The following is a 286,305-nucleotide window of genomic DNA, read 5'->3' as shown; positions in this document are numbered from 1 at the left end:
TTGGATGGAGAGGTTAAGGTTGCAATAGCCCCATTTACTACCCCGGGGTTAGTTAAGGCCCATTCGATTCAACAGGGCTTGCTTTGGAGTAGTCGTGCAAAGGATTGCACTCTTAGGAAAGGAAGCCCTGTGTTACGTTTCATTGCTTTTCAGTAGAATTTTGTGATAGGAGAGAAAAAGCAGTGAAATGCAAGAGAACAGCTAGAAACCATGGGTGTCAAGCGGTGGAAAGGTTTCAGTTAAGCTGCCACTTAAGCAATCTAGTAAATAAGTTTGCCTATGCTAAAACTTAAACATAGGTTCCCACTTTATATATTGAAGGACGTGCAAAATAATGTATACTTCAAGAAAAGCTGCTATGGGGGGGGGTAATCCATTTGTAATATTTTCAGCCTATGCCATTACTTTGTTAAAAATTAGCTTTCCTGGGTTTCTCTCGTTCTCAAAGGAAATCCAAACATAAAAATACTGCAAAACTTCCAAAAGATACTGAAGCTTTGGAATTTTTTGAGGGCAGCACTTCATAATTGTGCAACAGCTAAAAAGAGAAGTAAATTTATTTGGTATTTGCTCTTGGTACATGAATGGGATAAGGAATCCCAACCCGCTTAAGTGTAGCTAGGAAATAATCTTTTTATCAGTAATCACACCTTATCATTTGAAAACATGACTATCTGCATGATAAAATTCTGATGTTCATATTTGTATGTAAAGCTTTTATTCCTCACTGCTATGAGCAGGCTTAAAAAAAAATTCCTTATTTTTATCCTGTGAAATTAAGATATCTCCCTAACACCTTTTTTCTTTTATAAGCCTGCACTACAAGCATCAGTGGTTTGTGTACCTTGGTCCTTTGCTCTGGAATGTTGGGTGCTATAATATGGATAGGTTGTTAAGTGGCATTATGTCTATAGTGCCTGGATACAGAGCATTATATATTCATAAAATTCCATTTAATAATATGCCCACACCCAGCAAACAATCTTTCCTTTTTCTCTCTCCATCCCAAATTAAGAGATTGTGTGCCCCTCAGTATTACAGCAACAAATATTTCCTCCCAACATGCAACTAAAAATAGTGTACCCTTGTCTGTTAGATCCAGTGGGAAGAATTTAAATATATTTGTATACGCACCCTGTCTTACGAAGAGAGGTTGAGTTGATTCTGTTGATAGCAAGGAGGAGCCTTAAATACTAATTGTCATTCTTAATGGATATGAATTTAAACTATTCTCTACTCATTCTATCCTTAGAGCACATCTTTCAAAGAGTTCTCCCAAAATCTGCTATGGCCTTATAATACTGGACTTGTAGGATTTTGAATGGCAGCCACTAATACCCAGTTAAAATTGTGAAGACAGAAAGAAGTGCTGATGAACTTTGCTTAATCCTTGGTGAATAAAACCTGTAAGCTATTCTTAAATATAAGCATTTGCAAATTAGGAGTCTCCATGCATAGTTTTGTATATGTAAACTCTTGCCCCTTTTTGCAACATTTATCATGTTTACATTTCTGTTAAGCCCAGAGATAGTCATATCCTGTAGTGTTCTAAACATGTATGTACATTTAAAAAAAAAGAATTTGCCACTTTTTATTTATATATGGGGATGTTTATGGTCCACCTTTTAAGGCCTAGGCTTGCAATGCAGCAAGACAACACAATACATTAAAAAGAATGAAAATCCTGTAGAAACCTAGAATAACCAACAGTTGTATATTCGAACAGCAAAACTGCAAAAAGAATCCAGAGAGACACGTAAAATAACAACCTTTTTACTGGGTAGTGGTGGTAAGTTTTTAGCCATTGGTGGAACATAAATAATGAGGTACGCAATCTAATTTCTTGGGGCAGTAAGTTATTATGGACAGCTTCACATGTAACACTAAGTCAAAATAATACATTAATCTTTTGAAAATGCTCATGGGGAATCTGTAGAACTATATTGCAGTACATCTATTATTTGTGGCAGTACATTCATCTTATATGTGAACCTCATCCCAAACACTAAATTTCAGTAGAGATTTTTGTTATTAACCTATTTAAATTAAATTTGATCATTTGAGAAATAACCGTAGGAACCAAAATCCCTAGATATGTTATTTATTTCACAAAATTTGTATACCGCTTGATTGTAATAAGACCTCAAATGTCAGTTTGATCTATATGATGCTTAATTTAATCATGGGGTAACCCTCATTTGAAGATATGGAGGCAACCCTTTTTTTGGAGTGGGTAAAGTGTGGGATTAATACAGTAGGTTAGCTGATAAGAATAGATGGAGAATTTTTACAATGATTCATTGAGGGTTAGATACTATTTAGCAGTGAGCATTAAATGGTAATTATAATCTGTTTCAGTATTTTAACTTTTGTATGTTTTAAAATAGGATTGTAAATTTTTCTTGATATTATTGTCTTAGCTTTTTGTAAACCATTTTTGAGTTTTTTCACAGTCATGCGATGTATACTTTTTAGGAAATACTGTACCGTAAATTTATAATATTAAATACCGTAATATTTTCAGTAACAGCACACTTCGGTGTCTGTTTATGGTCCATCGACTTTGAGTGCTTTATCATCGCCTGAACTGCTGGATGGAATAATTGGTTGGTTGCAAAATATAAATCCAGTTACTAGTTTTTATAAATGCATATATGGAAGTTTTTAATGCTTGATGTTTTACTGTAGTTTTATCATTTGTTTGAGCTCCAGTGTGGCTAGAACAACCCAGTCAGATGGGCAACATAGAAATAATAAATTATTATTATTATTATTATTATTATTTATTGGAAGCTCATAAAGTAGACGATCAGCAGGTTAGAGAAGAATCGAACAAGGGAATTAAGAGTGTACTATACAACCTAAACAATGGCAAATTGCTTTAGAATCTATACAGAATATTTCTTTAGATGTAAAATTGGCACAAGTCCTGGTATTGCTCTGACTTGTGCATGCCTATGATTCTTCAAAACTGTTCAACACTTGTGATTCTGACTCAAAGCCCCTTTGCTCTTTCCCATTTCCATTTCCATCTTTTGTTTAGGAACCTTGACCCAAATTACAAACACAGAAGGTGGTTGAATATGGACCAGTACCACCTCAGTGATGAAAGTTCGCTCCACTCTGAGATGCAGCTTCATGAGTTTTCAGGGAATCAGGCTTTGGACTGCAGTGATAATTTCGGCCACGATCTGTGTCCAGACATGAGAGACATGATTTATTCAGGATTGAGCAACTTGGATGTGGACCCCAGCCTTTCAGCCACAAATATGAATAATGACTCCTTGGAGGACAATCTTGACACCTTATCTTTGTACTCGGTGAAGGACTGTGATTCTACTAAACTCCTTGAGGATTGTGACCCAGACTCACGGCCACTCTTGCACGGTGAGTAACCCTGGTTACTGTGGTAAATAACCAACGTGGCAAAATGTGTAAGGCAGGAATGCGAAAACTGGCTTGCCAGATGTTGTTGGACTACAATTCCTATCAGACTCAGCCAGGATGGCCAGCGGTCGGAGGTTATGAGAACAGTTATCCAACCACATTGAGAGTCCCAGGTTCCCCATCTTTGCCTAAATACAGGCTTCCTCAAAATCTGCCCTCCATATATTTTGATACTACAATTCCCACCATCCCATTGGTCCTGCTAGCTAGGGATCATGGGAGTTGTAGGCCAAAAACATCTGGAGGGCTGAGTCTGAGGAAGCCTGCCTAAATAGAACCTGGAAAGCTTTGTTTTTTCCATTCAGCTATGGGTTCCTTTTCTGGCCAAGGCACTCCTCTCTGAAATAAGAATACGTAGTAATTGTTCCATTTCACACTTCAGTGCCATGTGTACACTGGTGTTTCTGCACAACAAGGATTATGAAGTATGAATGGGAGATGCATGTCTTTAGATGTACAATGGGCATGTGCTAGGGACCTGCAGGCCATGGCTTGTTTTGTGGAAGTTACGGGTCCCAAAGCATTTTGCAAGCAGAAATAATTAAGTTCTACAAGATTTTGTAAAGATCATAGGTGTGTGCAGGTTTCTAAGGAGAAATTTGCATTTATTGCCCCCTTTTTCTGGGGAGGGGAATCTTACGCATCCTCACGTGACTGTTCAGGCATCTCTTGACTTTTTAAATGCCAACAGGTCTATGCAGTTGTTTAAAGTTTTGTTGAATACCGTGTCATTTTAATTACTGCTCTGTATTGCTTTTAATATTTTTAAATCATTTTATATTGCTCTACACTGCCCTGATGTTTTATGATGTGGAGGTATAAATGAATATGTTAATATAGTAATTTGCACTGGAAAATCACATATGCTGTATTAGCCAATCAGATTTGATACAACGCGATGTTGTCTTCACGAGTATTGCCTGTTTCTTTCAGTATGGCGATGTGGCGTCATTGCCTAATCACAGTGTGTGTAGACTTTGAGATTTTGAAATGAGGGTATTTTTCTTAAGGGTAGGGGAAAATAGCACTTTTGGCAAGGTAAAAATGTACAAAATTGCCAAAAGCAATACAAATACCAGTCTAATTTTTCAGTGAAGCAACTGAGAAACAAAACTCATCTCTTGGAACACTTTCTTGGGATAATGTCATAGACTTAATTTTTCTGTAAAGTGCCATGAGACATTTATTGCTCCTTGGAAAAAATAATAGATAAAGATGACTACACTACAATATGATAAGAATATGTTCCCCTTCTGTCTAGTTTCTTTTCAATTGCATCCAGGATAAAGGAAATGCTCTCTGTGGAGTCTTTGCAGCGCACGCTCCAGCTGCAGCTGGGAGAAAAGCTACACTGAAGAAACATGGCAAATCTAACTGTTAGGACCGAACGTCTTAGCTTCCTTTTAAATCAAAGAATTAATATCCTGTTGAACCTTTGTAGCGCTTGATGTTTTCTCCACAATTAAGTTTTCAGCTGAAATGGTTGACTCCAAAAGCTGCAGTGAAAAGTTAAGACATGAAATTTTCAGGTCTTAAGTTTGCTGGGCAAAACAACAGTCCACTCTGATCATTACTGGGATTAGGGGCTTCCATCATTTGAAGCATTTAGTTGACAGCACAGCACTTCAGAAGATTATTTCTCCTTGGAATTATACCTGCATTAGATGAAGTTGGCTGAAGGTTACATGCTGCGAGGCTTGGGTTGAAATGCTTTTATTTAAGCTCCATCTTATATCCAATTAAATATGCACATATCATACCATAGCTGTGTTGGTTTCTGGTGGTTTCTGGTAATATATGAAGTGGGAATCAGTTCTTAAAATGAGATTGGCAGTAATGGGGATATGTGAATGGAGAGTAGCTTAGATAAATTTAAAATGGAACAAAATTGATAGACAGTGGAATAGTGCTCTAGTAAGAACAATGAAATAATTTTGGTCGTCAGGAATGAGCTTTGTTGATCAGGTGCAGTAATGCTGAACAAGTGCAAGGCTCCGTTTTAGAGGAAGGGAATGCTACGCTACCTTCATAATTTTAATTTAATTACCTGAATGGATTTTTTAACTAGGCACTCAATTTAGTGCCAAAATCCTAAAAGTAGATAAAATAGAACCTCAAAACTAATTAGCTGTGATTTCAGTGGGTCTGCTTCATGAGCAAGCAGTTTGGCAATAAGAGGTTAACTCTATTAAAAAGTTCAGTACTGGTTTAAATAGTTACTAGAGGGAGGGATGCGGGTGGCGTTGTGGGTAAAAGCCTCAGCGCCTAGGGCTTGCCGATCGAAAGGTCGGCGGTTCGAATCCCCGCGGTGGGGTGCACTCCCGTTGTTCGGTCCCAGCGCCTGCCAACCTAGCACTTCAAAAGCACTCCCGGGTGCAAGTAGATAAATAGGGACCGCTTACTAGCGGGAAGGTAAACGGCGTTTCCGTGTGCGGCTCTGACTCGCCAGAGCAGCAATGTCACGCTGGAAACGTGACCCGGAAGTGTCTCCGGACAGCACTGGCCCCCGGCCTCTTGAGTGAGATGGGCGCACAACCCTAGAGTCTGTCAAGATTGGCCCGTACGGGCAGGGGAACCTTTACCTTTACCTTTAGAGAGGAGGAGGGTGCATGTTTCTAGAAGGCCAGAAGTTCCCACGCCTGTTTGTTTGTGATATAACCACTTTAGCAGTGCAGAAAGGGTGCTTGTATAAGAGGCAAAAGAATACTTTAAAATTCAGCAGGGTCTACCCATGCTCTCTTGAGTTGTATATGTACTTCATTTATGTGTAGTTTTTGTTCTTCATTCTACCCTGCAGCAAAAATGTAAATCCTGTGTGTTTATACTAGAGATGTGGGCATTCTGGGTAATTTTCCAACGCTCTGAAAGGATTGTTTAGGATATTTGACATACACTCTATAGAATTACACGTATAGAATTAAGTGTTTGTGTGATGTTCTCTAAGATGTTTGCTGCTGGTATTACAGTTACTGTTAAAATTGTATGGGATGGAATCATGTAAGCTGGGCTTGCTTTAAGCCTGTTTTTATACCTGTATTTGCTTTGCTATGCACTCTTAACATGCCCTGAGATTGCTGGGTGGACCAGGATACAAAGCTTCATAAAATACTGTGGGATAACCAGTATGCTTAAGTATAACTAAACTTTGGAAGGAACTTAGAAGAGAATATATTAAAGGTCCAACAGCCTGTATTTCCATGCTTTACTTTGCTTCATATTTTGTGGATTTAAATCTCTACTGTGGTTCCTCTCACCAAAGAGGACTTGCCCCAAACCTGGATCTTGGCATGTTCATTTAACAAACATAATGCAATTTGACATTATGTTAATTTTATGAAATTTTCATACCAGTTGATTATAGTAAAACCTCTAAGCAGTTCAATATTGCTAGATCATGACTGGAAGAAATTAATTGCATTGGGGAAAGAAATTTAAACAGTTTATCGCCATCACCATCATTATAAACATTGACATTTTTAAACAAGAACAGTTGTTGTTGGTTTTAACAAGCTTTAGCATCTTGTGTAATTGGTTTAATAATAGGGGTATGAGGTGTTCCCTTCTGAAAGTATTTAGAATTGAGGAAGAAATGGAACTGTCAGGGCTTCAGTCCTCCTCTCAGCTGCCTGCTCCTATCCTGTTTTGTTGAATGGGCTCATCCCTATTGCTTTTAAAAGGATCCTTTTTACTAAGAACCAGCACACAGGAGAATCCACCTGGGTTTTTTTGTGCTGACTGAGAAGAGAACGGGATTTGTTTACTTTGTCTGCTTCCGCAGCAAATACCAGTCCCAAAGTTAGTATGTGCAACCTGTTTTCTGCTGCCAGGAACATTCACCAGTAACTGAGGGAGCTACATGTGTGAAGCCCCCCCCCCCAGAAATAATTTGGGGAGGGAGGTTCTTCAGAACCTCTCAAAATATGTAAAAATATATAAAAATCATCCAGTAGCACCTTAGAGACCAACTGTTGGTCTCTAAGGTGCTGCTGGACAATATATATATATATATATATATATATATATATATATATATATATATATTTCGACTGCGTCAGACCAACACGGCTACCTACCTGAATTCTGAACCTCTGTTATTTAAGCCCCTCAATGTCCCATTGATGTTGTTCTCACCTTGAAAATGCAAGGAGTCATACTTGGCATTTATATGGCATTTTTCGTGAGTGTCATGTTCATTATATCACTATTTTTTTAAAAGTAACCTTACAAGGTAGGTCAATTTTATTATTCCATAGTGCAGATGGGATAAGATGTGGGGATGGAGAGATAAGCGGCTTGCCAAATACTGCCTAGTGGATTTGTGACATTGAGATTTGAACCAGATACTTAATTGCTCACACTGTCATTGTCTGTACAAAGCCAGATGCTACGAACTAAAAGTTGTCTTTGCTTACATAGAATTGGGACTTCCTGCCCCTTCAGCACCGAAAGAAGTGGAGCAAGGAGGCAGATCCAGTTCTGGCGGCGGAAGGAGAGGAAAGCACCAACAAAACTCCCCTCAAGCCCCTTTCCTGGATTGCAGCCTCTGTGGAAAGGTTTTCAGTAGCACCAGCTCTCTCAGCAAACACTACGTGACTCACAGCCAGGAACGGAAGCATGTCTGTAAGATCTGCAGCAAAGCATTTAAGCGCCAGGACCACCTGTATGTATCTGTTTGCCAGTAAAACTGATTTAAATGTATAGATAGTTTCTGCTACTGTAGAAATTTGGCTTGATCTAGTTTGGCTAGGGCCTGGTATACAAATGTGCATAGACCTAGTATTCCTTAGTAATGCAAGACATAATCTGCCTCCACTTAAGAAAATGCTGAAACTACCCAGGGAGTTGCTTTGGATCTACTGTGTGAGCAGACAGCACTGTAATACAGTGAAGTTTTCAAGTTCCATTATTCAGGCAGGATTCCGGTGATGGAAGAGGCTCCTAGTATTGAGGAGAGAAAATCTTTCTAATTTACTCTGTGATGCATGAAATAATTTGGCCTTCAGAAAATCAGAGCACTTACTTGGTGGGATGTGGTTGCAGCGATACCACAGGAAAAGTATCTTAAGCAAAAAGAAGTGGAATTGTGAGAGATATTTGAGCCCCCTTTTCCTCTGAGCACAGGACGAAAGCATGCCTCCCTTTACATTAACCACAGGCCTATGCTCCAGAGCAGAGAAATTGTAATAGAAATTTGTGTGAAAACTAGAGACCTGTAGCCAGAGATCTGTGGCTAGTTCTCACTGCTATGGTAAACGTGCACCTGGACTCATAGCATTTCAGACTGGATATGGAAGCTTTTATGATGGAATATTTCTCAGTATAGTACCAGAAAATGGCAGTTAGAAATATAGAATATCAAGGAGAAGGCTAGGCTAGAATCCTTTCCTCTGACATCTAGTTTTCTATATGCAAGGTTGTGTGGGTGGGTGGAGGACCACACCATCATGTTAGCCCCCATCTGCAGTCTGAAGTGATAGTGTTGGGAGTTCAGCTGTAGGAATCAAAACTAGTTAAAGATTATTACTTCCTGGCAAAGTTCTAGTGTGACTCGGACGTCCTTACATGTAAAAAAATGCAATAACAAGGATTTTCATTGGAGTTTTTCCCCACTAAATAGTGCCATTCACCATTCTAAGAGATACTTGTGATAAAAACTCAGCCACCCTTGCAGTTACTTCCGGGTTAATGTCAGATATTTCCATTGCGCTGCGCTGTTAGACTACCCAGAAAAGGGGATAGCACGCGTTTGCATAGCTGGTTGTACAATGGACAGTAGAAAAGAATATGTTCTGTGTCTGGCACGTTCAAAAAACATCCACAAATTCTATTGTTTCTGGGGTTGTGTAAATATCTGCCCTTGACAAAAGCTGAGGGGAAAATGTTTAATTTGCCAAGATGGGAAGTGATTTTGGTGGTTGATTGTGATAATAAGATTAGCTTATTCTTCTATATTCTGATCTTGTTAAAAATTTTTTTTAACCTTTCATCTCAGGAGTGGCCACATGCTGACACACCAAAAAACGAAGCCATTTATTTGCATAGAACAAGGTTGCAATAAGAGTTACTCAGACCATCGGTCGCTGCGCCGGCATTATGAAATGCACCACGGTTTGAGGTTGTTAAAGGACGAAGAAGCTTGTGAGACCTCCCCACCCCTCCACGATTCACGTGTCCAGGTGGGATCTAGTGGCATGAGAACTGCAGAGAGGCTGGCTGTTCACCCTGAATCCCAGGCCCCTAATAATTCCCTCCTGCCCCACAGAGACCTGTTGAGGTGTCTTGTAAGTAGCTTAGTCAGCCAGAAGCTCCCGCCTGCTTCTTCAACCTCTGTGGGACAGCCCGAGTCTGATTCTAGGGGATCCCAGCAGCCTTGCACCTCTGTCTGCGGTCAGATTTCTTGTGTGCCAACAAGCACTTCAGTGCTCACAGATGCCACCAGTGATAAAGTGACGAAGGAGCTTTACCCTTGTCAAAAGAACGCCGCCTCTTCCAGTGTGTACACCATCATAAACCCTGGGAGTTTATCTGTACTTGGACCAGCAGAAAACATTGCAAACTTGCCAGACAGGCAGCCACATTCAGAACCTCAGTTTCCATTAGAAACCACAGCCCTGGAGTATTGGTCAAACAGTGGTGTGCCTCGTTTTCCGTTATTCAGAGGCCAGAAAATTCCTGCCACCTCTCACCAGTCAAGTGGCAACTTCCAGTGGGTCAGAAATGTGCCACCAACCTACACCCAAAGCAAAGGAAACGGTGTTTATCTTGCTCAGATGCCACCTGCTGCAGGTCAGGATGCTTCCCAAGGCCTCGTGGGACCCTCCCATGCTTTTGACTCCCTGTCGCAAAACTTTGAGCGCCCAGATGTTTTATCGTTCACTCCAGCCCTCTTAAAGTCACAGGGGGAGATCTCTGGAGAGCCGAATCTCAGTGGCTTTGAAGAGTCTTTCAGGCCAGCAACAAGGCTTCCAGATCCTATGAAGCATGGTGTGCTACAGAAGGGTGAAGCCACACCGCTGTTCAGGCAGCTCTTAATGAAATCCCAGGAATCCTCTGTGAATCAGGATCAGCTTCAAGTCCAGGGTCGCCTGTTCCAAAGGATCACCAAATCTCAGCACATTGTGTCCCACACACAGCTGTTGGCTCCATTGCAACTGGCAGCTGCAGAGACTGAGCAGGTGGTAGCGAAACCACTTCAGAGTGCGTTTCCGCAGCAGGCAGGTTTGGTTCATCCAGCTCCTGAGCCCGCTGAAAGCGAAGGGTCCCCCTTGCGCGTAAAAAACGCCTTGTCCCAGTTTCAGAAGGACTTCTCGTTGGGCAGTGAGAAAGAAGGGCAACAGCCAGCTTCTCCTCCGCAGTCCTTTCAGCTACTTGCCGTGCCTTCTGCAAGCACAGGCAGCATTTCTCACCCCAAGCACACCAGGACCTTGAAAAGATGCCTGGAGCTCAAAGACTTCTCTAGCCCTAGCCAGTCTGTAACGTACGAAAACACCCCGGGAAACCACACATACGGGAAGCCGAGGCAGCAGGAGAATGGCTCTCCCGTACTGAGGAAGAAAGAGAAGAGTAAGGCTTGCGCCAAAGAACCAGGCTGCAAAGGGCATTCTCGCAGTGGCAGACCTCGCCGGAAGGAGAAGCTGAAGTTCGACACGGCTCCCATGGCTTCTCCCAGTCAAGTGGCCATGGCTTCCTTTTCTTTGCCTAGCACCTCATTTGAAAGTGGGGCCAGAGCGAAACCAAAGCTGACCATTTTCAACAGGATTCAGGCATGTTCAAACCGTAACATGTTCATGTTTTATTTCTTTACGTGCTTACAGTATTGGTGGGGTTAGATAGCACCTTTCTCTAAAGTTTATGTCAAGGCAGCTGTTAGCGTGCCTATAGCTGTGTTTCCCAAACTTGGGTCTCCAGCTGTTTTTGGAATACAACTCCCACCATCCCTAGCTAGCAGGACAGGGATGATGGGAATTGTAGTCCAAAAAACAGCTGCAGACCCAAGTTTGGGAAATACTGGTCTCTAGCTTCTGGGAACTTGGAGGGAACTTAACAAAATTCTTCAGATAGTGTGAGCTGTTAGCCAGTAACTGATTTTATTTATTTTAGCAGAAGCCATTCTTGGATTTAAGCAAGGTCTAATAGGTGGGACGCGGGTGGCGCTGTGGGTAAAACCTCAGCGCCTAGGACTTGCTGATCGTCAGGTCGGCGGTTCGAATCCCCGCGGCGGGGTGCGCTCCCGTTGCTCGGTCCCAGCACCTGCCAACCTAGCAGTTCGAAAGCACCCTCGGGTGCAAGTAGATAAATAGGGACCGCTTACTAGCGGGAAGGTAAACGGCGTTTCCGTGTGTTGCGCTGGCTCGCCAGATGCAGCTTGTCATGCTGGCCACGTGACCCGGAAGTGTCTTCGGACAGCGCTGGCCCCCGGCCTCTTAAGCGAGGTGGGCGCACAACCCCAGAGTCGGACACGACTGGCCCGTACGGGCAGGGGTACCTTTACCTTTAATAGGTGATTATCTTTGGCTTTGCTCACAGAGTGAACCCTGTATAAGTGTCAAGGCACTGGCAAAGAGGCCTTTGATCCCCTTTCTCCAGCAAGAGTGACAAGCAGACTTGTCCCTGTATATGTCTCATCTGCTCATTCCCATTGGCCTTAAGTTGATGTGTGCATGGGAGTGAGTTGGTGAGTACATAAGTGGAAAATTCTACCAAAGCTGCTGTTCTTCCTGGCAAGAAGTGGGTTAAACAGCCCTTTTCCTATGGCCAGTTTGGGAGGAAATGGCTGAGGTGCATAATGAAAATGTGTGGGGGGGTGAGGGATGGTTCTAAAATTTAGGAAAAAGTGATGCCTCTGGGCACTGTTGGGCTCTCAGACTGCTAGCTCTGCATGTCTTGGTTACCCCTTTCCTCCCCAGCTGTGATCTCTGAAAATTGCCCACTCTCCCTGCATGACATGTTAGCAAGAGGAAGAAGTTCTCATTGAGCCTGGTGTGATCATCCCCCCTCCCTCACTGTTAATTGTAGTGCAGTGGGGCTATTTTCAAAGAGAACTTGGCTCCAAAGAGAGGGGTAAAACCTCCCCACCTACTGTGGTTCGGATCAAAATGAGGGCTGGGGGATGCTAACAAATTTTAAAACCCTGATGCAATTGGCAGTGGTGCATTTTCTGCAACATGTAGTTAGGCCCTTAGTAAAGAAGAGAGAAAAAGTAGACAAGAAAGGTTTTATGATTCCAAAAGCCTGAGGGCATCTGAGTAATGTTGAGCTCTCTCTGATCTGGAGATGTTTTATCTTTAAAAATATATAAATGTACTTAACTTTTTTTAACACAGGGTGGAAATATCTACAGCTTTACTAATGCAGTGAGGGAAGAACAATTTCCCTTTGGTTGGTAAGTAGGGCATGGTGATGTTGGAGAAGTTTCAAAGGGGTTCCTAGATAGGCAGTATCCCTCCCAGAAACCCAAAAGAAGAGCATGCAGGCTAAAAGTAAAAAGAGACCTTTATTGAAGTTCTAATGCGCATAGGGACAGCCTCAAAAATAAGGAGACTGCAAAGAACCACATCCAAAATAATGTTTCTTATACACTTCCAGATTATACACATGATTTCTATTCACTATTAAAAGGATCACAGCAATCTTAGTGGTTGCAACCCAATGTCATCATCCTGAACCAATCAAAATCTTTTAGCTTGTCAGATCGGCCCTCATCAGAGTATCACGTTGGTTACATGTAATCATTTTTCAATGTCTTTATCAAGACTTTGACTACTTTTCCTATTCATTAAATGTATCCCAAGATCCTCTTTCATCTATCTACAAAACAATTCAATATTAATCACAGTTGCCATGCCTAGCTAATTCTCTTTTAATGCATGCAATGGCAGCCATGCATTCTAACAGTTTATTGTTTTCAGTGTTCTGGAACAAACGTTTGCTACATACAGTACCAGAGACCAGAGGTCAAATCCCCACTCAGGGCTTTTCCACATTTCTGCTTGTCTCATGCCTAGGAAGAATGGTCCAGGACATTTTCCATTTGGCCCTCAGCTTTCCCCAGGAAAACCCGCTCTTTACTGCTGAATCAGAACAAAGTCAATCCGCAGAAAACCTGACTGACGTTTGCTCCTGTTTAGCATTAAAGAGTGGGTTGCTCTGGGGGAAAGCAGCGAAAAATGGAAAAAATAAACTTGACATAGAGGAGTATCCAGAAATGGGTTTGATTTTGGGAAAGCAAATTGGGGAAGCTTATGCTCTCCCCAGGACACAAGTCTCACTGACCCTGCTCTGCACCCTCGTCCAGTGTTTTTGCCTGGCTTGAATGTGCCTTTTAACTTGGATAATGCTATTTGTTTGCCATATGAGAGTGTGTGGAAACTGTATAAAGGTAAAATTTACATTCTGTGCCCTGCATGCTTTCCCCTCTGCACCTGCTTACCACAGGACTGGCCTTTTGATTGGTTGTTCACGAGGGAACATGGCCCTTAGGGTGAAAATGCCCCACCCCCCTTGACCTAGAGTCGAGCTGAAAGTCATTAAATCAGCCTTTGCCAGCCTGGTTTACTCTGAAAGTTTTGGAGGTTTTCCAAAACATACGGAGGGCACCAGGTTGGCAAATTCCACATTAACCAAACACTTCCTGGGAGGGATGTTTCAAAATCAGCTTGTGGTAATGTCCCAAGGCTCTGGTGGTTCAAAGAAAGTAAGTGCAAAATTTGGCTGGGCTGCTGTAAGTCCCTAAGCAGCTCTCTGGATCCCAGCCATTATCTCTGCGGTGGCACTAGAAATTGTTACTTATGTATGATATCCCAGTGGAGTTTACTTCACTAGTTAGCACAGTTTGCTGCTAAATGAACTGTAGAAACACTTTTTCCAGGAAGACATAAAACAGGCTCTGAAGCAGGAAATGTAAATGTGAATGTAATACAGTTATGGGGGTAAATTACAATCTGGAAATTCAGGCTTCATAATATTACGTTTTTTCCCCCATCCCTTTTTGCTTCATTTTCTGCCATCAGTAGTAAGACTGGGGGAGCTCCTGGAGACAGGAGTGAGCATGGAAATGGCTTTGTTTGTACAACCTGCAATCAGCTGTTTTATACTGAGAGGGGCCTGAACAGCCATATGTGTTTCTATAGTGAACAATGGCAGTCTCCAGGGAAGGAAAAACAACAGGTAAAAGAGAAATTGAACTCTGGTAAATGAATATTTGTCACTGTTAATATTAGTCACTTATAAAACAAGCAAAAGTTTAATACTCTGGATGAATTGTTTGAATTTTCGGCAGTAGCCATTAAGCTCATGAGGTGGCCATGGGCAATTTCTCATCTTTAAGCCTAACCCATTTTACAAGGGGCCATTGTAAATGTAATCCTAGCTTACTAGTAGCTGTGCGGGAAGGAATAGCATAGCTGTATGACTAGGAGATGGTTGCACATTGCATCTTCATCTCCCCTCCCAATTTTTTAAGGCTTATTTTTTCAAAAATTGCAAAACAATAACGGGGGTTTCAAGTTAATAAATAGTGCACCCCTGGCTTTAGAGCAGTTAAGGGACATAGTGGACCACTTTGCATGTTGAAATGTTGACTTAATCCAGAATATTTATGACCTTTATGTGTGCTCATGCACACACACCCATTTTTTGTGACTAGGAAAGCAAACCACGAAGCTGCAGCTATTCATACTTCCCTAACGAGGTGTGAACTGGAAACTATGGAGTAACAGGTTATGTGTTGCTGCACCGAGACTGTTCATATGCTGACTTACCAAGCTTAGATTTAATGGCCATTGGCACCAACTTTAACTGTGATAACGATTAAGGTTTTTGTTTCATTAGGATTAGAAATCATGGTTTAATGTAGGTCTGGGCTGATGAATGAGAATGTTCCCACAACCACAGAGGTTGTTGTGATATAATAGATGGTCCAGCTGGCAGCATCTAGGTGCATTTGAATTCCTTTCCCGCCTCCAAATACGTGCTTTTTGTTCATTAAACCAGCTGTATATTTATGCAGTGGTCTTCTGATGTTATTTGGTTTCTGGTTTTCCTTTTTCCATTCGGTAATAAGATAATTCCCAGCTCCACTTTGGGGTTTGTGTGTCTCGACAGATGTACCAAAGGGATGCAAAGTGTCTCTGCATAAACATTTGCACACCTGATCCTTGGAATATATAGGCCTTGCATTGTCTACCCGTCACAATTTTGCATTTATTTAGAAAATGTACACCCCACAGTTCCACCTATGGGTGTCCAAGGTGCTTAACAATATAAATGAAAAAGGCAATCCATTAATAATGATGGGGATTTTGCTAGTCGTGATAATAATGCTGACTTACCTTAAAGGGCAGTTATAAGGATTACCAAGATAATGTATGTGTAATGTTTTGAATGCTGAAAAGCACTACATAAATGCTAGCAACCATTCTTGTTAATACACAGCACAATTCTGTGCATGTTTACTCAGGAAAGCGTGCATGGGATTGTATCATTTTAGTGCAATCCTGTACATGTCTGCTCAGAAAAGAAGTAAGTCTCCCTGACTTTCATAGGATATCACTACCTAGTAATAGGTAAAGGTTTGCAGCTTTAGAAGCTTAAAAAAAGAATACAAAAAACATATATATTTCATTAGCTACTCTTATTTCTATATCATTTTTCAAAACAAACAAACCTGGAAGTTGTTAGTGTCTGCTGCCAGTGCTTTCGAAAGGGTAGAAACTGAAATTAAACAAAGCCAGAAGCTAGCCGCAGTATTGTCTTCTGTATACTTGTTGCTAGAATGCACATTTCTTTTTATATTTCCTTTCCCTTAAGGCATATGAGGCAGAGCATTTGCAACCTCAGAAACTGTCCCTCAAGGCATCAGGGGATGGAGATACTCCTCCTGAAACCAAAAGGCCTTCGGAAGATGTAGCAGTAGCACCTCTTGTAATCCCTGTTTCGGTACCTGTAACGGCTGCAAACCTTCAGCAAGAGAGCAAAGTGGGTGGTGATTTGCAGTGTTAACTTCAGATCAATACAGAGAAGACGTGCCAACTGTTTGGGATCTAACTGAGAGAGAGTTCCGGTGGGGTTTCCTACTTAGCCCAGCAATTTGTGCAAAGATCCACCCTATTCAGGGTGATAGGAAAGGGATCTGCACTGCTGGAAACCTAGAAGAAGAAATTTAAAATAATTTTTATTTCATAGCTAGCCAGAATCATTTTAAATATTTTTCAGTGTTTGCAATGGACGCCTAGATTTCCCTGACTCTTCAGGGCAGGGATGGGGAATCTGTTGCCCTCCAGATCTTGTTGGATTATAGCTCACATCATCCTTGACAGTTGGTGGCTGGGGCTCATGGGAGTTGTAGTCCACTAGAACCTGAAGGCACCAGGTTCCCTGCAGAGCTCCATAGTTTTAGACAGCATCACAGGCATCTTGCTTTGAGCATATCTTAAACTATCTTAATAGCCATTTCCTTCTAATACTTATTTTGTTTATGTTCCATATTTCTTCCACGAGGAAACTCAAGACAGCACCAGTAGTGTTTTTAGGCATTTCTTCACTCGGTCATGGTACCCATGCACCTTTAGACCATAGCCCTGGAACCATTTATATAGTGCTTTTAGAGTGTTTAAAGCTCTTTACTAACATTACTTTGTTAAAACAACAAAGTGTTACGGCACCATAAAGACTTAACCCATTTATTAAGGCATATGCTTTCATGGATCATAGTCCATTTCATCAGATACACGAAGTGTTTCATATACACATGGCTTGAGGGGAGACTTATAAACAGTGAGGCCACAATGAAATGAAATGCAGAAAAGTACAGAGAATATTACATGATGAGCAGTGGCCATTCACAAAAAAAGTTCCTGATAATGCATACATCCTGGCATTAAAAAACGTGTTGCAATTTAAAAAAAGAGATACTTTGCCCCAATTTTGAACTCAGTATAATACTCCGTGCATATGGTGAAGTAGACGGTAGTTCACAAAAGTGTGTGCAATAATACATAGTTAGTCTTTAAGGTGCCACAAGACTTGTTTGTTTCTATTGCGTAACTGGAAAGTACCTTGGTACAAGCCCTTAACGCCACCTGCAAGGCAGGTCAGTATTATTACCATCCCTGTATTTGCGGATTTTGTGTGTTGGGGCTGAGGCTGAAAGAGTGTGGCTTGCCCAAAACAGAGTTGCCAGCAACGTGCTGATTCATAGTTCAATCTCTCTGCACCTGTACCACACCAGGACTCTGAAAACAGAGATCTCTCCTAACGCTCCATTCTCAATATTAGTCCTGTAATTGGCAGCAATTACACAATAGGTAGGGGGAAGAAATGGTTGCTGTGGCTGAAAGAAATGTACTGAAAATTTGCCTGGCAACAGTTGAGGCTGAAAATGCTGCCATTTGGCCAACATGATTGTGACGTCACTGTTCCCTCAGCGATTACTTATTCATCCCGAGATGGGTTCTCACGTCTTGAATCCTAGCGGACCCCAGAATCTTGTCAGGCGCTCCTCCATTGTCTCCCGAGGCCGGCAGATGCGAACTGTCAACCGTGTGTGCCGCTAGAGCATGGTCTACCTCTTCCTCTGCTTCCAGCCCAAGTGGAAGGAAAGGAAGGAGGTGGAGAAGCATGAGGGTGGGGAAGGAAGAGAAAGTCAGCCAGCATACCTAGCTGCGCACAGATGGGAGGTCCTCTCCAGACAACTGCAACCTGTTCCCACGTACCTTAGCATTCAAGGATTCCAAGGCAGGTGATGCCTCCTATACAAAAGCGGGAGAGAGGTAGAAATTATTATCTACGACCATGGGAGTCCGCCATTGGTCCATCTGTCAGGGTTTCAGACCTAGAACATTCCAGGCTCTACCTGGAAATGCCAGTGATTGAATTTGGGACTTTTAATGTATACTCCAACACAGAAATGGCCCTCCTCCAAAATTCAGGCACCACCCAAGTCTGTTTCTTGCTTCTTTTGTGCCTAACTGAAGCACCCTAGGGTGAACATCGCCCCCTGCCATCTATGTTGGGATTAAGCCAGCAAGTAAAAGGAGGCTCAGTTCACTTACCACCACCCTCCACCCCACCGTTCAGAAACAACACTCCTTATCCCCTCTCCAGCTACAACAAGAGACTATTAAGACCCCAAAGATATCAGACTGCACACATTAAATGGTCTCTCAGATTCCGCAATCCTGCTGTCCAGTTCACCTCCAACCCAAGAAGTCCTGATGAATGGAGGTAGGGGAAGAAAGTGGTTTCTTATTTCCTCTCCCACACAGGTACGCTCAAAAGGATGAGCCTCTCATCTTCCATCCATGTAAAGACCGCAGTTTCCTAGGCCTGACAAGATTTGGGGACTTGCCACTATCACCTGGAATGAAAACCCAGCTCACTAGCTAAAGACTCATAATCAGAAACAGGAGGAGCAACAGTGATGTCATAATCCTTATTATCCGCCAGCAAGGCTGCATTTTCAGGCTCCAGGATTGCAGTTTTGAGCTGCCTTAAAAATCCTTAAAAGTAATGGGAACTATTAACAGCTACAGCAGTGGTTCTTTTCTGTATATCTATTGACCAAATAACATACATGCAGATATGTGACATTTTGGGGAAATCCCCAGTGTGGTGGTGGGGGCTACAGATATTTTAAATGCCCACTACAAACTACAATTCCCAGGATTCTCTGGGGGACATCATAACAATGTTATAAAAGCTAATATGAGTCTGTAGTGTAGATACTTTACTTGGTGGGATAACCTCAAGCGGGTGGTCTCAAATTAATGAGCCATAGGGGAGGAGGCAGCTTATTAGGACAGGGTTCTTGTGGGAAACACCCAGTGCTGCACACTTAAGGATCCAGGGCCATGCAGGGCATGAGGTTTTTTCCCCCAGGTAGTAATATCAAATCACATGGGCTGTATATTTCGTCTTAGGTTGAGGAGAAGGAAAGCCAGGATGATAAGGATTTCCAAGAAGGCATGCAAAAGAAGAGGAAGAGGCGATCTCGTCCGAAATCTCTTTTCATCCCACCTCCTCCACCTGTCCTCATTGAGATACAGCCTGGGACTGGAGGATGCTTTCAGAGTAACCTCCGTTCGCCTGTCTTCCTCATGGACCACCTCATCCAAGGCTTAGTCCAGTGCTCCCCTTATACGCCGCCTCCGATGCTCTCTCCCATTCGTGAGGGGTCAGGGCTGTATTTCAACACACTCTGTTCTTCCTCTACCAATGCTGCTTCTACCAAGATGTACACCTCTGTTCTAGGTATTTAAAACAACCATCTTTCCATGACTGAATATACAAAGCAGTATTGTACTGAGTGAGGCCGCTCATTCATCTGGCCTAATGCTGTTTAAACTGACTGGCAGCAGCTTCCTGCAATCTTCACTGTCTTTATTGTTAACATCATTATGATTATTATTATGATTATCATTATTACTATTTTGCAATTTTAGATGGAATGGACGGAGCCCTTTTGTTCTCTCTTGTGAAAGATACCACCAAAATCAGCATAGAACCGTAAGTGAGGGAATGATGACAATGGTAAACAAATCCAGTAATATCTTGCACTATGTTCTTTGTCATAGATTTGTAGCTGGGCACATGTAAGAATGTTGTGAGTCATTCCAAGATTCTTACACCCTATGTTTTCTTCCCACATCATCGCTGCTGGGCCATTTCAGATCTCATTCACTTTAAGAACAAACACTCCCTGCATCCCAGACTGCTTTTTGTGCAGCTGTTAGGTGATTACCATCTGCTTTCATTACTTGTGCTTTGTTTACATTTTGACACTGAAAAGCAATTACTCCCTTACAGGATGGAGGAGGGTATTCTTGTGGTCATTAAAGTAATCAGCACTCTGGTTATCTCTTGGCCTGTTCCAAACAAGCAATTAATACCCTCGGGAGGAAAACCACAAAAACTTCCAGCTGATAATGTCCAGAATTAAGTCACTGCAGCCTGTTAAGAGGAGTGTTAAGTTTGCCAAAAAAAGCAATCTATCTATAAACAGCTCCAGTTCCAGGAGAACCCAAGTACAGGGATCCCTCACAGAAGCCATTCCAAAACTTAAAATGTGAACTGACCTTTAGAGCAGAGTAAGGAAATGCTAGACTAGGTTGTTTTTCAGTACAGGCACTAAGTCATGAGAACATCCTTCAGATTCATTTTAAATTTAGGAAGACTTCCTCTTTGTTTAAAAGTTAATCAGGCCCTTAAAATAGTGTTGGTGTCGGGTTCTTCTGTAGTAGTTCAGTGCTACTTCATCTGTATGACAAAACAAATATTTCATCCGCTGAAGTCTCATAAGGCTCACATGAACTAAATCCTTTAGTTATAATTAAATAGACAGGATGGGAAGAACACTGCCAACGTCTTCGACAAAATTAGAATTAGAACAGATCGAAACCAGGATTATTCACTGTTTTCTTTAAACTTTACCTCTCCTCTCTGTTCAGGACCAAACTAGACAATATGTTAAATTTGTGTCTGTTTTTAAAGTGTCTTGTTTTTACTTTTAAAAGAGCCCTGTGGAGGAAGCTATTGGGCTCAGTGGGAGTATCTGGTGGTGGGATAACAACTTGGTGGAAGTAGGGGTAGAGATTTTTACCAGGATCATGATGCAGAGGAAAAGGTTTAACCCTCCCTGTATGCTATGAGCCCAATTCTGATCAGGCCCTACCTCTATTTTTTTGTAAAGTAAATATACATGCATGCATACATGTACTTAATGACTCATCTAGCTTGGCCCTTGGTGAAATCCAGTATGATAATTGTTTCTTTTCTGTTAGTATTTTTATGCTTAACCAGTAGGAGATAAAGCATTTTAGTCATTTTGCATTACTGTTTGGATGCATATCATGATTTTACCGGATAATGGCAGATGTAGGCCAAAGTGCAGATACCCTTTTGCTGGCTTTGTTCTGTATAAGGCCAGACTTGTAAACACCCCTTCCCTCTTTCCAGCCATGTGTGCATTTGATGTCCTGCACAGGTGTGTTCTGTAAACTTTTAAAACGACCACTCCTTTATTTGAAATGCTTTAGAAAGGGGACCCACCAGCGGTTTTAGCCATTGAGACATACAATTTATTGCAGGTCCAAGGCCAAAGAGGTAATTCTGTTAAGATTGGCTAGGGTTCCCCTTGAGTTTGTTTTTCCCCCCAATAAATTGACAGAGGTGAGAGGTGTGGTTTAAGTATAGAACTGAAGTAGAATAACTTTTGAACATGGAGCATCTTCTGACTAAAGGCGGTTGGAATGACCTTTCAGCCATGCAGCAAAAAAAGAGCAAAACCCAACCCCCCCCTGCCCCCCAAGTAATCCAAATGGTTCATGTTTTGCTACTGCCCTAAGACCAAGGTTCAGTTTTATGAACCTAGAGAAGCTTCTCAAACAAAGGTCTTGAGCAAATAAAAATACTTTAAACAACTGCTTGTAACTTCTCAGGGTGGAAAGGCTATAGGTTTTTGTTCCAACAGTGTCTCTGCTGGAAGGTAAACTTTAACATGCCTGCCTCTTCATGCATGTAAAGATTGAGATTAACAAAGCCCTAATCATTAATTCTGTTTTTTAAAAATGGGTTTTGGCCTTTTCATCATTAGTTCTTCCGTTTACCTTTGTCTTAACTTTCATCCTGATGTTCCTTTCAGTCCTTTAGCAGGTTTACTTGATGTTTGGATGCATGTGATCTTTTATTTGTTACCATATTTTTCGCTCTATAAGACGCACCTAGTTTTTGGAGGAGGAAAACAAGAAAAAAAATACTCTGAATCTCAGAAGCCAGAACAGCAAGAGGGATCTCTGCGCAGTGAAAGCAGCAATCCCTCTTGCTGTTCTGGCTTCTGGGATAGCTGTGCAGCCTGCATTCACTCCATAAGACGCACACACATTTCCCCTTACTTTTTAGAAGGGAAAAAGTGAGTCTTATAGAGCAAAAAATACGGTATATGTTATTCAGCATTTTTCGTAAAAATAATGTCTCAAAGCACCTACGCCAGGTGGAGCGTTTCTGCTGCACCCTGGTCCGGACAACACTTGACTCTCATTGCACCCAAGGGTTGTTTTACTACAGCATAGCAAGGTTTACTGGTTCATGTTTGTTTTCGTTGCCACATTCACCGTCCAAAATGCTGTATAGAATATGGTCATGAGACAGGATTCCTCCCAGAGAACCTAGGGTGGGATTGAATGAGGTTAACTGGTAAGCTGATAGCACAGAAGAGGTAAGGCTTATGTAGCAAGAGTGGCTTTGTCAGAAATAGCAGCAGGTTTTTGGATTAAAGGTGGAGGAGGTGAATGGGGTGGTAGAGGGAACAGGGAGGCCGTTTCTGGCACAAGAAGCAACGTGGAGGAAGGGGAGCAAAGGAAAGCTCAGCAGTAGATGAGCCTGAATGCCAAGCAGCTTGCCATGCTGGAGTACTGTTAACAAGATTGAGTTAACGTGCCTGTGGGTTAAATGTACCCAGTAACAAGATAAATCCGTAACAGGATTAGCCTCTGATTAGTCAAAGTGAGTTTTGTGTAGGTCTTGCTGGAGCAAGTATGGAAAATGGCAGGTTCCCTCTGCCTGGCATCAGAGGCAGCTGTCTCAACGAATGCTTGTGTAGATGTAGAGAGCCAGTGTGGTGTAGTGGTTAAGAGCGGTAGTCTCCTAATCTGGGGAACCGGGTTCGTGTCTCCGCTCCTCCACAATCAGCTGCTGGGTGACTTTGGGCCAGTCACACTTCTCTGAAGTCTCTCAGCCCCACTCACCTCACAGAGTGTTTGTTGTGGGGAGGAAGGGAAAGGAGAATGTTAGCCGCTTTGAGACTCCTTAAAGGGAGTGAAAGGCGGGATATCAAATCCAAACTCTTCTTCTTCTTCTTCTAGATAATGGGGTACCTTCCCTTTTAACATACTACATTTTTGAAAAGCGGGGGAGGGGGAACCCTAAGATACCACTCTGCCTCATCATTTGTGGTTCTTGTTATTTCTTCCCTTACACTTTTCACTTCTGCAAATTCATCTCCTTTGTTCCCTTCCAGTCCTTGTGCCGGCTGTTCCTAGATTCCTACTGCCACCCTTCCCTTCTTTCCCCTCCATTCAGCCAACTCCTCCCTACATTACTGTATATGTGCCCAAACTTCATTTATTTTATCTGTCCAGGTAAGGTTCCACTATCCCTATGACTCTTTTAATCACCCACTCTTCACCTTTGCCTTGTCCTCCTAGGGTCTAAACTGTAAGACATTGTAAAGTGTTGAATAACAGTAATAAAATTGTCCCAACAAACTTGGGGTAAGTGCAGAAGTGCTTTTGTTTCTGTTACTGTTCCCGAGAGATTGTGTACTTTTAAGCCTCATGGACCATCTGTTCGTGTGGAAATAGCAACTTGGAAACTTCCTCTTTTTATCTTACATGTTTGGCCTAATTTTAATTTTACCATCTCTTGCTTGTTTATTGTTTCTCTTCCCTCATAAGCCTTCACATTCTCCCTCCCTTTTTTTTTTTCTTTACCTCATCCGTCATTTCAGGCACATCAACATTGGAAGTCGTTTCCAGGCAGAGATACCTGATCTTCAAGACAGATCATCCTTAGAAAATTGTGAGCATCCAGCCTCACTCGTGTGGAAGCCGTGGGGAGATATCACAACCAACAAAGAAACACAGAAAAGAGGTGTGCAGAAATGGGGGGGGGGGAGTTTTCCCACCTGAGGCTAACCCTCCCCAATTATACTTCATTTTTCTTTTCTTCTGTTCCGTTGCATTTTAATTACTCTTCTGCAGCCATTTGTTCATGCTTTTAAAAAAATCTCACTTGCAGTAACAGATCTGTTAAAATTGGCCTGCTCCAGTGCGATGCCAGGGGGAGGGACCAACCTAGAACTAGCTGTGCATTGCCTGCATGAAGCCCAAGGAAACATTCTGGTAAGATGCAATAAATTCACACTGGGCAAAACGCACCGGGTCTTATGAACATAAGCATAAATAACCCTGCTGGTTCAGGCCAGTGGTTTATCAAGTCCAGCATCCTGTTATCACATATGGAAAGCCAATACAGTGGTGCCTCGCAAGACGAAATTAATTTGTTCTGCGGGTTTTTTCGTCTTGTGAATTTTTCGTCTTGCGAAGCACGGTTTCCCATAGGAAATGCATTGACGGTTTCCCATAGGAATGCATTGATGGTTTTAAGAAAAAGGCGCAAGACGTTTTCGTCTTGCAAAGCAAGCCCATAGGGAAATTCGTCTTGCGAAGCAACTCAAAAAACAAAAAACTCTTTCGTCTTGCGAGTTTTTCGTCTTGCAAGGCATTCGTCTTGCGAGGTACCACTGTAATAATATTAATAATTTATTATTTATACCCCGCCCATCTGGCTGGGTTTCCCTAGCCACTCTGGGCGGCTTGCAACAGAACACTAAAATACAAAAACCTATTAAACATTAAAAGCTTCCCTAAACAGGGCTGCCTTCAGATGTCTTCCAAAAGTTTGGTAGTTGTTTTTCTCTTTGACATCTGGTGGGAGGGCGTTCCACAGGGCAGGTGCCACTACCGAGAAGACCCTCTGCCTGATTCCCTGTAACTTGGCTTCTCGTAGCAAGGAAACTGCCAGAAGGCCCTCAGCGCTGGACCTCAGTGTCTGGGCAGAGCGATGGAGGTGAGGACCTGAGCACATCTGCCCACATCTGATTCCCAGCAGCCAACTTTCAGTTCATTCATAAAATCATTACCATACTACCTCCAGCAGCGGAGGTAGAACATGGCCATTGATAGCCTTATCCTCCATGACTTGGTCTAATCTTTTAAAGCAATCTAAACATGTGGCCGCCGCTACATCTTGTGAGAGCTGCTTTGTTGGACTGTTGAGAATCTCAGGTTCATTGTTTTGAAGGCTTTCGTAATTTCGGGGTTGTATGCTTTAGCCAAATGATGGGTTTAATTTATATTGGGAGTGCCCATAGCTGAATGGCACGATGCGTGTTTTGTGTGTGGAAGGTTCCACACTCAAGGCCTAGTGTCTCCAGTTAAAAGTAGCTGGTGTCGTGGAAGACCTCAGAGAGCCAGTGCTAGTCAACATAGGCAAGACTCTAACCTGGGTGGATAAACAAATAGCTGGACCTGGTAAAAACAGCTTCCAGTGTTAAGTAACGGCGTTTCCGTGCGCTGCTCTGGTTCGCCAGAAGCGGCTTAGTCATGCTAGCCACATGATCCGGAAGCTGTACGCCGGCTCCCTCGGCCAGTAAAGCGAGATGAGCGCCACAACCCCAGAGTCGGCCGCGACTGGACCTAATGGTCAGGGGTCCCTTTACCCCTTTACCTTTTAATGTTAAGGAATATTGACAGAGGCTATTAAATCTGGGGGTTTTGGGTGCAGGGAGAGCAGTGGCTCAGTTTCATGCAAATGCACTTCAGTGGAGCAATCTATTAATGGACTAAAGTATAGTCCTTTTTGACAGGCCTAGTTTGCTTTGCCTCTGCGAAACTGTATATTGGTGATGAGCCAGTGCGCGGCCACTTGATGCTATGCGCAGCATACTACTGGCCAACACCCCCCCGCTGTATATTGATGCACAAACTGCAGAATCCATACTGTAGACTCATTGACATTGGGGGGTGGCGGAGAAAATCAGCGCAGTATGGCTTGCCCCATACATATTGTGCAGCCTTGTAGCAGTGGAAACAGATGCACTCAGGCAACACTAAGAAAAAATATTTTCCAAGTGTTTGTGCAGAAACAGTGCCGCCTTGGGCAGCTGCCAGATGTCAACTGATACGGAGACTGGTTTCACTAATTGCAGTTAATAGGAGTCGGTCTCTTTCTCTCCCTTGTGGACAAGTTCCCTTACTTGTTTCTACTTGGAGGGAGTTATGACAGCTTTCTCTAAAACAATTACAGGACGCACTGGAGATGCTGTTGCTCCAAGGACCACAGAAGCCTCCCTTTCATCCTCTTGCTAACTATCATTACTCAGGTAAAAGCAAATTGCCTACATTAGGATATAACCATTGCTTCCATGAAGCCCATAAGTATTTAGCAAGTTGCGATAGCGGCTACGTTCACGCTGCACAGTTTGTGGCTTACCATGAGGCACAAATACAAGATGGGTGACACCTGGCTTGAGAGCAGTACATGTGAAAAGGATCTAGGAGTCTTGGTTGACCACAAACTTGACATGAGCCAACAGTGTGACGCGGCAGCTAAAAAAGCCAATGCAATTCTGGGCTGCATCAATAGGAGTATAGCATCTAGATCAAGGGAAGTAATAGTGCCACTGTATTCTGCTCTGGTCAGACCTCACCTGGAGTACTGTGTCCAGTTCTGGGCACCACAGATCAAGAAGGACACTGACAAACTGGAACGTGTCCAGAGGAGGGCAACCAAAATGGTCAAAGGCCTGGAAACGATGCCTTATGAGGAACGGCTAAGGAAGCTGGGCATGTTTAGCCTGGAGAAGAGGAGGTTAAGGGGTGATATGATAGCCATGTTCAAATATATGAAAGGATGTCACCTAGAGGAGGGAGAAAGGTTGTTTTCTGCTGCTCCAGAGAAGCGGACACGGAGCAATGGATCCAAACTACAAGAAAGAAGATTCCACCTAAACATTAGGAAGAACTTCCTGACAGTAAGAGCTGTTTGACAGTGGAATTTGCTGCCAAGGAGTGTGGTGGAGTCTCCTTCTTTGGAGGTCTTTAAGCAGAGGCTTGACAACCATATGTCAGGAGTGCTCTGATGGTGTTTCCTGCTTGGCAGGGGGTTGGACTCGATGGCCCTTGTGGTCTCTTCCAGCTCTATGATTCTATGATTCTATTCTATGATTCTATTCTATGCACGAGTTGATCACACCCACTTTGCTTCTTTCCAGTACCGCTAGGGGGGAAACAAACCATGATCCCTGGCTTAGCATTGCCTCAGAATTCTGCACAGAGGATTTTAAAACGCTTGGGTTGCATTTAATGCAATTCTGAACCTCGTAGTTCTCAAGCAGAGTACTGCTCCAATTGTCCTTTGGGAAAGAAGAATATAAGTGTCTAATGAAATGCAAATGCACGTTCGTTGCCCCCAAAATGGCGCAGAACATCATTCAAGTGCTATTGGCTGACCTCTACTCACAGTGACTCTTAGCATGTGGGGCCACATAGCGGCATGCAGTGGGAGAAGCACTCTAGCATGTGGAAGAAAATAATGCTCACTACTGTGTGCATTCTGCCTCCCGGTGTTGGAGCACCATTCTCTCTGAGCAGTTCACAATGTGTCAGCGCATTATTAAAATAGCTTTTGTGTTGGTGGTGATGGGCCCCATATTGAAACTTCGTAGAAAACAAAGATGTTAATTAAGGACACCAGAGGTTCTGTACTGCCAAAATTTCTAGTAATTTTTTTTAAATGGAGGAGGAAAATTGAAGGTTGTGACCTTGAGATTAACTGTAAGCATGCAGCAAAATTAAGTACAGCCAAATACATCCCCTCCAAAGCTTTATGATTTCATAGTTTAGGTTCGAAAAATAGCAGAAATGTTGAAGCTAAGATCGGAATTAGAGAATTGAGCATTATTTGCCCATTGCTGGATGAGAAATATCGTTAACATGCTCTCACCCTTGGTTTTTAATATCATGAAAATAATGTGAGCTGTATTAATCTCGGTGATGAATTTTAAATGCTAATTATAAACAAACCAGAGGTCCTGAAGAATTTTCCAAACACATCAATAAACTCATTATGCGGGTTTCCCAGTTCAGGGAGAGTAGGCAGAAGAGGGGCAATAAAGATTTTAATTTTGTGAGAGCAATGGACCATTAAGCAGACTGCCTGTCTCCTGTTTCTTGTTGCACCCCCAGGTTCACATCTGTGGACTCCTGCAGAGAAGCAGTTGTTCAAGAAGGCTTTTGGCTTGCACAAAAAGGATTTTTACCTCATACAGAAGAAGGTAGGGCCTTCAGTTGGCAGTGGAGCCATCTTTCAGGCTGCTTCATCTCACAAAACAAAGTGTCTCCCCCTCCAGTTTTTAATCTGAAGGCTATCCAATAGTGTTTGGGGGTTTTTAAATCCTATTTTAGAATCTTTTGTTGGCATTTAAAGGCCCTGATTATGTGGTCATGTGTATTATAGCATCTTGGGATTATTTTGCGCAAAGAAGTTCCCTGCTCACAAATTGCCTGAGGCTAAATCTAATCCCAGATCCACAGGAACAGAATGAAGAGAAAACGAAAACAACATATATTCTGTATATTTAATATTGTATCAGTTGCTCCTTTGTTCACTTTGAATTTTTCTCCCTTTTCCCCCCATCCTTTTCAATAGATACAAACTAAGACTGTTTCCCAGTGTGTTGAATACTACTATAGCTGGAAAAAAATACTAAAATTTGACACCAGTCGAGCACAGTTAGTAGAAAAGAGGCCCAAGAGAGAGCAGGATGAGGTAGAAATGGATGAAGAAAAGGTATATAAGAGATTGATGGGGATCTGGCAGAGGTTTGACTGACTGATTTAAAGCTGTGCCCTTTACCTTTCCCTCCCTGCTTTAGGAAAGGTAACATTCACCGCAGCAAAAACTCCTGGGGACAACGGCTTTTCCTTACCAGCTTCCTCACGCATCTGTTGAAATAGATGCTTGTCTACGAAAGCTCATGCGGCAATAAATGTATTGGTATTTAAGGTGTCCTGGGACTCTGTTGTTTTTACTACGAAAGACTAATGTGTCTGGCTCTTTTTTAGGGCGTGGAGGAGAAGCTCGGTTTCCGTAGCTGTAGATGCCCTCAGTATCATTCATGTGCCCTTTTCTTTTTTTAAATGGTGGGGGTGGAGTTCTGATGGGGGCAGTGGCATATATTGGGCAAGTGAACCTATCACAGCTCAGCACAGAATTGCTGCACCTTTGCAATGGCTGCCATTTGATCATCTTGTGTCTCTTTTAAAATCAGTCTTTGGATCAGCACCATCACACTCTTTTTGCTCTAATTAAAAAAAAGAAGTGAAATACCTCTTAAATGAAATAGCATTTTAGCATTATAACACTATGTTTAAAACAGTGCTGAAAAACCAAAATCTCTTTTCTGGTCACTGCCGTTGTCACAGGGAATGACCAGAAAGGTGTTTTGTTTTGAATCGCTATTTTATTAGCAGCTTTGCATTACAGCATAAATAACATTTTTAAAAAGAAAACACTTTAACAAAATGGAAAACGGAAACTTTTCCAGCTAACTTTAACTACCTTGTTAACATGGCGATGACTAGAAAGGGTTCTTTTTCTTTCCCCGTTAAAATAAAATGCATCATTGTGTACTCATTCAAACATTTATTCCTTGCTCTTCAGATGGAAAAGCTCCCAGAGTGGTTTACAAATCAGTAAAATTAACACTATCTCTGCCAGATTAGGCAAAATTTTAGCTAAACACTTTGGAGCTGGGTATGAGCAGTAAACCATCTTGCAATAATTTTTCATTTATACTTGCTGATGGAGATACAGATAAGTTGGGACGTCTGTAATCTCTACTTGAAGGATCATTTTGACATTTCATTTTAAATTCATTACCTTTGCTACCTTCTTAAGAGAGCAATATCTGCTATTTTTGACACTGATTTTGAAATATTACTTCCTTGACGTTAAGTTTTTCAAATACTGTGAAGTCCATATTGATAGTTTCCTTCTCTGTGATGTTTAAATCAGGTTACTTCTAACTTGGAAATAGCAGTATCCTATAGGGGAGTTAGAATTCATTCCCCTCCTCTTTCATTTCAGTTTCTTATTTTTGTGTCCTGCCCTGGGATCCCTTTGTGAAGAAAGGCAAGTTAGAAATACCTGAAAATAAATAACGCTCTTTCATTTAAGTGGTATTTCACTAATATATATATATATATTTCAAAATATTGCTGGAAAAGACTAATTAAAATGGCACCTATTGTAAAGGTTAATTAACGGTGAAGGTGCACTGAGTTTCAAGCGACTGCTGGGTTAAATTGCACCTTCTCATTCCCTGCCCGTTGCATTTATATCCTGCCCCCTGTTGTGGACAGAACAAAATGGGATGTACATACTGAAGAAGGCGCAGTATCCCCAATAGTGTGGGAGGTGCATTGCAATTCTACTTGTGGTTTTCATCGGAAAAGCAGCAATTGAATATCGCTAGGAGCCACTCACCCTGGAGGCCGCTCTAGGCTGACCCATCCGTTCCGGAAGGAGTGTAAGAACTGTGTTGGTTTAAACTGGACGCTGCAGCCTCTTTGTAGATGCAGCTTGTGCATTTTCTCAGGAGGGCTGAGGATTTGATTTTATCCTTAAAACGGCAGCTGAGGTTCTCAGGAATCCAAATCCTGTGCCACTTCCACATTCTATATAGAATTGGGTATAGGCGAAATTATGAAAGGTGCCTACTTCAAGCCCTGGTGACAATTCATTGTGCCACTGGATATGTGAAAAACGATTCTTAACAACCTTCGATAAAGAAACGAAGCACATTTGAATCCTCGCCCCAAAATAAACTGGATGAAGGGGCAAAGCAGACATGATGTCAATCACATGAATGCCACTTACATCATTCATTTCTTTAGTAAATATCAGCAGCAATTAACATTTTGCCCTTGGCTATGGTCTGTGTCTGAGCTGGAGCTGATTCAGATGAGGACCTTAACCAGGGCAAAGAGTTAAAGATCTCCATCCCAATGCTGCTGCTATTTGTTTCAATAAGCAGCCATTATGTGATTAACTTCATGCCCATCCCTTTAACCCTTCGTCTAGTTTGCTATGGGAGCGAATGAAGTTCTGGTCCACATCTTGCTTCTGAATTTTCTGCATCTCCTGAATACTACATTCCTTTCAGTGTGGTTCAGATTTGATACCATCTCAAAATGCTAAAGGGACGCGGGTGGCGCTGTGGGTAAAACCTCAGTGTCTAGGACTTGCCGATCGTATGGTCGGCGGTTCGAATCCCCGCGGCGGGGTGAGCTCCCGTCTTTCGGTCCCAGCTCCTGCCCACCTAGCAGTTCGAAAGCACCCTTAAGTGCAAGTAGATAAATAGGTACCGCTTTATAGCGGGAAGGTAAACGGCGTTTCCGTGTGCTGCGCTGGTGCTGGCTTGCCAGAGCAGCTTCGTCACACTGGCCACGTGACCCTGAAGTGTATGCGGACAGCGCTGGCCCCTGGCCTCTTAAGTGAGATGGGCGCACAACCCTAGAGTCGGACACGACTGGCCCGTATGGGCAGGGGTACCTTTACCTTTACCAAAATGCTAAGGTGCCACCAAGCGTCGCCAGCCACATTGGAAAGATAATGAATTTATCTTCGGATTCTTTATTGGGCTTTGCCAGAGACTTAATAGTAGTGTGAGAAGGAAAATTACTTCTGTGTAAAACACAAATGTTTCATGACTTGCAGATAGCGTGCAGCCCAAAGAAGCGGCACTGCCACCTGCCTAAACAGGAGAATAAGCTAAAACCAAGGAATTACAAAAAATCAGCACAGAGCACTTTCAGTCCAACCAGCAGCCAGAAAGAAACTTTAGATAGGCCCAGAAGCACAGGCAGTCAGGGTGTGTTCCCGTGTAAAGAATGTACAAGGTAACAATTCAACGTTTTGGTTTCTTGTGCCATTTTTAAAAATAAGTCCACTTTGTGCTTAGCCATAAATTTGTCCCCAGCCCCCTTCCCTTTTTATAGTTGGCTTACTATGGCACTTTGGGCAGGGTTCACGCCAATCACCACCCTTTGTGCCCATCACTAAGCGAGAAAGAAAACCCCACCCTTTGTCAGGGGGGAGATCATATTCTTCCTCTTGCACCGAAACCGGGATTATGCGTGCGTCACTCTCACATTGCTGTAGCATCTCACCTGAGTATTGAAAAACCCTGGCCTTTATCTCCCGTTTACATCTAGAGTGTTTGACAAGATAAAAAGCCGGAATGCTCACATGAAGCGCCATCGGCTGCAGGACCAGATGGAACCGATGATAAAGATTAAGTGGCCCATGAAGCATCTGAAAAATGAGCCAGAGAAGCAAGAAAGGAACTCGGATGTTGATTTCCTCCAGTGGTAACTGGGAAGGCGCAGTTTCAGGGTGAGATTGCTGGTCAACTAGAAAGTGCCAGTGAAACCAGCTAGGATTTGAGTTTTATAGCACCTGTTCATTCACTTGAGCGGGTTGAAATTAGGTTCTGTACACAACAGCCTCTTTATGCTACTGGGAGCATAGGAACTGATTTTTTAAAGAAAATAAAAAATGCTCATAAATAGCTTCTAGCTTGAACTCAGAAGTAGTGCTCCGTTGTACTTTCAAATGGGCATCCATTTGTGGCTATTGCGGGGCAGAATTTGATGGTATGGATGGCACAGGGCTGCTATTCAAAAACAGCCCACCTGCTTTTCTGACCTTCCATAATGTCTACTAGTGAAATTCAGCATGTGATTGGACATCGCACTGTGTGTCTCCTCAACGCCTGCGGAGGCAGCCAGTGACGAGAGAGGGAGCAGGGAAATCCTGAGTGTTGGTATCGCATCACGTGATGCCTTTCACAAGATGGGGCAGAGGATGAGGAGAACACACAGAGGAAGCCTTCTTGTGACAGTGGTAATCCTTGTGTAGGATGGGCTCGTAGGATACCACCCGTGATTGCATTTTCGGGAGCAGCCCTGTGCCAGCCATGACATCTATTGAAAGGCAGGGTGTGCTAGGTGTTGACTTAAGCACCATTAAAACTTCAGCTGGGGTCGGCTTTGACAAAAATAGAAAGCAGGATTATGGCATTCAGTTGGCTCATGCTTAAATTTACCATAGAAAAGGAGGTGTGTGAATTAATTGAGTCTGCATTAAATTCCAATTAGCCAGGGTGGAAGGATCCTATACAGCTGCCAATAACTGTAAAATAGCTTTTGCTCAATTACAGGGATGCTTGTTCGTGCTTTTGTTCAATTACAGAATGAAAGCCCTCGTGGTTCTGCTGAAATGTTATGAGTAACCCCCGTTCTCCCGCTCCCTCTCTTCCAGGGTTCTGTTATTTTTTTGGAGGACGGACGGAGTAGGCCAATCAATGAGAAATCACCATTGTATTTAGTATCTTTTTTGTGATTGATGTTCACACGACTGCTTTTTGATTCACGCTGTAGTACCACATTGATCTGCGTTATTGTTATTTTGTATGCACTCACAGTGTTGCTTAATTAAATTGGGTTCCACAACTGAAGTTGTAAAGTCGTCCTGGATTCTTACACCAGAGGATAAACATCCAGCCACGTGTGGAGGGAAGGGGGCAACAGCCATCACAGTCGCTGGTGGGACTCAAACTACAGGCCTAGGAGCCCTGCTGGACTGCGGTATACTGAACCACTCCAGCTCTTTGGAAACCATAGACTTACTTGGGCCCAAGTAATTGGAATAGCACTTTCCCTTATTCAACTGCGGGAAAACTGATTGGGTTAGGGTTTCTGTGTGTATTTCCCTTTTGTCAGTAAGTAGCAGTGCGTTCAAGAAAGAATTTGTGCATCTAGCTGTGTTTCCCAGACTTGGGCCTCCAGCTGTTTTTGAAGTACAATTCCCATCATCCCTGACCACTGCTCCTGATAGCTAGGGATAATGGGAGTTGTAGTCCAGAAACATTTTGCCCAGCCCTCCAGTTTCATACTTCAGCCAGTCTCTGCAAGACAACACTACACCTTCAATGAGCAGCAGTCAGTTTTGGCAATGAACTGTGTAACTAATCACTGGCTATTGGGCCTGATTCATGTTACATGAAAAGCACTTTCTTGCGATGGGGGTCCACGCAGGGCCAACATGGGTGTTGCTTCTTCCCTAGAGAAGGTGTAAGAGGAAGGTCCAACCTGCCTTTTATGGAGTCTGATGAGACTAAATTGCCATCGAGTTTAACCTCAGACTGCACGGTGGGGCAATATATCCACCCCAACCCCCACCCCCAGCTACACAGTCCAAATTAGGAAGAGAGGGTGTATAGAGGTACCTCAGGTTAAGTACTTAATTCGTTCCAGAGGTCCGTTCTTAACCTGAAACTGTTCTTAACCTGAAGCACCACTTTAGTTAATGGGACCTCCCACTGCCGCCGCATGATTTCTGTTCTCATCCTGAAGCAAAGTTCTTAACCCGAGGTACTATTTCTGGGTTAGCGGAGTCTGTAACCTGAAGAGTCTGTAACCTGAAGCGCCTGTAACCCGAGGTACCACTGTATGGTGAAATTCTAACAAATTCACACATTCAATGCCTATCCCACTCAGAATTTCCCCAAAACAGCAACTTCATTTTGCATATGTGTTCATAGCAGGAACAACTCCCAAAAGGGAACTATCCCCATGGATGAATGCTACTGATGGATTACTTCTGAGAAAAGCAGCATATTGAGATATTCTTTAATCCCTAACAGATCAAATGAAACCTGAAGCGTATGTAACCAGAGGTACCACTGTACTGTACTGCAGAAAACAAATTCCTTCATGCGAGTTTCCCTCAAAAAATCCAAACCACTATAGGAGAGGCAGGATGTTTCCTTGCTAGTTCCCCTCACACACATCCTGCGCTGCGGTAGGAAACGAGCTGGGCAGAGGTGAACCCAGATCTGCGTTCATTACAAGTTAAACATGCAAGGAGGAGTTTTGCGTCAGCTGCTGCAAACTCACCCATAGGGTTTCAGCAGTGATAGTCTCTTCTGCAGCTGCATATTCTAGCTTGATGCTGCAGTTATCAAGTACTTGACATACTTGTGTAAAAGGTGTTAAAACTTAGCAGCTAGAAGATAACTTAAGTCAGAATTGTAGTCACTTAGGGCCAGGTGTGGGAAACCTTTCGCTTCCAAATGATGTTGGAAGACAGTTCCCTTCATGCCTGGCCATTGACTGCTTTCTGGGACTGATGAGCCTTAGTTCAAGAGCAGCTGGAGGGTCAAAGGTTCCCCACACTCAAGACTTATTTATTTTATATGCTGCTTGATTGCAGAAAGTAACCACAAAGTGGTTTAGTGTGCCTATGTCCACACTAGTGTATTCATGCATATGTGGGCGTGAATCTACACATGAGCACTTTCCAGTTGTATACCTCTGAATCTAAATGTTTCCTGTGATATAGTTTCACTGCATTGTCCCCTCCCCACAGTTAGATTTTTCAAAACTTAGGGTGGGTGGGTAAGTCCTGAGGTCCATTGTGGCATATGTATTTTGTACCTGTAGCATATACACTTTAAAAAAATAGATATTCTTTTTTTAACATTTTTTTTGAAATACAAGTTTTCTGAGACACCAGATTTGCACAAAAGAGCAGTTAAAATAAATCAATATTTATATGTGCTTGTTCTAAGGATTTGGAGTTGGTCACAACCGCCTGAAATACAGGAATCTCAAACTAAAGTATGAAAGGCTGATGCATCCATTTTCCTTTCCCACCTTCTGTACCTGCAAGGGCAAACTTATTTTTATGGCAGCCAATTCGTGGAATAGCAGTTCTGTGCAAAAGTGTCGTTTTGAAAAATAAGCACAATGCCAACCTGTGGAAAAGAACAAACAAACCTCTGTGCTGCAAAACGTGACAATTACAAAAATGCGAACGCAACACGCTGGCTAATAACTATTAGTAAATATATAATTGGTATGATGTCGTTCAAAATATACGAATAAGCCACTTCAAAATAATATATATATCATACAACACATCTCACAAAATATGCAAGTAACTGCAAGTTGTTATATGTATCAAGAGACAATCAAAGGTTCAGCCAACTAATGAACAGCGAGGAATGCCAAACGGTCTCTCAAAGGAAGACGTCTCGCAAAAGTTTCAAAGGAAGATGTCTCTCCGAAGTCTCAAAAGGACAGTGCATTTGGAATAGTTCAACTTTTTCAGAATAAAGTCTTGGAATTGCAAGCAATGAATGACAACAAAACTGAGCAACCTGTATGTAAGATATACAGTGAAACAAAATATATAAAGAGATACATACCAAATAATACATACTAGTGAAGATCATACTAGTGGATCAGTGCTCACTGGATAATGTGGCTTATTTGTATATTTTGAGTGACATACCGATTATATATTTACTAACAGTTACAGTGGTGCCTCGCAAGACGAAAAGAATCCGTTCCGCGAGTCTCTTCGTCTTGCGGTTTTTTCGTCTTGCGAAGCAACCCTATTAGCGGTTTAGTGGCTATTAGCGGCTATTAAAGGCTTAAGAGATTAGCGGATTAGCTGCCAAAAGGCTATTAGCAGCTTAGTGCCTTAGAAAAAGGGGGTGGGGAGCGGAAAAAAATCGCAAGAATCGCAATACATTTTCGTCTTGCGAAGCAAGCCGATAGAGAAATTCGCCCTGCGAAGCGCATTGAAAAACGGAAAACCCTTTCGTCTAGCGGGTTTTCCGTCTTGCGAGGCATTCGTCTTGCGGGGCACCACTATATTAGCCAGCGTGTTGTGTTTGCATTTTTGTAACCTGTGGAAAAGGGCAGGCCTACGTCTTTTGCTTTGGGCTCATGGAAGGAGGGGGTGGTGCAACAGACAGCACCCAGTGAAGTTTCACCACACATGTTCTAAAAAAACAACAACAAAAAAACCCACCCATGCAATGTTCAGTGCACCCTCAGTCAGGTAATGTGCCTTTTTATATTGGATTTTCTTCCCTTATTGGATTATCTGCAGCTCAGAGAAATCTGAATTTAGTGGTGGGAAAGTGCAGGCTGCCAGGATTGCACTTGAAAGAGGCAGCTGTCAAGTGGACACAACAAAAACAGAAGCAGCTTCAAATCAACATCAAACTTGCATGTGGATGAGCCCTGAAGTTTCTGTGGTTTTCAGCTTTTAATGAAAGTTCCTAAGCCCTCTGTAGTAGGGTTGGAGGATGGATGGCAGCTAATGGATTGAGGTTGAATCCTGACAAGACAGAAGTACTGTTTTGGGGGGACAGGAGGCGGGCAGGTGTGAGGGACTCCCTGGTCCTAAAGGACCAGCCTGGGAGTCATTCTGGACTCACAGCTGTCCATGGAGGAGCAGGTCAATTCTGTATCCAGGGCAGCTGTCTACCAACTCCACCTGGTACGCAGGCTGAGACCCTCCCTGCCCACAGACTGTCTCGCCAGAGTGGTGCATGCTCTAGTTATCTCCCACTTGGACTACTGCAATGCGCTCTATGTGGGGCTATCTTTGAAGGTGACCCGGAAACTACAACTAATCCAGAATGCGGCAGCTAGACTGGGGGTGGCCACCGAGACCACATAACACCGGTCTTGAAAGACCTACATTGGCTTCCAGTACGTTTCCGAGCACAATTCAAAGTGTTGGTGTTGACCTTTAAAGCCCTAAACGGCCTCGGCCCAGTATACCCAAAGGAGCGTCTCCGCCCCCATCGTTCTGCCCGGATGCTGAGGTCCAGCGCTAAGGGCCTTCTGTTGGTTCCCTCATTGCGAGAAACAAAGCTACAGGGAACCAGGCAGAGGGCCTTCTCGGTGGTGGTGCCCGCCCTGTGGAACGCCCTCCCACCAGATGTCAAAGCGATAAACAACTACCTGACATTCAGAAGACATCTTAAGGCAGCCCTGTTCAGGGAAGTTTTTAATGTGTGACATTTTAGTGTATTCTTGGTCTCTGTGGAAGCAGCCCAGAGTGGCTGGGGAAACCCAGCCAGATGGGCGGGGTACAAACAATAAAATTATTATTATTAATTATTATTATTATCCCCAGTTCCCAGGGACAGTTCCCAGATTTGCAAATCTGTCTCTGGACAAATTCTGTCCCTAGAATGTCCCCAGATTTGCAAATCTGTCCCCAGGAAACGTGGCAGCGGCAGCCTCAGCAGCCCGGAGCCAGCCGGTTAGCGCAGTTGGCTCTGGCTGGCTTCAGGAGCTGCTTGCTGCCGTGGCGCAGGAAAAATGGCAGGTGCCACGGCAGCAAGCAGTTCCTGAAGCCAGCCGGAGCCAACTGCACTACCAGGCTGGCCCCTCCTGGGCAATGGCCACCTGCCTGTGGCTTCCAAGCCTCCCTTGATCTGTCAAAACAAAGGAGGAAGGGGGAAGATGATCAGGGAAGGAGGCGCCCAGTTGCCCAGTTTTTTTAAAAAAACTGCACATTTATGTTTCACAGGGTGCGAAAGAAGGGCTGTAATGGTTCTAGGGGTTGCTCGTGCATAAGTTGCCATTACTCCTGGCTAGGTTGCCTGGTTGAACCCTTTCTGTCAGGACAGCCTCAAGTTCCGTGGCTGTCTCAGTCGCTGGTAGAATCCATCAGTGGGTGTTTCTTAAACCGCTTCCAGCATAGAAGCTGTTTGACGCCCAGTCTCCTCCTACTCTGCCTGCGCGGAAGTCTTCTGCGCAAAGTGGGTGTGGGCAACGGAGTACTCTACCCTCTCCACTGGTCTCCTGCGAAGAGTCCTGGAGCCACCTCTCCGATTCCTCCATCTCCCCCCCTTCTCCACTGGTGTAACGCTGATTTCCTTCCCCAGTGGATGGGCTACCTCTCCCCCTACTGGGACCCTCTCCACCATGGTCCTGGAGCCTCCTCTCTGCCTCCCGCTCCGATGGCAGTTCCCTGACAAGGGCTTTGCACTTTTATACAATATGCATGTGTGCTTGGGCTCAGGGTCTTTTGCCTCACCATCCCCACTACTACTCAACTTCTGGTGGGGGGGGGGGAGTGTCCCCAGATCCATTGAAAAAAAATCTGGTAACCATACTCTGTAGCCTAATGCGTCCTTCAAGCCCAGGACAGCTGATGAAACGAAATTATGTATTTCTCCCTGTTATTTGAGCATAACCCAATGCATATTTTAAAGCTTTTGCCTGAATCCTAGCTCTTCCTTCACCGACCCCATGATTCAGGCTAGAACCATTTGCCCCACAGCTCGGGCCACTAGCCACCTTGCTTGCCCCTTTGCGGCTAGCCCCTAGGGCAGCCGAAATTCGGCTCCCACTTGCTACTACTGGACAGGCTTATCAGTTTGTGTATTTCAGAAGAAAACTTCGCATTTATATAAACTTCAGCAGAGCCCATGAATAACAAAACTGAACTATTTTTTAAAGATTTTATTTTGTCCATTGAAAATGCTCATCTTTCCAGTTAGACCCAGTGTTACCCTTTTAAATACCGCACCTTGAAGCAGGTTATTGCACCATTATTTTGCATAAGCAGCACAGCGATGAAAAGAAAAATCACAAACACAAACTTGTGTAACTTGGCAGTGGTGGCAGTGGCCGAGGCAGATTTCATTATTTGAAACTCTTCAGCTGCTGTTTCTTTTCTCCAGACGGCTTTGTTTTTCTTTAAGATGGCAAAGGCGGTGAGTTTTCGGCCTCACTAGTGAATAGTGCAATCCAAGTTATTGGAAAGCTACTGGGATTCACAGGACTTGCCCATTTCATTCCGTATCAGAAAGAACTGCAGCTGGATGCAACCAGCAAAAGTACACACAGAGAGACTGGAATGAAATGGAGGAAGAAAGTAATTTGAAAGAAAAAAAATGAAAATGGCACTGAAATGCAAAGACTCCGTTGAATATGGTAGATATGAACTCAAGCTGTGGACCCTAAACTGTGTTTTATATCATCGACTTTTTATTTTGTTCTGTATATATCACAATGTTCTTTTGTTGCTCTGGCCGATAGCTGATGCAAATAAAGTTTCATTCATTCATGAACTCATAGAATCATAGAATCATAGAGTTGGAAGAGACCACAAGGGCCGTCGAGTCCAACCCCCTGCCAAGCAGGAAACACCATCAGAGCACTCCTGACATATGGTTGTCAAACCTCTGCTTAAAGACCTCCAAAGCTGTCCCTCCGACTCTGAAACTTATAAGCAAGTAAAAGCTTCAGATCGCAAGGTAGCTATGGATTGTGAGAACCCAATTTAAATCCCAAGAAAGGAATCTCTGACCGGGATGTAGGACTGCACAATCGCCTTGAGGAAATGTTTATAGGTCAGATCCTCACCAAGGCAAGAAAAAACACTGCTCAGAGAGGCCACTTGTTCTCTTGAAGGTACTGGCTCCAAGCCATTTACCTGTTCCTGAATAAACTTTAAAAAATCATGGATGTTGCAAGAGAGGATCCACCCCAGATTGGGAATGCCAGGACATGGTCATGCTGTAGACACAACTGGTTGATGACCTTTTGGAAGCCAGCAGGGCATCAAGAACCTGCCCACCCCCCCCCCCAAAAAAAAGGTTGGTTATGGTTTATCCATCCTTCAGTCTGGCTTTTGTCTGGCTTTAAAAAATAGTGCTTTAAAGGGAGAGAGAATGAAAAAGTTAATAATAAATTTATTACCCACCCTTTATAGTCCCAGGGTGGATTGCACCATTAAAAACACATTTGCTAAAACAGCTGCAGTGAGATAACCAGACACTGTGCTGTACAGAGTTACGCTATCCTACATACCTAGACAGCATCTTAAAAAGCAGAGACATCACCTTGCCAACAAGGTCCGTATAGTAAAAGCTATGGTTTTCCCAGTAGTGATGTATGGAAGTGAGAGTTGGACCATCAAGAAGGCTGATCGCCGAAGAATTGACGCTTTTGAATTCTGGTGCTGGAGGAGACTCTTGAGAGTCCCGTGGACAGATCGTGAAGCTGAGGCTCCAATACTTTGGCCACCTCATGAGAAGAGAAGACTCCCTGGAAAAGATCCTAATGTTGGGAAAGATGGAGGGCACATGGAGAAGGGGACGACGGAGGACAAGATGGTTGGATAGTGTTCTCGAAGCTACCAGCATGAGTTTGACCAAACTGCGGGAGGCAGTGGAAGACAGAAGTGCCTGGTGTGCTCTGGTCCATGGAGTCACAAAGAGTTGGACACGACTAAACGACTAAACGACAACAACATCCTACATACCGGCAGACAGTGTTACAAGTTGTTCCACACTGGAAGAATTGAAAGTGAAGGAGGAAAGACTGGAAGAGTATTGTAATCCAAGGGGCGAAGATCAGATGGTGTAATAAACTGGACACATACCAGATGGGATGTTGGAAAATGGTAGACTGAGTGATGATGAAGAATGTCTTTGCCTTTGAAATAAGATCATTGGGGAATCTCCAGTTCTCCACTCAGGAAAGACCTTAACTGCCAGCAAGGAAGATTTTGTCAACAGAGCTGCCACTTTTGCGGGACAGACTGAAATGGCCGCAAAAAGAAACAGTAGCAGCTTACAAGGATGACAAGCAAACCCCTGAAGCCATAAAGATGAATGAAGAAGAGTTACAGAACCTGGAAGAGCTGAAGGAGGAAAAGTCAAAACTTTGCAAGTCAGAAGAGCTTGCTAATGTCTGAGGAAACCTCATTATCAGCTCTTTTATAATGACAATTTCTCTGAAGCGTTGTTGAACCAATGAAAGAGGTTTGGGGGTGGGGGAGAGAAGCATTTTTATGATAGGGCTCAAAATTAGAAGCCACCTGGGAGCATTAGTTGCACCCTGAAGTTGCACCCCAGCTGTGTAACTCCCTCCCCTTAGGGACACTGAAGGCTTCACACTTACAGAATTTCACTGCAGCATAAAGACGTTCCTGTTTTTCCAAGCCTCTGGTGGCTATGTCAATAATATCTTCAGCTTCTGTATTTTTGTGTTGATTATAATGGTTGTATTGTTCACGCTCCTACCCTCGGTCACCCTCGATGGGAGATTGCTACTCCAGAACTCACAAGTACTTCTCACAGGGTCACGCTCATGTATCTGGAGTCGAGTGGCACACTTTCTTTGTCGCTGTTCTTCCTTGACACTTCCAGGATGCTGCAGAGATTGGGTTACGAACACAGACCCCAGCCAAGGGGTGTGCTAGCCTGTGTGGCTACTTGCAAAAAGCGACCTGCGAGCATAGCTCCGGGTCCCGCATCTCACTTAAAATCAGCAAACGCGTTTTTAAAAAGGAATCCGACTCCGCAATATCCACTCTCTCGTGCTGCTGCTAATTGACTCAAAGCGGCTTCGAGGACAAGCAGTTAAACATTTAGTGCAACTAATCAACGACATCAAAGGTTTTCTTCCAAAGGTGAAAGAAAAGCTCAGTCTTCAGTTACGTGCAGCAGGGGTCACTGCAGAAAGACTTCGAAAATAGCCTTAAAGAGATATACCTACAGTGCTGTCTGCTTTGTTATAAAAGGGCACCACAGTGCAAATTCTTTTCAAGGCATACTTCGTCGTTCTTAACCCTCGCCCATGTCCTTTCCATTCCCTACCCTTGCAACGGTCCAAATTCAGATGCAACTCTGAAGCATCATCTGAAAAACAAAACATTGCTAGCAGTTCTGCCTAGGGGGTGCATCCACACTTTTGTTTGCCCTGCAACTTGCCCCCAGGAAAACCTATAGTTTGCTGCTGAATTGGAACAAACAATCGGGCTTTCCATTGGGCAAAATATTCCCGGAATGCAGACGGTTGGCCCCTTCCGACTCTACAATTCTATGTCATTTGTTCCAAATTAGTGGATTTTCCAGGAGAAGGCAGTGGGGCAAAGGTAAAACCACTTGAACCCATGCCTAGTAAGCATGAGACAAGCGGAAGTGTAAACGAACCTTAAAAGGTTCACCTCACCTTCAGATCAAGGTGTCACTTTGTGTGAACATCACAAGGTTTTGACCTGCCCAGAGAGGCAGTATCTGAATGGATTTCCTGGAAGGGCCTACATAACAAACGCACCACTCACTCACAGACTAAGTCGCATGTTCCCCTCTGCAGGTGGAAACATGCGTATTTTGAGCCTCTGGAATCCCATCACCATCGGTTAGTACAAGGCAAAGGAACTGGGAAACTCTGCAGGACATGATTAGCGCTCACCCTCAAGGTACAGCTATACTGCACAGACGTCTTTGTTCTGGGTGGAAGTGTAGGCTTCCACTTGGTCCTTGTGCCTTGATGCAGAAGGGTTGCCACAGCACAGCGTTCTTTTGTTTTTAAAAACGGAAGCACCTAGCTTAATCTGAGGGCGAAGAGGTGTGGGTGGTGGCTTTCTGCATTATGTGGGACTAGCACATGGTAAACTGATGTGTAGAAAGAGCCACAGCTTTCTCCTAAAGCAGGGTGTGGCTCACCTGCAGACCTCCAAATGTTGAACTCCAGCTCCCATCAAGTCCTAGCCGGCAAGGCCAATGGAAGTTGCATCCCAACATCTGGCGGGTGGTAAGGTAGCCACCTCTGTTTTACAGGATTCCTGCACAGGTAAAGGGGTGATGGAGGCTCAAAACACCTATATCTCCCTCAATGGAAGGGCCTCATAGGAACCTTAAAGGCAAATGAAAATGAAGACACACACACTACAGCATTATAATGCACTAAACTAAGTGAGCCCCACGAGCTGTGGAGCGATTTCTACATTCTCTCCCTATTTACCTTCTTTTCCAGGATAAGACAGGTAAATGGGTAGGTTTATTATAGACCTCCAGACTAGGATTGGCCTTCCAGAAACACACCTGTATCTTTTGAGATTATCGTTGGATATGGCCCTTCTAAGGTCTGTTTTCTGCTCCGAGTCCAGCACACCCTTTCAAGAAAAAACACTACCGAGTTGTAGGTTGAGATACCACTACAGCGAAGAACAAGGCTGAGTTTAGACAGCAGGCAAACTTTCATGTTTAAATTAAGCAGGCAAGATCAGGCCCTGACCTGTGCCTCCCCCTAAAGTAACCTGAGGGCCAAGGTGACCCCCTTCCAAGATTTTGCACCCCTCCTCATCTCCCAGTGCAGTGGCCACACCGTAATACACTGGTCTCGGCGCACCTGGCTTTCAGTACTGGTTGTGAACCGCCTTACTCAGATTCTCGTTGCCATTTCTCATCGATTCTAAAAAATCGAAATTCTGGTGCAAGAAGAGGATTTGGTCCAGGTTCTCGGGAGCAAGCACACCTCTCCGGTGCTCCAGGGCGCTTTCGCTGGCAGCAAAGGCCTGTTCTGGTGGCACGACCGTCGCCGGGATGGCCAGGTATTGCCGGGCTAACCTGGCTACGGAGGGGAAGCGGTGCTCATTGTTCTTCCACCAGTCCAAGGGGTTTGTGCTGCGCTTGCAGAGAGGCTCCACAATGTAGTTCTCCAGCTGCTGATGGATCTCAGGCATACTCTCCGTGGGGTCCTTCCCCAAAAGAATGTCGTACATACTCTGAGACTGGCCGCTCGGGCCTCTGTCCTTATGGGCAGAGATCTGGCAGGCCGTTTCGCCAACCTCTGCTTTGTAGTCAGCGTTCGGCACCCAGAACTGGTTGGACAGCGGGGACTGGTGGTTGAAGAACTGGGAGAGCATACTCTTGATCTTCTTGTGCAGCTCGCTCCTCAGGCTGGGGCTGAGGAACCTCATTTCCTTGAAACGTGGGTCCAGGAATGAGGCCACCACCGCTGGGCTCTCCAGCAACTTCTCCTCATCCAAGATGCCCCAGCGCTGGGTGAGCTCCGACCTGATGTTGCTCACCACTGTCTTGATAACGCCGCTCGCTTCTTCCGATTGCTGCCCTATGGCCGTGACAATGCCGTGGATGCATGGCATCAAGGAGGAGATGGAGAAGTTCTGCTCCTCCCGCAAGAAGGACGTTGCGATCTTGAGCGTTCTCATGACGGGCACCAGGTCCTGCAAGAGCTTCCACTGGTGGTCGGCCAAGTTCTGGACCACCGTCGTTCCCTTGGGGTGCTCCTCCAAGACGGACATGATAGCCCACTTGAGGTCCAGCAGGCACTCACACATCTCAATGGTGGTTATCCACCGAGTCCCCGTGTCCATCACCAACTTCAGCTTCGTCTTGTTGATGGCTTCCAGCTTGCTGTTGAGCGAGCAGGTGGCCTTCGCGTCCTGCTGGAAGTAGCAGACGATGCTGCGCGCCGCGCTCAGGGCCTCTTGCACCTGCTCCACTTCGAGGCCCGCCTTGACGCACAGGTGCAGCAGGTGGGCGGCACAGCACAGGCTGGTCCAGCCGTAGACGCACTTGAGTTGCGAGGAGTTGGCCCCCAGATCCTGCAGGCTGTCATGCATCACGCAGAAGACAGACTTGTTGGACAGCCCGAAGTCCGTCAGGACCGAGTACAGCCGGTCTCCCAAGTTACTCTCCCCTTTATCCTCGTGTACCTGCTGGGTCTCCAAGATACACCTGGCCCGCCTCCACTCCCCGTCGATGAAGTTAGTCATGATGGTCAAGTAGGTCTGATTGGGCTGGGACAGCCAGAACTCAGCGCAGATCACAATCGACTGGGCCGTTTGCAGGTAGTGTTCTAGGTGTTGCTTGACCACGTTGTACCGGTGCCACAACATGCTAGAGAGCTGCATGGGGGACGGGAGAATAAAGCTAGGTTCTAGATAGCCAATCAGAAGGCCAAAGCCTTTGTCCTTCACCACCGAGAGAGGGTGCAGGTCCCGGAAGATCATTTCCAGCACCAGCTCCAGAATCACGTCCGTCCTGGGTTCCGCGCAGGAGACGGCATGGTACTGGCTGCTGTTTTCGGGCGTCAGCTGGCGGGCCCTTTTTATCGCCGTCTCCTGGGCCGCGTAGTCGGGGTCGGGAACCTGGTCGTCCTTCAGCTGAGAGAGCAGGGTGTCACGGATGCTGTGCTTCCTCACGAGGTGCTCCCTCATGGTCGTGGTGCTGTTGTGGAAGGAGAGTTGCTTCTTGCAGACGTTGCACTCCACGTAGGCATCCCCCAGCTTCGTGTAGTAGTTCCACACCTTGGATTTGCGGCGGTCGACGTAGAGGGAGGCGCTCGTCCCGTCGTGGCCGCCGCCTTTCTCGCGCCTCCGCCTGGTGCACGGACCCAGGTTGGCTGGCATCGCGCAGGTATTGAAGACCATGGATATTTCCTCTGTGGGAATAAGAGGAGAGGTCAGGAACCTTTTGCCCAACACAGGGCTCGAACCCACAACCCTGAGATTAAGAGTCTCATGCTCTACTGACTGAGCTAAGGTAAAGGTAAAGGGACCCCTGACCATTAGGTCCAGTCATGGCCGACTCTGGGGTTGCGGCACTCATCTTGCTCCATTGACCGAGGGAGCCGGCGTACAGCTTCCGGGTCATCTGGCCAGCATGACTAAGCCACTTCTGGCGAACCAGAGCAGCGCACGGAAACGCCATTTACCTTATCTACTTGCACTTTGACGTGCTTTGAAACTGCTAGGTTGGCAGGAGCAGGGGCCGAGCAACAGGAGCTCACCCCGTTGTAGGGATTCGAACCGCCGACCTTCTGATCGGCAAGTCCTAGGCTCTGTGGTTTCACCCACAGCGCCACCTGCGTCCCTACTGACGTAAATTGTAGCAATGAAATGTTCAGTTTAAGCTGGTAAATGAGGTTAGTAGATTTTTAGCCTGGTTATGCAAATATGGATAGTTTGGGGGGGGGGTTGTATTTGTTGCTATAATTACCGTATTTTTCGCTCTATAACACGCACCCGACCATAACATGCACGTAGTTTTTAGAGGAGGAAAATCCGTAGGCATGCCACCCGTAGGCATTCCCTCCATAATACGCACAGACATTTCCCCTTACTTTCTAGGAGGAAAAAAGTGAGTGTTATGGTGCAAAAAATACGGTATATTTCAAAGGAGAGAGAGGGGATCTTCATACACAATTTTGTGGCAAAGTGGCATATAAATAAACAGATAAGTCTGATCGCAACGGAGGATGCGAGGAAGGGAACGTCCATACCTTGAACTGTCTGAGGGTAGGATGGCGCAAGGATAGGGAGGGTTTGCACTTCTATGATCTCCTCCTTGGGCTGGGCGTCCCCTTCGCTATCCTCTAGCTTGACGCATTTCTGCAAGAATTCGCTGACCCTTTTGGAGCTCACATCTTCCATTTCGGTCTTGTGGGGAATTGAAGAGGAGGGGAGAGAAACAGTGAGAAAAAGCAGTGCAAGAGTGTAGATCCACACACACACACACACACACACACACAATCAGCTTCTGCCCCACAAAACCAGCTGCATGGGTAAATTAGCTTCACTTTCATAGAATCATAGAGTTGGAAGAGACCACAAGGGCCATCGAGTCCAACCCCCTGCCAAGCAGGAAACACCATCAGAGCACTCCTGACATATGGTTGTCAAGCCTCTGCTTAAAGACCTCCAAAGAAGGAGACTTCACCACACTCCTTGGCAGCAAATTCCACTGTCGAACAGCTCTTACTGTCAGGAAGTTCTTCCTAATGTTTAGGTGGAATCTTCTTTCTTGTAGTTTGGATCCATTGCTCCGTGTCCGCTTCTCTGGAGCAGCAGAAAACAACCTTTCTCCCTCCTCTATGTGACATCCTTTTATATATTTGAACATGGCTATCATATCACCCCTTAACCTCCTCTTCTCCAGGCTAAACATGCCCAGCTCCCTTAGCCGTTCCTCATAAGGCATCGTTTCCAGGCCTTTGACCATTTTGGTTGCCCTCCTCTGGACACGTTCCGGTTTGTCAGTGTCCTTCTTGAACTGTGGTGCCCAGAACTGGACACAGTACTCCAGGTGAGGTCTGACCAGAGCAGAATACAGTGGCACTATTACTTCCCTTGATCTAGATGCTATACTCCTATTGATGCAGCCCAGAATTGCATTGGCTTTTTTAGCTGCCGCGTCACACTGTTGGCTCATGTCAAGTTTGTGGTCAACCAAGACTCCTAGATCCTTTTCACATGTACTGCTCTCAAGCCAGGTGTCACCCATCTTGTATTTGTGCCTCTCATTTTCCCCCCCAAGTGCAATACTTTACATTTCTCCCTGTTAAAATTCATCTTGTTTGTTTTGGCCCAGTTCTCTAATCTGTCAAGGTCGTTTTGAAGTGTGATCCTGTCCTCTGGGGTGTTAGCCACCCCTCCCAGTTTGGTGTCATCTGCAAATTTGTTCAGGATGCCCTTGAGTCCATCATCCAAGGGACTCTCACCCCCTCCAATAAATTACAGTCACTCTGCTCCTTGTGAGAACAGTACATGCAGCCGCTTCAAGTTATCTTTCCCCAAAACTGGCATGGTTGGAAAACCAGTTGCTAAGATTTACAACTTGAATTATTTAAATTTGGGGCAGCTTTTCTTCTTCTTATTGGTTGCAGGACACTGGGAGTTCCATCCTTTGGATCCTTGCAAATGGGGTTTGCTGTAATAATTTTTTGTTTGTTTGTTTGTTTTTATTAAATATTTTCTTGATTTACAAAAGTGCGCGCAATGTCTCTCTCTCGTAATTTTTTCCCCCATGTAACATTTTTACAAATCAGTTTCATTTGTTGAGAATTTGAAGCCAGTAAGCCTCTCCTCTAAGCTAGCTTTTGGCGAGTCTCGGAGCTTCCGCTTTTGTGTTAGTTAATACCGGTGTGTTGTGGCTGCAGTGTGGTTCCAGTGCAGACAAGGATGTGGTCTCTGGTCCAGTTGAATTAGAGAATCGTAGAGTTGGAAGGCACCCCATGGATCATCTAGTTCAGGGGTCAGCAAACTTTTTCAGCAGGGGGCCAGTCCACTGTCCCTCAGACCTTGTGGGGGCCCGACTATATTTTTTGGGGGGGAGGTGCAAGCAGCCCCAGTGGCTGCTTACCTGTGTCTTGTGAGCGGCAGGGGCGGCTCACCTGCCCCATGACACACTCCTATATAAACTGAAGGTGTTTTACAGTAACAATCACTAGATGTTAGTGGTGCAGGAAATCATATAAATGCCATATGCCCTCTTTTTTTTTTACTTTCCTTGCAAGCATCTTTCAGCAGCTTATGACTCAGCTGAACAGCATGTTGTCCTGAGCTGCTCAGCTGGTTTTAAAGGAAGCAGAGTTCCTATGTCTTTCCAATGTCCCAGATTTTATTGCTCCGCTTTCCTTCGGACCACATCAGCGAGGCCAAGGGGATTCTGTTATCTGGGCAGCCCAGGACCTACACACACACTGCCCAGGCTTGAGCCCTGCGGAGGTCACTGCGGTGCTGCCAACACAGTGGTTTGACTTCACCCCCAGAGGTGCACTCCAATAATAATAATAATAATAATAATAATAATAATAATAATAATAATAAATTTTATTTATACCCCGCCCTCCCTGGCCAGAGCCGGGCTCAGGGCAGCTAACACCAGTAAAATTACAAAAAATAAAAAATAAACCAATTTAAAATACAGGTTAGAGATCAAGCTATATTAAGATATTAAAATTAAGATAAGGATTAATTAAGACAGAGGGTGGGGATTTGCTGATTAAATATTTGATTTGGAATACAGTGATGGGAGGGTTGGGGAAGTCGAGAAATAAGTAAATGAAATAAATATTATAAAGATGAAATTGTTTTTATTAATGTTTTTCTTTTTTGATGTTTTTTGCTTTGTTGTTCTTTTTGTTCTTTTCTGTTTTCTGTTGTTTGTTTTTTGTTCTGTTTTGTTATATTTTTTCTGTAAAAATCTAATAAAATATTATAAAAAAAATAAAAATAAAATACAGGCTAAAATATAATTTAAAATGCAGCCTCATTTTAATAGCAACCCATAGATCAAAACCATAAGGGGAGGGAAAACATAAGGGTCAGTCTGAGTCCAAACCAAAGGCCAGGCGGAACAGCTCTGTCTTGCAGGCCCTGTGGAAAGATGTCAAGTCCCGCAGGGCCCTAGTCTCTTGGGACAGAGTGTTCCGCCAAGTCGGGGCCATTACTGAAAAGGCCCTGGCCCTAGTTGAGACCAATCTAACACCTTGTGACTTGGGACCTCCAAAGTGTTGTCATTTGGGGACCTTAAGGTCCTCCGCGGGGCATACCAGGAGAGGCGGTCCCGTAAGTACGTGGGTCCATTGTCTCTTGAGGCAGATGGATGTCAACAACAGTGCTTGAATCCCAAAGTACCATTTAGTGAAGGGATGCGTTCACTTAGGGGGTTAGTACCTTCGATGCCGCCCACCCAGGGAGGTGTAGCATGGGGGAGCTGGCTCTGGGCACACAATTTTGAGGGGGCAGAAACCATGCCCCCCCCAGGCAAGTGCTGGTTTCTGCGGAAATCCTTGTCCTACCCGGTTTCATCTCTGGTTCCCTGTCCTTCCCTGTCTGCCTCTGGGGGTCCCGGGCCCTAAAACCCAGCCTGGCCTTGCTGATGTGTCCCCAGCCTCCTTGCTGAATGGCCACCTGGCTGGTAGTGGGATTTGCAGAGCTCTGGTGGGCGGTTACTCTGGCAGCATCAGAGGTGAGGACTGTGGTGGCGCTGCGGGAGCCGTTCATCCTCTGTACCCTGCCCGGCGTGTGTGCCCCGGGCACCAGCAAACCACACTATGCCACTGCCCTGAGCCAGTCTCTGTACCCTGCCTGGCGTGTGTGCCCCAGGCACCGGCAAACCACGCTATGCCACTGCCCTGAGCCAGTCTCTGTGTAAGGAAGCACCATCATCAAACACCCACATCATGCACTTAAAACAACTCTTATGCCACTTTAACAGTCCTGGCTCCCCCTCTCCCTGCCAAGTATCCTTTGTTAAGGGTTCTGGGAGTTGTAGTTGAGCGGTCAAACAACCCTTAGCACCCTTAACAAACCAAGGTTCCCAGGATTCTCTGGAGGAAGAGACTATCCACATTGTTCAATTGGAACAAGAGCACATTGAAAATATATGGTGGGGATGTGACCAAAGATAATTACGTTTGCATTGTTTTGTTTTTGCATGGTGCACAGCAGAAGAACCATTCTCCAGGACCCTTGCTATTGCGGAGGGAGGTCAGAGCGCACATCTTTGCCTCTTCAAATGGATTAGAAACCAACTCATTTTGGGGGATGAGGGCAGAATGGCAAATGAATTAAGGATGTGATCTCAGACACACATAGCTAGGCTGTAAGCCTGATTGAACACCCTGGGCTTTTGAAGAAAAACGAATAGGAGGGTTGCTCTGTGTACAGCTAAAGCCTCTCCTGGTATGTCGCACGGAGGACCTTAAGGTCCAAAAATGACAACATTTTGGAGGTCCTAATCTAAGGTGGTTATATTGGTCTCAACTAGGGCCAGGGCCTTTTCAGTACTGGCCCCGACTTGGTGGAACGCTCTGTCACAAGAGACCAGGGCCCTGCGGGAATTGACATCTTTCCGCAGGGCCTGCAAGACAGAGCTGTTCCACCTGGCCTTTGTCTAAGGCACAGTCCGACTCTTATGCTGCCCTCCCCCTTATGGTCTTGAGCTATCGGCTGCTTTTAAAATGAGGCTGCATTCTAAATAAATAAATTTATTTTTTGTATTTTAAATTGCCCCCCCCCCCTTATGTTTTTATTGTAATTTTACTGGTGTTAGCCGCCCTGAGCCCGGCTCTGGCCGGGGTGGGCGGGGTATAAAATTTATTATTATTTTTATTATTAACAACTGTAGACCTCTTCCCTGCCCATGAGATTCCATGCCGTGTCTGTCTCATGCAATGTAAGCTCCTATTTTGACCCCGGCTGAGCTGCTGCGCTTCACTAACTGAAAAGGAAGGTCATTTCCACAATATATGCACAGAACAGCAGATCCGGAGGCCCTATGGGAGACCAGATGCAAACACAGAGATTCGGCACATGTCCAAGGCTCCCTGTTTACCAGAAAGAATTCTGGCTCAACTCAATGGACACTGCAGCTGCCCCCAACATTGCAATGAGTCTGCGCTGGCCAGAGGCTGTGCCTGTGCCTTGTTGCACCTGCAGGGTTTTAGAACTGCGGAGCTGGAAGGGACACCGAGGGTCATCCAGTCCAACCCGCTGCAAGCAGGAATATGCAGCTGTTCCCTACAGGAATCGAACCTGCAATCTTGGCGTTAATAGCACTATGCTCTAACCAACTGAGCTATCATCCTGCAGGATGAAGCTGGTACCCATTTTACCCGGCCTACTCATCTGGTTGCTTCTGAGTAACAAGATCTTCCTATTACAGTGGTACCTCGGGTTAAGTACTTAATTCGTTCCGGAGGTCCGTTCTTAACCTGAAACTGTTCTTAACCTGAAGCACCACTTTAGCTAATGGGGCCTCCTGCTGCTGCCGCGCCGCCGGAGCACGATTTCTGTTCTCACCCTGAAGCAAAAGTTCTTAACCTGAAGCACTATTTCTCGGTTAGTGGAGTCTGTAACCTGAAGCGTATGTAACCCGAGGTACCACTGTGCCAATGAAGCGCAGATGTTCTTGCAGATAATCTGAATGGCATTGAGTTCTTGGATTAACCAATTAATACATGTTCATATTCTAAGGCGTTTGTTTAGAATCCTGGAACGAAGGAGACTCTTGCCACCCCCGTGGTACAGAAGATAATTCTGCCTATACCCACTTTTCATGAAATCGAGCCTTCTGCCAATACTCAGGTCCTCTTAATCTTTGCAACTTTAACCAGCTGAGAGAACAGGAACTAGCAGTATTATGGGGTACTTGTTTTGGAAGCCAGGCAGTATTCCTGATTAAACACACCCAGTGGTGTAGCGTGGGTTGTCAGCACCCGGGGCAAGGCAAGTAATTTGCGCCCCCTAACCTGTGAGCCAGGTAGGGGCAGAGAGCTGTGAGTGCGAGCGCCCCCCCCCCATGTTGCGCCCGGTGCGGCCGGCCCCCCCCTGCACCCCCCACGCTACACTACTGAACACACCAGCTTTTAAATCCAGGTGAAGCTGGGGGGCGGGGAATATGCATTCCTCCTTTTGCAAAATCAGCAGCTCTATCCCTCCTTTTACAAAATCAGCAGCTCCAAACACCCTTTTGCAACAAGGAGGCGACATGGCTTGAAATATTGATTTTTATTTGTCTCAGTGCTCCACATTCCCTGTTCTCATTAAAAAACAACACATACTGAAAGGCTGTTTCACATCGTTAGTGACATTTATAATTAAGCTGACATAGCCGCTTTCCCCCTTTAAATGAATTGGAAGATTTAACCCATTAAACCACGCAGCTTAAAGCTTGCATCCTTAGATTTAATATTTAATAGGTCTGGCATGTACCATAACAGGCAAGTCCCATCGGTCCACCTTAGACGCGCCAAGGACAGGAGCTCCCCCGCCCCAATTTAAATCCATCCATAGACACACCGGAGCCCCCAAGGCAGCCACACGGGAAGAAAACCCTGTAATACGTAAATACACACAAATGTTGTGGCTTTAAAACGCGTGAGCCCACCCACGATTCATTCATTCCGTTCCTTGATTTCTACACAACTGCATCAAATATTTCAACCTGCAAAATTTTCCAAGCAGACATGTAGGAGACCAAGCGCGCGCACACGCGCGTAAAAGACTGTTAACACGCTTAACGTGGGTGGGAAGCGAAGAGGCGCAGTGCCGCGCTACTCCTGGAAATAAAATGCTTTTCCAGCTCCGTCTGTGTTGCAACCCAGCCAGACACCCATGGCGAAGGAGAACCGAAGGGACCGCGAAGGGCGCGTTCCTCTTTTTGCAGGTGGATTTCTCCCCTTCAGAACCGCTTCCTCCCTTCCCTTTCAAACCCCACATTAAAGAGCCCAGCGCGTCTGCTTTGAGCGCACAGGTGGAAGGAAAGTTTCCTAGAAGCTGAAGGCAGAAAGGAAGGGAGGAAAAGAGCGAGGAGGCACACAATGAATTTCCACTCTCCTCCGCCTTCATGCGCGCGTGGGTGTACAGAGGTCTGGAGATGCGCACTGTACTTACCCCTTTGTTACCATGAGCATAGCGCAGCTTCTTCGGCTCTTTGCAGCCTCACCGCTCCTGGTGCAGCAAAATGGGATTACAGCCTAACCTTTCATCTGGAAGCGATTCCTTTAGGGCTCCTCTGAAAAGTTCACAGCGGGGCGAAAAGCGTCCCTAGTCGGGGCAACCTTATTCCCAAAAGGCAAAAGGGCGCACCGCCGCCAACGCCTTTCAAAATGTGGCATTTTTTTAGGAAGTCTGCAATGGGGGGGGGGGAGGGGGAGCCACATGGCAAATTTATTTAGGGAGCTGGACAGAAGCACCTGATTGCACCTGTTTTGTTATTATTAATAGAGTACCTAACATTTGCTCTGCACTGCAGAGAGGCTAAAGGACAATGCAGCCACTGTCTGCAACCTCACTAAAGGAATCAGGGATGGGGAGGGAAGAGGAAAGCAAGCAAAACTTCAGGTGTTGATTCTTTAAGTTGCAAAAACTCAGCACTATTGTTGGGGAAAGTTAAAAGGAGTTCCTAGATAGAAGGTATCTCTCACAGAAACACAAAAGGATGCAGGCTCCAAGTGAAAAAATAGGCCTTTATCGAAATACAAATGCACATAGGGGCAGCCTCAAAAGTTAGCAGATGATTGCGATGAACCATATCCAATGCAATGCTTTGTATCCATTCCAAGATTACACATGTGATTTCTATTGATCACTCAAAGCATCGCAGCAACCTTAGTTGTGGCAACCCAAACTAAACCAATCAAAATCATTTAGCTCAGCCCTCATAGTATCATGTGATTACATATACAAATACGGTACTCATTTTTCAGTATCTTCCTTTCTTAAGGCTTTGACTAATTTACCTATTCATTAAATGTCTCTCAACATCCTCTTTCATCCGTCTACAAAGCAATTCAAGATTAAGCAAAATTGACACGCTTAGCCAATTCTCTTTTCATGTATAAAGTGGTCACCGTGGACTCTTGACAGTTCGTTCTCTTGCTATATACAATACTGTACCTAAAACTCATTTTGTACCATAAAAGGTAGGCCAGCACAGGCTTTTCACCTAGGCCGTAGGCTCAGAGGAAAATGGAATCATCGAAATGATGCAGTTTTTATGAAATTGCTATTTTTGCCATCAGTATCAACTCACCTGCGCCTCTTGCTAAGTACACAGTGCACACAAACCTGCAGCCCTTACAGTCTTCTGACTGATGGGGTGAGAACCTAAGGGAAACTAGAAATGATGCATTTTGGTGGGGGCAGGCTGCTATATATAGCTGCTCCTTTTCTGGCCAACGGATGGGGCTGGAACACTGAAACCATCAAGGATATGCCATCTCACCTGCCTTGCCTCACCTCCCTGCCTCGGGCCGTAAAGGTAAAGGGACCCCTGACCATTAGGTCCAGTCGTGACCGACTCTGGGGTTGCGGCGCTCATCTCGCTTTACTGGCCAAGGGAGCCGGTGTACAGCTTCCAGGTCATGTGGCCAGCATGACTAAGCCGCTTCTGGCGAACCAGAGCAGCGCACGGAAACACCGTTTACCTTCCCGCCAGAGCGGTACCTATTTATCTACTTGCACTTTGACGTGCTTTTGAACTGCTAGGTTGGCAGGAGCTGGGACCGAGCAACGGGAACTCACCCCGTTGCGGGGATTCGAACCGCTGACCTTCTAATCAGCAAGTCCTAGGCCCTGTGGTTTAACCCACAGCGCCACCCGCGTCCCTTGCCTGGGGCCTTATTAGGTGCTTAAATAGATGCTTAATTATTATTGGGTTTCTTTCTCTCTTTTTAAAAAAGCCAATGTTTGTTGATTTATTGTTATTTATTAAATTTCTATACCATCCCTTCATCCAAGGATCATGGGATGGTTTTACACTGTAAACACAAAAATGCATACCATAGTAACAAACAAAAAACATTAATACCCCCAGCACAGTATTGTTATCATTATTTTAATTATGTTTATTATCATAAATATATGTACAAACACATAACAATACAGGCAATAAGGGAACTATACGTGGGGCATATTCAGTATGTGTATATATAAATAAACAAATTACAGAGATGCAGTTACATATAAAATGTTTGTAGATATCAGTGGTTCTTTGTAACAGACGTTTTTAAATCCAAGTTGCAGGCTGCCTTGGATTCTGCACTGTGAGAAAGGAAGGGTATAAAATAAATAAATACGTAAATTCACAAAGGTGAAGGTAAAACCAATGCAGTGAGAATTCATTATTTAACTTCTATACCTCTTAGCGTACAGTGGTACCTCAGGTTACAGACTCCGCTAACCCAGAAATAGTAACTTGGGTTAAGAACTTTGCTTCAGGATGAGAACAGAAATCGTGCTCCGGCGGCGCGGCAGCAGCAGGAGGCCCCATTAGCTAAACTGGTACCTCAGGTTAAGAACAGTTTCAGGTTAAGAACGGACCTCCAGAACGAATTAAGTTCTTAACCCGAGGTACCACTGTATTAAAAGTATCTTTAAGCAGTGTGCAACAAACTGAAGCAAGAACAGGCAATCGAAATGTCACAGAAACACAGAGTTACATATAAAAACGTTACATTAGTACAAATTACCAATATAGAAAAATGCCCTTCAGTGATGGAATGCTGACTGTTGGGAGAAGGCGAGACGAAATGGAGAATATGCAACAATTGTGTGTTTTATGCTCTGCCTGTGATATCGTTTTGCATCCACTCCCATGTCTGCAACATACTATTGTGTGGGCATGCAGAGCAGCTGTTAAATCTTTTCAGTTTTTTCTCCAGATTCCCTGGTCACAAATGATATCCTGCCTAGACACCAGGCTTCCTCCGGCAAGGTTTCCCTGACCTCTGCTTTCTGTTTTCATGCAGTTATGGCACTAACAAGGTGCTGGCTGTTCTAGGGGGCAAGAGCGGCAGTCTGTGTGAATTAAAGGGTACATGGTTAGGCTCCAAATGCACCCCCACATTCTGACCTCCTTTCCAAAGGATGCTTGTTGAGTTGAAGCATTAACAATGCAATACTGAACCAGTCCTGCTGAATTCAGTATCTTAAGCATTTAAAGTATTTCCATCTACATGTAAGATGGAAGGTTTTCTCTCTCCTCAGGGCCCTTTAGAGGTCTCCATGAGTCACAGCAGCAGGGAACAAAATCCTCTTATTTCATGACTAAATAAGAGGCTGGAGGGGGAGAGGAAAGGCATAAAAAAGTGAAAAAATGCATATTTTAATTTATATGTGTCGTGCAAACTTCGAAATAGTTACTGTAAATTAAATGCATCCGTTATCTTCCCCTGAGAAATCAGCATTTTAATATCCTTTCCTCATACTGTTTTAAGAATTCTAAGGTCTCAAACACAGATTTTTACATCAATTCTGAGGGTGGGGATTTTTCCAGTATCGGTTCCAATCTTTTCTTGGTAGTAACTTACAGATTCCTTATGCAAAATATTTTAAATATTCGGGGCAGCTTCTATTATTATTAGCAGAAGTAGTAGTATTAAATGCATAATTATTTAGGCTGTTTGCAGAACCAAAACAAACAGCATTCTATATATACAAATCCCCGCTCCGCTAGTTTTCTAAGAATTATCTTTTTTTAAAAAAAGGAGTCATTTTTTAAAAAAACCAAACCCGTAAATAAATCTATACCCCCCCTTCCTCTGAAGTGGTACAGCCGAGCCAACCTCAACACCCCCCTCCTCCTCTCCACTCAGTGGACTCTACCACCTCCGTTCTAATCGCCTGTAACGCGACGAACAACCTTGCGGCTGCTGTCGTCACATGACTCCGAGTGAGTCAGCACAGCCTGGGCCACGTGAGCAAGCGGGGGGGGGGAGCGTGCGCGGTGGAGCGAGCCAGCGGCTGCGACGTGCGCAGGCGCGTTTGCAGGCGTCGCCTCGGCTTCCAACAACAACAACATTAGCTCACCGCGTCACGTGGCGGCGGCGGAAGGGAGGCGGGGCGACGCCGGCGGTTGGGCCGTGCGCGGTGACGTAGGCGCGCACGCTCTTCTCGCGCCAGCTCCTCCTCCTCCTCGGCGGCGTCTGGTCTCCCCGTCAGTGTGAGGAGAAGTCGGCGGAAGGCGAGTCGTTCCAACCTCCGCTGTCGTCGTCCTCTCCGTCTCCCTCCCTCAGGCGGCCATGGCGATGGATACGAGCGGCAAAGAGAAGGAGGCGCTGCAGCTGCTGGCCGAAGCGGACAAGAAAGTGCGCGGCTCCCAAGGCTTCTTCTCGGGGCTGTTCGGGTGAGGCCCTCGAGCAGGACGAGGCGGCGAGGGAGAGGCGGGCCCGGTGGCGGGGGGGGGGGGAAGAGAAACTGCGGGGCGTTGGGTCATGTGGGAATGCGGGACGTGCGCGCGCGCGCGCGGTGTGTGTGTGGGGGTGTCATTTCTGAAGGGTGTCCCTGCGGGGGAGGGGAAGGGAGCAGAGTCAGGGTCATAATAATAATTGTAATAATTAATAAGGGGTGACATGTGTCCTCTTTCCCCACAACACATCTTCTTTTTTCAGGGGTAAAATTTATCTCGCGGTCGGATTTAAAAAAAACAACAACAACTGGCCAAAATGTCTCTGGCTCTACTTTCTGGATATCATTATCAATCTTTATTACAAATCAATACACAATTCATACAGCCTGCCTCCAGGTTAAACAAGCATTTTGTTCAAAATATAGGGATCATTGGTTCTTGCAACCACCAATAAAAACTTTGCCACTGCTAATGTTCTAGCGTTTGTCTGGTCTTTCAATAGGAACCTGACATAGTGAGCCTCTGATTTTCCCGGGAAAGGTACTAGCTAATATTTTGCACAGTGCAACAAAATATGTTTTATGGAGTTTCTGGATATAGACGTAAGTGGTGGCTGAAGGCTTGCTTTCCCCCATCTCTCCCCGCCCCCCATTGCAGCTTCTATAGCCTACATATAGTAGGGGGGTATGTAAAGTGAGAGCTGTCAGAACGTTCTCCTCCCCCCCCCTTCAAAATATGGCAGCCCTATTTATGTGACTGGGTTGGTCCCAGCCACTTTGGGCGGTTTCCCAACAAAAAGTAGCAATAGCACAGTACAACATCGCACACTAAAAAAACTTCCCTTGACGGGTTAATGGATTTCTGGTGGGGTTGATAAATCTCTGGTGTGTAGGTGCGTGTGTTTATGGGGATTGGAGTTGTGGTAATAAACTCTGGTGGCTGGTGCCCTTTGGGACTGGTAGGGCGGAAGGCCGGAGGACCAACAGAAGGTGGAGCCAGAGCCTATGGCAGGCAGAACCGCCGCCATGTACTGTAAGAAAGAAGGCAGCCGGGTGGGGGCTGATTCGGAGCAATGTTAAAAACTCAGATAAGCTAGGCACCAAATGGCTCCTTAAACTAGGGTTACCATCACCAAAACAGAATGCCTAACTGCCATTTTTGGGCCAGATGGCTCAAAAGTCACGTTTTTCAATACGGCTTTTTAGTTCTTTTTAGTTCTTGATATTCATTTTGATTGTGCAGATAAAATTCTACAGGATGTGTTGCTACTGTTTGAAAGCAGTAAAGATCGAAACATCCCCAGGCATGAACCTCCAGATGGGCATCTTCACTTAGTTGCAAGTGGTCAATTCGTAGAGTGGGCGAACACCAGCTGGGCATGGTTGGTGGGACAGTGTTTTGCTCTCCCTAAAACCAGCCACCTCTAGTAATGGGACTCTGGGGCATTGGGTCATGTGGAAATGCAGGAAGCGCAGGACTGGTTGTGTGGGGATATATTGTCAGGGGTGTCACTGTGGGAAAGTGGCAATGAAGTGTAAAGACAGTGGGAGGGAAGGAGTGACGGGCTTGACAAATCATAGAATCGTAAAGTTGGGAGGGACACCAAGGATCATCTAGCCCTTAGAAGACTTCTAAAGGCAGCGCTATTTTAGTTTTTAACGCTAGGTAGTTTTTAACGTTTGATGTTTTATTGCGTTTTTATATTTTGCTGGAAGCTGCCCCAAGTGGCTGGGGCAACCCCGTCAGATGGGTGGCATATAAATAGTAATATTTTTGTTATTTCCCCAACCTGGGGCTCAAACCCACATGTTCTACTGACTGAGTTATCCTAGGTCTTTGGTGGGGGTGATGAATTGCCAGTGTGTGTGAGCAGGAGATAATATACTAGTGGCTGGTGTCCATTGAGATTGGTAGGGCAGAAGAAAAGAGAATCAACAGTAATTGCAGCCAGCGGCAGGCAGTGCCACTGTCTAACTCAAAGTAAGAAGGCAGCCAGGTGGGAGCTGGTTTGCTTAGGTTGTCATTTGCCCTAGCTCCCACTGGTAATGAGGGGGACACTTTGTCGAAGGTGAGAAGGAAATAAGAGCTCCATGGTGGAGTCTCTATAAACAAATAGGAATCTGGGAGAGTGGCACTAAGTATGGATAATAGTGAGTTGGGAAAGTTTATATTGGAAGGTAGGTTAGGATGGATGTTAGTGGGTCTAGCTGTGTGGCTGGTCTGGAAGCAGATCACTACTGGAGTTCTGACTCAAGAAGGTAGACCTTAAACCACACAAATCTGTGGCTCCTCACAAGCCATTGTTCAGGGTTGTATATCCAGGGGAAGAGGTGAGCCAACATTCAGCAGAAAATCTGTGGAGTTCTGAAACTGTCTATAGCTTTATTTACAAAAAAATAGCATTGGCTAAAGGAGACAAAATTGAGGGTGGAGGGAGCTGAAAATGTAGAAACTTAGCTGGTGGGAGGGGCATATTTAAAGAAAGGGATTGGGTGAGATAAACTGAACGGCTTCAAGTTGAAATGGGCAGGGAACGTTCTGGGAAGATTAAATTGGGAGAAGGTAATAGTAATGCATAGGGGAAGGGCTGCTGACATCTCTGTGAGTTGGAAGATCAGAAAGGTGGTGAAGAGAAGGGAGAAGAAAATAGGCTATTGTAGGACAGTCTGGTGACAGGAGATCCTGCTAATTGGAGTAATGTGTTGAAGATTGGTTGAGATGCATTGCAGGCAAGTGGACTAGGTCCAGTAGCTGTTTCAGGGCAATGTCATGGGAGCTTTAAGGAAGGAGCTGTTGGGTGAAGGTGGGGGCAAGAGGAACTGGCTGAGTTGATGGGAGGCAATTTTCTAATATTATGGAGAGGTAACTTCATTGCAGTGAGCTTAAGTGAATGCTGTTGAAACTGTGGGAATCCTCTGGAGTTTGTTCTTTGAGTGGAGGTTATTGTGGTGATGGAAGAGGCTGTAGGTCCAGCTTTATTTGGGAGCGGGTTGGGTGGGACAGACCAAATTCTAATAGTAGTCAAAAAGTGACGGTCTTGCGAGTTAAAGCGCTCTGAATTAAGGCTGTGACCAACTCCACTGACTGTATCTGTGGAAGCCTGCTCAGTCATGTGGAATAGTTTTAAGATCCAGACCAGTGTATGCATTGCAGGGTTCCTGTCAGTGCTGTACATGTGTTGCTTATGAATTTGAAACAGTTGTAAACTTTTATATTTGAAGTCATTTATATTCTGTCCTTCCTCCCTTAGGAGATGAGTGCAGACCACAATAAGAACAGTAAAATAGACAATGTGAAACAAAGCACCCATTACAAAGCACCTGAATTAAGGCACCTCCATTCACCTGATTTTCATCATGTGGGCCTTGCTTCCTTTCTGTGCGGAAGACATTAATCCTGTATACTTCCCACTTTTAATTACATTAGGAGGGTGGTTGTTTCCCCCCAATACTTTGGTAACTAGAGACCTGGCTGATGACAGAAGATGCTCGTATGCACAACCTGTATAGAAACTTAGAAGAAACTGCCTAAACCATAGTCTAATGTGTGGTGCAATGTAGCCTAAATGCTGCTGCACCATAAAAATAAAAGTCCTAATACTTTCACTTTCTCTTCTGCTTCCCCCGCTCCTCACTGCTGTGAGTTTGAATATGGAATAACAGGCCCAAGCCTTTCTTATTTCTCCTAATTTCCGCCTTCACAGCTTCTTTTGCTGAGCCCAGGTGAGATAACTGGGATTTGGGATAACACTGCTGGTGGGAGCTGCTACCTTGGCAGGAGGCAGATGACTTTATTGAAGCCCCTGAGCTCCTGTTTCTGCGCTTAGTTTCTGAGCTTAGTTTCTGTTAACTGTTGTAGTTTTCCAGGCTGCAAGACAGAAGAGTGGTTATGGCGCAAGTATATTTCTCAGAAGACAGCAAGCTGATTTAAGCTTAAGAGGAGGGGTTGTGCAAGACTAATGCAGTGTTGTGCAGGGATTAAGGATCTGTACAGGTAATGAATAGTGACTGGCAAGTCTGTCACAGCTTTTGACATCCTGGGAAGCTTTGTTAGTTTCCCTGAGACTAATCACCCTGATTCTATCTGTGCTTTTTCTGAATGTGTAATAGTACTGCTAAGTAGCTGAGATTATATTCTTGCACACACCAGTGCTTATTTAACAAAATGGAGACGCTTCAGAATGAGCCTGCAATAAGAGCAGCCTACACCTACTTTGCTAGTAGCATTTGAGAAAGTGCTGTTTGAAAGGGTAAAAGGCTTTAGGAGGTGGAAGCAAAAATGTTGTAAGGCATGGTTTGCGTAAAGTTGGACCTTCTCTTCTCTCCATAGGAAGAGGGAGGATATGATTATGAACAAGAACAGAGCATGGCTGTCTGCCTAACTTGGAACACTGCAGTTGGCTGAAAATAGTTGTTGAGACTGGCATGAACTAAAAAATAATTTTAAATCCTGGGACTTGGTTCCAGGCTGACTGGGGAGACTGAAGCGTGTGACGTGATGGATGTCTTCCACCACCCACAGACGAGTAGCATTGTCTGGGTTAGGCATACCCATTAGTCACACACCTACAATTTTAATAACAGTGTCAAGCCTTGAGAAGAAGGGGGAATGGTGGTAAAGGGAGATCTTGGATAAGCTATACATGGCAGCAGGCTAGCAGTTAGGGGCACAACAGGATACAAAATCTGCCCTTTTTTATTTGTCCGTCACTATCTGCAGCCCCATATTTATTGGAGTGACATGGTAGAAACAGCTAATAACCACCTCCTCCCTCCAAACTTGTATGCTCCAAAAAGCTGAAGGACATCAGAATTTCACAAGATGGATTGGGTGTCCCTGGGCTGAATGAACCCTCAGGAGTGGTGAGGCCCATAAATGATAAGGCAATAAGAGTCAAACAGGCTAGCTTCTGATGCACAGACCTACCTTGAGGAATCTTGTATTAGCCTAAAATAAAAACTTTGCTAAGCCTTTCAGTCGAATTTTGTGAAGTAAATCCTTGCTTTGTTTTATTTGTTTATTTAAGATACTGATATATTGCAATGAACTAAAACGTCATTAAAACAGCATTCCAATTAAGATTAAAAGGTCAGTAATATTTGGTAATACTTAAAAACATAGCAAAACCAGCATCACTTTAAAACAGACTGTATCATGTCCCTGATAGAATATGCCTTCCCTCAGAGAAAAGGATCTGTTTTCTTTAACTGTCAAATTCAAGAGGAGCCTTCTGCTTTCTTATTGCATAATATGTAGTTTGGGATGAGTTAAATGATCATTTGAAGTGGAAAAGTACAGCAGCAAGAGATGCAGCATTTTCTTAGAAATGGGAAGTTTACTTAAATGTCTGGGGCAGCACCTTCTGTATTTTCTAGCTGGCAAATAAGAGTGCATTTTGCTTTGATATGGATGTGTGTAATGGAAGGGTTAGTTGCCCTTCAGTTATTTGTGGTAACAATAATGGTGTTTGTGGGAAATGTTTTTGCTCCTTCCCTCTTGAAAATAATGCTCTGATGGAGGCTGACGTAGCTGGTGGCTGTTGCATTATAACCTGTGGGCTAAGAAGGAGGAGAACTGGTCTGCGCTTGCAGTTCTTCCGGCTGTGCATCTGTTTTTTTCCTGCTGGCAATGTCTGTTATTGAAGCAGCCATCGCCACCGCTGCCTAGTCGGGGACAGGCAAGGGAAGGCACATGACAGAGCTGGTGACTCAAGGCCAGCTTCCTCTTGCACATAATACACATCTGGGCCTTGAGATGCAAGGAGCTGAAGTAGATAATGAATTCTCAGAGACTGTGAAAAAAAGAGAGCCTGATGTATCAGGGACTGGTGATTTTCTGTGGCGTGGGAGGATAACAGTCACTTCTAGGAAGGCTGGCGAGATGAAGTGGGAAGACAGAGGGGAGATGACAAAACAGGGTGCTAAAAATGAAAAGGCAATTTGTTTCTGCACCTGGAATTCTTCCTTTGCAAGCCACAAAGGTGCCAAGCTTATTGATGAATATTTAACATTCATAGGTAAAAAGTATTTGTGTGCTTGTGTTGGGGGATCAATACTGTCACTGTTATGGAATAGATTCTTAGGTCAGATTAGGGCTCAGCGACTAGAAGTAAACTTCATTGAACTCAGAAGGGCTTTGCTTTTGAAAGAACATGACTTGGTCAATCCTCAAGTGTCATAGAAGCCATTTATATGTCTTTCAAGTTCTGGGAATTGCAGTGCTCAGGAAGAGCAGAGTGAGATATTAGTCAGTGTCTTGACAAACCTTCAATTCCTGGGTTGAGGGCTATGATTGCTAAACTACTTGAGGTTTGTGAAGTGTATGGAGCCCTGTTGTAATATGGATCTCGAGTTATGGGTGTGCTTTTCCCCAGAGGCTGAGATTGAGGTCAAATATATGAGAATGTCTGTTGGCTTTTAAAGGATTTAAGAATACATACCTCATTAAATGCTTTTGAGCAGAGGAGATTTCAGCCAGGGTATTCTGTGGATTAAAGTGTTCACCGGTGATGCTTTTTAAAAATTCCTTTCAATACTGTAGTGTTCTCTCTTTGTATATTTTGTGTGTGTGAAAGAGAAAGTGCACATTTAGGATGGATTTTTATAAACTGGGTTGCCAGTGATGATTGTCCCCCTCCAGTACCTGACACACAAATCCCCTCCCTTAAATTCTTCCAAGAGTTAAAGAGGACTTGGAAGAACACAAGGGGTCGTTTTCCTTTGTAGTGAAGTTTGTACTGAGCTTTGGAAAGGACAAACAGAAGTGTCTCATCTCACCTTATGCTGGGAAAATCCTGTTTGTGTGATCCACAAGACTTTGGAGAGAGAGGAATGACATTGACTGCAAGTAATACCTGGCTAGAAACTGAGACCCCTCATCTAGGAAATTAAATTGCTAGGCACTTAATAAAACACTATGCTGCACAAGACTGAGGAAATGAGCTTGGCACTAGGAACCCAAAATATTTTTATTTATGAAAGTATAGACTACCTCCTGGTATAAAATATCAAGGACGTGTACAACAAAATAATACAAGTTCAATAAAACATAAAACACCATAAAAATACGGAATCATAAAAAATGGCTGTCATGTAGAAAAAGATAGGCTTTCTGTCATGAAAACCTTGAAGAGTTACCTGAAAATTAGCTGCAAGGATGCCTGCTGAACCTCTGCTGGATGAGTATGTATTACACAGCGTGCAACCAGTGACATTAAATGCTCAACTTCACATTGGAGCCAGATGGGCTTCTGAACTAGAGGGGAGGGGACAACTAACACTGTTTATCCAAATGATCTTGGTGTTCAAGCTGGAATATAAGGGCGCAGGTGGTCCTTAAGGTACTCTGGACCCAGGTTGTTCAAGGCTTTGTATGTTAATACAATAACCATGAACCTGGCCAAGTAAAATATGTGCAGCTAGTACAGATGTTTTAGCAGAGGCATCACATGTCATCTGCCCCAGTTACGATTGTGATTAGACACCTGCCCTTCACTTTAAGGTCCCAGGGTTGGTAACAACATTAAAAACACTTTAAAACAGCTTGCAAGCACAGAAATCTAGCCACTGGAGCTTTTGGATGAAGATCAGCCCCACATAGAGTGCATCATAGTAATCCAGTCTCATTGTTACCAGTGTCTTAGTACAAATAAGCTTTCTGGTTTTTGAACCCAAGTTTTCCTGGGTGGGATCCTGTAGCTCTGGTGGTGGCTGGACTTCTGGGAGCCACTTCTGGGAGCGATGGCCAGAGGACTGTACTGTTCCACTGTTTGTTGTGCAATGGTCAGATGCCTCCCAGACTAGGAATCTACCTCACAGTCCCAGTGAACTAAACCATAATTGACATCTTGCCTTTGCTTGGAGGCTGTAAGCAAAACCTGCTTTTCCAGTCCCTATAGTGTGAAAATCACCCAGACCAGATTCTGTACATTGTTTTGTAGGTGATGGTTTAACTGTTTTGTGTGTTTGGAACATCTGTTAAGATGTGTATTACGTTGTTCTTCTGTGCTCTCTTGCCCTTTACTCTGGGCCTCTTCATAGCAGAAGAAACCTTGGCCTCATGATGCTTCTCTTTCTAACCACAGGACTCATTTTGCCAAAGCTGAAACATCTGGCAAGGTTTAGCTACTTGCCATCTGCAGTAAATTTTCAGAAGAACCAAATCCTTGGCATTCGGTGAAGACATGGATATGTCTGTTCAATAGAAGAATGTGGTGTCGTGGTGGGCAGGGAATCTTGTTTTGAAGAACGTTGGGGGTTTAGGGCAAATCTGGCATTTTTACGTGTGGAAATTTTTGTTTGCCTCTTACCTCTTTGTGGAATATACCTCACAGAGCATCTATTCCTAGGATCAGAAGAAAGTGCAGTGTAAATTGTAGGGCTCAAATGGGCTTTAAGAGTGTGGTTTCTTTCTTGCCTTGTATTAGGGGCATTCAGGTGCTCAGTGAAGACCTTCTTGTTTAGATAGGTTCTTTAACACGCAAGGTGTTTACCTGGTCTGTTATTAATATTCCCGTGTCGTATTGGGAAGTCACTAGTTTTTATTTCTTTGAATTGTATACTTTACGGCGCTTCTCTATGATAGAAATAATAAAAAAGGGAGAAGTGAATTATGCATCTCTCAATATCTCTTGTTCCGTGTCTTTATATTTGTGGGTGCACACCCAGTCAAAAGCTGTGTAGCATTCTTAATGTGGGTAAGGCATTCCCCCCCCCCCCCAAAGAGCATGTTCCTTTCCAAGCAGATGGTTCTGTTTGCCAGTGCAGCAAGCTGATTCAGTGGTATCTTTTCTTTCCTCTCTAGGGGTGGCTCCTCCAGGGTCGAGGAAGCATGTGATATCTATGCAAGAGCAGCCAATATGTTTAAAATGGCCAAGAACTGGAGTGGTACGTAACATTATCTCTCACCCTTTGCTTTCGTTAACCTTGCATTGCATTCCTCAGAACTGCATACCCCAACTCCTCAGAACTGCATACCCCAACTGCATACCCCAACTGCTCTCTCTCATTGTGATAGAAATGCATAGTCCCTGGGCTAAAAAGCAGGAAACATATGGTCTTCAAAATAATATGGACCTGTAATATAATATACATATACAGTGGTACCTCGGGTTACAGACGCTTCAGGTTACAGACTCTGCTAACCTAGAAATAGTACCTCGGGTTAAGAACTTTGCTTCAGGATGAGAACAGAAATCGTGTGGCGGCAGCGGGAGGCCTCATTAGCTAAAGTGGTACCTCAGGTTAGGAACAGTTTCAGGTTAAGAACGGACCTCCAGAACGAATTAAGTTCTTAACCCAAGGTACCACTGTAATATCCCCCAGCAAGTGGGGGGGGGGGGAAGAGCCTGCTGTCTTGGCCCCGTTTCTTGTGAAACCCTAGACTAAGATTTATGGCATTCTCTCTTAGAGAGGGCCATAGCTCAGTGGCAGAGGACATGCTTGGCATTTTAAGCTTCCTAGGTTCAATCTTTGGCATCTTCAGGTAGGACTGGAAAAGACTTCTCTCTGAAGCACTAGAGAGCAGCAGCAGCAGCCAGTCAGTATAGACCACTGGTCTTGAGCTGATGGGTTGGACTGCCTATGTAAGGTAAGAGGCAAATTATCTCTGCCTCTTTTCCTGGATTTGACACGAGACCATCACCGTTTGATAAGGCGGTGGTTGAATGGGTCCTGTAAGATTAAATTAGAGCTCCGTAGGTACGTGTCAAGTCCTCTCTGTTTTACCTGTATGGACATTTGGCAACACAAGGGTTGCAGGAGTAAGCCTTGACCCCTTCTGCCATCTCTCTCTTGCTTTTAACTTGAGGCCTCTTCCGCATCTTCACAGTTCTGGTTTTAGAATTTTGATGTTATGTGCATGGACAAATTCCAGGCCTTGCATACTCACAGGCCCTTTCTCTCTCCCCCTAGCTGCAGGGAATGCTTTCTGCCAGGCTGCTCAGTTGCACCTCCAGCTGCAGAACAAGCATGATGCGGCCATGAGCTTTGTGGATGCTGGCAATGCCTTCAAGAAAGCTGATCCTCAAGGTAAGAAAAAAGTGGATTGGGCAAGTTATACAGCCTCAAAACTGTAGAGGGATTTGCTGCTTGGGCTGGAGCTGGGATGGTAGTCTGTGAGACAAGGCCTATTCATGCCTCCCGAAATATTCTACACACTTGTGTATTTGATGCAGAAAGCACTGTATTTGTGTGATTGCGAAATGTGTTTAAATTGCAGAATTTGGGTCACTATCATGCAGAGTACACCAAGCCCTTGGGTGGAACTGGGTGCATTGCACAGTCTGTGTATCCATATACTTATTCATATTTTATGTGCACATATCTCTGGTTAATGAGAAGGGAAGACAGCTGCTGCATTCAGATGTTAATATCTCAGTTTAATAAGATGAGATACACACAAGTATCTTGCCCACCCAAGCAGCCCTCTTCTCCTTTGTAGAGAACCTCAGTGAAGGTTTGGAGTTGGTTTGTTCTGAATCTCATAACCATAGTTTACCAGTTCAAATGAAATGGGAAACTGTGGCCAATTAGAGCCACAACATTTCAAGGAAGGAGTTAAAATTGCTTTATTTGCACATGTCTCTTTTCATTAAGCCAAGCTACAATCATCTGAACACAGCCATTGTATTGGACTTCTGGACTTGTGGCGCTTAACTGCCAAATGCTAATATGTACATTCTCTCTAAAGCTGCAAGTCACGTAGGTTGCTGAAGGGCAAAAGCTAATGTGCCAGCTGGCTTCCTTGCATTATACACTGAGATGTCCTGCTTTAGCTTGAATCCTCAGTCGCCTGCAGCATTGCATAAGAGCTTCAAGTTGACAGGCTTCCCCCTGGCCAGGCTTGTGCAAGCCTCACAGATACTAAACATGCCGTATCAGTCCATGAGTACATTCAGCCTTAAATGTTCAGCTTCCACCTTTGCAGGAGATCTTTTGTCTCCCTTCACCTGCATATATGCACAACCCTTTTGGGGAAAAGGTGCCTGTGAGCCTTGCATACAGAGTGCCTGTTCCTCAAATTCACCCACCTGTGTGTTTGTCATTAGTATATGACTTCAAGGTAGAATCAAACCCAGATGTCTTTTTTAAAATTCTCCTTTGAAAGCAGCAGTTATGAGGAGGGGCGTTTTCATGTTCTTCTCGCTAATTTTTTCTTTCTCTGCGCAGCCACTGGGTTATATGGCGCCTTTGCTCCATTGTAGTCTTGAGGCCAAAGGCCTGTTTGGGAAGAGGATCCCCCTTCTGGGATTTCATGTGCATGTCTGCTGGCGACAATTAGCAGAAAAGACAGACAAATGAGGAGGGGAGAGCCCTCTTCTGCAGCTGCCCAGACTCAGGCAGCAATTTCAGGATAAAAGATGATAAAGTAACCTGAGGAGAAAACAAATTTAATCCTCCCCAGGGATTTGCTTAATCTTTTGGAGATTTGCATTCTGATTATCGGCTGCAGTAGCAGAGCTAAAGAGCCACCCTCGTCCTTGTCATTGCGCCTGGCGGAGGCGGAGCAGCCTGGGCGCATGGGATGCCTGAGCTGATGCGCCAGGTCTGTGGGGTGGTTAATGTGATGAAAAGGGATCCCACCTTGGCACCTACATCCTCTTGCTTTGGATCTTCTGCTTTCCGTGAACAGTTGATTTCTCAGGGCAGACGTGCCGAAAGGAGAGGCATTGCATGCACTCCTGGTATAACATGCAGTCTAGATGAGAGCTCTGTACACACAACGTAGTCCTCACCCACTCTTCCAAAATTTGCCAAATTAACTTGTGCAGATTTGCACCTCTTGGCTTCACCAGCCTGATTCTGCTTACAAGGGCTGGTTTTGACCATTTAAATCCATCCCGAGGGACTGCCTGTCTCCACACACTCTTGTTTGGACCTTAATGTCTTCTGAGGGCCTACTAGGGTGGCCCCATGCAATAAGGTGTGACAGTTGACTGAAAAATACTTTTCCAAGGTTTGCACCCTGACACACACTCCCCAGACACTCCTGGCAACTACTTTGATGTCATTTTAACACTCAATAGATATTAACACTGAATAAACACATTTCTTTTTCCCAGGACTCTTTGTTCCATTTCTAATGTAAATTCTTTGCTTCTTTTTAATACCCCTTTTATGCCTGATTGTGCTTTTTTTTTATTTGTTCTCATTCTCATTTGTCAGCCACCAAAGACTGGATTGCCCATTTATTTTATTTTGGAAACATTAAAACGGTGCTTTTATCCAGATCTGGCTGCTAGGGTGGCATACATAAATGTCCAAAATACAAACACAAAGTTAAACCAAACATAATAAAATGTGTTGAGGGGGCAGGAGGGAATTCTGTAGTAATCCTGTGCTCACCATTTAAATTTCCATCCAAATCCTTTTCTTCTTGTTTCTGAGCTTTCAAGAGTGGCTTGTTGCTATGCTTGAAACAACTGCCAATTTAAAACAATGAAATTAGAAGCTGCCATTTAGCAAATGGCTGGAGTTCACAGTATCCAATTCTGTGTGTGACCAGGACACGTATTAGTTTAAATATATTCAGTACTGAAGTTCTTCAGCTGACTACACAAGGGCAGCATAGCTGCGATAACTTTGATGTTTTGCTGTTGGTTTGTAATGTTTCTGGAAAAGCAGTAAACAATTTATTCTTTTTGGGGGGGGGGGCGGAACAAGGTCAGCACTGGAATCCACCCTGTTAATCCTGGGACACTGGCTATGCATGTGTTTTGCAGAATGACCAATTGTAGTATCTTCCTTCTGAGTAGGATGTGGTAACATTTTAATTTTATCCATTCCTACCGGAAGGGAGAATGCAGACCAGAACTCCAAGCAGTGATGATAAACACCCATCAATTCTCCAAATCAGCTTGCTACTGTCTTTCAAGTCCCATAAGATCTATGGGCCTCAGCAGCTTTCCTTGAGTGGCTTTTGATCCCCAGGGTGGGAAGTGTGCTATAAATATACTCACAGCATTGTCCCTTTCATGGAGGATAAAGGAGCAGCATTGGCAGATGGTTTTATTTCCTTAGATTGCTATGTTTAAAATTGCTACCTCTTTCTGTTTTTACAGAGGCCATTAACTGTCTCCTCAGATCTATTGAGATCTACACAGACATGGTAAGCCTGTTTTGATATACGTATTGTGCAATTCCATTGTTTTTAAAAATGGAATGTTTTGTGTATGTATATTTGTATGTCTGATTTAAAGAGGAAATGTTAAAACTGCAAAGGGGGGGGGCATGATGTCCAGCAAACTTTCTCTGTGTATGGGAATTCCCCTCCCATGGTGCAAGTAAACATTAGCATCTTGGATGGGGCTTTTGCAGTGCTGTGTTGAAAGGTATCTTGATCTAGCATCGGCTGGCTGAACCAGATGCTTGTGCTGTTTGTCAGGGGATTTGCAGCACGTCTTTTGTAGGATTGTTCTAAGAGGTGGAGGCATGTCCTTGAACTGATAAAATAACCTAGTATGGACAGTACAAAGCAGATTGCTCTGCCGAACAAAACCAAGAAATGCATAGAAGCCGGCAAGCGTAATCTCTAGCACAGACATCCTTAAAAGAAGTTAATTAGTGTATATAAACCTTCACAAAGTCTGTGTGTATGACAGCTGCCCATCCCTCACAATTGTACACTTGTGAGGTGGGGAGTGTGCTTTGATATACCCAACGTGTACCTAAAGGCTGTGAATGTGTGTTTTGCAAATGTAGCGCAAGAGTGCAGGAAGTCTGGAATCTCAAGAGAATTGCCCATTTTTAACAAGGTTGAGGACTACTCACCACTTGAAATTGGGATGCGTGCAATTACCCAGATGTCCTGAAATGGCAGTTCATTTTTCACACCTTTTTGTCCTTTAGGGCCGTTTCACCATTGCAGCCAAGCACCATATAACGATAGCAGAGATCTATGAGACGGAGCTGGTAGACATTGAAAAGGTATGATGAGAAAGGGACTTCCCCTTGCCCTAACAAATTGCTAAAGAGGTACGTCTTGCTCTGGCATGCCTTGCTCTGCTCCCTTAGTATTGCCTTCCCAGAGCAATGTAGACGTAGGAACCATGGTACATTTTGAAGAGGGTCCCTTGATTTTGCTGCTTCTTACATCCAGATTTCAACAATCCCCTAACACATGGGATGGATAATTGCCATTCTGTCCTGCTTGTGAGCTCCCTGTGGAGCATCTGTCTGCCTACTGGAGGCGGAATATTTGGCTGTTTGCACCTTTGGTCTGAACCCAAATTCATGTGTCCAGTCTAATTTCTTATTCAGTTTCTTTTTGTATTTTCTTCCTTTCAAGGCAATAGCTCATTATGAGCAAGCTGCAGATTACTACAAAGGTGAAGAATCTAATAGGTAATTGAAGGACTCTGTTATTCTTGTACCCTTCTCTGCCCTAGGGTTGTGTTGCATAGGTGCTTTGGAACGGCTTCTGTTTTTAGGTTTGGGTTTTTAATTTAGCATTTAATTCTATGTAAAGCAGCCTAGGATTTTTCTTGATGGAGGGCAACATATAAATTGCCTAAATAAACATGCCCACCACTTAATCTATGTAAATCTCCCCCCAGTTTTTCTTGTATTGAGGGGGCAGAAGGCAGGAGAGTCATTTGCAAGCAGAACTGATCATCTGGTAGAGGGTTAAGCCACCTCCCTCCATCATGTTAGCACTAAGAGGTCAACACAGTAATAAAAAAAGTGTTGTCCTTGACTGTACACCTTGCCAAGCAATAGGAGCATGGTAAAGGGCCAGGGTTTGATTTCTCCCCTGTGGAAGCAACCTTTTTATTTTAAAAAAAACACCACCACCCTTGACCCTGGAGACCTCTGTGATTTGGTCTGGTTGTTCTCATCTGGTCCTTCTTGGGGTCATACAGCCTGGAGGGCAGATAGATGGGTGGGTTGCTACTCCTGTCCAGGTGCCTGCAGCTCCTTTTTTTTCTCTCTTCCTGCAGCTCGGCAAACAAGTGTTTGCTGAAAGTGGCTACCTACGCAGCTCAGCTGGAGCAGTACCAGAAAGCTATTGAGATCTACGAGCAGGTATGTTTATGACTCGTCTTCTCTCCCCCTCCCAGCACAAATCTTTGTTTAAATCAAATTCTTAAGATAAAAGACATACAACATATGAAAATGAAACCGTTGCCAGGACGGTGTACCCCATGTTTTAGTTAAAATAGCACATCTAGACAATACAAATTCTGACCTAAGGAAAGTTGAATATTGATGCGTCCATACTTTCTGCATACCGTCAACTGAATAAACATTGTTTTGTTGACTGTAGGGCAGGTATGTGTAAAATGTGCAGGTACTGAAGCCTTCCAAACTTTGGAAAGCTTACTCAGCTCTTGATTATTGAGATTACAGGGATATTGCTCACCCTTCCCAGCATGTTGTGGCATGAGGGCTAGAAGCTTGGTTTTTCTCATAAATGAAAGCTAAACCTCCCAGGATACTGATACCTGGAAGAAAACCAGGAACTAGGAAAAATAAATAATCGTTCTGATGAATATCATTTTTAAGCTGAATCGATTCTTTACAGCTATAAAATACCACCTTCTCCTGAGACTTGACCTTGGCTGAAAGACTTATCACTGCTTGTTCTATACATACTGTTATTCCCTCCCGCTGCCCCCTCAAAAAGTTTGCAACTTCCAGAACAATTTTTCATGCCATTAAGACAAACAACATCTCCTGGACATCATGTTCAGCACAGTTAGCATCTTGTGTTGCCAGGTGTAGACTATTGGAACCACTTCGCTGTTGATTATTTGCAGGGAGATTGCTAACAGTGGTTCTCTAATGGAAGCAGGGCTGTTGTCTTAGCCTGCCTCTTCTCCCACCTGCACCCCTTTTCTGTACTTGGACATCCCCACTTCATAGCTATAAGATGAAGCAATTTACCTTGAAGAAAACCTGCAATTCTCACTCAAATTCTGTGGCATCTTCAGAATTCCTCAACTGAGAAAAAAAGGAATCCAGCCAGTAATTTATAGCATGCTTCCATTAAAAAAAAGAAGAAGAATGTGAAGGGAAGGCTCCCTTTTTGAAACCTGCCCCTGTTCATTCTCCCCTCCAATTCATTTGTGGTTAGGGATGAACATACTGTATCTACACAGAACTTATGTGGTCAGAAGGGCCATATTGCTGCTTTGTTCCTACTTAGAGAAGGGTGCCACTAGGGCATAGAAGCAGTAGGAGTTGTGAGTATTTTTATTATTATTATTTCAATTTATATACCACTCTTTATCACAAGGTCCCAGGGTGGTGTACAACATTAAAAACACATTGCAGAACATCAATGATAAAACATCATAAAAAACATAATGACGGACGTCCTAATAGTGAAATAACCATCATAGCAGTCCATTTACCCATACTTTCACAGGCCATAGATTAGTTAATAACCATAGGCCTAGGTAAAGAGGAATGCTTTTGCCTGGCGCCTAAAGGCATGTAGTGGTGGCACCAGGCAAGCCTTTCTGGGGAGAGCTTTCCACAGATGGGGAGCCACCACAGAAAAGACCCGCTCTCTTGTTGCTGTCCAGGGAACCAAATGCCAGAATCTCCAGGGGCCCCAAGTTAAACTTGCAGCTTTGCTTGAATTGCTCTTCTTTGGCATCTCCAGGTGGGCACCAGCGCCATGGACAGCCCTCTGCTGAAGTACAGCGCCAAGGAGTACTTCTTCAAGGCAGCGCTCTGCCACTTCTGCATTGACATGCTCAACGCCAAGGTCTGGGCAACGATTTTTTTGTCTTCCTAGAGAGATTGCTAAGCTTCGTTTCTGGTGTTGCCAAGATCCAGCATCCCAAGTGCCTGTCTAGGCTGTTTCCAAACTTTCCCCCCACAGACCACTTGAAAATTTATGAGGGTCTTGGTGGGGGCACTTAATTAATTAATTAATTAATTAATGTGCTGTGCTAGATGCTGTGAGATTTTTACTTGCATTTTTACTGCTGCTTTTATTTCTTACATATATTTCATCGTATTGCTGTTTGAATTCAATAGAATTTGAACTGTAATGCAATGACATGCAATATAAGAAATAAAAGAAGCAAGAAAAGTACAATTCTAAATCAATATTTTTAATGCAATGGATGTGCTGGCTCCTGTTTTCAACCATAAATTCAGACATGCCACGGGGTACCTTGGTAAAGCCTGTAGTTAACTGGTGGTTTAAGAACCACAGTTTGGGAACCCCTGCTTTATTTAATGTGTGTGGTTTCCTCTGGATGTGTTCAGAATGGGCAAAGGCAGAATATGGACAGCGGCGGGGGGGGGGGGGGAGTATAGCGTTCTAGCTTTCTTCCATCACAAACCTGAGTCCAAAGTCTACAAACAGGACTTCTTTTAGCTTGTTCTTAGGAGAGAGGCAGCATGCAACACCAGTGTTTAACTTACGGGTCAAGGACTGAAGCCATATAGGAGCAAGGATCTGGGTTGATAATGTCTTTGTGTAATAGCGCTGTCATAGGGGGCTTTGCAGCATGTTGGAGGAAGGAGCTGTAGTGTAGTTGGTTTCTAAAATTTGAGTAGCTCTACTAACAAGCCTTTGAATGACCAACAGTTAACTGCTTGCATTTCTCATCTCATCTTCTCTTTTTAAAAAATCAGTTGGCTATACAGAAATATGAAGAAATGTTCCCAGCTTTCTCGGACTCCAGAGAGTGCAAACTGGTTAAAGTGAGTAGTTTTTATCTAGCCTTCAAAGGCCGGTGTAGACATCTGTAGGAGCTGCTGTCCTGGTCACTGTCAGAAAGCATCCATTCGGCGGTTAAAATAAGTTTTGTGAATCTTGAAACTACACAAGGAAACCGTGGATTAGCTCAGTGGTTTCCATACCCCCCCCCAACAAAAAATGCTGAAAAACTTGCCAGACCACTTAATTATTTTTCACCCTGTTGTAGCAATTGTGCTAGATGCTAAATGATTTTAGATTGTATTTTCATTGCCTCTTTTATTTCTTCTAGTGTATTTTATGGCATACCAATCTGAATTCCATACAATATAAAATAATGTATACTAATAAATAATAAAATGCAATATGAGAACTGAAAGAAGCAATGAAAATATAATTAAAAATAGACTTGACTATATAATATGCTGCACCTGCTGTTCTTCGAGCTTGCGGTCCCTGGCGGTCTGTGGACCACAGTTTGGGAACTCCAGCCTCGGATTACTTAAACTTTATGATTGAATTTGTGGAGCTCTTCAGTGTTCTTGTACAAAGGATAAGATGCCAGTGAGCGAGAAATGAGAGGTTCTCTGTGCGGTCAGCAAGGATGGACGAACGAAAGGTTGGTGGTTGGGATGGGGGGGGGGGTGTTGAGGAGGCACACGTGCTCCTTAGCATGAAGAACAAGCCAAAAAGACTGGAGATGCAAAGCCATTCAGATCTTGCAACGTGCTTTTTTGTCCCATCCCATTACTCATTTAAAATAGGATCTGTCCTAGGTTGCATGATTACACCCACTTGTTATCAGAATAACATTCAGCCAGTCAAGAATCCATACCCAAAGCATCTTTTTAAAAAATCATCTTCTGTTCATTGTTAGGGCGCAATGGGACACTGATTCACCATCTTGTTGTAATTGGGAACAGATCCATAAGTTCACCAATATTCTGTCTCCCTCACAGAAATTGCTGGATGCTCATGAAGAACAGAACATTGACAGCTACACCGAATCGGTAAGGCTGTGTTTTCCTCAAGGGCCTAGTGTGAACATGGAGGTGACATTATCCTAGAATCTAAGGATGGGGAACATCTGGCCTTTCAGTCAGGTTGAACTACAACTCCCATCAGCCCCAGCGAGCATCGCCAGGTACGATGGGAGTTGTAGTTCAACAGCCTCCGGAGGGCTACAGATTCCCGACCCCTGCTATAAAAATCTAACAGGTTAGCCTGGTGGAAAAGCTTTAGTTTCTTCTGTAAGTTTGGCTCACATTCTCCTGGGCTGCCTGCTTTTTACCTTCTCTGTGTGCCTGGGAGACACACTGCCTTCAGACCTCAGGTGGTTTATTTAGAGCAACCAGCTCTAAAGTGGGGCAGGCAGGCAGCGATGTGCACCAGAACACAGGTGGTACATGGGGATCAGCAGTTAGATGCCTCTGGGCCAGATTTAGTCCCCTTGAGTGCCAGCCTTGCGGAAAAGGAGTTGTGGGGAAAATAGCATCTCTGGCGGCAGATGCTAACAGCCACTTCTGGGGTGGTGATAGCATTAGCGCATGTGGAAAGGAGGATGAGTGCTCCTGCAAAGCCAGCTGCAGACATGTATTTCATCCACTTAAAATCACATGTCTACTTTCCAAGCTAAAATCCTAGATTCAGAGACTCATTTGTTTATCCAAGGAAAGGCATTTTTAAGCATTCAGATCAAGCAGACCTAGCATGACAGGAAGGCAGGTCGATTTTTAATGACTCGGACTCCAAATATCTGAAAGGTCACCTCCTCCTTTACAGTCCCTCTTAGGTGTTAAGATCAACGGAGGGCCCTCTTGGTGGTTCCACCATCCTCAAAGGTTTTGGTAGTAAAAGCCCTGGAAAGGGCATTTTTTGTGGCATCCCCTGGGTTGTGAACCTCCCTCCCCCCAGAAGTGCACCTGGTACCTTCATTATATAATTTCTGTCATATGCTGAAGACAACACCTCTTTACTTTGACTTCGCCAATGACTGAGATACATATTTTTAGGACAACCCCCCCTTTGGTTGGCTAATGTTTTAAGCTGATTTTAATATTGTATTTTAAATATATTTTTTAATTATTTTTAGGCAACAACTATTGTTGTTGTTGTTGTTGTTATTTCCTAGGGCAGGTTACAGCATTAAAAACAGTTTAAAACAACTTACAATGTATATGCTGCCTAACTACAATTGTCTCTAAGCAGCGTACAAGCAATACAATACCGGAAAGTTAAAAAATTGTTAAAACTAACCCGCCTCAGGACCTTATGGTGAAGTGTGGGTAAGAAAATTGAGATAACAACAGTAATGGCAGCAAATAGGCTATATAGAATATTGCCAGTGGTTCCATATGTGAATGTGGTTTCATAGGCAGGAGCTCACCATGGCAGTTGGTTAATACAGGCACAATTTATTGCATCTCTGTTCTTTCCTGCCCCCCGTCAGGTGAAGGAGTATGACTCCATCTCTCGCTTGGACCAGTGGCTCACCACCATGCTCCTGCGCATCAAGAAAACCATACAGGGCGAAGAGGAGGACCTACGCTAAGCCACTACCCCCCAACCCTCTGCCCCTCATCTGCAGAACTCTGCGTGGATCGGCTCTGGGGGAGGAGAGGGGTTTTGGCCCAAAGGAACTGGACTTGAATGGCAAATGGTTTATTACTGCTCCCTTTCTCATCACCTCTCTCCTTGCCGCCGCCTCTTAGTACTGCAGAAAACAGGACCAGGGAGTGTGTCGCCCGTGGACTGACTCCAGCTGGAGAGAGACATGAAGGCTGTAACATGAAGTTCTCATTTCCGTTGCCTCGCTGCCCCTCCCCAGAATCTGTGCGCGTTGCTTTCTGAGCCAGCATTTTACCTTCTTCCGATGGCTTTGAAATAATTTGTGTGGCTTAACGTTTGAAAGTCTCTCTAGTGGGTTCAGATGATGGCAACAGCTTCCTTCTTCTACCCCAAAAGAGAGCTTGTTAGAAGCTAGCCCTGGGGTGGAAAGGAGCCTCTTCTGTACAGCAGAGGAGATGCCCCCGCCTTCGTGGCCTCATCCCGTTACGCACCTCAAACCACATCTTCCAGAGCAGTTCCATCCTCCCTCCCCCAGGCAGCGATTGGATGGCAGCCCCTTTCCCCCCTTTCCTTGTATCAAATACTTGTCCTATCAAAAAGGGTAGCGTTGCTTTCCAATTCTAATGATTGACATGAAGCTGCCTGAGCTGGGTCTTAAGTGGAGGCTGGCACACATACCCCTATTTCAAGTCCTGGCAGACATACGAGAACTAGAAATTCTAGATATGTTACGTGGTGTATATCCTGACTCTTCTTTTCCAGGCTGCAAGAAGCATTTCTTGCAGCCCAGCTTACCATCTTGAATTCAGGTAGGAAAGAGTTACCCTTGCTCTTTCCCTTGTCCTTAGAAGTTGGTGCCAGTCACCCATACAACATTACACGAGTATGGGGTCGTAATGCATATCCATTTGCCGGTCACTAGGGGATATAGGGTGTTCGTTCTCCTGTTGCCTGCGTAGCAAGAGGCAAACAATTCCTGAGCCATGCTGCAGGTAGCCAAAAACCTATTTAATGCTAGTAATTCTGTGTGTGTGCAGGCTGTCTTGATAGCTACCATCTCTTGCATGGTTTTCCTTCAGGCTTAGTTTGAAGGGAGCAATTCTTCTGCCAAGTATTCTGTGTTCTGTATTCATTGTCCTAAAGCTTCCCTCCCACCTCTGGATTTCCTCTTGTGTTGGCTTTAAAAAAGACAAGACAAAAAACACCTAACTTTATCATGTAGTTGAGACAAAAGGGTTGATATCTTCATGAGGGATTCTCATGTTGAACTTTTTATTATTCAAGGGGGGCGGGGAGGGTGAAATTAAAGTGCTGCTGCATGTTTTACAATGTCCACCAGCAAGTAACTCTGATTATAGAAAAATAACTTGCACACAGCAAACAACGAGTAATAAAATCTGCATGGGTGGAAAACCAAACTATAGTAATCTTTGTCTAACAATAGTCTCTCTAGCTAAAGTTCCTGCTGCTTCTCTTAAGTGGTGTGCATGTTTTCAGGCCTAGGCTCTCCACGCTGTTTCTTCCCATCCGTGTTCCAGGACTAATTCTGCCACCTTCCCGTCAACCCTCCTAAGTTGTGATTTCTATTTCTGAGCACTGGCTGTGATTCTGTCTATAAAAAACACAATTACATGCTTGAATCTGGCTGTGCATATGTGTGTTCAGTCTTCAGACTTTTTTCCTGTGATGGATTTGGAACCGGAGCAGCTATGTTTGGGTGAACTTGACCTGCAGCTTCTCACCCAGTTTTGAGCAATGCTGCTTTGCAGGTTTGAGTGTGGTGTGTATTCTGCACTTTTAAAAGATGGGGGAGGGGGAGACATAGTGCCCGTAAAAGCAGAGTTGTGTTAGCTTCCATAATTCTGTTTTTTTTTAATGCAGTACAATGAACCTTACTAACTAGTATTTCACCTGCACTGTCCCTAAAAATTCATTAGACTTGTCAACATGCATCAAAGTTTATCTTCAATCCGAACTTATTTTTTAAAAGCAAATCTCATTCTGAATGCTGCAAGTACCCCCCCCCCCTCCTGGACAGCATGGGCAGAATATACCTAACCCTCAGCTTAAGTTGGAGGTTTCATCATCCAGGTACCGGCCTACCTCATGTTGTCAATGGCAATCACTTTATAGAGGCAGAGTTTCCTAGGGCGGGTCTTGTCTCTTGTGCCAAAGCAAAAGCGTATTCATTAGTCCAGAGCAAAAATCAGTGGTTCAGAACTTGTGTGTCATCTGAAGCTAACTATAAAAGGTACATCCTTTTCTGAGACCTAGATTTGGCTGGGCTTCATCCAAATTTTTGTGAATTCAGCATTCCTGTGCTCAGCCTAAACTCTTACTTGGGGCACCAGGTGTGCTTTGAAAATTCAGCTATCTTTGCCCATGCCATTTGATACAGTACAAAACATAGTTTTAGAATTATTATTTTCTATCATTTATACCCTGCCCATCTGGCTGGGTTGCCCTGGCCACTCCAGGTGACTTCCAGCATATATAAAAACACTAAAACCTTAAACCTCTTCCCTATACAGGGCTGCCTTTAGATGTTCCCCAAATGTTATATAATTACTCATCGCCTTAACATCTGATGGGAGGGCATTCCACAGGGTGGGCACCACTACCGAGAAGGTCCTCTGCCTCGTTCCCTGTAGCTTTACTTCTCACAGTGTGGGAACTGCCAGAAGGCGCTCGGTGCTGGACCTCAGTGTCTGGGCTAAACAATGGGAGTGGAGATGCTCCTTCAGGTATACAGGGCCGATGCCCTTTCGGCCTTTAAAGGTCAGCACCATCAAATTTAATTGTGCTTGGAATTGTACTGGGAGCCAGTGTAGGTCTTTCAGGACTGGGGTTATATGGTCTCGGCGGCTGCTCCCAGGCACCAGTCTAGCTGCCACATTCTGGATTCATTGTAGTTTCTGAGTCACATTCAAAGGTAGCCCCATGTAGAGCGCATTGCAGTAGTCCAAGCGGGAGATAACCAGTGCATGTGTCACTCTGGCAAGACAGTGAGCAGGGAGGTAGGGTCTCAGCCAGCGTACCAGATAGAGCTGGTAGAAAACCGCACATGAAGCACATCTGCTTATGGCAGCGTTTGGGAACCTCTGGCCCTCCAGATGATACTGGACTATGTGGCAGATGGGACTGAGGATTAAATCTGAAGATTAAATTTTAACCACCTATCCCATGTAACTAAGGTCTTTTAGCAGAGTAAAACATTTAAATGTTTTTGCAGTTTACTAAAACTTAGGAATTAGGCAGTTATGCTTTTTTATTCCTTTTTTATTTATGGTCTGCTGACCTCCCCCTCTTCACCCCCGTTGCAGAGAACGAACCACACTTTTTTTAGTAAGACAAACAAACAAAAAGGTTTACTTACATTTCAGTGCTGACAGCAAATACAACAAATTAGTATGCAGAAAAAATACTTCAAATTTACTAGGAAGTTTAAGAACTCTTGTGTGTCAGCCCTGTGCTTGCTGAGCAAAACATGCATTTGTGATTTGGCTGCCAACCCTCACCAACATCCCTGATCACTGACCATGCTGGCTGGAACTCAAGGGAGTTGGAACTAGTAAGCCCTGGAATGCAAGCACAGGTACCCAAACCCTCGCTTAGGGAGTTGATGTGATCTGCTTTCCACTGGAGATGGTGAAGCCTCTAGGTCCATAATTTGTGCAGTAAATTGCAGCAAACGATCATCTCATTCTCTCCTAAGTGATGCAACGTTCCATGATCATTTGGGCTAGAGTTTAGTTATGTTTTCATGTTACTGCTCTTATGCTGCCATCCCACTTGAGTACAATACCAGCTGGGTAACATGACTGGAAGCCTCTGTGTGTGTGTGTGTGTGTGTGTGTGTGTGTGTGTAAAATTTTACAAAGCCCCATATTTTCTAGGGCTCTGGCAATGAGCTTAAACTATACATAGTATGACTTGCTTAACTGGCTTTTGAGGGAAATACAATGCAAACATAATGCATTGTGAAGATCCAAGGTGCCGTTTTCAGTAGCCTGGCGAAAGAATGCAGTTCTTCCAAGTGTTAAGTCCTTTATAAACCTGACTAATTATTAGAAGGAATGGACCATCTCTTTAAATATTGGGGCTACTTCTTGGAATGGGGAATATTGCAACAAGGAGCACTTAGAATCATAGAGTTGGAAGAGACCACAAGGGCCATCGAGTCCAACCCCCTGCCAAGCAGGAAACACCATCAGAGCACTCCTGACATATGGTTGTCAAGCCTCTGCTTAAAGACCTCCAAAGAAGGAGACTCCACCACACTCCTTGGCAGCAAATCCCACTGTCGAACAGCTCTTACTGTCAGGAAGTTCTTCCTAATGTTTAGGTGGAATCTTCTTTCTTGTAGTTTGGATCCATTGCTCCGTGTCCGCTTCTCTGGAGCAGCAGAAAACAACCTTTCTCCCTCCTCTATGTGACATCCTTTTATATATTTGAACATGGCTATCATATTTGTATATCATATTTCACTTGTATCACATCACAACATAAAATCACGGGGGTGGGGGTCGGGGGGAGTGGAAAGAAAGAAACAAACAAGCCCAGACCTGGCAATACTAGGTTGGCATTGTCTGTGGATTTTATATTTTGGAAGAAAAGTTACAAAAATATTGGGCCCCATCTCTATACATTTAAAGCAGTATCATACCGCTTTAAACAGTTGTGGCTTTCCTCCAAAAGGATCCTAGGCACTGTTGTTTGTGCCTAGAGTAGCTCTGAGCCTCCTATTCCCCTCCGGCTCCTACAATTCCAAGAGTGGTTTAACAATCTCTCTGCTCCGGGAATTGTATCTCTGGGAAAGCAATAGGGGTCTCATGCCAACTCAGCACGCTTCACCACCGACAGTTTCCAGGAAGTGGTGACAGTGGCACAATACTGCTTTAAATGTAGAGTGGAGATGCGGCTTCAGAGGAAGAAAACTGCCCTCTAATGGACAATGTGAAGAAAAACGAAGAAGAGATTGTGTTAAGCGTATGGATCAATGGTGATAGGGTTGCATTTGTTAATCGTAGAAACTCACAGAAAGGGTCTCCTTTTCATGCAGTGCAAAAAGGAGGAATGCTAGCGCTTAGGGTCAAGGCCTGGTGTGCATAGAAGTGCGTTGCTTTCCTGCTATGTGTTTGTCACCTGTTCAAAAACTGCTCAGTTGGGAGAATGAAGATGACGGACTTTGCAGAACTTGATAGACTCACAGGAAGAATCCGAAATCGACAAGACCAGAGATTTACTGAAGAATGGGAAAAGTTTTCAGAATATATGCATAATTTAAGTGAAAAACAAATAACGCTTGTAACTTTTAATGAAGCTTTGTAAAAAAGAAAGGTTAGAACTGGAGTGAAACAAGATTTAACTTATAAACTAGATGAGATTTCAGAAATGTGTAGGAAATTGAGAAGGGAAGGAGTACCAGCCAAGTTGAGGGAAGTCAAAAAAAGAGAATGGATTGTAAAAACTGTATGAATTGTATTAATTTGTTTTATTTGTAAACTGAATAAAAATTATATTGGAAAAAAAACAAACAAAAACTGCTCAGTTGGTTAGACCATGGTGCTGATAACACTCAAGGTTGCAGGTTCAATCCCTGTATGGACCAGCTGCATATTCCTGCATTGCAGGGGGTTGGACTAGATGACCCTCAGGGTCCCTTCCAACTCTACAGTTCTATGACTCTATGATTCTATGATTCTATACCATAGTTCAGCATTTGGAGTAAATCGTTAAGAGAGTTGTCATTTCCAATCTCTGGTGTTTTCTGGTGCCCTCTGGGCCTGGACATTCCCCTTTGGCCCCACTATTAAACTATCAGAGGGCACCTTTTGTTGTGTGAACCACCCTGAGACCTCCAGGTATAGGGCGGTATGTAAATAATAATCATTAAATCTTCAGTACAGACATGACACAATTGTGCCAATTAAACATTTGCAGATTACCGCCCTAGCAATAACCCCATGAAGATGTCAGGCTGTGTAAATCCCAAAGGGTCATCTAATCTAACCCTCTGCAACCCATTTTATTTTAAATCTGTTTATTGGTTATCACATATTTTTGTTTTTTTCTCATTTGGGGCGTGGTGACACAGTAGACAAGCACCAAAAATTCTTTATAATCTGTTAAAGCTATGCTTGGTGGAGTCACCTCTTTTCCTTGCTTTTTATTTAATTTTTAAGTGTTGTATATTATTATTATTTTAAAATGCCACCCTTAAACGTCCTCCCCGCAAGTTGCAGACTGCGACGTCCATACGTGTTGGCGATGGGAATATTTCAGTACTGAGTTTTGCGTTTTTATGTTGCAGACCGCCCTGTGATGGTGATAATAATAATAATAATGATGATGATGATGGCGCCGGGCAACGGGAAGGAGCCTAAAGAGGCCATCTTGGAATCGGGCGTGCGTCACACGTCCGCGACGCCTCTTTGCCCGGCGACGTCACCTTCGGAAGGCCCCCTACCCCTTTTTACCTCCGGCTCTCCAATAATGGTGGGGAAGGGAGGACGGGGCTGCCCGTAGCGGTGCCTGAGCCGGAATGGAATCTTCCCGGGAATGCCCGTTTTCGGAGGACAGCTTCACCCGCTTCTCCTCCCAGAGCAACATCTACGGGCTGGCCGCGCTGCCCGGGGCGGCCCGCGGGGGCGGGAGGGGCCCGGGGCAGGAGGATTTCCCGAGGGCGGGGCTGGGGCAGGAGGAGGTGGGGGTCTCCGAGGGGCCAGGGACGGGCCTGGGGGTCCCTGTGCCCCCCGCCCCCGGGGGGTGCGGGGACGGCCCTGGGGGGCTCCTGGCTGCCACCCTGAAGGGGAAAGTGATTTATTTCCGCTACCAAGACCTGAGGCAGAAGCTGCGCCCCGTGGCCAGGGAGCTGCAGTTCACGTATATCCCAGGTAAGGAGGCAGGTGGGCTCAGTGGGCGGAGGGGGGGCAGTCTGTGGGTTGGAGTGAGGGACCGGGTGACCCAGGTAATAATAATAATAATAATAAAAGGTAAAGGGACCCCTGACCATTAGGTCCAGTCGTGGCCGACTCTGGGGTTGCGGCGCTCATCTCGCTTTACTGGCCGAGGGAGCCGGCGTACAGCTTCCAGGTCATGTGGCCAGCAGGACTAAGCCGCTTCTGGAAAACCAGAGCAGTGCACGGAAACGCCGTTTACCTTCCCGCCGGAGCGGTACCTATTTATCTACTTGCACTTTGACGTCCTTTCGAACTCCTAGGTTGGCAGGAGCAGGGACTGAGCAACGGGAGCTCACCCCGTCGCAGGGATTTGAACCGCCGACCTTCTGATCGGCAAGTCCTAGGCTCAGTGGTTTAACCCACAGCGCCACCCACATCCCTTACAACAACAACAACAACAACAACAACAACAATTTATTATTTATACCTCGCCTATCCGGCTGAGTTTCCCCAACCACTCTCAGCAGCTCCCAATTGAGTGTTAAAAACAATACAGCATTAAATATTAAAAACTTCCCTCAACAGGGCTGCCTTCAGATGTCTTTTAAAAATAGGATAGCTGCTTATTTCCTTGACATCTGGTGGGAGGGTGTTCCACAGGGCAGGTGCCACCACCGAGAAGGCCCTCTGTCTGGTTCCCTGTAACTTGGCTTCTCGCAGTGAGGGAACTGCCAGAAGGCCCTCAGAGCTGGACCTCAGCGTCCGGGTAGAATGATGGGAGTGGAGATGCTCCTTCAGATATACTGAACCGAGGCCATTTAGGGTTTTAAAGGTCAGCGCCAACACTTTGAATTGTGCTCGGAAACATACTGGGAGCCAATGCAGGTCTTTCAAGACCGGTGTTATGTGGTCCCGGCGGCCACTCCCAGTCACCAGTCTAGCTGCCGCATTCTGGATTAATTGCAGTTTCCGGGTCACCTTCCAAGGTAGCCCTGCTCCTCCTCTGCCCCCCCCCAACCCCCCTCCACCTACGAGAGGAAATCTCTCAGTTCAGCATTTCATTCATTTCCCTCTCTTCTTGTGTGATCTTTGTTGGATGCTAACTGCTGGCAGGTGATCTCCCTTACCCCACGGTCTCTTTGTGTGTCTCTTTGCTTCTCAGTTGATGCCGAGATTGCCTCCATTGACACTTTCAACAAATCACCTCCCAAAAGGGGTTTGGTGGTGGGGATCACCTTTATTAAGGTAGGTGTGGCTTTCATCCCTTTGTGAAATGATGCGTCGCTTGGCGTGTTTTTCACAAGCAGTGCTTTTGAAAGGCGGAGACCTAGTACTGTATGGCATGCAGGGAAGAGATCTCAGACGCTGACATCAGGGAATAATAATAATAACAATAGTAATAATAATAATGATTAAATTTATAGTATGCAACTCAACTGAACGGGTTGCCCCAGCCACTCTGGGCTGCGTTCAACAAAATATAAAGGAAAACAATGAAGCATCAAACATTAAAAGCTTCCTAAAACAGGGCTGCCTTCAGATATCTATGGAAAGTCATAGGATTGCTTATCTCTTTGATATTTGATAGGAGGGCGTTTCACATGGGGGGCGCCACTACCGAGAAGACCCTCTGCCTGGTTCCCTGTAGCTTCACTTTTCTCAATGAGAGAAGTGCCAGAAGATCCTCGGAGCTGGACCTCAGTGTCCGGGCTGAGCTATGGGGGTGGAGGCACTCCTTCAGGTATACAGATTAGGTCCTCACAAGAAAAGGTAGTCCTTTAGGTATTGGGGTCTCGGAGGATGTGCCGTTCCATTTTGGCTGGTCCTGCTTCCAAGAAAACTTGCCTTGGGTCAGGATGTAAATTAAATTAACACAATGGTTTACAATTCCCGTCCTCAGGATAACCACTTTACAGCAGTACTGGTGTGATTGGCGGGTATTTAGTGATTTTGCTAATTCGTATTGTTTTGAGTAGCTGTATTTGTTGTACTTTCATTTTATATATATTTTTTGTATCTGCTTACTGCTTTTGGGGCATCTGGGGCAAAAAGCAGTATGTAGGTAAATGAGAACATAACATAGCTTATTGCCGGATTAAGCCCCATGGCAGTCTTCCTTGGCCTGAAAAAGGAAGACTAGATAGAACTTTGGTTTGATCCAGTAGAACTCATCTTTAAGTGATTACGTGTACTGCAAAGTCTTCTTGATGTGAAATGAGCTTGCATCTTTGCCTGTTTCTCTTCCCATGTCCACAGGATTCCGGCGACAAAGCCAGCCCCTTCCTTAACATTTACTGCGACTATGAACCAGGATCTGAATACAACTTGGATTCTATCGCACGTGAGCCTTCAATATCTGTTTTTGCCACCTAACCCTGAAATCAGTGCCCCAAGTTCCCTCCAGTCTCTTCTGTTATCTCCCTTTTAACCCATGTCCTGGAAGCAAAATATATCAAAACTGCTTAGAAAACCATCACGGATGTAGGAGTCAAAGTGCAGAATTTGGCGTGAAACATGGATTTTCTAGCAAAGCAGTAGTATCTGCTACCATATTCAGGGGGTGGGGAGTTGGAAGTTAAAAGCCATTCGGTATTCTAGTTAGTTATGCCAAGGTATGAAGCACAGAGTACACGGCATGTTCGCATTTTCAACAGAGAAGACTTCTGAAGCCACCCCCCAATGGACTAGCACCTTAAGCTCTTAAAAACGCAATCGCCCCAAATTCCAAATTGGGTAATACCAAACCCTTGAGAGCTACAACTTCCTTTTCATTTTGGTGATGATACAGTGGTACCTTGGTTTTCGAACAGAATGTGTTCGGAAACCAAAGCACGACTTCCAATTGGCTGCAGGAGTGTCCTGCAGCCAATTGGAAGCTGCGGCAGATGTTTGGCTTCCGAAAACTGTTTCAAAACCGGAACTTCCGGATTTCAATCGTTCGGGAGCCGACTTTTTCGGGAGCCAAGCTGTTCGGCTTCCAAGGTACGACTGCACTTCCCCTGGGGCATGTTCATGATCCAGAGAAAGTTGATATAATACTACTACTACTACTACTACTACTACTACTACTACTACTAATAATAAATTTATACCCTGTCTCTGGGCGGCTTCCAACAAAAATATTAAAATACTGTAATACATCAAACATTAAAAGCTTCCCTAAACAGGGCTGCCTTCAGATGTCTTCTAAAAGTCTGGTAGTTGTTCTTCTCTTTGACATCTGGTGGGAGGGCATTCCACAAGGAGGGCACCACTACCGAGAAGGCCCTCTGCCTGGTTCCCTGTAACTTGGCTTCTCGCAGGGAGGGAACCACCAGAAGGCCCTCGGAGCTGGACCTCAGTGTCCAGGCTGAACGGTGGGGGTGGAGACGCTCCTTCAGATATACTGGACCTTTGAGGCCGTTTAGGGCATTAGATGATCAACACTTTGAATTGTGCTCGGAAACGTACTGGGAGCCGTACTGAAACATACTGGATGTATATTGTCTCTCTCCCCCGCTCCAACTTCCCAGCTATGGAAACTGGGCATATAGTTCCTTGTTTTCAGGGAGTATTTTTCTTTCTCTCCAGAGAGCTGTTTGAACCTGGAGCTGCAGTTTACCCCCTTCCAGCTGTACCATGCAGAGTACGTATGCCACGTGCCCTTTCTCATCTCTCTCTAAAACAAAACCCCTCTTCTCTGCTTTCCCCTTTTTCCTTGTGTGTCATTCCCACCCTCCCAACCTGTGGCCAGAGACTGCTCCATCCTAACTGTTTGTGCGCAAGCCACCCTGGGAGCCCTTTTGGCTGAAGAGCTGGATGCAAACACTCTAAATACCGTATTTTTCGCTCTATAAGACGCACCAGACCATAAGACGCACCTAGTTTTTGGAGAAGGAAAACAAGAAAAAAAAAATTCTGAATCTCAGAAGCCAGAACAGCAAGAGGAATCGCTGCACATTGAAAGCAGCAATCCCTCTTGCTGTTCTGGCTTCTGGGATAGCTGTGCAGCCTGCATTCGCTCCATAAGACACACACACATTTCCCCTTACTTTTTAGGAGGGAAAAAGTGAGTCTTATAGAGCAAAAAATACGGTAAATTAAAAAATTAAAAATATTTTGGGGACACTCATACAAAACTCTTTAAAAAGAAAATGCTTCTTTTCTCGTCACAAGAGTCCAGGTTGCTGACCAGCCGGAGACAGTCTTCCTTTTGAGCGGCAATGACCCTGCGATCCACTTATACAAAGAGGTGAGGCCACCGGATGAAGGCGAGATTTGGTTTTCCCATTGCGTTGGAGGCGCCCCGATGTGACTGCATTGCTCCTCTCCTCTGTAGAATGAAGAGCTGCACCAGTTTGAGGAGCAGCCGGTGGAGAACCTCTTTCCTGAACTCAAGGAGCTGCCGAGCAAGTAGGAAGGCTGGTTTGCTATTAAAAACAAGAGGGAGAAGGGGAGAGAGAGCTGGTATGGGGAGATTAAGTTTTGGTACTACTGTATGTGTGTGTGCACACAGGAAGGAGGCTTACAGAAGCTCTGAGACTAAGGCCCAGCCTCTCCTCGTATTTACGGGACTGCCTCTCCTGGTCTGCCCTGCAGAGGACCTCAAGCTCCATGAATAATCATAGTTTAGAGGTCCCGGGCCCTAAGGAAGTCAGATTATCCTCCACCAGAGCCAGGGCCTTCTCAGTGATGGCTTCCACTTGGTGGAATTCTCTGTCCCACAAGACCGGGGCCCTGCAGGATTGGTCTCAACTAGGGCCAGAGCCTTTTCAGTACTGGCCCCAACTTGGTGGAACGCTCTGTCACAAGAGACTAGGGCCGTGCGGGACTTGACATCTTTCCGCAGGGCCTGTAAGACAGAGCTATTCCGCCTGGCTTTCAATTTGAACTTGGCCTGATCTTTTTCCCCCCTTCCTTCCCTCCCCCTCCCCTTTTTATGAAGATTACCAGCTCTGGAATCCCACAGCTAATTCTCCCCTGGTCTCCTCACTGGCCCAAATAGGACTAATTTAGCCAGCTAGCCCTGGTGATCATCTAATGATTATTGGATGGTTCCCCCCTAAATTGATTTTTGAATTCCGAATTTATTATTCACGTTTATACTGTATTTTATGCTGTTTTTTGCAGCATCAATTAAGTGTTTTAAATTTGTTGTTAGGCACCCAGAGCCCGGTTTTCTGAACCGGGAAGGGCGGGGTATAAATAAAAATTTACTATTATTATTGTTGTTGTTGTTGTAACCTAAAAAACAGCACAAAAGGAGAAGGGATGGGGAGGGAGGAGGGGAAAAGCAAAACCACGCAAGGTTGGTTGCATCCAACCTTGGTCATACTTGGAGAAAACACTTAAAAATGCATGGGCATGACCAACTTAAGTACATACGTTTCAGTGGGGCTACTCGTGAGTAGAGATCAGTTGCACTCCTCACCTCAAGGGGCGGACTCTGCATCCCCCATTCATCCTTCGTTCTGTCCGACCTCTGTTTTGCCCAGGAAACCACCCACTCCATTGATCACTGCCCTCCTCTCTTCCTTGCAGCGTCCTCTGGTTAGATGTGTACAACATTCCAAACTCAGGGCAGCGGATCACGGCCTTTGGTTGCCAGAGCGGCTACATCCGAGTCGCCCACGTTGAACCAGCCAGTCGAGGTAAGCTACCTTTATTTGTGATGTTTTAAAAGGAGGTTGACAAGTTTCTCTGCTCATTGTGGGATCTTTTTGGAGGGAGGGCTCTGGCTGTGCAAATGTCCCAGGCTTCAGCACTTGGTAGACCAGCCTTTGACAGCCAGCCTGCAGGACCTGACGGGAGTTGTAGACCGAAACAGCTGGAGGGCTCCAGGCTGGCAAAGGGTGAAATTGAAAGGCCCTGTATGAGAAGCCCCTATCACTATTGGCATCCCACCAGGTCTGTTTAAGCAGGTATTCCCTTGAATGTGAACTTTCCTGATCTATTTATAATAATAATAATAATAATTTATTATTTATACCCCGCCCATCTGGCTGGGTTTCCCCAGCCACCTGGACGGCTTCCAACAGAACACTAAAATACAATAACCTATTAAATATTAAAAGCTTCAGATGTCTTCTAAAAGTTTGGTAGTTATTTTTCTCTTTGACATCTGGTGGGAGGGCGTTCCAAAGGGCGGGTGCCACTACCGAGAAGGCCCTCTACCTGGTTCCCTGTAACTTGGCTTCTCGCAGTGAGGGAACCTCCAGAAGGCCCTCGGAGCTGGACTTCAGTGTCCGGGCAGAACGATGGAGGTTGAGACACTCCTTCAGGTATACTGGGCCTTTGAGGCCGTTTAGGGCTTTAAAGGTCAGCACCAACACTTTGAATTGTGTTCGGAAACGTACTGGGAGCCAGTGTAGGTTTTTCAAGACCGGTGTTATATGGTTTTGGCGGCCGCTCCCAGTCACCAGTCTAGCTGCAGCATTCTGGATTAGTTGTAGTTTCTGGGTCACCTTCAAAGGTAGTCCCACATTGAGCGCATTGCAGTAGTCCAAGCAAGAAATAACTAGAGCATGCACCACTCTGGCCAGACAGTCTGTGGGCAGATTGGGTCTCAGCCTGCGTACCAGATGGAGCTGGTAGACAGCTGCCCTGGATACAGAATTGACCTGCGTCTCCATGGACAGCTGTGAGTCCAGAATGACTCCCAGGCTGCGCACCTGGTCCTTCAGGGAGACAGTTGCCCCATTCAGGACCAGGGAATCCTCCACACCTGCCCGCCTCCTGTCCCCCCAAAACAGTACTTCTGTCTTGTCAGTATTCAACCTCAATCTGTTAGCTGCCATCCATCCTCCAACCGCCTCCAGACACTCACACAGGACCTTCACCGCCTATTTAATTGTCTTTAAGTGCTGTGCTTTGTCACTGGTTTGTTTTATGGTAATTTTTAATTATTGCTGTTTCTATGGAACTTTAAAAATAAAATGTATATATATATATATATAAATTGATTTTATACTTGTAAACTGCTTAGTCTCCATCTTGGGGGGGCGGGTAAGTGGCATATAAATATTCCTAGCAGCACCTTTCTTGAAAACTCAGCCATTGTGGGGTTGGCTGACTGTCCCCTCTGCCCCTACACCAGTGTGGTGTAGTGGTTAAGAGCAGTGGACTCGTAATCTGGTGAACCGGGTTCGCTTCCCCGCTCCTCCACATGCAGCTGCTGGGTGACCTTGGGCCAGTCACACTTCTCTGAAGTCTCTCAGCCCCACTCACCTCTCAGAGTGTTTGTTGTGGGGGAGGAAGGGAAAGGAGAATGTTAGCCACTTTGAGACTCCTGAAGGGGAGTGATAAAGTGGGATATCAAATCCAAACTTCTTCTTCTTCTTCTTCCCCTCTGCCCAAGTGGTGCTGCAGAGCTGGAACATCCAGCAAGACGGTCCCATCTCCAAAGTCCTGGTGTTTGCTCTGCCAGCTTCCTGCCCTCCGGGCGACCCCTCAGGAACCGTGGCTTCAAATGGTAAGAAACAAGAGGGGGCCATGGGCTTCTCTGCAACCTCAGGTGGAGATAAGGCAGGCTGGTGCCCAAGCTGGTGCCCTCCGGACAAATGGTGGAGTCCCAACTCCCACCATCCATGATCATTTCCTCTGCTGGATCGGGGTGACGGGAGCTGACGTCCGCCAGCATCTGGAGGGCACCAGCTTGTGGGTGGCTGTCAGGGGCGGGTGCCAGGAGCAGGACAGTAATAACTCACACAGCATCGGTGAAGTTAACTATTTATTCAGAGAAACAAACAGCTCAGGAAACCAGGCCTAGGGAGCACAGCAACTCTTCCCATTAGATCTTGCCCCAATGAGGCAGTTGCGAGGACTGAAGGTCCCTGTCTTCCCACAGTTGCCTTGCTCGGGTTCTTCCCAGGCAACCTGAAACTCTGTCGGCGTGGCTGCCTCTGTTCCGCCCGCTTCATACCTCTTCTGGTTCTGGGAGCCCCGCGGGATCTGGTTGCAGCGGGAGTGGGAGATCCCCTGGTTTCTTCGGCAGCCTGCCTCATCTCTGTCTCCTGGCCCTCCTCCTCTTCTGCCTCTGAACTGTTGTCTGCCACAGCCTCTTCCTGCTCACTAAACCCTGTTGCCTCTTCAGCTTCCGATACCACCACCTCCTCCCAGTCTTTTCCCTCGGACCACTCACTGTCGTCCCACCAGCGCTCCCCAAGCTCTGAGTCTTCTTCCCCCGGGGGTTCCCCAGCTGGTAACTCCCAGCATTCTTCTGCATGTAGCCAGCCCATGACATGGCTGATGTGTACGATGAGAGGCTGTTTCTCTCAAGGCTCAACAGCAGGGGTAGGCAACCTAAGGCCCATGGGCCGGATGTGGCCCAATTGCCTTCTCAATTTGGCCAGTGGACGGTCCGGGAATCAGCGTGTTTTTACATGAGTCAAATGTGTCCTTTTATTTAAAATGCACCTCTGGGTTATTTGTGGGGCATAGGAATTCGTTCATTATTTTTTCAAAATATAGTCCGGCCCCCCACATAGTCTGAGGGACCATGGACCGGCCCACGGCTGAAAAAGGTTGCTGACCCCTGCTCAGCAGCATTTGGGAACTGTGCAGGTAGCTCCGCTCTTTCTCTGGTGTGGGTTTCTTCTGTCTGTGTGTTTTAAACCTTTGTATCTTCGCCTGCAGGCAGTGCTGGCCCCCAGGCTCAGAGCTACAGTGTCCTTGTCACCAGCACTCTTGAACTGTCTGTTGTCTACAGGTGAGTGGAGTGTTAAAAACAATACAGCATTAAATATTAAAAACTTCCCTAGACAGGGCTGCCTTCAGATGTTTTTTTAAAAATAGGATAGCTGCTTATTTCCTTGACATCTGATGGGAGGGTGTTCCACAGGGCGGGCGCCACTACCGAGAAGGCCCTGTGTCTGGTTCCCTGTAACCTCACTTCCCGCATTGAGGGAACCACCAGAAGGCCCTTGGAGCTGGACCTCAGTGTCCGGGCAGAACGATGGGGGTGGAGACGCTCCTTTAGGTATACAGGACCAAGGCTGTTTAGGTCATCACTAACACTTTGAATTGTGCTATTACTATTACATCTCTTGATCAGGTCATCGGCATCTGCTGTCTCATTATTCATATATGGCAGTAGGTGGTATCCATCTATGTTTTACTCATCATAGGCCTATTGAAGTTAATGGACCTGCCTTAGCTGTGGTCATGAATTTCAGCGTGTCTGCTCTAAGTCAAACTTGGTTGAATGCCACCCAATGTTGTTGTTTATTCCTTCCCCCCTTCCAGGAATGTGCTGCAGAAAGGCCTGGATGACCAGCTGGTCCTTCCCTTGAGTGACCAGTACGACAGCGTCCTGTGTGCCCTTGTGACCGATGTCAACTTTGACCGTGAACCAGAGATCCTTCTTGGCACCTATGGGCAGGTCAGCAGTGAGAGATCGGCCTTCACCCACCATGTTGGCTTGGATGGGTTTAGGGTCATAAGGTGCTCTTATTGGGCAGCCTTCTCTAATCTGGCGTCCTCCATAGGTTTTTGTTTATATTTGTTTCTGTGTTTTAAACCTAAACTGTGCCCCACCGTTCCTCGCTAGGGGCTGTTACCACAAAGCAGCCCATGAAAACAAAAAAAAAATATGAAAATTGCAAATGATAGCTCAGACTGCCACCTGCAGGCCAGACTCCAACAGCCTTCAAAACCCTGTACAAACAGGCAGATCATAGAATCAAGAAATGTAAAGTTGGAAGGGAGCCAGTGTCATCTAGTCCAACCCTGTGGAGTGCAGGAATCTCCACTAAATAATCCCTGACCGCTGGCCTTCCAACCTTGGTTAAAAAGCCTTTAGTGAAGGAGACTCCACCACCTACTGAAGGAGTCTGTTTCACTGTCAAACAGCAGTTACCACAGCAGTTATTAGTGTTTAGTTTGAATCTCCTTTCTTGTAACTTGAAGCCATTGATTCGAGTCCTACCCTCCACAGCAGGAGAAAACAAGCTTGCTCCCTCTTCCATGTGACAGCCCTTCAGATATCGGAAGATGGCTCTCTTATCTCCTCTCAGTCTCCTCTTTTCCAGGCTAAACATACCCAGCTCCTTCAACCGTTCCTCATCAGGCTTGGTTTCCAGACCCTTGATAAGGGGTCAGCAACCTTTTTCAGCCATGGGCTGGTCCACCGTCCCTCAGACCATGTGGTGGGCCAGACGATATTTTTTTGGGGAGAATGAACGAATTCCTCTGCCCCACAAATAGCCCATAGATGCATTTTAAATAAAAGCACACATTCTACTGGGACGCGGGTGGCGCTGTGGGTTAAACCACAGAGCCTAGGACTTGACGATCAGAAGGTCGGCGGTTCGAATCCCTGCAACGGGGTGAGCTCCCATTGCTCGGTCCCTGCTCCTGCCAACCTAGCAGTTCGAAAGCACGCCAGTGCAAGTAGATAAATAGGTACCGCTCCGACGGGAAGGTAAACAGTGTTTCCGTGTGCTGCTCTGGTTCCCCAGAAGCAGCTTAGTCATGCTGGCCACATGACCCGGAAGCTGTACACCAGCTCCCTCGGCCAATAAAGTGAGATGAGTGCCTCAACCCCAGAGTCAGCCACGACTGGACCTAACAGTCAGGGGTCCCTTTACCTTTTACACATTCTACTCATGTAAAAACACCAGGCAGGCCCCACAAATAACCCAGAGATGCATTTTAAATAAAAGGACACATTCTACTCATGTAAAAACACACTGATTCCCGGACCATCCGTAGGCCAGATTTAGAAGGCGAATGGGCTGGATCCGGCCCCCAGGCCTTAGGTTGCCTACCCCTCCCTTGATCATCTTGGTCACCCTCCTCTGCGTACCTTCCAGCTTGTCAACATCCTCCTTAAATTGTGGTGCCCAGAACTGGATGCAGCAGTTTGTCATTATCCTTCAATGCTCATCGGTTGATCGCAGGAAACATAACTAGAATTCCTTGGTCTTCTAGGAGCTTTTGTGCTATAAGTACCGGGCCCCGGATGCTACAGCGGGAGCGCAGCCCTCCAGCCCGTCCGACGGGGAGTTCCGCCTGCTCTGGCAGCGCACTTTTCCCAGCCCCCTCCTCTGCATGGAGTATGTCGACCTCACCTGTGACGGCCTCTGCGAACTGGCTGTGGTGTGCCTCAAAGGGCTGCATATCCTCCAGGTGAGTGTATTGGCACAGACTTTCTCAATCTCGGTTCCTCAGATGTTCTTGAACTGCAGCTCACATCATCCCTGACCCTGGGTACCCAGGAACGATGGTAATTGTAGTCCCAACAACTGCTGGAGACCCAGGTTCGAGAGAGGCTGCCGTACCACATCCATTTCACGTTTTCGACTTCACTTCGTTTCCTTTTCCTCCAAAACACTTTGCTGTTTTCACATATTGCTGCAAGGAGCACCCAGGCCTGGTTTTCGCTACCCCTGTGGCAGAGTAAGGACTGCAGTTTCCCCCTTTGTATTCCTGGAAGCAAGAAGGTTGGGGACTTCAAATATTTTAAAGGGCAGTGTTCAGTGAAGAGGCCTGCCATATCCCTGAGGACTCATCCTGCCCCTGGCAATGCCTTCTTCCTTGCCCACTAAGCAGAGAGAATAAACAACCACCTGAAAGTGCCTAATAAATTAAAGAGAAGTTATCCCAAATAACTTCCAGCCAGATTTGCATTCTTTAAATGCAGTGAGTTGGCAGGAAGCCCAGATCCACAGGTGTCAAATCTGCTTAGAGCTGCCAACTTTTGCTACTGACACATTTTGGGGGGGGGGACACCCCCCCAACCTTCCATTTTAAAATTCAGCTTCATGTGCTGACATATTCCCCCCCCTCCCCATTCAGCAAAGCCTAACATTACAAACCCGTTTCTTTTTATTCCCAGTCCTAAAATACTGGGTGGGTCTGACTCAAAGTGTCACAGCCCATCATTCCTGTTTGCTTATTTTTTACATTTATATCCCACTTCTCCTCCTGCTCCTCATTTTACTCTTACAACACCCCTGTGTGGAAAGTTAGGCTCAGAGGCTCAGTGACTGTCTCCAAGGCCACCCAGTGAGCTTCATGGCTGGGGTGTAGATTCAAACCCAGCTCCTAGTCCGGCACTCTAAGCACTATACCCCACCGATTCCTTCTGTGAGCTTCCTCCTTTTTGTTGCCGAGTGGCTGGCAAATTGCGCGGAGCCCTTTCTAGGCTTTGCTCACCTCCTTCCCGCTTATTGCCTTGTGTAACGACGATTCCCTTCTCTATTCATATGTATTGCCTTTGGTGTCCCCTGAAACGTTACGAAATTATTTTATTATTATTATTATTATTTATTGAATTTATATACCGCTCTATAGCTGGCGGTCTCAGCGCTGTTCACAGAATAAAATCAAGATATAAAACCACAAATACCTAATAAAAATACAAACAACAACCCAATAGCCCCCCCCCCCAAATGCCACATTTTAAAAGGGCATAGGATGTAAATCGGATCAACCAAAGGCCTGGTTAAAAAGGAACGTTTTTGCCTGGTACCTAAAGGTATATAATGAAGGCACCAGGCGAACTTCCCTGGGGATAGCATTCCACAGATGGGGAGCCACTGCAGAGAAGGCCCCGTTCTCCTGTTGCCACCCTCCGGACCTCTCGATGAGGGGGCACACAAAGGAGGCCTCAGAATAATAATAATAAATTATTTATACCCCGCCCATCTGGCTGGGTTTCTTCAGCCACTCTGGGCGGCTTCCAACGGAATATTAAAATACAGGAAAGCATCAAACATTAAAAGCTTCCCTAAACAGGGTTGCCTTCAGATGTCTTCTAAAAGTCTGTTAGTAGTTGTTCTCTTTGACATCTGGGGGCATGGCATTACACAGGGCGGGTGCCACTACCGAGAAGGCCCTCTGCCTGGTTCCCTGTAACTTGTCTTCTCTCAGCGAGGGAACCACTAGAAGGCCCTCGGAGCTGGACCTCAGTGTCCGGGCAGAACGATGGGGGTGGAGATGCTCCTTCAGGTATACCTGGCCAAGGCCGCTTAGGGCTTTAAAGGCAAGCAGTAACACTTTGAATTGTGCTCGGAAACGTACTGATGATCTCAGGGTCTGGGTAGGTTCATATGGGAAGAGGCGGTCCTAGAAGTATTGCGGTCCTGAGCCTTCGCTGCGAGGGACCATTGTTGAGGCACCTGATGAACTTGAGCAAATTCCTTCAGAATAAAACCTCTCCTCTTGCTTCTCCCCCCACCCCATCTTCCTTGCCCCCAACAGCACAGCCTGACGCAGACGGCCGAGTGCCTCTTAGAGCGGCTCCGGTTGAAAGTGGCCAGCCGGGCGGCCCAGCCGGCGCTTCCTGCGCAGCGCCAAGACGCCAAGCCTGAGGATGGCGATGGGAGAGGACCAAAGGAGTGATGGGTGTAGCTGCTGCGCACTCTTGCCTGTTCGTTTTGCCCAGAAACCAGGGATTAGCGGCCTCCCGAGCGGACAGGGCCTTCCGAGCTCTGCCATGACACCGCAGAAGGGAACGAGGACCAAATCACTGGTTATGGTGCACGGGAGTAAAGAGATGGGGGGTCCGCCCACGACCCCCCAAGCCACGTTTCTCGGCTGTGTCTTGGCCTCTTGGCCCCAGGAAAGAAACCTCTTTCACGAAGCTCCTTGTGAACCGTTGTCATTCCATCTCTCTCCCCTCTCCCCCGCCATTCCTCAAAAAGGCTGGCCTGACCAAGAACTCTATAAATAGGGAATAAATTTTGTACACTAAGCTGGATCCGCTCTCTGTGTTTGTGGCAAAGGCTGCCGTTTCTAATTCAAAGAATAACAGAATTGTTCCGCTGCTGAACTGCTCTCGCTGTCAGAAAGTTCTTCCTAAAGTTTGGCCGGAGTCTCCTTTCTCGTCATTTGGCTTGGGCCCTGTATCTTCGGCACTCCAACGCAACATCTCTGGGTTGTGACTTGGCCATGCGGCTTAGAGCTGGGGCAGGGATCCCGGAGGCCACACTGCTTATGAATTCCAACCACTAGCCCACACTGCCTGGAGAGTTCTGCCTTAAGTCAGCTGGTGTTCGAAACCGGAGGAGAAGAAAGCTGTGGCCCTTGCCCTTCCTCCAGGCTACCTCCAGGGTAGAACATCTGCTTTGCATGCAGAAGTTTCAAGTCTCCACCTCTGGCATTTCCAGTTATGGCTAGAAATAATAATATAATGATAATGATTTATTATTTATACCCCGCCCATCTAGCTGGGTTTCCCCAGCCACTCTGGGCAGCTTCCAGCAAAGTATTAAAATACAATAGTCTGTTAAACCTTAAAAGCTTCCCTCAACAGGGCTGCCTTCAGATGTCTTCTAAAAGTCTGGTCGTTGTTGTTCTCTTTGACATCTGGTGGAAGGGCGTTTCACAGGGCGGGTGCCACCACCGAGAAGGCCCTCTGCCTGGTTCCCTGTAGCTTGGCTTCATGCAGTGAGGGAAACGCCAGAAGGCCCTTAGTGCTGGACCTCAGCGTCCGGGCAGAATGATGGGGGTGGAGATGCTCCTTCAGATATACTGGACCAAAGGCCGTTTCGGGCTTTCAAGGTCAGCACCAACACTTTGAATTGTGCTCGGAAATATAATGGGAGCCAATTTAGGTCTTTCAGGATGGGTGTTACATGGTCTTGGCGGTCGCTCCCAGTCACCAGTTTAGCTGCCACATTCTGGATTAGTTGTAGTTTCCAGGTCACCTTCAAAGGTAGCCTCACGTAGAGCGCATTGCAGTAGTCCAAGCTCTTCTTAAAATCCTGGCAAGCTGGTGCCAGTCAGAGATGACAAGACTGAACAAGGTGGACCCGGTGGTCTGACTCCGTATCGGTGCCAGATTACCCAGTAGGCAGACTTAAGCAAAAGCCCAAAGAAATCAAGGTTTTGTTAAAAAAGGATTTGATATTTCAAAAAGTAAGTCATCATTGACAGAGAGAGCTCAGCTGGTACAGCATGAAACTTTTCATCTTAGGGTTGTGAGTTCGAGTCCTGCATTGAGCAATAAGGTTCCTGCATTGCAGGAGTTTGGACAAGGCTCTCGTTCCTTCTATGGTTCTCTGGGAAAAATCAGTTATCATGGGAAAAATCAAGAGATTGTTACACGCTACTGCACACTCCCCATTTTCCTGTTCTCTCTTCATTACCGTATTTTTCGCTCTATAAGACGCACCAGGCCACAAGACGCACCTAGTTTTTGGAGGAGGAAAACAAGAAAAAAAATATTCTGAATCTCAGAAGCCAGAACAGCAAGAGGGATTGCTGCGCAGCGAAAGCAGCGATCCCTCTTGCTGTTCTGGCTTCTGGGATAGCTGCACAGCCTGCATTCGCTCCATAAGACGCACACACATTTCCCCTTACTTTTTAGGAGGGAAAAAGTGAGTCTTACAGAGCAAAAAATACGGTACTTAATCCCCTACTGAAACCAAGGGGGGCGCCCTTCTAACATGTATCAAAATAACTCGATGAAATAGGATCCTGTCATTTGCTGCTATAAATCTAGGGTGTTTTTTTTAATTAAAAAAATATATTTTGCAGTTTAGTATTTTTTAAAAAACTCTGAATCGCATATGGGGGCACAACCATTTTCTCAGCGTTTGGTGCCTCTAAAATGTCTTAATCCTCTGGCCTTGTTCTGTATACAGAAGCTTCCTATACATTCTGACGACTTTCTCATCATCTTGAGCAGAGAAATGTGCTTCTCGTCATGTAGAAAAACGTCGGGTCTTTTCTGGGACTAGGTTCTGCTAGTGAGGACGAACAGATGGCTCAGGAGAGAGGCACGGATTAAGCTTGAATTGCAATAATTAGGAAGTGTTTTGCAGAGTCTTAGCACAGCTGGGGAAGCAGCAACAGCAGCTTCTCTCGGTCCGGGAAGCGACTTGGCATGCCTCTTTCCCTATGGGGTTTCGTCCGACAGGGATGGGGAAACTTCTTGCTGGCCCAGTGGCCAAATTCAAAGATGGCCAACCTCCCTCCAAACACAATTCCCTCCAGTAGAAGAAAACAAAACAAAAACAGATTCGGACACGGTAAACACCACCACCACACTCTCTGCCGGGAATGTGTCAGGAGCTCAGCCTACACTTGAGTAGGACCCTGGCAAAGCCGCATGCCCGACTGGCATGTTCTCTCTCTCCTGGTCGATCGTTCAGGAGCTTCAAAAGCTTTCTTCTGCCCGAACATCACAGCAACCGATGCCAACCGACACCAGCACACTTAGGGATCCACAGAGTTTGTGCAGTTTGTGTAACAGACCTCAGCAACTCAGCATTTTGGCTAATCTACTTTATTTACATATAAACACACAGAGCACTGCAACATGGCTCCCTCTCTCTCTGGCATCAGACAGCAAAGAGAAAAAGAACAAGGGACAATAGTCCCACCTCACGGAACACAGTAACACAAACATCCTGTCTCTGTCACTTCCCACTCTGTGGAGTCAAAACATATACCATCATGTGATAGACAACAATCCCATGACTGCAGTCATGGAGCAGGAATTCTAACAGAATGATCCTCTGGCCATCCAAGCCAGATGTCCACTGCTTGGCTCCAATCCTAAGAATCCCATGGGCTCCTCCAGGACAACAGAGCAGGGGTGGGGGGCTTGGTAGGCTGTTTTGAAGGGTGTGGAATGTGGGCCTTTGATCTGCTGCCTCCCCCACCCCAATTTTCTTGCTAACTGTGGTTTAGTAAAATACAGAGCCTTCTAGCTTGAAGCGGAGAGGCTCTGGGCACCATTTCCTCAAATCAACGGGAGGTTCTTTGGCACTGCTTTTGTGCGGATATATATAGAGCCTCTGAAATGTGCTCAGAAGAGTCTTTTGTAGACGGCGCTCCTCATTTCGTTGGTACTCGTTCTCTTGCTGACGGTTCTGCTCAGTTCTCAGAAGGAGGGAAGAGGAAAGCGGATCCCGCTTCATTGTCCAAAGCAGGTTAATTTCCCATCTCCTTTTAAGTTATTTTTCTGACTCTCCAAGGTCTACTGCTGAGTGAGAAGTACATGCTTAAAAATAAACTGACATTCAGATTATGCTTTCTCAGGCGTTTCCAAACCCAGCATTTGGAAGCCGGAATCCAGGAATCAAGAGGACGCCATAGTGCTCAGAAAAGAGAACTGTTTTGGGGTTTTTTTCATTTCCCAGAAGAGGAACAGATATTTGCTGGTATATTAGCTGGGTTTTCTGTAGTGAAGAAAGACGGGTTTCTCTTTGGAGTTCATGTTGAAGAGAAGAGGGAGGAGGGCTTGTTCCATTTGTTCTCAACTGGGACTGCCTGCAGGGCTTGTGTGGGGCAAGCCCCTGTATTCTTTTCTCCTGCATCTTTCCTATAACCTTTTTAAAAAAATATTTCATCCCTGTGTCCGTACATATATAAGAGATAAGTGCATGGTATACATGGACATAATTATTTCATTCAGAGTAGACCCATTGTGTTGTAGCCAATGTAGTGCTAAGTTAAAGTTACTTAAAGGTAAAGGAACCCCTGACCATTAGGTCCAGTCATGGCCGACTCTGAGGTTGCGGCGCTCATCTCGGTTTATTGGCCAAGGGAGCCAGAGTACAGTCTCCAGGTCATGTGGCCAGCATGACTAAACCGCTTCTGGCGAACCAGAGCAGCACACGAAAACGCCGTTTACCTACCCACCAGAGTGGTACCTATTTATCTACTTGCACTTTGACATGCTTTCGAACTGATAGGTTGGCAGGAGCAGGGACCGAGCAATGGGAGCTCACTCCATCGTGGGGATTCGAACCACCGACCTTCTGATCGGCAAGTCCTAGGCTCTGTGGTTTAACCCACAGCGCCACCCGCGTCCCTTAAAGTTACTTAGCCCCCAGTAAAATGTTTTGCACAAGCAGAATGGTGCAAGAGTACAGGTGAGCAGACTGCTGGTAACTTCATTGTGCAATAGATTGCTCGATCCACAAGCGCAACATTAACGTTCACCCGTCCATTAATACAAGAGCCATTGCTGGGTGGACTGCAAATGTTGGATGCAGTCCATTGAAATTCATGAGCCCCAATTAGGCGTGTCTACAAACTTCACAGGGTCTACTTGGGGCACTGGAAACAATACAACTATAGCAATTGTTTTTGGCAGGGGCGGGGAATCAGAGCACCACGGAGCGCTGCCCCTCTCTGATTGTTCAATGATCCTTCATAAGTGGAGATTCCTCTGACATGGTCTTTCTTCCATGCCCATTCATTTGTCTTGCAAATCAAGGGCAGACGTTTTCAACAGTTGCTTGCTGGCTCCCTAAGGCTAGTGCAGGGGTCAGCAAACTATTTCAGAAGGGGGCTGGTCCACTGTACCTCAGACCTTGTGGAGAGCCAGACTATATTTTGAAAAAAAAAAAGAATGAATTCCTATGCCCCACAAATAACCCAGAGAGGCATTTTATGTAAAAGGACACATTCTACTCATGTAAAATCACGCAGATTCCCGGACCGTTTGCGGGTTGGATTGAGAAGGCGATTGGGCCGTATCCGGCCCCTGGGCCTTAGTTTGATTACCCATGGTCTAGTGCAGGGGTCAGCAAACTTTTTCAGCAGGGGGCCAGTCCACTGTCCCTCAGACCTTGTCGGGGGCCGGACTATATTTTGGAAAAAAAAATGAACGAATTCCTATGCCCCACAAATAACCCAGAGATGCATTTTAAATAAAAGGACACATTCTACTCGTGTGAAAACACGCTGATTCCCGGACCATCCAAGGGCCGGATTGAGAAGGTGATTGGACCGAATCCAGCCCCCAGCCCTAGTTTGCCTACCCATGGTCTAGTGCTTTCAAGTATGGTAGCTTTCACCTCTTTTAGATTCTAACCACACAAGTAGACCCTGTGCTCATCCCTCAGACAAGTTCTTTGTCTTCCAGAAGTTGTGTGAGGCTTGCTCTCTTGAATATCAGACACCAGGTCTTCCCTCCCTTAGTCCTTTTTGCCTTTTCTGCCTTAGTGGCCATTTTAAGGATTTATCCCTGTGCTGTCTTTGGTTGCAGCACAACTGGATTTTTTTTTGCTTTAAGCAGTTAAGGGAGTGTTTGGGCACCAGCAGACAGCCTGTCTATACCCCTGACTGAGGACTGAAAGAATTATTAAAGTATTAATGGTTTCAGCAGGACGGGAAACCTTTTAATCCAGGAGCTCCTACTTCAGCTGGCCATTTACCTTGCATGGCTTCCCTTCTGCTGCTTAAAAAAATTAAAATGAAAAATGCACCACCTTTCTTCCATAGAACCTTCCATCCAGAAACAGGTCAGACCCACAGCTACTTAGCTTCAGCAAGGCTGCTGAGCCATAGTGAGAGTCAGTGTGGCATAATGGTTAGAATGTTGGACGGGGATCTGGGAGACCAGAGTTCGAATCCCCACTAGGCCATGAAGCCTTGACCTTGAGCCAGTCACTCTTTCTGAAGGACCAGGTGCGCAGCCTGGGAGTCATTCTGGACTCACAGCTGTCCATGGAGGCGCAGGTTAGCTCTGTGTCCAGGGTGGCTGTCTACCAGCTCCACCTGGTACGCAGGCTGAGACCCTACCTGACCACAGACTGTCTCGTCAGAGTGGTGCATGCTTTAGTTATCTCCCGCTTGGACTACTGCAATGCGCTCTACGTGGGGCTACCTTTGAAGGTGACCTGGAAACTGCAATTAATCCAGAATGCAGCAGCTAGACTGGTGACTGGAGAGGCCGCCGGGACCACGTAACACCGGTCCTGAGAGATCTGCATTGGCTCCCAGTACGTTTCTGAGCACAATTCAAAGTGTTGGTGCTGACCTTTAAAGCCCTAAACGGCCTTGGCCCAGTATACCTGAAGGAGCGTCTCCACCTCCATCGTTCTGCCCGGACACAGAGGTCCAGTGCCAAGGACCTTCTGGCGGTTCCCTCACTGCGAGAAGTGAGGTTACAGGGAACCAGGCAGAGGGCCTTCTTGGTGGTGGCACCCGCCCTGTGGAACGCCCTCCCACTAGATGTCAAAGAGAACAATAACTACCAAACTTTTAGAAGACATCTGAAGGCAGCCCTGTTTAGGGAAGCTTTTAATATTTAATGCTGTACTGTTTTTAACATTTGATTGGGAGCTGCCCAGAGTGGCTGGGGAGACTCAGCCAGATGGGCGGGGTATAAATAAATTATCATCACCATCATCATCATCATTATTATTATACCTCACAGGGTTGTTGCGTGGGGATTAAATGAGGAGTTGGAGAACCATGAGTTCCTTGGAGAAAAGGGCAGAATGTAAATGCAATCAATCAATCAATCAATCAATCAATCAATGGGCCTTCTGACCACTTCTTTGCATGCATATGGGAGAATCAGGTGATCTGTGCATTGATGCAGGAGAAGAAAATAATAATAATATAGAAAGATGAATTCTTGGATGCCACGATCCAGGTTTGGGGCAGGTACTCTTAGGCGAGAGAACCCCAATAGAGATTTAAAAATCACAGAATATGCAGCAGAGTAAAGTGGGGAAATACATCATGTTTGGGAGGAATTGTGCCCTTCGATATACGATATCTTTATTGTCATTGTCCCATGCAGAACAATGAAATTGAAAAACTACATAAAACATTCAAAAATCCCTAAAAACTCTGAAACCCCATTTTAAAATACACTATACTATAGAGACCCCTTATGCTGTGTTTAGAAGCAAAATTGCATTTGGGTAGAAACTGTTTCTCAGGTGGCTAGTCCTAGTCTTTATAACCCTGTACCTTCTTCCAGAAGGTAGAAGCTGAAAGAGATCATTTCCGAGGTGCGCACTATCCTGCGCTATCTCTGCCGCTTTCTTATGGCACCATAGATTTTATCTAAGGTGGGAAGAGTGCACCCAATTATTCTCTCTGCAGTCTTTACAACCCTGGACAGTGTTGTTTTTCCCCTGACCTTGCAGCTCCCAAACCACACACAGAGACCATAAGTTAATACACTCTCCACAGTGCAATGGTAAAATGCCGTCAACAGGTCCTTTGAGAGATTCTTTTCCGGAGGCTTCTCAGAGGATTCTTCCAAGTTCCTCCCAAAGTTTCCCTAGCATAGAAAAAGACCACACGTTTGGTAAGTTAAAAATAGTTTACTTACAAACTACCCAAAGGTCAGATTCATGTACTTTTCCATACAGCATTCAGAAAAAGTTGCACAGGCAGTAAAACTTGGCTTAGTTGCAGTGGTGTAAGTTCCCTTTTTGTGTGTACAGAAACTCAAGAGAGGCTTGTAAGAGCCATGTGGTCTGAGCTGCAGCAACCAGCTCAGACCTCCTCACACGTTGAGCTTCTCAGATAGGCTGATGGAGAACAAAAGGACTGATTACCTAGTCCCTCCCAAGCTGAGCAAATCCAGGCAGGACACCTTCCTTTATGGTCTTAACCCCTTCATGCTTTAATTAGACTTAAGCATGTTGGCTATACGAGGCTGGTTATCGCACCCTATGACTATGCACAACCTCCTGTCAATCTATACCACAGTGCATGCCTCTGAACAACCAACGTTAGAACCAATTTTTGTCAATGCAGCTATAGCCTTGTTAAGTTTGCCTATTTAGTTATTTCATCTGTTTATATGCTGTTTAAGATTAAACTTGTTAAGTGGGTTACAGTACTCTGAATACATTTTTTTTTAAAATCCAGGCATTTTAATAAAAGTTTAATCTTGCAGATTTAACTAGGTTGTGGGTTTTTTGTTTTGGTACCTCTATTGGTTGGTTCTTTATGTGCATCACAAATAGACAGTCAAAAAATACTCCAGGCACTATGGAACGAAATTTCCAAGATAAATATATTTTCATACTTTTTCAACTAATAGAGACTATATATAAATGGCCACTAAAGACCCCTCATTTTATGATGGGATTTTTCTTCCTGTCGGGAGAGTAGCAGTACAATAAACCCTGAAAAGATATTCTGAAAAGTAATTAAATGTCAACCACTGTATGATACAAGATATCTCCTATAGGGTCATCAAACATGATGCCTTTTGCGTTCTGTGAAATACTCCTCTACATCTGACCAACAAGGTATCAGTTTCAAACTTACAGGTAGGAGTATGAGAATTTTAAATTACTGAAACAATACAAAAATATATTTAAATATTTAAACTAAAATCCAAACCTGTGGTCCCACAGCTTCTTATGGCTAAGGCATAGATTTCTAACAGATCTTTTGGCCCCCAACAAAATTTTATTTGCTGCTGTTGTGAATTTTCTTTTGGCTGCTTAAATCCCCTCCCCTTGTGGCCATTTTTAGTTTTTTAACACTATTGGTTTCAAAAATCGTATTGTAAGCCCTCTGGAGGAGGAGAGAGGTCTTGAGGAAATCGCAGGATATTTTGGTAAAAGAAATAAAAGGCGGTGTATGCATTTTGTTTTGTTTTTTGCCTTTTGTTTTTATAAAAAAAAAAAAACAAGTTTCTAGTCCACATGCCAATGAAGTTGGATTTGATATCCCGCTTTATCACTACCTGAAGGAGTCTCAAAGCGGCTAACATTTTCCTTTCCCCTCCTCCCCCACAACAAACCCTCTGTGAGGTGAGTGGGGCTGAGAGACTTCAGAGAAGTGTGACTGGCCCAAGGTCACCCAGCAGCTGCATGTGGAGGAGCGGAGACGCGAACCCGGTTCACCAGATTACGAGTCTACCGATCTTAACCACTACATCACACTGGCTCTCGAGTTGTGCCTGAATGTATGTGGACACAGCTGGCTGACAGCTCAGAAGCCCGGGAGCATGGTTGAATAAAATCTCAGGAGAGCAAGAAGATGAATTATGCAAACTTGCTCCAATGCGCATAAGCTATACCAGGTAACAAAAACTTATTTTTCAGGGCACTGTATTGTGATTGCCTTGGGCAATTTACATGTTCTATATCTATATACATAGCGTGTGTTCACATGTAAAGATATATAGCATTATTGATATATAGCAAAGAGTGTTCACAATCTTGATTAAAGACAATTAAATATTATGCACAAGATATGCATGAAATGCTTCTTTCTCCAACTCAATAAATGGTGCAGATCTTTAGGAATCTCTTTTAAGTAACTTTCAGATGTGCCAGCCCCTTCCCTAATAAGGCAACCTCCAGATGTTTTGGTCGGCAGTTCTCATCAGTCTTAGCCAGTTTGCACGGTTTTCTTGTTGGGGAGGAGGCATAAAAATGTTAAACCAGTTCTTTGGAGGTGGATTCTGAGCATCGGGAACACCCAAATGAAATTAATGGGGACAACTCCTCTCCTCTTTCATTTTTGCTCCCCAACTGCCCCCTGCCCCCAAGCCAGAAGCCAGAGACTAGTGCTGGTTAAGGTGTTTGATGGACCTAGAACAGGCCCTAGCGGCACATATGTGGGGCTCTGAGCAATGCCTCCTTCCTGTGATCTTACAGGATGGATGGACATGTTTTAAGTGAAGAAGCAACGCTATCTGGAAATGGCCTTGCATTTCTTTTCAGCAGCTAGACTGGTGACTGGAAGCTGCTGCAGAGACCACATAATACCGGTCCTGAAAGACCTACATTGGCTCCCAGTATGTTTCCAAGCACAATTCAAAGTGTTGGTGCTGACTTTTAAAGCCCTAAACGGCCTCAAAGGCCTAGTATACCTGAAGGAGCGTCTCCACCCCCATCGTTCTGCCCGGACACTGAGGTCCAGCTCCGAGGGCCTTCTGGTGGTTCCCTCACTGCGAGAAGCCAAGTTACAGGGAACCAGGCAGAGGGCCTTCTCGGTAGTGGCACCCGCCCTGTGGAACACCCTCCCACCAGATGTCAAAGAGAACAACAACTACCAGACTTTTAGACGACATCTGAAGGCAGCCCTGTTTAGGGAAGCTTTTAATGTTTGATGGACTACTGTATTTTAATATTTTGTTGGAAGCCGCCCAGAGTGGCTGGGGAAGCCCAGCCCGATGGGTGGGGTATAAATAATAAATTATAATAATAATAATATTATTATTTTTTCCAGTTGCATGTTCTCCCCATTTTTGAATAATTTTTATTGATTTCAGATTTTTGGTACAAGACGCCTCGAGTCAATTAAAAAAAACACCTGTGCATTAACATAAACTGCAGAAATAAAACAGAGGCACTGCCTTTGCAAGGCTTTAAGTCACACATTGCAGCTAGTTCATAAGAAAGGTACTGCGTGTTTACAATCAATGAGCTAGTAAGAGTAATCCTCAGTCCTTATTTTTCCTTTTCTCCAGGGACCAACAAATTCTGTCTGATTGTTCCCAATCCTTTTTCTTGACTTTGCAAAAGCCTTTGCCAATGAACCTTATTCCCATTTTACAGATAGAAGAACAGAGGCTGACTAAGAAGTGTGTGCATTCGTTCCTGTGCAGATAGCTGCCCAAGGCTCATGGGCCTGAGCTGGGGCTTAAACCAAAGGTTTTCAGCCTCATACCCCGGTGCCCACAATGGTCAAACCATCTTTTTATTTTTATTTTGAAGTGTGTGCGACTCTCGGCGTTCCTTCCTTTCTAAACACAACTTTAGAAGCAATAATGCGGAGATACCAAATTTTGCACTGTTAAAATGCCAGTCGCGCCCTCTCTCTCCAACGCCCCCTTCCCCAAATACATTGGATGCGCTGTCCGGTCTGCGGAGCTGTCCACCGTTTCCTAGTGCTGAAATCGCTATTCTCTGTCCAGACTCACCGTGGTACTGATTTGCTCGGGGCGACGGGAGCTGCCCGGCTGCTCGAGTGGGTGGGTGGCTTGGGCTGCCTTGAGCAGAAACCTGGACCCGATCCGGGCATGGCGAAGCAGCAGACTTGGCGTTCTTCCACGCAGCTCTCGCGCCTCGGCCACACTCCCTGGCAACGTGGGCTCAGCTAAGCACCACCCAGCTTGAGTAGAGTTGCATCCCTTCCCTTTCCTGGTGGTGGCGGGGGTTTCCTTGCACCCCCCCTCCCGCCCCACAGCTTCTTTCTGTGGGTCCTGAGGGCTCATTTCTCTCTTCCCACAACCTCCCCCCCACCCCACCCCGCACCAGCGCTGCCCCTCCCCTTCTCTCCTCCTCCTTTCACCAGAGGCGGGCTCGCTCTCCATCTCTCTCTCGTCTCTGGCTCCGAGGAAGGGACACTCTCCGGCTGGTGGGGGCAGCGACCAGGATCTGGGGGCTCTCGGGCTTCCACCGCCACCCCCTCGTGTTAGGCACGGCTCCCAGCCCTCGCACACGGCGCCCAGCCCTACTGAAAGAACAACGTGGGGAGGAGGAGGGCGGGCAGAGAGAGAGAAAGACCATGGCGAAGAACTGACCGGCTAGACTCAGCCACAGCTGTGGGGTGTCTCTGAGAGGAGGCGCAGAGGAAGGTAGGTGCTGGGGCGACGTGGGGGGTCCTTTTCCGCTCGCGGGGCAGAGGATAGTGTGCGCGCGTGTGTGCGCGTCGGGGTAACAGAGAGTGGGGTTCCTGTTCCTTCATTTCCTCCCCGCCACCCACCTACCCAAATCTCCTTTTCCTGCTTGGATTGATCCGATGGCGGGGGAGTAGTGTGTGTTGGGGAGCTTCTGGGTCGCTGGGTGATCCGCTGTCGATCAGGATCGGGACCACGGGCTGCCTTGAGCCTTCCCTCCCTCTCTGCTCCCGTTTACTTCTTACTCTCTCTCTGTCGTTCTTCATCGCCGCTGACTCTCGGGTCCCTTCGCGTTCCTTCCTCTCCGGGCACCGCGCGCCGATTTGAGCCACAACCTGGTGCCGGTCAGCGATCGCCACATGATAGCACCCTCGGGGGCGGGTGGGGGCCGCGAGGCTCCGGCCTCCTGAGGGCATTCCCCACCACCTACCAATTGTAGACCCGGTTGTGTTGACACCATTGGGGTAAAGAGAGATGGAGAGAGAGACCTCTTTGCCTCGCCCAGGAAATATGTGCCGTTTTAGCCGTGCTTAGTTAAAATACGGCGTCGAGGTGTGATGAATTCCTCCACCCGCTATGAAAAATCTATATGAAAAGAAATGAAAACCCAGCTCCAAAATTCGTACTCACTTTAAAAAATAAAAATCTGGGACCATGGTGTCAAGATCCCGACCCGCCTTTTTAAAAAAAATAAAATAAAATAAAAATATTGTACCAAGATTCCTTTCTGTAATTGAATTCTCAATAATATTATGATTTTTTGATTTTTTTAAAAAAATCCATCCCACACTTTCCCCCTCCATCCTTCTTTACGTCCCCCATATCACATATCTTTCTAGCTAGGACAGTTGCTATAGACACCACCTTCAGTTTTGAAGGATCTCAGAAGATAATTCGCCGCCGCCACCACCTCCCTTTTGCAGAGACATGCATGCGTTACCCACTCCTCCACCCCCAAACTTTTTTTTAATTAAAAAAAAATATATGATACATAAGAATTATTTCTGGTTGCCGTTCGCTATACTCTGACAGAGTGTAATAGGCGCGTGTGTGCGTCCCCACTCCCCGGTTCAGTCTAGTTCAGTCTGAGTGATTTGGGCTCCACAATGGCCACATCCTGGACTAAGAGAAACCGGGTTGGGAGAGGGGGCTGAATCCTGCACATAAACAAACTGAATTTTCACCTGGCCAAAAGTAGTTCGTGGGACCTGAAGCCCTGCAGTTCCGAGGGGAGCAAACCCCTTTCCCCCTGGTACAGCAACCATATTGAGCCATAAGTGTCTCAACACACCCTAAAAACCATCAGATGTTTATATGTTTCAGATTCCAAACCTGGGAGACCAGAGGAGATTTCCCCCTCCCCAGAAAACAATTCAAATCAAATACACATCTGCCCGGATCCCAAAATCAGGGGGACTTTTCCTCCTCAACTCCCTCCCCACATTAAGAGGGGGGGGGGACTTTCCAAATGACGGAAGTGAGACGTGTAGGTGCCTCAAAGTGGGTACGGATTTGATGCTCTGCTGTGCTGTGCAGTGCATCTCCAGATGTGACATAATTTTTTTGCCTGCTCTATTTCCCACCTTCTCCCATCCCCAACTTGGAAGCAACTTGTTGGAAGCAAAGTCCATCACCCTGGGATGTCCCCTGGCAAGGACTGTCTCCCTAGGAGATATTTGTTTGAGATGGAGAGGATGATATATAATGATAATAATAACAAAAAATGCACACCTCTAGGCTTGTCTCGTGGCCCTGGCATGCCAATTCCAGCCCCGCACCCATTTTGCCAGCCTCGTGAGTTGTCTTGTAGGGTAGACCAAGCACTGGGGGAGGTGGGAGGGCTGAAAGGAACTGGACGCAAACTTGTTCTTATTATAGTTCTTGTAACGATTGTGTCTGGTGGTGCCACGGTTTCGGTTGCCGAATGTAACATCTGGGTTGGCTGAGTGAGTGGCTTTCACTTACAGCAGTTCTCAACCTGTGGGTCCGCAGATGTTGTTGGACTACAACTCCCATCATCCCTGAGCTCTGGCCTTGCTAGCGAGGGGTGATGGGAGTTGTAGTTCAACAACATCTGGGGACCCACAGGTGGAGAAAGGCTGCAGCTAGGAGGTCCCTGAATCTGAGAGAGTCAGAGGTGGCTGGAGGACTCATTCCCATGGCCTCTAGCCTTCTGAGGGGCTCTGTGCAGTTGTGTGTGTGTTATTATTGTTGGGGTGGTGGTCTTATTGGCAGAGCGGGAGACCCGGCCAATGCCCAGCCCCACGATGTTCTGCTGCTTGCCTTGCTCAGTTTCCCCATCTGCGCAATGGGCACAATAGGGAGAGGATTCCTTCCCCCTCTTTTGATCCATCCTGCTTGCCTCTTGCTCTGTGTCTAGAATCTAGAGGTTGAGATGGCTGGTTCAGAAAAGCTTGGGTGTAAGTTCCCTCCTCCAGGTTAAGCACGAGAGAATGATGAAAGCTGTGGGCATCTGATCCCAGTTCAAATCTTAGCTCTGCTGTGAAACTCACCAGGAGTCAGATCAGCTTGCAAGATCTAGTATGTGGGTGATGGTACAGAGCTCCCTCACAGGGTTGTTGTGAAAGTATGTCTTGAGGAAGGGCAGGATATCAGTGAAAATAATTTATTAAAACATCTCCTAGAGGTGCGGCGAGACCATTTCCCCTCTCTCCCTAACAAGGCGTTGATGGCAGGCAGAATGTCTCAGCCTACTCTTCATCTTTTAAGGTATCTGTTAATATTTTATTCAAACCTGTGCATTGACTGGAGATGTGTGTTGTGCGTACCAGGCAGGTTATAGCAGTGCATGTACCCAAAATTCACCAGGTAGATCTCCTGCATTTCATTGGTCGAGGGGGAAAAGCCACACCTCTTGAATTTGCGCCCGTAACACTGCTGGTGGAGGCAAAGGGATAATTTTGGTGGCAGCGGCAGGGAGGAGAATCATCTGCTTTAACTGGGATTTCTGTTCAACATTCCACGCTCCTCTTAAACCGCAGACAGGTACTTGTTGCTTGTCTTTCTAAACTAAAAAGCACATTTTGAGGTTGCATCCTTGTACCGGCGGGTCCTGGGACGCTGCTCAAAGCCTAGGAGACATTTGTGGGTGCAAACGTGTGACAAGGTGTATGTTTTATTGGGGGGGGGGGAGAGAGGAATGACTCTTATTCAGCACCAAGGGCCATGTCAGAAATAGACTATGAATCAGAGGGCCACTGCTAATTCTAGCTGCCAATCATCCTTGCAAACATTCATTTGGGCCGCAATTCACTCTTGCAGCCATGACAGGTGTCAAACTGCCATCATTCCTTGCAGTGCCGTTTTTATTCCACAACTGGGAGAAAACCACGCTACCTTGGAGGCAGCAGCAATGATGGGGAGGGCAAACACACAGGGCTAGGAACTGGGCAGAGTTGAAGTGCAGAGGACATGGGCTTCTGGACGATCTCTCTAATTCTGCACGAGACAGAGTTGCGTTCCACTATTCGAAATAATAAGGGACGCGGGTGGCGCTGTGGTCTAAACCACAGAGCCTAGGGCTTGCTGATCAGAAGGTGGGTGGTTCGAATCCCCGCGATGGGGTGAGCTCCCATTGCTCGGTCCCTGCTCCTGGCGACCTAGCAGTTCGAAAGCACGTCAAAGTGCTAGTAGATAAATAGGTACCACTGCGGCGGGAAGGTAAACAGCATTTCCATGTGCTGCTCTGGTTTCGCCAGAAGAGGCTTAGTCATCCTGGCCACATGACCCAGAAAAACTGTCTGTGGACAAACGCCAGCTCCCTCGGCCTATAGAGCGAGATGAGCGGGCAACTCCAGAGTCGTCTGTGACTGCCCCTCATGGTCAGGGGTACCTTTACATTTTATTTGAAATAATTGATGGGTCAAAAAGTTCAGTAAGCTCTAGAGTAAAATGTTGACTCCTCCTAATCATTTTGCTCTCTCCATCCCCTCTATGAAAATATGGCTGTCATGCAACCGTGTAGCACAAAACAATGCAACCACGTGCACTAGATCCTTATTTCAAACATAAAATAAAAATTATACTTCATAACGGCCTAGTTTCTGAACTATCTTCAGAGGAAGCCCTACGTATAACGTGTTGCAGTAATCTAACCTAGAGGTTACCAGAGCGTAGATGACAGAAGGCAAACTATCTCTGTCCAGATAGGGGCACAGTTGGGCCACCAGCCGAAGCTGATGGATGGTACTCTGCACCACTGACACCACTTGAGATTCAAGCAACAGCGAAAAATTCAGAAGTGCCCCCCAAGCTACCAGGTTCTTCAGAGGAAGTGGAACCCCGTCAAGAGCAGGCAACCTGAAAGAAAGAAGATTCCACCTCAACATTAGGAAGAACTTCCTGACAGTAAGAGCTGTTCAACAGTGGAATTTGCTGCCAAGGAGTGTGGTGGAGTCTCCTTCTTTGGAGGTCTTTAAGCAGAGGCTTGACAACCACATGTCAGGAGTGCTCTGATGGTGTTTCCTGCTTGGCAGGGGGTTGGACTCGATGGCCCTTGTGGTCTCTTCCAACTCTATGATTCTATGATTCTAACCTCCCAGCTGATGGAACTTCCCACTTACAGAGCGTCAGCCTTATCTGAATTGAGCTTCAGCTTTTTGGCTCTCATCCATTATCAAGGCAAGACAATGGTCCAGCACACCCACTGCCAAACCTGAAGATGTAAAGGAAAACTGGAGCTGTGTGTCATCAGCTTATTACCGACAACGGACTCCAGACCTCTAGATAACCCCACTCAGTGGTTTCATGTAGATGTTAAACAGCATAGGGGCTAAAATTGAACCATGAAGAGCCCCACAGTGAAGGCTCTATGGGGCCAAAGCATCACCCTCTGGAAACAACTATCCATATAGGACCAGAAGCGCTGCCACCCCCAACTCAGCCGCTCCAGAAGGAGACCATGGTTGATGGTAATGAAAGCCACTAAGAGGTCAAGGAGAATTAACAGCAAAACATTCCACCTCTCTCTCTCCCGACAGAGATCATCATACCAAAGTAGTTTCCATGCCCAAACCAGGTCTGTACCCCCGATTGAAATGCATCTAGAAAATCAGTTTCCTCCAAGAGTGCCTGGATCTGGTCCACGACCACCCTCTCAAGAACCTTGCCCAAGAAGGGAAGACTGTCAACTTTGATTTTCCAAATCCAGGGAGGGTTTGTTCAAGCCTCAGGAACCCCCCCCCCTTGCAAAATGTTGAGGATTTTGGCCTCAAAATGCTTTGCAAACGAGTCACAGTGAACTACTCTTGGTTCTATCTTTGGGCCAGACTGTAAGAGACCACACACTACCTGGAAAAGCTCTGCGGGACAGCACATCGAGGACACACTCTTTGCCTTCTTTGCTGCCTTCGCTGCCACTAGGTAGGTTCAATGATGAGCCCTCAACACTGTGCAATTGCATTTCACCTGAGCTTCTCTCCATGAGTGTGCCAAGGAGTGTGGTGGAGTCTCCTTCTTTGGAGGTCTTTAAGCAGAGGCTTGACAACCATATGTCAGGAGTGCTCTGTTGGTGTTTCCTGTTTGGCAGGGGGTTGGACTCGATGGCCCTTGTGGTCTCTTCCAACTCTATGATTCTATGATTCTAAATGGGAGAGGGCACTCAGGGGGCAACGACCCTAGCCAATGAGATGTTCCTGAGATCAGCAAGGGCTTGATGTGCCAGTCATATCAGCTGGAAAATGCGTTGTCAGTTTAAGGAGCACACTCCACGAGGCATATTTATGACCCATCAGCTGCAGTGGCTCTGAAAAACGATCGGACAAATTTGTTTAAGCAGCTGCCGGCTATGGAAGTGAAATGGACCCTCCACATTCAAGAGCAGTATACCAGGTTGACCTTTTAAAACCCTGTTTGTGAGTACCTGGATGGACGACTGCTGCAAACGGACTAGATCCAGTACGTGACTTTTTATAATAATACAGTCATACCTCAGGTTACAGCCGCTTCAGGTTGCATTTTTTTGGGTTGAGGGCTGCTGAAACCCGGAAGTACCGGAATGGGTTACTTCCAGGTTTCAGCTGTTGTTCATGTGCAGAAGCGCTAAATAGCCCTTTGCGCATGCGTAGAAGCGCCGAATCACAACCTGCATGTGCGCAGACGCGCAGATTGCAAATGTTGCGGGTTGCGAACATGCATCCTGCACAGATCATGTGTACAATGAATTAACAACCTGTGTACAATGAAATTAACCAAGCCTCCCTCCCCACCCCCACAAACACTCAATCTCATTGCACTCTGAGTGCTTGTCGCACAACACACCAACTCTGAAAGTCAGTCGCACTATATTATTTTCCGTTCAGCAGCCTAACAGCCCACGGATAGAAACTGTTTTTTAGCCTGTTGGTACGACTGATTATACTTCTATATCTCCTGCCTGAGGGTAGAAGATTAAAGAGGTGCTGGCCGGGTGTGAATCGTCCCTGAGAATTTTTCTCGCTCTCCTAAGGCAACGGTCCCTTGCGATGTCATCTAGCGGGCTCAGGGGACAGCCCATGATATCATGGGCTGTGTTCACCACCCTCTGTAGAGACTTTCTGTCCGTGGCTGTCAAGCCAACGTACCACACTGTGATACAATATGTGGACCAATAAAAAGAGGTCTTTTCTTAAACATTGCCAGGAGACACTTGAAATAAGTGTGCAATGAATTGGGTTTGGCGGGGTGGGAATTCTGTTCATCTCTGTCCATGCTCAGAGGTAAGAGCACATGCAGGCAGGCACCTAGCGCATTTGGCTCTGCATGGCAGGCACATGCCAAACGCGGAAGAGCGACCCATGCTGCGTGCGAGATTTTTCCTGCCAAAATCCAAATCTGATGCACCGCATGTCCTAGTAACAAGTCGCAATCTGCTACTGAACAGCAGATGCGTATGTGTGAGAGTTGCCTCAGAGGAGGCATGAAATAAATCCCTTTCATGCCTCCCCCTCCTGCAGCCCAGAGGGGGGAGGGAGAGAGAGAGGTGATCCTCTATCCACCTTGCACCCATGTAATATTTTGTGCTGCCACCCCAAGGCCTATCTGGCTCTCACCCATTTCCCCAAGCTATAAATACCACGCTCTCTTAATCTCCCCTCCTGCGTCAATGCCTGAGGCTTCCTTAATCACGCTTTTGCGATTCCCCCCCCCCCCCCAGTTTCTCTCCCAGTTGCTGCTAATGAAGTACCTCAGAACTGGCAGGGTCAGTCGCAACCTGAGAAAGGTTTATGGCCCCCGTTGCCTTGCAATCTCTGATCCAATTTGCCACCTTCCTCGGTGGAAGCAGAGACTAGGAAGCTCAGGTGAAAAAGAAGGAAAGAGGGAAGTTTCTCTCTTGAAAATCTGGACTCCCTCCCTCCCTCTGTCAATGCTAGAGAAGTGGAATATTGAACGTCTCTTGTTCTTTGGCTCTGAAGTCCCCTCGTTTTATATTGTTGTGTGCACCCCAGTTTCTGAGCATTGAGAGACTCTGGGGTTCCAGCGCTTACAAAGAAGAAGAAGAAGAAGAGGAAGAGTTTGGATTTGATATCCCGCTTTATCACTTCCCGAAGGAGTCTCAAAGCGGCTAACATTCTCCTTTTCCTTCCTCCCCCACAACAAACACTCTGTGAGGTGAGTGGGGCTGAGAGACTTCAGAGAAGTGTGACTGGCCCAAGGTCACCCAGCAGCTGCATGTGGAGGAGCGGAGACGCGAACCCGGTTCCCCAGATTAGGAGTCCACCGCTCTTAACCACTACACCACACTGGCTGTGTGTGATCCACACAAGGATGAAGTGGATCACAGCATCAACCTTCCAACAGTTCTTGCTTCCCCATTAAGTTTCATGGGAAGTCCTAAGCCACAGCTTTGAGTCCGGCAGAGAGCAGAACATATCTCTGTCTCTCCATCTTAACTCAGGCACACCTCACTGCCAGTTCCTCCTCCAGGAAACACAACCCCCCACTTCTGACACCAATGTTGTGTGCACCCCAATCTCAGAGTGGCGAGAGACTCCAACATTGCCTGCACTTACCTAGGGTTTGGCTAACTTGGAATGAAGGTCAATGGACACTGTGATATCTTTAGGATATAGGGTTTTATTTACACAGGTATACAACCTGAGCATAGGATGGGAGAGGCTCACAGCACTGACACCCCAACAGATCTTACCTCCTCACTCAGTTGCCAGGGAAGCCCCAAGCTACCACTTTGGGTCCAGCACAAAGCAGAGCCCTCAGCTTCCAGTAGAAGCCAAAACTCAAACATTAAGCTCTGGCTATGGTTCTCCTACCTTACAAGGTGATGCCACTTCCAAGTAGATAAGGGAAGTTTCCCTGGCTTGTCTCTATGGCAACAGGGCAACCTCTTTGGATATGTAAATGGGTGTACTTGGCTGGCTAAGTCCACTACCTTAACAAAGAAACTGGTTGAGTTGGTATCCTATTGATTCTACAGTTGTTTACATAGGACCCAAGGTTTGGAAAAGACCTACGAGTGTCATCCAAACCGACACCCCACCCCAAGTATGTTTGTTTATGAACCATCATCAATGGATGTGCCTCTTTGAAGCTTGCATGGACCGAAAGGGTGTGGTCTGCAGGTTATGGGTGCATGGATAATTTAGTTTTGGTTTCTCCCATTTTCTCCATTTTCTATGACTTTTTTTTTTAAAAAAACAAGTCCTTGTGAAATGTCATCAGTATTCTAGTGTGAATTTCTCCTAGCGCACATATCTTTGCATGGCATTTTGCACACACACAACTTGTCCACACATTTCTGTAGAAGTTACTTGGATGGAGAACGGCGCCACAAAATTCGGAGGCATGTAAATTTCAAAGGACAACTGTGTTTCAGTTTGCATCTTGTTTCCCGAAGGTGCTGCTTAGGTAGGAAAGGTGCCTGAACACTGAGCTGAATTGAATCTCTCTCCCTTGCTGGGAAGACTCCCCACCTGGCTGGAGCCCAGCAGGTCAGGGTCTGGTCAGTGCCTGGATGAGGGACTGTCTGGGAGCCACAACTATGCCACCTTGAGCTCCATGACAATATAAAAAAGGCAGGATGTAAGATTGGGCCCCATCATCCAGCCTGGACACTGAGGTCCAGCTCCGAGTGCCTTCTGGCGGTTCCCTCGCTGCGAGATGTGAGGTTACAGGGAACCAGGCAGGGCCTTCTTGGTAGTGGCGCCTGCCCTGTGTAACGCCCTCCCAGCAGATGTCAAGGAAATAAACAACTATTTTACTTTTAAAAGACAACTGAAGGCAACCTTGTTTAGGGAAGTTTTTAATGACTGACGCTGTATTGTTTTTAATATTCTGTTGGAAGCCGCCCAGAGTGGCTGGGGTATAAATAATAAATGATTATGATTATGATTTATTATTTAAGTGGAAGAAAAGCAGAGCAGTTCCCTGCCCCGAGGATCTTGCAATTCAAAGTTCAAAAGAGGAGACAAGTGAAGGCAAAGTTAGGGCATAAAAGCAGGCAGAAAAGGGTGCTCTCAGGAACACAAGAATCTGCCTTATGATGAGTCATTAGTGATGGCCACCAGCTTGGATTCAGCAACTTCATGAAGAGTAAACCATGACTGTGACGTTGTGGCTCCCCAGCCACATGGAAGATGGAGCAAGCTTGTACCCAAAGGCAGAAGGTATCTAGAAAGTGGTACCCAAACCAATGGCTTCAAAGAACAAGAAAAGAGATTCCGACTAAGCTTTGGGAAGAACTTTCTGAGCATAAGAGCTGTTTTGACAGTGGAGGAGACTACCTTTCAGAAGGTGGTGGACTCTTCTTCATTGGAGGATGCTAAAGAGACGTTGGGTTGTCCCAACCCCACAATTCCACCACTCTATGAAAAGCCAACCTTGAGTGAACGCAGATAAACTTTGAACGCAGGCTTGCATAAAAGGTAAAGGGACCCCAGACCATTAGGTCCAGTCGTGACCGACTCTGGGGTTGCGGCGCTCATCTCGCTTTATTGGCCGAGGGAACCGGCGTACAGCTTCCGGGTCATGTGGCCAGCATGACTAAGCCGCTTCTGGCGAACCAGAGCAGCGCACGGAAACGCAGTTTACCTTCCCGTCGGAGCGGTACCTATTTATCTACTTGCACTTTGACGTGCTTTCGAACTGCTAGGTTGGCAGGAGCTGGGACCGAGCAATGGGAGCTCAGCCCATTATGGGGATTTGAACTGCTAACCTTCTGATCGGCAAGTCCTAGGCTTTGTGGTTTATCCCACAGCGCCGTCCCTCGCAGGCTTGCATACAAGAGTGCAAAAACCGAAGCAATGGACCCCAAGTCTTTGCTGGGAGCCGTTCTGGATTTTAGGGAGGTTGACACCAGCAGTCTGTGTCCTGCCCCTTGGAAACTGACATCTTCTGTGCATTTTGCAAGAGATCCTGGGACACAGGTTTGCAGGGCACAGGGTGGCAAAGCACCTGAGACTGTCCTTGGCCGTGAAAATGCGCCTGTTTCTCCCAGCGCGGAACAAACACCCTGCTGAGTTAGAAGGCATTACACTGCACACCTCACTAATGAGGCTTTGCTGATTCGCAATCCCCTTTGGACGCCAGTCTGCGAATTAGCAAGAAAAAGATCCATTTAATTTTGCCTAATTTACCCCCTCCCTCGCCCCCACCCCTTTGTTGTGAGTCAAATCTGCGTTAATCTCTCCCTGCCTCCTTTTCTGAAATGGAATGCGGTTCACTGGATAAGACATTATCTTTCCGCTGGACAATGCTGTACGGCTTGGTAATTCTCCTTTATCCAGTACATTTCCGAGCACAATTCAAAGTGTTGGTGCTGACTTTAAAGCCCTAAATGGCCTCGGTCCTCTATTCCTGAAGGAGAGTCTCCACCTCAATCGTTCAGCCCGGACACTGAGATCCAGCTCCGAGGGCCTTCTGGCGGTTCACTCACTGCGAGAAGCCAAGTTATAGGGAACCAGACAGAGGGCCTTCTCGGTGGTGGCACCTGCCCTGTGGAACACCCTCCCTTCAGGTGTAAAGGAAATAAGCAGCTATCTTAAATTTAAAAGATATCCGAAGGGAAGTTTTTGATATTTAATGCTGTATTGTTTTTAACACTCGATTGGGAGCCGCCCAGAGTGGCTGGGGAAACTCAGTCAGATAGGTGGGGTATAAATAATAAATTATTATTATTATTATTATTATTATTATTAATCCATAAACCTCGGGAGCTTTGTCTTCTGGGCTGCAGGAGCAAATCTCGATAGAAGCTGCAGCCCTGGCTGCTTGCAACCACTCCCAAAAAACATCAAGAAAAAAAGTGTGTGGCAGGGGGTGAGGAGCTGTAGAACTGTTGGCTGATTGTGGCTGCAAATTCTTATCTGGCCCCTGGGACGCCCCTTCCCTAACCACACCCCACCAGCCCTGCTCTGCACCCACCTTGATTGGTTTTGCCTGGCTGGAATTTGTCCATGACCCCTGAGAATGCCTCTTCATTATTTACTCAGTTAAGAGTATTGTACTTCCCTCCCCCCTCCACAGTTAAGTGTTTCTCTCTGTGTGCAAACTAGGTAACATCAGTTTCTCCACCCACTTTGACCTCTGACCTGGTGTTATGTAGTGAGTTGAATAGGATCCAAAAGGCAGCAGTTTGATTGGTCCTAGAACAATAGGATCCAAAATGCAGCAGTCTGATTGGTCCACAGACGCCACCCAACCCAGCTCCAGGTGGAAGTGAATCCGCAACCTGATTGGCCTACAGGTGAATCCCGGAATTAGCCAATCACGTGGGGCCCATTGTGTAAATAATGTATATAAAGCAGACATTCTGGGGGAACTTCCATTCCTCCCTATATGAGCTGAATAAAGAGCATGAAATCAACTCTCGACTCCGAGCATATTTCACCTGGCATGTGGCCCCTGGAATTTTCTCCAGAATAGAATGTGGCCCCCTGTTGAAAAGGGTTCTCGTCCCCGGTTGGTCTACAGCCGTGCTGCTGGCTGGGGCCTCATGGGAACTGTAGTCCAGAACTGGGCTCAAGTGGTGAAAGGCTGACCTAAAGAACACCAGCATGGCCGTTGGAGAGAGGAATGATGGGAATTGTAGTCTAACAGCATCTGGTGGGCCACAGGTTCCCCATCCCATAACCTACAGAGGCCCTCTTCTGAGTACAGTGGTGCCTCGCAAGACGAAAAGAATCCGTTCCGTGAGTCTCTTCGTCTAGTGGTTTTTTCGTCTTGCGAAGCAAGCCCATTAGCGGATTAGTGCTATTAGCGGTTTAGCGGCTATTAGCGGCTATTAAAGGCTTAAGGGATTAGCGGATTAGCTGCTAAAAGGCTATTAGCAGTTTAGTGCCTTAGAAAAAGGGGGTGGGGAGCGGAAAAAAAACCCCAGGAATCGCAAGACATTTTCGTCTTGCGAAGCAAGCCCATAGCAAATTCGTCCTGCGAAGCACCTCCAAAACGGAAAACCCTTTCGTCTAGCGGGTTTTCCGTCTGGCGAGGCATTCGTCTTGCGGGGCACCACTGTTTTACCACCACCTGATGAATGCTCTCCCGAGAGAGACTCTCCTGGTGCCTATTTTAACACATTTTCAGTGCCAAGGAAATACTTGGTTATTTATTTAGCACGATATTGTTTTGTTCTCTGCACATTGGTGGTGATTGGTCGGTTTCCAGCTATTCTGGGGTGCGTGTGGCTGCGCTCTGCTGATGGGTTCGCAGAATTGGTTGCTGATGGGCTGGGAGTCCCAGCTGTTTGTTGCATGTTGGGCTAGATATTTTATTGCTGAATTCTTCCTGGCTTGGGTTTTATTGGTTTTCTTGTTTGAGTTGCCGATTTCATTGCGTGTTTAATTTTGTTCCACGCTATCATTGCCTGTCGCCGAGAATATATATCTTTTCTTTATTTATTGGGTGACTAATAAAATGGGAGTAGCAAGGAAATATATAAAATTTCACGGCTGGTGCCGGTGCTCGATGGATCTCGCATCCCCTGGATATATCCTGCCTGTTTAAAAGGCCAGCCTGATCCTTCTGTCTTTAGAACGGCTTTATAGAATCAGATAATTGTACGTATGGAAGGGACCCTTCCATCTACACATTTAAAGCACATTCAAATAATTCTGGGAACTGTAGTATCGCCGAAGAATGGATGCTTTTGAATTCTGGTGCTGGAGGAGACTCTTGAGAGTCCCATGGACTGCAAGAAGATCAAACCTCTCCATTCTGAAGGAAATCAGCCCTGAGTGCTCACAGGAAGGACAGATCCTGAAGCTGAGGCTCCAAGACTTTGGCCACCTCATGAGAAGAGAAGACTCCCTGGAAAAGACCCTGATGTTGGGAAAGATGGAGGTCACAAGGAGAAGGGGACGACAGAGGACGAGATGGTTGGACAGTGTTCTCGAAGCTACCAGCATGAGTTTGACCAAACTGCGGGAGGCAGTGGAAGACAGGAGTGCCTGGCGTGCTCTGGTTCAGGGGGACACGAAGAGTCGGAGACGACTGAACGACTAAACAACAAATGATTCCCCAGCACAGTTCCCAGGATTCTTTTGGGGTGGGGGGAAAGCGTGCTTTAAATGCTTGGCGAGAGAAAGCAAAGCAAAGCCAACGGTGCTGTGGAGTCCCCCAGAAAGGGGGTCCCCCTAATTGAGCCAGGATTCCCTGGTCAGGCAGGGCTCGCCCGCCGCAGAGCTGTTTCTCCTTCAGATGCTAATCGTGATGGATTTTCCAGGTTCCCCGCTCTTCTCTTCTGGCCGTGCCGGGAGTGATTCTCTTGTCAGATCGATGCTTCGTTCTACATACGTGACGAGCAGGTTCATTAGGGGAGGATTCACCCTGCTGGCCATGCAGCAGCAGAAGATGGTGAAAGAAGAGAAGGTGCAGGGAATCCCACTGTCAAAGTCCGTCTGAAAACGAGGAAGCCCACCAGGACACAAGCTTGTGGTGGGGAGAGCTGAGCACTTTGGACTGCATTGCAAATTGGGCACTCTGATTCTAGTACCATTGGTGCCACTAGTGATAATAATAATAACGCTTAGCATCTATTTGGTTAGCAATGTCTAGGCAACGCGATGACCACATGTGCATAAGCAATAGACAATCTTTATAGAATTCCTTCAAACCATAACAAGTAGAAATGAAATTTTTCGTTTCAAAGTCTCTGAAAATCTTTAAATGAAGCGAGGGACCAGACTTTGTAGGATGAAAGACAAGCTGTGAAACTTTGTGTATTCAGCAAATATGATGTCCAACGCTGAACATGGCTACTGTTTTGTAGAATTCTTCGTCAGCGTGGTGGGGGGATAAAGAATTGCTTCATAAACCCATCTTATTTCGAATGAAGAAGAAGAGTTTGGATTTGATATCCTGCCTTTCACTCCCCTTCAGGAGTCTCAAAGCGGCTAACAATCTCCTTTCCCTTTCTCCCCCACAACAAACACTCTGTGAGGTGAGTGGGGCTGAGAGACTTCAAAGAAGTGTGACTGGCCCAAGGTCACCCAGCAGCTGCATGTGGAGGAGCGGAGACGCGAACCCGGTTCACCGGATTACGAGTCCACCGCTCTTAACCACTACACCACACTGGCTTACATATGAGTGTATGTAAATGAAAATATTGAATGCTGTGGAACAGTGCTCATGTAATAATGTAGTCACTGCATATATTTGGAGCATTAGCAGACCGACCCAAGTATCCCTTTTTTCCAGGGACAGCTCTGGGCTTACAGAAGCTGTCCCGGTTTCTGATCCAATCCCGGAATGTCCCGCTTTTCCTTAGGATGTCCCTATTTTCACTGGAGAAATACTGGAGGGTATATGGCAGGACGTTGGAGGGTATGGAGTTTTCTGACCCCCAAGCCATCTGAAGGCAACCCTGTCTAGGGAAGTGTTTTTAAAAATGTTTTATTATTATATTTTTATATATGTTGGGAGCTGCCCAGATGGGTGGGGTATAAACAGTGAAATCATTATGATTATGGAATAATGGTAAAGGGACCCCTGACCATTAGGTCCAGTCGTGACGGACTCTGGGGTTGCGGCGCTCATTTCGCTTTATTGGCTGAGGGAGCCGGCGTACAGCTTCCGGGTCATTTGGCCAGCATGACTAAGCCGCTTCTGGCGAACCACAGCAGCGCACGGAAACGCCACTTACCTTCCTGCCGGAGCGGTACCTATTTATCTACTTGCACTTTGACGTGCTTTTGAGCTGCTAGGTTGGCAGGAGCTGGGACCAAGCAATGGGAGCTCACCCCATTGCGGGGATTCGAACCGCTGAACTTCCGATCAGCAAGTCCTAGGCTCTGTGGTTTAATCCACAGCGCCACCTGCGTCCCTTCGATTATGGAATAGGACACCCCTATTTTCACTAGAGAAATGTTGTGGGGGTGGGTTTATGTATTAGGAAGACGAAAGCAAGCAGGCAGAGAGGAAAATAGGGAGAGGTTGATGGGGCTGCCTTGATAGTGGATCCCATTTAGAATAGAAAATAACTCCAATATTTGCCACCCCGGCTGGCAGTGGATCTCCAGAGAGATCACAGAGATCCAGTCTTATCTGCTGGAGATCAAACATGGTAGCTTCTGCATGCAGATCACATGCTCTCCACATGGTGCTTGGCACAAACTCCGAGTTTGAACCCGCAAGGAGTATTTCCCTAAAGAACTTACTGTTTATTTACGTTTATTTACGTAAGGCTTTTAGATATGTTGCATTTGCTAGCAGCGCACGCACGCACACACACAACACAACACACACACACACACACACACACACACAGTGCTATGAACTGGCAAGGACTTAGAGCAGGGGTCAGCAAACCTTTTCACCACTGTCCCTCAGACCTCGTGGGGGGCGTGACAATATATATATATATTGGGGGGAATGAACGAATTCCTATGCCCCCAAAACAATCCAGAGATGCATTTTAAATAAAAGCACACATTCTGCTCATGTAAAAACGCCAGGCAGGCCCCACAAATAACCCAGAGATGCATTTTAAATAAAAGCATACATTCTACTCATGTAAAAACACCAGGCAGGCCCCACAAATAACCCAGAGATGCATTTTAAATAAAAACATACATTCTACTCATGTAAAAACACCAGGCAGGCCCCACAAATAACCCAGAGATGCATTTTAAATAAAAGCACACATTCTACTCATGTAAAAACGCCAAGCAGGCCCCACAAATAACCCAGAGATGCATTTTAAATAAAAGCACACATTCTACTCATGTAAAAACACCAGGCAGGCCCCACAAATAACCCAGAGATGCATTTAAATAAAAGGACATATTCTACTCATGTAATAACACGCTGATTCCCAGACCGTCCGTAGGCTGGATTGAGAAGGCGTTTGGGCTGTATCTGGCCCCCGGGCCTTAGTTTGCCTACCCATGAGGGACAAATTTGACATCTTGTTCTAGTAAATCACAGGACCACTTCATACCTTCCAAGTACCCCTGTTTTCCAGGGACAGTCCCGGAATTACAGAAGCCGTTCCAGTCTCTGAACTGAACCGGGAATGTCCCGCTTTCCCTCTCTTCTTTGTCTCGGAGAACAATTAAAAGTGGTTTCTGTGTCTGTGTGTGTATTCAGTGGCGCTTACTCCCAGGTAACTGCGTGAAGACTGTGCAGCCTTACACTGGAATGCTAAGCATTTTTACTCAGAACTGAGCCCCACTGAGTTGAATAGGATTTACTCTCTGGTTTGTACCAGATCATTCTCACACTTTCTGTTGTTGTTGTTGTTGTTGTTGTTGTTGTTACATCCTGCCTTTCCCCCTGGCAGGGACTCAAGGCAGCTTACCCCTAAAATCTTATTCCATCCCACTTATCTGTTGAAGGCGTTGCACACGATAGAATCATAGAATCATAGAAGAGTTGGAAGAGACCACAAGGACCATCGAGTCCAACCCCCTGCCAAGCAGGAAACACCATCAGAGCACTTCTGACATATGGTTGTCAAGCCTCTGCTTAAAGACCTCCAAAGAAGGAGACTCCATCACACTCCTTGGCAGCAAATTCCACTGTCAAACAGCTCTTACTGTCAGGAAGTTCTTCCTTATGTTTAGGTGGAATCTTCTTTCTTGTAGTTTGGATCCATTGCTCCGTGTCCGCTTCTCTGGAGCAGCAGAAAACAACCTTTCTCCCTCCTCTATGTGACATCCTTTTATATTTATATATGATGCCTTCCCTTGCACAAATTTTCTTTACAACAACTCTGCGAGGTAGGTTTGGCAGAGAGGTTGTGATTGGCTCAAGGTGTATATATATTCGTATGTGATGTCTATGTGTGCGGCGAGATCAAATGTGGAGAAGCTTCCTGATGTAGAATAGAATGTCCTTATTTTCATCGGAGAAATCTTGGAGGGTATCCCACTTTGTCATGGAAAAATGCACAGTTCCGATAAAGAAGACTAGCCCCCACCGTAAAGGCAGGATCTTTTCCTTCGCCCTGGCACAATCACTTTGCAAATTCACACTTTTTATTTTAGCCCTGTCAGCATCTATTTAGAAAAATTGAATTAAACGTACAGGTATATCTATCTTAAAGTTTTTTTAAAACAACAACAACAACAACAACAACAACAACAAGAACAACAACAACAACAACAACAACAGGCAAACAGTGATGGCCCCGACCTGGTGGAATGCTCTGTCCCATGAGACCAGGGCCCTGCAGGATTTAATTTCCTTCCACAAGGCCTGTCAGACAGAGCTATTCCGCTTGGCCTTTAATTTGAACTCAGCCTGATTTTTTATTCCCCTTCCTTCCCTCCCCCTCCCCTTTTTATGAAGATTACCCACTCTGGGATCCCACAGCTAATTCTCCCCTGGTCTCCTCACCGGCCCAAATAGGACTAATTTAGCCAGCTAGCCCTGGTGATCATCTAATGTTTATTGGATGGATTTCCCCCCGAAATTGATTTTTGAATTCTGAATTTATTGTTATTCATGTTTTATACAGTATTTTATGCTGTTTTTGTTGCATCAATTAAGTGTTTTAAATTTGTTGTTAGCCACCCAGAGCCCGGTTTTCTGAACTGACAAGGGCGGGGTATATATATATAATAAAATGGATGGAGAATAGCCATGGCAGCTAAAGGAGAAGCTTCCATGTCCCAAGGCAGTATACCTCTAAATTGTGGATGCAGGAGAGTATTTTCCTTCCTCACCTCATTGGAGAGGGAATCTAGCCATCTGTGGCTGAAACTGTGCTGTTCTTAGGAACCGGCAGAGTATACCCCTGGGAAAGCCCTCTTCGTGGAAAATTAAAACATGACACCAGCAGATTGTGCACCGAATATGAAAATCCCTTAGCTGGAGAGCACCTGGTGGCAATATATATATATATATATATATATATATATATATATATATATATATATCTGGTGTGTACTGGGGAGAATATGCAGCACAGCGGTTGCTTTGCAAACCAGGGAAATGCGCTATGCATTTAAAGCAGTGTCACGCCACTTTAAACAGTCACGGCTCCTCCCCAAGAATTCTGGGAACTGAAGTTGGTTACGGATGCTGAGAGTTGTTCGGAGACCCAATGAGGGAGCTACAGTTCCCCGGGTGGTTTTAACAAGCTATCCTTCTCCCCAGGGAACTCTGGGAACGATAGCTCTTAAATAACTCTCAGCACCTTTAACAAACCTAACAACAACAACAACAACAACAACAACAACAACAACAATTTATTATTTATACCCCGCCCATCTGGCTGGGCTTCCCCAGCCACTCTGGGCAGCTTCCAACAAAATATTAAAATACAATAGTCCGTCAAACATTAAAAGCTTCCCTGAACAGGGCTGCCTTCAGATGTCTGCTAAAAGACTGGTACTTGTTGTTCACTTTGACATCTGATGGGAGGGCTTTCCACAGGGTGGGTGCCACTACCGAGAAGGCCCTCTGCCTGGTTCCCTGTAGCTTTGCTTCTCGCAGTGAGGGAACCACCAGGAGGCCCTCGGCACTGGACCTCAGCGTCCGGGCAGAACGATGGGGGTGGAGACGCTCCTTCAGATATACTGGGCCTTTGAGGCCGTTTAGGGCTTTAAAGGTCAGCACCTACACTTTGAATTGTGCTTGGAAACGTACTGGGAGCCAATGTAGGTCTTTCAAGACCGGCGTTATATGGTCTCAGTGGCCGCTCCCAATCACCAGTCTAGCTGCCACATTCTGGATTAGTTGTCATTCCTGGGTCCCCTTCAAAGGTAGCCCCACATAGAGTGCATTGCAGTAGTCCAAGCGGGAGATAACCAGAGCATGCATTCTTTGGGGGGGGGGCATGCAATGTTGCTTATACTCAAGATGGGTCACATAAAGTGTATGGGTGCATTGGCCAGTCAGCCTAGACAGTACTGAGCTCGATCAACCAGTCGCCTGACTCTATCTAAAACAGCTTTCAATGGACTTTGTTCCCGCAAGAGTTCATGAGGGCTGCCAACTTGGATGGTTTTAAAAGAGGATTAGACAAAGTCGCGGAGGAAGCTATCAGGATGGCTATTTCTTACTGTTTTTTTTATTTTTGTTTTTGTTGGAAGCTATCCAGAGTGGCTGGGGCAACCGCCAGATGGGCGGGGTCGTCTTCTTCTTCTTCTTCTTCTTCTTCTTCTTCTTCTTCTTCTTCTTCTTCCACCTTTGGACACTGTATGCTTGTGTATCATGGTGGTGAGAATGCTGTTGAGCTTATCAGGTCTCTTCTTACATCCTAGCACAGGGCTGACCCAAGATATTTTGCTGCCTGAGGTGAAAGACAAAATGGCGTCCCATTTTCACCTACAGAATCTTACCTCAGTAGCAGCTGAATCTCTCTTGAGTGCTGGTGATGGGACCTCATTCTGTACCACACCTGAGGTCGGCAAGCTAATTTAGGGGGGCTCAGGACAGGCCATGCAGCACTCCCAGTTCTGTCCACACAGCAACACCCTGCCACCACCCAGTGGCATCTTCCGCCTGAGGCCGCTGCCTCATTCTGCCTCCTGCTGGGCCGGTTTAGCTCAGTGGTGCCTTTAAGACCAACCATATTTCTCAGGGCAGGAGTCTGCTTAGCTGAGAGCCGACCCTGTGATGGTGGCCTCCGCCGGGAAACAATGCGTAAAACAATTAACTAAGGCTGTCAAACAGGGGTTTTCTTTTAATAGATTAACTGCCTGGCTTTTAATTGATCAATTATTAAAATTAAATAAATGTCCATGATGGGAAACATCAATGAAGATGCCTCCTTGCAGCTCCTGGAGGGGACGACGAAGAGCTTGTCTTAGGGCTATATCATCTATTAAGTGTTTTTTAGGTGGCTTGAAAACATCTTGGGGGTGTTTTTCTAAGTGCGGACAAATATTTTATTTTCCCCTTAAGTGTACACCTTGCTGACAAAGGTCCGTATAGTTAAAGCTATGGTTTCCCCAGAAGTGATGTATGGAAGTGAGAGCTGGACGATATAGAAGGCTGATCGCCGAAGAATGGATGCTTTTGAATTCTGGTGCTGGAGGAGACTCTTGAGAGTCCCATGGACTGCAAGAAGAACAAACCTCTCCATTCTGAAGGAAATCAGCCCTGAGTGCTCACTGGAAGGACAGATCCTGAAGCTGAGGCTCCAAGACTTTGGCCACCTCCTGAGAAGAGAAGACTCCCTGGAAAAGACCCTGATGTTGGGAAAGATGGAGGGCACAAGGAGAAGGGGATGACAGAGGACAAGATGGCTGGACAGTGTTCTCGAAGCTACCAGCATGAGTTTGACCAAACCGTGGGAGGCAGTGGAAGACAGGAGTGCCTGGCGTGCTCTGGTCCATGGGGTCACGAAGAGTCGGACACGACTAAACGACTAAACAACAACAACATAAAGCAGCAGACTATAAAACTGTTTCGGATGTCAATCCAGCGATGAACTAAGACCCTTAGGCTCATTGGAATAAAGCAGTTGAATTGCCCAGATTAATTGATTGAGCCCCAGAATAATACATTAAAAGCATTCGGCTTCAAACAATGTGTGATATCCAGCTAAGCCATACTCAGAGAAGACCCAGTGACTTGACTTACTTCAGTGGTCTGAGTACGACTATCATTGCGTATCGCCTTAGATCTGCAGACTTGGGGAATGACAAAAAGCTTCCAGCAGTAGATTTCCCAGCTGACTGTTTCATAACTGTGGATTAGTTTGTGAGGGCTGGTTGTCATCAAGTGGGACTTAAACCTAGGGCACACCGGGGACAAAACACCACTTTGCTTCTGGTGTGTTACTGTAATGAGCATCAAAAATATTAAAACAGGGCCTTGCTACGCACTCGTGTTTCGCTTCCTCCCCTGAAATCAGAAGTTCTTTCGCTCACACGGCGAAACGCGAGGAAAGGTAGCGTGTGGTAGCTGCAGCAGATGGATGAGAGGAGGAGCCCATTAAAAAAAAAAAGATTAGAACTGTTCTGGAATTTTCCACAGTGACTAGTTGCTCAACCTCATGCCAGGGGAGTTTGCTTAGGGCAGGAAGTAGAGTGTGATTGGTCCCCCAGAACCGCCTGAAGGTTCAGGCCAGAGGTACCAAACGAGGCACCTAAAAAGGCCCAAATGCTGTAACTTTTCCTCGCAAGGGAGTTTCTCCAAGCCTTTGATCATACGATACGATAATCTTTATTGTCATTGTCCCATACAGAACAACGAAACTGAAAAAATCTACATCAGACATTCAAAAACCATCAAGCCTGCTATCCCAGCTATCCCAGCCTGGTTAACCCCCTAAAAAACTCTGATACCCCATAATTAAATACAATATACTCCCATAGAGACTACCTTACACTGCGTTTGAAACCAAAATCACATTTGGATAGAAACTGTTTCTCAGGCAGCTAGTCCTAGTCTTTATAATGGGTAGGCAAACTACGGCCTGGGCTCTGGATCCAGCCCTATCGCCTTCTCAATCCAGCCCGTGGACAGTCTGGGAATCAGCGTGTTTTTACATGAGTAGAATGCATGCTTTTATTTAAAATGCATCTCTGGGTTATTTGTGAGGCATAGGAATTCATTCATTATTGTTTTCAAAATATAGTCTGGTCCCCCACAAGGTCTGAGAGACAGTGGACCGGCCCCCTGCTGAAAATGTTTGCTGACCCTTGCGTTTGACCATTTTTGTTGCCCTTTTCCAACTCTTCAGTACCCGTTTTGAGGTGAGGCAACCAGAACTGTGTTCCAAATGCGGTCGCACCATAGATCTATATAATGGCATTATGGTGTCAGACGTTTTGTTTCCAGTTCCTTTCCCCAATGATCCATAGGATAGAATTTGCCTTTCCTCCCCCAGAGCTGCTGCAAACTGGATCAGCAACAGGCAAGTTGCTCTGCCAACCCCACCTTGGGCCTTCTGCATGCCAAGCAAGTGTCCTGTCGCTGGGCTGTGGCCCTCCTCCCTGGCCCCACCAGAAGGAGGAGATGCTGTCCTGTTCATTCTGAACTACAGCACCACCAGTGGAGCTGGCCAGTGGGTGGTACTGCACCATGGAGTGCAAAGCTGTCAGGTGACAGAGGTGAGCCAATCGGATTCTGCCTGCCTCTATAAAGCCTCTGATTTTAACACAGCTGCTCAGTGTGAGCAATTTGTTTTCCTTCAGAGGAAGCGGGAGGCTGGGCTGCTCTTCCCTTCCCACATCCGATTGCCCTGCCTCCACTTTAGCAGCACGGAAAGGCGTCTGGCGGGTTGCCCAGGGACCTTCCCAGAGCCCTTTCTCCAACTCGGCCTCTGCTGCAGCGAAAACATCGCAACGCAAGCATCTGGGTTCCTGCTGCTGAACAAACCATGCTTTTGTGTATGTGTGTGTGTGTGTGTGTGTGTGTTAGTCACAAAGGCAGCTTAAAGCAGCTATTAAGGAGCGCCAAACCCTCAATCGGAAAAGGGGGAGAGATCTTAATAGAGCCCCATTGTTGTCCTCTGCTAGAATGAGCCTCCCGGATACAATAATTGGTGTTTCGCCCAGATACAGTTAATGAGGCTATTACGTTAATTACAGGAATGCTTGCCTTGGAAGTAGAGCCCTGGTTTCCCTCTTCTTGGGAGCATGTCAGCACTGGAGATCACAGAATTGTAGAGTTGGAAAAGACCATAAAGGCCATCTAGTCCAACCCTCTGCAATGCAGGAATCTGGGCTGCATCAATAGGAGTATAGCATCTAGATCAAGGGAAGTAACAGTGCCACTGTATTCTGCTCTGGTCAGACCTCACCTGGAGTACTGTGTCCAGTTCTGGGCGCCACAGTTCAAGAAGGACACTGACAAACTGGAACGTGTCCAGAGGAGGGCAACCAAAATGGTCAAAGGCCTGGAAACGATGCCTTATGAGGAACGGCTAAGGGAGCTGGGCATGTTTAGCCTGGAGAAGAGGAGGTTAAGGGGTGATATGATAGCCATGTTCAAATATATAAAAGGATGTCACATGGAGGAGGGAGAAAGGTTGTTTTCTGCTGCTCCAGAGAAGCGGACAAGGAGCAATGGATCCAAACTACAAGAAAGAAGATTCCACCTAAACATTAGGAAGAACTTCCTGACAGTAAGAGCTGTTCGACAGTGGAATTTGCTGCCAAGGAGTGTGGTGGAGTCTCCTTCTTTGGAGGTCTTTAAGCAGAGGCTTGACAACCATATGTCAGGAGTGCTCTGATGGTGTTTCCTGCTTGGCAGGGGGTTGGACTCGATGGCCCTTGTGGTCTCTTCCAACTCTATGATTCTAGGATTCTAGGATTCTGTGATTCTATCTTTTGCCCAACGGGGGTTTAGAACCCGTGACCTTGAGATTAAGAGTCCCGTGCTGTACCAGCTGAGCCATCCCAGGTGCCTACTGTATTTTTCGCCCCATAAGGCACACCGGCCCATAGGGCGCACCTAGTTTTTTTGGGGGGAAATAATTTTTTTTCTTACCCCCCAGGTGCGGGGCTCGGGCGGGGGAAGCCCGAGCTTCCCCTGACCCCAGCCCCCAGAACAGGCTGCTATCCGCAACCCTTGGGAGCCTGGCGCGACTTCCCGCTGGGCTCCCACGGCTTGTGGAGAGCTGCCCAAAGCCCAGGGCATGCTCCGCTGTGCTCCCCAGGTTTCGGGCTGCAGGCTGCTGTCCGCAAGCCTTGGGAGCCCGGCGGGAACTCCCGCGGGCTCCCAAGGCTTGCGGATAGCTTCCTGACCCCTCTCGCTCTCCAGGCTTCAGCGAAAGTCTGCATTCGCCCCATAGGACGCACACACATTTCCCCTTCATTTTTGGAGGGGAAAAAGTGCATCCTATAGGGCGAAAAATACGGTACTTGCTTTTCTTTCTTGGTCCTGGAGTGCTGGACAGCTCCAGAGGCCTTCCTGGAACTGCAGAACGCAAGTCATTTCTGGGATGATCCGTAGCTATGAATCAGGCAGGAATCCTGAGGCTCATTCAGGTCTCGCTTTCCCGCTTTGCCGATTTATGAATTAAATTTCCACCCCACCTTTCCAAAGGAGCCCAGGGCGGCAAAGAACGAAGCATTAAGACGATACAATTAAAAAATAAAACAAAGCTGGGTTAGCTTGGATGGTAGAGCGTGAGACTCTTAATCTCAGGGCCCTGGGTTCGAGAACCATGTCGGGCAAAATATTCCTGCATTGCAGGGGGTTGGACTAGATGACCCTTGGGGTGGGGTCCCTCCCAATTCTATGAAAGCATATTTAAAAACATATCCCCACAGTGAATGCCAGGGTTGCTGGGCACAGATAGCCTTTCCCAGCCACTAAATGCCCTGGTAAAAAGGATTGTTTTAAACTTCTTCCTGGATGAGGGAGGTGGAGGCAGGATATTTCAGCCAAATTCCCACATTACAAAGGGGAAGAGATTCTCAAGTGGGGAATACCAGAGCATCTCTCTGAATGGGAAGTCTATGGGGTCCTCGCCACAGGATCACATTCACCCGTTGCTATACCAGCTGCACTGGCTCCCGGTGGAGTACAGGATCAGGTTCAAGGTGCTGGTTTTAACCTTTAAAGCCCTATACAGCCTAGGACCCTCGTACCTACGGGACCGCCTCTCCTGGTATGCCCCACGGAGGAACTTACGGTCTTCAAATAAAAACATCTTAGAGGTCCCGGGCCACAGGGAGGTTAGGCTGGCCTCAACCAGAGCCAGGGCTTTTTTGGCCGTGGCCCCGATCTGGTGGAACGCTCTGTTACAAGAGACCAGGGCCCTGTGGGACTTGACATCTTTCTGCAGGGCCTGCAAGACAGAGCTGTTCCACCAGGCCTTTGGCCAAGGCACAGTCTGACCCCCTCCTTTGGAAATCCCCATAGAACTCTAGCCCAATGGTAGCCATTAATTTGATTCTGAATTGAGTTTAGAACGATTTTAATTAATTGGCTGTGATTTTATATTAATTGTGCTATTTTTACTGTTGTTAGCCGCTCTGAGCCCGGTTTTGGCTGGGGAGGGCGGGATATAAATAAAATTTTTATTATTATTATTAGGAATATTGTTGTTGTTGTTGTTTAGTCGTGTCCAACTCTTCGTGACCCCATGGACCAGAGCACGCCAGGCACTCCTGTCTTCCACTGCCTCCCGCAGTTTGGTCAGACTCATGTTTGTAGCTTTGAAGACACTATCCAACCATCTCGTCCTCTGTCGTCCCCTTCTCCTTGTGCCCTCCGTCTTTCCCAACATCAGGGTCTTTCCCAGGGAGTCTTCTCTTCTCCTGAGGTGGCCAAAGTCTTGGAGCCTCAGCTTCAGGATCTGTCCTTCCAGTGAGCACTCAGGGCTGATTTCCTTCAGAATGGAGAGGTTTGATCTTCTTGCAGTCCATGGGACTCCCAAGAGTCTCCTCCAGCACCAGAATTCAAAAGCATCCATTCTTCGGCGATCAGCCTTCTTGATGGTCCAGCTCTCACTTCCATACATCACTACTGGGAAAACCAGAGCTTTAACTATACGGACCTTTGTTGGCAAGGTGATGTCTCTAGGAATATTAAGGATATATTATTAGGAATATTAAGGTGGTGAAAAACACCAAGCGCAGCTCCATTTGTAAGTCACAAGCTCATGGTCCAATAACAGGTGATACCAGATCCGAGTCCAGCAACATTTCACTGTGGAGACTTTCAGAAAAATCTTAGTAAGGAAGGCCCATCACACTTCTGTTATGGATTATTTGTTTATTTAAAATATCTATTGTAAGCCGCCTTGCAGGGCAAAGCCCTGATTTCCTGTCCTTGGGCTTGCCGATCAGAAGGTCGGCGGTTCGAATCCCCGCGACGGGGTGAGCTCCTGTTGCTTGGTCCCAGCTCCTGCCAACCTAGCAGTTCAAAAGCATGCCAGTGCAAGTAGATAAGTAGGTACTGCTGCAGCGGGAAGGTTAACAGCATTTCCATGCGCTCTTGTTTCTGTTCTGATGTTCCGTTGCGCCAGAAGCAGTTTAGTCATGCTGGTCACATGACCCAGAAAGCTGTCGGAAACGAGATGAGCGCCGCAACCCCACAGTCACCTTTGAATGGACTTAACTGTCCAGGGGTCCTTTACCTTTTACCTTTACATAGTATAGCATCAAAATAACTATTTTTGGATATACAACTAGAAAAAGTATCCAAGCCTCTCTTCAAGAGCTATTCTTCTGCATTTCTGCATGGTGTATTGTTACGAACAGGGCTATTCAACTCTGACAAATATGGAAGATCAGGAAAGAGAAAGGCTTTTTTGTGTTGACGAGGAGATGAGAGTTATTTTGTTTCAAATCAGACCTAATATAAATGAGATTACCCAGAAAAAGCAAGCTTGTGCCTCTCGTTGAATTTGTATACAGTCATACCTCGGGAGTGGTGCTGTGGGTTAAACCACAGAGCCTAGGGCTTGCCGATCGGAAGGTCAGTGGTTCGAATCCCCGCGATGGGGTGAGCTCCCGTTGCTCAGTCCCTGCTCCTGCCAACCTAGCAGTTTGAAAGCACGTCAAAGTGCCAGTAGATAAATAGGTACCGCTCCAGCGGAAAGGTAAATGGTGTTTCCGTGCGCTGCTCTGGTTCGCCAGAAGTGGCATCCTTTTTATAGCCCAGTTGCTGTACACAGGCTCCCTCGGCCTACAGAGCGAGATGAGCGCCACAACCCCAGAGTCGTCACGACTGGACCTAATGGTCAGGGGTCTCTTTACCTTTTTATACCCGGGTTACAGACGCTTCAGGTTGCGTTTTTTCGGGTTACAGACCCGCCGAAACCTGGAAGTACCAGAATGAGCTACTCCCGGGTTTGGGGGATCGCGCATGCAAGAAGCACTAAATCACACTTTGTGCATGCGCAGAAGCGCCGAATCGCAACCCGTGCGTGCACAGACGTGCCACTGCGGGTTGCGAATGTGCATCGCGCATGGATCATGTTCACAACCCGAACATCCACTGTACATGAGGAATGATTAGTGTTCTTAGGCAATTTAAAAAATGCTTTCTAGATGTCCTGTGATCATAGTATAAGGTACCGTATTTTTTGCTCTACAAGACTCACTTTTTCCCTCCTTAAAAGTAAGGGGAAATGTGTGTGCGTCTTATGGGGCGAATGCAGGCTGCGCAGCTATCCCAGAAGCCAGAACAGCAAGAGGGATCACTGCTTTCGCTGCGCAGCAATCCCTCTTGCTGTTCTGGCTTCTGGGATTCAGAATATTTTTTCCCTTGTTTTCCTCCTCCAAAAACCTGGTGCGTCTTATGGTCTGGTGCATCTTATAGAGCGAAAAATATGGTAGTTGTGTTCTATGTTATAAATCGAGCCCTGCTGGGAGTTGATTTTACTTGTTTTCACATTTCCTATTGATATATTATTATTTTTTTGGTGTGGCATGGGAAAAATCTTTATTCTGAAACCGTGGCCCAGAGAGAGAAAGTTTGAGAACCACGGTGCTAAGGGAAAAGCTACCAGGAGCAGCCCCAAACTTCCACCTGGAATCAGAGCCTGGCTGCTCAGCTCCGAAACCATTCCCAGCAAGCTCATCCTCCAGAGCCAGACAGTCCCCGCAGCTTCTCCGTTCTGTATCCCCGAGTTTAGCATCCTTTTTATAGCCCGGTTGCTACGGGAACAGTGAGGTTGCTATGGGCGGAGGAGCGTGGCAACAACACTCGCAAGAGCCAGCCTTTGGAAGCAGGTGTGTGTCTAGTTCCACTTCCCTCCCTCTCTCCCCCTGTGCTAACTTTATAGATCGGGCACACACACATGCAGAGAGAGAGAGCGCTTCTTCAGCCGTAATTGCCTCTTGTAGCTCAATTTCCTCTTCATTGAATTTATCAGCAAATGGATCATTGCTAATTGCCCCATCAGAACTGTTGTCAAGGACAACCCTGGTTCTTTCCCCCCTCCTCCCTTCCCTCCCTTTTAAAGTAGAACGTAGGAGCTGCCTCACAGCACGTCAGAATATTGGTGGCCCTCCATTGTTCCCTATCTGGCCCTTGGGATTCTCTGCAGGCCACGCCCGTTCCTGGCATTGCTCCACCCCCTTTTGGCTACTTCTGCCTGGCTAAGGTAAAGGTAAAGGGAGCCCTGACCGTTAGGTCCAGTCGTGGCCGACTCTGGGGTTGCGGCGCTCATCTCGCTTTATTGGCCGAGGGAGCCGACGTACAGCTTCCGGGTCATGTGGCCGGCATGACTAAACCGCTTCTGGCGAACCAGAGCAGCGCACGGAAACGCCGTTTACCTTCCCACCAGAGTGGTAACTATTTATCTACTTGCACTTTGATGTGCTTTTGAACTGCTAGGTTGGAAGGAGCAGGGACCGAGCAATGGGAGCTCACCCCGTCACGGGGATTCGAACCGCCGACCTTCTGATCGGCAAGTCCTAGGCTCTGTGGCTTAACCCAGAGCTCCACCTGTGTCCCTCTGCCTGGCTAGAAGGGGCATTTTCAAGCGGCTTTGCTGCAGGAGGTTGACAGAGCCCTCCGTTCCACTTTAAACCCTCCCCACCCCGCAATGCAGCGGGGCTCGACTAGATGGCCCCTGGTGTCCCTCCAATCTGTGACATGCACAAAGCAAAAGTTCTGGCAAGCGCTTGGCTCCCGCCGGCAAAATACTGATGGTCTGGAGGCGCCCTGGATCATCTTGCGCTCCATGGTGGAAGGAAGGCGGGCTGTCAATCAATCAATATGTCAAGCTGTCTGTGCCACAGGCTGGAGTCTCTTTGCTTCCAAATCATGGGCAGATTGTCGAGGTGGATTGCCTCGTCGCAGCTGTTGCAAAGCCTACAAAAAAGAAACAACAGCGAACACTCTGAAAATACGCTGCTTTTGGGTGGCGATGGTGTTGGGGATTTAATCCTAAATAAATCGAACCACAGGCTTTTAAACCTGGGCTTGACAACCTTGCAAGCCTCCGCCCTGAGATCTCTTCCTCTCCCCCCATTAAACTCTGAAATAAGACTCCTAGAGTGGGGGGGGGGGATTGGAGATGAAATTAAAATAGCTTCTGAAAGACTGAGAGGTTTTGCGTGATTAGCAAACCGAAGCAGTAGGTAACCGAGAAAGGGGTGTGTGGCTCAAATCCATCTTTCTCCCCCTTCTCCTTTTTATACACACAACCAATCAGCACCTTGTTAATTAATTAATTCCACGGTCGATTCGTAGACGGTTGCGCAAATCTTGAAAGAAAACGTGGCGATTGGAAAGCAAGGTGGAACAGAAGAGCGAGGAAGATTTCTTCGGCGATCCGAGGGGGTTGGACTTGGTCCTAATAGAGGCTGGTTCAAATCCCTCCTCCGCCGTGGTGTGACTGAGAGGCTCTAGGGGACACTCTCTCCCTCCGCTGCCAAAGCATCCTCCTGTGTATTCATCATGACTCCCATAACAGCATTGCATTTTATTGCATGGAAACACTGCCATGTTGGAAAATTTGTCAACAGAGCATTACAAGCGCCAGTCGCTTAGCTCAAGTACAGCACCTGCCTAGCAGGCAGGATGTCTCAGGAGAGGGGCCCCATCTAAAATCCTGGAAAATTCAGTGTGGATGATGCTAAAGTAGCCACCCACTAACCCAGGGGTAGGCAACCTCAGGCCCGGGGGCCGGATGCGGCCCAATCGCCTTCTCAGTCCTGCCTGCGGACGGTCCAGGAATCAGTGTGTTTTTACATGAGTAGAATGTGTCCTAATAATAATAATAATAATAATAATAATAATGTATTATTTATACCCCTCCCATTTGGCTGAGTTTCCCCAGCCACTCTGAGTGGCTCCCAATCGAGTGTTAAAAACAATACAGCATTAAATATTAAAAACTTCCCTAAACAGGGCTGCCTTCAGATGCCTTTTAAAAATAAGATAGCTGCTTATTTCCTTATCTCTGGGTTATTTGTGGGGCCTGCCTGGTGTTTTTACATGAGTAGAATGTGTGCTTTTATTTAAAATGCATCTCTGGGTTATTTGTGGGGCATAGGAATTTGTTCATTCCCCCCCCCCAAAAAAATATGGTCTGAGAGACAGTGGATGCTTTTGAATTCTGGTGCTGGAGGAGACTCTTGAGAGTCCCATGGACTCAAGAAGATAAAACCTATCCATTTTAAGGAAATCAGCCCTGAGTGCTCACTGGAAGGACAGATCCTGAAGCTGAGGCTCCAAGACTTTGGCCACCTCCTGAGAAGAGAAGACTCCCTGGAGAAGACCCTGATGTTGGGAAAGATGGAGGGCACAAGGAGAAGGGGACGACAGAGGACGAGATGGTTGGACAGTGTTCTCGAAGAGACCAGCATGAGTTTGACCAAACTGCGGGAGGCAGTGGAAGACAGGAGTGCCTGGCGTGCTCTGGTCCTGCTTGGCCTCTACTGTGTTCCCCAAACATGGCTCCTGTGGAAAACAATTGCTGCAGAGAAAGGAGCAATGCCCTGCTAGCCTTCTCTGTTCCTGCGAGGCAAGCAGCCTCTGCTCAAGATGACCCCGTCTCTGGCTGGAAGAGGTGGAAATTGCTCTTTGGAAATCTGCTCCCGCTGAACTGGTGGCTCAGCTGCTAATGAAGCAGAAGGGATGGCTGGGTGGTGGGGGGGGGGGGAGAGGGAAGGAGATCAGCTGTCCACCTCCTGAGATTGTTTCCCAAACAGCATCTGTGCTTGGAAGGTGGCTGATAGGCTCCGCTTTGCCGCTTCGACTTCGTACAAAATTGGGTTCTCTGGTCCAATGGCTTTTTCAGCGGGTGGCTTTGGGGGGGGGGGCAGTGGGTGGGTAAGGGGTGTTGCTGCTGAGATCGGCTGCTTTGCCTGCCTCTGAGCTGGGGGCGTCTTCATGGCTGCACAATTGGCGGCCAGACATTTCGATCGTGTGCCTCCCGCCACCTGCCATACATTACCAGGGACATGGGAAATATTGGCTGTTGTCAGGGCACCAGGAGGAAAGCGGGGGCACTGCTGCTGGTGGTGGTTTGACTCGTGGAAAGAATGCCCACTGGATGGGAGAAACTGGTGCTCAGATCGCTGCTTGTTTGACTGAACTCTCTGCATTTCCAACATAGCGATGGGCACCAAATTGAATGGTTTAAAACAGGGGTCAGCAAACTTTTTCAGCAGGGGCTGGTCCACTGTCCCTCAGACCTTGTGGGGGGCCAGACTATACAGTGATACCTCTGGTTGCGAACAGGATCCGTTCCGGAGGCCTGTTTGCAACATGGAAAGAGCGCAACCCGCAGCGGCGCATGTGGGGGTTGCGATTTGCCGCTTCTGCGCACATGTACAATGTTATTTTGCGCTTCTGCGCATGTGCAAGTGGCGAAACCCGGAAGTAACCCTTTCTAGTACTTCCGGGTTGCCGCGGGATGTAACCTGAAAGAACATAACATGAAGCGGACGTAACATGTATTTTGGAGAAAAAAATAAACAAATTCCTGTGCCCCACAAATAACCCAGAGATGCATTTTAAATAAAAGGGCACATTCTACTCATGTAAAAAACACGCTGATTCCCGGACTGTCCGTGGATTTAGAAGGCGATTGGGCCGGCCCTGGCCTCAGGCCTTAGTTTGCCTAAAGGTAAAGGGACCCCTGACCATTAGGTCCAGCCGTGGCCGATTCGGGTTGCGGCGCTCATCTCGCTTTACTGGCCAAGGGAGCCAGTGTACAGCTTCCGGGTCATGTGCCCAGCAGGACTAAGCGGCTTCTGGCGAACCAGAGCAGTGCACGGAAATGCCGTTTACCTTCCTGCCGGAGCGGTACCTATTTATCTACTTGCACTTTGACGTGCTTTTGAACTGCTAGGTGGGCAGGAGCAGGGACCGAGCAACGGGAGCTCACCCCGTCGCGGGGATTCGAACCGCCGACCTTCTGATCGTCAAGTCCTAGGCTCTGTGGTTTAACCCACAGCACCATCCGCGTCCCTACAGTTTGTCTACCCATGGTTTAAAAGGGGTAACCAACTATCTTGTCAGGAAGTCTGTTCCAGGCAGATCTGCACTACACATTTAAAGCATATTCGTTGCACATTTAAAGCACATGACTCCCCCCTGCAAAGCGTCCCGGGAACTGTACTTTGTTAAGGGTACTGGAAAGGGTGGCTACAGGGGAAGCTACAGTTCCTGGGATTCTTTGGAAGAAGTCAATGTGCTTTCAATGTGCATTGACTATGCTTTAACTATATAGTGTGGATGTGCCCCAGGAACCAGCCTTTTAGTGTTGTGGCACCTGCCCTTGGGGATTCCTTCCCCACAGATATCAGACCTGTGTCATCTCTGTTTCTTTTTTGGAAGCTACTGAAGACCTTCCTTTTCCCAACAAGCCCTTTGAGCGGAGATCTTTCTCAGTCTGCGTGGAATTGTTTTGAGGCTGTTTTAAAGATGTTTCTATTGGTTTATTGCTTCTTGTTTGCAACCCTGGCCTCCTTGGAGAGGAAGGCCAGACTAGAAATTCAATTAAAAAGTCAGTTCAGGGAAGATGGGGCTATCGTGTAGGAATGTGCATAGACGTGAGGAGAAGAGATCGTTATTGGGGGTTATCCTTCCTTCCTCACGTTTGTGCCATCCCTTTGCAACTTAAAGGGGAGGCGTAGAGAGGCCAGTTTTTAGCCTTTCACTTTACGTAACCCAGGGTGCTTCAAGGCAGACTAGATTCTCCTGGTATTTCACCCTTTTCTCTCCCTTAAAACAATATTCATGCAAACAATCTAGAAAAAGGTTAAAAAAAAACCCACATTCATTTAGAATACACGGCCAACCCTCACCCCTCCAGATGTTTTGGACTACAATTCCCATCATCCCTGACCACTAAACATTAGGAAGATCTTCCTGACAGTAAGAGCTGTTCGACAGTGGAATTTGCTGCCAAGGAGTGTGGTGGAGTCTCCTTCTTTGGAGGTCTTTAAGCAGAGGCTTGACAACCATATGTCAGGAGTGCTCTGATGGTGTTTCCTGCTTGGCAGGGGGTTGGACTCGATGGCCCTTGTGGTCTCTTCCAACTCTATGGTTCTATGGTCCTGTTAGCTAGGGATCATGGGAGTTGTAGGCCAAAATATCTGGAGGGCCGCAGGGTCACCGCTAGGGGTTGTGCCATGGCCCTAGTCCCCCCCCCCCCCCCGGTCTGGGGCTTCGGACAGAGGCCACGCCCCTCGGATTATATGCAGTTCACAACAGTGACCTGAGGAGGTTATAACTGGGCAATAGTTAGCTGCCCTGGTGTGTGGTCAGCATGCATGGATTCATGCTGTGTCTGTGTGGTGCTAACAGCTGTAATACCCCCATCTTGCCTCAGGATAAAGGGATGGGTCTTGCAATCCAGATTAGGAGTCTTTTGGAAGGTATAAAAACAATTGATTAAAATACAACTTAAAAACAAGATTAAAATACAACATTAAAATGCAGCCTCATTTCAGTAGAAACTCAAATAAAAAATTTGGGGTGGATGAAAACGTCAAATCTTCACCAAGGCCAACTATCCAGACTGGTCCTACGTGGGCCAGAATAAAGCCAGGGAAGTCCCCAAATAGGAGTCCCATCACAGAAGGAGAAAGGAAAAAGGAAAGAGGGGGAAGGGATCAAGTTGATTCCAAGCCAAAGGCCAGGTGGAACAACTCTGTCTTACAGGCCCTGCGGAAAGAAATCAGATCCCACAGGGCCCTGGTCTCATGAGACAGAGCGTTCCACCAGGCCGGGGCCAGAGTTGAAAAGGCCCTGACTCTGGTTGAGGCTAATCTGACTTCCTTAGGGCCCTGGACCTCTAGGGCAGTGTTTCCCAACCTTGGGCCTCCAGCTGTTTTTGAACTACAATTCCCATCATCCCTGACCACTGGTCTTGCTAGCTAGGGATGATGGGAGTTGTAGTCCAAAAAGAGCTGGAGGCCCAAGGTTGGGAAACACTGCTCTAGGGTGTTGCTATTTATGGACCTTAAGGTCCTCTGCAGGGCATACCGGGAGAGGCGGTCCCGTAGGTACGAGAGTCCTAGAAGAAAAGGCTAAGGAGCAAACCCTACACAAATCCAGAGTGGAGTCCCTAAGATGGTTGGATGGCACCTTGTACTCCTTCTTCTGGCAACTCCTGCAGCCAAGCTGGTGCCAAACATCTCGCTATGCTTTCCTTTGGACCACATCAGCCAGGCCAAGAGGGGAGTCTTGTCATCTGGGTAGCCCAGGACCTCCAGACACACTGCCCAGGCTTGCGCCCCGGGGAAGGTCACTTTGATGCTGCTAACACAGCGGTTTTGACTTCACCCCTGGAGGTGCACTCCATTGCCAACGACAGATGCAAAAAACAGCAACAAATTATTATTATTATTATTAAATTTTATTTATACCCCACCCTCCCCAGCCAAGACCGTGCTCAGGGTGGCTAACACCAGTATAAAAACAATTTGATTGAAAACTTAAAAACAAGATTAAAATACAACATTAAAGCATTAAAATGCAGCTTCATTTCAGTAGGAACTCAAATCAAAAACTTTTTTGGGGATGAAAATGTCAAGTCTTCACTAAGGCCAACTATCCAGACTGGTCCAACGTGGGCCAGAAAAAAGCCAGGGAAATCCCCAAATAGGAGTCCCATCACAGAAGGAGAAAGGAAAAAAGAAGAGGGGGTTTGCATGTACAAACCTTTCAGGGAGGCATGTGTTGTTGTTGTTTAGTCGTTTAGTCGTGTCCGACTAAAGCCAGTGTGGTGTAGTGGTTGAGAGCGGTAGTCTTGTAATCTGGGGAACTGGGTTCGCGTCTCCGCTCCTCCACATGCAGCTGCCGGGTGACCTTGGGCTAGTCATACTTCTCTGAAGTCTCTCAGCCCCACTCACCTCACAGAGTGTTTGTTGTGGGGGAAAAAGAAGAAGAAGAAGAGTTTGGATTTGATATCCCGCCTTTCACTCCCCTTCAGGAGTCTCAAAGCGGCTAACATTCTCCTTTCCCTTCCTCCCCCACAACAAACACTCTGTGAGGTGAGTGGGGCTGAGAGACTTCAGAGAAGTGTGACTGGCCCAAGGTCACCCAGCAGCTGCATGTGGAGGAGCGGAGACGCGAACCCGGTTCACCAGATTACAAGACTACCGCTCTCAACCACTACACTACACTGGCTCCACTACACTACACTACACTGGGGAGGAAGGGAAAGGAGAATGTGAGCTGCTTTGAGACTCCTTCCGGTAGTGATAAAGCGGGATATCAAATCCAAACTCTTCTTCTTCCAACTCTTCGTGACCTCATGGACCAGAGCACGCCAGGCACTCCTGTCTTCACCGCAATAATGTCTCACACCACTGGTTTTCCCCAGTGCTTTGCTTCCAGAAAAAAAGGTGCTGGTACTGCACACCCCTGAATACCCCCAGAAAAAAGGCCTGTTTTTCCCCAGCCCAGACTGGCAGTGGCCCTCTCCATCTGCTGACTTGAGAGTTGAGACACTTCTAACTGGAGACGTCAGGGGCGGACTGCTCTTGGGGACCTGATGCCTGCAAGACTTGCACTCCGCCACTGAGCTCAGGTCCTTCCCTTGTTGACAGCCTGGCCCCTCGGCCCTCCTGCAGATCCAGACTGGCTTCCCAGCTGAGTGAGGTGCTGATCTCTGCCGGCTCCTGAGGAAGAGCCGGGAAACCTGCTCCTTGCCCACCCGCTTTGCCTCCTTTCCTTCGGAGGGATTCCCCCTCCTGCCTGCAGTAATGAGGCCTCCGGATTTAATGAGGCCCTTAGTCAGCTCTTTTGAGCAGCTGGGAAACCACCAGGCCTGCAGATGCTGAGCTAAGTGCAAACTTCTCGTCAATTTGGAGAGGAAAGGGGAATTTAGGACTGGAGGGTAACAGGGAGGCAGCGGCGGCAGCTGGATAAAGCGCAGGTGGTAGACCCTGTTTAGAAGGCAGAAGCTGCCTTAACACCATCCCAGGCCCTTGGTCTGTCCATCTCAGCCTACATGGGGCTACCTTTGAAGGTGACCCAGAAACTACAACTAATCCAGAATTTGGCAGCTAGCCTGGTGACTGGGAGCGGCCGCCGAGACCACGTAACACCCGTCTTGAAAGACCTACATTGGCTCCCAGTATGTTTCCGAGCACAATTCAAAGTGTTGGTGTTGACCTTTAAAGCCCTAAATGACCTCGGCCCAGTATACCTGAAGGAGCGTCTCCACCCCCATTGTTCAGCCAAGACACTGAGGTCCAGCACCGAGAGCCTTCTGGCGGTTCCCTCATTGCGAGAAGCAAAGCTACAGGGAACCAGGCAGAGGGCCTTCTCGGTAGCGGCACCCGCCCTGTGGAATGCCCTCCCATCAGATGTCAAAAAGATAAACAACTACCAGACTTTTAGAAGACATCTGAAGGCAGCCCTGTTCAGGGAAGTTTTTAATGTGTGACATTTTAATGTATTTTTAATCTTTGTTGGAAGCCGCCCAGAGTGGCTGGAGAGACCCAGCCAGATGGGCGGGGTACAAATAATAAATTATTATTATATTATAATTATTCTCTACATTGACTGGCAGGGAGTCTCTACCTGGAGATGCCCGGGATTGAACCTGGGACCTTCTGCATGCAAGGAAAATGCTTTGCCACTCAGCTACCACCCATGGTCTTATTTCTTGAGATGTTCAGGCTGCTTAGACTTTGCAACGTGGCAGGCAACGTTAAACCACAGTGATCAACCGATGTCATAAAACAGAATGAAAGAACTGAATGGATGGAAAAAGCTGGGGGGCAGAAGTGAGGAGGGGGCTGTTTTGCTCTCGTGCTTGTGGCATCTGGTCAGAATAGGATGCTGAGTGAGGTCCAGGGATGGTGCAGCTTTCCGTTTTCTTTCTCTCTCTCTCTGATTTTCATTTTCCCAGCCTGAAGTTCAGTTCATCATCAAGTTTCTGCATTGGTTTGACATTTTCTTTTGGTGTGTGTGTGTGTGTGTGTGTGTGTGCTCATCAGCATTTAAGCGTGCAACAGTGTGTTGTTGTTTAGTCGTTTAGTCATGTCTGACTCTTCGTGACCCCATGGACCAGGGCACTCCAGGCACTCCTGTCTTCCACTGCCTCCTGCAGTTTGGTCACACTCATGCTGGTAGCTTCGAGAGCACTGTCCAACCATCTCATCCTCTGCCGTCCCCTTCTCCTTGTGCCCTCCATCTTTCCCAACATCAGGGTCTTTTCCAGGGAGTCTTCTCTTCTCATGAGGTGGCCAAAGTCTTGGAGCTTCAGGATCTGCCCTTCCAGTGAGCACTCAGGGCTGATTCCCTTAAGAATGGAGAGGTTTGATAAAATTTAAAATATTAACAGATGTAAAAGAAAGAGGGGGCTTTGCCCTGCCGGACTTAAAACTTTATTATGAAGCAGCAGCTTTCTGCTGGTTGAAAGAATGGCTACTTCTTGAAAATACAGACATACTGGACTTAGAAGGTTTCAACAATGCATTTGGCTGGCATGCGTATTTATGGTACGACAAGGTTAAAGTGCACAGAATGTTCAAAATTCACATTGTTAGAAAAGCATTGTTTAATGTGTGGATTAGATATAAAGATCTTATGGAAAACAAAACTCCAAGGTGGTTGTCTCCAATGGAAGCTAAAGCGGTAAAGAGACTCAATATGGAGGCCAACTGGCCAAAGTATTGGGAGATTTTAGAACAGGATGGTGACAAATTGAAACTACAGAGTTTTGATAAATTAAAAAGCAAAGTCCGAGATTGGCTTCATTATTACCAAATAATGGAGGCATTTAAAATGGATAGAAAAATTGGCTTCCAGGTGGAGAAATCAAAATTGGAAACAGAATTGTTAGAACCCAAAACAAAAATATTGTCTAGAATGTATAACTTGCTGCTGAAATGGAATACACAAGATGAGGAAGTGAAATCGGCTATGATTAAATGGGCACATTCTTAAGGAAATCCCTTTCATGGATCACTGCCTTGCTGTGGTGAAAGGGCTTGAATAACTCAGAGAAACTATGAGCTATGCCGTGCAGGGACACCCAAGATGGACAGGTCATAATGGAGAGTTTTGACCAAACGTGGTCTACCTGGAGCAGGAACCGGCAAGCCACTCCAGTATCCTTGCCAAGAAAACTCCATGGACAAAGCAACAGTGTGATGCAGCACCAAAAAAAGCTAATGCAATTCTAGGCTGCGTCAACAGAAGTACAGCGTTCACATCAAGGGAAATCATGGTCCCATTCTATTCTGCTTTGGTCAGACCCCACCTGGAGTCCTGTGTCTGGTCCTATGCACTTCAGTTTAAGAAGGATGTTGACAAGGTGGAAGGTGTGCAGAGGACGGCAACCGAGACGATCAAGGGTCTGGAAACCAAGCCTTATGAGGAATGGTTGAAGGAGTTGGGTATGTTTAGCCTGGAGAAGAGGAGACTGAGAGGAGATATGAGAGCCATCTTCAAATATCTGAAGGGCTCTCATGGATGGTGCAAACTTGTTTTCTGCTGCTCTGGAGGGTAGGACTGAACCAATGGATTTAAATGACAAGAAGGGACATTCCAAGTAAACATTAGGAAGAACTTTTGTAGCTGGTGTCAGTCCGGGCCCCGCTTTCCCAGGCTGGGTGGAAAAAGGCCTGCAAGGCTGGGAGCAGGTCTTCCAGGACTCAAACCCAAGGATGCTTCCATGCCCTGGTTATTTTCCTGATGTGATAGAGCCCATCGTGAGAATGTGAAGGGGGGGAGCCCCCCTCCTTCAAACCATCCTCATGTCACTCGCTTTGTCTTGGGAGAGCCTAATGAGAGCATTCCCACAAATTGAAACCTTTCTAATTGCTCCACCGGTGGCACTGTGTAAGCAGCTTAGCTAACATCCCGGCTATTATATAGGACAACAATCACCGTTAAGAGTCTTTGCTTCCCACTGCTCTGCCCCACCTCTCAGCCTGTTCCAGACGGCCATCCCGGCTAGACCCAAAGCTCCTCACCACTAATCCCATCTTGCCCATCAGCTGAAAGTGCATGGTACGTGTTTGTGTTTACCCAGCCGCAAGATTTCACAGCTCTCACTATTTAAGAACTTTCCCCTGTGGCTGCAACAACAGTTCAAGAAGGACACTGACAAACTGGAACGTGTCCAGAGGAGGGCAACCAAAATGGTCAAAGGCCTGGAAATGATGCCTTATGAGGAATGGCTAAGGGAGCTGGGCATGTTTAGCCTGGAGAAGAGGAGGTTAAGGGGTGATATGATAGCCATGTTCAAATATATAAAAGGATGTCACATAGAGGAGGGAGAAAGGTTGTTTTCTGCTGCTCCAGAGAAGCGGACACGGAGCAACGGATCCAAACTACAAGAAAGAAGATTCAGAACAAATGGCATTTTGGGTTTACCACAGATAGCCTTTGCTCCGATTCAGCGGCAAATAACTCTTTTTGTGCAGGGAAAGCACTGAGGCAGAGAGAGAGAGAGAGAGAGAGAATGCCCGGACCTCTGACGAGAAATGCAGAGCAAAGGTACATGTGGACAAGTCCTTATTGCATTTTTAAAAAAGAAAGAAGCCCAGCAGCTGGAAAGCCCTGCAGCCAACAAAGCTGGAAGAAGATGTAATTCTCCCAGGCAGGGCTTATTTCAATGATGCTGGCAGAGCAGCTGAGTCAAGGAAAAACCCTTTCTGGGGTCTGGAGGCCAGGAACGGAAAGAGCCCATGGTGCCGTGTGAAGAGAATATCAAAGACTGCGGCGGAGGCTTGCCAGGAATACAGGAACGGCTTTTGTGGAGCCCAGGAGCCTGACAAGAGGCTGGCGGTGGGGGGGGGGGGGGAGTGATAGTGGAAGTGTGTTTATGTGTGTGGCAAGCAGAGACTGCACAGAGAGGAAGAGACCTCAGAGTTTCTGTGCGGCTGCTCCTTGCATCTAGAGAGCCAGTGTGGTGTGGTGGTTAAGAGCGGTAGTCTCGTAATCTGGGGAACCGGGTTCGCTTCCCCGCTCCTCCACATGCAGCTGCTGAGTGACCTTGGGCCAGTCACACTTCTCTGAAGTCTCTCAGCCCCACTCACCTCACAGAGTGTTTGTTGTGGGGGAGGAAGGGAAAGGAGAATGTTAGCCGCTTTGAGACTCCTTAAAGGGAGTGAAAGGCGGGATATCAAATCCAAACTCTTCTTCTTCTTCCCCCCTGCCGCCCGTCATGCTGTTCCTGTGTCTTTTTCAGCAGCCTAGCACGCTGAAGACCAAGCAGTTGAAGATGAAGAACACAATAAGAGCCTCTGTTGGATCACCCCACCTAGTCCAGCATCCCCTTTGCGTACCTTCCCAAAAACTTCCCTATACAGGGCTGCCTTCAAAGGTCTTCTAGCAGATGACACAACCTTCATGGCAGAAAGTGCCTTTTAATGAGGGTGGAAGAGGAGAGCGCAAAATACGGTCTGAAGCTCAACATCAAAAAGACTAAGATCATGGCCACTGGTCCCATCACCTCCTGGCAAATAGAAGGGGAAGAAATGGAGGCAGTGAGAGATTTTACTTTCTTGGGCACCATGGTCATTACAGATGGTGACAGCAGCCACGAAATTAAAAGATGCCTGCTTCTTGGGAGAAAAGCAATGACAAACCAAGACAGCATCTTAAAAAGCAAAGACATCACCTTGCCAACAAAGGTCCGTATAGTTAAAGCTATGGTTTCCCCAGTAGTGATGTATGGAAGTGAGAGCTGGACCATAAAGAAGGCGGATCGCCGAAGAATGGATGCTTTTGAATTTTGGTGCTGGAGGAGACTCTTGAGAGTCCCATGGACTGCAAGAAGATCAAACCTATCCATTGTGAAGGAAATCAGCCCTGAGTGCTCACTGGAAGGACAGATCCTGAAGCTGAGGCTCCAAGACTTTGGCCACCTCATGAGAAGAGAAGACTCCCTCGAAAAGACCCTGATGCTGGGAAAGATGGAGGGCAGAAGGAGAAGGGGACGGCAGAGGATGAGATGGTTGGACAGTGCTCTCAAAGCCACAATCATGAGTTTGACCAAACTGTGTGAGGCAGTGGAAGACAGGAGTGCCTGGCGTGCTCTGGTCCAGGGGGTCACGAAGAGTCGGACACGACTAAACGACTAAACAACAACAAAGGAGTTGCATATGCACAGGAACTTGTTACAGCAATGGAGATAATCACGAATGGTTGCTAACACTTAAAGCTGCCACGAAGGGCACTAGCGCAGAGGCAGATTGAAATGTTGGCAATTGAGAGTTGTGCAATTGACGCTGGCCTGTCCATGCAGTGGGATTTTCTGCGGTTTTCTCTGGGAGGAAAAGGCACCTAGGTTTTTCTCCATTTTCTGCACTTCCAACCCACTCCCTCCCCGAGAAAGGCTGGAGCTGTGAGAATTATGCAAAAGCTACTGCTACATCCAGCAAGCTTCTCTCCTCCCTCGCTCAACTAGAGATAATTAAATCAGCCACCTGCCCTCTGTTTCGGCATCTAAAGAGACTTGACCCCGGCGGGTTAGCTGGAGAATCTCTGTTGGAAAGTCCTCGTTCATTCCCACTCTGGCGGAATATAGGGAGTAAATTAGAGGGAGCCGCACATCATAATTGACCAGGGGGCAGAGATGAGAGAGAGACAGACAGAAAGAGAGAGTTAATCCAGCTAGTCTGTGAAGGCACTAAGGTTTTCAGGGGGCACTTTTGTGCGCCAGATTATAATTTCAACTGTGCATTTTATAGCTAGAAGAATAAAATCTGGTGGCACTCACTATGGCTCCGGTTTGTGAGAGAGATGTTCAGCAGAGACCCACCTTAAAGGTAAAGGTAAAGGGACCCCTGACCATTAGGTCCAGTCGTGGCTGACTCTGGGGTTGAGGCGCTCATCTCGCTTTATTGGCTGAGGGAGCCGGCGTACAGCTTCCAGGTCATGTGGCCAGCAGGACTAAGCTGCTTCTGGCGAACCAGAGCAGCGCACGGAAACGCCGTTTATCTTCCCACCGGAGCGGTACCCATTTATTGACTTGCACTTTTGACGTGCTTTCAAACTGCTAGGTTGGCAGGAGCAGGGAGCAAGGAACGGGAGCTCACCCTGTCGCGGAGATTTGAACTGCTAACCTTCTGATTGCCAAGCCCTAGGCTCTGTGGTTTAACCCACAGCGCCACCCGCGTCCACCTTGCTTGGTCACAAATACACCATAAATTCAATGCACATGACTCCTCCACTTAAGAATCCTGGGAACTATAGTTTGCTAAGGGTGATTGGAACGGTGGCTCTCCAAGTGGATAAACTACAGTTCCCAAGGTTTGGGTTGTTGTTTTGTGGGAAGCCATGTTCTTCTTACAGGACCGCCTCTCTTGGTCTGCCCCGCAGAGGACCTTAAGCTCCATGAATAACCATAGTTTCGAGGTCCCTGGCCCTAAGGAAGTTAGACTATCCTCCACCAGGGCCAGGGCCTTCTCAGTGATGGCCCCGACCTGGTGGAATGCTCTGTCCCATGAGACCAGGGCCCTGCAGGATTTAACTTCCTTCCGCCGGACTTGTAAGACAGAGCTATTCCATCTGGCTTTCAGTTTGAACCTGGCCTGATCTTTTATCCCCCTTCCATCCCTCCCCCTCCCCTTTTTGTGAAGATTGCCCGCTCTGGGATCCCACAGCTGGTTCTCCCCTGGTCTCCTCGCTGGCCCAAGTGGGACTAATTTAGCCAGCTAGCCCTGGTGATCACCTAATGCTTATTGGTTGGATTTCCCCCTAAATTGATTTTTGATTTTATTGTTATTTACGCTTTATACTGTATTTTATGCTGGGTTTTTTGTAGCATCAATTAAATGTTTTTAAATTTGTTGTTAGCCGCCCTGAGCCCGGTTTCCTGAACCAGGAAGGGCGGGGTATAAATAAATATTTATTATTTATTATTTTGTTGTGTTGTTGTTTAGTTGTTCAGTCGTGTCCGACTCTTCGTGACCCCCTGGACCAGAGCACGCCAGGCACTCCTGTCTTCCACTGCCTCCCGCAGTTTGGTCAAACTCATGCTGGTAGCTTTGAGAACACTGTCCCACCCTCTCGTCCTCCGTCGTCCCCTTCTCCTTGTGCCCTCCATCTTTCCCAACATCAGGGTCTTTTCCAGGGAGTCTTCTCTTCTCATGAGGTGGCCAAAGTCTTGGAGCCTCAGCTTCACGATCTGTCCTTCCAGTGAGCACTCAGGGCTGATTTCCTTAAGAATGGAGAGGTTTGATCTTCTTGCAGTTATGATTTAAATGTATAATGTGGCTGTGGTCTTTGGTTCCACGGTTGCCAGCTGACCCCAGTTGGCCCGCCCTGTTTCCATACATGATGAGCAGTGATCAGTGCCTCAAGCGTTTCGTAGCACAGGTGACGATCACTCGCTAGTGTTGTCACATCAAGGTTTAAAGGCGTGGCATCGGTGGTGTGTTGAAAAGCTCAGGGTCCTCGTTGCAGCTGCTCAGCAAGCATCCTGTTCCTCATCAAATCCTGGGCTCTGAGATGGCCTGATGGAAATACCCTCTTGTTGGAGGGCAGGGGAGATACATTGAATAATAATAATAATAAACCTTTGGTCCTCTGCATGTTGCTGAACCACAAAACCCACCATCCCTGGCCATTGGCTGTGCTTCCAGGGGTTGATGGGAGTTGTTGGCATCCGTCTGTCTTTGGAGATAATGGAGGGGTACGCCTTTGGGGGTGAATTCAAACCTCTGGAGCGTTGCAGTTCCTGCTGTGGCTGTAGAGACCGACACAGGAGAGACATGTTTTGTTGCAGGTGGGGCAGAGGAAGGCGTCCGGTTGTGCTGCTGCAGATGGGAGTTGCAGTTCAGCATCATCGGGGGTGTGTGTGTGTGTGTACTGAGTGCAGTAGGGGGACTGATTTACACCAGGACCCTCCCCACTGTGTAGCCAATTGCTGCACAATGTGTTTTTGTGTGATGCTTTCATGGTAATTGTGCTGCACTTTTGGGGAAAACTACTGGGTGGCGCTGTGGGTTAAACCACAGAGCCTAGGACTTGCTGATCAGAAGGTTGGCGGTTCAAATCCCCATGATGGGGTGAGCTCCCGTTGCTCTGTCCCTTCTCCTGCCAACCTAGCAGTTCAAAAGCACGTCAATAGATAAATAGGTACCGCTCTGGCAGGAAGATAAACAGCGTTTCCGTGCGCTGCTCTGGTTCACCAGAAGCAGCTTAGTCATACTGGCCACATGACCCGGAAGCTGTACACCGGCTCCCTCGGCCAATAAAGCGAGATGAGCGCCGCAACCCCAGAGTCGGCCACGACTGGACCTAATGGTCAGGGGTCCCTTTACTTTACCTTTACTGCACCCAGGCTCGGTATTAACGTGTGTGCGCACGCATGCAGAATACTGAGGACACCTGCAAACTACACATTCTAATGTGCCATTAAGTCCCACATGTTGCAACTTACTTTAGGTGGCAGGTGACCCATTATTTTACACAGGTGCCGAGAGGGTGTGAGCTTTGTCTAGGCCACGCCATGATTTCATGTCCAGGGCGGGATTTGAACTCGGACCTCCCTGCCCTCTGTGTCCGAAGAAGCAAGCCTTTGCTGTATGGAGCCTCCCTCCCCCCCCCTGCTTTTCTGCAATCCGTGCCTGGTGTTTTTCAGCCTTCGTTCTGCTTGGGAATTAAAAATAGAAATAGATTTTCTTCTCGCCCAGGAGGTTGGTGAATGGAACTAGGCTTGTATGTGGGCTGCAGTTGGTAGGATCCGTCTGTTCTGCTGAAGGGTCCAACGCAGGGGGAGAGGCAGTCTGGGGTGGGGAGGGGGCAGGGAAGCAATGTTCTCCAAGCTGGCATGGGGAGAGGGGTTTGATTGAAACAAAAGCCTGCAGTGGTCTCAGAGCAAAACAGTCTCTTCCCAGAGTTTCCCTTGGAAGTGTGCTTGCCGCACTGCCCAGGAGAGATAAAAAGGTCCAGGTCTGATCTCTAACCCCTTCCGCAAGAACTCAGCTGGTTAGCATGTGGTTCCGGTAACGCCAAAGTTGCAGGTACAATCCCCATTGGGGACAGCTGCATATTGCTGAATTGCAGGGGGTTGGTGCTGTGGTCTAAATCACTGAGCCTCTTGGACTTGCTGATCAGAAGGTCAGCGGTTCAAATCCATGCGACGGAATGAGCTCTCGTTGCTCGGTCCCTGCTCCTGCCAACCTAGCAGTTCGAAAGCACACCAGTGCAAGTAGATAAATAGGTACCACTGCGGTGGGAAAGTAAACGGCGTTTCCGTATGCTCTGGTTTCCGTCACGGTGTCCTGTTGCGCCAGAAGCAGTTTAGTCCTGCTGGCCACGTGACCCGGAAAGCTGTCTGTGGACAAACGCCGGCTCCCTCGCCCTGAAACCGAGATGAGCGCCGCAACCCCAGAGTCGCCTTTGACTGGACTTAACCATCCAGGGTTCCTTTGTTGTTGTTGTTTAGTCATTTAGTCGTGTCCGACTCTTCGTGACCCCCTGGACCAGAGCATGCCAGGCACTCCTGCCTTCCACTGCCTCCCACAGTTTGGTCAAACTCATGCTGGCAGCTTCAAGAACACTCTCCCACCATCTCGTCCTCTGTCGTCCCCTTCTCCTTGTGCCCTCCATCTTTCCCAACATCAGGGTCTTTTCCAGGGAGTCTTCCCTTCTCATGAAGTGGCCAAAGTCTTGGAGCCTCAGCTTCAGGATCCGTCCTTCCAGTGAGCGCTCAGGGCTGATTTCCTTCAGAATGGAGAGGTCTGATCTTCCTGCAGTCCATGGGACTCTCAAGAGTCTCCTCCAGCACCAGAATTCAAAAGCATCCATTCTTCGGCGATCCGCCTTCTTTATGGTCCAGCTCTCACTTCCATACATACTGGAAGCAGGAACCGGCAAGCCACTCCAGTATCCCTGCCAAGAAAACTCCTTGGACAAAGACAACCCTATATATAGAAATGAGCAAACCTGTTATATTTTAGGGAGCAGGCTAGCAGTCGGGGCCCATGACTTACATCATAGGAGCCTACACAACACAAAACTGTAGCTGCATGTAGGTTTTATTTTATTTGTTTTTTTATTTTTTATTATATTTTTTTATTATTTGTTTTTTATCTTATATTTTGGAAATGTATATCCAGGTTTATTTTCCTTTAAATTTTGTTGGTGCCCCCAAGAAAGCGGGGCTCTAAGCTATAGCTTCTTTAGCTTATACATAAATCTGGCCCTGGCTGGATGCAGAGCACGGCCATTCTGGCTAGTAGCCATTGATAGCCCTTTCTGCCATGCACTTATCTAATCCTCATTTAAATCTGTCCAAGTCGGTGGCTGCCGCTAGCGCTGTCGTTTCAGGTTCCTTCTATGTGCTCCGTGTAGAAGCCCTGAACCTTCCAAGATTCTGCTTCATCAGATCTCCACAAATTCTGGTGTCATGAAAGGAAACTTTTCTCCATCCACTTTTTCCATGTCATGCAGCAATTCAATCATGTCTATCATCTCCCCCTTTGCTCCCCCTTTCTCTAAATCAAAAAAGCCTCAAACACTGCAACTTTCCCCCATGAGGGACTTGCTCCACCCCCTGACCGTTTTGCTTGCCCTTTCCTAAAGCTTTTCCAGCTCTTCAGTACCCTTTTTGAGGCGAGGCAACCAGAACCCCACAGTATTCTAAGTGCAGTCGCACCATAGATTTGTATAAGGGCATTACGCTCTTGGCAGTTTTATTTTCAGTTCCTTGCCTAATGATCCCTAAGTAAGTATGTGTTGGAAGCCTCCCAGAGTGGCTGGGGCAACCCAGCCAGATAGGTGGGGTATAAATAATAAAGTTGTTGTTATGATGATGATGATGATGGAAGGACTGTTTTTGAGTAGTCATGCATGTGTTTTGCAAAGGGTCCCAGGATAATCGTACGGTCAAATGCAATAAACAAGCAGAGGGAGACTTTCAGTGGATAATAATAATAATAACAACAACAACAACAACAACAACAACAACAACAACAACAACAACAACAACAATATTTTTTATTCACTGATAACAATAACTGATGCAGGCAGGAATAGGAGCAAAGTTCCCCGCTGCCTTCCCTTTAGGGTTGTGTTTGTGTGTGAGAATTCAATTCAGCTTGAGAACACACCTAATTTGCACTTTCTGAAGCAATCTGCAAACTGAAAGAGCGCCGTTCTTCAAAATGTGCGCTTCTGCAAATTTTGCAAGGCAGTTCTGCCGCCAAGCAAGGCGCACAACAATGTATATACTAGATAAGGATGCATATACCTTGGTTCTGGGTAAAGAATTTTTATTCCGCTTTATCATGGATGTAAAACAGAGATAACAGTTAGAGAAAATCAGATAGCTCAGTTGGTAGAGCATGAGACTCTTAATCTCAGGGTGGTGGATTCGAGTACCACCGATACACCATCTCTATATAAGTCTCCTTCAATGCACAGCATGCTGTAAATTTTAAATCCTCCCTCCGTAGCTTTTCCCAATATGAAAATTCTGTGTTCTTGAATTTCATTCTGTCATGGGGCGTATCTAAAAGTGCTGTCTATCACTTGCTGTCTTTCAGATCCTGTTGGCCTGAACTGCCTGAGGAGGATGTTGCCGTCGCATTGGGGGTGGTGGCTGACCTCTTGCACTTTCGCCAAAGTCTTGGTGGCCTCGGCCGTCTTCGCCGAGAACGCCTCCTGGGCCGGAGCCTACGATGCCGAGACAAAGGTCAATGGCAGCTGCGAAGGGTCCAACAAATGTCAACCGGGAGTGTTGCTCCCCGTCTGGCAGCCGGACAACCCATCCTTCGGCGACAAGGCTGCCAGGGCCATCGTCTACTTCGTTGCCATGATGTACATGTTCCTGGGAGTCTCCATCATCGCCGACCGCTTCATGGCGTCTATTGAGGTCATCACCTCCAAGGAGAAGGAGATCACCATCACCAAGTCCAACGGTGAGACCAGCATTGGAACCGTGAGGATCTGGAACGAGACGGTCTCCAACCTCACCCTCATGGCTTTGGGTTCGTCGGCGCCAGAGATCCTCCTCTCAGTGATTGAGGTCTGCGGCCACAACTTCCAAGCCGGCGAGTTGGGTCCTGGCACCATCGTGGGCAGCGCAGCCTTCAACATGTTTGTGGTCATTGCCGTGTGCGTCTACGTTATCCCCAACGGCGAGAGCCGCAAGATCAAGCACCTGAGGGTGTTCTTTGTCACAGCTTCTTGGAGCATCTTCGCCTACATCTGGTTGTACCTGATCTTGGCGGTCTTCTCGCCAGGGATCGTGCAAGTGTGGGAAGCCTTGCTGACCCTTGTCTTCTTCCCGGTCTGCGTGGTCTTTGCCTGGATGGCGGACAAGCGCCTGCTCTTCTACAAGTACGTCTACAAGAGGTATCGGGCGGATCCTCGCAGCGGCATCATCATCGGCACCGAGGGCGAGTTCCCTAAGGGGATAGAGATGGACGGCAGCTTTGTGGGCAATGACCACCGGGAGAGCGTCTTCGTGGATGGGAGCGCGGCCTCCGTGGCCCCACTCCCCATCACCACCCAGGAGGAGAAGGAGCTGGATGAGAGCCGCAAGGAGGTCATCCAGATCCTCAAAGACCTTAAGCAGAAGCACCCGGACAAGGAGCTGGACCAGTTGGTTGAGATGGCCAACTATTACGCCCTGTTGCACCAGCAGAAAAGCCGGGCTTTCTATCGCATCCAGGCCACGCGGATGATGACAGGGGCGGGGAACATCCTCAAGAAGCATGTCTCTGAGTTCTCCAAGAAGTCCGTGAACCTGCTGGAGGTGCCTTCAGAAGCAGAGGCAGAAGAGAACTACAGTAAGATCTTCTTTGAGCCGTGCATGTACCACTGCCTGGAAAACTGCGGCTCGGTCACGTTGACCGTGGCTTGCCAGCAGGGCGGCGACACCTACAACACCTTCTACGTGGACTACAAGACGGAGGACGGCTCGGCCAAGGCGGGCTCCGACTACGAGTTCAGCGAGGGGACGCTGATCTTCAAGCCCGGCGAGACGCAGAAGGAGCTGAAGATTGGCATCATCGATGACGACATCTTTGAGGAAGATGAGCACTTCTTCGTCCGGCTGCTCAACCTGCGGGTGGGGGACGCAGAGGGCATGTTTGAGTCCGATTCGGCTGACCACCCCAAGGGCAGGCTCGTGGCGCCGCTGGTGGCCACTGTGACCATTTTGGACGACGACCACGCCGGCATCTTCACCTTCCAGGATAAACTATTGAGGGTCAGCGAGTGCCAAGGGACCCTGGAGGTCAAGGTCATCCGCAGTTCAGGGGCCCGTGGGACGGTCATGGTCCCCTACCAGACGGTGGAAGGGACGGCTCGAGGAGGGGGAGTGGATTACGAAGATTCCTGCGGGGAGCTGGAGTTCAAAGACGACGAAACAGTGTAAGTAAACAGTCCTGATTCTTTCCTTGCTTGTTCAATGTATTTTTAAAATTTGGTTTTGCATATTTAAATTTATAATCATATCGCAACACACCCAAAGTTACAAAATCCCTCCAAATCTCTGTACTTTCCCCCTTCCCCTCTGTGGGTTCTGTTGTTAAACCTTTTCTACTGCATCTCTCTCTTTTTTTTAATAATCCAAATTTTTATAACTCCATTGTGTCCATAGTTCTTGTTATACCATGAGTGTTATTGCAGTCCTGCTAACATTTTCAACTGCTTACAGTGGTCTTCAAGATAAGTTATAATTTCCCCCCATTCCTTTTTAAAATTTTGGTCTTCCTGGTTCCTAAACTTTCCGGTCATTTTTGCCATTTCGGCATAGTCCATCGACTTCATCTGCCATTCTTCTCTGGTAGGGACTTTATCTCCTTCCCATCTCTGGGACAATAACATCCGCGCAGCTGTCGTCACATACTTGAAAACTCTTTTCTGCTCCCTTAGAATTTCAGCACCTACAATTCCTAATAGAAAAGCCTCTGGCTTTTTGTTTTTTAAAAAATAAAAGTTATTTTAAACATTTCTGTCAGGGAACTGCCATCAGTGCCGGAGGGAGAGAGCAAAATCCAGAGGGATTCTGGAGAGCGTCCCGGGATTGGGAGAGGCAGCCCATCTTCTGGGGAAGAGAATCAGCGTAGCACCAGTGGAGAAGGGGGGCAGATGGGGGAAGCGGCGAGGCGGTCCCATGACTCCTTGCTGGGGACCAGCGGGGAGAGTAGGGGTCCTCTGCTGCCCACGCCCTCCTTGCGCAGAAGGCTTTCGCGCAGAGAGAGTAGGAAGAGACTAGGCGTCAAAGAGCTTCTTTGCTGGAAGAAGTTTAAGAAACACCCACTGGCGGATTCTGCCAGCGATTGAGACAGCCACGGGTGAGTGGCTGCCCAGACAGAAAAGGTTCACTCAGGCAATCCAGCCAGGTGTTTGCACCGGCTTACGCCCGAGCAACCCCTAGAACCATTACAGATGGCAACTATTGGGCCAGAGTTCTGTGCAGATTGCCAAAGGAGGGAGTCAGGCTGTGCCCTGGCCAAATGCCTGGTGGAACAGCTCTGTCTTGCAGGCCCTGCGGAAAGATGTCAAGTTCCGCAGGGCCCTAGTCTCTTGGGACAGAGCGTTCCACCAGATTGAGGCCACAGCCGAAAAAGCCCCGGCTCTGATTGAGGCCAGCCTAACCTTTCTTACAATTTCTCCCCCTTGATTCATTATATATCATTTCCCAGAATGCTTTTATTTATTTATTTTTCCCTCTTGGGTGAGCAAAAGCGAGGCAGACAGGTTGGAATTGAATTATTTAACTGTTTGCCAGCACACCATGGGCCTTCCAGGGGCCCAGAGGCCTCCACCTAATGCTGTTCCCTGAAGCCAACCCAGGATATAGGGTCCGGATCCCCACGAAACTTTGCCCCCCTATAGTCACCCCACTCATTCGGCTCAAATGGGTATCGAAAGGTGCTGAGTGGTCAAGTGGGGGGCCGGACTATATTTTGGGGGGGAAATGAACGAATTCCTGTGCCCCACAAATAACCAAGAGATGCATTTTAAATAAAAGCACACTTTCTACTCATGGAAAAACATGCTGATTCTCGGACCGTCCATGGCGATTGGGCTGGCTCCGTCCCCCGGGCCTTAGTTTGCCTACTCATGCATTAACCACACACAGAATCCCTTCAGTCACATGTCTCACAACGTCTTTCTCCACAGTTTCCAATTCCTTCGCCCCCCCCCCCCCATGCTAAAAGCTAAGCTGGGGGCAGATTATCAAAGCGATCAAGAGCTCTGGTTTCTTTTACTTTTTCATTTAAAACGATCCCTTCTCCGGGCTGGCCAAGACTCGCCCCCCCCCACCCCCCAGTCGCCACATAATTAAAAATATAGACATTTTATTAGATCAAGTGTGAGAGAGGAGGGCTGCAATTTTATGCATTACACCTTTAAAGAGAAATTTCGTCTGAAAAGCTTTCCTCTGAACTGGCACTCCATAAATTAAAGCAATAATTTTGAACTGCCTTTTCCTAGGCATCTATCCAAACATTTTAGGGTGTGTATGTGTGTGTGTGTGAGAGAGAGAGCGCGAGCGAGCTGGTTTTAAAGGCTGGGACTGGAGCCAACTGAATTGAGTGAGAAAGTTGAGACTCCCCTTCTTTCTCTCCTTATGGTTTAATCAATTACCGTATTTTTCTGTGTATAAGACTAGATTTCTCCCCTAAAAGATAATGTCAAAAATTGAAAAATAATGGACCGACCGAAGACTAACAGAGGTCGCTCCTGAATAATATGAGTTTGGCAGAGCATACCCACACAGAGACGCTAAATCTTCAATCTGTTTGTGAAAACCATCAGAGATCGCAAAGAAAGGAATAAATGATAACAACAAGAAGAGAAAGAAGGTAATAAAGATCTATCCGAAGTGAACTGGATGGAACTGTCTAATAAAAGCAGCAAATAAGTGATGTCTGGAGTCATCCGGAATTTTGGACTCGTGCTGAGCTTGATATATGGGTACCCCCCAAAAATTTTAAAATTTGGCGGTATAATTTGGAATTAATGTGATTTGAACAATGTGATGTGATTGGCCTATTAATAAAAAATTAATAATAATAAAAAAAAAGATAATGTCAAAAATTAGGGGGTGTCTTATACACGGATAGTGCCGAGGGTGGATTTTCTTAAATCTGAGTCCCCCAAAATAGGGGGGCGTCTCATACATGGAGGCATCTTATAGACGGGAAAATGCGGTAATTACTATGGTCTAGAAACCTGAATGGGACGTGGGTGGCGCTGTGGGTTAAACCACTGAGCCTTGGGCTTTGAATCCGCGCGACGGGGTGAGCTCCCGTTGCTCGGTCCCTGCTCCTGCCCACCTAGCAGTTCGAAAGCACGTCAAATTGCAAGTAGATAAATAGGTACCGCTCCGGCGGGAAGGTAAACGGCGTTTCCGTGCGCTGCTCTGGTTCGCCAGAAGCGGCTCAGTCATGCTAGCCACATGACCCAGAAGCTGTACACCGGCTTCCTTGGCCAATAAAGTGAGATGAGCGCGGCAACCCCAGAGTCAGTCATGACTGGATCTAATAGTGCCACTGTATTCTGCTCTGGTCAGATCTCACCTGGAGTACTGTGTCCAGTTCTGGGCACCACAGTTCAAGAAGGACACTGACAAACTGGAACGTGTCCAGAGGAGGGCAACCAAAATGGTCAGAGGCCTGGAAACGATGCCTTATGAGGAACGGCTAAGGGAGCTGGGCATGTTTAGCCTGGAGAAGAGGAGCTTAAGGGGTGATATGATAGCCATGTTCCAATATATAAAAGGATGTCACATAGAGGAGGGAGAAAGGTTGTTTTCTGCTGCTCCAGAGAAGCGGACACGGAGCAATGGATCCAAACTACAAGAAAGAAGATTCCACCTAAACATTAGGAAGAACTTCCTGACAGTAAGAGCTGTTTGACAGTGGAATTTGCTGCCAAGGAGTGTGGTGGAGTCTCCTTCTTTGGAGGTCTTTAAGCAGAGGCTTGACAATCATATGTCAGGAGTGCTCTGATGGTGTTTCCTGCTTGGCAGGGGGTTGGACTCGATGGCCCTTGTGGTCTCTTCCAACTCTATGATTCTATGATTCTATGAAACCTGAATAGGCTCAGTGGTTCAGCGTTGTTGATGGTCAGCTATTCTGGGCTGGACCTTCTCTGGTCTTGAAACCTGACCGTGGGTCATTATTGCACCAGCAGGACTGGGGGTCAGTGTGGGGCAGCAGCGGCAGCAGCAGAGCACACCTGAAGCTGCCTTAGTATGGCCCATCTGACTCAGCATTGCCAATTCTGACTGGCAGACACTCTCTCTTTTTAAAAAAATATTTTTTATTAATAATTTCAACATAGCAAATTATCACAACATATCATCTTCATCAATCCCCCCCAATTTCCCCCCTCCCCCCAGACCTCCCTCAGCTCCTCTCTCTGATTTTTCAGCACACATTGTTCTCTGCATATTATAAAATTATAAAGATCCTTAAATTATCTATCTATTATGTTAACAATAAAAAAAAATTGTGTATGTTTATTCAAAGCCTGCCAAGGAGTCCAATTCATTTTGTTGTTTTTTTAAGTAGTTTGTAAAAAGTCCCCGTTCTTCTTTAAAGTCACAGTTGTCCTTGTCTCACAGTTTGCATGTCAATTTCGCCAGTTCTGCATAATCCATCAGTTTCTCTTGCCACTGTTCTTTTGTCGGGATTTCCTCGTTCTTCCATCCTTGTGCTAGCAAGACGCTTGCCGCCGTTGTCGCGTACATAAATAAATCCTTTATTTTCCTTGGCAGGTCTTTCCCTAAAATCCCTAACAGAAATGCCTCTGGTTTTGTTTTTTTTAAAAAATGTTAATTTAAACATTTTCTTCAACTCGTTATATATCATTTCCCAGAACTTTTTAATTTCTCTGCATTCCCACCACATATGGTAAAGGTAGGGACTCTTCATGGCGTGAATCAGCCCAGAAACAGGCTGCTCTGGTGATAAGCAGCAGCCGTTGTTTTGCACGCGGTTTAGGGACAAGGGAAGCTACATGAAACACATAAAGAAGACAGCAAGAAAGGATTTAGTTATACTAGATCTAGGTTTTAAACGGAAGTGATTGAAGGGAAAGTGAAACTACTGAAGGCCGCATACAGCATACTCTTAGAATGGGAGACGAAAGATGAAGAGGTAAAATCAGTTATGATTAAATGGGCACAAGATGTAGGCCACAGCATTATAATGGAAGATTAGGTTAAATTATGGAAAACTGATTTGAAATTTACAGATTGTTCCCTATTGAAGGAGAATTACATGAAGATGATGTACAGATGGTACACAACACCAGTGCAGTTAGGGAAAATGTACAAAAATAGCTCAAATATATGTTGGAAGTGTAAGGAAAAGGAGAGGACATTTTATCATATGTGGTGGGATTGTAAGGTAATTAAATTTTTTTGGGAAATGATATACAACAAATTGAACATTTGTTAAAAAACCCGAGGCATTTTTGTTGGGGATTGTAGGGAAAGACCTGCCAAAAAAGTTGAAAAACATCTTCATGTACGCGACAACGGCCGTGAGAGTTCTGGTAGCACAAGGATGGAAGACTAAAGAAACCCCAACTAAAGAATCATGGCAAGAAAAATTGATGGACTACGCAGAACTGGCAAAACTGACATATAAGCTACGGGACAAGGATAACTGTGACTTTAAGGATGAATGGGAACCTTTCACAAAGTATCTGAAGACCCAACAAAGTGAACTGGACTACTGGGCAGGTTTTTTATTGATAATAATCAGCTAAACAGTTTGAGGGTCTATACAACTTTGTAACATGCAGAAAACAGCATTCTTAGAGAAACCAAAGACTGGAACTGAGGGAACCCGGGGGGTGAGGTGGGGGTGGGTGGGGAGGGAGGAAAAATGGGGGGGGGGAACAAGGATGATATGTTTCTGGATAATATGCCTTGTTATAATTTTGAATAAAAAAATAAAAAAATAAGGGACAAGGGAAGCTTCCTTATAAGGAGCCTGAAGATTGCTCCATCAAACCCCAGTATTGTCAGCACGGACTGGCAGCACCTCTCCAGAACTTCAGGCAGGAGGCACTCCCAGCCCTACCTGCTGCCGGGGTCTAAACCTTCTGCATGCAAAGCCAGTGCTGTGCCCGCTGAGCGGAGGCCCTTCTCAGAGGAGCTGCTGCCTTTTCCGAACGTAGGTTGAGGACTTTGGGGAGGAGATGAGCTGAGCTGCTGCAAGAACATCTCCTCTCTTCCCGCCTGCACTTCATCTGCGTCGCTTCCCTCCGCCTGTCCCTGGGTCTGCCAGGCTCCAAAGAGGCATAAATTGCTATTGATTTTCTCGCTCTTGACGAGGCTTCAAGCCTCCAGTTCATCAGCTAATCCGGCTGTGCTGACAAGCCGGAGAGGGGAGCGGGGAATAAACGAGCCGTTCCAGGGCAGCCTTCGCCAACCCAGTGCCCTCCAGCCGTTTCGGACGTAATAGTGCCACTGTATTCTGCTCTGGTCAGACCTCACCTGGAGTACTGTGTCCAGTTCTGGGCACCACAGTTCAAGAAGGACACTGACAAACTGGAACGTGTCCAGAGGAGGGCAACCAAAATGGTCAAAGGCCTGGAAACAATGCCTTATGAGGATCGGCTAAGGGAGCTGGGCATGTTTAGCCTGGAGAAGAGGAGGTTAAGGGGTGATATGATAGCCATGTTCAAATATATAAAAGGATGTCACATAGAGGAGGGAGAAAGGTTGTTTTCTGCTGCTCCAGAGAAGCGGACACGGAGCAATGGATCCAAACTACAAGAAAGAAGAGTCCACCTCAACATTAGGAAGAACTTCCTGACAGTAAGAGCTGTTTGACAGTGGAATTTGCTGCCAAGGAGTGTGGTGGAGTCTCCTTCTTTGGAGGTCTTTAAGCAGAGGCTTGACAACCATATGTCAGGAGTGCTCTGACGGTGTTTCCTGCTTGGCAGGGGGTTGGACTCGATGGCCCTTGTGGTCTCTTCCAACGCTATGATTCTATGATTCTATGACTACAACTCCCATCAGCCAGCCCCACACAGCGGCTAAGCCGTTGGTCCCTCGGGGCCCGAGCAGACTCAGAAATCCATGCATCCAGAAAAAAACCTCTCCACCTTTCAAATAATTCCCAGCTTTGTTTGGGTAGACATCAGTGGGGAAATGACTCCACCAGGCCCTTCATGCAGAGGCTTCCCACCCCTCAGTTTTTTTGGAGAGTCTAAAGAGCTAAACAGGGATGCAGGTGGCGCTGTGGGTTAAACCACAGAGCCTAGGACTTGCCGATCAGAAGGTCGGCGGTTTGAATCCCCGCGACGGGGTGAGCTCCTGTTGCTCGGTCCCTGCTCCTGCCAACCTAGCAGTTCGAAAGCACGTCAAAGTGCAAGTAGATAAATAGGTACCGCTCTGGCGGGAAGGTAAACGGCATTTCTGTGCGCTGCTCTGGTTCACCAGAAGCGGCTTAGTCATGCTGGCCACATGACCCGGAAGCTGTACGCCGGCTCCCTTGGCCAGGAAAGCGAGATGAGCGCCGTAACCCCGAGTCGGCCACGACTGGACCTAATGGTCAGGGGTCCCTTTACCTTTTTAAAGAGCTAAACAGCATACCCTCCCAGTGTCCCGATTTTCCAGGGACAGTCCCGGACTTACAAAAGTCCTCCCGGCTTCTGATTTGATCACTGTGAGTTCTCCTGCCTTAAAATGTCTCTCTGCATGTCATCCCTGTTCAGACTCAATGCATGGAAAGTGCTGTCAAAAGTAAGACATCTTGTAGTCTGAGCATAGGCCAAAGATGGAGAGGAATGAAAATCCAAAGAAAGGAGGTCAGAAGGCAGGATCCATACGACCACTAACGGCCCTGCACTGAGTCCTTCTCTGTCTTTTGCAAACCTCCTTTGCCAACCCCCCATCACCCGTTCCTCAGAAGGTCCCCCCAGCATAAGAGACAGATTCCTCCTTTTTCATTTCTTCTGCCCTCTTCTTGCTTCCTGACCCGGCATTATTCATTCCTCAGCCGAGCCGGCTAGTAGAAAGGTCTCTTGTATTTTTAATGCCTGGTATTACTGAGGTGCTGACAGGTTGTTTTTATAAATGAGCACATCTTCTCCTTTTGGTGGCGTCTAGATTAGAGAGAGGACGAGATGGAGGAGGAAAGAAAGAAAGGGAAAAGTGAGAAAGAGACTTTCGGAGGGTTATAATAATAATAATAATTTCGGTGCTGGGATTGGAGGCCAATCAATTACAGTCCTCCAGGATGGCACTTATCCCCCCATCTTGGCGAGGATGGTAGGCCGCAGCAAATGTCCCTGTTGCCATGGGGATGCCACAGAAAATGGCAGCCTCTTCTCATGGTGACTGATCCCTTCTTGGCCTGAAAATGTTTAGAAGTGCAGCGAGCCCGTCTGCCTTAGCCTAGCTCCCACAAATGAAGAAGAAGAAGAAGAGTTTGGATTTGATATCCCGCCTTTCACTCCCTTTCAGGAGTCTCAAAGCGGCTAACATTCTCCTTTCCCTTCCTCCCCCACAACAAACACTCTGTGAGGTGAGTGGGGCTGAGAGACTGTGACTGGCCCAAGGTCACCCAGCAGCTGCATGTGGAGGAGCGGAGACGCGAACCCGGTTACCCAGATTACGTGACTACCGCTCTTAACCACTACACCACACTGGCTCGCTTTGCCGGCAGCATAAGCAGAAAAGATACCATCAGGCAACCAGGAGGGGAAGGGGATGTAATGGAATGAGGAAAGAGGGAACCCTCACCTGTGGACTAGGGACCACAAGAGTCATCTAGCCCACCCCCTGCAATGTAGAAATCCTTTACCCAAGTGGGGCTCGAACTCAGATCCAGAGATTAAGAGTCTCTACTGACGGAGCTATGCCTGCCAAGTGGATGGCTGAGGAGCTAGAGAGGGCTGTGGAACCTGCGACCACTGGGAATTGAGCCTCCCCTTCCCCGCTCTTCCAGAGGGAAATCTCAAAAGCCATTCACAAGATCTGGGGCAGTCCAGTCCACACCTCTGGTTGGCCCTGCTCTGCACTGTTCTTGAGTGTTTCACTGTCCCTGAACGCTGATAATTGAATTGAATTTTATTATTACGGTCACACGTATAGTTAAAGCTATGGTTCTCTCAGTAGTGATGTATGGAAGTGAGAGCTGGACCGTAAAGAAGGCTGATCGCCGAAGAATTGATGCTTTTGAATTCTGGTGCTGGAGGAGACTCTTGAGAGTCCCATGGACTGCAAGAAGATCAAATCTATCCATTCTTAGGGAAATCAGCCCTGAGTGCTCACTGGAAGGACAGATCCTGAAGCTGAGGCTCCAATACTTTGGCCACCTCATGAGAAGAGAAGACTCCCTGGAAAAGACCCTGATGTTGGGAAAGACGGAGGGCACAAGGAGAAGGGGACGACAGAGGACGAGATGGTTGGACAGTGTTCTCGAAGCTGCCAGCATGAGTTTGACCAAACTGCGGGAGGCAGTGGAAGACAGGAGGGCCTGGCGTGCTCTGGTCCAGGGGGTCACGAAGAGGCGGACACGACTAAACGACTAAACAACAACATTACAGTCACAGACCAGTTCAGAATATCAGAAAAATCATTAAACATAACAGGAATACATTGGATTGCAATTAGGTATAACAGAGACAATTCAGATATTGTGGCAGTTAAATATATATATTAAGATTTAACGCTGATAATGCCTTTTCCCTGCCTAGATGGCAAGGGGTGCGAATGTGTGTGGAATCATAGAGTTGGAAGGGACCCTGGGGGTCATCCAGTCCAACCCCTGCAATGCAGGAATCTCAACTGAAGCCTCCATGACAGGTGGCCACTCAACCTCCTCCACTGAAGGTGAGAGAGTCCACAACCTCCAGAGGAAGTCCGTTCCACTGTCGAACAGCTCCTACTTTCAGAAAGTCGGAATCTCCTTTCTTGTGAAGCCATTGATTCAGGCCCTCACCTCCAGGGCAGTAGAAGAGGTACCTGTACGTTTCCGAGCACAATTCAAAGTGTCGGTGCTGATCTTTAAAGCCCTAAACGGCCTTGGTCCAGTATACCTGAAGGAGGATCTCCATCCCCATCGTTCTGTCTATACGCTGAGGTCCAGTGCTGAGGGCCTTCTGGCAGTTCCCTCACTGCGAGAAGCCAAGTTACAAGGAACCAGGCAGAGGGCCTTCTCGGTAGTGGCACCCGCCCTGTGGAACGCCCTCCCACCAGATTTCAAAGAGAAGAACAACTACCAGACTTTTAGAAGACATCTGAAGGCAGCCCCGTTTAGGGAAGCTTTTAATGTTTGATGCATTACAGTATTTTAATATTCATAGAATCATAGAATCATAGAGTTGGAAGAGACCACAAGGGCCATCGAGTCCAACCCCCTGCCAAGCAGGAAGCACCATCAGAGCACTCCTGACATATGGTTGTCAAGCCTCTGCTTAAAGACCTCCAAAGAAGGAGACTCCACCACACTCCTTGGCAGCAAATTCCACTGTCAAACAGCTCTTACTGTCAGGAAGTTCTTCCTAAAGTTTAGGTGGGATCTTCTTTCTTGTAGTTTGGATCCATTGCTCTGTGTCCGCTTCTCTGGAGCAGCAGAACACAACCTTTCTCCCTCCTCTAGGTGACATCCTTTTATATATTTGAACATGGCTATCATATTCTGTTGGAGGCCACCCAAAGTGGCTGGGGAAGCCCAGCCAGATGGGCGGGGTATAAATAAATTGTTGTTGTTGTTGTTAGAGCTGTTCGACATTGGAATGGTCTATTTCGGAAGGTTGGAGTGGACCTTCCTTTGTTGGAGGTTTCTGAACAAAGGTTCCTGCAGGGGGTTGGGCTGAATGACCCTATGGGGTCCCTTCCAACTATACAATTCTACGATTCTGTGTCGTAAGCCTCCAGAGGAACCTAGCTGGCTTCTGCCTGGAATAGGCAGCTGAGCCATTCACCTGTTCAAGGTGTGTGTGTGTGTGTGTGTGTGTGTGTGTGTGCATGATTCTTATGTAATGGGGAGGAGGAGTTGGCTTGGCTGAGAAGTGTTTATCAAGAGTTCCCAGCCAATTAGAAGGCTGGGCTGGGGGCCAATCAGGCCCTGGGGAATCCTCAAATGAGGAGGGGCAAGCGGGAAGATTGAAAGGCCTCTCAATTCCCTGGAGAGCGAAGAGAGATCGTAATTACTTTGCCATAGGTGGAACATTGCGTGCCTCTCTCTCTCTGTGTGTGTTGCTTTAATTGGGTTTAAAAATCTATGTTTTGCTCTCGGCTGAGATGCCACCTGCAATTTTAGGCTTCCTGCTCTGCACATTTCGGTCATGTCTCCAGGTTTCTCTCACACTTATTTTTAAAAAACGCATGCCGGGAGTCCAAGCGCCGGAAGGAAGAACTCTGGCTCATCTTGATAACATGGCAGGAATTTCTAAGAGCTCTGGCTGTTGCCGCCTCTGATGCAGAGAGACTGGCGATGCCAACAGGTGGGGAATTTGTCTTTTCTCCAGATTTGCATTCTGGAATCAATATTGTTTTGAAATTTTATGGTATTGTTTACAACGGCCAGCTGGTTTATACATTTCAAATACTTTTTTGGGGGGGGGGGGGTGGAGGAGAAGTTCCACCTCCTTCCGAAACAGAATATTTGATTTATTTATAAAGGCAGTCAGTGACAAGCCAGCTGCCACTGCGGAGATTGGTGGCGAGGTGGCTTGGCTGAGCGCCTGGCAAGTTTGACGTCCGCGTGGGCATTGGAGGGGGCGGAAGGTGGAGAAGGTACCGTTTCAGGGGCGCAGGATGAGCTCCGTGACCCTGTGCCCGGCAGATCAGTGATCTAACAGGAGATGTTTCACAGAGGTTTAGGCCATGGCAACGCAAAAGACGTATGAGGAAGGCTGGAGGGTTCTGCGCTAAAAGAAACCTCCCAAATACATCTATGTGTGCTCCACCATTTCTAAAAAAAAAGAACTGGAGTGTGTATAAATGATGCTTGAATTGCAAGAAGGGAGGCCTCCCTGCTGTTATGTACTGAGTTGAATAGGGTCCAAAAAGCAGCAGTCTGATTGGTCCTAGAACGATAGGATTCAGAATGCAACAGTCTGATTGGTCCTAGAACAATGCGGCAGTATAATTGGTCCGCAGGAGCCACCCAATCCAGCTCCAGGTGGAAGTGAATCTGCAACCTGATTGGCCTACAGGAGAATCCCAGAATTAGCCAATCACGTGTGGCCCATTGTGTAAATCATGTATATAAAGCAGATATTGTGGGGGAACTTTCATTCCTCACTACTATGAGCTGAATAAAGAGCATGAAATCCACACTCGACTCAGAGTATATTTCACCTGCATTGAGGGCCTTCCAATCGAAAATTCAACCAAGGGAATGGAAACGGAGAGGTGTCATAAATTGCTGCAGTTCCTCTTTGCATAGTTTATTCTTCAGCATTGCTCTTTTGCACAGTAATAATCACAATATCTTCTGCTTCGTATCATAGAATTAGAAGGGACCACAAGAGTTCATCCCCTTGCAGTGCAGAAGTCTTTTACCCAAGTTGGGCTCGAACCCATGACCCAAAGATTATTATTATTATTAATTTATTTAATCATTTTTTTCGATACAAACAGCAACCGCAACAGACACGACAACAAAAACCATAATAACAATAATAACACAATTTGACAATTCAGATTTAAGTACACTGATATACCCATGACTGCACCCTTTTGACTGCACCCTTTTTAGTATAGCATCTAGATCAAGGGAAGTAATAGTGCCACTGTCTTCTGCTCTGGTCAGACCTCACCTGGAGTACTGTGTCCAGTTCTGGGCACCACAGTTCAAGAAGGACACTGACAAACTGGAGTGTGTCCAGAGGAGGGCAACCAAAATGGTCAAAGGCCTGGAAACGATGCCTTATGAGGAACGGCTAAGGGAGCTGGGCATGTCTAGCCTGGAGAAGAGGAGGTTAAGGGGTGATATGATAGCCATGTTCAAATATATAAAAGGATGTCACATAGAGGAGGGAGAAAGGTTGTTTTCTGCTGCTCCAGAGAAGCGGACACAGAGCAATGGATCCAAACTACAAGAAAGAAGATTCCACCTAAACATTAGGAAGAACTTCCTGACAGTAAGAGCTGTTTGACAGTGGAATTTGCTGCCAAGGAGTGTGGTGGAGTCTCCTTCTTTGGAGGTCTTTAAGCAGAGGCTTGACAACCATATGTCAGGAGTGCTCTGATGGTGTTTCCTGCTTGGCAGGGGGTTGGACTCAATGGCCCTTGTGGTCTCTTCCAACTCTATGATTCTATGACAATATTTCCCCACCTCTCTCCCCTCCCCCCACTTCCCGCCTCTATCCGCCTTATCGCTTAAATATTCATTCCAGATTTCTTCATATTTATCCATTCTTAATTTGCGTCGGCATGCAATTCGTTCATATGTAGCTACTCTGTCCGTATTATCAACCTATGTGCTCAATGGAATCTTTTTGCGGCTCTTGCAGTTCATCAAAAAAAGAGATTAAGGGAAACGGCTTGCGTCTTTGGTCCAACAAGTATGAGCTTCTCCTCACTGAAAGCAAAAGAGAAGCATCTTCTTCCCCATCCTCTGTTACGGAGGCTGATGGCTAAGGCTGCCTCCTGCCTTTCCTATGTTTCTAATTGCCTGGGATTCTCAAGTCGCTAAGAGTGATGGCTCAGCTGCGGAATGGGAAAAAGCCTCAGTGGAGCTGCCCACTCTGTCCCTGCAGTTTTACTCCAGAAGGGCTCTTTGCTGCGGATTCCCTCCTCCTCCTCCTGCTTCTCCTCCTCCTTGGCCATCTGCATCAATTGCAGGCAAGAGGTCCCTTCTGATGATGCCCATTTGGTTCTGTGCTTTGCAGAGTGGGAGGAAACAGAAAAAAATGCCTTTCTCGGCAGGGCAGCTGCGCTCACAACCTCACCGGCTTCCTGAGCCAAAAGCTTGGCGGCTGGCGACTCGGTTGGAGCCAGGTCTTGATTACACATGGGGATGAGTACTCCAAAGGGGAGGAGAGTGGGAGTTGTTGTTGTTATAATATAGTACCATCCGTATCGGCGATTAAGGTCCAACCAGGCTTGCGTGTTGAGTCCACTGCTTTTTCGGAAGCGGCCAACTTAGAACCATCAGGAGCGATGCCTCAATGCCTTCCACAGGCACTCTGTCCGAGGGATTTGGGATGGAATTCCACGCACAAGATGTGCTCTCCCGAGTCGACATTCCCAGCATGTCTGCACTCCTATCTCAGCAACATCTACCCTGGCTGAGACCCTGCCTGCCTGCAGACTGTCTCTCCAGAGTGGTGCATGCTCTGGTTATCTCCCGCTTGGATGACTGCAATGCACTCTACGTGGGGCTCCCTTTGAAGGTGACCTGGAAACTGCAACTAATCCAGAATGCAGCATGACTGGAAGTGGCTGCCAAAACCATATAACACTGGTCCTGAGAGACCTACATGGGCTCCCAGTATGTTTCCGAGCACAATTCAAAGTGTTGGTGCTGACCTTTAAAGCCCTAAATGGCCTCGGTTCAGTATACCTGAAGGAGCATCTCCACCCCCATCATTCTGCCTGGAAACTGAGATCCAGCTCTGAGGCCTTCTGGCAATTCCCTCACTGTGAGAAGTGAAGTTACATGGAACCGGGCAGAGGGCCTTCTCGGTGGTGGCGCCCACCCTGTGGAACTCCCTCCCACCAGATGTCAAGGAAATAAACTACTAACTGACTTTTAGAAGACATCTGAAGGCAGCCCTGTTTAGGGAAGTTTTTAATGTTTGATGTTTTTAATATTCTGTTGGGAGCTGCCCAGAGTAGCTGGGGAGGCTCGGCCAGATGGGCCGGGTATAAGTAATAAATTATTATTATTATTATTATTATTATTATTATTATTATTATTATCCCCTCCAACAACTGGATTATTCAAATCAGGGTGCTAGTTTTTTGGTTCCAAGTTCTTGTGGGAGCCAGCTGATTCATGCCGGAGTGCAGGACCAAAAATCGGGGCATTTTGGGATGCATTCAGAAGCTAGGATGGCTTATGCAATTGCTGGATGTCCTGCTTAAATTGGGACGGTCGTATGGTATGCATTCAGTCCCTGAGATTGAGGTTGTCATCCCCTGCTTTGCATCACAGCCACAGTATGCTGTTCTTCCACAAATTCCAGAGCTAGTGGGTCTCCTAACCGTATCTTTTTTTTTTTTTTAAAAAAATTTTATTAGTATTTCCCACACAACAACACGAAAAATATCGAAAAATAACAATACACAACACAAAAAAGCCAACATTCGAAAAACTAAGAAAGCAACAACTAAAAAAACCAAAACAAATCCAAGTTAATAATATAAACACTATAAAAACAACAACAAAACATTGACTTCCACCAATCGCACAGCACCTCCTTTATCTCTCATTGTGTCTTCCTGTTTTCCGATTTTCCTTATCATCTCTATCCTAACATCTCGATATAAATCCCTCTTTCTTATCCTTCCACTTCACAAGGTCATTCCAGACTCAGTCAGATTTCTGTCTTTCCTCGGACCTTGGCTTTTGAGGTATTCATTTAGGCACTCCCATTCCTTTTTCACTTCACTTTTTGGTTTTTGTCTTATTATGTCTGTCAATTTGGCTAATTCTAAGTATTCTGAAAGCTTACATGACCACTCTCCCCTAGTGGGTAACTTCACAAAGGGAAATCCTATTGAGTTCCACGGGGGTAAGGTAAGGGGACGCGGGTGGCTCTGTGGGTTAAACCACAGAGCCTAGGACTTGCCGATCAGAAGGTCAGCGGTTCGAATCCCTGTGACGGGGTGAGCTCCCATTGCTCAGTCCCTGCTCCTGCCAACTGCCAGCAGTTCAAAAGCACATCAAAGTGCAAGTAGATAAATAGGTACCACTCCGGCGGTAAGGTAAACAGCTTTTCTGTGTGCTGCTCTGATTCACCAGAAACGGCTTAGTCATGCTGGCCACATGACCTGGAAGCTGTACGCCGGCTCCCTCGGCCAGTAAAGCGAGATGAGTGCCGCAACCCCAGAGTCGGCCACGACTGGACCTAATGGTCAGGGATCCCTTTACCTTTAAGTGTGGTTTGGATGGCCGCCTAAGTGGAAAGCAGGTTTAAGAGCTAAGCTTCCCTAAGCTTTTGCTCAAAGCTCCCAGCATGTTTTTAGACCACTAGATGCTACTTCTTTTCCAGACCTAAGAATAGAAGCCAGGAGTCGAGGCTCCGAGACCTTAATTGGCCCTCACTTCCCGTCTTCCACACTGATAGCGATAAAGCACAGAAATACCTGCCCGCCGTCCTATCACTAGACATCAGTTCCAACCCATCGAAGCAGAGAAAAACATTCCGATTCTGGAATCCAGCGTTTGTGTAAAGAGAGAGAGAGAGAAATATTTATAAATGAGAGTCTAGCCTGTTGATCTTTAATGACCCCAATCTATTTCATTTCAGTAAATTAGGCAGGTCACGTTCGCAAGGCAGGGCACAGGCGCTCTGCTCCAGACAGCATTGGCGCCTTGGTGGAAGACATGAAGGATGGCAAAGATCAGTGATCTTGCAGGCTTATAGGGAAAGGCTGTGCTGAATTGTACTGTGTAGCCCCACAGGCTTCCTTCAAACTGGGCCCTCCAGATGTTTTGAGACTACAATTCCCATCATCCTTGACCACTGGTCCTGCTAGCTGGGGATCATGGGAGTTGTAGTCTCAAAAATGTCTGGAGGGCCGAGTTTGAGGAAGCCTGGTGTCGCAGGCTGTCGCAGATGTGGGAGAGAAGCCTCTGGATGTAGAAGTAACATTACCCTAGTATATGTATCGGATAGATGGAGCTGGTAGACAGTTGGCCTGGACTACAGAATTGACCTGTGCCTCCATTGGCAGCTGTGAGTCCAAAATGAAGAGTGCTTATCTCTCATTGAGTCTTCTTCTTCTTCTTCTTCTTCTTCTTCTTCTTCTTCTTCTATCACTCATAGTCGAGTAAGATTGTCTCCCACGAATACGGTCTTAACAGTATGTCTGTAAGTGACTGTGGAGGCCAATTCTGGATCCACACATCCTTCATAGAATCATAGAATCATAGAATCATAGAAGAGTTGGAAGAGACCACAAGGGCCATCGAGTCCAACCCCCTGCCAAGCAGGAAACACCATCAGAGCACTCCTGTCATATGGTTGTCAAGCCTTTGCTTAAAGACCTCCAAAGAAGGAGACTCCACCACACTCCTTGGCAGCAAATTCCACAGTGGGGGACATTGGTTCCCGGGCAGGAGTTGATCACAGAGAGGATTTGTCTTCCTCTTAGCACGTTTCTCCCTTTTGTCTTGAGTTCAAGCTTCTTCAAAACCCATGATGCCTTTGGTAAAGGCTGTTCTGCAACTGGAGCACTCACAGACCAGTGATTCCCAGTTGTCACTGTTTATACTACTATTTAAAGACTTTTGAGCATCTTTAAACTTCTTTTGTTGTCCACCGGCATTACGCTTTCCATTTTTAAGTTCAGAATAGAGTACAGTGGTACCTCGGGTTAAGTACTAAATTCGTTCCGGAGGTCCGTTCTTAACCTGAAACTGTTCTTAACCTGAAGCGCCACTTTAGCTAATGGGGCCTCCTGCTGCTGCCGCGCTGCCGGGGCACGATTTCTGTTCTCATCCTGAAGCAAAGTTCTCAACCTGAAGCACTACTTCTGGGTTAGCAGAATCTGTAACCTGAAGCGTATGTAACCTGAAGCGTATGTAACCCAAGATATCACTGTAGTTGCTTTGGAAGACGATCATCAGGCATCCGCACTACATGGCCAGTCCAACAAAGTTGATGTTGAAGAATCATTGCTTCGACACTGGGTGATCTTTGCTTCTTCCGGTACACTGGCATTAGTTTGTCTGTCTTCCCAAGTGATATGTAAAAATTTTCGGAGACACCGTTAGTGGAATCTTTTGACGAGATGGTGTTTATAAGCGGTCCATGTTTCACAAGCATACAGTAAGGTTGGGAGTACAATAGCTTTGTAAACAAGCATTCTGGCTTCCCTGTGAATGTCCCAGTCCTCAAACACTCTGCTTTTTAGTCGGGAGAAAGCTGCACTCACCATGCTCAGATGATGCTGGATTTCGGCATCAATATCAGCCCTTGTGGAAAGATAACTGCCTAGGTAGGGAAAATGATCCCTTTTCTCATTGAGTAACAGTAGCCAGTTCCCACCCATCTTGTGATTAGGTGAAAAACCTCCCAGTCAGTAAGATATTTGTTTGGGTTCTTCTAGGCATGTGAGCCAGAACTCCTGGGTTCCTTCCCAGTATTCAGAGGTACACATTGTATCCGCTGCTGGATTTAACACAGCCATCCTTCCTGGTAGTCAATTATAGCCTTCCATGAATCTAATTTGGGGGAATGGTGTGTCGCTTGCGTACCTAACGATGGGAGGGGCCCCCAGTTAGCATCGCAAACGGGCCAGAGGGGCTTTAAAAGCTTTTGGGCTAGCAGTCAATTGAAAACAGGACCTTTCCCCCTTGGCCACACTGAAGTTCATCCTGCAAATGGATTTTTAATGGCATCTTCCTGCAGAGAAAACGCACGCAGAAGTTGTAAGCCAAAGGTGGCTTATTGGTCGGCTGTTCTTGCATCATATTCCTTTCTGCTCCTCCGCCAGCAAACACCCCCCCCCCCAGTCTGACCACTTTCCCCTTGCTGATTCCCTTCTTATGCTCACCCATCCCGCCCCCCCGGCCATTCTCTTGCACCACCAAATGAACAACAATCATAGTGATGATACCAACAAGAGTTTAATCCCCGGTAAGCCCTTAGGATAAAGGAAGCAATTCTCTGGCTGTTTCACACACACACACACACACACACACACACACACACACACGTTAGATAGCAGGACAGGATGAGATTATATAGTGCCCCACTTAAGCTTCTGGGAGCATTAAAAGATTCAGGGTCTTGCAAGACAAGAGAGGCACCTTAGTTTATCTTGAATGATGGGGAGGAGGGCAGTTCCCTTCAAGGAGCAGAGCATCCCTATGTGCTTTGAAATCCCAACAAAGGTGTATAGTGGCAAATTCAGAAGTGCAGGGCCCCTTCATGAGAGTCGCAGCCAAACTGCCTCACAGCAGAGCCGGCCCAGCCAGGTGAGACTGCTGCTTCAGGTGGCAAAAGCCCCTGGCGGGCATACCTGTGGATGCCCCCTGGCTCCGCCATCGACAGAAGAAGAAGAGTTTGGATTTGATGTCCCGCTTTATCACTACCCTAATGAGTCTCAAGGGACGTGGGTGGTGATGTGGGTTAAACCACAGAGCCTAGGACTTGCCGATCAGAAGGTCGGAGGTTCGAATCCCCGCGACGGGGTGAGCTCCCGTTGCTCGGTCCCTGCTCCTGCCAACCTAGCAGTTTGAAAGCACATCAAAGTGCAAGTAGATAAATAGGTACCACTCGGGCGGGAAGGTAAACGGCGTTTCCGTACGCTGCTCTGGTTCTCCAGAAGTGGCTTAGTCCTGCTGGCCACATGACCTGGAAGCTGTACACCGGCTCCCTCGGCCAATAAAGCGAGATGAGCGCCACAACCCCAGAGTCGGCCACGACTGGACCTAATGGTCAGGGATCCCTTCACCCTTTACCTTTTAAGGAGTCTCAAAGCGGCTAACATTCTCCTTTCCCTTCCTCTCCCACAACAAACACACTGCGAGGTGAGTGGGGCTGAGAGACTTCAGAGAAGTGTGACTGGCCCAGCAGCTACATGTGGAGGAGAAGGGAATCGAACCCGGTTCACCAGATTACGAGTCCACCGCTCTTAACCACTACACCACACTGAAGCGCTGCCCCCATATTGGCACTGATTTTGGGAAGTATCACGGCACATGCAAGATTCCACATGGTTTGGGGTGAGATCTCACCTTAAATCAGTATGATTTCCCCCCAAATCAGCAACAATTTAATAATAATAGTAATAATAATAATAATAATAATAATAATAATAATAATAATAATAATACACCACCCATCTGGCTGGGTTTCCCAGACACTCTTGTCGGCTTTCAATCGATTATTAAAAATGCAATACAGCATCAAACATTAAAAACTTCCTTAAACAGGGCCACCTTCAGATGTCTTTTAAAAGTAACATAGTTGTTTATTTCCTTGACATCTGTTGGGAGGGCGTTCCACAGGGCGGGTGCCACTACCGAGAAGGCCCCCTGCCTGGTTCCCTGTAACCTCACTTCTCGCAGCGAGGGAACCACCAGAAGGCCCTCGGTGCTTATAAATTTGTGAACCGCCTTGAGAACTGCGGGTATAGGGTGGCATACAAATTTAAGAAATAATAGTAATAACTGTACAGTAATAATAATTAGGGGTGTGTTGCAACAGACCCCACAGATCTCTGTGTGTTGCCTTTCAGCCAGATCTGCTGTTTTCTGCGCACATACATGGGCGAATGATTTGAAGAGGGATTGGCTGTTAAATCACTCTGGAAACTGTAGCTCTGGAAAGGGAACCCTCAGCACTCCTTTTGAACTACAGCTCCCAGCACTCTTCAGGGGGAGCCATGGCTGTTTGGAGTGGTATCATAGTGTTTTAAATATATTGTGTGAATGTAGCCAGGAAGATTTTGGGCATCACATGGCAGGGCAGAGTCTCAAACAAAGATGTGCTCTCCCAAGCCCACATTCCCAACATGTTTGCACTCTTGTCTCAGCGACGTCTACGCTGGCTTGGTCAGGTCCATATAATGGACGACGGCAGACTCCCCAAGGATGTTGTTATGTTCAATAGGATTCAGAATTAGCAGTCTGATTGGTCCTAGAACAATAGGATCCAGAATGCAGCAGTCTGATTGGTCCACAGGAGCCACCCAATCCAGCTCCAGGTGGAAGGGAATCCGCAACCTGATTGGCCTACAGGAGAATCCCGGAATTAGCCAATCACGTGGGGCCCTTTGTGTAAATAATGTATATAAAGCAGACATTCAAGGGGAACTTCCATTCCTCCTCACCACTATGAGCTGAATAAAGAGCATGAAATCCACTCTCGACTCCGAGTATATTTCAGATGTGCTCTATGGGGAGTTGGCTTTAGGTACCAAGCCCATTGTCAAACCAACTGCGTTGTAAAGATGTCTACAAACATGTCACAAAGTCGGGCACCACTGGGGCTGTCATACGTCCGGATTTCCCCAGACATTACCAGGATTTCAAAGGCGGAATTGATTTCCAGGGGGGATTTCCAAAAGGCGGTAGTGTTTTGTCCAGCTGCAACAAAACATGTCTCTCCCATATCAGAGGATGGGGTGCAAAATAGAATTAGTTGGCTCTGCCTGTCTTTGGCTCTGGTTCCATCAATTGTTGGCCTACACCCACAACGGGTACCAGCCATCACTGGGCTTGATTAGGCTTCTGGTGTCCGTATGGCTCTGTCCACCCCCACAGAGAATAAGGAAATTTTTACAGGGCTTCTGTGAGTGCAATAGCTTTTGAAGCGGCCAAGATTTCAGGCCTGTCCTAGATCTTGCAAATAAAGTTCTTGGTGAGAGATAATTTTAGCAGGTGGATTATTTATTTCTTCTGTGCGGCAAAGGCTGCTTTCAGCCAGAACATCCCAGCCAGAGAGGAAACCATCAAAATAAGCATGGGATGTTAGCGGCTGCAGCCCGGACCTGGGATGGTGTAGCAGATTGCGATGTCAGGCTGCGGCCGGAGAGATCTGGGTTCGAATCTCTGATCAGCCACAAAGCTCAGTGAGTGACTTTGGCCAATCACATTCTCTCCATCAACCTACCTCACAGAGCAGTTGGGGGGATGCAATGTGGGAGAACATTTATGCTTCCTCCTGTCAGTCTTTTGGCAAAGACTTAGGAAAAGGATTACCAGAGGGAAGAAGGTTTTTGAAAGGGTTGGTTTGCACCAACTTTCCTGGGTGAGAGAGAGATATTTGACCAGAGTATTCATTGCACACAACAGATCTGAGAAGGCTGATTGAGGAGTCTTCGAAATAAAATGCATCCCATGTGTTATTTTCTCTAGTTTATATAGACTTTACCCCATTTTTGTTTAGTTGAAGAATGACATAAAAAAAAAACAATCGCAGAAAGTGCAAATTTCAGGTGTATTTATTATTTACCGTATTTTTCGCTCTATAGGACACACCGGACCATAGGAGGGGGAGAACAGGGGAAAAAATATTCTCCCCCTCTCTGCTCAGCGCCCCTTCAGCGAAGCGGCAGGAGAAACGGAGCCCCTTCCATTTCTCCTCCCTCTTCACTGAAGGGGCGCTGCGCAGAGAGGGAAAACTGTGCAATGACTCTCCAGCGAAGCGAAGTCTGGAGAGCAAGAGGGATCGGTGTGCGCTGACCATTCTCGCTCTCCAGGCTTCAGGCGCCTATCCGCAAGCCTTCGGAGCGCAGCGGGAACTCCTGCTGTGATCCGAAGGCTTGTGGAGAGCTGCCTGAAGACCCCAGAGTGCAGCGGAAGTTCCCGCTGCGCTCCGGGGGCTTCAGGCGGCTTCAGTGAAAGCAATGCGAAGCCTCCGGAGCGCGGGTGGAGCTCTCCCTCTGCGCTTCGGAGGCTTCACGTTGTTATGGCTGAAGTCAAGGAGCCCGCATTCACTCCATAAGACGCACACACATTTCCCCTTAATTTTTGAAAGGGGAGAAGTGTGTCTTACAGAGTGAAAAATATGGTATTTAGTGCATTTCTATCCCACCTTTTCCTCTGAGGAAATCAAGGTTGTGTACCCCCCCCCTTCCTCATTTTATCCCTCAAACAACCCTGTGAGGTAGAGTAGACCAAGAGGCTAGCCCAAGCTCACCCAGTGAGGGCTTTGTCTCCCAGCTCCCAGCCCAGCGCTCTAACCGTTACACCACACCACCTCCATTTTGGTTTGCATATTAGGAAAACATAGACTAGGTAGCTTCGCCTCGGTGTTTGTACTGCGCTGAATGTCCCCTCTGTCTCTGCGCGGTCACCTTCATACCGATGGAGAATTCTGGGAGCTTGTCCAGACTGTCCCAGAGGATTCTGGGAGCTGTGGCTGAGAGAGAAGCTCTTCCTGCCAGAATTTCTCTGCACAGCTGCTACGGATCAGGTGCACTGGCCTCCTTTGCCTGCCCTCGTGGGCGAGTCGTTTCACAGGTATAAACGATGCTGTGTCTCTGAGGAGGTAGAAAACAAAGGCCCCCCCTTTTCCTCAGCTCCCGTTGGGTTTCTCCCCGCTCCACATTACGCCCACTCGCCTTCTCCCTGCCACCTCCATATTTATGTTTTATGATCTCATTCTCCGAGCCACAGACTCGAATTCCCTCCTTTGAGCGATTAAAGCAAATGCGGCCTGACCCCTTCCCCACAGTAATTTCCTATCTTGGAGAAGCCAGAAGCTCACCCTCCTTGTGGGGGGGGGGGGGGAGGCAGAGGGAAAGAGAGCAGCTGAGAATGCTGTTTGGAAATGCTCATGGGTTTCCCGAAAAGGCCTGGCTAGCAGCCGCAGTTCAGAAGAGGATGCTGGGCTAAAGGGATATTTGCTCCCATCTAGCAGCAGTGGTATGGGACGCAGGTGGCGCTGTGGGTTAAACCACAGAGCCTAGGACTTGCCGATCAGAAGGTCGGCGGTTCGAATCCCCGCGACGGGGTGAGCTCCCGTTGCTCGGTCCCTGCTCCTGCCAACCTAGCAGTTCGAAAGCACGTCAAAGTGCAAGTAGATAAAGAGGTACCACTCCGGCGGGAAGGTAAACAGCATTTCTGTGCGCTGCTCTGGTTCGCCAGAAGCGGCTTAGTCATGCTGGCCACATGACCCGGAAGCTGTATGCCGGCTCCCTCGGCCAATAAAGCGAGATGAGCGCCGCAACCCCAGAGTCGATCACAACTGGACCTAATGGTCAGGGGTCCCTTTACCTTTAGCAGCAGTGGTGTAGCAGGCCACAGGGGCAGTCGCCCCGGGGTGCAAAATGGTTAGGGGTGCAAAGTTTCAACACCTGGTGCTGCCTCAATGCAGCTGCACACTTCCGTCTTCGGGCTCCATTGAAAACGGCTTCTCTATGCGAATTTATAATGCCGAATAAGGGCCTTCTGGCGGTTCCCTCCCTGCGAGAAGCGAAGCTACAGGGAACCAGGCAGAGGGCCTTCTCGGTGGTGGCGCCCGCCCTGTGGAACGCCCTCCCAGCAGATGTCAAAGAGAACAACAACTACCAGACTTTTAGAAGACTTCTGAAGGCAGCCCTGTTTAGGGAAGCTTTTTAATGTTTTATAGACTATTGTCTACAGTTGCAGGAAAACACAGGCCGGAAGAGAGCACTTGCGTTTGAATCCTGCTTGCAGGCTTCCCACAGGGATCTGGCTGGCCTCTGTGAGAACACGATGCCATACTAGGTGGGCCACTGGCCTCATCCAGCAGACCTCTAGGTAAAGGTAAAGGGACCCCTGAACATTAGGTCCAGTTGTGGCCGACTCTGGGGTTGTGGCGCTCATCTCGCTTTACTGGCCAGGGGAGCCGGCGTACAGCTTCCGGGTCATGTGGCCAGCATGACTAAGCCGCTTCTGGCGAACCAGAGCAGCGCACGGAAACGCCATTTACCTTCCCGCCCGCCAGAGTAGTACCGATTTATCTACTTGCACTTTTGTGCTTTCGAACTGCTAGGTTGGCAGGAGCTGGGTCCAAGCAACGGGAGCTCATCCCATCGCAGGGATGTGAACCGCCGACCTTCTGATCGGCAAGTCCTAGGCTCTGTGGTTTAACCCACAGCGCCACCCGTGTCCCAGTAGACCTCTACCTGTGTACAAAACAACTGCTGCTTCAGGTCAGCTGAAGAGGACTGATTCACACAACCTCTGCGTTCACTGGGGGCATATACCCGATTTGACCTGGGTCAACCTCATGCTCATAGCTATCTCGTCCTCTTCTTGGCCACTGGAGTGCAACTAGCAACCGCCCTGCGCCCCAGCTCATCATCACGCCTGCTTGCCATGCTTTTAAAAGCGGCACACACATTCCCACAGATGCTCTTTCCTCCTCCCTCTTGCCAGTGCCGCCCCCGCCGTTGCAGCCGGCGAGTCCTCCATCACCCGCCCACATACCCAGGGCTGAGGCTGTTTGCTTGCTTCTTTATTAAAACCCAGTTCCCTGGAGCATCGCTGCCTCTCCGGTAGGCCGGCGTAGATTTGTCATTACCCACCGTTTTCGTCTCGCCGTCTCCCCGGCCAAAGGTTTTGTTTTGTTCATTATAATTTTTTGTATCCAGAGAGTTGCAGAATTGTAGAGCTGGAAGGGACCCGCAAGGGTCATCTAGCCCAACCCCCTGCAATGCGGGACCAACGTGGGATTCGAACCCACGACCCTGAGGTTAAAAGTCCCATGTTCGACCGACTGAGCCAAGTTACAATGAGGGCCTGGCTCAGAAGGTCCGGGGAGGTGCAAAGCCAAACCCAAAATCTCAGGGGGTCTGATCAACGAGGTTGCCCAGGTTCTTGAGACCTGTGGGAATGAGTGGGTCTCAGGGTTGACTCACCCAGGAGGGGAGGAAGGTGCCTCCGGACAACGGGCCAGGAAGCAGGTCTAGCCTCTGAAGAACACATTGCTGCTTAAAGGAGGTGGGGAGAATTTTATATTTAGTCCCATACAGCCTGGGCTGGCCCTGGCTGCAGAATATCTTTCCCAGAAGGGTTCTTCCCCCAGCCTGAGGGCCACACAGTGGCGTAGCGTGGGGGGTGCAGGGGGGGCCGGCCGCACCGGGCGCAACATCGGGGGGGGGGCGCTCGCACTCGCAGCTCTCTGCCCCTACCTGGCTCACTCACTCTCCCTCACTGCCGTGTTGGCTGTGCGAATCCGATCCAAGCCGCCGGGTCACCGCCCACTGTGGAGGGGAGGGTGCCAGGCGTGCGGTGCAGTGCGGAGAGAGAGCAAGGGACTATCTGGGGGAGGGACAGTGCAGCGGGGGGGGGGGCAAATTACTTGCCTTGCCCCGGGTGCTGACAACCCACGCTACGCCACTGGGGCCACAATCCTTTCTGGATAAGGTTCTGAGAGCCTCATACCAGCAAGTGAGTGGAGCCAAAGACACAAGTGGGTGGGGCAGTCTGTCACCTTTTTACAGCAGACTAGTTTTTCCCGCATCTTAAAAAGCAGAGACATCACCTTGCCAACAAAGGTCCGTATAGTTAAAGCTATGGTTTTCCCAGTAGTGATGTATGGAAGTGAGAGCTGGACCATAAAGGAGGCTGATCGCCGAAGAATGGATGCTTTTGAACGACTAAACAATGACAACAATCAGAGGTTAGATGGCCTTCTGTCAGAGATTCTTTAGCTGTGATTCCTAGGCTTCAGGGGGCTGGACTAGATGATCCTTGTGGTCCCTTCCAACTCTACAAATCTGTGATCTGTATCTCAGCTCCAGGACTCGAATGCAACAGTGACTACATAATCGCATGAACACTGTTCCAGAGTATTTTTGATTATATCTATTCGGAAAAAAGAATGGTTAATGAAGAAATTACATATCTTTCTACTTACAAGTGTTGAACTAATTGGCTGATGAAGAATTCAGTGAAACAGTAGCTGTTATCGAGAAACACTGTTCAGCAGAGTTCAGAGCTGGACATCAGAATCGGACATTTGCTGATTATACAAAGCTTCACAGCTTGTTCTCCGCCGGGTAAAGTCTGGCACCGTAATTCGTTTAAGGACTTGCAGAGACTTCAGTTTGTTAGTTTGGATGCTTTGAATTATTCCATAAAGTTTTTCACATTGTTATTGTTTCTGGCCCTCCCTCTCCCACCTTGGGCCTCCTCCTCCCTTCGTTCCCATGCAGGTGTCGATCAGCAGAGTCTGCATTCAGCAAAATCAGGGGGGTAGAGCTTTGCCAGGAAAGCAGCTCTCCAGATTGCAGGGAGTGGTGTGTGGAGAGGCAAAATATCCGAATGCTCCCCCACAGAAGCCAAACCCCTGTTGTAGGTGGAAGGATAATGTGTGTGGGAGAATCTTTCTGCCTCCGTTTTTTACACCGAAGTTGTTTTGTTTTGAAATGGATGGCACATTCAAGCTCGCCACACCTCTCTACAGACTGAAGTGGAGGGATCCGGGGATGGCTGTACCATGTCATTCCAGGGAATGGCAACCACAACACACACTCTCTCTCTCTCTCTCTCTCTCTCTCTCTCTCACACACACACACACAGAGAGAGAGAGAGAGAGAGAGAGAGAGAGAGAGAGAGAGAGAAGAAGGAGAAGAAGAAGAAGAGGAGGAGGAGGAGGAGGAGTTTGGATTTGATATCCCGCCTTTCACTCCCCTTAAGGAGTCTCAAAGCAGCTAACATTCTCCTTTTCCCTTCCTCCCCCACAACAAACACTCTGTGAGGTGAGTGGGGCTGAGAAACTTCAGAGAAGTGTGACTGGCCCAAGGTCACCCAGCAGCTGCATGTGGAGGAGCGGGGAATCAAACCCGGTTCACCAGATTACGAGTCCACCGCTCTTAACCACTACACCACACTCGCCCAGCTGAAAAGATGGTTGTGGCACATCTCATTTCGCCTGCCAGCAACACTTTCCTCCGTTCTTCTTCCACCAACGGAAACCCAAACAGGTGCGGTAGAAATCGCAGAAGTGATTTCCCAGAGGCATGGGCTGAGGAACATTAAAAACTGATGGTGTTTCCTGTCTTCTGGAGACATCGTCTCCAGATTGTGAGCAAAATCCAAGAGGGCTGCTGGTTCAGTTTGAAGGAACGTCGCTGCTCCCCCCTTGCAGCAGAATGGAGAAGGAAGAAGGAACAACAGTGTCATTCTATGGGCAAGGGATGGATGGGGTCTCTAGGATGGAAGGTCTGTAATACTGAATTAGAGAACAGTGGGTTCCCCCCCCCCACACCCTCCATAAGTTGCACTAAGAGGCCAGGGTGTCGCCCAAGATCAGGGATGCTTAGGGGGTACAGTCCTGTTCACTTGCTTCCAGCAGAAAAACTCAGAATTGGAACCTTGTGTGTGTGAGCGTGTGCTTTAATTAGAATTTCCCCCCTAATTCACCCTCCCAGGCACTGCATTACATTAAAAAAAATATATGACAGTGAATCAAAGGCGCACGCGGCATTTCTCATCGTAATTCTAATATATTGCCATTGGCAGCAAGAACTAATTAAAGGCGTAAAAAGATGGGGGAATCGTTTTCTTTTTACGGGGAGGGATTTTTCGATCTCCTTCCACTGCTTAGCTCTTGCAAGACAACTGAAGGCAGGGAATCCACCCTTCCATTTTCTCTCTCTCTGTGGGCTTGTGACTGCAACCTGGGGCCGGCTCTATCTGTAGGCAGAGGGAGGCAGCTGCCTTGGGCAGTTGATGGTAGGAGGCTGGGAGCAGGAGCAAGAGGATGGAGGGTGGAGCAGTGGCGTAGCTGGGGTTTTTGCTGCCCGGGGCGGTCACTGAGTTTGCTGTTCCTCTCTGTGTTCCTCATCTGGGAGCCCCGCTGGCTTGTCACGGTCCTCCCCTCCTCTCCGACGGAGCCTTTCTGTCCTTCCCTTCTCACCCCCACTCCCCGGACTCTGACCCTTCTTCCCTTGGTGGTACCCCAGCGGGTTCCTCCAACCATCCCTCTGCGTCCAACGTTCCCATGACAACCGCCATATGCCTTCAGAGAAAGTTGGGTTTAATTGTTCTGGAAAAGCCATTATGAATTTAAAACCGCAAGAGCAGCAAAGCGCCTTATGTAAATCCAGCACAACTCTTAACATGGGTCTAATTAATAGACTCTGGGCTAATGGGGATATTTATTTGTTTTGCTTACGACAGGGCTGGAGTTATTGTAAACTGCAGGGCCTAAGGTGGGGATCTTCAGGAATGAACACACTGCTGCTTGTTTAAGGGCAAAGATGATGAATGTTGGAATCTTCAGGATAGACCAGCCGTAGGCAGACTTGGCCCTCCAGATGTTTTGGGACCACAACTCCCATCATCCCTGACCACTGGTCCTGTTAGCCAGGGATGATGGGAGTTGTAGTCCCAAAACATCTTGAGGGCCGAGTTTTCCTAGGCCAAAGAAGGGACTTATCCACACAGCACATTGCTAAACTATGAAACACAAGTGAGCAAGAAGGTTGCTGCATCATTGCAAGAATCCAGCCAAACTGACCCCATAAAATATGGGAAGCCGCTGTGCAGCATGTCATAGAATTGAACTGAGACCCCATCTGGTTTTTTTGGGGTGTGTGTGTGTGTTTGTGTGTCTTGCTCTTCTGAACAGGCTAGTCAGATTTTGAATGAGTCTGACATCAACGCCCAAGGTGCTGGCCCAAGGCATTTTGCCGACTGAGGCGAAAGCAAAATGGCGGAGCCCTCCCAATTCCATATCCAGACACCATCCAGACTTGCTCTTGACTTTTTCCTTTGACACCAGCGAGCGAATGGCCACTCACCCAAGGGCAGTTGTAGCTTAGTGGGTGCAGGACAGGCCATGTGACACACACACAGCTCTGCCTGCTCCCTGCTCCCTCAGCTACTACCGCCTGAGGCAGCTGCCTCGCTCTCCCTCATGAGGGACAGCTCAGTTGGTAGAGCATGACCCCCTTAATCTCAGGGCCAGGGGTTTTGGCCAAAGAATCCTGCATTGTAGGCGGTTGGACTAGATGACTCTCAAGTCCCTTCCAACTCTATGATCTATGGTGGTGCCGGCTCTATCAAAGGGCCTCTGCTACGGGGGCCATGTGACCTCAGGCGAAGAAACCACCTGAGCGTCGAAGCCTTCTCCTGTTCCTGGCACAATTCTCCCCAGTTGGCAAAACCCAACCTCATGTTGTAATGAAGGATGTTTAACGTCGCCTCGCCTGAGACATGACGGATTGGCCACTTATCTGCCGCGTAATTCACGGCATTTGCTGTATCTAACATCTTGTTTTGAACGTCGACGCTTTTCGGATGTTAGTTTAATTCAATACATGATGCAGAGGCATTTGAGATGTCTGGTGACAACCTCCTCAGGTCTGTTGGTGGCGGGGAGATTTCCATTGTCTGAGCTCTCTGCATCCGTGAGAGAATTTGAGGAAGGGGCAGAGAGAGGTTTAGAAGACTGTTGTCCCTTCCCACCTGCAGAGTTCTATTCACTCCCTCTCCCCCTCAGCTCAGGAGATGGAAGCCGCAGATTATGAACCGGGGTGTCCTGGACACAAATTTTACCTCTTCTCCTAAACTTGAAAAATGGACTTTATGGTGTGTGTGTGTGTGTGTGTGTGTGTGTGTTGCTGTTCCCTCAGCCCTCTTCCCCTCTTCAAATGATAATAATGCTGACCTCTAACGTTCTCCATAATCCAGCGCATGTTTGCAATTTGGTCTCTGGCTCCTCTTCCCCTTCGAAATCCAGCTTGCAACAAAGGTCCGTATAGTTAAAGCTATGGTTTTCCCAGTAGTGATGTATGGAAGTGAGAGCTGGACCATAAAGAAGACTGATTGCCGAAGAATGGATGCTTTTGAATTCTGGTGCTGGAGGAGACTCTTGACTGCAAGACTGGACTGCAAGAAGATCAAACCTCTCCATTCTGAAGGAAGTCAGCCCTGAGTGCTCACTGGAAGGACAGATCCTGAAACTGAGGCTCCAATACTTTGGCCACCTCATGAGAAGAGAAGACTCCCTGGAAAAGACCCTGATGTTGGGAAAGATGGAGGGCGCAAGGAGAAGGGGACGACAGAGGATGAGATGGTTGGATAGTGTTCTCGAAGCTACCAGCATGAGTTTGACCAAACTGCGGGAGGCAGTGGAAGACAGGAGTGCCAGGCGTGCTCTGGTTCACGGGGTGATGAAGAGTCGGACATGAATAAACGATTAAGCAACAACAAAATGTTGAGCCAGTGTGGTGTAGTGGTTGAGAGCGGTAGTCTTGTAATCTGGGGAACCGGGTTCACATCTCCGCTCCTCCACATGCAGCTGCTGGGTGACCTTGGGCCAGTCACACTTCTCTGAAGTCTCTCAGCCCCACTCACCTCACAGAGTGTCTGTTGTGGGGGAGGAAGGGAAAGGAGAATGTTAGCCGCTTTGAGACTCCTTAAAGGCAGTGAAAGGCGGGATATCAAATCCAAACTCTTCTTCTTCTTCTTCTACCTTACAATATTCTTGTAAGGATCACTGAGATAATATAATAATAGGAGAATATTAGAAATGTAGAGTTGGAAGGGATCATGTGATATTCTAGTCCAACTCCTTTTGCCCAAGGTAGAACTTGAACCCAGTACCCTGAGATTGTGTAGTGGTGTATAGTGACGTTGGACTTAAACGAGGGAGCCCGGAAGTGAAATCCATGCCTAGCCACAAAGAATGCTTTGGACCACTCACTGTCGCTTCGCCTAAAACCACCTCACAGGGTTGTTGTAAAAACATTACTTTGAAAGGGAGATAATTAACTCAGTTTCAACCACTATATATATATATATATGGAGAATAGATAATGGGTGGCGATTAATTTGCTGGGGAACCTTCCTTTTTTAAAAAACTGGATTTTGTTTTTGAAAAGGAAAGCTACCTAAATCCACCCACCTTTTAAATTCCTACTGCCTGGGATTTGGGTGTGCCCAGTTTCTGAAATGTACCCCTTGTGTTTTTCAGATGAGAACCCTCTGGTCGAATTGGCTGCATTAACAGCTGGGGGTGGGGGGAAGCCAGCAGGGATACAGATTTGGAGCAACAACATTTATATTTTTGTTTAACACTGCCCAGGGCTATGGGGCTTCGCCCCCCCCCCCGCCTCAGCTCTGTATCGCACAGCAAAATGAGTGGGTGTCAGGAACCTTTTGCTACTGGGATGGTTCCATCTTCCTGCCTGAATTTTGTTGTATTTTTTTTTTTTTTTGCCATCTGCCAGTGTGACAGGATTGCCACGTATTGAAAGCAAAAACTCTCTTGGGTGGAGTGGCGCTGTGGCAAAACCCAATGCAGGTCTGAGTATCGAACTGGAGAAAGTATGTTCCCCTCATGAAATATACTCGAAGTCGAGTGTGGATTTCATGCTCTTTATTCAGCTCATAGTAGCGAGGAATGGAAGTTCCCCCAAAACGTCTGCTATAAAGTGGTACCTCGGGTTACATACGCTTCAGGTTACACTTTGCTAATCCAGAAATAGTGCTTCAGATTAAGAACTTTGCTTCAGGATGAGAACAGAAATCGTGCTCTGGCGGCGCAGCAGCAGCAGGAGGTCCCATTAGCTAAAGTGGTGCTTCAGGTTAAGAACAGTTTCAGGTTAAGTACGGACCTCCGGAACGAATTAAGTACTTAACCCGAGGTACCACTGTATTTACACAATGGGCCCCACATGATTGGCTAATTCCGGGATTCTCCTGTAGGCCAATCAGGTTGCAGATTCACTTCCACCTGGAGCTGGATTGGGTGGCTCCTGTGGACCAATCAGACTGCTGCATTCTGGACCCTATTGTTCTAGGACCAATCAGACTGCTGCATTCTGGATCCTATTCAACTCAGTACATAACACCCCTCCCCTCTAAGTTCCAGTCCTGCCCGGGAGGTTGCATTCATAGGCAGCCAGTGAAACTTGCTTGTCCCAAACCTGACCTCCTTTCGCCGTCATTGCTGCGGTGTACAAAAGCGACAAGGTGACACCAAAGTTGGTGCGGAGCAGACACACCGGCAGAGCAAATCCAGCGCTCCTGCCGGTGTGTTTGCACCATGCCAACCTCACCACGCCTCTCTTCCTTGCTCATTCAGTTTGCTACGTACAATGACAGCAGCAACAGGAAGTCAGGTTAGCAGCCCCAACGATGGCTGGTGAACCCAGCCCAGCCTCTTGCTTCTCTGGTGAGTGTCCTGACAGGTGGCTACTTTCAAATTATAAAAAAGAGGAGATTCTGGGTGAGACACCTGCCTGAAATCCCCGAGAGCTATAGCTGGACAGTGTAGATCAGAGGCGACCAATGTGGTTCCTTCCAGGTGCTTTGGACTACCACTCCCATCATCCCTGGTCATTGGCCATGCTGGTTAGGGCTGATAGGAATTGTAGTTCAACACCAGATGGGCTATGTCCAGTATAGACAATACTAGAGTAGAGGGACCACGGGGCTGTATTGGGATAGGGCTGCTTCCTTTGTTCCAGTGTGGTGTAGTGGTTAAGAGCGGTAGTCTCGTAATCTGGGGAACCGGGTTCGAGTCTCCGCTCCTCCACATGCAGCTGCTGGGTGACCTTGGGCCAGTCACACTTCTCTGAAGGGGGAGGAAGGGAAAGGAGAATGTTAGCTGCTTTGAGACTCCTTTGAGTAGTGATAAAGCGGGATATCAAATCCAAACTCCTCCTCCTCCTCCTCCTCCTCCTCCTCCTCTTCTTCTTCTTCTTCTTCTTCTTCTTCTTCTTCTTCTTCTTCTTCTTTGAATTCCCCCCCTCCCCAGAAAAAAAGGGGACAAAATGGACACAAATATGCATACAATTTGCTCACATGCGGATTTATATGTGTGCAGGTGCAGCTTCAGGAAGTAATTACGATGAGGTTAATAGGAATGCATCTCACTATAGTGGGGAAGACGGGGACCTGTGGGCCTACAAAATTTATAGATAATTAACTGTTCACTTTTCCATCCAATGTCTGTAACGGACAGCGATCCATTGAATAGGATTGGTGTTCTTCTGTCATTGCTGCATTTAGTCCACAAACAATGCGTAATTTACTGCGTTATGTTTCCTTCGCATTTAAATGGACAGGGTGGGCTATTGCAATGTACAGTGGTACCTCGGGTTAAGTACTTAATTAATTCTGCAGGTCCGTTCTTAATGTGAAACTGTTCTTAACCTGAAGCACCACTTTAGCTAATGGGGCCTCCTGCTACCGCTGTGCCACCAGAGCACAATTTCTGTTCTCATCCTGAAGCAAAGGTCTTAACCCGAGGTACTATTTCTGGGTTAGCAGCGTCTGTAACCTGAAGTGTATGTAACCTGAAGCGTATGTAACCCGAGGTAACACTGTACGCAATTACAGTGGTACCTCTGGATGCGAACGGGATCTGTTCCGGAGCCCCGTTTGCCTCCTGAAGCGAACGCAAACCGCGACTGCACATTTGCGCATGCGCAGGTTGTGATTTGCTGCTTCTGCGCATGCGCGCGATGTCATTTTGAGCGTCTGTGCATGCATGAGCAGTGAAACCTGGAAGTAATGCATTCTGTTACTTCTGGGTCGCCGCGGAATGTAACCTGAAAAACTCAACCTGAAGCATATTTAACCCGAGGTATGACTGTATGTAAGGGACGCGGGTGGCGCTGTGGGTTAAACCACAGAGCCTAGGACTTGCCAATCAGAAGGTCGGCGGTTCGAATCCCCACAACGGGGTGAGCTCCCTTTGCTCGGTCCCTGCTCCTGCCAACCTAGCAGTTCGAAAGCACGTCAAAGTGCAAGTAGATAAATAGGTATCGCTCTGGCGGGAAGGTAAACGGCGTTTCCGTGTGCTGCTCTGGTTTGCCAGAAGCGGCTTAGTCATGCTGGCCACATGACCCGGAAGCCGTACACCAGCTAGCTCCATCGGCCAATAAAGCAAGATGAGCGCCGCAACCCCAGAGTCGGCCACGACTGGACCTAATGGTCAGGGGTCCCTTTTCCTTAACCTTTATGACTGTATGTAAGTGACATAAGTCACGTGATTTTGCCGCAGCAAGAGGAATAACCGGTGGAAGGTGAACTGCAGCCGGAGGGAAGCGCCGCAGGGTAGGGCAGAAAACAATGCCTGCTGGCATCTGTGTTGCCTATGTCCATTCTCAGACGCAACGTGCCTCTGAAAGGCAGTTGCCGGAAACCAGGAGTAAGGGGAGTGCCGTTGCCCCCAGGTCTCGAGGGCTTCCCATAAGTATCTGGTTGCTCAAGAAACAAGACAGTGCACTAAACGAGCCTCTGGTCTGCTCCAGCTACAGGGATCTCACACTCTTTAGATCGCACCTTCTCACAACACCACTCCTCCTCCTTTCAAACTGCTTGCAGCCTGAGTGTCTTGGTGACTAATAGAGCCTTCTCTGCTCCCCGGGGACTTCGATGTCAGAGGTCTCTATCTGTCCTCTCTTTATCCAGCGACTTCGCTCCAAGCGACGGTGATGGATTGTGTTGTTGGATGAATCCCGGAGGGCACTGCTGGTTTCATGGTGCGGTTTATTCATCTCGGGTTATGCGCTCGCCAACCGTCAGAAGGTTGTGCTGAGCTGCTAAATTTAGCTCGGTGATAGAGACCTGAGTTGCCATGTTGGGTTCCCACAAGAGAATACAGGGTGCAAAACAGGGGGAGGCGGCTGCTTGCTTTTCCCGGACCACCTTTGGGTGGCACAAAGGGCCGTGCTAGATTTTGAGTGGCAGAGATCTCTTAGGCAGGCTGTGCGTGAGATAGAGCGAGGAGGTATAATTTTTCCCACACGTAAGACTATTTTGTTGTTTTCTTTCTTTCGAAAGGGGCGGGAGGGAAGGCGAGATCAGTAACTCAGCGCTACACCTGAGCCTCTGCACCAAAAAAAGGGAGAGAGACTGACATGGAGCAAATTAATAGAGAGGTTATTTGAGGGAAATTATTCACTCATTTCCCCCAGCCTGGATCAATAGGAAGCAAAGGATCTGGCTGAACCTGCAAAAAGGAAGTGTTTAATTTAAACTTTAACATTTTTAAATCGCTGCCTTTGGGAGTGAGAGTGAGATGGAAATTTGATATTGCTCCTACTACTAATAGTAATCCCTGAATAAATAAAGACATGGAACACCTCAAAAGCCTCATGAATACTTTGTCCAGGCCAGGCTGGCAGGGGCTACAATTCCACCTTGTTTTGTTTTAAATCGCCACAGATCGCAAAGAGCACAAGAGCTCTCTTTCATCCTATGGGCTCCAGCAACTGGTAGGAGATTTGCTGCCTCTGAGTGGGGCGGCTAGCATCTCAGATGTACAAATAATAATAATAATAATAATAATAATAATAATAATAATAATTTAGTGAATTTATATACTGCCCTATACCTGGAGGTCTCAGGGCGGTTCACAGAACAAAATCAAAATACAAAACCACAAAATATAATAATCAAAATAAAAACAATGATTCCCCCCTCCCAAAGAAACCCCGCATTTTAAAAGGGCATAGGATGTCAATAAACCAAAGGCCTGGTTAAAAGGGAACGTTTTTTGCCTGGCGCCTATAAGGTGCATAATGAAGGCTCCAGACGAACCTCCCTGCAGAGAGCATTCCACAGATGGGGAGCCACTGCAGAGAAGGCCCCGTTCTCGTGTTGCCACCCTCTGGACCTCTCGAGGAGGAGGCACACGAAATCTCAGGATGTATGCATCTCAGGTATCAAAGGCCAGGGAAAGAACGTGTGTCTTTAGCCTTCGCCAAAAGCTGTATAGTGAAGATGCCAGGAGTGTGTGTGTGTGTGATTCCACAATTTAGGGGCTGCCCCGGAGAATGCCCTGTCCTGGCACACCCCCTTCCCGCCCGAGATTTTGAAACTGCCCAGAGTAATAGTACTAGTAATAATTAAAACTAATAGTTTATTATTTCTACCCTGCCCATCTGGCTGGGTTTCCCCAGTCACTCTGGACGGCTTCCAACAAAATATAAAAATACAATAATCTATTAAACATTGAAAGCTTCCCTAAACAGGGCTGCATTCACACGTCTTCTAAACGTCAGGTAGTTGTATTTCTCTTTGACATCTGGTGGGAGGGCGTTCCAGAGGGTGGGTGCCACCACCGAGAAGGCCCTCTGCCTGGTTCCCTGTAACTTGGCTTCTCGCAGTGAGGGAACCACCAGAAGGCCCTCAGCACTGGACCTCAGTGTCCAGGCAGAACGATGGGGGTGGAGATGCTCCTTCAGGTATACAGAGCCAAGGCCATTTAGGGCTTTAAAGGTCAGCACAATGTGGTCACTTCAGACTGTTGTTTTTTTTTAGTGTCATGCAAAGGCAGCAAATGGTTATCTATTTAATTTATTAATGTTGCACATCTGGAGCCAGAAAGTGGGAGAGGAGCTTCTGGGATGCCCAGTCTATTCCTGTGACTGGTGTTTGCAGGAACCGCAGGGTATTTCCTGGGTTGAATGCAGTCTGTGGTATGAAGATGACTTTTTGTCCCTGACTCCACCCACCACTGACATGTGGCCCCAGGAAGGTCACTGTTGAGAGAATGTGGCCCTTGGGTTGTAAAAGGTTTCCCGCCCCACCTCACTTGCTAGTTGATTGTAAACCACAACAAGAAGAACTCAAAGCTGTTTACATGCAATGGCATAGAATAATAGAATTGTAGAGTGGACCCCTAAGGGGTCATATAGTCCAACCCCTGCATGGCCAGTGGTTGCCACTGAGGGATGATGGGAGTTGTAGTCCAACAGCATCTGGTTTTAAAGCTATGGTTTTGCCAGTAGTGATGTATGGAAGTGAGAGCTGGACCATAAAGAAGGCTGATCACCGAAGAATAGATGCTTTTGAATTATGGTGCTGGAGGAGACTCTTGAGAGTCCCATGGACTGCAAGAAGATCAAACCTCTCCATTCTGAAGGAAATCATAGAATCATAGAATCATAGAGTTGGAAGAGACCACAAGGGCCATCGAGTCCAACCCCCTGCCAAGCAGGAAACACCATCAGAGCACTCCTGACATATGGTTGTCAAGCCTCTGCTTAAAGACCTCCAAAGAAGGAGACTCCACCACACTCCTTGGCAGCAAATTCCACTGTTGAACAGCTCTTACTGTCAGGAAGTTCTTCCTAATGTTTAGGTGGAATCTTCTTTCTTGTAGTTTGGATCCATTGCTCCGTGTCCGCTTCTCTGGAGCAGCAGAAAACAACCTTTCTCCCTCCTCTATGTGACATCCTTTTATATATTTGAACATGGCTATCATATCACCCCCTTAACCTCCTCTTCTCCAGGCTAAACATGCCCAGCTCCCTTAGAAGAAGAAGAGGAAGAAGAGTTTGGATTTGATATCCCACCTTTCACTCCCCTTCAGGAGTCTCAAAGCGGCTAACATTCTCCTTTCCCTTCCTCCCCCACAACAAACACTCTGTGAGGTGAGTGGGGCTTAGAGACTTCAAAGAAGTGTGACTGGCCCAAGGTCACCCAGCAGCTGCATGTGGAGGAGCGGAGACGCGAACCCGGTTCCCCAAATTAGGAGACTACTGCTCTTAACCACTACACCACACTGGCTCTGCTGTTCCTCATAAGCCGTTCCTCATCAACCCTGAATGCTCACTGGAGAAGGGGACGACAGAGGATGAGATGGTTGGACAGTGTTCTCGAAGCTACCAGCATGCGTTTGACCAAACTGCGGGAGGCAGTGGAAGACAGGAGTGCCTGGCGTGCTCTGGTCCAGGGGGTCACAAAGAGTCGGACACGACTAAACGACTAAACAACAACAACAAGCATCTTGCTGGCACTGAGTTGGCTATGCCTGCCTTAGCCACCCCCTCCCAGGCAAACTCTTGTTGCTTGCAAGGCTCCCAGCCCGGAAAACAAACCCAAGCCGTTGCAGGCAAGATGGGAGGTTGCACCAGAATGAATCTGTTTATATCTCCCTGAGTCTCGGGAGGCCGCTCTCCTGATCTTTCATTAAGGACTGTTTTGACATGCAAATTTGGGATCCCGTCGGGGTAGGCGTTGCTCAGTTGGAGCAGACGGTTTGTTTTTCTAAACGTGTTTATTTTTAAAAAGCTTGTTAATTTGTTCATCGGGATGGAAGTTGCTAACGAACCGCTGGCTCTGAGGCCTGGCACATCTTTTTTTCCTGCAAAAAGCTCCAGTTGCCCGCAGAGCATGAGCAGAGTTCCTTTGCTGGTTTGGATTTTGGATTTGATATCCCGCTTTATCACTACCTGAAGGAATCTCAAAGTCATAGCTGTCAGCTTACAGATTTGAAAATAAGGGACCAGCAGCCTCGAAAACAAGGGATCAGCAGCCAAAAAAAGGGATTTTCCCAGCACAGGTATGTTCAACTTCTGAGCCCCTCTGAGCCAAAGGCAGAAAGCCCAACCAGCAGCCAAACGAAGCCTCAAGCGGTGGTTCCCACAGCGCAGCAACCCGGCAAAGGGGATGCAGCAAGGAAAACCATCATCACCTCTCCGCTGGGAAGCGCTGAGCAAAGGCGACTCCCCAGGCAACACGGCTGATTTGATCGGCACAAGGCATGCAAGCTCCACCCCCCAGTCATTCTGAGACTCCTTATTGGGTGAGCAATGCAGCCAAGCAACACAGTTGGCGCCTCCCTCCTCCCTGGCCGGCAGGGAGGGAGGGAGGGAGAGGAGCTGCTTCCTTTGAAACCCAGGAAATTTAAGGGGCATCATCAATAGGGGACAGCAGCGGGACACAGTGCTGGGGTAAGGGACTGTCCCGCCAAATAAGGGACAGTTGACAGTATACTCAATGTGGCTAACAATCTCCTTTCCCTTCCTCTCCCAGAACAAACACTCTGTGAGGTGAGTGGGACTGAGAGACTTCAAAGAAGTGTGACTAGCCCAAGGTGTGGAGGAGCGGGGAAGCGAACCCGGTTTACCAGATTACGAGTCCACCGCTCTTAACCACTACACCACACTGACTCTCTGGTCTGGAAGCACTTTGGTTTCCTACATCTCCCTCTTAGCTAGTGCAAGGCTCAGACACTCTTGGCAAAGCCTCTGCTGTACTGGGTGGGCAGAGAAATTGAGAATCATTTCACCACAGTTCTGTGGGGTGGAGGGATAAATCATCCCCAAATTTGGGGGTGATGGTAGTAGGGGTCCTCGTGATCAGCAGTGCCAGAAACACAGCTTATTTATTTTCCTTCAGAAGCAGGAGATGCCCACATGGTGGTGAGCTGGTGCTTTGCCACCACGCTCCCAACAGCGATGTCACTCATGCTTACTGAGAGGCAGTGTGGTGTAGTGGTCAGAGCGCTGGACTAAGACCTGGGAGACCAGGGTTCAAATCTCCACTCGGCCATGAAGCTCACTGGGTAACATTGGGGTCCCTCACTGCTCTCTTTCAGCCTAACCCACCTCACAGGCCAACTAAGTTTGTTCTTGGTATGAGCTTTCGTCCGCATGCACACTTCTTCAGATACAGTGGTACCTTGGATTAAGAACTTAATTCATTCTAGAGGTCCATTCTTAGCCTGAAACTGTTCTTAACCTGAAGCACCACTTTAGCTAATGGGGCCTCCCGCTGCCGCCACACCGCCGCTGCGAGATTTCTGTTCTTATCCTGAAGCAAAGATCTTAACCTGAGGTACTATTTCTGGGTTAGCGGAGTCTGTAACCTGAAGCGTCTGTAACCCGAGCTACCACTGTATATTGAAACAGAAGTCACCAGACCTTTATACAGTGCTACCTCAAGTTACAACGCCTCAGGTTACAAACGTTTCAGGTTACAAACTCTGCTAACCTGGAAGAGTTACCTCAAGTTGAGAACTTTGCCCCAGGATGAGATCGGGAATGGTGTGCCGGCAGTGCAGCGGCAGAAAGAGGCCCCATTGGCGAAATCACTCTTCTAGTTAAGAAGTTTCAGGTTAAGAACGGACCTCCGGAACGAATTAAGTTCCTAACTAGAGGTACCACTGTATATAGTGGGAGGGTGGGGAGGGGTATTACTCAGAAGGATGGTGGGAATGGGTGATGGGCTGATAGGTGTGGTAAACCTGTTGATGACTGCAATTGGTCTTATAGGAAAAAGCAAGGGATGAGATGGCCAAAAATAGCTTCATCATGTATAATGAGATAAGAATCCAATGTCTCATCCCTTGCTTTTTCCTGTAAGACCAATTGCAGTCGTTAACAGTCGTCAACAGGTTTACCACACCTATCAGCCAATCACCCATTCCCACCACCCTTCTGAGTAATACCCCTCCCCACCCTCTCAATATACCGTATTTTTCTCTCTATAAGACACACCAGACCACAAGACGCACCTAGTTTTTGGAGGAGGAAAACAAGAAAAAAAATATTCTGAATCTCAGAAGCCAGAACAGCAAGAGGGATCACTGCACAGCGAAAGCAGCAATCCCTCTTGCTATTCTGGCTTCTGGGATAGCTGCGCAGCCTGCATTCGCTTCATAAGACGCACACACATTTCCCCTTACTTTTTAGGAGGGAAAAAGTGAGTCTTATAGAGCAAAAAATACGGTATATAAAGGTCTGGTGACTTCTGTTTCTGTGTATCTGAAGAAGTGTGCATGCACACAAAACCTCATACCAAGAACAAACTTAGTTGGTCTCTACTGGCTACTGGACAATTATATATATATATATATATATATATATATATATCTATATATCCATTGCATCTGACCAACACGGCTACCTACCTGAATCTAGAACCACCTCACAGGGTTGTTGTGTGGGGATGAAATGAGGGAGGGGGAGAACCGTGTACCACCTTGAGTTCCTTGGAGAAAGAAAAGGTGGATATAAATGCAATAAATAAATAATATTAAGTAAAAGATGCCTGCTTCTTGGGAGAAAAGCAATGACAAACCTAGACAGCATCTTAAAAAACAGAGACATCACCTTGCCAACAAAGGTCTGTGTAGTTAAAGCTATGGTTTTCCCAATAGTGATGTATGGAAGTGAGAGCTGGACCATAAAGAAGGCTGATCACTGAAGAATGGATGCTTTTGAATTCTAGTGCTGGAGGAGACTCTTGAGAGTCCCATGGACTGCAAGAAGATCAAACCTCTCCATTCTGAAGGAAATCAGCCCTGAGTGCTCACTGGAAGGACAGATCCTGAAGCTGAGGCTCCAATACTTTGGCCACCTCAGGAGAAGATAAAACTCCCTGGAAAAGACCCTGAAGTTGGGAAAGATGGAGGGCACAAGAAGAAGGGGACAACAGAGGACGAGATGGTTAGACAGTGTTCTCGAAGCTACCAGCATGAGTTTGACCAAACTGCAGGTGGCAGGAGAAGACAGGAGTGCCTGGCTTACTCTGGTCCAGGGGGTCACAAAGAGTCGGACACAACTAAACAACTAAACAACAACAAGGAAATGCAATCCCCGGGGATGAAAATGTTTCCCAGTCCAGCTTTAGAATCAAATGACAGATTGTCCTTTGATTTGGAGAATGGGTGGGGATGAAGAGAGGTTTGTCCTCATCATAGCTGGGAAACTCACCATCAAGCCCCTCTACACGATCCTTTCTAAACTGATAGGCTGATTCCACATAACTGTATTTACCAGCCTTTTCCCCCCAGCCCTGTGGAGGTGTAACAGTGGTGTCAGAAGTGGGGATGTTAATTTTAGTTGTCTGAATTCCCCCCACCCCCAGTCTTAAAATCAATTCTCCACAACCCTGCAGCAATTTGCATTTTTTTTTTTAAAAAAAATGCTACTCCTGAAAATCCACCAGCATTTTCGTGTCAATTTATCCTAACAAACACTGTTTTGCGTGTAGTTTTGTCTTACACCTGCATTTTTGCAAGTAATTATCTGCAAAACAATGCACATATGCATCACACACACACACACTTTTGTATACACAAAGTAGTATTTGCATTTTTCAGTACACATTTACGTGATCTGAGCACTGCATTGCAAAATGTGCAGGAGTGTTGATTTCAAAGGATGGCTGGGTGTTGAGTTGCATCATGTTTCAGGAAGTGCGAATTACTGAATCGAATTTCTCCTCCGTCCCTAGTCAGAAGCAGCAACAGAGCTGAAGATTCCAATCCTGTACACACACACACACACACACACAGAAAAACATACACACACTTTTTTTCCAATCTAGGTCCAGAATCCCTTTTCCCCAGACACCTTCCCTTTCCATTGAGCGCAGGTTTTGTTTAGCGGGGGACTGAATGTGCCAGAAATCACTTCTTGCAGATACCAGCCCACTCAGCAAAGATAAATTAATGGCTGCTCGCCTCTTGGGGTGGAAGGAAAACGGGATTGAGAGCATTGTCGTTGCAAACTAACACCACTTATTCATGATTAAGAGCCTTGCAGAATTCCAGTTGTAACAGGTGGAAAGAGTGAGATGTGTTACCTTAGTACGAAAAGCACCAGGTAACCGGCAAAGGATTTAATTTGCTAATTCCACCCACGTTGCTGGGTCAAATTAGGAGCAGCACCAAAGATGGACTTGCCAGGATCGGGTTGCAATTTCACTTGGTAATGAGCTTCTTTGGTTCCCAAGCGAAAGAGGGCATCTGGGCATTTAGAGTGGGTTTGGTATCCTCTTGGCATGCTCTAGTTATCTCCCGCTTGGACTACTGCAATGCACTCTATGTGGGGCTACCTTTGAAGGTGACCCGGAAACTGCAATTCATCCAGAATGCGGCAGCTAGACTGGTGACTGGGAGTGGCCGCCGGGACCACATAACACCGGTTCTGAGAGATCTGCATTGGCTCCCAGTACGTTTCTGAGCACAATTCAAAGTGTTGGTGCTGACCTTTAAAGCCCTAAACGGCCCTGGTCCTGTATACCTGAAGGAGTGTCTCCACCTCCATCGTTCAGCCCGGGCACTGAGATCCAGCTCCGAGGGCCTTCTGGCGGTTCCCTCATTGCGAGAAGTGAGGTTACAGGGAACCAGACAGAGGGCCTTCTCGGTAGTGGCACCCGCCCTGTGGAACACCCTCCCATCCGATGTCAAAGAAATAAGCATCTTTAAAAGGCATCTGAAGGCAGCCCTGTTTAGGGAAGTTTTTAATATTTAATGCTGTACTGTTTTTAACATTTGATTGGGAGCCGCCCAGAGTGGCTGGGGAAACTCAGCCAGATGGGCGGGGTATAAATAATAAATTATTATTATTATTACTATTATCCTCAGAATCCCCAGCCAAAATGATCATAGAACAGAAGGAGCCCTGTCGGCCCATCTAGTTATAAAACCATAGAGTTGTAGAGTTCAAAAGGATTATCTAGTCCACCTTCCTGCAATGCAGGAATATGCAGCTGTCCCATACGGGGATCGAACCTGCGACCTTGGCGTTACCAGCACCAGGTTCCAACCAACTGAGCTATCCAAGTCCCAGCATCCTGTTCTCACGGTAGCCGACCAGATGCATTGTGGGAAACCTGCAAGCAGGACTGGAGCACAAGAGCAGCTCTCTGTTTCTACAGGGGCTTCTCCTTTTTTTCTTTTTAAAATCAATTTTATTGAGAGCTTTCAACATGAAATACAATACAAGCCAAACTAATCTCAAGAAGATAAATGGGGAAGAAGCAAGAAGGAAGGAAATAAAGAAGAAGAAAGAGAAGAGAAGAAGAAAAATAAAATAAATACCGGGTCCTCTATCACATTTATCCTTTAACCTCATTCCACTCACAGAAGAGGGATCTCTCCCAGATCTCACCTGCGGTTCCCAGAAGCTATTGAGAAGCATTGCTGTCTCCAGCTGTGGGAGCAGAGCACAGCTGTCCTGGCTCATAACAGTCCATGGACCCCTCTGCCACGAATTTGGCCAATCCTCTCTTAAAGGCGATGTATGGAAGTGAGAGCTGGACCATAAAGAACGCTGACTGACGAAGAGTGGATGCTTTTGAATTCTGGTGCCAGAGGAGACTCTTGAGAGTCCCATGGACTGCAAGAAGATCAAACCTCTCCATTCTGAAGGAAATCAGCCCTGAGTGCTCACTGGAAAGACAGATCATGGAGCTGAGGCTCCAATACTTTGGCCACCTCATGAGAAGAGAAGGCTCCCTGGAAAAGACCCTGATGTTGGGAAAGATGGAGGGCACAAGGAGAAGGGGACGACAAAGGACGAGATGGTGGGACAGTGTTTTTGAAGCTACCAGCATGAGTTTGACCAAACTGCAGGAGGCAGTGGAAGACAGGAGGGCCTGGCGTGCTCTGGTCCAGGGGGTCACGAAGAGGCAGACACGACTAAACGACTAAACAACTAAACAACAACAACTCTTAAAGGCATCTAGGTTGATGTCCAACCTGCAGCAGTGAGTTCAACTACACACTGCACGAAGAAACCCTGTCCCAGATTTTCCAAACTTCACTTTTGTGGGATGTCCATGCTCTTTGGTGCTGTGAGGGAGGGAGGAAAACTTTCTCTCTCTCCACTGAGTCCAGCATCCTGTTGCATCTCAAGACCCGCAACCACCCCCTCACTGAAGAATAAACACACAGGACACAAATATTTTGTTGTTTAGTCGTTTAGTGGTGTCCGCCTCTTTGTGACCCCCTGGACCAGAGCACGCCAGGCACTCTTGTCTTCCACTGCCTCCCGCAGTTTGGTCAAACTCATGCTGGGAGCTTCGAGAACACTGTCCCACCATCTCGTCCTCTGTTGTCTCCTTCTCCTTGTGCCCTCCATCTCTCCCAAGATCAGGGTCTTTTCCAGGGAGTCTTCTCTTCTCATGAGGTGGCCAAAGTAACACAAATATTAGGTTAATGTTATTGGGCAAATTTTGGCCACAACTTTATTGATTACAGAACGTGAGCGGTATTGGCTTAGGCATTGAATGGACCCGACTATATCTGACTGCTGCCCATTATGCAGGGAGTCCGGTAAGGGTAAACCACCAGAAGGGGGAGCCCCGTCGATGCAGAACAACTCGAGCTCCCCCAGGTGTTCCTGTCGGGGTCGTGTCAGGGCCCTAGCCCCGCCCCGGGCTTTGGACATGATCTACATCCCCGGATTCCTTTAATGGAATACCCTTAAGCTTGGAGGGGCAGGTGATGGCCACACCTCCCCTCTGCCTTCATAAGGTCAAACAATGCCTATCCGCAAAACCTTACAAAGTTGTGACGATTGCTACGAGGTAGGTGAAAACCAAATGGCCCTATGCCAATTTTGCCAAGTCGAAAAAATTCCTAGCAGGCCCCTCAATGACGACCAACCGAGGTCCATAAAAGGTAAAGGGGACCCCTGACCATTAGGTCCAGTTATGGCCAACTCTGGGGTTGCAGCGCTCATCTCGCTTTACTGGCCGAGGGAGCCAGCATACAGCTTCCAGGTCATGTGGCCAGCATGACTAAGCCACTTCTGGTGAACCAGAGCAGCACACGGAAACACCGTTTACCTTCCCGCTGGAGCGGTACCTATTTATCTACTTGCACTGGTGTGCTTTCGAACTGCTAGGTTGGCAGGAGCTGGGACAGAGCAACGGGAGCTCACCTCGTCACGGGGATTCAAACCGCCAACCTTCTGATCGGCAAGTCCTAGTCTCTGTGGTTTAACCCACAGCGCCCCCACGCCCCCCTGAGGTCCATAGCAAGGCCAATAAAGGGAGGGAGGGGGGAGATAGAAGCCCTCCGACTCATGCCCTGGCTTAAATGGTCCTGGCCACACCCCCACCAGCCACCGGATTGGCTGGCTGGTCGTTGACATGGCTGGGAGCACCCGGGCAACGCAGGACTTCGTCCACCACCCCGGAGGTGAGTGAGTTGCCACGCGGTCCATCGAAACTCCTCCCCACAGTGAAGTGGAGCGAACTTCTCGCAATGGAATATGCAAGTATCCCCCCAGTGTAAGATTTCAAACAAAGTGGGATAATCCAGCCCAGTAGTCTGGATCTGCAGACTACTTCAGAAGGGGTCCTCTCTTGGCCATCCCACCACCCTCAGGACACAGCTGTCAATCTTCCCTTTTTCCCCAGGCAATTCCCTTATTCCAGCGCCGTTTCCCGCTGCTATCCCGGATTGTTAGATATCCCATAGACTGTCCCCAGACAGGTGAGGCTGCCGATCCCTTATTTTTGAGACTGCTGATCCCTTATTTTCAAATCTGAAAGTTGACAGCTATGCCTCAGGAGCTCGCGATGTGGGGTGGCAGCCCGGGAGCAGGGAACCCCCCACTGCTGAATTTTGGGAGGTTCAGAAGAGACGGACCAAACCCGTATCTTCATCGAGCACTTAGCTGAAGTTAGGGAATTTGACTTTGTTCTGACCCAGCCTGGCTGTTCTTGTGTTTCCTTTTGGGCAGGTGGGAACAGGGCATGAGTGTTGCTGGTGCCGTAAGTTCCACGAGAGAAGCTTGCAGAATTCTGGGTTCCCAATTTATTTATTTTTTGCGTGTGATGAGAGGCATAACCCAGAGCAGCCCCTTCTTCGAAATGCTGCCCCCGGCAGCTGGTGACACACTTACTGGGCACAGATAAATATTTCAGCACCCAATGAAATATTCATGTTGCTCCATCTCCATCTCCTTTTGCTCGGTTTAGTGCGGGCCCAGAGCATGAAAGATGGAAATAATTGCTCCTTCAGCGAGAGGCTTGTAATAAATGTATGCGTGTTTTTGTGTTAAATTTTAAAAAAGACCCTTCTTAGACACAGATGAACTGCGCCAAGGCATCTTGTGGAGACCATGATTGATGCTTTGTGTGGAATCGTAGAATTGTTGAGTTGGAAGGGGTCCTGGGGGTCATCCAGTCCAACCCCCTGCAATTCAGGAATCTCAGCTGAAGCATCCATGACAGATGTCCATCCAACCTCTGCTTAAAACCCACCAAGGAAGGAGAACCCACCGCCTCCCGAGGGAGATTGTTCCATCGTCAAACAGCTTTTACCATCAGAAAGCTCTTGTTCAGGAATATGTGTGTTTTTAATAGCCCTTTTAACTCAGTATTATAGTATTTACAGTGGTGCCTCGCAAGACGAAAAGAATCCGTTCCGCGAGTCTCTTCGTCTTGCAGTTTTTTCGTCTTGCGAAGCAAGCCCATTAGCGGATTAGCGGATTAGCGCTATTAGCGGTTTAGCGGCTATTAGCGGCTATTAGCGGCTATTAAAGGCTTAAGGGATTAGCGGATTAGCTGCTAAAAGGCTATTAGCAGCTTAGTGCCTTAGAAAAAGGGGGTGGGGAGCGAAAAAAAATCGCAAGAATCGCAAGACATTTTCGTCTTGCGAAGCAAGCCCATAGAGAAATTCGTCCTGCGAAGCGCATTGAAAAACAGAAAACCTTTTCGTCTAGCGGGTTTTCCGTCTTGCGAGACATTCGTCTTGCGGGGCACCACTGTATTAGGTCAGGAAACAGGGACACGGGTAGCGCTGTGGGTTAAACCACTGAGCCTAGGGCATGCCAATCAGAAGGTCGGCGGTTCGAATCCCCACGACGGGGTGAGCTCCCGTTGCTCAGTCCCTGCTCCTGCCAACCTAGCAGTTCAAAAGCACATCAAAGTGCAAGTAGATAAATAGGTACCGCTCTGGCGGGAAGGTAAAAGGCGTTTCCATGCACTGCTCTGGTTTGCCAGAAGCGGCTCAGTCATGCTGGCCACATGTCCCAGAAGCTGTATGCCGGATCCCTCGGCCAATAAAGCGAGATGAGCGCCGCAACCCCAGAGTTGGCCACGACTGGACCTAATGGTCAGGGGTCCCCTTTACCTTTACCTTTAGCAGCAGTGGTGTAGCAGGCCACAGGGGCAGACTCTCCAAGGAAGGAGAGTCCACTACCTCTCATGGGAGTCTGTTCCGCTGCGGAACAGCTCTTACTGTCAGAAAGGTTTCCCCCCAAATGTTTAGTCAGAATCTCCTTTCTTGTAACTTGAAGCCATGGGTTCGAGTCCTACCCTCCAGAGGAGAAGAAAACAAGCATGTTCCCTCTTCCATGTGACAGCCATCTAGATATTTGAAGATGGCTATCCTATCTCCTCTCAGTCTCCTCTTTTCCAGGCAAAACACATCCAACTCCTTCAACCGTTCCTCATAAGGCTTGGTTTCCTAACCCTTGATAATCTTGGTTGCCCTCCTCTGCACATCTTCCAGCTTGTCAACATCCTTCTTCAATTGTGGTGCCCAGAACTGGAACCAGTATTCCAAGTGTGGTCTGACCAAGGCAGAATACAGTGGGACTGTTACTTCCCTTGATCTGGACACTAGACTTTTGCCTATATTTTTAAAAACTGCTTTATGCTTGAAGAGCAAACATGCCCTTCAATCTACTCCTCAGGCTGCTCTGTTGTGAATTAAATTGTATGCTGTAATGATTGGTTCTTAAGGAATTGTATATTTGTTATTAACGGAAGCCGTTTTAGGAAGCCTGTAGTCCCAAAAGCGGCTTAGAAATATCTAAAGTTCATGGAGGGTGAGTGTTTACAATCTCCCTTTGCGCTTCTGACTTTGCTTTTGTTTCACAATAAGCCAAGCAATGAACCCCAATTGTAAGGACTGAAATAATAATAATAATAATAATAATAATAAAATTTTATTTATATCCTGCCCTCCCCAGCCGAAGCCGGGCTCAGGGCGGCTAACAACAATAAAATAGTGCAACATTCTAAAAACATTTCATTATAAAAATTAACTAAAATCAAATTGATGACAACCATTAAGCTAAAATTCTGTGAAGATTGCCAGAGGAGGGAGTCAGGCTGCGCCCTGGCCAAAGGCCTGGTGGAACAGTTCTGTCTGGCAGGCCCTGCGGAAAGATGTCAGGTCCCGCAGGGCCCTAGTCTCTTGTGACAGAGCGTTCCACCAGATTGGAGCTGCAGCCAAAAAAGCCCTGGCTCTGGTTGAGGCCAGCCTAACCTCTCTGAGGCCTGGGACCTTCAGGATGTTTTTATTTGAAGACCGTAAGGTCCTCCGTGGGACATACCAGGAGAGGCGGTCCCGTAGGTACGAGGGTCCTAGGCCTTATAGGGCTTTAAAGGTTAAAACCAGCACCTTAAACCTGATCCTGTACTCCACCGGGAGCTAGTGCAGCTGGTATAGTACCGGATGAATGTGATCTCGCAGCGAAGACCCTGTAAGGAGTCTCGCTGCAGCATTCTGCACCCACTGGAGTTTCTGGGTCAGTCTCAAGGGCAACCCCACGTAGAGCGAGTTACAATAATCCAGTTTGGAGGTGACCGCCGCGTGGATCATAGTGGCTAGGTCAGGGCGAGAGAGGTAAGGAGCTAACTGCTTAGCTTGGCGGAGATAAAAAGAAACATCTCTTGAACCTGATTTAACTTCGGTTCAACCAGGTGTGGGTCCCCCTTAGCCAGGGGTCAGCAAACCTTTTTCAGCAGGGGGCCGGTCCACCGTCCCTCAGACCATGTGGTGGGCCAGACTATATTTTGAAGAAAAAAATGAACGAATTCCTGTGCCCCACAAATAACCCAGAGATGCATTTTCAATAAAAGGACACATTCTACTCATGTAAAAACACCAGGCAGGCCCCACAAATAACCCAGAGGTGCATTTTAAATAAAAGGACACATTCTACTCATGTAAAAACACCAGGCAGGCCCCACAAATAACCCAGAGGTGCTTTTTCAATAAAAGGACACATTCTTTGTTGTGTTTAGTCGTTTAGTCGTGTCCAACTCTTCGAGACCCCCTGGACCAGAGCACGCCAGGCCCTCCTGTCTTCCACTGCCTCCCGCAGTTTGGTCAAACTCATGCTGGTAGCTTTGAGAACACTGTCCCACCATCTCATCCTCTATCGTCCCCTTCTCCTTGTGCCCTCCATCTTTCCCAACATCAGGGTCTTTTCCAGGGAGTCTTCTCTTCTCATGAGGTGGCCAAAGTCTTGGAGCCTCAGCTTCAGGATCTGTCCTTCCAGTGAGCACTCAGGGCTGATTTCCTTAACACATTCTACTCATGTGAAAACATGCTGATTCCCGGACCACCCGTGGGCTGGATTTAGGTGATTGGGCCGGATCCGGCCCCTGGGCCTTAGTTTGCCCATGCCCTTAGCTCTCTTTGTATGCGCACACACACACAAAAGTGTGTGCTAGAGTGCGTGCGTGCCTCTGTCCGTGCATGTGCTCACAGAGCTACCTAGAGGATTTTCGCCCGCTCCAGAGCAGAAAGGCATTTTTTCTCCGAATAACGGCATAATTGCACTCCCACGCAAGCAGCCTGTCTGGCTCACGCTGGGTTGGGAAAAGAGAGAGAAGGAGCCGAAATGGAGCAAAAGGGTGGAGATTGTTTAGAGCAACCAAAGCTCCTGGAGTCTGGGCAAGTGGAAAGAAGGAGAAGGCGAAGAATCAAACAAATGTATTATTATTTAATAAAAGGAGAGAGAGAGAGAGCGTGCAAATATTCTTAAGCTCTGGCAAATCATAGCTCAGCCTGCATCAACATGGCAGCTTATTCCATCTCCCTGATGTCGGGAAGGGGGCAGGAGGGCTGTAGGATCCTCTCAGAGGCCTGGTGCGTCCTTCCCAAAACCGGGAAGCTTCTGCCTGGCTTAGGGAGGGAGGTGTGATGTCCATGTGCTCAACATCACACTTGTGTCGCGCCCCCCCACCAGTCGCCTTTGCAGGCTGGTGTCTCTGCCCCTATCAAGGGAAGTAATAGTGCCGCTGTATTCTGCTCTGGTCAGACCTCGCCTGGAGTACTGTGTCCAGTTCTCGGCACCACAGTTCAAGAAGGACATTGAGAAACTGGAACGTGTCCAGAGGAGGGCAACCAAAATGGTCAAAGGCCTGGAAACGATGCCTTATGAGGAACGGCTAAGGGAGCTGGGCATGTTTAGCCTGGAGAAGAGGAGGTTAAGGGGTGATATGATAGCCATGTTCAAATATATAAAAGGATGTCACATGGAGGAGGGAGAAAGGTTGTTTTCTGCTGCTCCAGAGAAGCGGACACGGAGCAATGGATCCAAACTACAAGAAAGAAGATTCCACCTAAACATTAGGAAGAACTTCCTGACAGTAAGAGCTGTTCGACCGTGGAATTTGCTGCCAAGGAGTGTGGTGGAGTCTCCTTCTTTGGAGGTCTTTAAGCAGAGGCTTGACAACCATATGTCAGGAGTGCTCTGATGGTGTTTCCTGCTTGGCAGGGGGTTGGACTCGATGGCCCTTGTGGTCTCTTCCAACTCTATGATTCTATGATTCTAACTGTTCCCCTATGACAAATTTCACTGCACGCCACTGCAGTTCAGAGTGGCTGGGGCAGCCCAGTCAGATGTGCGGGGTACAATAAACAAGCAATTATTATTATTATTATTATTATTATTATTATTATTATTATTAGCCAAGCGGATCCGCTGACAGCTCAGGACAGGCTCAGCCACATGGAGCCCAATATCCAGGCAGAATTATTCAGTGTGTGTGTGTGTGTTGACATCCCCCAGAAGCACAACCTCTTGACTTTAGTGCAAGATTCTTAATTATTTCTCATCATCGAGAGCAAGCGACTGTGAACATATGGTGTGCGCCAACAAACAAGGGCTGGCTGAAAACTGAGCACCGCCCAGAGTGGTCTCCCAGACCTGATGTTCAAGGCACAAACGAAACGCGAAGTTGCTTTAACATCTGAGCGAACGTCTATTTGAGGACCTGGCAGAAGTCCTAAAAGGGAAGCATGGAGAAAGTGGAGCGAGAGAAACATTTTTCTCCCTTTCTTCTAACACTTGAAGTCATGGATATCTTTTCACTGTTTTTTTTTATGGGAAAAGGTGGGAGAACTAACTATGAAGTTAGTTGGTTAGTTGGTTGGTTGGTTGGTTGGTTGGTTAGTTAGTTAGTTAGTTAGTTAGTTAGTTAGTTAGTTAGTTAGTTAGTTAGTTGTGGGCCCAGTTGCAGTGGCGCATGTGCGCGCACACACTTCGGCTGGGAGGTAAATGTAAAGGTAAAGGGACCCCTGACCCCTCGCCTGGGTTTTTATGATTATTATCATTATGTTTTATTACTATTATTTTATTACTTCTGCCAAGTTTTAAGTACTGAGATTATTAATTTACCTAGGGTTTTAATCGGTCACAAGATTTTAATTATATTTGTAATGTACTTCTGTTGTTTGTCCTTTGATGCTATGGCCTGTTGGCTATGCAAATAAAGTTTATTCATAATCGGACCCCTGACCATTAGGTCCAGTCCTGACCGACTTTGGGATTGCGGCGCTCATCTCGCTTTACATGCCAAGGGAGCCGGCGTACAGCTTCCGGATCATGTGCCCAGCATGACCAAGCCACTTCTGGCGAACCAGAGCAGCGCACAGAAATGGCGTTTACCTTCCCGCCGGAGCGGTACCTATTTATCTACTTGCACTTTGACGTGCTTTTGAACTGCTAGGTTGGCAGGAGCAGGGACCGAGCAACGAGAGCTCACCCCGTCGCGGGGATTTGAACCGCCGACCTTCTGATTGGCAAGTCCTAGGCTCTGTGGTTTAGACCACAGCGCCACCCGCGTCCCTGAGCTGAATGTAAGATGTGATTAATACAAGCAGACAGTGATCTGGATTAGAAATGACCGCAACTTTATTGATTACAGATAAAGGTGGATTTTGGGCTCAAGCATTGGGTATATATATATATATATATATATATATATGTGTGTGTGTGTGTGTGTGTGTTCTAACCCCAGCCCCCTCATAATAATAATAATAATAATAATAATAATAATATTTTAAAGGTAAGGAAACTCAGTTCCCCTGAGTTCCTGTCCCAAAGACCCCCTGCACCCCATGAAGAGGAGGAGGAGGAGTTTGGATTTTATATCCCGCCTTTCACTCCCCTTCAGGAGTCTCAAAGCGGCTAACATTCTCCTTTCCCTTCCTCCCCCACAACAAACACTCTGTGAGGTGAGTGGGGCTGAGAGACTTCAGAAAAGTGTGACTGGCCCAAGGTGTGGAGGAGCGGGGAAGCGAACATGGTTCACCAGATTACGAGTCTACCGCTCTTAACCACTACACCACACAAGACACCCAAAGGGAAGGACTTTTCCATGCAGCACAAAGTTAATTCCTTTGTTCCTCAGGAGGTAGTGATGGCTTTAAAAGAGGATTAGAGAAATTCACAAACAAGTCTCTCAGTGGCTACTGCCTCACCGATCAGAGGCGACGATGTTCCTGAATATTCGTTGATGGAAACCACAAGAGTTCTCATGCGCATGAATTCTGGTTGCTGGTTTCCCGCGGGCGGCCACTGTGGGAACAGGATGCTGGACTTATATGGGCCTTTGGCCTGATCTAAGCAGGGTTTTTCTAACGTTCTTACGCCTCTTCTGATGTTCTTGGTGCCCGGTGCGTGGGTTGGGTGCAGAAGTTTCATCCCACTTCCAAAGGGCTGGGTAGGCGGGCGATAGGCTTGGGTCAAGCAAACGAACGAAGAAAAACAGCTCAGTTTTTCTTTCTCTGCTTCCTTCGCCCTTTCCAACCTTGTAACCCCGCGAGAACTTTTTGAGTTTTTCCTCCTCCTCTGCCTTCCCTCCATCCCTCGGCCCCCTTCTTTCCGCGGTGGTGGGGGGAACCTGTGTAATTTGTCAGTAATTGATTTTTTCTGAGCCTCATGTCAACAAGACAGGATCTCGGTTGCCACGGCAACCTTGCTCCCTGATGCTGCTGCTGGTGGGAGGGGTGGGAAAGGGAGCAGCCAAACACCATCCCACTCATTAGGGCACCAGCACGATTTCCTCTCCCTGGACCCCCCCCACCCCCATTAATTCCCTCCAATTGCTTCATCTCGTTGTGGGATGGGGGGGAGTGGACAAAGTTAGGGAGAGGCAGGGACATGCTAGCCAGAGAAGGAGCTGAAAGAGATGCTTGCTCATGTATTTGGGGTGGGTGCAAAGACTCTTTCTTTGTTGTTTAGTCGTTTAGTCGTGTCCGACTCTTTGTGACCCCCTGGACCAGAGCACGCCAGGCACTCCTGTCTTCCACTGCCTCCCGCAGTTTGGTCAGACTCATGTTTGTGGCTTCGAGAACACTGTCCAACCATCTCGTCCTCTGTCGTCCCCTTCCCCTTGTGCCCTCCATCTTCCCCAACATCAGGGTCTTTTCCAGGGAGTCTTCTCTTCTCATGAGGTGGCCAAAGTCTTGGAGCCTCAGCTTCAGGATCTGTCCTTCCAGTGAGCACTCAGGGCTGGTTTCCTTCAGAATGGAGAGGGAAAGATGGAGGGCACAAGGAGAAGGGGACGACAGAGGACGAGATGGTTGGACAGTGTTCTCGAAGCCACACACATGGTTGGACAGTGTTCTCGAAGCCACTGCGGGAGGCAGTGGAAGACAGGAGTGCCTGGTGTGCTCTGGTCCAGGGGGTCATGAAGAGTCAGACACGACTAAATGACTAAACAACAACAACAACAAATGAAGGAAAGCATGCAGGGGTCTTGGAAATTGCCTACCCTCAACAGATAGCAAAACGAAGAAGCAAACAGGTTGCAGGCGAGATGCGCTGCATTCCTATTTCAATTATAGTAATTATTTCTAAATTTGCATCCAAGCATATAAATCATCACATGCAAATTTTATGCAAATCGGTGTCCTCTTTTGCACTCCCCCCCCCCCCCCCAGTGTGGAAGTGGCAATCTGAATTAAAATAGTTAATTTTAAAATAACTTGTCTGGAAATCATGACCTCTGGCCTTGACGTATACTCTCCCTTCGTTAGGAGAGGTGACGAGATCTGGTTGTGGCTACTTTGGAGTACAGGAGGTGCACCCTGCACATGCTCAAACATAGTCTCAACTCCTTTGTGGATTTTGAGAGGATGCAGGGTGGCAATTTTTTTTTTAAAAAACAACAACCCTGCTTTCAATAAACAGACGATTTAAAGAGATTTATCTAACCTTTAGGTGGATTTAAATTGGGATTGTGTGTCTTTGGTTTACATTTTACATGTTGTGTGTGTGTTTGTGTATCAGTGAGTGAGAGATCGAAAAAAGCATCTATCTAAAAAATAATACTGCTGGAGTGGGGTAGGGGATGAAGTAAACCGTGGGCGGAATGAAATGAATAATTATCTGCGATGACAAATCTTGTAGATGGGGATAAGAAAATGAGTCAGAAAGAGGTATTTTCTACCAGAGGGCAGAGGCTACCCATTTGCAGGGGCTTTTCTGCAAGTGAAACAAACTGGGAAGCCGCGATGAAGACAGGCAGATAAATCATCGCTATAATAGTTTATAATGCATTTCCAAATGTTTCACATACATTATCTCAGCCATCCTAATGTTTCACATACATTATCTCAGCCATCCTAATGTTTCACATACATTATCTCAGCCATCCTAATGTTTCACATACATTATCTCAGCCATCCTTGCACAGCTGCCAGGGCACGATGGGGACATCCTTGCAAGTGTGGCAGACCTGCGATGTTGTCATGGAAGAGCTTCAGGTCAAAAGTCTTTAGGAAAATCTCTCAAATGACTCCACAGACCCTTAATTCCTGAGTGAAAGCTTGCAGTCCTGTCAATTTGGGGGGTTGAGTTGCTGTTCAGGGGGTTCTCCACAACGAACTCCTCATTCATCTCTCGTTTGCTGTGTTTATGGAGTTCTGGGCAGCACCTGATCTTTGTAAGCTCCAAGATTGGATGGCTCTCGACTGTCCTAGAGAAATCCACCCATCAGGCTTCATTCTTCAGAGCAAGGGTGGAGAACCACAGGTCAGGAGGGGGAGAATGTGGTCCTCCAAACCTTTCTCTCTGGCCCTTGGTATCCTCCCCAGTTCAGGCCCTTCATTCATCCTCTCTAAGGCACCTGTCTTGAGAACTTTCACCAGGCTGAGATGATAATGACTCTTGCTTCTCTGGAGGGAGCATGGAGACAGGTGTGTTTGTGTGTAGAAAACAGCCTCTTGCTTTGTGAAACTGAAATATATACCCATTGCTCTGCCAAGTCTTGCCACTGCTTTAAAGCCTTGCTCAATTCTGAGGCCTCCTGTGCCATTTGGTGTCCCTTTAAATCAGGGGCGGGCAGCTTTTCTCCTTCCATCGGGATTGCGTGCCAGAGATTGCTGGAAACTGAGCTGTTTTATTTATTTGGAAACATTTGCAACCTGCTTAAGCACAGAACATTCTACGTGGCATCTATCATAACAATGCAGGCAAAACACCGCTAGCTCCCCTCTCTCCCCCTCAAACCCTCTTCTCCTGGCTCCCTTCCCAAACAATATGACACAGGTTGTTATTTGACAGTATTAAAAAAAATTCAAGTGGCAGGGAGTACCGAAGCACAGCATTGGGAATTCTAATGTGAGAAAGACTGAACTGAATCAGGGTGGGGTTTTCCAGATTATTTCACCCACAACATTTTTGTCCCTGGCTGCACCCCATTCTTGGTTCTGGCTCCATCCACCAGAAACATGTATCCCTGTTTAACAGATTACTTCCGTGGGAATGTGTCTCTGAACCTTTGCCACCCAAAAAAAGTGTTGCCAAACCTCCTTTGCAGAGGAGGATGCAATTGCAAACGCCCAATACTTGCCACTTTAAGATCCTTGGAGGAACGGCAGAACCCAAATGCAATTACCAAGGTTGATGGCAACCCTGTGTGTCACGCAGGTATGTTTGAGAGGGAGCCTGGGTTGGCTGCAGATCCCAGTTGCATGGCAACAACCACCTAAAGTGAAAGTTGGGGGTAGCGGGGGACGGGAAGATATCTAAGAATTAAACACGCCCTAAGAAGTTTAAAAGGCGTTGTGAGAGATCTCGTTTCAGCACCACGGACAGCGGCAGAGCTGTCGCAGATATTTCATGTAAACTTGGTTTTAACCCGTCTAGTAAGAAGCCAAATGAGGGACACAGGTGGCGCTGTGGGTTGAACCACAGAACCTAGGACTTGCCGATCAGAAGGTCGGCGGTTCGAATCCCCGTGACGGGGTGAGCTCCTGTTGCTCGGTCCCTGTTCCTGCCAACCTAGCAGTTCGAAAGCACCTCAAAGTGCAAGTAGATAAATAGGTACCGCTCTGGCAGGAAGGCCAACCTAGCAGTTCGAAAGCACATCAAAGTGCAAGTAGCTAAAGAGGTACTACTCCAGCGGGAAGTTAAACGGCATTTCTGTGCGCTGCTCTGGTTCGCCAGAAGCGGCTTAGTCATGCTGACCACATGACCCAGAAGCTGTACGCTGGCTCCTTCGGCCAATAAAGTGAGATGAACGCTGCAACCCCAGAGTCGGCCACGACTGGACCTAACGGTCAGGGGTCCCTTTACCCCTTTACCTTTAAGAAGCCAAATGAGATCTCCTTCACTAGAATCTGGTGGAGACGTCCCCAAATCCACTCTCTTGAGAGTGAGATCAAGCTGATGGGCCACAGTGCAGACTGCAAGAGCTGCTGGACTGTTTGAAAGAAGAGCTTCCTGGATCATGTCAATGGCCCACTTTGTCCAGCATCCTTGAATCATAGAACTGTAGAGAATAGAAGGGACCCCGAGGGTCATCTAGCTCAACCCCCTGCAATGCAGAAATATATTTTCCTCACATGGGGCCCAACCCACAACCCTGAGATTAACCTTCTGCATGCGGAATGGATGCTCTGTCCCTGAGCTACAGCATTGACCAAATAATTATATAATAATAATAAAATTTTATTTATATCCTGCCCTCCCCAGCCGAAGCTGGGCTCAGAGCGGTTAACAACAATAAAAGTAACATAACATTCTAAAATCAATTCATTCTAAAATCAATTCAAAATCTAATTAATGGCAACCATTGGGCTAGAGTGCTATGAGGATTACCACAGGAGGGGGTCAGACTGTGCCTTGGCCAAAGGCCTGGTGGAACAGCTCTGTCTTGCAGGCCCTGCGGAAAGATGTCAAGTCCCACAGGGCCCTTGTCTCTTGTGACAGAGCGTTCCACCAGGTTGGAGCCGCAGCCGAAAAAGCCCTGGCTCTGGTTGAGGCCAGCCTAACCTCCCTGTGGCCTGGGACCTCCAAGATGTTTTTGTTTGAAGACCGTAAGGTCCTCCGTGGGACATACCAGGAGAGGCGGTCCCGTAGGTACGAGGGTCCTAGGCCGTATAGGGCTTTAAAGGTCAAAACCAGCACCTTAAACCTGATCCTGTACTCCACTGGGAGCCAGTGCAGCTGGTATAGTACCGGATGAATGTGATCTCGCAGCGAAGACCCCGTAAGGAGTCTCGCTGCGGCATTCTGCACCCGCTGGAGTTTCTGGGTCAGTCTCAAGGGCAGCCCCACGTAGAGCGAGTTACAGTAATCCAGGTCCTCCGTGGGATATACCAGGAGAGGCGGTCCCATAGGTACAAGGGTCCTAGGCTGTATAGGGCTTTAAAGGTTTAAACCAGCACCTGATCCTGTACTCCACCGGGAGCCAGTGGAGCTGGTATAGCACTGGGTGAATGTGATTCCTCTCCTTCCCTCCCTCCCTCCTCCTCGTCCTCCCTCTCCGGTTGGTTTCTGATGTCGTCACTCTGCCCATCTGCCAGGGTCTGATAGAGGAGAGAAGAGAATAGCAGGAAAGGATCCCTGTCTCTCCTCCTCCCCCCCCCCCAAGTGATGTGATCTTCCCCTAATCTGGCTGCCAGCAGATACCTAACCTGCCAGAGAAGCGCCCACTCTTTGGAACGAGTCGGGAGAGGGAGGATGCGAAACCCGGAGAGGGTGGTCTGATGAGAGCATTTATGCGCCACGGAACACACCATGGAAACCAAGGCTGGAAGGAAATGTTTTCTTCTGGTGCACTTGAAAGATAAAAAGGGTTTGCAAAATGGGGGTCTTCGGGTGATGGTTTGCTTTCTCAGGGGCTCCCGGCTTTAATTACACTGCAGGCGCAGAGAGAGAGGGGGGACTTTTTCAGCCTTGTGGAAATACAAAGTAAAAACTTTGCTTGGTACAGCTCAGTAAAGTGGTACCTTGGTTTACAACCATAATCTGTTCCGGAGGTCCGTTTGTAAACCAAAACAGGTTGTAAGCCAAGGTGCGCTTTCGCCAATGCGGCCTCCCCCCCGAAATTGTTCATAATCCCCCCCCAAAGGGTTGTAATCCCCCAAAAAAAGGTTGCAAACCGGGACACACACTTCCGGGTTTGACATGTTTGTAATCCAAACTGTATGCAAACCAAGACGTACTGTATGCAAACCAAGACGTACTGTATGCAAACCAAGGTACCACTGTATTGTCATCACTGACTTCCAGTGGGATCTCTCTCTCTCTCTCTCTCTCTCTCTCTCTCTCTCTCTCTCTCTCTCAATCTTGCCTGTTGTTGGAATCCATCTGTCTTGGGAGACAATGGAAGACTGTGCCTATGGGGGTGAGTCAAACCATTGGAGAATTACAGCGCCTGCTGTGGCTGTAGAGACTGATACAAGAGAGACATGTTTTGTTGGTTTGCAACCTCAGCATCCTTTAAACTCTTCCCAATGAAGACTTTAATGCTTTCTCTCCCCTCTCACCCTTCCTTCTCCAGGAAATCCCTTTACGTGAAAATTGTGGACGTTGAGGAATATGAGAAGAAAGACAGCTTCTTCATAGAGCTGGGACAGCCACGCTGGTTGAAAAGGGGCATATCAGGTAGGTAGCTATGGGGTGTGGTGGGGAGAGCACCTTTCAAATCCAGAGCAAAAGACTGGAGGTGTCATCGTGAAAACTGGGGAGTGATGTCCATCTGGAGATGGTCATCAATGGTGGAGGAGCATCCCTAGAGGACCATTTGCTTTCCACCTTCCCCTATAGTACAGGGGAGGCACCTCAGGCCCTGAACCTATTGCTATGGGGCCCCCACCTCCATATCCTGGTCCCTGTTCAGTTTGGTTTGAGGGGGGTAAATGTTCTAAGCAGCCCACCTGAACTGGGACACAGCCTTGCAAAACTGCCACCAGCGGCATTTCGCTTTTGGTTTTGCTGCTTGCTGTTGGTTTTGTACTTGTAAAGCGCTTACAGAAGCAGTTTTGGCAGATAAGCAGCATATAAATAAGTAAATAACTGCTAACGATAGCAGCTTTGGGATTTTGGAGAGGCTCTAAGGGTGAGGCTCCCCCACAATTCCAGGTTGGGACCTCTTAACCTTGGAGACCAGGGGAGGCGAAAAGCTAAAAGGGTAAAGGTAAAGGGACCCCTGACCATTAGGTCCAGTCGTGGCCGACTCTGGGGTTGCGGCGCTCATCTCGCTTTATTGGCCGAGGGAGCCGGCGTACAGCTTCCGGGTCATGTGGCCAGCATGACTAAGCCGCTTCTGGCTAACCAAAGCAGCGCACGGAAACGCCGTTTACTTTCCCGCCAGAGCGGTACCTATTTATCTACTTGCACTTTGACGTGCTTTCGAAATGCTAGGTTGGCAGGAGCAGGGACCGAACAACGGGAGCTCACCCTGTTGCGGGGATTTGAACTGCCGACCTTCTGATCGGCAAGTTCTAGGCTACCCACAGCGCCACCCGCGTCCCTGGCGAAAAGCTACTCTTGTGCAAAAACGGAAAACGATGGTGCTGTTGGAGCAGCAGAGCCTTTTGGCAGACCTGGAGCCTCAGTAAACACCCAGCCTTGGCTCTGCCTGGTGCCATCCCTAGAGGCACCTAGCAGTTGCTTAGAAGGAGAGGCTTGCTTTGAGCATGAAATCCCTGCTGTATTGCCTTTGATGGGGGGGGGGGGGGCTGGCTCCCCAGCCGTTCTGTTCCCTGGTGGCTGTTCCTTCAGATCACAAATCTCTCTGTGTCTTTACTGACGATCTGCATAATTTCTCTCTTTCTCTCTCCCTCTTCTCTCTGTTTCCTTTGTCGCAGCCCTTTTGCTAAACCAAGGTAAGCTCTCCTTGCTTGCTCTCCCTTTGTCTTCAACCTCCGATTGGTTCTGCCTCCACAAACGCAGCTCACACTTTACCAGCCCCATCTGTTCCCTCCACCTGCTCTGAACTTCTCACGGGCAGAAACTTTCCAGCACCTAAGGTGCAGGGCATTTACTACGCCCATTGTACAGATGGAGCAACTTCGCCCCAAAGTATCGGGCAGGCAAATCCTATGCTCAGAAGCAATTTCCGCTGAATTCACTTGGGCTCACAGTGCCCAAGGAAATGGGTAAAGCAGTGGTTTTCAACCGGTGTGTTGTGGTGCCTTGAATGATGGTCAGGGGTGCCACGGGCAACCCTGGCCTCTGTCCCTCTTTCCTTCCCTCCCTCCTCAGATGCCCTCTTGTGTCTCCACCTCCCAAAGGCTTGCACAGCTGTTTGTTGCAGCAGCCCTGGCTATAAGCTCCCTAGGCGAATGGCGCCTCTGGCGCTGGCCAGGGGGTGCTTAGAATCATAGAATCATAGAATCATAGAATCATAGAATCATAGAATCATAGAGTTGGAAGAGACCACAAGGGCCATCGAGTCCAACCCCCTGCCAAGCAGGAACCACCATCAGAGCACTCCTGACATATGGTTGTCAAGCCTCTGCTTAAAGACCTCCAAAGAAGGAGACTCCACCACACTCCTTGGCAGCAAATTCCACTGTCGAACAGCTCTTACTGTCAGGAAGTTCTTCCTAATGTTTAGGTGGAATCTTCTTTCTTGTGGTTTGGATCCATTGGTCCGTGTCCGCTTCTCTGGAGCAGCAGAAAACAACCTTTCTCCCTCCTCTATGTGACATCCTTTTATATATTTGAACATGGCTATCATATCACCCCTTAACCTCCTCTTCTCCAGGCTAAACATGCCCAGCTCCCTTAGCCGCTCCTCATAAGGCATCGTTTCCAGGCCTTTGACCAGACCCCTGTGGGGCAATGTGAGGAGATACCTGTTGGGATGGTGCCAGGGAGATGGGGGCATTTGGCAGGCCCCCAGCTGGCTCCAGCCATCAGCTGGCAGCTGGGCGAACACCGGTTCCCAGTACAGTGGTACCTCAGGTTACATACACTTCAGGTTACATACACTTCAGGTTACAGACTCCGCTAACCCAGAAATAGTGCTTAAGGTTAAGAACTTTGCTTCAGGATGAGAACAGAAATCTTGCTCCGGTGGTGCGGCGGCAGCAGGAGGCCCCATTAGCTAAAGTGGTGCTTTGGGTTAAGAACAGTTTCAGGTTAAGTACGGACCTCCGGAACGAACTAAGTACTTAACTTGAGGTACCACTGTACAGTGTCAATCAGTGACACGAACCTCAGATACATTTAGAGACTCGGCACGCTCTTATCAGCAGAGTGAATAAATCCTCACAACAGAAGTGGCGGACAGAGTCATGTGTGAGCATTATTTACAGAAATTTATTCAGCATAGTTCAGGAGCAAAGGAATAACATGTCTGCTTCCCTTCGTCTCCAAGCAAAACAGCAATAGCAAAGGCAATATACAAAAGGAAGTTTCCAGCAAGTGCTGGAAGTAAACAGGCATGTGACACACAACAGTCACGCCTGTTCCCTTTTAAAGTGGAACGGAACTATATCCTAACAACACCTCTCTTTGCGGCGGGGGGGGGCAGTTCAGAGACCGGGGACAGCCGCTGCAGCTGCCCAGAGGACCCCCAAGTCGAGGGGAGGAGGCTGAGGGTGTTTGAAAAAGGGCGAGAGGCTGCCAGCTCTGCAGGAAACGGGTGACATAACTGGGCTCCTGAGCCCCACAGGGGAGCCGCAGAAAGAATTTGTTGGTCAAGGGAGCCGTGGACTCAAAAAGATTTTGCAGAGATGGAAATTTTATTACGAGGTGGTTTCCCCCCCACCCTATGTTTCATTTGCAAAAAAAATAATAATTAGAAAATGGAACTTCACTGGGCATTCTACAAGGTGTCGGGTTCTGCTTTGACACCGGGCCCTCCAGATGTTGTTGGATTCCACCTCCCATCATCCACAGCCAGTGTGACTAATGGTTAGTGATGCTGGGAACAGTATTTTAGCAATATCTGGAGAGTTCCCTTTCCCTGGGTCAAGGTATGTGGGAGTATAGATGTACTGGTGCTGCAAAGACACGGATATTACAATTTTTGCACATGACTCTGCTGTACACGGACTAGACACATAATTGCAGTGTGCGCAATACTTGTGCATGCCACTTCCAGCTGATTATGGAATCGAAAGGGGCCCTCAAGGGTCATCTAGTCCAACCCCCTGCAATGCAGGAATGGCAGCTGAAGACTGCCTGACAGAGGGCCACCCGACCTCTTGTTCAGAAACCTCCCATGAAAGAGAGTTCACCGCCTTCTGTTACAGCTCCTCATGCAAGCTAAGAATATGTAAATACACAAGAACTGCCATGCTGGTCCAGGCCATAATATCCACTTTGGCCATCTTGCAATTTCCAGAAGACACCTCTAGAATCTCATAAGTGGGGCACGAAGGAGGTGTTTTTGTTCTTTCTTCCCAGCAGCTGGTATTCAAAGATATACTGCCTTTAAACATGGAGGTTCTATAACTGCTAAAGGTAAAGGGTAAAGGGACCCCTGACCATTAGGTCCAGTTTTGACTGACTCTGGGGTTGCGGCGCTCATCTCGCTTTATTGGCCGAGGGAGCCGGCGTCCAGCTTCCGGGTCATGTGGCCAGCATGACTAAGCCGCTTCTGGCAAACCAGAGCAGCGCACGGAAACGCCGTTTACCTTCCCGTCGGAGCGGTACCTATTTATATACTTGCACTTTGATGTGCTTTCAAACTGCTAGGTTGGCAGGAGCAGGGACTGAGCAACGGGAGCTCACCCCGTCGCGGGGATTCAAACCGCCGACCTTCTGATCAGCAAGTCCTAGGCTCTGTGGTTTAACCCACAGCGCCACCCGCGTCCCTTCTGTAACCGCTAGTTATTGGTAAATCTCTCCTGTAGCCCCAATGCTTTCTCCCCACATGAATGTATGGGGCATGGATCCTTATGCGTTGTGTCCTGGACATGAATCCAAAGGGATTGGGTACTTGCTCTTTAGCCGAATCTTAAGGACAAAATATCTGAGGACTTGTGAGGAATGCTAAAATGGTTTCACTACGGCTGGCAAAAAAATTTGTAATTAATTTTTTAAAAAAACCCAGTTTGCTACTGGATTTTGTCCACTGCAAAATTCAATGCAAATTTGTTGATTTCCTCCAGTGGGGTTCGGAGGAAGGAAAGCTATAGAATTTCAAGGAAAGCAGAAAAACAACAACACAGAGGTGTGTGTGTGTGTTTGCTTCTCTGGTGCAATGGAATTGCATATCGAATAGTGATTTGGTGTGAGATCAGGTTACCAGACGTCCCCGTTTCCTGGGGACAACAGTCCCTGGATTTACAAATCGTTCCCTTGAAAAAAAATACATTTATTTAGTAGGAAGTTGGAAGGTGTCCCCGGATTCATTGGGGGGGGGGGAATCTGGTAACCTTAGTGTGTGTGAGAGGGAGATACCCTGTTCCTGCGGCCTGTCCCTACAGCAGTGTGCAGATTCCCCGAGGCAGGCGATGGAGTTGGCAGATGAGGTATAGCCTTCTATCAAACAGCTGTGGCTGGGAGAGGGAGCGCTTTGCGGGGGCGAGGGAATGCCACGGGAGAGGGTGCGTGGGAGAAAGTGTGTATGCGTACGCGTTAGCCATGTTCTGGGGAGAGAGGCACTGAGTGGGAGAGAAACTATATGCTTGGGAAGAGATTGAGATGAAAATGTGTGCTTTGATGAGAGGGAGGGAGGGGGAGAGAGGGAGATATCTTACCTGCCCAAAACATAGCTGTCAACTTACAGATTTGAAAATAAGGGACCAGCAGCCTTGAAAATAAGAGATCAGCAGCCAAAATAAGGGATCAACAATTACTTTGATGAAATACATATTTTGTTGGGTGCAAATGGCTTTAGATACCTATTAGGTCCATAAATTACCATATAGCATATATTCAACACAAAAAACAGCAACAATTTGTTGTTGACAAAGCACAGCTGGACATAGAAAGGGCCCCATTACCTTCAGTAGCTTATTTAAGGGACATAATCAATAAGGAACAGCAGCGGGACATGGCGCTGGGATAAGGGACTGTCCCACCAAATAAGGGACGCTTGACAGCTATGGCCCAAAACAACGCTCTGTCGTCTTCTTCTGGGGGAGAGAAGAACAGGTGCGTGGCACAGGTTGTGGGGTACATGGGGTCACCAGGACATTTTGGCTGGGGTTGGGGCTTTTTTAGAAAAAGAAGAAGAAGAAGCAGAATAAGAGGAATAAATTTTATTTATACCCTGCCCTCCCCGGCCAGAGCCGGGCTCAGGGTGGCTAACATCAATAAAATCACAGTAAAAACATAATAAGAAGAAAAAGAAAGGGGGAAAAAACACCAATTTAAAATACAGGTTAAAATGCAATTTAAAATGCAGCCTCAAAGTCAAAACCATAAGGGGAGGGAAACATAAGGGTCAGACTGAGTCCAAAGCAAAGGCCAGGCGGAACAGCTCTGTCTTGCAGGCCCTGCGGAAAGATGTCAAGTCCCGCAGGGCCCTAGTCTCTTGTGACAGACAGTATCTTGGGTTCCATGTTGTTTGAGTACCAAGGCATTTGAGAACCAAGGCACCACTGTATGCAAAACAAGTGGCAGCGTATCATTTGTGTAGTTCACTGCGCTTGCTGGATCCTGCGTTTTCTCTCTGTGCTGAATTTTGTTGAGGTTTCCTCCCCCTTCCTTTCTAGCACGGGGTATGTATTGCCATGTGATTTGAATCCACTGCCCTGACAATTTAACATATTGTCAGTGGGGATCATTCTGGCATTCGGATGAGGGTGAAACAGCAACTGTGGTTGAGTAGGCTTGAACGGAGGTTCCTATCTTGGAAATTATCCATTGCCCAAGTGAAGAGAGCCAAGACGCCAGGGAAAGGAAGCAAAAGTGGTCCGGACTCCAGGATTCTGTTACTTCGAGGCATTAATGCAAAATTGCATGTTGCGATTTTTCTCTATAACAGATGTTTCAGGCCCAGTGGGAGTTGCACTCCAGAAACATTTCCACTAGGTTGGAAACATAGCTGTCAACCGTCCCTTATTTGGTGGGAAAGTCCCTTATCCCAGCGCCGTGTCCTGCTGCTGTCCCTTATTGATTATGTCCCTTAAATTCCCTGGGTTTCAAAGGAAGCAGCTCCTCTCCCTCCCTCCCTCCCTCCCTCCCTGCCGGCCAGGGCGGAGGGAGGCTCCAACTGTGTTGCTTGGCTGCGTTGCTCACCCAATAAGGAGTCTAAGAACGACTGGGGGGTGGAGCTTGCATGCCTTGTGCCGATCAAATCGGCGGCGTTGCCTGGGGACTCGCCTTTGCTCAGCGCTTCCCAGCGGAGAGGTGACGGTGGTTTTCCTTGCTGCATCCCCTTTGCCGGGTTGCTGCGCTGTGGGAACCACCGCTTGAGGCTTTGTTTGGCTGCTGGCTGGGCTTTCTGCCTTTGGCTCGGAGGGGCTCAGAAGTCGAACATACCAGCACTCCCAAAATCCCTTATTTTGGCTGCTGATCCCTTATTTCCGAGGCTGCTAGCCCCTTATTTTCAAATCTGTAAGTTGACAGCTATGGTTGGAAATGGCTGCTCTAGAAAAAGCGAAACAAAAACCCACAAATCCCCACGCAGAGAAAGCTTGGTCTTCAAGGAGAAGTACACAAAGCAGGTTCTTCCCCTGATGAGCTATTTTTCTACATTAAGGGGAATATTCCTTCCCCTCTACCACCCAGGTACCAATGTCCAAGAAGTCATTTGCCCATAGGAAGCCTGAAACCCCAGACGCCAGGGGAAAAAAAGATTACCACTTTTGTTCTGCAGGTTTTCTAAACCAGCACTTGGCATTTGAGAATCTAGGATTCGAAAAATGAAGAGTATATTTTTATACGCTACAGTGGCAGCAAGAGTTCTTATCGCTACGAAGTGGAAGTGTGATGAAATCCCCTCCACCCAATAAAAATGGATCCAGATTATGCGGAGCTAGATAGTTTATCAGAAAAAAATCAAGAACAAACCAAAACAGGAATTTATTTCAAAATGGGAAATCTTGAAAGTTTATTTGAAAAACAATTGCAGTAGTTTAAACTCTGTTGCAGCATTTGAATAACTTTAGTAGTAGATTTAAGAAAGGTATGGAACTTAATATATATCAATAATTAGTTAATTTAAGATAAAAATATGTTTTGGCAACAAATAATAGATAATTGAAACAAGGAATGGATGGGAGGTCAGGTCTATAGTCCATGGGCTGCTTTTTGCTTTATTGATTTGTAACTAATATTGTCTTTATCATTGTTTTGTTTGTATTCTTGTCTTTTTTATCCCTTTCTTGAGTATCAATTAAAAAAAAGAGAGAGAATCTAGGATCTAGGAAGAGGTCTTTTTGGAGAGGGCTGGTTGCCAGCGGAAGCCAGAATATTTCTCAGGGGGCTGGGGGAGGCAGAAATTCGTTCCATTTCCCTGTGCTGCCACTGGCCATTTCAATGCCAGGTGAAGCTCTCAGTTCTGCACCTCATTATCCCAAATGAATCAGTATTTGGGTGTGTGGAGGATAAAGGTAAAGGTAAATGGACCCCTGACCATTAGGTCCAGTTGTGACCGACTCTTGGGTTGCGGCGCTCATCTCGCTTTATTGGCCGAGGGAGCCGGCGTCCAGCTTCCGGGTCATGTGGCCAGCATGACTAAGCCGCTTCTGCGAACCAGAGCAGCGCACGGAAACGCCGTTTACCTTCCCGCCGGAGCGGTACCTATTTATTTACTTGCACTTTGACGTGCTTTCGAACTGCTAGGTTGGCAGGAGCAGGGACCGAGCAACGGGAGCTCACCCCGTTGCGGGGATTCGAACCGCTGACCTTCTGATCGGCAAGTCCTAGGCTCTGTGGTTTAACCCACAGCGCCACCCGTGTCCCTGCATGGAGGATACTTCTGCCCAAATCCTCACTACTCAGGTAGACTGCTCCTGCCCAGAAGGTGTTGTGTTGAAAAAAGGAAAAAAACGAATGTCTGCTGGTTGCTGCTAGCACCACCCAAATTTTCCAGGTCCCCTCCCCCTCCACATCCTAGCGGTTCTCTGTGGCTGAATCCTAGCGGTTCTACTTTGTTAGGCTGTGCAGGACCAGTGAGGAACGACCCCTGCTGCCTGGCCTGCTGCCCTCACTAAGCCTCTGAGCAAGATGATATTCTTTTTTCATCTTCTATCCCTCAAACAGGCCAAGTGATCCCAGGCCAAGAAGAAACCCTTTTGTGATTTAATGTTGCATTAATAGCAGCTAATTATATCCCTCTCTAGGTTATGGCTAAAGGCAGGTTGCACCTTTATTATGTTCTCAAAGGCTCGAGAACAGGGGTAGCCAGTACGGCGCCCTCTATAGGTTGAACTACAATTCCCATTATCTCCAATCAGGTTGGCCACACCTTCTAGGAAGCCTGTGGGTCTGAAGTGCTCCTGTGGCCAAGACACTATATATACACACACACACAGTGGTACCTCGGGTTACAGACGCTTCAGGTTACAGACTCTGAAATAGTGCTTCAGGTTAAGAACTTTGCTTCAGGATGAGAACAGAAATCGTGCTCCGGCGGCGCTGCGGCAGCAGGAGGCCCCATTAGTTAAAGTGGTGCTTCAGGTTAAGAACAGTTTCAGGTTAAGAATGGACCTCCGGAATGAATTAAGTACTTAACCCGAGGTACCACTGTATGTCTGTGTGTGTGTTTGTGTGTGTGTATACACATGACTATGCAGAGCTGACAAAAGAAACTAACAGCAAAAATAAGAAAAGAAAAATATCATCATCAGACGAAATACCAATCAGGATTTAAATTACCGTATTTTTCGCTCTATAAGACGCACCAGACCACAAGATGCACCTAGTTTTTGGAGGAGGAAAACAAGAAAAAAAATATTCTGAATCTCAGAAGCCAGAAGAGCAAGAGGGATCGCTGCGCAGTGAAAGCAGCAATCCCTCTCGCTGTTCTGGCTTCTGGGATAGCTGCGCAGCCTGCATTCGCTCCATAAGACGCACACACATTTCCCCTTACTTTTTAGGAGGGAAGAAGTGAGTCTTATAGAGCAAAAAATACGGTATGACCAGCCGTAGAAGATTGATAATATATGAAATAGAAGGGTATGTCTCCGGTGAAATATTTAGCAGAATGCAGTATGTAAATGGGATGGGATTAAGAACAGCGTAGAGGGAAAGACAAGAAGTCAAAGTTTAAAGAGAAATGTATAACAAATTTGGAATCTGGAATCAGTGCATTTTCCCAGGAGGTACTCAGGGGCACACAGTACCGACACCTATTTTGTTGTTAAAAAGTGTGGCGCTTACTGGAACAACTTCACGGTGAGTACCAGCGCCTATTTTTCTAAAAAGAAAGAAAAGCACTGCCTAGAATATATATGGCAAGATTTTAAAGTTTAACAAAAACTGGGCTCCGAAATCTCAAGCCTATTGTCAACAGTGAAAGTTGCAAGAGCAAAATACAGAACCTCCATGTACAAGAGCAGTATATCACTGGGTTCTAAAAGCTGGTTGACTTGGCTCACTTCCTGGAGGACCAGTTGCTATATCTCAGCTTAGCCTATCCCAGAGGGTTGTTGTGAGGATGGTGAAACTTGCAGGATGGAAAGGGATGCGCCTTCGCTAGAGGTTTTTAAGCGGGGAGGGTATGGCCGCCAATCAGAGATGCTGTGGCGGTGTGCTCCCTCGTGTTGGCAGGAGGGTCAGGCTAGATGGCCTCTGCAGGTGCCCCGCTTACGATTCTGTTGCTATCTGTGCACCACCTCGTGAAGGTGGGATATCAGTGTACAGTGGTACCTTGGTTCTCCGTTCCAGAAGTCTGTTCCGAAACCAAAATGTTCCAAAATCAAGGCGCGCTTTCCCATAGAAAGTAATGCAAAATGTTTAGATATAAGGAAATGCAATTATATTAAGATATTAAGATTATTATAAAATCAAAATATGACAGAGGGAAGGAATTTGCTGACAGAATATATGATCTGGAATACAGAGAAGGGAGGTCTGGGGAAGTCGGAGAAACAAGTTAATGCAAAGAATACAAGGAGACAAAAATTGTTTTTAATATTTTTATTTTTATTTTTACATTTTTGCTCTTTTATGTTTGTATGTTGTCGTATTTTCCTATTTTTTCCTTTTTTGTTGTGTTGTTTTTTACCTATTGTCGTTTTGTATTTATTGTAAAACCCAATAAAATATTATATAACAAAGATAGGGCCCCCTGGGCCTGATTCAACAAAAAAAAAAAAAAGGGGGGGGGGGAAAGAAAGTAATGCAAAATGGATTAATCCATTCCAGACTTTTAAAATCAACCCCTAAAGCAGCAATTTAACATGAATTTCACTACCTAACGAGACCATTGATCCATAAAGCAATACTCAATGCATTGTACTATAAAATAAATAAGACAGTATTGTAGATGATAAAAATTAAAATTCTTTTTTTCTTACCTGCACTGATGATTATTATTGTTATTGGATGGGGGGCTTTTATCCCTTTCCACAGTCAATCAATCAATCAATCAATCAATCAATCAGTAGCTGAACTGGGTTCCACACAGTCACGAAAACAAATGAACCGAAAAACCCTCAAAAACAGAAAGGCAAAATAAATAGCAAAAGCGCGGAACTGAATCTGTTCCGGAAGTCCGTTTGACTTCCAAAATGTTCGAAAACCAAGGCACAGCTTCTGATTGGTGCAGGTGCCCCAGAAACAATAGCCAGCAGCCTCATTGGATGTTCAGCTTCCGAAAAATGTTTGAAAACCAGAACACACACTTCCGTGTTTTTGGCGTTTGAGAACCAAGGCATTTGAGAACCAAGGTACCACTATAGTCTCTTCTTCCTTACGCCATGTTTTCCCCTGACTTAGTGGATGCCGACAAGAAGCTCTCGGCCGAGGAAGAGGAAGCCCGGAGGATCGCTGAGATGGGCAAACCGGTCCTGGGGGAAAACTGCCGCCTGGAAGTCATCATTGAGGAATCCTACGATTTCAAGGTGAGGAGGGGGACACGGCAGGTGCCTTGCCCAGTCTCGATTCCCAGCCCTTCACACCTGTGTGGCGTCGTGGTTAGAGCGTTGAACTCTGAGCAGGGAAGCCAGGGTTCGAATCATCACTTGGCCACAAAGTTCACCAGGTCACCTTGGGGGCCAAGCACCACCTCTCAGTCCAACCTTACAGGGTTGTTGTTGTGGGGATTAGAGGGGGAGGGGGAGGACCATGCAAACCACCTTGCCCTCCTTGGAGGGAAAAGGAGGGATACGGATGCATTAAATAAATAACAACAAGCAAGCGACATAAAAAGGCTTCGCTGAAGCTTGATTTTGGTTTTGCATTTGTATGGCGCTTTTGCAACACAAGTGGCTCACAATAGTAACATGAAGCATTCTACTCTTACCACTGTGCTATTCATAAATGCCAAATTATATTATTATTTAATAACAGTTAAATGATGATACAGTGCTACCTCTGGATGCGAACGGGATCCGTTCCGGAGCCCCTTTCGCATCCAGAAGCGAACGCAACCCACGTCTGCGGGTCGCGATTTGCCGCTTATGTGCATTCACGCAGCGTCATTTTGACCGTCCGCGCATGTGCGAGCGGCGAAACCCGGAAGTAACGCGCTCCAGTACTTCCGGGTCGCTGCAGCGCACAACCCAAAAATACTTATCCCGAAGCTACTTCAACCCGAGATATGACGGTATTATTTAGTACCACAATATAGATTTTGTTGCTGTTGTTATGCGTGGAGGACTGAATTTAAGACTGATGAAACCACTACTGACACTGCTCCCCCCAAAACGCCACCTGCCCTAGACTTTTAGAGATCGTGTTAGAGATCGTGTGTATAGATAAGGTTGCTGCTAAGAGCAGCTGCAGGCACTCAGTGTGGTTTAGCATTCATTTATGCTTAGGCTCATTTAGCTCTGTATATAGTTGTATAATAGTTGTAGATAGAATAAAGAAAGAAGATATTCTACAGAGCTGCTCTCTGAGTTGTTTATATACTCTGCTAGACTCTGCTGTACTCTGCTGTGTGACGACTGTCTACTTGTGGAAGTGAATCCGGTGCTCACAACTCTAAGCTGTGAGTCCACATCACTTTGACCTGTTCCTGTGCAGAAGGTGGTCTCTGGAAGTGCTACCCAGCTCGCCTAGCCCAGTCGGGGCTGAAGTGGATGAGTCCAGTTAGTGGCACTGGCTCAAGGGCGATGCTGACAGTATCGTCCCACAGTCATGGCTTCCCGTGGAGAATCGTGGAAACTGTAGTTTGTTAAGGGTGCAGAGAGCTGTTAGGAGACCCCCACCCACCCTGCATTCCCCCTCATGGAGCTACAATTCCCAGAGTTCCCTGGGAATTGGAAAGATGGTTAAACCACTCTGGAAATTGCAGTGCTGGGAGGGGAAGAGGGGGTCTTCTAACCAGTGGCGTAGCGTGGGGGGTGCAGGGGGGGCCGGCCGCACCGGGCGCAACATCTGGGGGTGCGCGCTCGCTCGCACTCGCAGCTCTCTGCCCCTACCTGGCTCACTCACTCTCTCTCACTGCAGTGCTGGCTGTGCAAATTCGATCCGAGCCGCCAGGTCGCCGCCCACTGTGGAGGGGAGGGTGCCAGGCGTGCGGTGCGGTGCGGAGAGAGAGCAAGGGACTATCTGGGGGAGGGACAGTGCAGCAGGGGGCGCAAATTACTTGCCTTGCCCCGGGTGCTGACAACCCACGCTACGCCACTGCTTCTAACAACTCTCTGAGCCGGTAACATGCTACAGTTCCCAGGATTCTCTGGAGGAAGTCATGTCTGCTGAAAGTGATCTATGCATATCAGACAGACCTGACTGTGCTTCTGTTGCCCCCCTTCTGTAGAACACGGTGGATAAACTCATCAAGAAGACAAACCTGGCTCTGGTGATTGGCACACACTCCTGGCGAGAACAGTTTCTAGAGGCGATCACCGTGAGTGCAGGTAGGCGACTCTAACTTGGGGCGATTGAGAGAGGCTGCAGTCATGAGCTTACCCTGCGGCTGTCCCCCAAGGCTCTCTTCTGTGTGTCTGGTCCCCGGGAGGTCCAGAGGGTGGCAATGCACAAGCAGGGCCTTCTCAGTGGTGGCCCCTCGCTTGTGGAAGCTCACCTAGCTCCTGCGGGGAGCTGTCTTGCACATCCGAATCGACCTCGATTGATTTACCTTTGCATTACGGAGGTCAATCCTGCTTAGAGATTTTTCCAAAGGATTTGAGGAAGGGTGAAAGGGAAGTAAAAGTTTTTCCTTTGGGGGCGGGGCAAGAAGGGGCAGATTGCTTTGGCTGTGGGTGCGTGGCTCAACAGCAAATGGGCCCGCCCCATTGCTTCTCCGCCCCCAAGTCCTTTTCCCCCTTCCCCCTCTGCCACCTGCCCTTCTTTTCAACCTCTTCTCCTTCTCCATTCCCCCACCATCCCCTCCTAATGGTCATCACCCTGTGGTTTGCAGGGCGAGCGCCACCTGTTGGCAGCCATGCGAACTACAACCTGACGACAACCTTACACAAATGTATGCTAGAGAAGAAACGCAGGAAAAAATACATTAACCTAAACACTGATATAAACACCATCAACACCTCTCAGCTTCCTGGCCCTCACCCAAGTCTCCACCCATCCCCCCCTGGCTCTCAGAATTCACTTTTTAAAAAAGAAGGGGGAGGGGAAAGGATTCCTCGTGGCGCCTTCTGGCCATACCCCTCCCTCACCTCACATAATTAGCTGTGGGAAAGAAAATGGATTTATTTATTTATTTTTGCACTGATGACTAAGTAAATCTGCCGAAATCTATGATTTTCCTTTCAACCAAGGAGCCTAGAAATTACTTCTTTGGCAACAAATAAATAAATAAAGCACAGGCGTTGCGTAGTTTTGCTGCTGCCCTGAAAATCTCTTTACGGTGACAGCACCCGCTATAAAAGCTGTGGGTGGGTTTTTGTTTTTTTTTAATGCTGGGGGGGCGGGGCGGGAATGGACCGGGAGGGAAACAGAAAGAGAAATTATATATTCCCCCCTCCCCCGAGTCCTGCACTGCTGTCCACCCACAATGTTCTTTGCTTCAATCTCTCTTCCCTTCACACGGTCAACCAGGCCTCCCCCCCCCACCCTGACACTCTTTGGTAAGGAAGAGAGAGAAGGAAGGAGACTATTTTGTGCCATAGGATTACAGAATTGTGGAGCTGGAAGGAACCTAAAGGGTCATTCTAGCCGAAGCTCCGTGCAGTGCAAGAATTTACACTGAAAGGGCTTTAGTCCTGGGCTCCTGAAATTGCTAAACAGCCCTCATAAAAGGTAAAGGGACCCCTGACCATTAGGTCCAGTCGTGGTCAACTCTGGGGTTGCGGTGCTCATCTCGCTTTACTGGCCGAGGGAGCCGGTGTACAGCTTCCAGGCCTTTGTTGGCAAGGTAATGTCTCTGCTTTTTAAGATGCTGTCTAGGTTTGTCATTGCTTTTCTCCCAAGAAGCAGGCGTCTTTTAATTTCGTGGCTGCTGTCACCCTTACATTATAAAATTACATTATAAAAACACAAAATGCATTATCAAAATGTAAACAGAAGCAGCTGAATACACTCTCCGCCCACCAAACAGTTAAAGGTTTTTTTAAAAAACACACACACAAAAACACACAATTAAAAAGCAGTTTAAAAGAATGCAAACAGTGTTCTCAGCTAGGTGAAGTCCTTTTGTCGTCTATCAGGCCCCTGCCCTAGGCCTGACGGGGGTCTGGCAGACCGGACCCTCAGAAATCAGTAGAATGAGGCGTAGATCTCCCAGTCATTATGTGGCATGGCCTTGGTGCCCTCTAGTGGCCAACCTGCCTTACAGCATCTTCCAGAATAAACGAGAAGAAAACCGCTTTGAGAAGGACTCAGTACAGGTAGGCCGCTTCACCCTTCTGGCAGTAACGGCAGCTTGAGCTGATATTGAGGCTGAGCAGGCGAAGCATACAGGTGTCAAGCGAGATTTTCGCCTCTTTAATTTGCACAGGCGAATTTGCTGCTGCGAAAGGCCAGACAAGAGAGGCAGCACGGTGTAGTGGTTAGAGTGTCGGACTAGGACCTGGGAGACTGGACTTCAAATCCTCGCCCTGTTTAGGGGAGCCTTTAATGTTTGATGCATTACAGTATTTTAATATTTTTTTGGAAGCCGCCCAGAGTGGCTGGGGAAGCCCAGCCAGATGGGCGTGGTATAAATAATAAATTATTATTACAGTGGTGCCCCGCAAGACGAATGCCTCGCAAGACAGAAAACCCGCTAGACGAAAGGGTTTTCTGTTTTTCAATGCGCTTCGCAGGACGAATTTCCCTATGGGCTTGCTTCGCAAGACGAAAATGTCTTGCGAGTCTTGAGATTTTTTTCCGCTCCCCACCCCCTTTTTCTAAGCCGCTAAACCGCTAATAGCCTTTTAGCAGCTAATCCGCTAATCCCTTAAGCCTTTAATAGCCGCTAATAGCCGCTAATAGCCGCTAATAGCGCTAATCCGCTAATCCGCTAATAGGGTTGCTTCGCAAGACGAAAAAAACGCTAGACGAAGAGACTCGTGGAACGAATAAATTTCGTCTTGTGAGGCACCACTGTATTATTACTATTATTATTATTGTCATTTAAATGGGCATCATTTGATTGATTTCAGGGCAAGGCTTACCTGCCCCCCTAATATCTTATTTAAGTAGGCACCCCTCTTTGAAGGCCTACCCACCGTCTTGGCCCAGAAGCGCCTCTAACTCTCAGTCCCTGCCTCCCTATCCCTAGGAGACGAGGAAGATGAGGAAGACGGGCGCGAAGAACGCCTCCCCTCCTGCTTCGATTACGTCATGCACTTCCTGACGGTCTTCTGGAAGGTTCTCTTCGCCTGCGTGCCGCCCACCGAGTACTGGAATGGGTGGGCTTGCTTCAGCGTCAGCATCCTGGTCATTGGGGTGCTCACAGCCCTCATCGGAGACCTGGCCTCCCACTTCGGCTGCACCGTCGGCCTCAAGGACTCTGTCAACGCCGTGGTCTTTGTGGCGCTGGGCACGTCCATACCAGGTATTTATCCTTGTACTGAAGTTCTCACCCTGGGCCAGCAGGGGGATACTGTATATAGTTTTGGCTCAGGTCCACATATGCAAATAAGGGATTGAAAGTGACGTTCAGTGATTGGATAGTTACAGAAAGTGGTTACTGTTGCGTTGTAAAGGTAAAGGTAAAGGGACCCCTGACCATTAGGTCCAGTTGTTTACCTTCCCATCGGAGTGGTACCTGTTTATCTACTTGCACTTTGACGTGCTTTCGAACTGCTAGGTTGGCAGGAGCAGGTACCGAGCAACGGGAGCTCACCCTGTCGCGGGGATTCGAACCTTCTGATCAGCAAGTCCTAGGGTCTGTGGTTTAACCCACAGCGCCACCCGTGTCCCATCTGTTGCATTGTAGTGGAGCTCTATATAAGCAGGCTGGCTGAACCCTTCAGTTCAGTTCTGTTCTGGCCTGTGAATAAACAAGAGCTGTTTGAAGAATCGCTGTGTCGTTTGATATGTTCACCCACAACTTAACAATCCTGACGGCAGAAAGGGGGCGGGAAGATTTGCTGCAAGGTGGGCCTCTAAACCCCCAGGGGTGACCAGCGTTCCAATGCCCAAGCTCAAGAGATTGAGGGTCTTTTGCTGGATCTCTTACGAATGTTTCTGTTGCAAATACGTTCTTACCCTTAACCTGATGCCCCCCAGAAGTTCACATGCAAAGGAAAGGCCAGTTTACCAACTGAAACGCAAGAGACAATAGTATGCGGGTTCTGTTTTCGTACAGGAAATTCGCAACATAAGCAGGCAGCAATTCACACAACATGCACACCTGATGATCTTGAGAGTCCAGATGGGGATCCCTGGCTACTTCCAAATCCTAGTAGCCGTTTGCCCACTCTAAAGACTCGTCTTCAGTTCCCTTTGTCCCATGATTTCTAGGCCCAAGTCCGAGAGGCTCTTCCTTTCGTCCTGCCACTTTTAAACCTGCTCTTTACTGCTGAATTGGAACAAACATCAGTTGAGTTTTGTGGGGCTTGACATTTGTTCCTTTTCAGCAGTAAAGAGCAGGTTTCCCCAGGGAAAAACCTAAAATATCGCAGGACAAACATAAGCAGGGATGAGCTCTAAAAATGAAGTGAGGACATTTGTGACCCAGAGGGGTGGCCCAGAGGCCCCACAAATAACCGAGAGATGCATTTTAAATAAAAGCACACATTCTATTCATGTGAAAACACCAGGCAGGCCCAGTGGCGTAGCGTGGGTTGTCAGCACCCGGGGCAAGGCAAGTAATTTGCGCCCCCTAACCCGTGGATTTTAGTAGGGGCAGAGAGCTGCGAGTGCGAGCGCGTGCACCCCCCCAGATGTTGCGCCCGGTGCTGCCGGCCCCCCCTGCACCCCCCACGCTACGCCACTGGGCAGGCCCCACAAATAACCGAGAGATGCATTTTAAATAAAAGCACACATTCTATTCATGTGAAAACACCAGGCAGGCCCCACAAATAACCCAGAGATGCATTTTAAACAAAAGGAAACATTCTATTCATACAAAAACACACTGATTCCCGGACCATCCGTGGGCTGGATTTAGAAAGTGATTGGGCCGGATCCGGCCCCTGGGCCTTAGTTTGCCTACCCATGGGTAAGACTTTCCTTTCGATTGATCTGCTTATTTACTGCCATGATTCCCCGAAGCCTCACAAGAGGCCAGCCATTTCCTCCCTTGACTTGACTGCTGTTGCCCCCTTGTGGCACCAGGGCATCAGTGCAGGAGGAAGAGGGGGTCCCCCCGGGTTGTCGACCACCCTGTGTCCCTGCTGACCACGGCTCTCCTCTCCCCACAGACACCTTCGCCAGCAAAGTGGCCGCCCTCCAGGACCAGTGCGCCGACGCCTCCATCGGCAACGTGACCGGGAGCAACGCCGTCAACGTCTTCTTGGGCCTGGGCGTGGCCTGGTCCGTGGCGGCCATTTACTGGGCCTTCCAAGGCAAAAACTTCGAGGTGGAGACGGGCAGCCTGGCCTTCTCCGTCACCCTCTTCACCATCTTCGCCTTCGTCTCCATCAGCGTCCTCATGTACCGCCGCCGGCCGCACATAGGGGGCGAGCTGGGGGGTCCCCGGACCCCCAAAATCCTCACCACTTGCCTCTTCATGGGCCTCTGGCTCGTCTACATCCTCTTCGCCAGCCTCGAGGCCTACTGCCACATCAAGGGCTTCTGAGGACAGCAGGGCTGAACGTGTGGGGTGGGGCTGGGGAGAGATAGCTGGCCGACAGTGGGGCACCCTCTGCAAATAGACGCTCCTGCGGCCTGGTTCCCCCACAAATTTCTGAGCATCAATCCCCACCAGCCAGCCACCCCTCTGAACCACACAGGACAAGGGGGTCCCTTCTCTCCTTGCCTCAGGAGCAGAAGCCCGTCCAATGGCTGCTCCCAAAATTTCCAGGCATCTCCAGGCCATATTTGCCCCCCCTGCCCTTATCCCACTTGCTCTCCAACCAGGACATTTCTGTTTCTCCACTCTTAGCTCCCCAAAGGGGGGTCTGCCATACTGCAGTCCTGGGGTCTTTCCCCCACTGGACCTAGGGACACCAAGAGAGATGGGAGCATGGTGTGTGTGTGTGTTTGTGTGTGTGCGTTCTGTTTTTAACACTCAGCTACCGCTGTGTCTGCAACATGTCTGCTCAAACCCCCTCCTGTGGTTCTTCAGCTCCACGGCACCTAAGACCACAAAACTAGAAGGGACCAATCACCTTCCTTTCTTCTCTCGCTCCCCCTTCTTGAAGGCGGGCGTGGCGTTTTATGAAGGCCGCTCTCGAGAGGTGAATCCTACGCCGGCAGTAGCGTGATGGGATTTTGCCATTTGTTTTCTATCTCTCCCTCTCTCTTTAAATGATTTTGACGTTCTCAACAGTTGCTTCCGACCTGCTTTTGGAAATGGGTTGGGGTTGTCATCACGCCAGAGACACGTGACAACCATCTCCGCCCCAAATAGAAGGGGACGTTTGACCTCAACGCTCATCCTCCCCACACACTGCCCACCCCCCCGTTCCTGGGATTTTGGAGGGGGGCCAACGGACAAGCAAAATCTCCTGCTGCTTTTTCTACGAGGTCATGTTCACCAAAGTAGTGAACTTCTTTTGGAACAGCGCCATAACTCGCTTTTAACTCCTGCTCTGCTCTCTACGGCGAAAGGTGTTAGAATAAGCGTCTGTACCGCCCTGCTTTTTAAAGGAGGGTGACATCCCTCACCTTCCGACTGTTAGGACAGGGTCTTCCTCTCCTCCTTTCCTGCAATGTCTTTCTCCACCACAATGAGAAGAATTTCGCTCTAGGTGGGTGGCTGGGAGAATGGTATACAGTGGTGCCTCGCAAGACGAAAAGAATCCGTTCCGCGAGTCTCTTCGTCTTGCGGTTTTTTCCGTCTTGCCAAGCAAGCCCATTAGCGGATTAGCGCTATTAGCGGTTTAGCGGCTATTAGCGGCTATTAAAGGCTTAAGCCAGTGTGGTGTAGTGGTTAAGAGCGGTAGTCACGTAATCTGGGTAACCGGGTTCGCGTCTCCGCTCCTCCACATGTAGCTGCTGGGTGACCTTGGGCCAGTCACAGTCTCTCAGCCCCACTCACCTCACAGAGTGTTTGTTGTGGGGGAGGAAGGGAAAGGAGAATGTTAGCCGCTTTGAGACTCCTTAAAGGGAGTGAAAGGCGGGATATCAAATCCAAACTCTTCTTCTTCTTCTTAAGGGATTAGCGGATTAGCTGCTAAAAGGCTATTAGTGGCTATTAAAGGCTTAAGGGATTAGCGGATTAGCTGCTAAAAGGCTATTAGCGGCTTAGATCAGCTGATAAGCGGCTTAGATCAGCTGTTAAGCGGCTTAGCGAACAGCTGTTAAGCGGCTTAGGGGCTTGGGAAAAAGGGGGGGAGGGGAAAAAACCCCAGGAATCGCAAGGCATTTTCGTCTTGCGAAGCAAGCCCATAGCAAATTCGTTTTGCGAAGCACCTCCAAAACGGAAAACCCTTTCGTCTAGCGGGTTTTCCGTCTTGCGAGGCATTCGTCTTGCGGGGCACCACTGTAGTTCTCTTTAGGAGTCGTTTTGTACCTTATCCGTGGTGGAATGGCTTGGCACGTCACTATGGACAATTCTCTCAGATGGGGTGGGGGGACACCCGATGACCTTCCTTTGAACTATAGGTATGGGTTGTCCTCAGTGATCCACTCATCCCCATGTGATTCTTTCGGAGAAGCGTGTGGGATCCAGGAAGGAGGACAGAGAAATTTCAGTGTGCCAGAAATGTCAAAATGATGCTCTTTTGTGGGGGGTGGGGCTGGGGAGGTGATAGATAGCCTCACCTACATGCAGAATGTGAATGGAAGCAGGGATGTTGCCTTGAGCGAATACCGTTTCCTTCTGGTCATCTGAATGTGCAGATCAGTGTTTGTAGATCTATTTCCCTCTGCAGGCAACTTGAAGGCCTCTTTCTGGAGCAAAACATTTGCCTAGACCAGGGGTCGGCAAGCTAAGGCCCGTGGGCCACAAGCGGCCCATGGGGGTTGTCTAACTGGACACCCGCTCAGTCAGCTCCCATGCACCACACGAAACCGATGCAGAGCAGAGTGGGGACTGCCTTCCGCGACGCTGGCCGACTTCCCATTGGCTGCAAGAAGCTCCTGCAACCAATGGGAAGCTGTGCACACCTCCTCTGCTCCAGAAATAGCTGCGCATGAGTGCGTGCATGCACACGCACTCCAGCCCACCAACCGCGGTGTCTGCGGAACCATGAACCTGCCCAATCCACAAAAACTTTGCCAATCCCTGACCTAGACTTAACATTATGATTGACACTTGGGCATACCAACTCCCTGGTCTACTAGAAATGTCTCGGCTTGTGCTGAGTGCTCATTCCCACCCAGGTGCAGTATACAATCGTGCATGCCTGGCTGAGACGGAAGAGACTGGAGACCAGCCTTCGCTCAGAACCCATTTTGCAACAGGAAGAGGAAGTGCCGCCATCTTGAAACTGGGAGCGCTGGGCTGCTCCAAGCTTGTGGCTTCCACGGAATCGCCCTCTCTTTGAAGAAACCTCTTCCCTCTTCTTTGCCTCCTTCTAATAACTTTTCTCCACAAAGAGGGAAGCTCCCCCTCAGTTTATGAACACAGATGCAGTGAGCGAGAGGTAAGGAAGGTGCCACCCTCACAAATCTGCTCCCAACATGGTCGCAGTGCATGCATTTCACTGCCTCTTTGCTGCCCACTCTCTGGGACTTTCCTTCTTGCCCTCATGCCCATGCCGGGTGCCAACCAGATATTGCCGGGCATCCCAGTACCATGCGTCTGACGAATGGAGTGGGGATTATTTGAACTCTTAGCCAGAGGCTGTTTCTTCTCCACCGGAGCTTTGGCATCCAATTTCGCCCTTTATCGCTGGCTGGTGGACCTAAAGACAACAGATCTGAAACCAGACTCACACTGCCATTGGACAACATTGCCGTCCAATTATACTTGGTCTTAGAGGTTGTCTAGCTTTAAAAACATGGCAGATGATGGGTTTCAATGACTGGCTGAGGAGTGGAGCTAGGGTGGAGGACCAGAAGATTGGCTGTGTGATCGGAAGACACAAGTTTTACTGGTCAAACTGGAAACACGCTAGCCGGTTGGAAACGGCCATCTCAGCCCATCCATTTGTGCACCGCAAAGCTTCCTGCAGTGTCTCTAGCTCCAGAAATCCCACGTGGTACAGTTTTGTTTCAGGCAACTATTTTGAATAGAGCCAGCCCTACCATTAGGCAGAGTGAGGTGGCTGCCTCAGGCGGCAGTTGCTGATGGGCAGGGAGCAGTGTTGTAAGACAGGGCTGTGTTTGCTTTGGGACCTGCCCTGCTGCCGTCAGGTGTGGCGTGGTGTGTGGAATGTTCTATTACCATGTTGAGAGTAAGATCTTCTCTAGGCAGATGGTTTCTTTCTGAGTGTCTTCTGCAACGTGCCATCGATGCAACGATAGTGCATTGGTGGTAGGTTTATAATGGACGCACCATTCTGCAGTTCTTCTGCAACGCTTCCTCAACGTCGCTGCATTATTGCCACCTGGAGGAGAAAAACAACACAATGAAAGCAGGACAAAGACAAATAAAAAGTTACAGGATTTCAGCGGGAAGTTATGGGAGATGCACAAATGGAAAATGAAACAGTATGCTGCTCCAAAAGTTTCGCAGGCACAAACAGTATTGAAATCTGGCTTGCGTATAACAGCCCAGATAGCATCCTGAGAACAAGCCATCATGAATGCACAATAAACAGGATTTCTGGAGGGGCCCTAATTTTCAACCACCAGCCTGGTTCATTTTTTAAACATGGAATGGGATGGTGCTGGTGGAAGGGAGCCATCTTGCCCTTGCTTGTCTCAGACAGCAAAATAACTTGGGCCGGCCCTACCATTGGTTCATCTATTTATGAGACCAATGGCCAGTGGGAGGCCTTTGGATGAGGTCCCATCAACCTTGGCTGTTGGTGATACTGACTTGGGCTGGAGGGGGTTGGAGTCCAGCGCAGCAAAAAAGAAGAAGCTAATGCAATTCTAGGTTGCATCAACAGATGTATAGTATCCCGATAAAGGGAAGTCATAGTCCAACTCTCTTCTGCCTTGGTCAGACCACACCTGGAATACTGTATCCAGTTCTGGGCACCACAATTTAAGAAGGATGTTGACAAGCTGGAAGGTGTGCAGAGGAGGGCAACCAAGATGATCCAGGGTCTGGAAACCAAGCCTTATGAGGAACAGTTGAAGGAGCTGGAAAAGAGGAACTGGAGAGAAGATATGATAACCATCTTCAAATATCTTAAGGGCTGTCGCATGGAAGATGGAGCAAGATTTAAGACTAGTAACTGGGAGTGGCTGCTGATACCATGTAACACCAGTCCTAAAGGATCTTCACTGGCTCCCAGTATGTTCCTGAGCACAATTCAAAGTGTTGGTACTGACCTTTAAAGCCCTAAACGGCCTCAAAGGCCCACTATACCTGAAGGAGCGTCGCTACCTCCATCATTCAGCCTGGACACTGAGGTCCAGCTCTGAGGGCCTCCGAGGGCGGTTCCCTCCCTGTGAGAAATAAAGTTACAAGGAACCAGGCCTTCTTGGCGGTGGCACCCTCCCTGCAGAACGCCCTCCTTCCAGATGTCAGGGAGTTAAAGAATTACACAACTTTTAGAAAACATAAGGCCCTGTTCAGGGAAGTTTTTAACGTCTGACATTTTATTTTATTTTTATATTTTGCTGGAAGCCACTCAGAGTGGCTGGGAGGAACCCAGCCAGATGCGTGGGGTATAAACAATAAAATTATTATTATTATTATCATTGTTATTTCCTCTTGCTCTGGAGGGTTAGGTCCTGAACGAATGGATTCACGTTACAAGGAAGGAGATTCCGACTAAACCTCAAGAAGAACTTTATGACAATAGGAGCTGTTTGACTGGGGACTCCGTTGGAGGTTTTTAAGCAGAAGTTGGCTGGCCATCTGTCACCGATGCTTTAGTTGAGAATCCTGCATTGCAGGGGGTTGGACTAGATGACCCTCGGGGTCCCTTCGAACTCTACAATTCTATGATTCTATGAGCACATACAGGGCCACAGGTTCCTTGACTTGGTGTGATTAGGTTTAGGGATGGCTGTGCCCCTTTAAGTAGGTCTAAGAAGAAGGGCCATAGCTCAGCGGTGGAACATCTGTTTTGCATGCAGAAGGTCTTGGGTCCAGTCCCCAGAATCTCTACGTAGGGCTGGCAGAGCACAGTCTGAAATCCTGCAGAGCTGCTGCTGCCAGCCAGTGCAGCATAGCTGTCAACTTACAGATTTGAAAATAAGGGACCAGCAGACTCGAAAATAAGGGCTCAGCAGCCAAAATAAGGGATTTTCCCAGCACAGGTATGTTCAACTTCTGAGCCCCTCCGAGCCAAAGGCAGAAAGCCCAGCCAGCAGCCAAACGAAGCCTCAAGCGGTGGTTCCCACAGCACAGCAACCCGGCAAAGGGGAAGCAGCAAGGAAAACCACCGTCACCTCTCTGCTGGGAAGCGCTGAGCAAAGGCGAGTCCCCAGGCAACGCGGCCGATTTGATTGGCACAAGGCATGCAAGCTCCACCCCCCAGTCGTTCTTAGACTCCTTATTGGGTGAGCAACGCAGCCAAGCAACACAGTTGGAACCTCCCTCCTCCCTGGCCGGCAGGGAGGGAGGGAGAGGAGCTGCTTCCTTTGAAACCCAGGAAATTTAAGGGACATCATCAATAAGGGACACGGCACTGGGATAAGGGACTGTCCCGCCAAATAAGGGGCGGTTGACAGCTATGCAGTGTAGGCAGTACTGAACTGGAAGGATCAATGGTCTGACTCAGTATAAGGTACCTTCCTGTGTCCCTCTGACACCTGCTTTGGTTGCTAATTAAACAGAGCCACTTGACAGCGTAACACAGTGAAGAAAGAAGGAGGGGGGGGGAGAGAGGGAGGTCTCTGCCTGCAAGGAGCTTCCAATCTGAATGTCAGGAGGAAAGAAGAGAATTTAAGGAGGAGGGGAAGCATTGTATCAGGGGTTTAAAAGCATTGCTTCAGCTGGGGATGAGCAACAATGTTCTGGAAAGGGAGGGGGCGGATGAAAGACTTTGCACCTGCTCAGGTGAGTCTAGGAAGTGTAATCCAACCTCTGCTACTTTGGTTGTTGAATATATTTTTTACCTTGGCTCAGGCCGTCCACTTTGACCTGACCTAGGAAAGCAGAAAAATGACCTGTTTTCACTATTCTGAACCCAGAGGGCTTACCGCATTTTTTGCTCCATAAGACGCACCTGACCATAAGACGCACCTAGTTTTTAGAGGAGGAAAGGGGGAAAGCCCCGGTTTTTTGGGGATCAGCTCACGGTTGTGCAGCTTCTTTTGCAAAGGGGGAAAACCCTGGTTTTTTTGAGGATCAGCTGAAAGTTGTGCAGTTTCTTTTGCAAAGGGGGGAAACCATGTTTTTATGGGGTTCAATTCACAGTTCTGCAGCTTCTTTAGGAAAGGAAAGGGAGCCATTTCTACAGTTTCCAGCCAGATAATCTAATCAGCCAGTCACATGTCGCTGGGGAAACAAACGGCCTCCGTCTGCAGAACATTCAACAATGGAGGTCTGGGCAAAGGGCCAGCGGATCCATGTAAATCCGTGCTTTGTAACCACATTTTTGCGCCATTGCGACCCCACGAAACAGTGGATGCGTGGTTTTTTTGATGCAGGCTGTAGCCATGGACATGCTATGTGATCTGATGGTGAATTTGGGGTGACCCAATGCAAAAATCCTGAGGATCCATGTGCTTTTACCTCCTCCCTCCGAGGCAGCCTCCTTTATCTCTAGAGTCCCTTATCTCCCTCCCGATCCCTTGCCGATCAGCTGCTTCCTTTCAACACCCCCTTCCCTCTTTCAAAAAAAAAAAAGCATGATCTGCTTTTCACCCCTGGGCAATTCGGCTCCAGGGACCACACATTCGCTCCATAAGATGCACAGACATTTCCCCTTACTTTTTAGGAGGAAAAAAGTGTGTCTTATGGAGCAAAAAATACGGTAAGTGTAGCGGTGGGGAGCAGGGAGAAACCATCAGTTGTATTGAGTACCATACCTTTCAAGTGGCCCAGAAAGAAACAGGTCGTTCCATTTTTTCTCGCGAGATCTCGGCAGCCATTTTGGGTGCTGCGCTCTCTCCCTGAAAAGCCACTTCTTCAGGGCTGCGGTCTTACCTTGCGCCCCAAAATGCACATCTTTGGGTGCCGTGCGAGATCTCGGTGCCCCCCCCAAAACACCTTTTCAGGGTGAGAGCGAGGTCACTTGACTTCCCCTGGAGCACGTCCTGAAGGACACACGTCCCAGTTTTGCATCGGAATAAGTTGGGAAGTATTGAGTACTACTGTCCAGAGGTAGTTTTGCTCCAGCTCACCTCAACCCCAGTCAGCGTGGCCTGGGGTCAGAGGTGGTGTGTTCGAGTCCATCAACTTCCGGGAGGGAGTACGAAGCTCCTGGTTACCTCTAGATGTCGTGGGAGATCTCAGGAGTTGATTGCTCCCCTTGTGGAAATTTCACCTGGGACAAATGTCCCATTCGCCCAATAGCTGGGCCGATCCCAAGTGAGAAGTTACCCATTTCCCAAGTCCTCTCCCAAGACCAGCTTTCCTGCCCATATCTTTGACATGACTCCACTTCTTAGGGGGGGGGGGAGCTTCCCTCCCTCCCTTTCCAAGCATGGGGTGGGGGCTTTATGAACTTGACGCTGGATGGGAGCTCTACTTGCCCTAGAAAACGGGTGCTCGCGTTTCGATTTTTTAAAAATAAAAACCTTTATCAAATCCCCACCTGACTTTCGTAGCCCAAAGTATGGGTACAGTTTTCTAATGCATTTGTGGGGGGGGCAGAGGGGGAAATGTTATTGCATTGGTGGGGGGGGGGATAAAATGTGGTGTTTATAATATCTGCTTTTCTAACCATTTCTTCCCTTTCGGCGTATGACGGAAGATACTTTTCAGACTAAGAGACTTTGTAGTTTCTTTCTGCTTTGCAGTTCTGGGGAGCGGCAGGGGGAAATCTTAATTCAGCAGCCTCCTCTTTTCACTTTTCTAGTTTGCCGGCTCCTACTCTTGCTCTTAACTTTTTAATTTTTTAAAACTCTGCGTTGTACACTTTCTCTCTCTCTCTCTCTCTCTCTCTCCCTGCCTGTACAGGTTGCCATAAGATATTGAATCTTGCCTGTTATTCATTTTGCAAAGAGGAAAAAAAAAACCACAAAATCAACAACCTTGTTTAGCAGAACTTGCATGATGCTCTCCAGAGGCAAATGAACAATTTATGAATACATGTTATTTTGAAGGGAAAAAAACAGCGACACCTGGATCCTAACTTGAGTGTGGTTATTTTCAAGACGTGTGTCTCTCTGACTTTTCAGATTTGGGTACCTCTGTTGGGGTGGCTTCCTTTGGGGTCTATCGCAAGAACATCTGCACCAGACTTTTGGAAATGGGAACCCATTTATATGAAATTGACACACATTTCAAATAACTAAAAGGTAAAGGGACCCCTGACGATTAGGTCCAGTTGTGGCCGACTCTGGGGTTGCAGCGCTCATCTCGCTTTATTGGCCGAGGGAGCCGGCGTACAGCATCCAGGTCGTGTGGCCAGCATGACTAAGCCGCTTCTGGCGAACCAGAGCAGCGCACGGAAACACTGTTTGCCTTCCCGCCAGAGTGGTACCTATTTATCTACTTGCACTTTGACGTGCCTTTGAACTGCTAGGTTGGCAGGAGCAGGGACCGAGCAATGGGAGCTCACCCCATCGCGGGGATTCGAACCACCAACCTTCTGATTGGCAAGTCCTGGGCTCTGTGGTTTAACTCACAGCGCCACCCGCCAACTACTTTAAAAAAACACACAACAGCTTACAGAAAGGAAGAAGCAACACAATGGTTAAAAGACTGACAGGGGTTGGAAAGGCAGGTGGACTTCTGCTAGTTCTGGAGGTTCCTCAGGCAAAACGGTGGAGGAATTTTGAGAGCGCTGAAAAGAGGATTTATTTTATTATTTCCTTCATAAAATGTATAGACCGCTTGATTGTAAACAACAACAAAAACACCCTCAGGGCTGTTTGCACAAAGAATAAAACAATGAAATCATTAGTGGAAAAAAACCAAAACGGTTAAGAAGAACTATTTTTTTAAAAAACCCCAATTAAAATCAATGATAAGATAGCAACCAGATTAAAACACGTGTCAACATTCTGCCTAGCTGGACAGGCTTGACTAGACAATTTTAAAAAAATATAATTTATTTATATTATTATTATATTCTGACAAAGTAGTAATCATAAATAAATAAGAATTAAAATGTGCACCCCTCCTCCAAGACCATTCCCTTGTAACTATCCAGCCTCCCAAAATTTCAACACCTCTTGCGATGGTTTGGCCCCTTTCCATTTTCTTAGAATCATAGAATCATAGAGTTGGAAGAAACCACAAGGGCCATCGAGTCCAACCCCCTGCCAAGCAGGAAACACCATCAGAGCACTCCTGACATATGGTTGTCAAGCCTCTGCTTAAAGACCTCCAAAGAAGGAGACTCCACCACACTCCTTGGCAGCAAATTCCACTGTCGAACAGCTCTTACTGTCAGGAAGTTCTTCCTAATGTTTAGGTGGAATCTTCTTTCTTGTAGTTTGGATCCATTGCTCCGTGTCCGCTTCTCTGGAGCAGCAGAAAACAACCTTTCTCCCTCCTCTGTATAACATCCTTTTATATATTTGAACATGGCTATCATATCACCCCTTAACCTCCTCTTCTCCAGGCTAAACATGCCCAGCTCCCTTAGCCGTTCCTCATAAGCCATCGTTTCCAGGCCTTGGACCATTTTGGTTGCCCTCCTCTGGACACGTTCCAGTACAAATTTTAACAGTACAAATTCTACAAACACCTTCCATATCTCCTCAAAATCATTTCTCCTGCATATTCCCCGTCTCACCTTAATGCCACATGTTAATTTATCATTAATAGCCATATCCCACACTGTAGCACCCTGCTTGTGGTTAACGCTTAGCTGGAATGAAATATTCAACGCAGCAATAGAGAAATTAAAATAATAATTTATTTGTCAGACAAATAAATGATTGGCACAGTGGTATATTTACCAAAAGCTCTGCACACTCCAGCCCTGGTGACCAGCACTTATATTCCCTCAGCCCAGCCTCCTTACTCCTCCTTTGGCTGCCTCTGTCCAATCAGCCTGGTTGAAATTCCTATTGGCTGTTTGCTAGAACCAATCATAAAAGATACACCCATTTCCTATTACCTTTTATGGGAGACAAAGAGCTATATTTCCTTCTATCAATATCTTACATTTGCCTTGACAAGCCATCTTAAATATCAGATCACCCTTTGCTCTTTGCTCTTCTGCCCTTTGCTCTTCTGCCCTTCTAGCAACAGGGGCAAATGGCTAAAACAGATGGCTCATGGTTTCAAATTTTGTCATATAAACAGAGGTCTTGAGTTCACCTTCTCACACACCATCAATGAAATAAGAATCTAACATAAGAATCTAACATCTCTTACTTTCTACATTCTTTTGTATAGTCCCATTAAAGTCAGTACATATATACTTAAAGTACATTATACATTAAATATACATTAAAGTCAGTACATATAACACATAGATTTTTAGAAGAATAAAGAACTTAAGCAGTTTCTAAAATGACCAAAAAACAACCTCAGAGCAGTTTCTCTTCCTCACCAGGCAGCAGCTGTTGTTGCTTTTAGCTCTTTGCCTTTTAACCTTCTCAGGATACCTTAAACCATGTTTTGATGGGAGGCACTATTTACCAACTCTAATTAGTGTTTTTGCAGCTTGGATTGTATTCTGTAATTCGTATGACCTTTTGTTCCCAGCTTTTGCTCCTTTTTACAACTTTGAGGTACTGCAACAAATCAATGAGGGGCCCTTGTTCAGGAGAATAAACAAAGGCTCTCAGCCAGGTGGTTTCTGCCTGGCCTGGAGCAAGCATTTGGAGCAAGCATCTACAAATATATTTTTAAGCTTATTTTAAAATACAGATCTTTGATCAGATGCCTCATTCCCCCCTTTCAAGCTTAAGGACCTTCATCCCTAGTGTCCTTGATAGCTTGACCTTCATCATATTCCTGAGGTAAAGCTCTGTATAGGGCCATGATATGAGGTAGAGTTTCATTTGAAATCATCTTACTAATTGTACTTCTAAAACATGAAAAGATACATGGCACCATACATAAAACCATGACTACTACCGTCAAGAAAAACAAGCAAGACAATAGTATCCCTTTGAGTCCTGCAACATTTGGTAACCAATGGGTGAGCATATCCCATATCCCATCCTTCCCATGTTTGTACTGGGACATGTGCTATACTCTCCATCTTTGTGGCCAACACACGGATTGCCTCACCATTATCAGAAATGTTAAAGCAACAGGCATTCCCTGTCAAGTTCAAGACTCCACATAGGCCTCCTTGCCTGGCAAGTACATAATCCATTCCCAATTTTAGCTGCAAAATAGCGGCTCTACTTTCATCCAACTGTTTTGCAATAAGTCTCAAACTCTGGGCCGTTGCATTGGTTACAAGTTCCACTACTGCTTGCAATCGAATTATTCTGTTTAGATTATAAATAGGATCCCGTGCCCCTTGTATCAGCTCATCAGGATTCCAGGAGGCAGGATCATAATAGGCTATAATGCGCTCTGGTGGCCAATCGTTAGTATCGCTCCAACTCTGGGTACTTCCTCCTGCTATATGAGAAATATCAGCATTTCTTCGTGTACGTTTGACTGAACTAGTGGGCATAACCCACATTGGTGGTAATACCCATCCCAGGAAACAAGTCCCACTCCATTTAGAAGGGAGTTGCTTGTATGCCCATTCTCCACATATCCACCACAACCATCGGGTCTGAGATTTTTGGAACGTGGAGTGCATATGGCGAAATATCACAAGGGGTAAAGAGTTCACAATACAGTATGTTAGATTGCCTTTTGCTGTCACAGTTTTGTTCCACACCATTTTCCATGCATGAATAAAAGGAGGTGCACAGGGCAAGGTATTCCGAGTTCGATAGGAAGTACCGTCTGCCCAGGTTTGATTATTCTCAATATAATTCCAAGTATAGTGGCAACGAGAAGAGCCTACCATGGTAGAATCAGCTGTATCTGATGATTTATGTACACAGAATTCCCCTTGTACAGGTATAACTCGTATTGGTTTAGGTGAGTTCCATCCAGGGAAATTCTGTACTTCTGTTTGATGTGGCATTTCGCTTACCATACCAATGGCATTTAATGGTATCGGTAATAAGGGCATACCTCCCTCTGAATCATCTGGCCCAAGAGAGCAAACAAGGCAATTAGTCTTATTTGTAGCATTGGCTACCATTTCAGCTAAGCCTACCCACATATTGTGGTCATGGCGGAATCCATATTTAGCAAATTTGGTCAGATTCAAGGACCCTTCCCCTTCCCAAGGGATCAGGATTAATAATAAAATCATGTTGATGTCTAGTATATGCATTCCTCCCACAAAAGATTACCTTATTGTGATAGCAAAAAAATATTAGCCCCAATATAATTCCCCCAGTGACAGAAATGGGAAACCACCAAGACCAAAACATATATCCCGAGGATCCCCAATGAGTAATATCCCTGATAATTGTTCCACAAGGGGGGGGGGGCAGTCAATCAATTATATAAGAGAATCTTCCCGTTCACAATCGCTGGTTTAGACGCTCCTCAAGCTTCAGGCGTGCGCAGGTCAGCCAGCTTCCAGGTTGTGGCTGCAGCAGGCCGGTCGTCTCAATGTTGCCCGTGACCTAGCCCGTTCCCCGTAGGGCTAGATACAGGGGTTTTTGGAGAGAGTCAGTTTTAAAGGATTAGAGGGGTCACCTTTGCACGTCCAACTGCCTTCGGACTTCTTCAAACGGGAGTGATGAATCCAGGGGGTCACCTCAGCTACCTTCACCGCTGTTGGAGTAGAGAGCAAGACGGTGTAAGGCCCACGCCACTTAGGTGCAAGTGGATCACGTTTCCACTCTTTCACCCATACGCTATCGCCAGCCTGGAACTGATGAATCGGCTCGGCAATGCTGCACGGCGTGCGCTCGAGGGCCCACCTGTTAAGAGAAACAAAAACACGGGAGAGAGATTGCACTTGTCCCTGTGTCACATGGTCTCCTATTTGTTTGAGGTCAGCTGGAATATCCTGAACAAAGGAGGGTGGCCTCCCATACAGGAGCTCAAAAGGTGACAACTTAAGTCTTTTTGTGGGTGCACACCGAACACGAAACAGTGTTATGGGTAGCACATCTACCCATCCCAATCCTGTTTCCTGGGTTAACTTTGCCAATTGGGTTTTCAGAGTCCGATTCATTCTTTCAGTTTTCCCTGAACTCTGAGGCCTATATGCTGCATGCAGTCTCCATTTCACTTGTAGGACTCGACATACTTCTTGTACTACTTGATCAATGAACGCTGGCCCATTATCACTTCCAATGCATCTAGGTAATCCAAACCTTGGGATCAATTCAGTGAGGAGTCTCTTAGTTACCTCTCGCGCCTTTTCAGTTCGGGTGGGAAAAGCTTCAACCCATCCGGTAAGAGTATCTACAAACACAAGGAGATACTTGAATCCCTTAGAAGGGACTAGCTCTGTGAAGTCCACAATTAGGCTTTCCATGGGGACGTATCCCACATGTTGGATTCCAGGAGGTTGTACCGGTCCCTGCCTAGGATTGTTTTTAGCACAAAGAACACATTTCTGTGAAATGCGAGTTGCTAATTGTGATAGGTTAATAATATACAACTTCCGACTGAGACTCTCTCTGGTTGCAGTACCGCCAAGATGAGTAGATTCATGATAATTTCTTACAATTGTGCCTGCTAGGTGATGAGGTACATAAATCCTATTGTCCGGCAGGATCATCCAACCGTCCTTCACAACCGCTCCTTCCTGTTCAGCCCACTTCCTCTCTTCTGGGGTATAGTGAGGTTTAACTTCTTCTGGAACTACCTCTGGTATGAGGGCTGCTATAAATCCTCCCACAGGCTTTTGGGCTGCCTCTCGGGCTGCTTTGTCAGCAGCATGATTTCCTCTGGTTATTGGATCCCTTCCACGTCCATGACCTTTGCAGTGCATTACAGCAATCTGTTCTGGAGCCCATACTGCTTCCAACAGGATTTCTACTTCAGGTCCATATTTCAAGGCCTTCCCGTGGGCTCCGATTAGACCTCTTTCTTTCCATAGAGCTCCATGTGCATGCAGGGTTAAGAAGGCATATTTAGAGTCAGTGTAGATGTTTGCCTTACATCCGGCTGCCAATTGCAAAGCTCTAGTTAAACCTATAAGTTCAGCTTTTTGTGCTGAGGTTCCAGCAGGCAAAGCTTCAGCTTCCACAACTTCCTCATTGGTGACCACAGCATATCCTGCTCGTCTGGCACCTTCATGCAGGTAACTGCTACCATCAGTATAATATACAACATCTGGATTTTTCAATGGTTCATCTTTCAGATCAGGTCTACTGGAATAAACTTCATCCATTATTTGGAGACAATCATGTGATTCCTCATCATCTACCTCTGGTAGGGGCAGCAAAGTTGCTGGATTGAGCATATTTACTACTCGTAGATGAATCCTGGGATTTTCACACAATAGGCCTTGGTATCTAGCCATCCTTGGGTTTGTTAGCCAATAACTACCCTTATATTCCATGAGTGTCAGAACAGCATGAGGTACATTCACATACATCGTCTGGCCGAAGGTAAATTTATCAGCTTCTTTGACAAGGCTTGCAGTGGCCGCTACTGCCCTTAGGCATGGAGGCCATCCTTTTGCTACTGAGTCCAATTGTTTAGACAAATAAGCTACTGGACGGTTCCAACTCCCTAATCTCTGGGTCAGGACTGCCGCTGCAATCCCATTCTGTTCATGTACATACAGCTGAAAGGGTTTTTCCGAATTAGGCAGTCCAAGGGCTGGGGCCTCCATAAGTCGTTGTTTGATAACTAAAAAGGCTTGTTGCTGCTCAGGTCCCCATACAAATGGGTCCTTTTCTGCACCTCGAGTGCTTTCATGTAAGGGCTTGGCCAGACTGCTGAAATCAGGTATCCATAGTCTACAAAACCCTGCTGTTCCCAGGAATCCTCTGAGTTGTTTCCTTGTGGTAGGTTCCTTGATAAGGCAAATAGCTTCTTTCCTCTCTGGTCTCAATGCTCGTTGTTGGTGTGAGATGTCAAAGCCCAAATATTTGACCTTTTCTAAACATAACTGTGCCTTTTTCTGGGAAACTCGGTAGCCAGCTTCCCAGAGCAAGTGGAGCAGTTCCTCTGTCCCTTCTTTACAGGTATCAAAATCCTTTGCCGCTAGTATAAGGTCATCTACATATTGCAGAACCACCTTTTCTCCAGGTATTGAGGGGTAGCTTGTTAGATCCTTCGCCAAGGCAGTGCCAAATAAAGTTGGGGAATTTTTGAATCCCTGGGGCAATCTTGTCCAGGTTAGCTGGCCTTTTGTTCCTGTCAAAGGGTTTTCCCACTGGAAGGCAAATATAGGTTGGCTCTGTGGTGCCAACCGGCAACAGAAGAATGCATCTTTCAAGTCCAATACAGTAAAAAATGTTGCTTCTGGTGGGATCAAACTCAGCAGGGTATATGGGTTTGGTACATTTGGGTGCAAGGTTTCAATAGCCTGGTTTACGAGCCTCAAGTCCTGTACTGGCCTGTAGTCATCTGTCCCAGGTTTCCGAACAGGCAAAAGGGGTGTGTTCCATTCTGATTGGCAGGGCTTAAGCAGACCATATTTTAATAGGCGGTCCAAATGTTTCTGGATGCCCTCCGCTGCTCGCCGGGGTAAAGGATATTGCTTTACAGATACAGGGGTAGCCATAGGTTTTAGGGTTACTACAATTGGAGCTATATTCTTAGCCATTCCTGGTGGGCTATTTTCGGCCCATACTCCTGGTGGCACCTGTAGGGTTCGGAGGAGCTTGTTTAATTCTGTATCCAATGTAGGTTGGACTTGCAGGGCTGACATTAGGCGCCATGATTGTTCCTTAGGTACTGAGAGGGTAATTATTCCTGCTGCCTTTGATGGCAATTTCATTTCTGGACCTCGAGGAGTGAAGGTGATTTGGGCCTGCAATTTGGACAGCATATCTCTACCCAAGAGAGGTATTGGACACTCAGGTATATACAAAAACTGATGGGTTAAACGATGTCCCCCAATCTGGCATTCCAAAGGTTGGAGGAAAGACCTCTTAGCTGACTGACCAGTGGCACTTTTAATGACTACACTTTTGGATGCCTTTTTCTGCAATAGTTCTGGGAGTACTGAGTATTCAGCCCCAGTATCTATCATAAAGTCTATTAAATGGCTCCCTAATTGAATCGTGACCGTGGGCTCCTGGAAGCCTAACTTTATGGAGTCCGGTCGTTCCTAGTCTTGGGTAAAATCCTCCTCTGCCAGTCCAATAAAATTGTCTCTACTCCGTCCTTGTCCCGGTCTCTGATATCTTCCATCTCGGATCATTCCCCGTCCTCGTCCCTGGTTTCTTGGGCCGGAGCCTGGGCCTGGGCCTGGGCCTGGGCGTACTTCTTCCAACCTCAGGGGTTCAGGACACTCTCGCTTCCAATGACCCTCCTTCTTGCAATTCGCACATTGATTCCTTCCCAGTGGTGGATTCCTTCCCCGCCCTCTCCCTCCATTTAAGGGGCGGTACTCTTGTTTCACTGCTGTGGCCAGCATTACCATCTTTTCCTTCTGCCACTTCTTCTTCTCTTGTTTCTCAGCCTCATCCCTATTCCGATAAACTCGGCGTGCAATGGCCATGATTTGGCTCATCAGCATCCCTTCCCATCCTTCTGATTTCTGAATTTTCTTACGAATGTCAGAAGCGCACTGGGCCACAAATGTAGCAGTAATCATTCTGCTGTTTTCAGGGGCTTCAGGGTCAAAAGGAGTCCATATACGATAGGCTTCCTGCAGCCTCTCTAAAAAGTCTCCTGGACTCTCATTTGGTTTCTGTTCTACTTCTGAAACTTTAGACATATTAGTGGGCTTCTGGCATGCCCTGCGGATACCTTGCACAAGCGTCTGGCGGTAGGTAGTAAGCCTGGCCAGGTGAATTGCATTGTTTGGATCCCAATTAGGATCTTCCAAGGGGAAGTTGTCCTGGAGATGACGGTCAATATTAAAAATATTTCCCACTCTGGCCTGCTCACGCAAATATATCTGTGCTTTTTCAATTATGTCTCTCCTTTCCTCAGTGGTGAAAAGAGTATTGAGGAGTTGGCGGCAATCTGTCCAAGTAGGACTATGAGTATTTACTATTGAAGTCACCAAGTCCATCATAGCCTGAGGTTTTTCTGCAAAAGTCGGGGTGTGTGTTTTCCAATTCATCAGATCCGTAGTCGTGAATGGAATGTATTGGAGGGTCGAAGTTCGAGGTGGCCGTGGTCCGGGTTGCCCGTTAACCAGCACAGGCTCCTCAAGTGCATCAAATACTCTTCTAAGAGGGGCTACTACGTGACCTTTCTCTTCACTTTGCTCTAGGGGCCTCAAATCATAGGGGATGGTATCTGTCCCAAGGCGTTCTTTTAGCAGCTTTATACGCCTGGCTGTATTGCTTGCTGACCGTTCAAGGTCTCCCTGTAACTTCTGTAATAATTCTCTAGGACTTGGATGTACAGGGGTTTGGGGTGGGCAATCAGTTGTTCCACTAAAGGAGACTGTAGATGGAGTTCTACTGGGACTCACAGGTGGAACAACCACTTCTGCTTGGGCTTTATTATAGGACTCCAATGCCTCCTGAAGATATTTATCATAATCTATCAAGGAATCAAGGTCTGTGACTTCAGCTCCATTACTCATTCCACTTTCTTGCCTTGGGGTTACAACTGGTGGAGTATTTGGATTAGGCTCCCCCCGACGTGGAGCATAGGGTGGAGGTGAAAGCACCTCTTCCTCTGGTCCCTCAAAAATGGGTTTGAGTTTATTTGGCAAGATTCCTTTCCTAGCTTCGGCTTTTACAGCCAATAATTTGCATTGTTGGACTTTGCATTCCCTTATCCATGGAGGATTATTATTTAATGTGCTCAGCCAAGAGTCTATATATGAAAATTGTTCTGGGCACCCTCCAGTTTCTTTGGTGATGTTAGACCAAAGTTTGCTCGCTAAATTTATATCAAAAGTTCCTTGAGACGGCCATCCAGTATTTTGTTTCGGCCAGTCTAATTCACATAACGTTCTCAAGCGCTCTGGGGTCATTTTGACTCCATATGCTCCTGAGAAGGCTTTCTTAAAGTTATTTAACATACATTCAAGAGGTGTATTTCCCCCCTTTGAACCTCCAACTCCCATTGTATGGCCCTGTGAAGTATCCACTCAGTCACTCACACACTCGCTTCGTGGGGTTCCTTGCCCAGTGAAGTCGCCTTACTGGGAAACGAAGTACTACCCACTCCACACTCAGGTCAGCTACAAATAGTACTTTCTCACACATACAATGCACTGGATACTTCACCACACTCTACCTCCCAATATTTCCCTTTCCCTCCACCAGACCAGCATCTGATGTACCCAACCACCTAGCGTACTCAGTTCCCCTTTACTGAGACGCAGAAGTTTGATCAAGACTTCTCTTCCTCCCAATTAATTGGAGGGCCACAATCCCTTTTGTGCACTTACCCTTAGCTGGTTCCCTGTTAATTTCTCTGGTTCCCCCCGGTTCCGTCGCCGTTCAGTGAGCAGGGTAGTAGACAGACGAGACTGCTGCGTTCCCCTGGAAAAAAAAAGGTTCCAGTGCGCGCTGGGTAAACAGTGAGTGTCCTCCCTCTGGTACCCTGCCCACTAAGGCGAAGGGGCTGCGTTCCAGCAGACCACTTATCCGAGTCACAGAGGCACCATAAAATGTAGCACCCTGCTTGTGGTTAACGCTTAGCTGGAATGAAATATTCAACGCAGCAATAGAGAAATTAAAATAATAATTTATTTGTCAGACAAATAAATGATTGGCACAGTGGTATATTTACCAAAAGCTCTGCACACTCCAGCCCTGGTGACCAGCACTTATATTCCCTCAGCCCAGCCTCCTTACTCCTCCTTTGGCTGCCTCTGTCCAATCAGCCTGGTTGAAATTCCTATTGGCTGTTTGCTAGAACCAATCATAAAAGATACACCCATTTCCTATTACCTTTTATGGGAGACAAAGAGCTATATTTCCTTCTATCAATATCTTACATTTGCCTTGACAAGCCATCTTAAATATCAGATCACCCTTTGCTCTTTGCTCTTCTGCCCTTTGCTCTTCTGCCCTTCTAGCAACAGGGGCAAATGGCTAAAACAGATGGCTCATGGTTTCAAATTTTGTCATATAAACAGAGGTCTTGAGTTCACCTTCTCACACACCATCAATGAAATAAGAATCTAACATAAGAATCTAACATCTCTTACTTTCTACATTCTTTTGTATAGTCCCATTAAAGTCAGTACATATATACTTAAAGTACATTATACATTAAATATACATTAAAGTCAGTACATATAACACATAGATTTTTAGAAGAATAAAGAACTTAAGCAGTTTCTAAAATGACCAAAAAACAACCTCAGAGCAGTTTCTCTTCCTCACCAGGCAGCAGCTGTTGTTGCTTTTAGCTCTTTGCCTTTTAACCTTCTCAGGATACCTTAAACCATGTTTTGATGGGAGGCACTATTTACCAACTCTAATTAGTGTTTTTGCAGCTTGGATTGTATTCTGTAATTCGTATGACCTTTTGTTCCCAGCTTTTGCTCCTTTTTACAACTTTGAGGTACTGCAACAAATCAATGAGGGGCCCTTGTTCAGGAGAATAAACAAAGGCTCTCAGCCAGGTGGTTTCTGCCTGGCCTGGAGCAAGCATTTGGAGCAAGCATCTACAAATATATTTTTAAGCTTATTTTAAAATACAGATCTTTGATCAGATGCCTCAACACCTCTTTATACCATTCTTCCATTTTATATTCCGCTTGCCCCTTCCTAGCTATCATAATTTGCGCAGCTGTCAATGAATTGGTGAGCAAGTCCTTCATAGCCCTGAGAACTTCACACCCCATCGTCAATTGATAATTACGCTGCCTCTGGACTTTCGGTCAGCTTTAACCCAGTGATTCCTGTTATCTCCTTAAACAGCCTTTGCCAGAAAATGTGTGCATTTTTACGCCCCCACCACACGTGAAGACAAAAATGTTTTCAGCAGGTGCCGAAAGGAGTGCAGGGAATGTGCCTGCCTGTTTTCAATTGGCAGGGAGTTCGAAAGTGTAGGTGCTGCCACACCAAAAGATCAATTCCTTACACGTGCAGAATGAGTATTATGTGGCACCTCTATGAAGAGCGCCCCGTTCCACAGATGGAAGTGGTTGGGTTGGCGCACACATTTGATTAGGGTTTGATAAGATGAGAACAATTCCACAGGAAGGGCGTTCTGCAACCCCCCCAAGTGTGGTGAGTTGGCACAGGGGAGGACCTGGATCTTGGGCAGACCCGTGGCACACAATTCCTTATAACAGGGTGTGGAGAAAGCGGGAACGGGAGACGTTGTTAAACCTCTCTCTTCACCGTAGAACCCAACGGGATCATCCAATGAAGCAAAAAGGACAGTTGAAAGGAAGTTACTGTATTTTTCGCTCCATAAGACGCACCTGACCATAAGACGCACCTAGTTTTTAGAGGAGGAAAACAAGAACAAAAAATTCCGAACGAAACAGTGGACTTACGATTTTTGTGGTTCATGCTGTGGACACAGACATGGGATTTGACGGTGAGTTTGGGGTAGCCCAATGCAAAAATCCTGAGGATCCATGTGGATCCGTGCTTTGTAACCACGTTTTTGCGCCATTGCGACCCCAGGAAACAGTGCATGTGTGGTTTTTTTGATGCAGGCTGTAGCCATGGACTTGCTATGTGACCTGATGGTGAATTTGAGGTGACCCAATGCAAAAATCCTGGGGATCCATGGGCTTTTACCTCCCCGGCAGCCTCCTTTATTGCTAGCGTCCCTTATCTCCCTCCCGATCGCTTGCCAACCAGCTGCTTCCTTTCAACACCCCCTTCCCTCTTTCAAAAAAAAAAAAAAAAAAAAAAAAGCATGCTCTGCTTTTCACCCCTGGGCAATTCGGCTCCAGGGACCACACATTCGCTCCATAAGATGCACAGACATTTCCCCTTACTTTTTAGGAAGATAAAAGTTCATCTTATGGAGCGAAAAATACGGTACTTCTTCACATAGTTAAAACTACAGAATTTGCCACATAAAAAGGGGTTTGGGCAGATTGGCGGAGGAGGTTAAGGCTATCAATGGCTGCAAGTACTAATCTCCAGTTCCGAGGCAGGGAATGCTTCTAAACCAAGGTTTCTCGAACTTGGGTCTCCAGCTGTTTAGAGCAGGCATCCCCAACCTTCGGCCCTCCAGATGTTTTGGACTACAATTCTCATCATCCCTAACCACTGGTCCTGTTAGCTAGAGATCATGGGAGTTGTAGGTCAAAACATCTGGAGGGCCGCAGGTTGGGGGTGCCTGGTTTAGAGGCTACAAATCCCATCATCCCTAGCTAGCAAGACCGGTGGTCAGGGAAGATGGGGGATGTAGTCCAGCTGGAGACCCAAGTTTGGGAAACACTGATCGAAATACTACTAGTGAAGGACCTGTGTGAGTGTCTGGAGGAGGTTGGAGAATGGATGGTGGCTAACAGACTGAGGTTGAATCCTGACAAGAAAGAAGTACTGTTTTGGGGGGACAGGAGGCGGGTGGGTGTGGAGGACTTCCTGGTCCTGAATGGGGTAACTGTGCCCCTGAAGAACCAGGTGCACAGCCTGGGAGTCATTCTGGACTCACAGCTGTCCATGGGGGCGCAGGTCAATTCTGTGTCCAGGGCAACTGTCTACCAGCTCCACCTGGTACGCAGGCTGAGACCCTATCTGCCCACAGACTCTCTCGCCAGAGTGGTGCATGCTCTGATTATCTCCCGCTTGGACTACTGCAATGCACTCCATGTGGGGCTACCTTTGAAGGTGACCCAGAAACTACAACTAATACAGAATGCGGCAGCTAGACTGGTGACTGGGAGCAGCCACCAAGACCACATAACATCGGTCTTGAAAGACCTACACTGGCTCCCAGTACGTTTCCGAGCACAATTCAAAGTGTTGGTGCTGACTTTTAAAGTCCTAAATGGCCTCAGCCCAGTATACCTGAAGGAGCGTCTCCACCCTCATCATTCTGCCCAGATCCTGAGGTCCAGCACTGAGGGTCTTCTGGTGGTTCCCTCACTGCGAGAAGCCAAGTTACAGGGAACCAGGCAGAGGGCCTTTTCAGTAGTGGCACCCGCCCTGTGGAATGCCCTCCCACCGATGTCAACGAGAAAAACAACTACCAGACTTTTAGAAGACATCTGAAGGCGGCCCTGTTTAGGGAAGCTTTTATTGTTTAATAGGTTATTGTATTTTAGTGTACTGTTGGAAGCTGCCCAGATGGGCAGATTATATATAAATTATTATTATTATTATTATTATTATTATTATTATTATTATTATTATTATTACTATTATTATTATTATTAGAGAGCAAGATCACTCAGGGCTTGCTTGTAGTCTTCCTGGGGGCTTCTGGTTGGCCACTGGATGCAAACAGGATTCTGGGACAGACGAGTGTTTGGTCTGATGAAGCAGGTCTCTTCCTTGAGAGGAAGGTCTGTAGCTCAATAGCACAGCACCTGACTTAAATGCAAAAGGTCGCAGGTTCAATCCCCATCATCTCCAGCTAGGGCCGGCAGAGGGCACTCTCTAAAATCCTGGAGGAGCAGCTGCCAGTCAGTGTAGCCAGTACTGAGTTCGACAAAGAAATAATCCATATATAAGGCAACTTCTTAAGGGGGTACCAAACCTATATATGTTTCTTGGGTGCAGAGAGTCTTCAAAGAAAGAGCGTGGTATGCAAACACCTGCAATGAGAGCCACTAGGTGGCGCAGTAGGGATGCGGGTGGCGTTGTGGGCAAAACAACAGAGCCTAGGACTTGCCAATCAGAAGGTCGGCGGTTCGAATCCCCGCGACGGGGTGAGCTCCCGTTGCTCGGTCCCTGCTCCTGCCCACCCAGCAGTTAGAAAGCACGTCAAAGTGCAAATAGATAAATAGGTACCACTCCGGCGGGAAGGTAAATGGCATTTCCGTGCGTTGCTCTGGTTCGCCAGAAGCGGCTTAGTCATGCTGGCCACATGACCCGGAAGCTGTCTGCGGACAAACGCCGGCTCCTTCGACCAGTAAAGTGAGATGAGTGCCGCAACCCCAGAGTAGTTTGTGACTGGACCTAACGGTCAGGAGTCCCTATACTTTTAGGTGGCACAGTAAGTCTGTTTCTCTACAAATTTACTTTATCCATAAAGGTAAAGGGACCCCTGACTGTTAGGTCCAGTCGTGGACGACTCTGGGGTTGTGGTGCTCATCTTGCTTTATTGGCCAAGGGAGTCGGCGTACAGCTTCCAGGTCATGTGGCCAGCATGACTAAGCCGCTTCTGGCAAACCAGAGCAGCGCACGGAAGTGTCATTTACCTTCCCGCCGGAGTGGTACCTATTTATGTACTTGCACTTTGACGTGCTTTCGAACTGCTAGGTTGGCAGGAGCAGGGACCGAGCAACGGGAGCTCACCCTGTTGTGGGGATTCGAACCGCCAACCTTCTGATCGGCAATCCCTAGGCTCTGTGGTTTAACCCACAGAGCCACCCGCGTCCCAATAGAAATGTATTAATGGTTAAGAAAGCCTGCTCTTGCTACAGAGGCTTTGCTTTCCTGCAATTAGCTGAGAACAAACTTGAATTGGAGATGCCACACAAGCACTTAATTAATACAGCCTTGATTGTAATATTATTAATTGCATTTATTTCCCACCTTTTCCTCCAATTAGCTCAAGGTTTCATACACGAGTCTTCCCCTCCTCAATCCCCAACAAAAACCCTGCAAGATAGGTCAGGCTGAGAGGCAGTGAGAGGAGTGAGGATTTGGACTCTAACCACTAGACCACGCTGCCCCCCAAGCAATGGTTTCCCCCAAGGTCAAGAGCCTTCCCATGTTTACTCACAAGTAAGCCTCATTCAGCAAAAGGTCCCAACAAGGTTAATTAATTCACAAGTTTCCTGCTTCATGTTCACTGCTGTTGCTTCTCGCTGATGGGGGATTAGTGATTAACAGCCTATTAATTGCTGCTTTCGCTGCCTCTGTTAATTGCCCTGCTTAGTCTCTGTTCCCAATTTTCTATCATGATATTTGTTTCCATTTCGAAAGAAAAATAGCCACGTGTTGCTGTTTGAAAAATCAACAGGGAAAAAAATATGAGAGGAAACCTCTGCCCGTGGGAACAGAAACTGACATTGTAGCAATTAAGAGATGCTACTGAAGAACAAGGACGCGGGTGGCGCTGTGGGTTAAACCACTGAGCCTTGGGCTTGCCGATTGGAAGGTCGGCGGTTCGAATCCCCACGACAGGGTGAGCTCCCGTTGCTCGGTCCCTGCTCCTGCCAACCTAGCAGTTTGAAAGCATGTCAAAGTGAAAGTAGATAAACAGGTACCGCTCCAGCGGGAAGGTAAGCGGCGTTTCCATGCGCTGCTCTGGTTCGCCAGAAGCGGCTTAGTCATGCTCGCCTTATGAATTGCTATGTATAGGATTGCTTTAGCAATAATCCTCCAGCCACATTCAGCAGGAATCTATGCAATAGGCTGAATCTGTAAACAGCCAAAGGAGCCCTTGCAGAAGTCACTGGGCTAGATTAGGCAGCAATTGCATTTTCTTGCTAGACGTTAAGGTGTTGCAAATGCATTTTACCACCAAAAAGGGGAAGCGATTGTGACTAATCGAGTCTGAATAAATACAAAAGGGCAACACAGAAAACCAGTGGGCTCCGACAATTTGACAGTTCCCCACCTTGCTAAACTATAAAGAGTGGGTAAGAAAAACCCCCAATGAATTTGAATCCTGCCAATTAATAGCAAATAACGCCTGGAAGTCAAGGAAGACCAAACTCCACGATGATTGGCAGCACTACGACGAGCCTGACATGCATAACTTGGTAAAGAACATTCCGGAACCTTCCAAAATGAGGGAAGACTTTGTGTCAGAGGGTTGGCAGACCCTCTTGCGACACCGATCTCCGGGCAGTGGTGTAGTGTGGAGGGGGCACAGGGGCGGTTGTCCCAGGCACAAATTTGTTAGGGGTGCAATATTTCAAGACACAACGTAGCTGTGTGCTTCTGTCACTGGGCTCCATTAAGAGCAGCTTCTCCATGCAAACCAGGAAGCTACCTCTCCAGACAACGGAATGAATCTTCTTATCTCTGCGGCTGCAATCTCCTGGGTCATGCGGATGCTGTTAGGCAGTTGAGTGGCATGCATACTCTGTCTGTTTCCCTCCCTCCCTCCCCTCCACATGGCCCTGGGCACTGGCAATCTATAATACACCACTGTTTCTGGGGAAAACAAATCTAGCATCCACTAAGAGGCCAATACCCCAAATCTCCAGCTTTCCACCTGCTCTGTTTTTTCACCAGTGCAAGATGCTTACTCACCTTGCTGGACCAGACAAGAGGGCAAGCCCATGGACCCTCCGAAACCTGGATCTGACCATCACACACACACACACACACACACACACACACACACACCCCACTTGCCTGTGCTGTGAGCCCTGCTTGTTCCGAGTTTCACTAAGGAAATGGCATAGGTGCATATAAGCAAATGGGATGCTAGCAAACTCGCAGGCCCCAGGGCGGGTTGCAGCAATTTAGGAATCAACATAAAGAGCAGTTAAAATTGCAATCACAGGAAATGGATGGGCCCTGGAGAAAACACAGCCAGCTTGTGCTGCAAATTTTGCAGGGCATTTCTCTGCCTGCAACATTGGAAAGGAACAAACAGGTGTGTTTGAAATGAACGCCGCGAGACACCTTCCAGCCTAGCTACTGTGCTCAATGTGTGTGACATCTGTCTCTTCCTCTGTTCTTGTTCCTCATCTTCCTGGAAAACTGGCCCAGTTTTTAAAGTTGGAGGGGTCTTCGAATAGGCTCTGTGGGTTAAACCACAGAGCCTAGGACTTGCCGATCAGAAGGTTGGCGGTTCGAATCCCCGCGACTGGGTGAGCTCCTGTTGCTCGGTCCCTGCTCCTGCCAACCTAGCAGTTTGAAAGCACGTCAAAGTGCAAGTAGATAAAGAGGTACCACTCCAGCAGGAAGGTAAACGGCGTTTCCGTGCGCTGCTCTGGTTCGCCAGAAGCGACTTAGTCATGCTGGCCACATGACCAGGAAGCTGTACACCGGCTCCCTCGGCCAATAAAGCAAGATGAGCGCCGCAACCCCAGAGTTGACCACGATTGGACCTAGTGGTCACGGGTTCCTTTACCTTTACCTACCAAATCCATATATACTCAACTACTGAAACAGGAGAAAGTGGTGCTTTTGATTACATCAGCTAAAATTACAGCTACCAGGTGGCGCTATTGCTCTAAAGTTTGCACTGGTTTGTGAGATATAATCTGTATATATGTGGGTATCTCTCTCTTTCTCTCTCACACACAAACACAGTGGGGGGAGAAATTTGATTCAATTCACATTTAAAGAAGCACCAGTGCAGGGATGCCAACTTGAATAAAATATTGGGGAAGGCCAGGTAAGCTCCACCCCACAAAATCAATCACATTCAAATGGCAGTGTCCACTTGGGGGGTGGGGGTGGCCATCATCCCCCAGGCAGAACAGGATGGAGTAGTAGTCAAAAAATTCAGGAAGGTCTACCAGGTGTGCGATTATGGTGCTGGAGGAGACTCCTGAGAGTCCCATGGACTGCAAGAAGATCAAATCTCTCTGTTCTGAAGGAAATCAGCCCTGAGTGCTCACTGGAAGGACAGATCCTGAAGCTGAGGCTCCAAGACTTTGGCCGCCTCATGAGAAGAGAAGACTCCCTGGAGAAGACCCTGATGTTGGGAAAGATGGAGGGCACAAGGAGAAGGGGACGGCAGAGGACGAGATGGTTGGACAGTGTTCTTGAAGCTACCAGCATGAGTTTGACCAAACTGCGGGAGGCAGTGGAAGACAGGAGGGCCTGGCGTGCTCTGGTCCAGGGGGTCACGAAGAGTCGGACACGACTAAAGGACTAAACAACAACAACACCAGGTGTGTGAAGGCTGCCCTAGTCATCAGAATCAGCGGAGGAATATGGAATGAGCAGGGCTGTCTTTAGCAGATGCGCGCCGGGGTGCAAATATCCCCCCAGCGCCCCCAAATTACCACGGATAGTGGGGGAGCGAAGCTGTGCACTGCCAGCCAACCAATGCTGCTGAGGGAGAGCTGTGGTGCCTTCCCCAAGGGCCCTGATCCTTTAATAGCTAGATTCTCACACCTTGAACACTTCAGCTAAGTGGGGTCGGTCTCTAACTAGGGGTAGTGTTATTGTGGATTAATTGAAGGGGTGTGTTCCATGGTGAAAGGTGCCCATTTGGACTGGTGATGCTGGAGGTCAACAGTAGGTGGCGACGCAGCCAATGGCAGGCAGAGCCATGTAGTGCTGGTTTTGCTGCCATCCTCCTCCCTGCTTCCCCCAAATAATCCTGATGGTTGCAGAAGCTGCAAGTTGCAAGGAGACAGACCCCCCCCTCCATATTCCCCTCACAGAGCTACTATTCCCAGAGTTGCCTTTGAAGAGGAATTGATTGCAAAACCACTCTAAGAACTCTAGCTCCAGGAAGGGAATAGGAGGTTTCCTAAAAAAACTCACCACAGCCTGGGGAAACTACAGTTCCCAGAATTCCCTGGGGGAAGACTTGACTGTTTAAAGTGGCATGATACTGCTTTAAACGTGCAGTGTGGATGGGGCCTAAGGAGGAGGAAACTGACGAACAGTGCCACCTTGTGGGCTGGCTGTAAATGAGCAGGTTGGCAGGTGGGGGCTGGCTGAGGGGAGGTGGATGTTGGTGGGGCAGGGCCCCCTTCATTCGAAGGTTAGGATGCGAAGGTTAGGGTGGCCAAAATTGTGGGAATGTTCAAGGATGCAGGAGAGGATATATTGTGCGATTATAGCCTTTCCAACTTGTGTAAACAAGTTCACAATTTAGCAGAGTAACATTCCACCTTTTAAACTCACAGCAGATGCGTTAGCTCAGGCTCGCTAAAGCCTCTATAATAACTGTTCTGGTATTTTCCCCTTCTCCCCTCATAAAAGATAAGACACGACACAGTCTTCTATAAAAGTATAAAAAAGAGTTTACTCACATTCTGTTCACAATCGGATCCCAGAAGGCAGACTTAGCTTAGAAGAGGAACATACACCTGGAAACTATCTCATAAGGGGACAGTTCCTTTGTCTTCTCTCGGCTGGAGGCCAAGAGAGCATCTTTGGCTAAGCAGATGTTGCTTCTTCAATGCATGTAGTCACAGAGAGAGAGATGGCTGCCCTGCCCTGTGCTTTTGTCGTTACCTGCACAGGTGAGGCCACGCCCACCTCTAGTCACATGCAGAAGAAGTCTGTCCCAGCCCAGAAGGAAACACGAAGTTGACCTGCTGGCTGGACAAACATTCCTCCCCATGTGTAAACATGTTCGCTCTAGGAATTTTATGCTTGACTGCTCTTGCGCTTCACATCCCACAAAAATGATCAAGAGGATGCTGTGTTTGGGACTTTTTAGATTAGAGAACAGGCGAGCGAGAGGAGACATGGTAGAAGTTTATAACTCACTTCCCTAGGAGGCAGGGAGGCCCGACTTGGGTGGCTTTAAAAGAGAATTGGACAAATAATAATAATAATAAAATTTTATTTATGCCCCGCCCTCCCCAGCCTAAGCTGGGCTCAGGGCGGCTAACAACAATCAAAATAATCCAACATTCTAAAAACCTTTCATTATAAAAATTAATTAAAATCAAATTGATGGCAACCATTAAGCAAGATTCTGTGCAGATTGCCAGAGGAGGGGGTCAGGCTGCGCCCTGACCAAAGGCCTGGTGGAACAGCTCTGTCTTACAGGCCCTGTGGAAAGATGTCAGGTCCCGCAGGGCCCTAGTCTCTTGTGACAGAGCGTTCCACCAGATTGGAGCTGCGGCCGAGAAGGCCCTGGCTCTAGTTGAGGCCAGCCTAACCTCTCTGTGGCCTGGGATCTTCAGGATATTTTTATTTGCTGACCGTAAGTTCTTCTGTGGGACACACCAGGAAAGGCGGTCCCGTAGGTACGAGGGTCCTAGGCCGGATAGGGCTTTAAAGGTTAAAACCAGCACCTTAAACCTGATCCTGTACTCCACCGGGAGCCAGTGCAGCTGGTATAGTACCGGATGAATGTGATCTCGCAGCGACGACCCCATAAGGAGTCTCGCTGCGGCATTCTGCACCCGCTGGAGTTTCAGTCTCAAGGGTAGCCCCATGTAGAGCGAGTTACAATAATCCAGTCTGGAGGTGACCGTCGCATGGATCACAGTGGCTAGGTCCTTCATGGAGAAGGAGAGATGGTTCTGACTCCACAGCTGGGGGCAGCAAAAAACAACAACAACTCCCTTTCCGCAAGAGGGGAGAGTTGTTCTTCTGCTCAAATCCTTCTTGTGGGTTTCCTACAGACATCTGATTGGCCACTGTGAGAACAGGATGCTGGACAAGACGGACCATTGGCCTGATCCACTGGGATCTTCTTCTGTTGTCCTTTATCTTCAGGCAGGTACAGTTTGCCCCGCAGTGGTGTAGCGGGTTGCCCACTTTTGACACCTCCCCTCCAATTTCTGCACATCAGATTTCTGTTAATGGCACAGGAACTGTCTAGGCAGGTTTTGTCTGACCCGTTGGCAATCTCAGGAGAGGAGGGAAAGGTAAAGGTAAAGGACCCCTGGACAGTTACATCCATTCAAAGGCGACTATGGGGTTGCAGTGCTCATCTCACTTTCAGGCCGAGGGAGTGGCGTTTGTCCGCAGACAGCTTTCCGGGTCATGTGGCCAGCAGGACTAAACCGCTTGTGGCACAACGAAACACCGTGACGGAATCCAGAGTGCACGGAAACACCATTTAACTTCCCGCCGAAATGGTACCTATTTATCTGCTTGCACTGGTGTGCTTTCGGACTGCTAGGTTGGCAGGAGCTGGGGCAGAGCGACGAGAGCTCACTTGTTGTGGGGATTCAAACCGCCGACCTTCCGATCGGCAAGCCCAAGAGGTTCAGTGGTTTAGACCACAGTGCCAGCCTCGTCCCTACCTAGGAGAGGAAAGGATTTCCTGACACCATAATTGCATCTTCTGCCCGACATGATGAGTACAGGACCCCTGGTTTGCACATTCTGATAATTTACATGTTTGATCTTCATGGAACGAACCCATTCTAGTATTATGAGAGACATCACCTTGCCAAGAAAAGTCCATATAGTTAAAGATGTGGTTTTCCCAGTAGTGATGTATGGAAGTGAGAGCTGGACCATAAAGAAGGCTGATCGCCGAAGAATGGATGCTTTTGAATTCTGGTGGACACTCTTGAGAGCCCCATGGACTGCAAGAAGATCAAACCTCTCCATTCTAAGGAAATCAGCCCTGAGTGCTCACTGTAAGGACAGATCGTGAAGCTGAGGCTCCAATAGTTTGGCCACCTCATGAGAAGAAAAGACTCCCTGGAAGAGACCCTGATGTTGGGAAAGATGGAGGGCACAAGGAGAAGGGGACAACAGAGGATGAGATGGTGGGACAGTGTTCTTGAAGCTACCAGCATGAGTTTGACCAAACTGCGGGAGGCAGTGGAAGACAGAAGTGCCTGGCATGCTCTGGTCCAGGGGGTCACGAAGAGTCGGACACGACTATACGACTAAACAACAACAACAATTATGGCTGCCTTGGTCTAAACAGCACCCTTGTATTATATAGAGTGCTGTGTATATACTTCCACTCACCCCCTTTCCTTCTTTGCATTCATTGCAGGCTACCTTCCACACACATACACACACACACACCGGCCGTCCATGACACAAACGCACATTAATATCAAACTCTATTCATCATTTTGTCTAAGAACTTCCTGTGTCTTTTTAATTTAATTTTGTGTTCTTGAAAAATGCGCCGCAATCAAGTTGGGTATTCCGTCTAATTGAGGTGGCATAACTATTTCGCCTTCCCTCCCGTCCAAGTTCTAGATAAAGAATGGATCTGCGGCTTGATAGATTCGAAGAGAGGATATTTATGACTTCTCGGCGATGAGACGTGATTTCAACCAAGGAGGGAGGAATGTTGTTGCAAAGGTGTACATCGCCTGGTTTTTCCTGTTTTGTGTTTTCATCCACGAGGCGAGACGGCCGTAGGGCTGGTTGCCATGTTTCCCCCCTCCCGACTCCTCTGCCCCCAATCCTCTGGCATTAAGAGTTGCAGAAAGCAAAGCAGAATACTGTATTTTTCGCTCTATAAGATGCACCAGACCATCAGATGCACCTAGTTTTTGGAGGAGGAAAACAAGAAAAAAAATATTCTGCGCAGTGAAAGCAGCAATCCCTCTTGCTGTTCTGGCTTCTGGGATAGCTGCGCAGCCTGCATTCGCTCCATAAGATGCACACACATTTCCTCTTACTTTTTAGGAGGGAAGAAGTGAGTCTTATAGAGCAAAAAATATGGTATTTCCTGCTTGGCATAGAGATAAAGTGATCGTGGAGAAAACACTGCTTCTTTCATTCTTCTGTGTTCAGGTACTGTCAAATTTGGCTCCTCTCAGTTCCTCACCTTCGTGGTCTTCAGTATTTCGATCATCACTTTGCAATATTTTTTTTGAAGTCCTCGTGAAAATTCACCAGCATTTTAGTTTGAATTCTCTCTCCCCCCATTGCTCCCCCCTTTCTATAATATATATTTTCCTCTTCCCTCCTTTTCCCTTTTCCCTTGTGAGTTGTGTGCTTTTCAGACTGTAAGCCTGCCTTGTTTTGATTGCATGTAAGATGCTCCGGGAGCCTTTTTCGGCTGGAGAACTGGGTGCCGAATGCGACAAATTAATAAACAAACATACATACGATTGTTTATGCAATTTTGCCTAACATATGCATTTCCCTGCCAAAGCAATCTCTCTTAGTACAATGAAAATATGCTATTTTCATGAACAGATGCATTCATATGCACACTTTATTTTATTTTATTCATACAAATATTTATTTACTGCTGTGTCGTGTGTGTAAATATCTAATTGGTTTACAGCAATAAAACATAAAACCATATGACAAAAAACATACTTTAACAGTTTAAAAAATAGACATCAATGCTCTAGTTATCTCCCGCTTGAACTACTGCAACGTGCTCTACGCAGGGCTACCTTTGAAGGTGACCCAGAAACTACAACTAATCCAGAATGCGGCAGCTAGACTGGTGACTGGGGGCGGCCGCCGAGACCACATAACACCGGTTTTGAAAGACCTGCATTGGCTCCCAGTACGTTTCCGAGCACAATTCAAAGTGTTGGTGCTGACCTTTAAAGCCCTCAAAGGCCTTGACCCAGTATACCTGAAGGAGCATCTCCAGCCCCATCGTTCAGCCCAGACACTGAGGTTCAGCACTGAGGGCCTTCTGGAGGTTCCCTCCCTGCGAGAAGTGAGGTTGCAGGGAACCAGACAGAGGGCCTTCTTGGTGGTGGCGCCCGCCCTGTGGAACGCCCTCCCTTCAGATGTCAAAGAGATAAACAACTACCTGACGTTTAGAAGACATCTGAAGGCAGCCCTGTTTAGGGAAGCTTTTAATGACTAATGTTTTAATGTATTTTTAATCCCTGTTGGAAACTGTCCAGACTGGGGTACAAATGGGCGGGGTACAGTTTATTATTATTATTATTATTATTATTATTATTATTATTACTACCATTGTGGAAGGCTGTGATCTTTATTGCCTGCATAGATCGGGCAGAATAGAAAGGTTTCCAGCAGGTGTTTAAAAGTCAGCACAGAAGTGGCCTGCTGGGTTTTTCTAGTGGCAGGGAGTTCCACAGCACTGGGCCGGTGACACTAAAAGTCTTGGTTTCTTATTGTGGCCAAACAAGCCTCACCTATTGAGGGAACAACCAGCGATGCTCCTGCAGGTGATCTGTTTGTCCATTTTCAAGTGCACATGTGCAGCTCACAGACTTGTTTTGAAAGTGCAGGTTCGGTCTGTTAACCTTAGAATGTGGACGGAATTTGAATTTCACCCTCCACTATAAGTGAAATCTCAGGAACAGACCCTGGGGCAGGGGGGGTGGGGTGGCAACCTTTTGATAACATGAGATCTACCTCCAAAACTGAAGAGGCAGTGTTGTCTAGTGGGTAGGGATTCCTTCTCTGTTCATACTGAATGATTTCACAATTATTGGGGTTTTTGGGTGGGGCACTGAGACTCCCCAGTTTCCCCTTTGGTCCTGCTTCTCCTGGGCTTTTAATAGCAGCCTGCATGGACACATCATTTGGGAAGTTTAAAACACTCAAAACATTCCCCATGGTTTGGGGGATGCCAGGAAAAATCTCCTTTTGCTGCTCTTCTGCATATCAGCTTGCTGTTAAAGGCGGAAGAGTGGGGGTAGTAAAAAAAAGGGAGCAACCCAAACTCTAGGGATAAGGGTAGAAGTCCAATTTTGTTTGCATTTTGTGAGAAACAACGTAAAATTTGCACTTCCCAAACCAGTACAGTAACTGAAAAGTAGCTTTGAAATTCTCCGGATATTTGCAACGTGGTTCTCAACCAAACCATGGTTACAAAACTGCGTACATTCGCTGAATGTGTACCTACAGGTGGAAATCTTAGTGAGGACAACATGCAGAAATGCATCATATTAAAGGAAACAGCTTGCAGAGATGGCTGCTTACAAAGCAAGTAGCATTTCTTAGGAGAAAGTCAGCATCTTAAAAAGCAGAGACATCACTTTGCCAACAAAGGTCCGTATAGTTAAAGCTATGGTTTTCCCAGTAGTGATGTATGGAATTGAGAGCTGGACCATCAAGAAGGCTGATGCCCAAAGAATGGATGCTTTTGAATTATGGTGTTGGAGGAGACTCTGGAGAGTCCCATGGACCGCAAGAAGATCAAACCCATTCATTCTGAAGGAAATCAGCCCTGAGTGCTCACTGGAAGCTGAGGCTCCAAGGCCAGCTCCCTGGAACTCCCTGGAAAAGACCCTGATGCTGGGAAAGATGGAGGGCACAAGGAGAAGGGGACGACAGAGGACAAGATGGTTGGACAGTGTTCTCGAAGCTACCAGCATGAGTTTGACTAAACTGCAGGAGGCAGTGGAAGACAGGAGTGCCTGGCATGCTCTGGTCCAGGGGGTCACGAAGAGTCGGATGTGACTAAATGACTAAACAACAACAACAAAGGAGAAAGTCACGCTAAGATGCTGCCGAATTTTCACGAGGATTTTTAACGCACGCTCACTCTGCAAATGGTTGCAGAAACCCAGAGAACTAAAGATTTGGGGGGAAAGAGAAACCAGGAGGAATGAAATGGGCTGAGCCATCCGTCCATCCTCACCTAACACAAATTACTCCGCTCACATGTCCCCGCGACTTCCAGGGGGCGCTTGGTGCAACCCTGGTTTATTTCTGAAAGCCCAACTGCTCCTCTTTTTTTTGCTTATTGTTGCTTCCACCCTTACTTACAGTTCGGTTAACTGCTGGGTGATGGGATGCTTCAGCAATTGGCAGAGACTTCTGTGCCTGGAGGCCAGAGCAGGGAATTTGAGTCGGGTGCCCCCCTTTTTTATCTAGACACAAAACTCCCCGTGAGTTTAGCCTCTTTGCCACCCCCCCCCCGACCAGTTCACCCCTCCCCGTCCTGCTCCGGGGTCCTCTCTGTTTTGCTTCCTATTGTCTCCCTGGGATTTGTTTTTGCCTGGGGGGCCCCTCCGAGCTCTGATGCCTCCAGCCTCATTCAGCGCGCCCTGAGCCATTGTTCCCAGCCTGACAGGTGTATAATTGGATGATTAATGTGGCTTCATTAGCCTGTGATTGAACCAGAGATGGCCACGCATGGCGTTTAAGCCTTCCCAGGGACCACGGCGGGGAGAGCGGAGGCAGAGATCAGGGAGCGCAACACCCATCTGTTTAAACCTTTTGTCATCGCAGCAACGGAAACCTTCCCAAGCCGGTGTTACAAAGCGCTGGTCATCCTTGCCCAGGGTGCGAGGTCTGAGCAAGGATCAAATGGTCCTGCGATGTGGCTTTGGCCTCGAGGGGCATGGAAATTCACAAGGTTGCCAACTGCTCTGTGGGGGGAAACTAGCCCAACTCGCTCCTGTGCCTTTTCCAGCAGCTCAGAAGAAGAGCCCCGCATTGGGCCAAATCAGAGGGTCATTGAGTCCGTGGCTCGCCTGCTTTGCCTGCAGAAAGTCGCAGGTTCAACTCCTGGGATCTCCAGGTACATCCGGGGGAGACCTTTGCCTGAAAGCCCAGAGAGCTACTGCCGGCCAGTGTTGGCAATGCTAAGCCAGGCAGGCCAGTAGTGTGTACAAGGAAGCTTCCTGTTTTCCTGTATCACATTGGGCCAACCACATGCCCTCAGGAGACCCACAAGCAGGGCATGGGGGCAACACCCCCTTCTTCCCCACAACTGGCATCCTGACTCTTGAGCCAGACTTGGCCAACTAGCTACCAACAGGTGAAGCCTTTCGCAGCATGCCTAGAGGATGCGCTGCTCTGAAAAGCACAGGAGCCGATGAAAGAAGAAGAAGTTGGCAGCCTCATCAGATGAAAAAGCATCAGGGCAACCCAGATCATGTTCAGCATATGCTCAGTGGGTCATATGCATGGCACTCAATGCACCAAACTGGCTCTCAGTGTTGGCTGGGGAAGCCATGAAAAGAATTTTTCAGCTTTATAAGTAGCAATCTTCCTGGATCCAATGCGTGTGTTCACACTTGTCTTCTTTATCTCTGGCACTCCGTGGTTTTCCTCTCCTTCCCGACTCATTCAACACCCTGATTTCTCCCTTTGGTCATTCTTTTTCTCCCCCACCCATCTTTCAGCCTCCTCCCTTTCCCTTCCCCTCAGTCTCCCCGCTCTCTGCTCAGCTGCTCCAAAGCCAATCTGAGCACTGGAAAAGCACATAGAGCAGTAAGAGGAAGTAGGAAAGAGTGTCTCTCTTCCAACTTCCTCCTTCAGCTCTATGTACTCTTCAGGGGAGGAAGGTAACTCTTGATAAAGGGGATGTTCACAAGGCTGCCAAGGCACCCACAAGCCCTGTGTTGGCAACCCTACATCTAGCCCAACTGACTGGTTGTCTCCTCTGACTGGTAGCAGCTATGACCAATAATAATAATAATTCATATTTCAAAGAAATGTGTGGTTTGCAAGACCCTAGAAATATCACAAATAAAAGTACAAACACAAAAAATGCAGTTTAAAACCCCACATTTTTAGTGGCATGGAAACGACAATGTCCTCTTAAACTTCAATACAGTGGTACCTCGGGATGCGAACGGGATCCGTTCCGGAGCCCCGTTCGCATCCCGAACAGAATGTAAGAAGTGACAGCGTGTCTGCATGTGCGCGGGTCGCGTTTCGCCACTCCCGCGCATGCGCGTGACATCATTTTGACCGTCTGTGCATGCACGAGCGGCGAAACCCGGAAGTAACGCGGCCCGTTACTTCCGGGTCACCGCTGAGCGCAACACGAAAGTGCTCAACCTGAAGCATATTTATCCCGGGGTTGTTGTTGTTGTTTAGTCGTTTAGTCATGTCCGCCTCTTCGTGACCCCCTAGACCAGAGCACGCCAGGCACTCCTGTCTTCCACTGCCTCCCGCAGTTTGATCAAACCCATGCTGGTAGCTTCAAGAACACTGTCCAACCATCTCGTCCTCTGTCGTCCCCTTCTCCTTGTGCCCTCCATCTTTCCCAACATCAGGGTCTTTTCCAGGGAGTCTTCTCTTCTCATGAGGTGGCCAAAGTCTTGGAGCCTCAGCTTCAGGATGTCCTTCCAGTGAGCACTCAGGGCTAATTTCCTTCAGAATGGATAGGTTTGATCTTCTTGCAGTCCATGGGACTCTCAGGAGTCTCCTCCAACACCATAATTCAAAAGCATCCATTCTTTGGCGATCAGCCTTCTTCATGGTCCAGCTCTCACTTCCACACACCACTACTGGGAAAACCACAGCTTTAACTATACGGACCTTTGTTAGCAAGGTGACGTCTCTGCTTTTTAAGATGAGAGAAGCTATGAGCTATGCCATGCAGGGCCACCCACGACAGACAGGTCACAGTGGAGAGTTTTGACCAAACGTGATCCACCTGGAGCAGGAACCGGCAAGCCACTCCAGTATCCCTGCCAAGAAAACTCCATGGACAAAGACAACAGGCATAAATAATTTATTATTATTATTATTATTATTATTATTATTATTATTATGGAATAGGACATCCATCTTTTCATTAAATAAACGTTGGGGGGTATGCTCATGGGAGATAGTAGACCATAGCTGTCAACTTTTCCCACGAGGAATCCTATTCGGAATAAGGGAATTTCCCTTAAAAAAAGGGAAACGTTGACAGCTATGTAGTAGACCCCCCCAAAAAACCCAGGTACCTTGCGGCATACCTGCAAGAATGGGATGGACAGACCCTGCTCCCTTTGCCCACAATGAAGTAATTTCTCCTCCGTATAGGACCACAAACTCGGTGCTCTTTCGGGTGAGGCAAATGTAGGCCGGAGCGTGTGGAAATGAGCTATGGGTCTGTTTCCCCAGCCCCCCTCTTATAAAAACCCCTCTTATATGGAACCACTGATAGCATAACCCTTGGCCACGTTTGGCAAGCCGAAAGAACGGGAGCCCCCACTCCTTATTCCCCACCCGCGCCCGTTCCACTAGAGAGCAAGAACAGTGCTTAGAAACCAGCAGCTCAGAAACATGCGCTCAGTCCGGCTCACTCCCCCCCCCCTTTGCTGCCCCCCTCTCCTCCCCCCTCCCTGTTCCCCAGAGATGGGCGGCTTGACTGGCGAGCCTCGCCCGGTGATAAATGACTTTATTATGATTCTTATTTCCCCAGCTCCCACCCCTTCCTATTTTTTCTCCTGGAAAGCCAGGGTCCTCGACACCTAATTCTACCTCTTTGGCACGGCCCATCCATCATTCCTCCCCCCTTTCTCTTCCCCCCTCCTCTCCCCCCCCCCCACAACCGCGGCGGCATCAAACCTCTCAGTGACATTACCCACCAATTGCCGCGCCTGCTGGCATGAATCACGCTGCCAGAGACGGGATGCAGATACCCCGTAAATTAGCATGGCCTAGATCGGAACCCGGCCCCCTTGTTTGCTGTTAATCTGTCCGTGGCAAAGAACTGGAAATGGCTGGCTTGTTTGTTGTGGGCCTTGTGTGTGTGTGAAAGAGGGTGTATATGTGCGGAAGAGGGTGTATATGCGCCTGTAATCTTCACGGAAACGAGAAAGGGGTAAGATTATGGCTTCCGAAAGCCTGGAGGATAGGCACGGGCCGAAAGAGGGGGAGACTTGTCCAGTTCGATTTGCCTTCAATTGAGCTCCTAATTCGCCTTTCCGGAAACAGTACGCAAACCAAAAACCCAGCTCTCCTTCGAAATTCGCTTTTCACCGAACTCAGTTTGCAAGAATGGCTGTGTTCGGCAAAATTGCATGCAGAAACGTGTGTATCAGGAGAAAGCAGCGTTGAGGTGCTGGCGAATTTTCGCCATGGCTGCTGCTGCTGCTGCTGCTGCTTCTTCTTCTTCTTCTTCTTCTTCTTCTTCTTCTTCTTCTTCTTCTTCTTCTTCTTCTTCTTCTTCTTCTTCTTCTTCTTTAAATTGCACCCTGATGTGGAAATTTGATAAGCTGAAGTTGAGACTGGAGAAAACGAGATAGGGAGGAGAGACAAAGCTGAAAGATTCATCCGTCCTGAATTTCTGGGTGCATCTCTGGGTGATTTGCCATAGGTCAGCCCACGTTTTTGATTCCCCATTGTCTAGCAACAGCAACGACAAAAAAAGCTGTCTGCTCAGACATCCCTAAATTAAGTTATGGGAGGGATGCATTGAGGTGTGTTTGGGGAACAAAAGTGCGTTGGGTCTGGAGGAACCTGCCCGCTTGGTTCTGGTCCTGATCACAAACCCCCCTGCATGGCAGACGCTCAAAAGCACCCTGTTCCCTAATTGTTGGCGTATGTCAGCCTGCCTGAGCCACTGAAAAGCAGATCACACAGACCTGAAGCCTGCTCACTCTTAACGCAGGAAAACAACAGACGTTCCGCATTGCACAGGTCTCGACACACATCTGTACAACACGCAGTGATTTCGATTTAAGAACGAAACGAAAGGTCCGTCCACCTCAGCGTTCTGCTTCTTATCAGCTCTGAGCTAGGTACCTCTAGGAGGTGGCCTCACCCTGTTCTTTGTCTCCAGCATGCAGGGTAGACTGCTCTGGTACATGGAAGCTCCACTCAGCTATCATGGCTGTTAACAGACCGCTCCTCTTCCGCCAATGTGAGAGCCATTGTGGTGTAGTGGTTAAGAGCGGTAGATTTGTAATCTGGCGAACCGGGTTCGCTTCCCTGCTCCTCTACATGCAGCTGCTGGGTGACCTTGGGCTAGTCACGCTTCTCTGAAGTCTCTCAGCCTCACTCACCTCACGGAGTGTTTGTTGTGGGGGAGGAAGGGATAGGAGATTGTGAGTCGCTTTGAGACTCCTGAAGGGGAGTGATAAAGCAGGATATCAAATCCAAACTCTTCTTCTTCTTCTTCTTCTTCTTCTTCTTCTTCTTCTTCTTCTTCTTCTTCTTCTGTCCAAACCAGATATTTAAGGAGCTTAAATATCTTTCTCCTTTCCTCTTCTGTTATGGAACTCCTATTTGGAGACTTCCCTGCCTTTTCCCTGGCCCACGTAGGACCAGCCTGGATAGTTGGCCTTGGTGAAGACTTGACGTTTTCATCCCCCAAAAAGTTTTTGATTTGAGTTTCCATTGAAATGAGGCTGCATTTTAATGTTTTAATGTTGTATTTTAATTTTGTTTTTAAGTTGTATTTCAATCAATTTGTTTTTGTATTGGGTGTTAGCTGCCCTGAGCCCGGTCTTGGTTGGGGAGGGCGGGGTATAAATAAAATTTATCATCATCATCATCATAGAGCCAGGGTCACATGCCTTCTTAGGGGCCCACATGCCAGCAGTGGTGAGAGGCAAAGGGTGGCGGGGTGTGTGTGTGCAGAGCAAATGATGCAACTCTTACCCCACTGCCTTGTGGGACATCTCTGGGAGAAGAAAAGGCTCATGGGTAAACCCTACACAAATGTGGAGCGGAGTCCCTAAGGCGGTTGGATGGCTCCTTGTACACCTCCTTCCAGCAACTCCTGCAGCCAAGCTGGTGCCAAACATCTTGCTCTCTTTTCCTTTGGACCCCATCAGTGAGACCAAGGGGACGGGGTCTTGTCGTTTGGGCAGCCCAGGACCTCCAGGCACACTACCCAGGACTGCGCCCCAAGGAGGTCACTTTTAGGCTGCAAATGCAGCAAAAACAATGCAGAAGAAGGCAGGAGCTAAGAGTTATAATCTCAACCTGATGCTTGTAAGGCAGAGCATTCCAAACGGTGTGTCGTGACAGCTGCAGTGTGTAGGTGTGTTGTGAGAACATTTGCCACATTCCTCCCAGGGCTGGAAAGGGGTTAGTTCAACCTCCAGTTTGCTAGTAAAACCAAATTAAAAAGGTAAAGGTACCCCTGCCCGTACGGACCAGTCTTGCCAGACTCTAGGGTTGTGCGCTCATCTCACTCTAAAGGCCGGGAGCCAGCGCTGTCCGCAGACACTTCCGGGTCACGTGGCCAGCGTGACAAGCTGCATCTGGCGAGCCAGCACAGCACACGGAAACGCCGTTTACCTTCCCGCTGGTAAGCGGTCCCTATTTATCTACTTGCACCCGAGAGTGCTTTCGAACTGCTAGGTTGGCAGGCGCTGGGACCGAACGACGGGAGCGCACCCGCCGCGGTGATTCAAACGGCCGACCTTTCGATCAGCAAGTCCTAGGTGCTGAGGCTTTAACCCACAGCGCCACCCGCGTCCCTAAAACCGAACTACTGTGTTGCAAAATGTTGCATGTCTAAAAAGTGCGTCACTGACATGGAAAGTTTGAACAACAACAAAAAATTCCTTCCAGTAGCACCTTAGAGACCAACTAAGTTAGTTCTTGGTATGAGCTTTCGTGTGCACGCACTTCTGATAGGTGTGGTAAACCTGTTGACGACAATCACCCATTCCCACCACCCTTCTGAGTAATGCCCCTCCCCATCCTCTCGCTATATATAAAGGTCTGGTGACTTCTGTTTTAGTGTATCTGAAGAAGTGTGCATGCACACGAAAGCTCATACCAAGAACAAACTTAGTTGGTCTCTAAGGTGCTACTGGAAGGAATTTTTATTTTGTTTCGACTATGGCAGACCAACACCAAGAAGGACACTGACAAACTGGATCGTGTCCAGAGGAGGGCAACCAAAATGGTCAAAGGCCTGGAAGCGATGCCTTATGAGGAACGGCTAAGGGAGCTGGGCATGTTTAGCCTGGAGAAGAGGAGGTGAAGGGGTGATATGATAGCCATGTTCAAATATATAAAAGGATGTCACATAGAGGAGGGAGAAAGGTTGTTTTCTGCTGCTCCAGAGAAGCGGACACGGAGCAATGGATCCAAACTACAAGAAAGAAGATTCCACCTAAACATTAGGAAGAACTTCCTGACAGTAAGAGCTGTTTGACAGTGGAATTTGCTGCCAAGGAGTGTGGTGGAGTCTCCTTCTTTGGAGGTCTTTAAGCAGAGGCTTGACAACCATATGTCAGGAGTGCTCTGATGGTGTTTCCTGCTTGGCAGGGGGTTGGACTCGACGGCCCTTGTGGTCTCTTCCAACTGTATGATTCTATGATTCTACCGGTAATGAAAAGTTTGGAAAGCTCTGGTGTGAGGTATGGGTACTACAGGTTGCCTTAATAAGCCCCACCATGTGGGAATCTCTTGCAGATGACTGCAGCACTTGGAGACAGTCAGGTTGTGCATCCACAGCTGTGATCAGAGGAGGAATGACCTCAGGAAGGAGAGCAGAGACAAGCAGCACAACCGGATGCCTTCCTCTGCCCCAGCTGCAACAAAACATGTCTCTCCCGTATCGGTCTCTACAGCCACAGCAGGCGCTGTAACTCTTCACCCCCAGCAGCACACTCCCCCATTGGCTCCAGACAGGTGCCAGGGACGACAACAACTTGTGTACAGAGGGACACATTCCAGCTCTGCAAATGCCACATCTAGGAACCCACATCTCTGCGTTCTGCATCCAGCGTTGTCTCAGTTCAAGGACACATTCCTGCTAAGCAAAAATGCTCAAGGCAGATGAAAATGTAGTGTGGGGAGGGTCTCGAGGGCCGGATGGAAAGGTCTTGAGGGCCACATTTAACCCCTTGGCCAAGCCACCCCAGAACCCATGGCCTTTGGCCACATTGCTGCCATCAATTCCGAAAGCGCTCTTCCCTTTTTTCAGATTTGCACTTATTTAAGCAAACCCAAGGGACACGGGTGGTGCTAGGGACGTGGGTGGCGCTGTGGGTTAAACCACAGAGACTAGGGCTTGCTGATCAGAAGGTCGGCGGTTCCAATCCCTGCAACGGGGTGAGCTCCCATTTTTCGGTCCCTGCTCCTGCCAACCTAGCAGTTCAAAAGCACATCAACGTGCAAGTAGATAAATAGGTACCGCTCTGGCGGGAAGGTAAATGGCGTTTCCGTGCGCTGCTCTGGTTCACCAGAAGTGGCTTAGTCATGCTGGCCAAATGACCCGGAAGCTGTACGCCGGCTCCCTCGGCCAATAAAGCAAGATGAGCGCCGCAACCCCAGAGTCGGCCACGACTGGACCTAATGGTCAGGGGTTCCTTTACCTTTTAAGTTCTAGTATCCTGAGAGAAGGGACGCGGGTGGCGCTGTGGGTAAAACCTCAGTGCCTAGGACTTGCCGATCACATGGTCAGCAGTTCAAATCCCTGCGGCGGGGTGAGCTCCTGTCTTTCGGTCCCAGCTCCTGCCCACCTATCAGTTCGAAAGCACCTTTAAGTGCAAGTAGAAAAATAGGTACCGCTTTATAGTGGGAAGGTAAACAGCATTTCCATGTGCTGCGCTGGTGCTGGCTCACCAGAGCAGCGATGACACGCTGGCCACATGACCCGGAAGTGTCTCCGGGCAGCGCTGGCCCCGGCCTCTTAAGTGAGATGGGCGCACAACCCTAGAGTCGGACACGACTGGCCCGTACGGGCAGGGGTACCTTTACCTTTACCTTATCCCGAGAGAAGCAGGTGAGCTGGGTGTGAGGGGAGATAATAATCTCTCTCCGCACATTGCGCCATTTTGTAAACCTTTCTCTAAACAAAAGCACTGGGTCTTTTAGGTTTGGCCTTTCCACCCAGAAAAAGCGGGGAAACCGAGGCATTAATATCCCAGGACAAAGGTGGAGTGTGCAGGCCGAGTCGGCCAACGCTGATAGATCTTAGATCTGCTCTCCGTCTTCCAGCTTGGTTTAATCCCCCTCCAGACCACCAGGCCATCCATCAGGTTGTCCACCGCAGGCCCGGTGAGGCCCATTATCCCCTTTCCCTAATCAAGAGGTTGTCGCACAGTGAGATATTGCCGCCAGCTGCCTCCCCATCACCTCAGCCGCATCGATTCTCCTTGGCGCGCTGGCATCAGGTGAGGTGGTGCAGAGTTGCGTCGCTGTGTGGAAACGGGACTCGCAATTTTCAAATTTGGCACTGTCAGCGTTTGGGCTGCTGCTGCCAAGTAGGTTTTCTCTAATAATAATAAATAAATAATATTTTTTTATTCATATCCCGTCTTCCACAGCCGAAGCCGGGCTCAGGGTGGCTAACAACAATAAAATAAGACAACATTTTAAAATCATTTCATTAAAAAATTACTTCGAATCAAATTGATGGCAGCCATTGGGTAGAGTTCTGTGAAGATTGCCAAAGGAGGGTGTCAGGCTGTGCCCTGGCCACCACCTGCCCTGGTGGAACAGCTCTGTCTTGCAGGCCCTGTGGAAAGATGTCAAGTCCCGCAGGGCCCTAGTCTCTTGTGGCAGAGCGTTCCACCAGATTGGAGTCACAGCTGAAAAAGCCCTGGCTCTGGTTGAGGCCAGCCTAACCTCCCTGTGGCCTGGGACCTCCAAGATGTTTGAAGATAATAAGTTGCTCTGTGGGACATGCCAGGAGAGGCGGTCCTGTAGGTACGAGGGTCCTAGGCCGTATAGGTCTTTAAAGGCTAAAACCAGCACCTTGAACCTGATCCTGTACTCCACCGGGAGCCAGTGCAGCTGGTTAAGCACTGGGTGAATGTGATCCTGCGGCGAGGACCCCGTAAGGAGTCTCGCTGCAGCATTCTGCACCCGCTGGAGTTTCTGGGTCACTCTCAAGGGCAGCCCCACGTAGAGCGAGTTACAATAATCCAGTCTGGAGGTGACCGTCGCGTGAAGGATCACAGTTCTCTAGACCTTTGGCAACCCGGGGGGGGGGCACATTCTCACCTGAACAATCTTCCGGGGCCACATCAATGATGGATACAGCGAAGAGCGAAGTGGGAGGAGCAATTAATATCAGTTTTACCTTTGTGCACTAGGCTAGTTTCTTTAGGCACATGAATGAGAGATAAGGTTTCCTTCGACATGAAATTGAGATTGATCCGGCAAGAATCAATATTTTGAGCGTAATTGACCCTGTATAGGAAGGCACTGTCCAGCTCAGACAAATATTGGAGGTGTAACACAGAAAATGCCTCGTTGAGGTGTACGAGGTGGGCTTTTCGGTCCGAAGTTTTGTATTGGCAATATCCCTGATATTTCCAGGTGTTTGTGTACTTCCATATCATCTTCCTGCGGCACAGCGATTAACGGCAGGGCAGCAAAAGTGGATTTTGCAAGCACGTATGGTTGCTAAGAGACTTCGAGCCTGAAAGGATAAATGCCCGCTGTCTACTACGCAACGGTCTGAGGACCTCTCTGCCCTGACAACATTCAAAAAATATTTTATATGGACATCAATTTTACGTGGACATTTTGAACACCTGGAGGGCTTACATTAATTTTAAGATGCATATTCTGATGACTGTATCTATAATATGAACTGATAGTGTGTGTGTTTTTGTTAGTAACATTCATATATTATTCCTTTTGCTTTATTTTATCTTAGTGTCTCTTTAATTCCCCCTTTCTTTCCTTTGTTCAATTTCCAAATAAAACATTAATAAACACACATACACACAACCCTACCTCTTTGTTGTCTGTCCAGACAAGCAGTAGAGATGGTCAGAATTCAAGGACAAATTTCAGCTGTGTTTGAGGTGCAAAGTGGGGCAATTGAGGGGTGTGGCCTGTGAAGAAGGGGTGTGGCCAGCAGAGAGTTCATAGAAGGATACACTCCTGGGCCTGAGAATACCCAACCTCACTATAGACATACCATATTTTTCGCTCTATAAGACGCACCAGACCGCAAGACACAGCTAGTTGCACCTAGGAGGAAAACAGGGGGAAAAAATTCTGAATCTCAGAAGCCAGAACAGCAAGAGGGATCGCTGCGCAGTGAAAGCAGCAATCCCTCTTGCTGTTCTGGCTTCTGTGATAGCTGCACAGCCTGCATTCGCTCCATAAGACGCACACACATTTCCCCTTACTTTTTAGGAGGGGAAAATTGAGTCTTATAGAGCAAAAAATACGGTATTTAGTAAACATAGTTCTGGGCTGTGCTTTCTTGGAATGGGAGGGGGATGAGGTGTCACACGACTGAATGCAAACCTTTATCCCAAATCCCTGCACCTAGGTAGCTAGGATGTTGAGGACAAGCCTAGGCTATAGAACCCTTCTCCCTGACAGGCTAGCATTCCAAGTGCGGGGATGTTCTTCAAAGTGGCCAATTGTGAATGAAGGCAACGTTCATTGATTTCTGTGTGGTGGGGTCTTCGCTTATTTCATACAAGGATGAACAAGGTGGCTATAAAACTAACTATCAAATATAATCCATTCCAGGGGGAAAAATATAGACTAATAAAAACTCGGGACGAAAACAACAGATAAAACAGACGCGTTAAATAAATCAGGTTGTCTGTCCAGTAAACCAGCTTTTGTTAACCAGGTGCCCTCTAGATGTTTTGAATATTTCACATCTGCAGCTGAGGCTGATGGGAGTTATAGTTCAAAACAACTGGAGGAAACCAGTTCGGTGACATGTTTTGTGGTTTCTTGCTTTTGTTGTCATCGTACGTACAAAAAATTATGGCTATTTATGAGGCCGTGTGCCTTGAATTTTTGTAGTGGGTGTTACGGAAATTACGGGGGGGGGCACATCTTTAAAGTTAAATATTACAAATATTATGCCTAAATGTATCCTTTCAACTTGACAGCTTTAAAAATAATATTAAAATCATCTCCTTTCCCAGTTTCCTCCATTCCAAAGCTATTTTCCCCTTGAAAAAGGACTCCAGGAAGTTCTCAGAGGTGACAATTGCTGGGCTCATTGTTAGCCAAAGGAAGCCAAATCTCATCTCCTGACTTGTCTCAGGCTCCAGACATGCAAAGGAACTTCTATTGCTCTTTTGGGTGGTGGGTACTTAAGACATATTTGTCTGTGCTAATCTTATACCTGAGTCTTGCCCTGCCATGTCTGCTTATGATAATCTTGTACCAAGGACTTGTCTGGACATGTTTGCCAAGGTTAACCCCTCCCCTTTGGTGACATGTCAGTGATGTAGCAATGATGCTGTACGAACTGTATTCTGGGATATGGTGGGAAAGTTTTAAAAGTCTTTGTCACCTCATCTTCGAGGTTCAAATTTGCTCTTTGAACCTATTGCGCAATAAACTTTGGTCTACAGCTATTTGCTCCGGTTGGCTGGACTCCTTTATTCTGCAGGGACCCGTGGGCTCTGCCCGACGAGCTGGGTGACTGAGCAGCCTCGCACCTAGATTTTTCCATAACGGGGCAACCACTGGATCTATTATTTTTGCTGTGCTTTTTACCACTGTAATCATAAACGGGATGGTGGTCGTGGGCGAACCTGTAAAATCATGCAAATCCATGAGGATCCATTTCAGTTTTGGGTGGATCTGACTTTCCGCCTAACCCTGTGGAACGAAAGACAATGCGTGCTTTTTCTGTCTGTGATTGGGAGCGAACGGGGAAGAGACTGACCAGTGGAAGGTGGGGAGAAAAGCAACTCGTTGGTGGTGCCTATAACACCCCCTTAAAATTCCAGATGTGCCAACAGTCGTCCAGCATAAGAATCAAAAGATCAGGTTGAGATATGGAATGGCTGGGCTGGAACAAACTAATGGAACACAGCACATCTCGATTCTATTTGTTTTGGTCTGAACACAGACAGCAGGTTCTGGTCTTATTTCCACCATGTCAAACTACAACTCCCAAGATCCTTTGGAGGAAGCCATGACAGTTAAATTTGTATAAAATTGGCATCTGTAAAGGTCCGTATAATTAAAGTCATGGTTTCCCCAGTAGTGATGTATGGAAGTGAGAGCTGGACCGTAGAGAAGGCTGATCGTCGAAGAATTGATGCTTTTGAATTCTGGTGCTGGAGGAGACTCTTGAGAGTCCCATGGACTGCAAGAAGATCAAACCTATCCATTCTGAAGGAAATCAGCCCTGAGTGCTCACTGGAAGGACAGATCCTGAAGCTGAGACTCCAATACTTTGGCCACCTCATGAGAAGAGAAGACTCCCTGGAAAGACCCTGATGTTGGGAAAGATGGAGGGTACAAGGAGAAGGGGACGACAGAGGATGAG

The 286,305-nt window shown here is 47.2% G+C and overlaps 5 protein-coding genes and 2 long non-coding RNA genes across 20 annotated transcripts in view; 4 read left to right on the top strand and 3 right to left on the bottom strand.

Annotated features, from left to right (window-relative positions):
* The window catches only part of ZNF541 (zinc finger protein 541), a 34,443-nt gene extending 860 nt beyond the window's left edge, over positions 1-33,583 (top strand). For 3 of the 14 annotated variants that reach the window (XM_083454734.1, XM_083454745.1, XM_083454746.1), the window contains exons 2-17: positions 1,253-1,406; positions 3,044-3,387; positions 7,864-8,107; positions 9,440-11,210; positions 12,771-12,829; positions 14,457-14,613; positions 19,365-19,695; positions 19,887-19,950; positions 23,948-24,090; positions 24,238-24,341; positions 26,308-26,383; positions 28,248-28,336; positions 28,711-28,851; positions 31,783-31,964; positions 32,280-32,460; positions 33,388-33,583. In XM_083454734.1, coding sequence (XP_083310860.1) covers positions 3,084-3,387; positions 7,864-8,107; positions 9,440-11,210; positions 12,771-12,829; positions 14,457-14,613; positions 19,365-19,695; positions 19,887-19,950; positions 23,948-24,090; positions 24,238-24,341; positions 26,308-26,383; positions 28,248-28,336; positions 28,711-28,851; positions 31,783-31,964; positions 32,280-32,439 — 3,825 coding nt within the window. In that variant the 5' untranslated portion in view covers positions 1,253-1,406; positions 3,044-3,083 and the 3' untranslated portion in view covers positions 32,440-32,460; positions 33,388-33,583. Of the gene's footprint in view, positions 551-1,252; positions 1,407-3,043; positions 3,388-7,863; positions 8,108-9,439; positions 11,211-12,770; positions 12,830-14,456; positions 14,614-16,254; positions 16,423-19,364; positions 19,696-19,886; positions 19,951-23,947; positions 24,091-24,237; positions 24,342-26,307; positions 26,384-28,247; positions 28,337-28,710; positions 28,852-28,936; positions 29,071-31,782; positions 31,965-32,279; positions 32,461-33,387 lie in introns of those variants that run through there. The other 11 variants (XM_083454733.1, XM_083454740.1, XM_083454739.1 and 8 more) reach the window with 10 other exon arrangements.
* Positions 33,584-40,443: 6,860 nt separating this feature from the next.
* On the bottom strand, positions 40,444-53,990 carry LOC310683348 (E3 SUMO-protein ligase ZBED1-like). Its single transcript, XM_083453191.1, has 4 exons — positions 53,884-53,990; positions 46,986-47,142; positions 41,192-46,145; positions 40,444-40,744 (listed from the first exon to the last, which is right to left on the bottom strand). Exons 2-3 carry the CDS (start codon positions 47,134-47,136, stop codon positions 44,095-44,097), a joined length of 2,202 nt encoding a protein of 733 aa, XP_083309317.1. The 5' UTR covers positions 47,137-47,142; positions 53,884-53,990; the 3' UTR covers positions 40,444-40,744; positions 41,192-44,094.
* A 3,713-nt stretch (positions 53,991-57,703) lies between these two features.
* NAPA (NSF attachment protein alpha) lies at positions 57,704-79,986 on the top strand. The gene is made up of 11 exons (XM_083455926.1): positions 57,704-58,117; positions 66,923-67,005; positions 68,032-68,148; positions 71,181-71,227; positions 71,968-72,045; positions 72,407-72,462; positions 73,059-73,143; positions 74,729-74,833; positions 75,715-75,783; positions 76,738-76,788; positions 78,228-79,986. The coding sequence occupies exons 1-11, from the start codon at positions 58,014-58,016 to the stop codon at positions 78,327-78,329; spliced, it is 897 nt and encodes a 298-aa protein (XP_083312052.1). The 5' UTR covers positions 57,704-58,013; the 3' UTR covers positions 78,330-79,986.
* Positions 79,987-84,817: 4,831 nt separating this feature from the next.
* Positions 84,818-98,923, top strand: KPTN (kaptin, actin binding protein). The gene is made up of 12 exons (XM_083455518.1): positions 84,818-85,242; positions 86,411-86,493; positions 87,505-87,589; positions 88,819-88,873; positions 89,404-89,479; positions 89,567-89,640; positions 90,769-90,878; positions 92,585-92,698; positions 93,862-93,934; positions 94,471-94,606; positions 96,157-96,354; positions 98,431-98,923. Exons 1-12 carry the CDS (start codon positions 84,891-84,893, stop codon positions 98,569-98,571), a joined length of 1,497 nt encoding a protein of 498 aa, XP_083311644.1. The 5' UTR covers positions 84,818-84,890; the 3' UTR covers positions 98,572-98,923.
* Positions 98,924-110,161: 11,238 nt separating this feature from the next.
* SLC8A2 (solute carrier family 8 member A2) lies at positions 110,162-239,341 on the top strand. The gene is made up of 8 exons (XM_083454887.1): positions 110,162-110,479; positions 158,254-160,087; positions 219,562-219,665; positions 220,871-220,888; positions 230,853-230,977; positions 232,840-232,939; positions 235,744-236,019; positions 237,833-239,341. Exons 2-8 carry the CDS (start codon positions 158,283-158,285, stop codon positions 238,207-238,209), a joined length of 2,805 nt encoding a protein of 934 aa, XP_083311013.1. The 5' UTR covers positions 110,162-110,479; positions 158,254-158,282; the 3' UTR covers positions 238,210-239,341.
* Positions 239,342-245,665: 6,324 nt separating this feature from the next.
* On the bottom strand, positions 245,666-247,642 carry LOC310682704. The gene is made up of 2 exons (XR_014514113.1): positions 247,388-247,642; positions 245,666-247,042 (listed from the first exon to the last, which is right to left on the bottom strand). It is a non-coding gene; the product is annotated as an uncharacterized lncRNA (long non-coding RNA).
* Positions 247,643-251,059: 3,417 nt separating this feature from the next.
* LOC310682828 lies at positions 251,060-255,668 on the bottom strand. The gene is made up of 2 exons (XR_014514192.1): positions 255,581-255,668; positions 251,060-251,868 (listed from the first exon to the last, which is right to left on the bottom strand). It is a non-coding gene; the product is annotated as an uncharacterized lncRNA (long non-coding RNA).
* Positions 255,669-286,305: the final 30,637 nt, after the last annotated feature.

The sequence above is a fragment of the Podarcis tiliguerta genome, assembly GCF_965153285.1.
Source record: "Podarcis tiliguerta genome assembly, chromosome: 8".
NCBI classification, from domain to species: Eukaryota; Metazoa; Chordata; class Lepidosauria; order Squamata; family Lacertidae; genus Podarcis; species Podarcis tiliguerta.
The sequence above is the reverse complement of the archived record's forward strand: the minus strand, read 5'-3'. Positions and strand labels throughout refer to the sequence as shown.

Excerpts from the sequence above, each read along its gene's own strand:
- LOC310683348 (XM_083453191.1), bottom strand. The coding sequence starts at position 47,136 with ATGGAAGATGTGAGCTCCAAAAGGGTCAGCGAATTCTTGCAGAAATGC. Across the intron at positions 46,146-46,985 it reads CTACCCTCAGACAGTTCAAG|AGGAAATATCCATGGTCTTC; the intron begins GTATGGACGTTC and ends TTATTCCCACAG.
- NAPA (XM_083455926.1), top strand. The coding sequence starts at position 58,014 with ATGGCGATGGATACGAGCGGCAAAGAGAAGGAGGCGCTGCAGCTGCTG. Across the intron at positions 68,149-71,180 it reads CAAGAAAGCTGATCCTCAAG|AGGCCATTAACTGTCTCCTC; the intron begins GTAAGAAAAAAG and ends CTGTTTTTACAG. Across the intron at positions 72,046-72,406 it reads AGCTGGTAGACATTGAAAAG|GCAATAGCTCATTATGAGCA; the intron begins GTATGATGAGAA and ends CTTCCTTTCAAG.
- KPTN (XM_083455518.1), top strand. The coding sequence starts at position 84,891 with ATGGAATCTTCCCGGGAATGCCCGTTTTCGGAGGACAGCTTCACCCGC. Across the intron at positions 86,494-87,504 it reads TGGGGATCACCTTTATTAAG|GATTCCGGCGACAAAGCCAG; the intron begins GTAGGTGTGGCT and ends CCATGTCCACAG. Across the intron at positions 94,607-96,156 it reads TTCTTGGCACCTATGGGCAG|GAGCTTTTGTGCTATAAGTA; the intron begins GTCAGCAGTGAG and ends TTGGTCTTCTAG.
- SLC8A2 (XM_083454887.1), top strand. The coding sequence starts at position 158,283 with ATGTTGCCGTCGCATTGGGGGTGGTGGCTGACCTCTTGCACTTTCGCC. Across the intron at positions 160,088-219,561 it reads TTCAAAGACGACGAAACAGT|GAAATCCCTTTACGTGAAAA; the intron begins GTAAGTAAACAG and ends TTCCTTCTCCAG. Across the intron at positions 232,940-235,743 it reads GGCGATCACCGTGAGTGCAG|GAGACGAGGAAGATGAGGAA; the intron begins GTAGGCGACTCT and ends CCCTATCCCTAG.